We start from the raw sequence: 273,948 nt of genomic DNA, 5'->3' as shown, positions 1-273,948 counted from the left end.
TTACCAGCTTGAGGCCAGTCTGGGCAGTTTAAAATAAAAACAACTTTAAAAGGCTGGGAAGGTAGCCTAGTAGTAGAGTGTTTTCCTAGCATGTCCAAAGCCTCTCCCTGTCACTGTGACAGCTGGCCTGGGATGTGGTTTGGCCAGCGGGTATCACGCCCCTCCTCACTTTGCTCTACTTCCTCTTGGTCCTGATGATGGACATGCAAGTGGCCTCAGTGTCCTCCTACCACCCTTTAAAATAAAATGTTTTTAATGCTTGTTTTGGCAGCAAAACATCTAGAAGACCTCTAGGGCTGGGGATATAGCTCAGCGGCATAAGTGCCTGCCTGGCAAGTGCAAGGTTGTGAGTTCAATCCCCAGGAGCTCTATTTCCTTTTTTCCCAAATTTTAAAAAAATCTGTTTTCCCTTCTCTCCTCTAGCTCTTGATTCCCTTCCCATTTGAAAAAGATGGCCCTTCTTCCTACTATCTAACTTTTATTTTTGCTCTTTGTTTCTATTTTGGGTTGCTCATATAAGGGAAACCATTATTTCACTTAAATTGTGATCTCTTGATGCATCCACTTACCTACAAATGCCTTGAGGTTATCCTTCTCTATGGCACAGTGTACTCCATTGTGTATAAATCTCAATAGGTGGGATCCTATCAAATTAAAAGTCTTTTGCCCAGCAAAGGAAACAACCAATAGAATGATGAGAAAAAAAATTTGCCTCTATTCCTTGGACAGATGGCTAACATTTAGAATATAAAAATAACTACGAATTATTAAGCCCCCCAATAAAAGATCCAATCAAAAAATTGGCAACCAAAAATAGATACTTCCCAGAAGAGGTACAGATGGCCAATAATTATATGAAAAAATATTCAGTATCCTTGGCCATTAGACAAATGCAAATTTAAAAGAACACTGAGTGATGGAGGCCACTACGAAGGGACTCTGTGTAGGATTTAAAGTTAACCAATTGGCTTTCTACAGTTACTTGTGAGTCAGTCTGGTGATGGGCTGTGGATTCACAGTAAGTCACTACCAATCACTGGTTCTGAACGAGACCTGTAGTGACCGGAAAGGCCACAGCTGTGGATACCTGGCTCCCACCCCAATTAACTAGAGACTGTAGCTGCAGGTGTCTCACTCCTGCTGTCTCAGTCCTGCCATAAATATCAACCTGGAGATAAGGTAGTTCTCCTAAATTAGCATAATTGATTACTTGGAGAAGTCTTGGAACTGACTCTTGAGGTCTGGCTCAGTTCCCCACTTTTCTCAGTATCTCCTCTCTTTATTTGAAAACAAATAAAAAAGAAAAGAAAAGAAAACCAAATAAATACAGGCCTCCCAGAGAAGCTCTTTGTATCAGAATCTTAAATTCTGCTAGAAGGTTTTGATCCTCCTGGAGCCCTAAAATCACACCACTTGTCTTGTTTATTTAAGCCTCCACCATGCACTTGTTTGGGCGATAGCGGGCCTGATCAGTCTGCCACTGGCACCCAAACAGGCTCCTAAAATCCTTAGACTGCAGATCTTAGGAGGCACCACTGCTTGCTTCCCAGTTGGAACTCAAGATTATGTTAATGGTGAGGAGTATTTTGCTCACATGCCTTTTGAATTACTGCTAAAAACTCTCAAAACTCATTGTGGGGCTAGGTTACAAGAAGCCTTTCACAGACAGGTTCTAAACCCAGAAGCAGTTCTACAATTGGCACATTTAAAGGCCAACTGAGACTGCGAACAAGCTTTAAATCCTGTAAAATCAACTAATGATTTAACAACGTATATCCACGCTTGTCAGGATATCGGAACTGAATCCTACAGGACAACCATAATGGCTCAGGTTATGGCTGGTTTTGCAAATGCAAAAGCGGGTAATGTAAAATGCTTTAACTGTGGGAAAATTTTAAAAATTGCAGAGTTCTTGCTGGATCTAACAGGACAGACACTGCAGCTGCAGCAAGTCAAGAGAAAAGTTCCTCTGGCATGGAAGACTCAGGTCCCATACGTGGACCCTGTCCAAAATGCCAAAAAGGAGTCATTGAGACAAATATTGGCATTCTAAATTCCATAAGGACAGTACAACATGGCCAAAAAACACAATGATGGCCTTTCCTAAGGCCAGCCAAACAAGAAGAAGTACAATCTGTGAGTCAAAACATCAGTTAGCTTTACCCAGCACAAACACGCCATTGGGTTTGGCAGCTGTATCAAAGGTGACTTCCTGGAGAGATAGTAACTCACCAGGGGAACAATACAAAGAGCAAGATTAGGTCTTCCTGCAGCTTGAAGAGTCACTGTTACAGGAGGTGACAAACCTACCCCAGTTCCCACAGCGATTTGGGGTCCTTCACCTGAAGGAACAGTTGGTCTTGTACGGATAGGCTGATCTAAACTTAAAAGGAGTAACTATTGGGGGACTTCCGGGAGAACATGGCGGACAGATAACAGCAACTACCGGAGGCTCTCTGAAAGACTCGGCTCAGAAGCCAGGAATGGTGCGGACTAAGGAGACATAAGCAGGTGGAGATATGCTCTGCTGACTCAGGAACGAACTGGGCTGAGAGAAGCCAGCTTGGAATGCAGTTCTGGTGCTAAAACAGGAACAGAAAAGCCTCGGTGTGGAGGCTGGAACCGCGCCATTGTAAGCCGCGATTTGGGTTTCCCGCCGCGCGGTGGCTGGCTGCCTCTACAGTGGCTCGGCAAGGAGAGAGACGCGCAGAAGCTCTGAGAACGGCAATCTGCGAACGGCAGGGAGGCGTGCACTGACTTGTGGCGAGGTGAGTGAGAGAAACTGACACTCTACCACAGTTTGACTCCAGCAGAGGACTTTCTGGGCCCTAGCAGTCCTGTGGGAGCAGGGCGCGGTGGCCGACTCCAGCCACACATCCCCCTCTCGGGCGGGATTGGTGAAAAGTGCCTGGCCTGCGTGACGCTGCCGGCGGACCTGGTAGACTGTCCCAACCCAGATCCCAGAGCCTGACGGTGGCTGGGAGGGGAGACGCGTAGGCTGCCTGGTCCGTAACTCCCTGGTGCGCAGCGGTGAGCGGGAACAACTAACTGGCGCAATTCGATCAGGCTGTGGCTGACTGGGAGAGAAGCTGGGCCTCTTATATAAGCTTGCATATATAAGGAACAGAGAAGAAGAGGCAGCATGGGAAGAGGCAGCAACAAGAAAGGCTCCTCGGCCCCCAATTCTGAGAAACAGGCAATAGCAGACACCGCACCAATACACATAAGGCACCATATAGAGAGCCTCATAGACCAATTCAGGAATGAAGTTATCAATGACCTGAAGCTAGAAGTATGCAGAATAGTTAGAGAAATGCTAAGTACCACCCAAGAAAAAACAGGTGGTGGAATGGAAGAACAGAAAAAAAGGGGAGAATTGTTTGATGGAGAAAACAGAGAAAGCATAGAATACGTGAAGCAGGTTCAAAGGGACTACCAAGATACTAAGAAGTCTATCGAAGACTGGCATAACAGCTTGAAAGAAACTAAGGACAGACTATCTGAACTGGAGAGCAGACTTGTAATATGGGAGAATGAAATGAAAAACTTCTTAAAAATAACAAAGAAACAAACAGCAATAATACAAAGACAAGAAGATGATAAGAGGATCCATAACTTAAGGATTAAGAACATAAAAGAAGAAGTAGGGACACAAACAAGTGAACTACAAAAGCTACTCACAGAAATAATCCAGGAGAATTTTCCTAATTTAGCAAAAGGTAAAGATACTCAGATGTATGAGGCATACAGGACCCCAGCTACCTACAACCCAAACAGAGCAACACCCAGGCATATAATAATAAAAATTCCAGAAATTCAATACAAGAACAGAATATTAAAAGCTGTAAGAGACAAGAAACAGACCACTTACAAGGGAACACCCATCAGAATTACAGCAGATTTCTCTGCACAAACCATCAAATCACGAAGAGCGTGGGGGGAAATAATTCAAGCCTTGAAAGATAATAATCTCCAGCCAAGATTGAGATATCCTGCACAACTGTCCCTGGAAATTGATGGAAAAATAAGGTGCTTCCAGGATAAAGAGGAACTGGGGGAATTTGCAACCACCAATTCAACTCTACAGAGAGTATTGCAGGATATTCTAAAAAAAGAAAAATACAAAGAATCCAGAAATAATGGCAGAGAGGCCACAACAAATGGAGCAGAGAACAAAATGAAGAAGACAAACTGACAGCTACTGACAGAAAAAGAGCTTAACAGAAATGAGGCAGAGAAGATTGGATGATAGGAACAGCTATTTTGGAGAAAATGACATCTTAATAGGTAATACTGATTTAGTATCATCTTGTTTTGAAGTCTCATCTAGCTTTTGTCCTTCTGTCTTCAATGGTCTAAATAGGCTGTATCTTATTGGATTTTATTATGTACAATAGTATAAGCAAAAACCTTTTAAAGACAAGGAGATTATACAGAAACCATTGTTCATTTTCTGTTAGTCGATTCTAAATACTCTGTAATGCTGTCATTCTCTTGAATGGTTTTACATTGTTTTGATATACTTAATGCTACAGTATACGAAGTTGTATTCAAGGATTTCAAAGAAAGAAACAGTATGGTAACTACTTTTAGGTCAGGATTATCTGGTGGTGAAACACTATTCTGCTTAAATGGTTATGTTTTGATCTGCGCTGTTTCGTTGTTATGCCCTCTTTTATCTCAATCTCCACTCCATTATTTACTTTTTTATCTTTATCCTTTTAATTAAAGGAAAAAAATAGCAGGATATATTATAGTAACCCACTTTGACTTTTCATTACCTTGATTTGAAGCCCTGTATTACTCTCACCATCTGGTTTTTAACTGATGTTCCCCTATTCTGTTTTGCTGGATAGTATCAGGTTCAAAAGTTTAGGCATCAGCTGTGAAGATAATGAGATTCATTATGACGCCCATTCTTGTTGACTTTTATCTACTTTTGAAGACCTACAATGTTTCCAATGTTTTGGTTTTGTCGGTTTTATTCTTTACTGTTTTGTTCAATTGTATTATAACTAATGATATAGGCAATTCTATTAGAGATAGCGGGAGGCATTATGGTAACCATTGTTGATCACCTTGTATTATGTTTTTACATTATCTATTATGTCCACCCTTTTGACTTGACCGATTCTGTTCTGTTATGTCACATTTGGTTTTACTCTCTTCCAAAAAAATAATAAGAACCGTGGGAGCAATGAAACCCAAACTGTGTAATAGTCATGATACAAAAGAAAGGAAAAGAAAGTGCTCCAAACTATATAACTGCATGTATATTTAAGTGTATAAGATAGAAAATGATATCACAGAGTTTTATTGTATCAATGAACAGAACTGTTTGCAGTATCATTGATGGAATGTCCACTTTACAAGCTTTAATTTTGTGACTTGAACAATTATTTCTAAGATGACAATATGTAATCCATTAACTAGTGATTTCCTACTGTTCATTTTTTTTCTGTAAATCTGTATAACTTGTACCCTTTCCCTGCCTCTTTTTTCTTTTCTCCTTAAATAAAATTTAAAAAAAAAAAGGAGTAACTATTGGAGCCTAGTGTGATTGATCGTGTATCCAGATGAGATACAAGTTCTTGCAGGTGCTATAGATCTAGGTTTCTAGGTTTCTCTAGGTTTCTCTAGGTTTTTGAACAGGGAGACTACGTGGCGCAGTTGATTTTGTTACCTACAGATAAGCCTTCTTTCGTTAAATTTAGGCAGTTCATGAGGGATCAGGACCCTCAGGGCAAGACGACAAAAAGATAAATTTATTTTACACATATAGGCCTGAAAACAGGCCTATGTGGTTTGTCTAAAATTAAACAAATAGATACAGATCTTAAATTAATCAAATGATGATTAAAATGGCATATCAAGAAGACAAAAGGTTAGGAAAAAATGTACAGGAAATCAAAGAAACTGTAAGGACTACACCTAAAAATGACAGGCATGGTTTCAGATATCAACAGGTTTTTTGACAAGGGCCATTAATGCTTCTCCCCGCAAAACAACTCTGTCTTTACAATGAAAAACCAAGGAGCCTGTTTGAGTAGATCAGTGACCTCTTAACAGAAGAAGCTAGTCCAATTACACAAATTAGTCAAGGAATAATTCCAGCTAGGATATTTGGAAAACTCAGTCCTTGGAATACTCTGTCTTTGTTATTCCAAAGAAACTGGGCAAATGGAGATGTTACAAGACTTCAGAGCTGTAAATGCTTGCTTACTTCCTATGGGGGCACTACAACCAGGACTGCCAAATCCAACTGCACTTCCCAGAGCCTGGCCTATCATCATAATTGACTTAAAAAATTGCTTTTTTAATATTCCTCTTTTTCCCACAGATAGACCATGCTTTGCCCTTTCTGTTCTTAGTTTAAACCTTAATAACATGGGGGTATGGTTATGTGTGTGAAGGATCCACAAGGTGGGTACAATCAAGAATGTATGACCTTGATGGGAGACACAACCAATACTGCAGACATACCTGTGTGATGGCTCCACCAGCTGGGCCCCAGAGCCCTGCCGATCAGCCAGGAAATCCATCTCCAGCTCTCTTGAGAGTATAGGAGAGAAGACGACTGATCCAGTGGAATAACATACAAACAACAATCCATGAGGCTTAAGATACAGTTACCAGAGGAGAATTCCACCAGTCCCTGAGAATCTTTTGGTTGCCTTAATGGCTCTGTGACAGTATCTGTACTATAGCACCTGACTCAGGAGTTAAATATTGAACTCATGTCCGTGATCCACTGTTATTTAGACCCATTCCTAGGGAAGATTCTCCACCTGAGATGTGTCGTGAACCAGACATAACTGGTCCTAAATTAGTTGCCATCTCAGGCCCAGTGGTCCCTTTTGGTATGCCAGACAGGAAAATTATTAACTATATTTCACATTTTTCTCTTTCACAATTATGTGTTGCAGATGTTAGAATTCAATCAAAATATTTCTATCTCATCCTCAGATTTGGGTGGATACACTTTGAAACAACTGGTTGTTATCACCCTGGGATCTACACCTACCCCAGGAAGTATGACAGAATTATGGAGGCCAAAGATACCTATTTGTTCTGTACCTAATCTTTTAAAAATACATGAAAGTACTATTTTGCCTGGGGCTGCCAAGACAATAATAAAATGAAAAAATAGTACAGTATGAGTTGGGATCCATGGGGGGAAAATCCTTGGCAGGGTAAAAAATACAGACCCATGGCAGATCCTAACTTGGCCATATTCAAATAATGTTATCAAACAATCTTTACCTGTACAACTTGTAAATTGGACTAGTTTGGGGCTGAATACCCCTAAACCATGCTTAATCTCTAGTGGATGAGTGGGACAAATACAACAGTCCTTTTAGAAACTAACCCTACCTCTCAGAAAAGGAAGTATAAGAACTGGCAAAAAACATAACATCAAATAATATGGAAGCTCTTAAGTTACAATAGTATAAGACTGTCCAGTCTTCCATTTGCATTTATAATGCTTATGTACTTCTATATAATACTATATCTTGGAATGCTAATTCCTTTAAGTGTTCAAATCGTACTTCGAGCCACTGTGTAAGACCAGGCAGTGTTTATGGACAAACATTTTTTTTTATCTTAAAGAGAATAAAACTAAGCAAAATAAAACAGTATGAAGCCAATCAAAACAAACCAGTGACAAGTGACACAGGACTTCAAAACGATACTTTATCATAATGCTTCTTGACCTCAAAATAGCTGCAGATACCTTCAGACATAGTAAAAATCAAAGCAGAACAGAATAGAACCAATAAAAACAAAACAATGAATACAATAAAGGACTTCAAAACAAGACAATAGTAAATCCTAAATGGCTACCATAATATATCTTGCTAACTTTGAAACAGCTGCTCCTGCCATTGGATATAACAAAAGGAAACAGAATTAAACCCAACCCAACAAAACAATGAAAATGATACAGGAATTCAAAACAAGATAACAGGGAATTAACAATGGCTACCACTTTAGAAGGAGATTCCCTCATAGGTGCCACACTGTGTACTGTTATTCTCCAAATGGATGATCAGACCACCAATCCTAGACCTGCAAAGTCATTGAAACACTAACACCACAAGTATCACATTTCACTTCACCTCAATGGCTATCATGTCAGCCTGTGTTTCTCTGGAGCAGCTGGTTGCTTATGGGTAGGGGGTGGATTTGGTTCTTATTTTCCAGCCCACATGCGATGGAAGGGGCTGGACTCTGGCTGTCTTCCTGGTGGCAGCAGCCCATACATTGTGCTGGTTCACAGGGAGGACTTGCTTCTTGGTGACTTCTTGTTCTTTTCCCCTGCAGTCTGCTGATTCATGGGAAAAGGCTAGGGTCTGGCTGGACAAACATTATTAATAATGAGTCTCATGCCAGGAGTTTTTTGGATCCCTGTTAATTTCACTGAAACATAATCCTATTCATACACTAGTGAAATATCTGATCCACAAAAAAAAAATAATGCTTGGTCTAATTATTGCAGGAATCGTTTTTCTGGTTCTCCTAATTTCCAGTGTGGTGGCTTCCTCAGTGGTCATTACACATTCTGTACAAACAGTTCATTTCATAAATAATTGGACAAAGACTGCTGAGGAAGCATGGAAGATACAATGTAACATAAACACATACATAAAATTTAACTGCTAAATTGCAGACACAGCTTAGCATGCTAGAAACTTCTATGTTATGGGTGGGAGCTCAAATAGAGACTCTACAACTATTAAAAGGATTGAAGTGCCATTACAAGGCCACTTGTTTCTGCATAACTCCCTTGCCTTATAAGTCTATGCACCCTTGGGAGACTATAAAGAGACATTGCAAGGAGCAATCCATCAAAATATTACTATGAATGCGGATGCCCTCCAGAAGGAGGTATTGTCAATGTCCCAGCAAACCCAAAAATTTAATGAACCAATTTAAGATTGGGACAAATTTCTGATGCCTTAGAGGAGTGAAGTCCATTTAACTATCTGAAGGCACACTTTCGGCTTTATGTTGGTCTGTGTGGAGTAGTCTGTGTATCTTTATTCTATTCATATTAGTTGAAGAGGAGTCAGGGCAGGCCAGCCTTCTAGACACCATCCAGCCACAGCTTACCCTGATTCAGCTTTTATTACAAAAACAGAAAAGAGAAATTGATGGAGACCACCATGAAATGGCTCTGAGTAGGATGTAAAATTAACCATTTGGCTTTCTACATTTACTTGTGAGTCTATCCTAGGCCTAAACCCCTTGTCTAGAGATGAATTCATAGTAAGTGAATCACTACGAATCACTGGTCCTGACTCAGGCTGGTAGTAATCTTTGATGCCAGTGATGCCAGTGACACCTCAAAGGATAAGGCCACAGCTGAGGATACCTGGCTCCAACACCAACTGAACACATAGAGACTGCAGCTGCAGGCGTCTCACTCCTGCTGTCTCCGTCCTGCCATAAATATCAACCCGGAGATAAGTTTTCCTACATTATCATGATTAATTACTTTGAAAAGTCTTTGAACTGACCTCTGAGGTCCTGCTCAGTTCTTACACTTTCCTCAGTGTCTCCTCTCTTTATTTTAAAGCCAAATAAATATGGGCCACCCAGAGGCGTTCTTTGTCTAAGCCCCCAGAATCTTGAATTCTGCTAGAGGGTTTTGATTCTCCTAGCACCCTAAAATGATACCACTTGTCTCATTTATTTAAGCCTTCACTGTGTACTTGTTTGAGAGGTTGTGGACCTGATCAGTCCATGATAACCGAGATTCCATTTTACTCCAGAGAGAATGGCTATTATCAAGACATAATGAATGGCTATTATTAAGTAATAATGAATACTGGAAACCCCTCCTACATTGTTGGAATGGAAATAAACTAGTACAACCTCCATGGAGATCAATGTGGAGATTCCCTAAAATCTACAAACAAGTTTTATTTGACCCAGCTACTCCCCTTATAAGTATCTTCTTGAAAAAGATGAAGACATCCTCTTACAGTGATATGTGCACACCCATGTTTAGAGCATAATAGCTAAATCTTGGAAATGGCTTCATGTTCCTTAACCACTGAATGGATAAACAAAATCTGGTATTTATCCACCAGCCTCAAGGTTAACTTGTGGCCACACTCTGGCAGCTGCACTGACTTTACCCTGATTATAACCCCGAGCCTGGAGGTCAGCTTGGCGGGCAGCTCGGGTGCCCTTCCCCCACTCCCACTGCCCTAGACACTGCTGTGGCCTCTGGAGAACCGGCAGGAAAAGCACCTCCATACGGCAGATAGAAGGGAGGGATCCCCCCATCACTCACACCCTGACATCCCCAGACTCTAATAAGCCACGATGAGTCCAGCCAGCCCTCCCAGAAAGTCCAGATTTTAGCCTCATTATTTCCATGGAGATGTGGCAGCTTTCAGTTAAGCAGCTGTGTCTCCCCATGCTCCCCTGCACTGCTGTCCTGACAGCCCCAGTGGCACTGGAGGCCCCACACGACCCTGGGAGGTCTACCTAACTGCAGCTGCCTTTAGTTTAAACATACCACTACAGCTGAATCAGAATCAGAAGACTTGAACTTAGTTAGACCAATTTGGAGCAAAGAGTAGGCTCAAATTTGGACCAATTACTTCCTGCCCTCCTCCAAAACACACACACACACACACACACACACACACACACACACACACACAAAACATTCTAAAATACTGTTGTTCAGCTTCTTCAATCTTCTATTAAGTTTCAAGGTGAAAAAAGGTAAAGGAATTTAACTTGAAAGCAAGCATAAGAATTTGACTCCAAGGTTTCACAAAATATCTTACAATAAATAGGCTAATTCGATATTCTATTATCTGTTTAGATCACGTTTTTGTGTGTGTTTTGGAATGAGGTCTTGCTAAGTAATTCAAGCTGGTGGCTTCTTCTTTACAGCAATCCTCCTGACTCAGCTCTGCTGAAATTACAGGCATGTGCTACCACACCCAGCCTGAAACACACTTTTTAAAATGATATCTAGTAGTCCCAATGTAAACTTTTGGGAAAAAAACTCCTATGATATTGAGAGTCTTAGGGTTAGCCTATATGATTATCAACCCTCTGTGAACTGTGGATTTGAGAAATGTTGGTTTATGTTGGAAAAGCTTTTGTTCTATTTATATTTTGATAACCACTTATCCTGATCACTCTTTTACCACTGTATAATCACTATTAGAAAAAGAGAAGCTGAAGAACATAAAATGAACACTCTTTAGATGTCTTCTTTTCTTTTTAGTGACTGAGAAAAAACAAGGGAAAAACATGCCAACCTGTTTATCTTCTGTGTCTTTTTGAGCTAGGCCTCCAGGGCTTTGCTCTGCACCGCCAGGCTGCTGTGCTCCAGAAGCAGGCTTTTCCTCTGCACCTGCAGGAGCGCCAGCTGCCCCATCAGCTCCTCCATCTCTGCACTCTCTCTCTCTCCTCCTCCTTCTGCAGCTGCCTGAAGGACAAAGACTTCACAGGCTTGGACCCCAGACACTGAGTCTGAAGAGGCTAAAGAGGCAGGCACTGCCAGCTTGGTGACCTGACTGCAGGGGGAGCATCAGCACCAGGACCTGGGGTCCAGCTGCTGCTGGAGGAAGAAGGAGGCCCTTGATGGTCATCATCTGACCCTGCCATGTTTGCTGCCCAGTTTTGTTCTACCTGTGTATATACGTTCATTTTTATTCTTTTCCTTTGGAAAAAAATGTAAAACAGTTTAATTTTTCACATGGTTAAAATTGCCAGGAAAAAAATCCTATGGCCAAAAGCAATTTCTCTTCATGATAACATAGTGATGAATGTATGCTTTACGGTAAAAGAAACAAACGGATGGGGAACCTGTTTGGTGATCATCAGCTGGGGACTGTCCAGTTTCAGTAGGGTAACCTGGCTTTGGAGCAGGAATACCAAACAGTGCATAACTTTAAAAGTAGCGTGTCCACTGTGCCTAAAACACAAAACTCACTTCTCTCCTTGAAAACTGAGTGTACCTAAAGCCCCAGCACTCAGAAGTCTAAGGCAAAGGACCCCTGAGAGTTGGAGGTCAGCCTCTGCTTTGTACTGATTTCCAAGCCAGTCTGGACTGCATGGTGAGACCCTGTCTAAAAAAAAAAGAGTTGTCTACTATTTACTGGATAAATTACAGAATTAAATTTACATAAAGGGTTGAAGGCTAATGCTGAAAATGTAGACTCCAGCCAGGATAAAGCTACAGGGGTTGGATGCCCATATGGGAAAGAAAAAGAAAAGAATTGTAAAACAATAAAACAATAGTTTTCAGACTTTTGACAAGAGGCAGAGGGTTGTGAATCCCAGAGATGGAGATCACATGGAGTCTAGATCACCTCATCACCACCTCCTAAACAGAACCTGTGGACTCTGTAGGGTCAAGAAGTCAGGCAGGAAGACTGGGAGGTCATGGTGGTGACAGTGTCTGGGGCAGAGGGGAGGGAGGAAGGGACCTGGAGCTCTTTAGGGGTCATGAGTCTTTGGCTGAGCACTGCTCTGCCTGTGTGAGAGGAGACTGCCCAACATTGAAGAAAGAGACACGGAATGAGGGAGCAGAAGAATTCCTGGCAGCCACAAATCCTGAGAAAAGCCCCTGAGCCCAGCAGTCGGAGTGGAGAGGCCTTACGCTGTAAGGGACACTGAGTCCTCAGAGGTGGGCAGGAGGGCGCTACGGGCACACCTGGATGGAGGTCAGCACTGAGCAAGTCCAGCTGCTCTCTAGGAACTGAAGTGTACAACAGGACAGCGTCTACCACTATCTAAAGCAACGCAATAAATATAGCACCCAACATAAAATCTCCACCTCGCAGCATCTATTGAAGCAACAGTGATGGATCCATGATCAGGACACAAACAAAGAGTAGATTCAGAAGTAAGAGAAAAGATGGCTGTCAAAAGTTTTAAACAGCTGTTAGGAACATGCTCCATCTGCTCGAGAGAGCAGAGAAAAACAGGACAATGAAGAGAGAAATGGAAAATACAGAAAACAGAAACAAAAACTCCAAAGGATCTCATGCTAGAGATGGTGACACAAACCACGTGAGATGGCTGCGATCTTTACAGGAACAACAGCAGATCAGACTGCAGAAAAGGGTGAAGGGGAAGAAAGAGCAGGAGACACCGTCCAGTGGGACAGAAGCACGGAGCAGTGGCACACACGTGGAACACGTCCGTGGGACACTAGCAAACAGTCCTAGGCAAGGAGAGAGGGGAAAGCCAGGAAAGTGTATTAAGGAATTAATAGCTGAAATGCTTCCAAATTTGATGGAAGATACAAACCCACAGCCACAAGAAGCTCAATAAATCTCAAGCAGAATAAACAGTCAAGGCCAGGGCACATCTTCGCTGAATTTCTGCACATCAGTGATCAAGAAAGATTCCTTGTAAGAAGTCTGACATTATGTCTAGAGGAGCAAAGAAAATAAACACCCCAGATCTTTATCAGAAGCAATGCAAGCCAAAAGACTATGAAGAACAATTTTTTAATGAACAGAAACAACCTAAAACCTGCTGCTTTAGATTCTTTACATGGCAAAATGACCTGTCCATAAAGTATTATGATTTCTCAATAAAAGTACTGGACACCTTTCTATTCCTATCTGGGGTGCTTGTGAAGTATTCTTTCCTCCTTTTCCATGATATCACTTTATATATATTTGTTCCCAAAAGAGGTACAATTAATTTTTATCATTTCAAATGCACAAAGACTCTTTTCCTGGTAACTTTACTAAAATCTATTATACCTAATAAGTTCCCAGTAGATTTGTTTTCTCCACAGAGCGTTATATCGCTCTGAATAAGGACACTACTATTTACAACTTCCCAACCCTTTTAACTTTTCTTTTTCAAGTCATGAGAACCAGTTATCACTTAGTAACCAGTGTGGTTAATGTTGCTCAGAAACTGGGTCAGAGGGCAATCTTGAATTGTTCCCAGTTGGAACAGAAAAGGGTTTAACATTTCCATCTTCACTGTGATACTTTGGCAGTTTTACTTTTAATAGACCCATTAAAGACATTTTTTGTCTGTTTCTGATAGTTTCTTTAGAATTTTTATATCTAGATAAGAAGTAAAAGTGAAAATTTTCCTTTCTCACCCAATCACGTTTTACTGTTGTATCAAAGTTATATTAATCTCATTAAGTGAATTAAGCAGCATTTCGTTTTTTATTTTCTTTCTTTCTTTTTTTTTTTTTTTTTTTTGAAGTGCAGGGGACAGAACCCAGGGTCCCCTGCACAAGAGGCAGGCACTCTGCCACCAAGCTGCATCCCCAGCCCAGCATTAGCTCTTTTCTGGAGAAGTGATTACAGAAGTCTAGGATTGTTTCTCTCCTGAGTGTCTGCAGAGCTCTGCAGTTTAAGTATCTAAGCCCGTTGTTTTCTTCAGGGGAAGGTCTTTGGTTCAATTCACTTAATGATTAAAAGCATTTCAGGTACCCTTGCTCTTCCTGGATCAGTTTTGGCATGCTGTGTATTTTAAGGAATTTGATTATTTCATCTAAATTTTCAAATGTGTTGACATGGAACTATTTCTAGGTGCACACAAATTTAAACCTCTCTGGAGAATTCAGCCTGCTGTCTTTATGAATTGATCCTCTTTGCTAAGTGGTGCTTTTTATGTAACACCTATTTTGTTTGGAGCTAAAATTTATCACGGCTATTGATTTCTATTTGTGTGGCACAGTTTTCCCTGCTGTTTAATTTTTCTAACTTCCTGTATTCTCATGCTAGAGATGTACACTTCAAGACCAAAGCATATTATCATTTATTCCCGTCAGGTAAGCTTTGCCTGTAAAAATAGAGTAGGAGGCTGGAGATTTGGCTCAGCAGCACCAGTGCCTGCCTGGAAAGTGCAAGGTCAGGCATTTGATACTAGTACCAAACGTAACAATAAAAATAGAATAGGTAGTCTATTTAGTGTATTTACCTTGGATATATTTGGCTTAAAATATAATCTTTTATTTGTATTTTCTACTTTCCCACTTGTCTGCCTTTTGTTTTCCTTTTCTGCCCTCAACTTGGATTTTTTTTTTTTGAAACAGGGTCTCATTACACACTTGGGCTGGCCTTGAACTCACTGTGTATCACTACATAGCCCACACTGGCAGTCCTGCCTGGCATCGCTGTGATTATATTTTTTAATCATTCTTTTTTTCCCTATATTGGTTTAAAAGTTAAGAGTAGTCCCCCTTTATCTGTGGCCTTGATTTCTGCAATTTCAGTTACTTACAGTCAGTTGCAGTTTAAAAAATAATAAATGACCTGATGAAGGATGAGGTCCTGTGTCCGAGCAGAGCAGCTTCCTCCTCCTTGGCAAGGAGCAAGCATCTCCTGTTCCCCGCATTAACCCTTTCCCCACCTAAATAGGTTTTCATGAATGATGGAACATTCTCGTTTATTACATAAAAAACTGCACTTTATCCTCCAAAGTCTTGAAACAAACCAAAACACAGTACTTATGGACCTCTGCTTTCTTTTTAATCACACTTTAATTTTTCAAGTATTGGCTCTAAGAAAAAGAGTTACCAAATAAGGGATGGAAGAACTGAACTCAGGCTTTGTCCCTGTCGGATACATGGCTGTGCTCACCAGTGAGGACCAGAGGGCGAGCGCAGGGCACCAGGACTCAGCGCGAGGTCGGTGTGAGGGCGAGACTCTGCCAGGCGAGGCTGACGTCTGATTTGAGCCACAGCGGTCACAGGAGCTGAGCTCTGCAGATGCGTGTGGACACGTGGGTTACAATTCACACCGATTTCATTTCAGGAAGAAATGAGAACGTTTAGGACACGAGTCCAAGAAGTGGTGAAAGAAAATGAAGATCTGCACCAGCAGTTAAATAAGAGCAGTCCTGTTACCAGTGAGGAATGGCGAGTGTGCTGTTTTTCTGATACCCTGCTAATTTAAAACAAGATAATAGGAATACACTTGAATAAGTCAAGTGTGCATGTGTGTGGGATGTACTGGGGATTAAATCCAGGGCCTTTGTGCTGAGCTACATCCCTACTCTTGTAAAAGAATTTTTCTGTTTCATTTTGAGACCTGGTGTACCTGTGTCACTCATGCTAGGCTCAAACTTGTGATTCTTGGGTCTCAGCCTCCAGAGTGCTGGGATTACAAGCTGGCCCCACCACTACACAATAAATGTTAAGGGAGAATTTCTAAGCAATGAATAAGGTACAGTGAGGTCCTAGTAAACCTTCTGAATTGGTATTAAAGTCCTCTCTGAGTTTGGGACTGGCCTGGCCAGCTACTGGCCCTGGTGAAAGGGTTAACTCCCTAACTCCCCAGAGCTATCAGAGCAGAGCAGAAAGGAATGCCTAACTCCCCAGAGCTATCAGAACGGAGCAAAAAAAGAATGCACCTGCAAGGTTGTTCTGTCTCAACGAGATAAGTAAGACAAGTAACTGTTCTGTTCTGGGCACATAGTGACTGGGCTAGGACCCTCAGTCTCCATGGTTACTCAACCCCAAACCCCTCCAATCAACTTCTGCCAAGTCCTATGCTGCTCAAAATTAACCAATGCAATCTGCTTCTGTAAACTTGCTTGCCTCCCGCTTGCGCCCTTAAAAACCCTACACAATTCCCCCTCGGGGCCCTCTGCACTTGTTTGCCTGGGGGACCCCATGCGCATGGAAATAAACTTTTTACCCCTCACTACGAGCTGAGTCCTTGGGGTCTTCTTCCCTGTGACGCCGGTCCTTACATTTGGAGGCCCTAGCGAGATCAAACTGAGATCAGACCTCCTCGCAGAGGGAGACCCCAACGGCACCTCTCTGGGGTAAGTAGTACGGCCGGTTTTTGTTTACTTTCATTTTGGATCGATCCGCCGTTTCCTTTCGCCCCAGGCCGAATTCCCGGCTCTACTTCAGGGGCAAATTCTGTTCTTGGGTGATCGGGGGACGCCCCACACGGTTTTCCGTGACTCACCGTCTGCGATAGGATTTTCCTATCGGTCTGGGGAATTTCATTCCCAATCTGTGGTCCGTCTGGGCCAATCTGGGGAATTTCATTCCCAATCTGTGGTCCGTCTGGGCCAATCTGGGGAATTTCATTCCCAATCTGTGGTCCGTCTGGGCCAATCTGGAGGCACCCCCTAAGGTGACTCGTCTGATGTGAAACTAATGCGAGAGAGTGAGGTGGCCGGCTTGTTTGTCCTGTGTGTTGTGACTGTTGTGATCGGTTATTTGTTGTGTCGCGCATACGCTAACCACTCTTTGTCTTCAGAACATCATGGGACAAACGACATAGTCCCCATTGTCCCTCACCCTCGACCATTGGTCGGAGGTTCGAGAGAGGGCTCACAATCTCTCCTTACAGGTTAAAAAAGTAAATGGCAGACTTTCTGCTCGTCTGAGTGGCCCACATTCTCCGTGGGTTGGCCACCGGAGAGGACTTTCCACCTTCCCCTCATCTTAGCAGTTAAGAACATCATCTTCCGCCCTGGACGAGAGGGCCACCCCAACCAGGTTGCCTACATCTTGATATGGCAGGACCTCAGGGAAAAGCCCCCACCGTGGGTAAAACCCTTCCTTCCTCCGCCCTCTCCTTGGTTGCCTGTTTAAACTTGTTACTAACTTAGGGGCTTGTTGCCCATTTCTGTTGCAGGATCCATATGGCTTATTAGATTCAAGGTTCATGATAAGAAAAATTATTTCCTTTAGCTGACCAAACTATGCAAGAAGCTCCCTTTGTTTGTGTCTTTAATGTTGTGGCACCTTGTTTAATATGTAAGACTTCAATTGATTGCTTGCAACCTCAGCATGCCTTTTAAAAGGAGTATTTTTTTCTCTCTGGTGAAAATGTAAACATGTGCACATATATATGTATATCTATGGTTATTAAGAATCATATCAACTTTACCAAGTGAAAACCAGGTCATACTGTAATTGAGCCAATAAAAAGGTTATATTTAAAAAAAAACAGCATTTTAATGTGGTAAAAAGACATAAAATAATTAAATATGATTTAGACTACTAGAAGGTGACTTCAAGGGTTCTGTTGTGAGTTTTAATGTTGTCTGAGAAGCGAGAAAAAAGGTAATTGACTGGTAATAGTAAAAAGGAGGGACAAAAAAAAAGTGGTTTGTTTTCAAGTAAAAATATCTGGCTGTGCCACAATATAAAAAAAAAAGATAAAACTTAGAGGTATATTGTAAGTTATAAAAAGCACGAGATGATGTAAATTTTATTTGTCTTGGTTATAGTACTGAAAACAGCAGGTTTGACAAAAAGCAAATGTGTTCAAAATTTGACAATATTAGATCAGTTTTGGTAAATTTATTTATAAGATTCTAAACCTTTGCTGCAAGATGTTTCCATTAAAGTAAGATTATAGGTGATACTAAAAATAAGATACAAGTTCTTACATGTACTGTAAACATCTTGGAGATTATGCAGCACAATTTTGTTACCTATAAAAAAGCTTCTTTTTGTTAAGTATGTAATTTCAATAAAATAATGGCCTGCCACGTGACACCCTGGGACAAAGGGTGATGTGCCATCCAGAAAAAGCCGGCTCTCTGATCCGGAATGCCAAAACCATGTTCTCCTTTTGTGCCACCCTGACTGGACATCGAGAGGTAAGGAGGTTTCCCGGTATCGCCAGTTGTTCTCTTTGTAACTCAGTCGGCCCCACATGTTAGACAAAAATTACAAAGGTTTGAGAGGTTTAAAAAAATGCCCCTCAGCCAGTTAATAGAAATAGCACAAAAAGGTCTTTAAAAACTAAAAAATTTACAAAAAGATAGCCAAGATGTTAAAATTGCTCTATAAAAAAAAAACTTTTAAAAAACAGACGAGAGTTTCTGGGGGCAATTGGATACTGTAGGCTAAATTTTACTGAAAAGCTTGCCTCTATATGACTCCCATAAGGAAAAAACTCAAAATTTGCTGAACTGTACTGATGAATGTAAACAGGCCTTCCAGCAGCTCAAGCGGGCCTTGACAGAGGCCCCAGCCCTGAGACTCCCTGACGTTACCAAGCCTTTCATCTTGTTCATAGATAAACTCAGGGACATTGCCAAAGGAGTCCTAACTCAAGACATTGGCCCTTAAAAGAGGCCTATAGCCTACCTCTCCAAAAGACTTAATCCAGTAACAGGAGTATGGCCCCCTGCCTTAAAATACTAGCTACTGTGACAATGTTACTTAAAGAAGCAAAGAAACACGCTTTAGGCAAGTGATTTCTGTGGTAACCTCTCACAGTTTAGAGACTCTTATCAAAACCCCTCCTAAAAAAGGCTCTCAAATGCCAGAATTCTACTGTCAAGCCCTGCTTCTAGACCCAGAGTCAATGATATTCAAGACTTCTTCAGCTTTAAACCCAGCCACCCTTATGCCTGATGATGACCTACAGAAACAAAGGACACCTCTCCATGAGTGTGCTGACATCCTCAAACTGCAGTGGAACCTACAGGCTGATCTTACTGATCAGCTTTTGGAAAATGCCGACAACTGTTCGATGGAAGCAGCTTCATCCAGAACGGCAGAGACAGATGAGTGGCCGGGACAACAGTGACCACCAAAAAGGAGGTACTCTGGGTTAAAGGGTTAGAGCCTGACACCTCTGCCCAAAAGGCGGAGCTCATTGCTTTGACTGATGTACTAAAACTAGCCACGAAAAAGAGGGTAAACATCTATACTGATAGTACATATGCTTTTGCTACTATACATATACATAGAGCCATCTATTAAGAGCGAGGTCTCTTAACCTTGGCCAGAGCTAAGATTAAAAAAAAAAAAAGAGGGCTCCACAAATCCTAAATTTGCTGGCAGCAGTTTGGCTGTCAGCAGATTGCTGCTATTCACCTGAGAAAACAATTTGGCAGATCAGGCCGCTGGAAGAGTAACAATCACATCAGAGAGGCCAGCCAAAAAAGTAACTGCTCTGATGCGAGTCCCCCCGACCTTATCAAAACCAGTCTACACAAAAAAAAGACTACACTGGTTGTTGTGAGCCATCTAACAGATTCCAGTCCCTGTGACTAAAAGACAAATACAAAATTTCTAGGAGCCACAGAACTGATCCAGAGTTTGGGACCCTGGCAGAGGCCTGTTGCCTACCTTTCCAAGAGACTTGGTTCTGTGGCAGCCAGATGGCCACTCTGTCTGTGGTGATTTCATCAATGGTCCCCTCATAAAGGAGGCTTAAAAATTGACTTTTGGACACAAACTCTTAATTGTTTCCTCCTATTCACTGGAGACTCTCATCAAGGTCCCACCAGACTGATGGATGTCTAATTCCTGAGCCATACATTATCAGGCACTATTTCTGGAAACAGCAGCTTCAAACGTGTCTACTTTGCTGCCTGAGGACGACCCCTCGTTGCCTCATTGATCACCTCACGGAACATCGACCTTATCTAGTTGATAAGCTACTGTCTAGAGTTCCATCCTACTTCTCTGATAAAAACAGTTATGTCTCTCAAGGTAAGCGGGTCGTGGGAGCTGCCATTACACAAAATCTTAGGTTCTATGGGAACAAATCTTAGAGCCAGAGACATCAACATAGTGGGCTAAACTCGTTGCCCACACTGAGGCCTCAAGTTGTCTTTATCAAAAATGGTGTTTACTGTCTTCTCGAGTCAAAAGATTAAAATTGCTCCCCAAATTTAGACTTGTTGGCTGCCATCTAGATGCCAAGGAGAGTGGCTACTATCTGCTATATAAGCCATTGGGCAAAAGATGATCTTGTTATAGGAAAAAATAATTTGGCAAATGCCACCTTCCTAAAGACAGCCAGAAAGCCCCCAAATCAGTGGAGATTGAGATAAGCTTGACATTACTACTGATCCCACCTATTTTCTTTGTCAGAGCCCATTTACACTTAAAAAGACCAGCATCTGACAGCTCAACTTCCAAGAGATTCCGGGGGCTAATATCAAGCTAGCCCAGTCTGTGAGCTTCAGATGCCCTCAGTGCCAACTGGTAAATCTAAAAGTACTACAACAAATAAAAACCACTGGTTATCGTGAGACTATGCCTAAAAACACTGAAAAATAGATTTTACAAAAATAAAAAGCCTAAACTTCAAAAATATAAGTGTTTTCTACTTAGTCTGAGTCAGCTCTGATAGCAGTTTCTCTGATTTGGTCTCCCTTTTTATCCGTGGGGTCCAACAATGGCCTGGCTTTTATAGCCTAGTAACTCAAATTAACCTAAGCTTTACAGATCAATTAAAAAAACTCGATTGGGCTTACCAGCCTCAGAGTTCAAAAAAGGTAAAAAGATAAGTTAGATTTTAAAGACTATAATTACTAATGGCCTTAAAAACTGGCGAAAACTGGGTGAGTCTCTTTTCCTTCTGCCCCTTTGCATGCGTGATACACCCCCTATGTTGCAGATATTTCCTCTTTTGAGGTTTTATGTGAGGTTTCTAAAAATTAGCTAATTTAACTAATCAAGATCTTATTAAGTCTCCCCCAGACTTTTCAGCTAGCTGTGACTTCCATCCACTGGTTACTTCGCTGCTGCCCACTGCAGCTAAAGAGCCTAGACACCTGGACAAGCGACCTCACCGTAAATCTCTTGAGAGCGACCTCACCATAAATCTCTTGAGCCACAATAGACTGTCAAAATAGCTAAAAGCCTGCCCGGATTCAACGTTCCCAATACAGACAAGTCCCAACTTCAAAAGACCATCAGCCTACAAATAAGTAAACTGTCATTTCTTCCATAGACACTTTAAAGCTTAAGATTGTCTAATATAACTGATAATTTTGTGTTCTCCTCCTTTATAGAGACCCCAAGGAGGCCTCTGTCTGACTTAAAAATTGTTACTTGTATGATAAAACAGAGTAAATTTAAATGTTGGTTTTCTTTCTCCTTTTGGTTAACAGCTTTAATGACAGCTACAAGACCTTTGTTAATCCTCCTACTGGGCCTTATGTTGTAAACAAGTTGATAAACTATGTCAAAGTTCTTAAAAGCTTGTGATTTTAAAGACACATGCAAGGTTATAAACAGATGCTAATGAGTTAGATATCAAGTCTTTATAAAACTTAAGTTCCAGTGTCTCATAACTTGTGACCCCTTTGCACTCACTAACAAAGACAAGTTGTCCTGAGATAATTAACTCTCCACTTTCTTCTCCAAATATTGCTGCAGACGTGCCACTCTGAGATAACGTCAGTCTACAGGATGAGAGCAATTTAAAAAAACACCGGGGGCTCCTGAGATTGTCAGAGCTAGGTAAACAACAATACAGTTTCCAGACTTGGGTCAACAAGTTTGATGGCTCTACAGGTTTCTTTATAAATCACATAACTCAATTTATTAACTCCCAAGTCTCTCAGATAAAAATAATGGTCCTTAGACAACAACATACTCCCTTAGCTATAACTGACCTCTAAGATTAGAGGTATTATGCAGAAGAAGGGGGGATGAAAGGGTTAACTCCCTAACTCCCCAGAGCTATCAGAGCAGAGCAGAAAGGAATGCCTAACTCCCCAGAGCTATCAGAACCGAGCCAAAAAAAAAAATGCACCTGCAAGGTTGTTCTGTCTCAACGAGATAAGTAAGACAAGTAACTGTTCTGTTCTGGGCACATAGTGACTGGGCTAGGACCCCCAGTCTCCATGGTTACTCAACCCCAAACCCCTCCAATCAACTTCTGCCAAGTCCTATGCTGCTCAAAATTAACCAATGCAATCTGCTTCTGTAAACTTGCTTGCCTCCCGCTTGCGCCCTTAAAAACCCTACACAATTCCCCCTCGGGGCCCTCTGCACTTGTTTGCCTGGGGGACCCCATGCGCATGGAAATAAACTTTTTACCCCTCACTACGAGCTGAGTCCTTGGGGTCTTCTTCCCTGCGACGCCGGTCCTAACACTGGGTGCATGTTGACCTCCCACGCTGAGCCTGGATTTTCTTCCCAGAGGTTTCCTAGTCTGTGCCCCTGGGGTCCCCATGAACAGTGCAGCGGAGAAGGGCTCAGTTACATGGGTCTCCCGGCGTCCAAGGGCTGCCGCGAGCATCTAAAGCCTCAAGTTCTTTTCCTAGCCTTGGTTACAGCCAGGAGTCGAACCCTTGTGTTTCCTTAAATAACGCTAAACACAAATCAGTAAGATGAAGGACAGCCCGCTTTCAAGCACCCAGCCCTGCCTCATTCCCCAGTCCTGGGTTCCCCAGGTTCAGACTGTGCTGCAGCTTGGTGCTCTGTGCAGAAAGAGAGTGGGCTGGGTGAGGGGTGTGTCCCTGAGCCCAGTGGCCCGGGGAGCACTGCCCAAGCCTGCTGGCCACCCCACGTACCTGTGCAGGTGCACGGTTACCACACCTGTGCACAGCGCCCGGCACGCAGACTGCCTACTTCCGGAGCGCTGTCTGCTCGGTTCCAGTACATTCTCCAGCGACCCATCCGCATTCCTTTTCCTAACTTGCAGTGATGCGCTGGGAACCTCGGAGTCTTTGCCTCCAAAATGGGAGTGAGCGTTAGACTAAATCTGAGCCTTCCATCTCTTTTTTAGGAATGAGGGAGGGAGTTAAGTGAGAAAGGAAAAGTGAATAAATGAACTAGAAAAGGAAAAGTCTTGTAAGAAATTCTGAACCATAAAGCAGGCCTGAGTGAGCCCCTTCTGCACGGCACAAGAGCTCAGGGCCAGGCTCTGCTAGGGCGGAAGCTGGGTTAACCGGCCAGATCAACGATGAGCCTTGCCAGGCGTGGCGCCACCTTCCTGCAATCCCAGCACCTGAGGCAGCGGGTGTACGGTTTAGAGCCCAGCCTGGCCAATATAGAAATTTAGTGAGACCGTTTCAAAATTTAAAAAATAACGAAGGTGCTAGCATGTAGCCCACATCTTAGTAGTACCACTCCTGTAGGTTGTACCTGCAGCGCTTCAATAAAAACAAAAAATGAAAAAAGCCGAGCCCTGTCTCTGGAAGAGTCCCATGGGGATGTGACCTGCAGGACTTCTCCACAGACCCCCGCGGCCCAGAAGCCTTCACTTCCGCACTGTGCACCAGGAGGAGATGGAGTTTTGCTATTTCAGGGTTAGAAGTGATGGGAGATGAATTTCCCATTTACTGAGTTTCCCTTGGCCCGTGTGACCCCGCAGTCCCTTACCCAGCCTTGTGACCAGGACGGAGCAGGGTGCTGCTGAGCCTCCTCTCTTTGCTCTCAGGGTTGGAAATGTTGGGGAAATGAATTTCCTGGATTGAGTCCAGTTTTCTCCAGCATACAACAGTGGACAGATGTGGTGATTGCTCTGGTCACACGGGCAGGGCAAACCTTGGACCTGTGACTCAGTGGGGTGACTGTTGTTTCCTTGTTCCCTGCAAGCGGCTCTTCCCTTTGATCGCATCAGGGTTTTCATAGAGCAGGGAGCTTTAAGTTTATGTTACGTACTTCTCAGGGCTAGTTTCAACAGCTGCCAGGGAACACTTTATTATCATGTATGACCTTGCATGGAGGATGAGAACACTTATGATTTTCTTTTCTTTCTTTCTTTTTTTTTTTTTTTTTTTTTTTTTTTTTTTTTTTTTTTTTAGGCAGTCTCACTATGTAATTCAGGTTGTTTGAACTCAATATGTAGTTGATTCTGGCCTGGAACTCACAGTGATCCTTCTGCCTCAGCCTCTCTAGTGTTGGGATTACAGGCATGGGCCTCCATACCTGGCATGATTTTTTTTTTTTCAGTACAGGACTAAAACCAAAGCTTAGTGAGATGAGGAAAGAAAAAATAATTAATTTGACTCTAGGACATGTTTGATGTCCTTAAAAACCTTGAAAATCTTGCAGTATTAGGTACAACAGCATGATATATATTGGTATATCTGTATATGATTTAAGACTCTGGAAAGTCAGTTCCTTGAGGATTGCGCTCATGTCTTGTTAAATGTTATGGTGAGTCCTGGTAAAATATCGTAGCATCCACAGGAAGTGGTTCCAGGCACGCACACAGGTACAGGGTGGGTGGCAGCATCTGTCAGAGGCTCAAGTTCCTCTGCACAATGGCGTCCTGTTCACATACAACCTCCTGCACGCTTGAAATCCCCTCCAGAGCCCTCCTGACGCCTGGCACAGTTGTTACCCTGGGTTGTGTGGGCTACAGTGCCAGGGAGGAAGCTCTGAGCTCAGTACAGTGCAGTTTTCTTTCCCCAAATGTTGTCCTCACATGGGTCACTGAATCCACTGCTGCAGAACCCACAGACAGGGAGGATTCTTGCATGTTTAGTGAGCTCTGACTCAAGGGAAAGCCATTTCTGTTAGAAGGCTTTCGTATTAAGGTATAACATTCCAAGAGACTCACATTTAGTTAATTTTTTCTTTAATTTTGGTTTTTTGAGATAGGGTCTCACCGTGAACTTACTGTGTAACACAAGTTGGCCAGTACCTCACCGCGATCCTCCTGCCTCAGTCTCCTGAGTGCTGGGATTACACGCAGACAACGCCCTTGCCTAGCCAGATTTTTCAAACGTTCCGTTTTTCAGCTGACTCGTTGTAGCTCTCTCCCAGCAATCAGCGCTCAGGTTTTACTAAGTGCCCTGTGCCAGGTCTTCATCCTTCCCTTTTGCTTCGCAGTTTCTAAGCTGACTAAACAGCTTATGCTCCTGGAGTCACAGAAAGAGACCCAGGAAAAGGAGCTGATGGAGAACAAGCAGCAGCTGGAGAGTTTTCGTGCCAAATGCCAACAACTCCAAACAGACCTGGATGGCAGGATTGCCATGGAAGTTCACACGTCCATCGTGAATGAACTGAAAAGGTAAGGACCGAAGTCCTTCTGAGCATTCAGGAGTCACTGAACGTCACTGTAGCCAGAATGGAAGAGGCTGCTGTTTTTGTTTTGTTTTGTCTAGAGACAGATCCTGGCTACGGTGCCTAGGCTGGCCTCCAACTCGTGGGCTCAGACGATCCTCCTGCCTCAGCCTCCCAAGGAACAAGGACTCCATGTGGGTGCAACTACACCAATTTGTTATCCAAGTCTTTTTGTTACCTATACCTGCAAGTGTTGTGAGGATGAGGATACAAATTTTTATTACAGGGCATCCGGGTATCAGTGAAAATTGCGGTTTTCAATTTGTATATATGTTTTTTTTTCCTGTTCTGACCTTTATTATTCCTTGAGTCAATGATCATGTAAGGTTGTATAACCGATAACCTAGATGAAAAAAAAAAATGGTTCCATGGAAAGGTACAACCATAAAATCGAGTATAAACAATAATTACATAGAATGTCACACAAGACTTTTTAAAAAAGACACAGTCTTACTGTGTAGTCCAGGAAGACCTTTACACCACTGTGTAGCCCAGGATGGCCTCAAACTCAAAATACTTTTGCCTCAGCCACCTGTATGGTGGGATTAAAGGTGTGTGCCACTATGCCTGGCCATGAGATCTTTTTGACATGGTAAAATAGCTCCACTACATAGAGGTTCTAGAATAGAAAAATATAGCAATGAAAATTAAGAAATCAAAGAACTATGGGTTAAACATATTTCAAGTGTGAACTTGTGAATGAAAAAATAGGTCAGAAGCTGTTGTACTCTAAGAAAGTAGCTTCATCATTTTGTGTATTATAGCAAACCTGTACCGCGGCTTACTAAATGTTTTCTTTTCTTAACTGATATGTTAAGTGACCCAATTGATATGTTGAGCAATACTCTCCCCTGTAAAGAATTGCAAGAATTTCACTTAATTGAGATGTTAATCACGGAGCGGCCCTCTACAAACAAGAAGAGTGGTGCTAAAACAAGCTAACAAGGGCTGTTAATCACGGGTAGGCGCCTCTATTCTTCGCTAAAGAACTAAAGAAGACAAGAAGGCCCACTAATTTACACATTGTTTGAAGTAGCTTGTTTATATGCAGGGAGATTTGCCCATGAGTTTAACCTTTTTACCTAACCTTAGTTACTCTTCCCACAAGATAGATACTCGCCGTATTCCTGTTCTGTAGCGCGCCTTATTGCCTCCCCCCACCCACCTATCTGGGCCATAAAGAATTTGGGTTTCTGGTGACCTCTCCCCGACCTGGTGATGATCTGTCATAAGATGAGCCAGCCCCAATTTTAGGAACTGCTTAGCTTAAGAGAAATTACCGGGTAACGCTATGGCCCAAACCCCAATCGGTGCTTTCCTTTTGTTCTGTATGTATCAATGGGTTAGATATCAGATCTTTGTAAAACTTAAGTTCCAGCATCTCATAACTCGTGACCCCTTCGCACTCACTGGCGAAGACAAGCTGTCCTGGGATAATTAACTCTCCACTTTCTTCTCCAAATATTGCTGCAGACGTGCCACTCTGAGATAATGTCAGTCTGCAGGATGGGAGTAATTTGAGCAACAACAGGAACTCCCGGGACTGTCAGAGCTAAGTGGACAGCAATACAGTTTCCAGATGCGGGTCAACAGGTTTAATGGCCTTACAGGTTTCCTCCCCACTTTCCCTTACTTTTAAAAACCCCTTTCCCCAGTCTTGGGCGCGCAGTCTTTGGGTTGATCCAGGAGAGACTGTGCCGCCAGGACTGGCTCAATAAAGCCTTTGCCACTTAAGTTTTGGACTCTTGTTTCCGTGGACTTTATACCGGGGCCCACGTTATAACATTTGGGGGCTCGTCCGGGATGGAAGCAAGACTCCAGACTCATTTCCGAACATCTGAAAGTAAGTGCTCTGGAGGTTTTGTTTGGGCCACGGTCAATTTGTAATTTTGAGGGGACGCCCTCAATTTGGGAGTGGGAACCACCCGAGGACAGAGTCAGTTGGTTTGTCGGACAAATTCTGTCCATCTGTGAATCTGCCCCGGGTGAGGAACCACTCCGTTCGGAAGGGGACGCCCTTAATTTGGGAAGTGAAGCCTCCGAGGACGGAGTCAATTGGTTTTTGCCATTTGTGACTCCGCCTGGGTGGGGAACCACTCCATTAGTTAAATTTGTTAATTCCTCCAGATCCCAAAATTTGACTAATTTTTGAGCAAAGGCCATTCTGCTGCAGCTTGTCTTGTCTTGTCTCGTCTTGTGTGTCGGTCTGTGTGTTCATTTGTTCTAATTGTTCCCCTTTTTGGTCACCTAACTCTAACAGAGCCTTCTTTCTTAGGAGCTCCTTCCTGGAATTCGGAGTGGGCAAAGGTGATTCCGACCGTTTGCCTAGTCTCTGTAGCTTTTCTGTTTAACCCTAACTTTGCCTTTTAAGTTTTTTTCCAGCAAAACCAGCGACACCACCAGCTATGGGTCAGAACGAGTCCATTATGGGTCGGAACGAATCTGTTCCCAGCACTCCCCTTAGCCTTGTCATTGACCACTTTAAAGAATTCCAGAGGCGAGGTGGGAGATATGGGGAAAAGGTTCGCAAAGCCAGACTAACAACCTTTGTCACACAGGAGTGGCCCCTGGGGACCCAAGGAGTCTGGCCCCCTTTTGGGTCCTTTGATATGGAGACAGCTCGAGCGGTCCGCCAGTATGTATTTGGGCCCCCCGCTCACCCCGATCAGATTGTCTATATCCAGGCTTGGATAGATATAATCTATGATGCTCCCCCTTGGATTGAGCCACCTCCGAATGGAGTCCTAGCAGCCCTCAAACCGAAATCCAAGGCTGAAGAGGAGACATCCAAGCCCAATGCACCTCCAGTCTTACCTCCGAGCGAAGACTTCTCCGACCCCGCTAGACATCCTTCCCTTACCCCCTCCTCCGTATCCTGCCCCTGAGCCACAACCTGACTCCACCTCGCCCTCCCCGCCTTGGCCCATTCGAACCCGCCGCCACGCTCGACCAGAGGGACCTCTGGAACAGGGCCACGAGGCAGCGCCACTGTGTCCTCTGCGGGAGGTCCCAGCCCCGAGTGGGGGCTCCATGTTTGTGTACACCCCCTTCTCTTTCTCTGACCTCTATAACTGGAAAAGTCAGAACCCCCCTTTCTCGAAGGACCCGGAATCTCTGATTAGCCTTATAGAGTCTGTTTTCTCCACCCACCTTCCCACTTGGGACGACTGCCAGCAGATCTTACGCATCCTTTTCACGGCTGAGGAAAGGATGCGAATCTGCGCTTTGGGGCAAAAGGGAGTCCGAGAACCGGATGGATCTCCATCCACTGATCGGCAACGAATTGAGCACTTGTTCCCCTCCTCCCGACCCGAGTGGGACCCTAACACGGATGCAGGTAAGAAGGCTCTCGATGAGTATCGCCTGAGGCTCTTAGATGCACTTCATGCGGCTGCTAAGAAGCCCACCAACCTGTCCCGAGTGAGTGCAGTGCAGCAGTTAGCCGATGAGTCTCCAGCTGTGTTCTTAGAGCGCCTTTTAGAGACCTATAGATTATATACTCCAATCAATCCGATGGCACCCGAGAACGCACGAGCAATTAATATTGCTTTCGTGTCCCAGTCGGCCCCTGATATTAGGAGAAAGTTACAAAAGCTTGAGGGATTCGAGGGAATGCCTCTCAGCCAGTTGGTCGAGGTCGCACAAAAGGTTTTCAACAATAGGGAAACCTTGCAAGAAACAACAACCAAAAGGATGACTAAAGTACTGGAATTACTTTGCGAAAAAGAAGCCAAGAGGTCAGCTAGCCCTAGGAAAAAGGAAGCTCGAGGTAAGCGACCTCCTCTAGACAAAGAGCAATGTGCGTACTGTAAGGAGATGGGACATTGGCGTAAGGATTGTCCAAAGTTAAAGCCTAAGACAGAACGAGAGACTAAGGCCCTGTTGTCTCAGAAATGAGGAGGTCAGGGCTCGCCGCCACCCCCCCCCCCGAGCCCCGGATAACTCTCCAAGTGGGGGGGCAACCGGTGGACTTCCTAGTCGATACAGGAGCTACCTATTCTGTGCTGACTCAACCATTAGGAAAACTGACCAAGCAATCTGTCAATGTGATAGGAGCTACAGAGGGCCGAAAATCGTACCCAAAGGTGACAGCTAGTCTGGCTCGACCTGGACATAGACTGGTCCAACATGATTTTCTTTGGGTCCCTGAGTGCCCGGACCCCCTTTTAGGGCGGGACCTTCTACATAAATTACAGGTGCAAATTGACTTTGTTACGAATGAACCTAGACTGAAGCTAGGGGCTGATACCCCCTCAAAATCGGAGGGTATTAGAGTGTTGGCTCTTGTCCCAGAAGGAGAAAGTTACCGCCTGCTGGGAAATTTGTCTGGTGCACCCGAGTTGTCACGGACTGACTTAGAATTAGAACTGCTGAACAAATGGAAACAGGAGATTCCAGAAGTCTGGGCAGAAAACAACCCTCCAGGGCTAGCAGTCAACCAAGTCCCCCATGTGGTGGAACTCTTGCCTCAGGCACGCCCCATCTGCTTAAGGCAATACCCAATAAGCCTGCAAGCCCGGAAAGGAATTAAAGTCCACATACAGAGACTAAGAGACAATGATATTCTCATTCCTTGTGTCTCTCCCTGGAACTCGCCCTTGCTCCCAGTTCAGAAACCGGGGACAAATGACTATTGCCCTGTACAGGATCTCCGAGAGGTTAATAGATGAGTTCTGACTCTACACCCAACAGTGCCAAATCCTTACACCCTGCTCAGCCTCCTTAATCCGGAGAACACCTGGTACTCTGTCCTGGACCTGAAGGATGCCTTCTTCACCCTGCCTCTTGCTCCGGTGAGTCAACCCCTATTTGCCTTCGAGTGGACTGACCCAGATACAGGGGTAAAGGAACAGCTGACCTGGACACGTTTACCTCAGGGCTACAAAAACTCTCCCACCCTTTTTGACGAGGCGTTAGCAAGAGATCTCTTAGGATTTAGAGAGGAACACCCCGAGATAGTGCTCCTTCAATATGTAGATGATTTGTTGATAGCCTCAACGTCCCTAGAAACATGTCAAGAGGCAACTGAGGAGTTGTTAAAGACTTTGGGACGATTAGGCTATAAAGTCTCGGCTAAAAAGGCTCAACTGTGTCGTCAGGCCGTGACTTACCTGGGCTATAAATTACAAGAAGGAAAGAGGACTTTATCAAAAGAAAGAATCCAGGCCATATTACAAATCCCATCCCCAGAAACTAAGAAACAGGTGCGGGAGTTTCTGGGAGCTGTCGGATACTGCAGACTATGGATTCTAAACTTTACTGAAATCGCTCGCCCATTGTATGACTCTTTAAAGGGAGAGACTCAAAAGTCGCTCGACTGGACAGATGAGTGCGAGCAGGCTTTCCAACAGCTCAAGCGAGCTCTGACTGAGGCTCCAGCCCTGGGGCTCCCTGATGTTACTAAACCCTTCACCTTGTTCGTAGATGAACTCAGAGGCATAGCAAAAGGGGTTCTAACTCAAGATATTGGCCCTTGGAAGAGACCTATAGCCTATCTTTCTAAAAGACTCGACCCAGTGGCAGGAGGGTGGCCTCCGTGCCTGAGAATTTTGGCCGCTGTGGCAATGCTACTCAAAGAGGCTAAGAAGCTCACTTTTGGACAAAAGATTTCTGTGGTAACCTCCCACAGCCTAGAGACTCTTATTAAAACCCCCCCAGAAAAATGGCTTTCAAATGCCAGAATTCTACACTATCAGGCCTTGCTTCTAGACCCAGAATCAGTAGTTTTCAAGACCTCCTCAGCTCTAAACCCAGCCACTCTCATGCCCGACGATAACCCAGAAAACCAACAGATGCCTCTCCATGAGTGTGCTGACATTCTCGAGTTACAGCAGAACTTGCGAGCTGATCTAACCGACCAGCCTTTTAAGGACGCTTACAATTATTTCACCGACGGAAGCAGTTTCATTCAGGACGGGAGGCGAGTGGCCGGCGCAGCAGTGACCACCGAGAAAGAGGTACTCTGGGCTAAGCAGTTAGAGCCTGGCACTTCTGCCCAAAAGGCAGAGCTCATTGCTCTGACAGAGGCATTAAAGCTAGCCTCAGGAAAGAGGGTAAACATCTACACAGACAGCAGATATGCTTTTGCTACTGTACATGTACATGGAGCTATTTACCATGAACGCGGTCTCTTGACCTCGGCCGGGACTAAGATTAAAAATGCCCCACAGATCCTAGACTTGCTAGCAGCTGTCTGGCTACCTCAGCAAGTCGCTATTATTCATTGCAAGGCACACCAAGTGGGAGATGACCCCATCATCATAGGAAACAATTTGGCCGATCAGGCTACCCGAAAAATAGCAACCACATCAGAGGGGCCTGCAGAGGAAATGACTGCCCTGATGCTAGTCCCTCAAGCCTTGTCAGAGCCTGTTTATTCGAAGACAGATTTACAGCTAGCATCTCAACTTGGAGCCAAACCCCGCACTCCAGGGGGCTGGTATCAGCTGCCCGACAAGCGAGTGCTGTTACCCGAAGCACTAGGACGAGAGCTTTTGCAGCAAGCTCATCAGGCTACTCATTTAGGAGGAACTAAACTGGCAGAATTGTTCAGAGATCGATTTTTCATTCCAAAGCTCTCCAAACTAACTGCCTCTCTGAGCTCTAGATGTCCACAGTGTTTGTTGGTCAACCCAACCAGAAAACCTCCACTGGAAACCACCCGGTATCGAGGAACCTCCCCAGGAGAACACTGGGAAGTGGACTTCACGGATATGGTAAAACCTGGCTTACAGGGACACCGCTATCTCCTGGTGATGGTAGACACATTCACTGGCTGGGTAGAGGCCTTCCCCACTAAGTCTGAGTCAGCCCTGGTTATAGTTAAAAAGCTACTACATGAGATTATACCCCGATTTGGCCTCCCATTATCAATGGGGTCCGACAATAGCCCGGCTTTTATAGCCCAAGTTACTCAAAAGTTAGCCCAAGTATTAAAAATCAGTTGGAAACTCCATTGTGCCTATCGGCCACAAAGCTCGGGACAAGTAGAGCGCATGAACCAGACCATTAAGGACGCTTTAACTAAGCTGTCTTTAGAAACTGGTGACAATTGGGTGAGCCTTCTTCCCTTTGCATTGCTGAGGGCCAGATGCACCCCATATATTTCTGGGATCTCCCCCTTTGAGGCTATGTTCGGGAGACCCCCACCTATAGTTCCTAAGTTGTCAGAAGACAAATTAGCCGAAGTAACTAACCAAGATCTCATTAAGTCCTTACAGAGTCTCCAGCCTGTACTGACCTCAATTCACCGGCTGTTCAGACAAAAACATCCGAACCCACCCTTAGGAACGCTGCCCCAAGCGTCAATTGAGCCAGGAACGTCGGTCCTGGTACGACGACACCACCGGGATTCGCTTGAGCCGCGCTGGGAGGGACCGTTCACCGTGGTGCTCAGCACTCCCACCTCCGTCAAGGTAGCAGGGAAGACTGCGTGGATCCACCACACACAAGTCAAACCACTGGAAGCTACAGATGACGAAAAGGGTCCCCGATGGACAGTACAACGGACTGGTAACCCGTTAAAGTTAAAGTTTGTAAAGGACTCTCAGCCATAAAATTATGTCTGTACTATGGTATTTGGCTTGGTGCTCGATTGTAATTGTAAACCCCGGGAATGGGGACTGGATTGTTTCAGACGAGAAAACTAAAAGGGAACTAGGGAGAGCTAAAGGCACGATAAATCAAGTCACCATTGACCTATGTATACTTTTCAATGGGATAATAATTAATGATGACAGCCCAACTGGCAGGGTAGGTGGGTCGGTACACCGTAACCTCTGCTCGGGCCGTGGGCCTAAAGCTCTACAAGTTATGTTTCAACTCAAGCAGGCATCCCTGTATGTATGTCCTAAAAACCAGCCTGACCCCAATTATAATGTGTACTGTGCCTCCGATCCAAAACATCAATATTGTTATTCGTGGTCATGTGTCACAGGAGGCCTAGATGGATACTATAACTCTGAAAAGTATCTCGCTGTCAAGTACATAGGAAACAAAAACTGTTATGGTGTTTATACTTGTAACCCAGTCCAGCTAACCTTTCTAAATCCAACGGATTTTAGGTGGCTGGGGCAGGGACTTACTTACGCTGTTAAAATTTATAAATCTGGACATGATCCTGGAATTAGTATCAATATCTTATACAAGCCACCTAGAAAGCCTCCTGTAGTCATTTACAGGAGAGGACGCCGCCCAGTGACAGCCCCCACTCAGAAGGCACCCATTAATTTCCCACTCAGTCGACCCCGGAGGCACACTCGGACGACTAAAGTGACTGAGGCCACATGCAATGGGAGCATTTACCACACAGACCAGCCCCAGATAAAGCTGTGTATGTGGAGGGGGGAAGGGGGCATCCCATACTGGATAGAGATTAGAATGCCTAGCCTCGATCCAACCTCGATGCAACCTTCAACAAGGGCTACAAAAACTGGTTTGAGAAGGTCTAGACGGGCACAGACTGAGCCCAAAGCCTCCGCCCCACCTTCAATGATAGCGGAAATATTCCAACCTTTGGAAGTAGCAGCTGAGCTACTTAACAGTTCCCTTGATAGCGATTTAAAAATCCCATGCTGGCTGTGTATGTCCCCAGAGCCCCCCTTCTATGAGGGCTACATCACGGTCACTGATAAACTAGCCTCTGATCCCTCTAGATGCAAAATGCTCCTTCCCCAATCGTTATGGAAAGGCACCAGTTTAGAGGGGATAACTGGTACCTGCATATATCATTTTAGCCACACAGCCCCTGAGTATTGCGACCTTTCTCACTCCTATCGCATCACAGGAGCTGGTGACGCTACTCCCCTAATAGCCCCGGCCAGCCATTGGTGGGCTTGTACTTCAGGATGGTTCCCTTGTATGATTTCAAAAAAGTTTGTTGTTGACCAGGATGAGGTGTGTGTACTAACCCAGGTTCTGCCTAGAATCTACTGGCACTCGGAGGAAGAAGGAAACCGGGTTCTCATCCCAGCCAGTCACCAGATCAATAAGAGAAGTCCAGCCCTCCCTATTATGGCTGGGATCAGTGTATTCTCAGCCCTCGGGATGAGTGCTGCGTCCATGGGAGTTAGCATACACCAATACAATATGCTATCCCAACAGGTAGATGAAGAAATAAAAAGAGTCCAAAATGCTATTGAGGCCTTAGAGAGTTCAATGGACTCATTAGCTGAAGTAGCTCTCCAAAATCGCAGAGGACTAGACCTCTTGCTAGCTGAAAAAGGAGGACTGTGCTTGGCCCTGGGAGAGCAATGCTGCTTGTACGCCAATAAGTCCGGGTAGTTAGACAAAACTTAGCGGAACTCCAAAGAGGCATACAAGAAAGAGAGAGACTAAGACGAGGAGCTCTAGGGTGGGCAGAGCAAATGTTCTCCTTCCCACCGTGGATAACCAACATAATAGCGACCGTAGCCGGTCCTATCATTGTGATTCTAGTGCTAGCTACTTTGGGCCCCTGCATATTAAATAGGCTGACTGCATATGTCAAGCGTCAGGTACAAAGTATAAAATTAATGATGGTCAGGCAACAAGCGTATGAGCTTGTCCCCAGCAGACCTTAAGTACGGCCAAGGATTTGGCCCAGAAGTCACAACATCAGAGGGGAATGTTGTACTCTAAGAAAGTAGCTTCATCATTTTGTGTATTATAGCAAACCTGTACCGCGGCTTACTAAATGTTTTCTTTTCTTAACTGATATGTTAAGTGACCCAATTGATACGTTGAGCAATACTCTCCCCTGTAAAGAATTGCAAGAATTTCACTTAATTGAGATGTTAATCACGGAGCGGCCCTCTACAAACAAGAAGAGTGGTGCTAAAACAAGCTAACAAGGGCTGTTAATCACGGGTAGGCGCCTCTATTCTTCGCTAAAGAACTAAAGAAGACAAGAAGGCCCACTAATTTACACATTGTTTGAAGTAGCTTGTTTATATGCAGGGAGATTTGCCCATGAGTTTAACCTTTTTACCTAACCTTAGTTACTCTTCCCACAAGATAGATACTCGCCGTATTCCTGTTCTGTAGCGCGCCTTATTGCCTCCCCCCACCCACCTATCTGGGCCATAAAGAATTTGGGTTTCTGGTGACCTCTCCCCGACCTGGTGATGATCTGTCATAAGATGAGCCAGCCCCAATTTTAGGAACTGCTTAGCTTAAGAGAAATTACCGGGTAACGCTATGGCCCAAACCCCAATCGGTGCTTTCCTTTTGTTCTGTATGTATCAATGGGTTAGATATCAGATCTTTGTAAAACTTAAGTTCCAGCATCTCATAACTCGTGACCCCTTCGCACTCACTGGCGAAGACAAGCTGTCCTGGGATAATTAACTCTCCACTTTCTTCTCCAAATATTGCTGCAGACGTGCCACTCTGAGATAATGTCAGTCTGCAGGATGGGAGTAATTTGAGCAACAACAGGAACTCCCGGGACTGTCAGAGCTAAGTGGACAGCAATACAGTTTCCAGATGCGGGTCAACAGGTTTAATGGCCTTACAGGTTTCCTCCCCACTTTCCCTTACTTTTAAAAACCCCTTTCCCCAGTCTTGGGCGCGCAGTCTTTGGGTTGATCCAGGAGAGACTGTGCCGCCAGGACTGGCTCAATAAAGCCTTTGCCACTCAAGTTTTGGACTCTTGTTTCCGTGGACTTTATACCGGGGCCCACGTTATAACAAAGCAAGCCGGGTATCATGACTGTCCCTGTTACTTTTCTCTCATTGTTGAAGCAAAATATCTACCTCCCAAAATAGAGGAAGGGAAGATTTATTTCTTACAGTTTTGTGGGGTTTCAGTCCCTAATCAGCTGGCTCTAAGGCAAGGTGGCATGGGCTGGCAGCAGCCAGAGATAAAAGGAGAAAACAAGCCTCTTCTCCTGCCTTATATTGTACATAGGCCACCACCCTCCACTTCCTTTCAGGGCAGGTACAGCACTCACAGGATCTGCTTGCCTTCCTTTGCACAGGATGAGGATATTTACAAAGCAAGGATCCTGGCTCCCTGCTGAATCTCTCAGTTAAACTTCCAAACTTCTCAAGTTGACACAATGTATCAACCATAACAGTGGTACATGCTTGCAATACCAGCACTCCAGAGGCTGAGGCAGCATGATTTTTGTGACTTCAAGGCCAGCCCGGGCTACACTGAGAGACAACCTCCTAAGTAGCATGAATTACAAGGATATGCAACCAAGCCAGCCCCCAAAGTCCCTTCTAATCATGCTGTTTGTAGCTGCAGAGTTCCAAGAAAGCAGTGCCTCCTGTACCCATGTGGGGATCCTCATCCAGGAAACCATGGCTTCCCATGGGGCAGCACCTTTCCCTCCACACCCTCCCTCTCTCCTTACCAGCTCCTCCCGGGCAGTCACCCCCTCAATTCCTCCCCCACCCCACCACCATACACCTTCCTTCCCGCCACCTTCATAACAAATACTGCAGTATCTGACATTGGTTGGAAGTACTTACCTTTGAAACAGGCACATCAGTCTTGTCTCTCCTGAGACATCTGCCAACCTACCTCAAGGACGGTATTGAGTTCGTCCTTCTCTTTCATTCTGTCTTCATAAGGCAGCAGCAGCGGGGAGAGATCCTTCACATCCACTGGAGATCACAGTGAAAGATGCCGTGCTGTAAAGGATGGCTAACATATTTCCTCCATCTAAATGCAATCATCGAATTTTTAAAAAGGCAAATACTCATTTAGAGTGGTTTTTAGTAGCTGTGCATATAGAGCTGAGGAAACTGGGGCCTGAAATTAAATAATTTTCACTTCCTGACCGGAGTGGTACAGAGTCCTTTGGTGGGAGGCCTTCCATATGGAAACTCTAAGAAAAAAACACATATTGAAAACAAAATAAACTGTACTTCCTCTCAGATGGCAAGTCATAGTCTTTGGGAGGCTCATAGAGACGGTTACTGAAGATTGAACCTTGGGTCAGGGTCTTGATTAAGTTTCCTGAGCTTGGCTTGAATTCACGATTCTCCTGCTTCTCCTGCTGGATTACAAGCACATGTAGCTTCGATATTCTCACAACAGACCGGGCATCATCCATCTTTGTGTGTATATATACAAGAAAAATTATTTCTGAGATGATTTAGAGTGGTGCTCTTTTTGTTCTAGATACTTCGGTGTATTTCCTAAAAACAAAAGCATTCGTATATCCAACTACAGTGCCACCATAAAAAGGGAGAAATCAAAACTGACACAATATTATTTTCAAACACACAAACTATCTCCAATTTTGCTTATTTTCTAAATAATGTCCTTTTCCAATCAGGAATCTAGTCTAGGGTCACATTTCAAATCTAGCACCAACTGTTTTGTTTTGTAGTTTGAGGGCTGGAAGTCAGAGTCTTAAGTAAGACTGGCTCATGTCTGACCACCAAGCCAAGCTCTCAGCCTCCTACAGTCTGCACTCTCTGTGTTTCACCAGTGGTCTTTACTGCCTTGACGATGGGGCCAAGGTGCGGGGGAGCTCTGAGTATATTTTTATACTAAGTTATAATAAACAAGAACCCATTGGAATCAGAAATCAATTCAACCATAAAGGCTAGGAAAAAACTTATCTTTCATAATAAGGAACTTTACCTCTTCCATGGACAAATGCCTGAATTTTGTTTGTTACCAAATCAGTTCTACATTCAAATGATGGATGGTCATATTCAAGCCATCATTTCCATTCACCAGATCTAGGAAATCTTTCCTGAGATAAAATAATTCAGGTTGAGCAACTGAAAGACAAACCAATGTAACATTATACTGTAATAAATTCTATAAAATTTGTCAAGATTTTATATACGTTGCTCATCATTTATCTTTTGTTACAGGAGGTAATGAGTTTTATGTATCTATAGTAGAAATGAATAAAAAGTTACTGTCTTACTTTTCTCTCTAAATGAAGGAAGGAAAGATTGATTTGACTCACATTTTATGGAGGATTGAGTATGTGACCAGCTGGACCCAAGGCAGGGTGGCATGATGAAGGGCAATCATTTAAGGCAGCAGAAGACAGAAAAAATGAGCAAAAAGAGGGGAGACAAGCCTCTTTTCCTTCCTAATATTGAGAGCAGGCTACCCACCCTAGGCCATTTGCACCATCTCCATGCCCTCCTCCTGCACAGGCTGAGGATATTTACAAAGTGAGGATCCTGGTCCCCTGCTGAGTCACTTAGTTAAGCTTCTAAACTTCTCAAATTGACACAATGAATCAACTATCGCAACACCCTAGGGTGTGCCCTCTATATCCTAAGATACAGAACTGCTCAGTTGGTTAAGCTTCTGAACTTCCCAAGTTGACACAATGTATCAGCCATTATAGTAGACAAGCTTTTTAACATTAAACAGTCAAAATTGTTTTGGAAATTTGTGTGTACAATAATGCAAAATAATCTCTTAAATTGGAAAGAAATAGTTGTTTCAGGTGAAATATTTGTGTCTTGAAAATTACACTGAATACATGGGAAATTAGTTAAAATATAACTTTCTCATCTAACAGCAATGTTCTATTAGAAAACATGATGAAAAATAGATCCCATGAAGAAACATCACAAATAAAATATCCAGAAATTAATGTGCCTAAAACAAGGAATATGCATGTTCTGTTTTGAGAAAAACAAACCACTTTACTTATAGTCATAACAGTCACCTTATATAAATATGAAAAAGTACAAAACATATTAGTGAATATTTATATAATTGTAGGAAAAGGACTTGATGCCAAGGGCATAAGTCATAAATGAAAAATCTTCTAGAGAGTGAGCTGAATTAACAAACTAAGAAAATGTGTACATAACAAAGGGCTAAAATCTTTAACACAGAGAGAGTTCCTGTAAGTAAAAAAAAAAAAAAAAAGTTTCAATTTAAAGTAGGCAAATCTATGAATGACAAAATTTATGAGATGACAGGAATTAAAAAGAACACAAGAGGCCAAGTGTTGTGGTGCACACCAGTTATCCCCGCCCTTGTGATGCTGAAATGGGAGGGGTCACTGCAAGTTCAAGGTTATCCTGGCTGCAAAGTGAGTTCAAGCCAATCTGAACTGCATAGTGAAACCATGTCTAAAAAAAAAAGAAACCAATAAAAATATCCACATATATATCAATAAATATGTAACACAAAATATTAACTCTCAAAATAAGTAATAAAGTGAGTTAAATCAGTTCAACCCTTTCATAAAAGAACTGGATACTCATCCCCACCTCCTGAGAATGCCTTCTCAGCCTCTTTTAGCCTTCCATTGCCTTTTCCCACCCTTTTAAATTTTAACATAATCTTTTCAAAGCTTGTTTTATTATGTTTTGTTGAAATATAACAGCTTGATTGAAAAATAAGAGCTTGGTCTGCGTAGCTCAGGTGCAAATTTTAACTCAAACATTTGACAGGTTATTTCTATACATTTTTGATGTCGTCTTAGTTACTTTTCTGGTTGCTGACGCAAAGTACTTGACAACCCACGTTAAAGCAGGAAAGATATATTTTGCTTATTGTTTACAGAGGTTTCAGCCCAAAGTTGCCTAGGTCCAAGGCAGAGCGGCATGGCAGAGGGGCACTGCAGAAGAGCAACAGTCACGGCAGGCAGGCAGAGGGAAGACAGCAAAGTGACAGAGTAGCAGTGACAGCAGCATCAACAGCAGCCCTCTCTCTGTCTTACATCTGACCACCCCTCGCCACGTAGGTGGGTGGCACTCACAGGCGAGGGAGGCACCATTAATCCTAGTGTTGCCCCGTGAACCAATCCCAGACTCACATCCTTAATGTTGGCATCACATGTCCTAGATCCAGTCACCTCCAAAAAAGCTCTAATGATAGCCACATGAGGCTTTGGGGGGTGGGTCCCAGACTCAAGCCATAACAGACATATTCTACCATTTACATGTGAAAAAGTAGAAGGGAAAAGCTTAAAAATATTTGTGCTTACCATTTTAAAGTCTCAAAAGCATGTTTCTGATAGGTATTCAAAACCAAGTCAGAACATAACCTTTCACCTAATATCCAGGTCTGTTAAGGCTCAGTGTGTATGCAAGGCTGTTACTTGTGTGACTATATATAGAGCCTCATACCTCCTCTGTTACTGTCAGCCACCTGGACGGGACAGTGTTGCTTGACCATGTGGCTTCCACAGAAGATGTTTCTGTCTTTCTGGTGACCCTCTTTGTAAGCACACTATACAGTGACTGACTTTCCACGGGGTCCACTGATCTTGTACAGGAGATCAACTGACTTACAAAAGTTATAGAATCTTGGAAGACTTTTTTGTCTAGGGTTCTTGTGGTACTTGGAAAGCCAAAGCCAGCATATTGGCCACCTTCTTAGCCCCGTTATTTTTTTTCTCAGGTCCCCAAACCTCAATTGTTGAGCACCCAGAAAGATAAGTTGCACCAGCATAGCAATAAAACTAGCAGGTTTATGTTTTAAGATCTTATCTAGATAGAAACTACTTTGAAATGGATAACATAAGCAGGGAAGTGTTATAATAGCCTTTTGACTGATGAACTCAGTTTGTTCCCCAGAGCTGGTTATAACTCAAGTTGTCAATCAGAGGCTCAGGCTCCTGTACACAGCCTTCAGTCTCTCTCCTGTATACAGGCAGATCTCAGATTCCTTAGGGAGACATAAGCCCAGTACTTCTCAATTAACCCCATACAGGAAAGGATGTTGTAACACTCCTTCCAGAACTCTTTAAGGTTACATTTGTATCTGAGACCATCTGGAAGCACAAGTGATCAAGAGGTCATATCTCCAGACTAAACTAAAATTCTGAGCACATCCCAAGTTGTTCGTATGTCAGCTTTAAAATGGTTCGTATGTCCACTGTATTTCATACCAGTCATGGTTGTGTCAGAAGTTGAGTCTCTACAGAATGCTAACAAAAAAAAAATTATAAAGTATTACAGAGAAAACTAAAGGTCAGGACATTTTAGCATAATAATTATGATGACATTATTATATTAAAACCAGTAAGTTGCATTATCATCTAGAGACACATTTATGTATTTATCTTATACAGAACAACCTTCTAGTCAGTTTTATCTATCAAATTACAAGATAATAAATAACATGTAGAAACACATTACGTTATTTCATTATCCTTTAATAGAATGTCATCTGTTTTGGTTACTTTTCTCTTATTGCTGAGACAAAATACCTGACACCCAAAACTAAGGAAGGAAACATTTATTTAACTCACAGTTTGTGGAGGTTTCCGTCCATAATCAGCTGGCTCCAAAGCAGGGTAACACAGCACACGGGCAGTACTTAAAGGTGGCAGAAGACTGAAAAAGCAGCAGAAGTCTAAGGGGCGGCGGCGGGGGGGGGGGGGGCTATTGTTCTTCCCTTATAGTGTAAGCAGTCTACCCCCATGATGTGGGTGTAGCACTGACTTCTTGCACAGACTGAGGATGTTTACAAAGGGTGGACCCTGCCCTATGCTGAATTACTTAGTTATACTTTTGACTTTCTCAAATTCACACAATAAACAACAATCTAGAGCTGTAACTGCTTGTCCTCTATATCTCAGGATGTAGAGCTGCTGAGTCATTTAGTTAAGCTTCTAGAATTCTCAAGTTGACACGATGAATCGATCATAGCATCATCCAAGAAGAATACATCTGTTCACAGATGTACCTTATAGGTTATTTGTGTCCAACCTTAATTTTTAGAGTGACATTCCCTGGACTTTACAATGTCTGATCATTCTTTAATAAGAAGACCTCATTTTTTTTACCCATAGAAAACTTAACCCTTTGATGATAGACACAGACAGGCACATAAGATAATTACATTTACTCAGAGTGTACTGTCAGGTACCTGGGCCATGGAACTAAAAGCAACAACATCTGTCTGTGAGGACCCCATTTTTAACTCAACACAAGTTAAATTTTGTTGGGTCATTTCTCCTCGCCCAGATTGGGCTGGGGAATCAGCTTTTCAGTGGGTACACTGGGCTGGGTGGAATTTGTCTCTGCATAAGGTGGAGCTGGGTCTCAATCCCTTTTCTATGAAGGTGCCAATTTCTGAAGAAGGCTTAAATCAAACCCCTTACTTGCACTGCTGACTCCCTGGCAGGATATCTGACCTGTTTTGTGGAAATAGAGCTCCCAGGTGTGAGCTTAAATGAGTTTGCTTGTTGCCGTCACTCAACTCAAGTGATCACCACAATTTGGGGAATTTTTTTTTTGTCTTTTTCATTTTTTATCGGTACCAGGGATCGAACTCACAGCTGTCTACTTGCAAGGCAGGCGCTTATGCCGCTGAGCTAAATCCCCAACCAATTTGGGGAATCTTGCTTTACCCATAGCCCAACCCACACTCAGGTTTTTTGGTGGACTATTATAAAACAAATCTCAAGTGTATAATTTCACCTATCTCTTACAGAAAAAACTTTGGTTAACTAGTTTTGCAGATGACACACATACAGGAAAGTGCATGCATTCCAAGTGTAGCTGGATGGATTTTCTCAGCACACTCAGAAAGTCAGCCCCAGACCATGAAAGCCGCCTCTGTTTCCTTCCTTAAAAAAAGAACTATTCTCTTCTCATTGGAATGCCATAGCTGGGGTTTGTACTTTGTTTGAAAGGAAGCATGCAGTGTATCTCTCTCAAGTCTAGCTTCTGTGATTCAGCCCTGCCTAGGAAATTCATCCACACTAGACACATAGCTGTAGACTTAAGTATGCCTTATTGCCTAATGTTCCTTTGCCTGAATGTACCCTAATTGTTTACGCATTCCACTGGGGTTACTTCAGATAAAGATGTGCTAGATATCTTCTGCTGTGTGGCTTTTGGTCCTCTCATGGATTTCAATTGTTAAATCATAGTGCAACATCCAATAGAAACACTGAAATGATTCCCAGGATTTGAAGGCAGATTTATTTACATTGATGGACACTGACCTCAAGAAAAAATACGAGACTGATCTTTGGTGGTCTAGGATTTATATGGTGTTTTGAGACAAGATGTATACAGAAGCAAAGTACCTGGCTGTCTTTGATTGGTTCTTACAGTATGCATCATAGTGACCAGTGATGTATCCAGTGGAGTAGCAAGAACTGTAACAGCTGTTAAGTGGGCGACTCACAGAAACTGAAGTATACTGTAGAGGGAGGAGTTTCGGCTACAGTAGTTAAAGTCACCACCTCACCAGTTTCCTAGGTGACTGTCCCAGTTTCCACGCCCCTCAGCAGGACGTGAGCTATGAGAGAATATGAGTGTATGAGAGACTGTGAGGCACCTCTGAGAGGGTATATTGGTAGCCCCAGAGGTGGATGATGGCACGACATGTTTGTCCTGGAAGGTTTTGTGCCAAGCACTTGTAACTGGAAAGAAAGATGTGGACTTTATTAGGGACAAGACTTGAACCACTTTGCGGTATTCAGTCACAGTGTGAAAACTCAAGATCATTCATCATCAGGGAAGGACAGGCTAAAGCCATGTTCCATAGTCCATCACAGTGCCACCTGGAAGGTGAATTCCAAGTGTTGGTGAGGATGTGGAGAAACCTGCATTTAAAGGTGCACACAAATAGCCATGTGTGGTGGCGTACACCTGTGATCCCAGAGCTTGAGAGGTTGAGACGGAGGATCACTGATAGTTAAAGGGCAGCTGGGGCAAGTGTGAGCATGAGACATGATCCCATCCCTGAAGAAAGACACGAGTGAGCTGGGGCCACAACGGGAGCATAAGTAAACTCCACAGTAAAACACACTATACCAATGGAGGGTATTTAAGACCCTCTTTATCAATCATCGCTAGCGTCCTCTTCCTCTGGTAGATGACACAGAGTGCAGAGGCAAAACAATTCTATTTGTGTTAGAGTGAAGTCAGAAAAGGAATCAGAGTTCACTTATGGATTCAATGAAGTCCAGTCTGATGGTTATAGAATGCAATTAAATCTCTTGATACATGATGTGTAGGAAATCTTGTGATTGGAACATCATGTATACCCACGATGCACAGATTATTAGCATCGCTTATCTTTGTTTTGTCTTTAGACGAGGAACTTGAGATCTCCTACAGGTCGAAGGTGGGCTCGAATGTGGTGTGGGGATGACCCAGAGGCGCACTGTCTTCACAGCTCTTGGGAGCAGTTCCCAGCTTCAGGTGTGATGAATCCGGGAGCCATGTCCTATCACCTTAACTGCACGGGGGCTGAAAAGGACCACCCAGTATGGAACTTCCCACTTCAGCTTGCTTGTGTCCTGTGTGTGTAGAGCCTCGACTAAAATTGGGGCCCCAGAGCATATAAGAGGCTTTGTGGAGTGGATCCCAGCTCTGCAGACGGGATTTGCTGGAACTGAGCTAAGCACTTTACATGTCTCGAGGTTCCCTCAGTCTTCTCAATAACCAGGATGTCATTTCTGAGAAAAGGTCTTCCATACGGAAGTGTAAAGGAGGCAGCTCCTGAAACCTGGACACATTTCTGACCTATGTAAGAGCCACAAGTAGGCGCTGCTTCCCGGGAGCCTTCCGTTCCTGCACTACCTTGAGGAACTCATTTTGAGTATCCCATTGACCCATTCTAACTGTCCTGATGATGGACATTGCTAGCCACAGTGAAGCCGACACTCAGTGCCCAAGGCTTTTGCGACTCCCTGAGTAACTTCAGGGTAGAAGGCAGGCCCATGGTCACTTTGGACATGCTATGGCTCTCCAAAACTTGAATAATCTCATGGACAAGGACCCTGACTGCTTCTCGAACCTTTTCAGTCTGGCTAGGAAAGGCTGCTATCCAACCTGTGTGGGAATCAAGCAGAATGAAGAGGAACTGGCTGTGTGTGAAATCAATCTGCCAGTGTTCTCCAGCACAATGGCTTCAGTACCATCCTCCGGTGGGTGGTTTTATTCAGACATTCTGAGGATTCTTCCTCGGACACAATTCACATCTTTTAACCACCTGTTGTATCATGTCATCTAGTCCTTCCCGAGGAAGGATTAGGTAACTAAAGCAAGAATTTTTTGTCCTAAGTGACAAGTATCATGAATACTCTTAATTACTTTCCATCCCAAACCTCTTTGTAGACAGAGGCAATCCTCAGGAGCAGCCCACATTATTCAGAATTCAGGCCCTTCCCTGGCTCTGGGCATGCAGAATTTCCTTGTCAGAATAAACAGGCAATAAACTAGAAGACCACAAGAGGGAGCTCTCTAGCTGCCTAGACACTGCCGCCTTTGCCACCTCAGGGCCTTTTCCTTGCCCACAGCAGAGGACTGCTCCTCCCATGTGTCCCAGACAGTGAGTGACTGGCCCTTCTCAAGGCAGAAAACGACCTCAGTGAGTTGTGGAATCTCTGGGGCACGTTTAATGGGACAGCAATTAGAGCTTAGTAGGCGTTGGTCTCCCAGATTGCAGTTTGTACTGGAACCACACGAAAAACACACTTAGACTCAGTATAAATGTGTACTAACTTATCTGCTGTCAAAGTCAGTGTTTGGGGGACAGAATCAGCCCTCCCTGAGAGCAGGGAGAAAGGGAACACCATTGTAGAGAGGCTCTAACCACACCCAGCTGCTCCCAGGGATCAGGCAAGAAGGTGGCAGGGTCAAGGCTTTATCAGGTTTCAGTATTCACAGCTGGTCTTTCTAACAAGAAAACCTGAGATTTTAAAACCTATGCATCAGAGACCCACATGTGGACTGGAGCATTAAGAAGTTTCTCAGTGTCATACAGGGGCTTGATTACAAGGATCTTCCCCAGGGTGACCTTATAAGTTCCAGGAACTAATATGCCTGCTGCTGCTAAATCCCACCGCCAACATGGCCATCCTCTGACCACAGCGTCTGGTTCTTTGCTTAAATAGGCTGCCAGCTGGTGGCTTGGCCCCAGGAATTAGGTAAGAAACCCTAACACCCATTCCTGTCTTCCAGTCAAAAAGACCAAATATTTGTCTTGAGTTGGGATTCTCAGTACAGAGGCTCAGTACAGAGTCCTGGAAAGCCTGTTGAGCTCTGGATTGCAGACAAAGAGATGAGTCCCTGTGTGCTATGGTAAAGGGTTCTGTTCCTCTCCATTTAACCTGGAATCCAAATTCTGCAAAACCCAGTCACCCAAGGAAGGCTCCGGGCTGTTTGCTGTGTGTGGACAAAAGGAAGTCCAGGATGCACTGGACTGTCTCTGTATTTAGTGTCATTTTTTCCTGAAGAATGAGCCACCTTAAATAGGTGGCCTGGGCCTTCTCAAAGGACACTTTGTAACTCAGGAGGTAGAGAGCTAAGGAGTTTCCTCCTGTACTTGGGTTTCTGTGTCCTTCGAAATCATCAGACCATTTACACAACATAAGAGGGTGATATCCTCTTTTAGCCATTCTAACTGGTTTTGAGATAGGGGTAGGCCAAAAAGAAGGGGTCTGGGCTGGGGATTTAGCTCGGTAGCATAAGCGCCTGCCTGGCAAGAGTGAGGTCATGAGTTCAATCCCTGGTACCAAAAAAAAGATAGGGTCCACGTGGAAACACCTGGGGAGGAATGTTTTAGCCTGTGGTCCCACTCCCATTAGTGGATTTTCAAAGGTAAAGAGATTCTACATCTTGGGTGCCAAGGAAATACAAAACCAAGCATCCTCAAGATCCAAAACGGAAAAGCAACTGGCTGAGATTGGAATCTGTGTCAAAAAAGTGTAGAGACTAAGCATGACCAGCCTCAGGCACCACATCCTCATTAGTAAGGTGAGGTCTTGAATGAATCGCCATTCATTAGGCCCATTTGAATTCTGATGATAGGAGCATTATAGGGCCGAGAACATCTCATAACAGTTTCTGTGTAAACAGTCATTGGACCGTAGGCTTCTCTCACTTCAGGGTGAAGTGGGTATTGGCTCTGGTGAGGAAACCTAGTGGGGTCTTCGAGATAAACATGAACTGGTGTTTTGCCCCTTCTCACCCTGGGTCCACCTGTCCACCCAGCTGTCTCCACCTGTAATTCTTAGAGGGGGAGAATTCCCATGGGGCTACATTCTGAAAGAAGCAGGATGCAGACCTGAGCTTTGGACAGTAAGCCTCTTGCCAGCAATGTCTGTTCTTTGGCTTGGTACCAGGAATCAAGCTCAGGGCCCTGGGCATCACACAGGTGCGGAGATGCTGAACTGCATTCCTGGCCTTTTTTCCTCACCATAAAGCCAGGGACTAGACATTATCAGGAAAGAGTGGACCAAGTGCACTTCTCCCCAGGAGTATGCCAAGGCTCAAAAAAGAATCTTGCCACATGTTCAAACACTTGGGAGAACAGCTGTGCACAGAGATCATGGTCTAGGGGAAAAGGCAAGAACAGAAACATGGGCACCAGTACCCACCAGAAAGCTTATTATGATCTTGCTCCCCACTATTAAAACGGGCAGGGACGCTGCTGCTCGAACAGCAGTGAGGGCAGCCTGAAGAAGAAGTCTAGGTAACTTCACTGGGAATTTCTCAGAGGGCACTAATTTCCGCTGATCTCCCTGGAAACTGGGACAGGGGCTGGGAGGCTTATACGAGTTCTTCTCCTGTTGGGCTCCCTCCAGTTGGAGGCAATCCTTTTGTAAGTGTCCTGGATTTTTACAACAATAGCAAGCCTGGATTTATTAACTGGGTGGCACTGGAGAACAGCAACTAGGTCCCAATGTGTCTTTTTTCCTATCTGTTGAATTTCCATGTGCCTCTTGTAAAAGACCTTCATAGCCTCTCAGAGACCATCATCCAGCCCTAAATTGTCTTCATAGGATTCATTATCAGCCTATGGAGTCTGCAGCAGATAACAGAGTAAGAGGACAACTTCTTCATTGCTATCGAAACCTACGAAGGTATGTTAGGTCACAGCATCCATATATCTTTGTAAAAACACTGAAATCTCAGAATCCTCTTCTCCCCTCAGTTCCCATATCTCACTGGAAATACTCTTTTTCCTTCTGAGAAACTTGACTTAGCACAGATTAATTTATCAGCTTGACTTTTGCTGCCTTTAGCCCTTCCCTGAAGCAATAAAGTGTGAATGGGCCCTTTCTCCTTTCTCCTTGGGGTGTGTGATAAGTTCAGCGGGACTTGGGAGAGGGACAGGCGTCCTCCCCTTAGGGACATCATCGTGCCCTCTTTCTCGTCTTCCTGCTTCTCTTCACCTGCCTCCTTTTCAGCATACATGTGGGACTCATGATAGGCATTTCTGTCCTCAAGGATCTCAGAATCCTCTTCTCTTCCCAGGTCCCGTGTCTCACTGAGGATGAGCATTACATCATTGCAAGTCAGTCTGAAGAGAGACAGGACTCTGGACATAACCGTCAGGACTGCCTGTGAAACTTCCCAAATCTCCTTGAACAGAAGCGGGCTCAGCATGAGTGGGTGAGATGGGAGCTGCTTTTCCTCTGTGACTGCAACAGAGGAGGCTCCAGTTAGCAGTCCAGTTAGCAGCTGGGACGTAGTATAGTCCGGGCATTCCCTGATTCCAGGATGTGGAGGTTCAGGCCCCTTATCCGTGAGACTCTCTGGTTTTCTTTCTCTCTGTTGGAGCCCTAGGTTGGGTCACTCCCCACTGGGACAAAGGGAGGGGACTGGTCCCAAAGCAGCTGACTGAGGAGGGTCAATGGATCAATGAGACAGCCACTCACAGAATGTCTGAGACTAACTAGATAATTGGATCTAAACCACTGCACCCCACTTTCCTTCTATTTTGTGCAGTGTGTCCAATTGGTGTGTGGTGTTTATAGCCCACACTTGGCCTCCTTTCTTGACCAAGCTCTAGTACAAGAAAAGATCAGCCCTCCTTTCTCAAACTCTAGCTGTCTGCAGTGCTTAAGAAGACACTCCGGGGGGAATATGGTGGCAGGGCAGATGGCCCGGTCCCCATCTGGAAGAAGAGATGGACATGTAGTGTAAAGCATCTCTTGGTTTCAAGGCTAAGATGAGAAAGAAAGCCTGCCGAGGCCCCGACCTGCACTGCTGTAGGTTTCAAACTAGACTTCTTCCCTTCCTGTCTCATAAAGCACAGATAGGAATTCTCCCATCTCTCCAGGAAGCCCGAGTGTGGGATTGACTTCCCTCTTGGCCTCTACTATCTCTGGGATCCATGTTATATATGTGAGTGATTTGGGACCAGCATTTCTAATGGGTCTTTCCTTTCTGGGAATTGGACCCATTTCTGGGAAAGGCCTATATAACCATTCTTATATCCCCAGGAATAATCCCTGTACCACATTTGAAATGTATAAAGCTCCAAGAAGTTTCTTTCCTTTAAGGAGACTAAGATAGCTTGGTGGGAGACAGATTTTACTTGGCTGATTTGGAGCTGCAGGCCAACATCATAAGAGAAGACTGCAAGTGTGTAATTACAAATGAGGAGCCTGTCATCACTCTTGCAAAAGAGCAAAGGGGATCCTGGTGTGGCTTACTCCGGCAGAAGGTGCGTTGTGAACTGTGGTTGGAGGTCTTCACCCGTGGCTGTCAAATCTGCTCACTTGTGTAAAATGTTGTATTGAACAGAATCCTAATGTGGCTTTTGACTTTGACCACTGGGAAGAATGTGATGAGGACAGAGAGGAGGGCCTGTTCCCTGAAGGTGAGATGGGAAGGGCCTGCTGCCTGGGGAGGAGCCTGAGGCCAGGGTGGGAGGGAGCAGGGAGGGAATACCAGCTGATCTGAGGGAATCAGACTCTGCAAAGGGGCTGCTTGGCTAAAAGCCCTTAGAAATTTCCTTCTCTTTGTGGTTGATCTTGGTGCTAAATGCTCCCGTAAGAGTACTTACCAACCCACCCCTTCCTATACCAGTTTTACAGGTATTCTTAGTTCTACATTGGCCAAAATCACGGGGGGGTGGGGGTGGGGTGGGGAGGTGGTTAACTAATGAATCTGTACTTTCACATTTTATGGAACATCTACCTCTTGTAGTTGTAAGTGCTCGAAACCTGTCCTGCAAAGTGGCCGAGGTGACTGAAGACAGTGACAGCAGTGCAGATGACTCCGAGGACAGTGACAGTGAATGAAAATGTGCGTTAAGCCTTGAAGAGCAGCCAGAGGCCTCTGAACATAGTGGACATCGCTGAGTGACTGGGAGAGAAGAAAACAAGCATTCATAGCCAAGGCTTTTTTTCACCTGAAGGATAAGACTCTACTAAGTGTTGGCTGGTGGCACTAGGATGGCTCATGGTGAAAAACTTTCAGTCCACCTAAAAACAAGTTATAAAAGAAGATGCTGGTTGTCAAATGTGGAAGAAGCAAAGAGTGCAGGACTGGTCCAAGCCCAGGCTGGACCGTGTATCCCCCTCGCTGCCTCTCATACACATCGTGACAAGCTCAGCTTTGCTTTAAGTGGCAGAGAGCAAACCGTGACATTCTGGTCTGGAGTCGGCCCACAAGTTTTTTGTCATTTAGACCTACCTTTATGTTTGGTACAATGTTCAAAACCTGTCTTGTGCTTGTAAATGAGGCAGCTGTCTCACAGACGTGGCCATTGACTGAGTAAAAGTACTGACACTTTTCCTGTTCTCCAGGCACTGCTAGCACTGAGAGAAGTGAGTGCACATCTTTTCCCAAGGACATTGTGGGATGGCTTTAGTGAGGCCAGTGAGACCCAGGCTTATTCTACAGGTCAAGCTGTGAGTTGCAGACAGCACTGGGGACTTGCAAAGGGACCTTTTAGAGCCTTCAGTGATACAAACAGCCCTCTACAGCATATGAGCTGCAGTTTCCATGCTGGACTAAGAGGTCTTTTTTGGCAACATACTGGGAACCTGTGCAGTGCCTGCAGATAACCTTCAGAACAGAGGGGGTGATGAGCACCCGTGGTAAGGTTGTAGCACCTGGGATCCTGAGAGTTCTTGGCTGGCACTTAAGGCAGGAATAGCCTGGGGCTGGCCTTTCATCTTTAGATTTCTTCTCAGATTTAAAAAAGTACAAAGCTAGGCACTTGGGGCTGAGGCAGGGAAATCACCAGGTCAAGGCTGACCTGGGCAACTTAACAAGACTTTGCCTCAAAAAGGGATGGGGACATAGTTCAGGGGTACAGTATACCGGAGCTCAACCCCCAGCACCCCACCCCACCCCAAAACAAACCCCTGTGCACTTCCTCAACATCTGTTGGCTTCCTCTAGAAGTGAAACGGAACACTGACAGAACATGACAGGTACGCAACCACTGCAAGACATCTCTTTTTGTCACATCTCAAAAAGTGTGGGTGCTCAGGCTCCTGTACCTCCCAGGTGACAGCCTCTGCTTGAACTGTGGTAAACACATAACCCTGTCCCATGAGCAAGGCTGGGTTCTGCTCTCACTCTGTTTCTTCATTTGTGAAATAAGATGCTGAGCTCATGCACAGCCTCTCTTCTCCATAGGCAGTGCCCAGAGTGGTGCTGGGCAGGGACCTCATCTGGGTGTGTGTGGAGACTCAACAGATGTCAGACCCCTGCGCTCCAGTGAATGGTGTGGCCCAGTCTGGTCAGCTGCAGGAGTGAGTCCTTGCTCCCGAGTGACTTTGATAGGTTGGCATTATCATTGTGGCTTGTGAAGTTGGGTGATTTCAGAGGAAGAAGAGAGTTCTGGTGTTTGCTGGAAAGATTCCTTCTCAGTGGTCACCCTGAAGGTGGGGGCTGGCCATTAGCACGGCTTCCTGTCCTAAGAGCGTTGGCTTCCCATGGGCACCAGCTTGCTGTGCCGGGGCCCAAAGGAATGGCAGTGGCAGGTCCCAGAGTGCTTGCACCTGCTCCCGGTGCTGATGGCAGTGTCACTTACCTCACAGAGGGCACAGTGCTGACTCTGTGGGCCACTGAAGACACTGTAGGCACTGGGGCAGGAGGGCTAGGGATTTAAATTTTGACTTTGTTTTCAGACACTCAAATGTTCTAATATTTAAAGCTCTGAATAGTATATTGTAGGACGTAGAATGTTGGCTATGTAAACAGGGCTTGGTTTTCCATACTGCTGTTAAAGCACATGGGTTGCATGGTGGGAAAATATGTGAAATGCAAGGCAAATACATTAGTGGCTACGCTTCTAAAATTGTTCACATACTCCGTTGTGATGTGAATGACTTCTGAAGCATTTCCTTAATAAAATTTTCATGTTCTCCTAGAAATGTTACGGTTCCCAATAGCTTTCATTGGCATTTTAGTCACCAAAAAGCACAGTGAATTAAATTGTATGCTCTGTATGGCACTCATGGAAAATATAATTTCTACAATGAAAGTGGTTGGGAACTGGTGGTGTGACCCACAAGGAAGCTGGCGCTTGTCACACAGGCTTCCATTGGATCTGGAAGGGTGTTCAGACTTCCTGAGGAGGGCCTTGTTGCTCAGCCTGGTAAAAACCTGCCATGTACATCCCATGTTAAGCAGACAGGTGGCAGTACTTGGAGGTGTGAAAGAGTCAGCACAAAACGAACTTTAAAACATTTTCTTAAAATACTGTCCACTAATCTGTATCTCTTTTGCTTTGTATCTAGATGTCCCTGTATAGGTTTGGCTTTTCAGGGGTGGCTGGATCTAGGGAGTGTGTGGTGCTGGAATTAGGGATGCGATGCTGGGATGAAGCGTGGTCCTCTCTAAGGGTGGGTGGCCTGGATGGAATATGAGGGACAGAAGCGGGCTGCTGCTGCTTCTGTCTCTGCTACTTGCCTTCTGCTGCCTCCCTCCTGCTCTGTGATGCTCCTCTACCATGACACCCTGCCGCAGAGGCAGCCAATCATGGATTGAAACTTCTTCAACTTCTGAGTCAAAATAAACCTTTCATCTTTTAACTCTATTTTGTCTTAGCAATAACTAAAAATAACTACAACAGGTTTTGGTCCTGAAAGTGGGGATATGCTGTGATCGTACCTGCCCATGTGATTCAGGAACCTTTGGAACAGGCTTGCAGGAAGAGTTTACAAAGATTTTGAGATGCTGGCTGTAGAATCATCCCTGGAACGCTTTAAACTACACTTGATTGAAGATGCAAGTCAGAGTTCAGAAGACAAGAATGCTGGTATAAATGTTTGTATAAAGTCCAGGCTTAGGAGGTTTCAGTTAGGAAAAAAGAACTCCTTTGGCATTTGGACTCCAAATTATGAGTGTTGTGCTTTGGTAGAAAATCTGTCTCCATTTGCTCTTCCCCAGAGTCTTTACCTAACCTAAGACTAAGGTTAAGGTCAGTGGACTAATAAATCAGGCAGAAATTTCAAGGCCAGTCTAATGTTGAGGTGGTGGCATGGCTCCTGTTGGGGGATTTTTGCCAGATCATTGTTGAGAATCAAGAGCAGAGAGCCATCAAAATGATTTAAAGTGTTTTGAGTTTGGCCAGAAAGGAAGCTCAGTAAAGATACAGATTGCAAAGATAGAGCACAGGAGAACTTGGTTGCACAGTACAATGAACAAGATGGTCTGAGAACATCACAAGAACCCAACAGGACTTCAGCCTTTGCAGCATCAAATTCACAAAGGTGAAAGACTTTTCTGTGAGAAGAGAACCCCAAAGTACCATATTCCAGAATGTTAGCGGCCTAGAGAATTTGTTTCTTTGGATATGATTTATAGTGCTCAGCAATCCAGGCACTTGACCCCCATGGCCAAGAGGGCAGAAAGCCTGGCTACTCCTCCAGGTGGCAGCAGACTTTGGCATCAACCACAGGGTGCTTGTTTTAGGTGCCTGCAGAATGAAACAGTTGTGGGAAGAGCAAGGCTTCCACCTAGATTTCAGAAGAAGACCGGGGAGGCCAGGCAGTGCGTAAAGGTGTAATTGTGAAGCAGAAGCACAGTAGAGGCCCCATAATGTTGGAGAAGCCAGGAATATGAATAACCTGAGGAAAAGTGCAAGAACTGAGCAGAGCTGGCCCACTGATAATACTATAGGACCAGAGCCACCCAAGTGCTTTGGAATTCACATCTTGCCACAGATTACCCCAGATGCTGGATGTGGGACTATGAAAATTAATGTTTGCCCTACTGGATTTTGTACCTCCTTTGGTCCCATTCCTTTCTATCCCCTTATTTGGAATGGGAATGTTTATTTGTGCCTGTGAATGTTGGAAATATTTAACTTTCTTTTCATTTCTATGGACATTTCAGCTAAGAATATGGCTTCAATCTTGGAGGACACTTTGGACTTGAACTTCTCAGCCATCCTGAAACTGTTAAGACTTTGGCAACTCTCAGACCTGGTCTAAAATGCCTTATGCATAAAGGGACATGGACCTTTCAGGGGCCAATGGTGGAATATTAAGGCTTGTGTATAGATGTTCTGCAATGCATCATACAGTCATAGGTCTGGCTTCAGAGGGGGCTAGATGTAGAGATTCAGGAGAGCCTGCCCTGGTTGTGACTCCACTCATCCTAAGGGCAGATATTCAGGATAGAAGATGAGGGACAGAAAGAGGGCTACTGCTGTTGCCTGTTGCTCTTCTGCCTCCTGCATGCCCCGTGATGCCTTCTGCCATGCCCCAAGCCTCAGAGCCAGCCAATTATGGATTGAAACTTCTATGAACTGTGAACCAAAGACACCTTTCCTCCTTTAAACCTGGAAGTCAGGTATTTTGTCTCAGTAATGGGAAAATGAACTAAGACAATATCAATCAAACAAAAAAATCACCTACTTTATATAAAAGAAAGACCTATAGATCACTGAGTTTAAGAAATACCTTTTATTTTAATTTACATAATTAATTATTTAATTTGCACTGCTGGGGATGGAATTCGGCACAATGCCACAAGCTCTGTACCTCTGAATTATGCCCCAGACATACTCTGTGTTTAAGTAAGTGATGTGCCCTTATTAAATAGTTGCCATCAGAATGCCAGTGGGTTTTGGGCAACCCTGATACTAGCCTTTTGTTAGGTGACTTTCCTATTGATGAGCTTAGCAAACACTTATTACTTATTTTCTCTAAAGCCCCATGCATAAAATTATAGCCATTGAAGAATAACAATTACATAAACATCTGAAAAGTTTTTCACAAAAAAGATGGAGAAATAATCACAAATAGTGCTTATAAAAACAAATTCATCACAGCTTTGATGAGCTAAAGAGACACACTTGTTACTCTGGGACCTTCTCTGGTGGGACAACTTCCATCAGCATCTGTAGGTACATGGTAACTGGCTCTGGAACACAAGTCAGGAAGTCCAGTGAGTACAGTTAGAAAAATGTAGGTAAAAGGCCTCACAGCTGGGCACGATGGAAGGTTGGATGGATGGATGGTTATTTCTGTCTGCCCTTCACTAACCTCAAGCAGCCTCCTGCTGTTACTTACTTGAGATTTTCTGAGCCCATCCAAACTTGCAGTAGACGAAAAGGAAGTAGAATATAAGGCCGCTCAGGATGAACAGCACACAGTAGAGGTACTCCCAGGCGGGATTACTGATGATCGGGGCCAGAACCAAAAACACGGATACAAGAGTCACCAAGATGGGGATGAAAATGGGCACCTGCAAGAGACAGCCAACAGGGGTCATGCTTTAGCCCTTGGTGGTGGTTTTATTTCCTGTAGTTTTTTTCATTAAAGAACAAATCCATAAAAGAGTGTAATGAACTCCAGGTACTACTCTTTCAATTTCAAGAATTTTTGTATTATCTTTCTCCCTGTTTGTTTGATTTTGCCACCAGATCTCACTGTGTAGTTCAGGTTGACCTTGAAATCACTACATGGGCAGATGACCATCAATTTGTGGCCATCCCCCCTGCCTCAGCCTCCCAAATGCTGGGATTATAGGCTATGCCAACACACCCAGATTAAGAATTTTAATGTAATTTTGACAATCACTTGTAATTTTAATGTAACTTTGACAATCATCTACTCTACCTTTTTGTTTTTCCAAGAATATAAAACTACACTAGACATCAGGGTATTTTAACCATTAGCAAATATTTCTCTTAAGTAGTGAAAACTTCTTTCTTTAAACCAGTTTATTCCTTACCCTCTTTTTTTTTTTTTTAAATATTATCACTTGTTGTAGCTTCTATGTGTCCCCCTAAGTCCCTGTGGAATCATAGGCAGGGCCTTTGAAAGGCACCATGATTTGCCTGCTGTTAGGAGTGCAGGCCTGCCTGGAGAGAGGGGTCTTTGTGGGTGAGACTGGGCAGTATCTAACTCCCTCTTTCCTCCTCCCTGGACCATCTCTCTGCTTCCTTTCCTCCACTGTGCCCCTCTGCCATGCCACCCTGCCTTGGAGCCAGCTAACCACTAACTAAAATGTCAGCTGAAGTATAAGTTACAGGGATCAGGTATTGTGTCTCATTGGTGAAGAAACTGATGAACATGTTTCTTATTTGTTGAAGAAATGGGATGGTTTGTCCTATACAGTGTCTAATTCTACCTCAGTGTGATCACTTCCTCAGGGCGTCATTTAACTGACTTGGGACTTTCCTGTATATCAGTACAGAGAGATAGACAGAAACAGAGACAGAGACAGAGACAGAGAGAAGCACGATGCTTGGTAATTGCAGCTGTGCACACTGTTTTTCTAGACAGGGTCTATTCCCCAGGCTGGCCTCCAATTCACCATCATCCTTCCTCTGGCTCCCAGGCTGCTGGGCTTACAGGTGTGCTCCACCAGAACTGGGCTTAGAGATCCGTTTCCTTCTCATTGTCTTGCTAATATCCTTAGAACAATGCTAAATAATAGAAACACAAGAAATTTTTATTCTTGATCTTAGCATGGACCTCTATACTTATAACAACTTTTGCCATGTGTGCAGAGTGCATATGAAGGCCCTTATTAACTCCTGTTTATTTCATTGTTAATGTGTGTTGAATTTTACTTTTCATCTGTGGTGATGACAGGAGTTTTCTGCAAACATATAGTAAGGGAGTGAATTAAACTCATCCATAAATTAGGTTAGTGGAACTTATGATCTTTAGCCAGTCTCACAGCCTGAGCTTGTGACATATTCTTATTTAATGTAACTAGATACCATTTATTAATAATATTATTCATAAGTGAGATTGGCTAATGTTTTCTCTTATATGCTATCTCCATAAGGCTTGGCATCAATGTTATTTTCTGTACAAATAATTTTACTTGTGTTTTTGATAGGACCTCACTATGCGGTTCATGCTGGCCTCAACTCACTGTGTTGCCCAGGCTGGCCTCAAACTCACAGCAAGCCATTTTCCTGGCTCAGCTGGGATTACAGGCAGCCTCAGCCTCCCAAAGGCTGGGATTGTGGGCACACAACACCACACCTGGTCATACAAATAATTTGAAAAATTTTTTTAAAATATAAAAAAGGAGAAAATCCAAAAACTAGAGATATAAACTTCATACATAGGAAGCTTTTTAAAAAATTGGTCCTAAGACTATTATGGGCAACTTTATAAAATTAAATTTGAATTCCTAGATACAATATCAGTTTCTTAGGAAAGCAAAATTTGTGAAGACAGCCCTCTGCAGAATTAGAATCACGGGAAAATTCTAAAATTCACACACTGCCATCATTTTTTCTAGGGCAATTAAAAGGGAAAACTTTCAAATTTGCCAGTCTGGCTGCTGACATTACTCATTCATTGCTGTTTTTCTCTTTTCTAACATGCTAAGCTCCTCTAAGTTCATTCATTCCTTTTTAAATTTGTTGTTCTATCTCTTGCTTTTTGATATCCTGTTTTCTATTTCTTTCATTTTCATTAAAACAAACCTTAAGTGAAATGTTGAAGTTTACATTCTTGGAGTATATGTCTTCTTTTCATTATTGTTCATTTTTAGGAATTTATATACTTTCATTTCCTATTTCTATTCAGACCAAAAAGCATACTTTTTCTAGTGGTCTCTGTTTTGTTCCACCGCAGAGAAGGTAAGTTGTGTGGTTTACAGTGTTTGTGAAGTACCAGGGTTTTCTTTTTGCCATGAAAGATCATCAGTCTTCAGCCAGGTCCGGGGTACACCTGAGGCGTGTGCTGGTGGCAGGGAGGCTGTGACATAAACTCTGAGATCTGCTTTGTGATCATCCCTGGTGCTTCAGCCACTTTTACAAGGAGGTGTTGAAGGAGGTGTTTTCCAAACCGAGATTAGTGTGTGTTTCTTCTCATACATTCTATAATTTCTGCTTAGTAAATAAGCTGTATAATGCAAAGAGGTTTCATAACTTCTCTCTTCAGAGTGAATTTTAGCTTTCACCTTACTTGTCTTTGCCTTTATAAGTTGTACTTTGGGCCTGAGTGCTGGTCTGGTCCTGTTTTCTGTTTTTCATTGACCTGATGATTCTTTGCATGTCAATTGGTTTTTGTTTTTTTTTAAAGAAGATAAAACCAAGGAAAATAAAACAGAATAAAACTAATAAAAATAAACTTGTATAAGTGATGCAGGACTTTAAAGCCTTACAGAAATCAACAATAGTTACCATAATGCCTTTTGATGTCTTCAAAATAGCTGTAGATAACTTTGGACATAGTAAAAATCAAACAAAATAGAATAGAATAGAAACAATAAAACCAAAACAATCAATGTAATGAAAGACTTCAAAACAACCCAACACTAAATCCAAAATTGCTACCATAATATGTCTTGCTATATTTTAAATAGCTGCTCATGCCATCAGACTTAATATAATCAAACAAAATAAAAAAGAACAAAACCCAACTCAACAAAACAGTGAAAATGATGTGGTTTCCAGGCAGGGATCACTTCCTAGTGAGGCCTTGTTCTCTCCCTGCACAGTCCATGAATGATGCTGACACATGGAGAGACGCTTCGGTCTGGCTGACTCCACTCTGGCAGTGGCCTGTGCAGGGTGCTGGTTTCCAGGTGCAGATCACCTCCTGGTGAGACCTGGTTCTCTTTGTCCTTTGTTTTTAGTTTTCCAAAGTTTGTCAATTTGTCTGGAAAACTGTTTTCTCATAATGACTGATTGAACCCAAATAAATCAGTTTATTCATACTGTGGATAAGGTTGGTCTGTGTTCTCTCCTGTTATTTTGTGTTAGATTTCTACACCTAATTGTTTTCTTAGTATCAGTTTGGTGCCCTCAAAGAATGACAGTCTGTAGATAAACACTCCTAAGAACCCATTTCTCTTATTTTAAGTGGGAAAATATTATGCATTATTTGAAAACACAAATTCCCAAAGTGCATCCTCAAATATAGCTAAAAAACAATAAGTAAATATGAGTAACGTAAGTTAATACATATTATGTTAGGAAGTAAACTGATGTGTGTGTGTGCCTGTGTGTGTGTGTGTGTGTTAGTACGGAACCTAGGACATTCACACAAAGTTGCCTTCTAGGTACCTTATATTTTGAGACAGGGTCTTACTAAGTTACTCAGGCTTGTGAACAATTTAAATTATCCTGTCTCTGTTTTCCAGAGTGCTAGGATTATAGGCATGGGTCACCATACCTAATTTAGTGTCCTTAATTAGGAGCTTTTTGACATTCTTTCCTACATTGGCACATACTTTTTATATCATTCTTTCTTCCGTTTTTTTTTCTTTTTTGTCTTTTTCTTTTTTATTGGTACCAGGGATCAAACTCACGACTGCCTGCTTGCAAGGCAGACGCTTATGCTGCTGAGCTAAATCCCCTTCCTTCCGTTTTTGTTGCATGCTATTGACATATCATTCTGTCACCAACACTTCGTCTTAACCCTGTAGCTAATAGACTCACCTTATGCCAATAACTTCACGGTTTCTGAAGCTCATTCTACACTTGATTATTATGGAAATGCACATATGATAATATGTACCTTTATTCCTTTCATCCTACTAATTGTATTGATCAAGGTCAGCTTGACTGGGTATACAGACATTGGCTTGGCTTCCTGTGGGCAGCCAATGTGAGCAGGGAGACCTGCCTCTGCCTGCTGGCTACCACCATAAAAAGGTTTGCTTCATGCAGTTAGCCAGCATGGGGAGCGGGACCCACAGATTTACCTGTGTTTTCTAGCCATTGCTATCAGAAAGCTTGCTTCCTGCAGGCAGCCAATGTAAGCAGAGAAACACAGCCAGGTAAGTCCTGTGCACCCACAGGTCACCACTGGCAACCCTAGCTTTCTTTGGGCAGCCATTGCCCACTGGGAGAATCAGACAAACATGCCCTTGTGTGCCTTCCATCATCATGGGAGTTTCAGTGTAGACACACAGGCTGAGAAAAGCAGCCCCACCACCATGCACCCCTGGGCATCAGGGAAGCTCCAGTGTCGCTGTATGGGTCTAGAGAAGCCCATCCCATACCCTGCTAATTCCTTGGACACTTGAGGCCAGAGAAACCCAGGTGCCTGTCCCATTCCCCTACACTGCAGAAGGGCAACCAATGTGGGAAGTGCCTGGGACCCCACAACCAGCTTGTTGGGAGGCACCCAGGACAATGTCAAGATGAAAGAGTAAAAGGCAACCCCAGACCTCCTGCCCATACCGAACAAGTTTTGGAGATACAGTCATGGAAAAACATGGAAGTCACATACCTGAAGTCTCCGAGAGGATAGCAACTCTAGTAAAGAAACAACTTCATGAGATTGTAAAAGTAATCAGATCAGATGTGCAGCCTGCTAACAGACTGGAACAGACAGACCCCAGCCTCTCCCCATGGGTAAGCACCATTCACAGACTAGGGGTAGAGAGAACAAAGCTGCACCAGCAAACAAGCCCAGTCTGGGAACTAGCACCATGTGTGGACCACCAGGCCACTGCTAGACTGGAATAGACAGACTCCACCTTCTCCCCATTAGTCAGCACCTTTCATGAACTAGGGGGTAGAGAAAATAAAGCCATACCAGCAAGCAGACCCAGTCTGGGAACCAGCGCCATGGCAGGCCACTGCTAGACTGAAATAGCCAGACCCCAGCCCCTTCTGGTGTATGGGTTGACAAATAAAAAGTATCAACCCTCCCATCCCCCCACCCCAACATAAGCAACAGGCTTATCTGAAGAAACACAGGCTGTGATGATAGCTATGAAGATGAAATGCAATTGGATGCCTCTGGTGCTTAGGTGTTCTACTAACACTACAGGTCTATGGCCAGTGGTCTGATCATAGGTTCAGAGGATAGTGGTACACAGTCTGACATCTAGGGGAGATCTCCTTCTGAGGGTTGCAGCAATTGTTGATTTTCTATGGTTTTATTTTGGAAGTCCTATATTGTTTCCATTGTTTTTTGGAGTTGGGTTTTATTTTCTCCTGTTTTATTTGATTATGTCAAATCTGATAGCAGGAGCAGCTATTTCAAAGATAGTAACATATATTATGGTAGCAATTTTGGATTTACTATAGGCTTGTTTTGAAGTCCTTATTGCATTTATTGTTTTGTTTTTGTTTCTATTCTATTCTGTTCTGCTTGATTTTTCTTACCTTCAAAGTTATCTGTAGCTATTTGAAGACATCAAAAGGCATTATAGTAACTATTGTTGATTTTGTAATGTTTTGAAGTCCTATGTCTCTCACACTGGTTTGTTTTGATTGGTTTTATTCCATTTTATCCTCTTTAAAATAAAAAAGTAATCAAATCAGAAATAATGTCTCAGGTAAAAGAAATAACAAGCATAATGAAAAAATTGCTGAGTGTATCTAAAGAAGACACAGATTAAAAAAGAGGAGCACAGGAAAATGATAAAAACCTTGAATGAACAACATACAAAGGAATTACAATGCATGAAACAGAGTCAAAGATATATGCAGGAAGTGAAAAAGTTGATCAAAAGCTGGGAAAACTGCTTGAAAGAGACTGAAGATAGACTTTTGGACCCTGAAGACAGGATCTTAGCTAGCAATCAGGAAAGGAAAAATCTGCTAAAAATAGCAAAGAACCAGGAAATAACAATTTTATACTGCAAGATGACACAAAGAAAAGTAAGTTAAGTGCGATAGGTATCAGTTAATAAGCAAGGGTCAATACAAATGAAATGAAAGGCTATTTACAGAAGTAATAGCAGAAAACTTCCCAAACATGGGAAAAGGATCTGGCATACAGATAAGTGAGGCATATAGAACTCCAGCTAGCCATAACCAAAGTAAATCTACACCCAGACACATAACAATCAAGATCCCAGAAATTAAGCACTAGAACAAAATATTAAAAGCTGTTAGAAAAAAGAAACAGATCGCCTAAAAGGAAAACCAATAAGAATCACAGCAGACTTGTCAACACAAACCATCAAGTCAAAAAGAGTTTGGAGTGAAGTGTTTCAAATCTTGAAAGAAAACAACCTCCAACCCAGATTAATGTACCCTGAAAACTATCTTTCAGAAGTGATGGAAAAATAAGATACTTCCATGATGAAGAACAACTGAAGGAATTCATGACCACCAAACCAACACTACAAAGAGTGCTAAAGGACATTCTAGAGATAGATAAAGATGACCCCGGTTCCCAGGAACATGAGCAGAGGAGGACTGCCAATTGAATAAAGGAGAAAAGTGGAGGGCCACCAGCAGAAGGAAAGCATGGGCAGAGACGAATCAAGGCATGCCACTTGTAACCATTAATGTATATGGCCTCAATTCACCAATAAAAAGACACACAAGGAGAGTGGATCAAGAAACAAGATCCATCAATATACTGTATTCAGTAAACACATTTAACTCAAAAGAATATTCACAGACTGAAAATCAAAGGAGAGAAAACAATTGTGCCATGTGACAAGAGACCATCAACCATCACAGAATGAATAAGAAAGATACGGTATGTTCATACAACGGAAAGCTACCCCATTATAAAGTAGGGTAATCTCAATGCTCTTGTAGGTAAATGGATCCAACTGGAGATGACGTTCATGGGCAAAATGGTTTGAACTCATACACGTGAACCCTAGCACAAGAAACAAACCGAGTTAGTGGGACCCAAAAAGCACAATAGATATTTTAAAACTGATAGGGAAGGAAATACCTAGGAGAGGAAGGTGGTGATCACTGTTAACTTATCATCTTGTCTTGAACTCTTGTATTATTTTCATAATTTTGTTAGGTTTGGTTTTATTCTTTCATGTTTTGTTAGATTTTACTGTGTCTGATGGTACATGCAGCTATTTTGAAGATAACAGGATATATTATGGTAACCATTGTTCATTTCCTATTATCTTGTTTTGGAGTTTTATAATGCTTTCATTCTTTTGTTTAATTGGTTTTAATCTGTTTTGCTTTGTTTGATTTTTTTATGTGGAATAGTATGAACAGCAGGTTGAAAAAAACAAGAGACAGTATGGTAGCCATTGTTGATTTCCTATTGTCTTGTTTCAAAGTCTCACAATGCTTCATTTTTTTGTTTTGGTTGGTTTTATACTATTTTGTTTTCTTTGATTTTATTGTATATGAAGGTATGGACAACTATTTGAAAGAAAACAACAGTTGGTCTTAGCCAAAAGGCCAAGAAGTGACTTTCAAAGAAAACAGGAGACATAGCCACTATTGATTTCCTGTTGTCTTGTTTTGAAGTCCTGAATTGCTTGCATTGTTCTACTCTCATTTGCTTTCTGCTGTTGTTTTTCTTTTTGTTTTGTTTTGTTCTCTTTAAAATAGAAAAATATTGACTTACTTTTTCTTTCTTTTGAGTATCTGGCATATATTGCTCCATTGTTTTCAATTTCATTGGCATGAAATATTGATAAGAAAACATCTGACACTAGGATTCTTCTTCTTCTTCTTCTTTGTAAGTGAACTGGGAATGGCGGTGGAACAGGAAAGCGGGAGTGGGTGCCCAAGGAGGTTTGCACACCGAGTCATTCTGTCAGCCTGCACTTCCTGGCCTGTCTGCCAGGTGCACTGTGGGCCTCTCACTGTGTCCGTGGAGGGTGGAGCCCTCCCTCCACTCATTCCTTCTCCCTCCGGAAATACTCTTGATCTGTAATTTGTGGAATTCTCGAGAACTGATGTCACTCTCCTCTTCTTCACGGACTCACTGTGCAGGTACTACAGCCTCCTTTTTCTGTTTCCTCTACTTATTCTCCTCGAATCCCTTCACTTCACTTTCACGTGTTTTCATTTCCCATTCCAGCCCTCTTTCCTGGAACGCTTCCTTGCTCTTGTGCTCCTTTTTGCTGATGGTTGTGGAACAGTTCTGTTTCCTAAACTGTTTTGAACGTGGCGCAGCCTCTCTGTGCTCCCCGCTCCCTACGGGAGATGTGTGTCCCCAGCTCCGTTTCCTGGGTCCCAGTGTGCTTCCACTTTCCGAGTGGTTTCTGTGCCCAGCACTGTTTGTAGTGGTTCTGGAAGTGTTTGCATCCTGGCCAGGAGCGTTTGCAGGGAACTTCCGGGACACCTGGGGACTGAGGCAGCCCTGCTGCCTGCTTCCCACTTCCAGGCCTCGGGTCTTCTGGGAACCCGCCCAGTGCGCCCCCCACTGGGGCCTGTGGTGCTTCCATGCAGATTGTGGGCTTTGTGGCAACACAGCATTTCTTTCTTTTGTGTTGAAGATGTTGGCTGTGGGGTTTTCCTTTGGCTCTGTTATTGATTCTGTTTCATTTAATGGGGGATTTTATGAAAATTTAAAATGTATACAGCCACCATCCATGCTCTTGCCAGCTGAATGAGCTGAGTAAGGAGGCATTGTCAAAGTCCAAGCAAGATACCCATTTCCTCAGCTGAGTCCAAGAACATGATAGAGGTCCAGAGACAGTGTAATTAAATCTGTAATTAGACAGATTTCTAAAACAAAAGCTAAAGCTAAGCCAGGCCTGCAGATACACATCTGTAATGTCAGCACTCTGAGAGGCTGAGGCATGAGGATTATAAAACTTGAGCCCAGTCTGGGCAATTTACAACTTAGTGAGATCTTACTGAAGAAGAAGAAAGAGGAGGAGGAGGAGGAGGAGGAGGAGGAGGAGGAGGAGGAGGAGGAAGGGGAAGAGCAGGAGGAGCAGGAGGAGCAGGAGGAGCAGGAGAAAGAAGGAGGAAAAGAAGAAAGGAGAAAAACAGACTGAGGGTATAGCTCAATGCAAAAGCTCTGAATTTCCTAAAGTTGAAGACGATGTTCTTATTCTTCTCCTGATCATTTGCATAATTTTTTCTTATATTTGTGCCCTGCTTCCCTAAGAACTAAATAGCACTGTAGTTTGGGGTTGTTCAGTCAACATAAACAAAACAAAATACATGCTGCTTCATCTTCGTTGGGATAGAGATCCCATTAGCCATTTAGGGAGTGGGAAGGAGCTTGAAAAAGGTTGGGAACTTAGGAATCGGTCCAAAGCCAGAGTTTGGGAGACCTCCTCAGTTCATGGAAAGTGTCATAGTTATCCTTGATAGCTTAGTAAAATAAATGACTTGATAGTTATTAGATCATAAACTATGGTATAAAATGCAGCATATACTCCTGTCTAAAAGAGGATGCTTAAAAACAGAGTAGAGTCAGGTAGGAAGGAGCAAGCTTGTTTTCAGTCTAGTCACCTGAGCTGCTCATGACATTTGGGCATGAAACTTACCTTGATAGGCCTTCCCTGGTTTTTCTTTGTAAACCTCATCACAACAAGTCCTACAATGGTCATCCCATAAAATAACCATGCAGCAAAACTGAAATAATTCACCAAACTGTTTATGTCACCAGGGATGATATAAATCGTTGCTATCACACCCTAATGGAAAGAAGGACAAATTCTCAAGTCATGCATGCATAAATACATTCTTCTTATTACCTCATAGAAGTCTGAAGGAGCAGCTTTTTCTATGGAAAAACTGATCAGCATGAAAGAAGCTTCCCCTGATTCCCACTGCAGTTGGGGTTGAACGTGACTTTGGCGGTGATAGCTGTTCTCTGTGAACCTTGCTGGGTAGATCCTGATTAATTTTTAAGTCTTTGAAGTTGAGATTTTAAGCAAGAAAAATACTAGACAAAATCTGTGCATGTATGGTATCAGCTTCATGATGATGGATTTAAATTGAAGAGAGTCTTGATTGTGGGCAAAAACCCTACACTATTAAACCTGGTTTTAATCTTGACTGCATTGGCCACTTGGGCCTTTACTTGTGTCCTTGTCCACTGGATAAGATTCCCTATCCCTATCAGGATATGCGAAAGGCATGTTCTCTTCTGGGGATAGGGCACAGTGGAGCAGCCCACACTAGGAATGTGTAAGGTGTCTCTATGCCCAGAACAGTTGCATATGACCAAGACAATTTGCCCCTGGGAACCTTCCCTTAACGATGCCCAAGATCACAGGACGTGTAAGTTATTAGACCGTAATGAAAGACTGATATTAGCAACACTTTGTAAAGTACCTTGTTCTTTTCCCCCCATACATTATACATAGCTTATTTCCAGGGACTCAGAACAAACAAATGGACATACGAAAGAAGTAGAGTGCTAGGATGGGTGAAAGGGTAACGGTTAGTAGGAAAAAAGGAAATAATGCAAGCCAGTTATACTATTAGTATTTGTTAGTTCATTAAAAAGAAAACTTTGTTCTAATACTGATTGGAGATATTTTTATGTCCATGTCTGGTAGCCTGAGCAACTACCTTAAAATGTAATGAATTAAATATTGTTATTCTCCTATTATTTTGTTATGAAAAATTTTTTAAACATTTTTCTATAAAAAAAGAAAAGAAAAAAGTAGAGTGGTACCAACGTGGGGATTTCAATAGTATCTTTCATAAGTAAATTCCGAAAAAGGAACAAAAGTAGAACAAATTCAATTGTCTTGGGAATTCTTTTTATATTTCACATCAAGGAATAAGGGAACCTGGCTCCTTCTAAGATAGGAGACTAGGCCATGGTAAGGCAAATGAACAAGTGGGAGTGACCGTCAGTCACAGGGACCTGACTGTGGTATCCCAGAAGCATTCACAGAGCCCGCATGGGGTGGCCCTAAGGTAAGCAATGGGTGGGAAAGATGGCGGCCATTAATCTCTCAGACTCCCTGAGCTTTTACCTGGCTCACACTTGCTCTGCAGAGCACGCTTCTTTCCCTACCTTTGATCTCAACCTCAGCACCTTCAATGAACTTTTTTAAACATTTATGTTCTTTGTCCCTTCCAGTTCTTTGAATAGGGTAATAAGAGCCTGGACAGGACTGCTGGTCACAACACCCCAGAACACAGTGAAAACCACTGGGAGAAGAATTAGCAAGAGAGGACTTGTTCGTCCCTGGACCTGAGGGCCCTCTGCCTGTGGCACAGGCGTTGTGGTGCGGTTCCTACTTACATAGAAGATGATGGCTGGTGCAGGTGTGAGGCGCCTGACGCTGATGTAAGAGAGCACTCTAAGCATGTGCCCTTCCCGGCCTGCGACGTAAATTATTCTGAAAGAAGAATCACACAGAGGAGCTGAGGAAGTGTGACCTGAGTGTCACCCAGGGCTCACAGGGAAGGGAACTGAGTGCTGACTGGTCATCTTTGGGTGACTCTGTACCCTGGTGGTCGATCAGTGAGTTTTGGAAGGGTGAGGGGGTTGTGCATCCCAGTACAGTGGACCCTCCAACACAGTGACAGATGGACATGGTTCAGGGAGGCCTATCTAGATGAGTTACTGTTACAGAGATCCAGAAGCTGGTCTGCAGGTACCCAGGGGTAACTAAAAGCAAGATAAAGCTTGATGTCTCTGCCTTCATTTTCTTACTTTCAAACTTTGGCTCAGGTCCTGGCGCAGCTCTGCACATAGGTATGCTGTGCCAACCACTCAGCTGGTGTCTGTGTCACAAGATCTAGTTACCTAACCTGTCTCATCTCCTTCAAGGCTGAGGACACCAAGCCAAAAGTAACTCAGGTAATTTCGAAGGGACATCTAGTTACCAGCTTTTAAAATGTACAGTTCCAGATCCTCTGGGGACTGCCTAGATGTTCTGAGTCGCTGTCCTAAGGCTGGAGCCACCTTGGACTCTGGGAGAAGCAGAGCCTCACAGACCACCCCTTGGTGAGGTCCCTCCCCAAGCAGGAGCAGTTACCCCATGACAGGAACTGCGGCTGCCTCTGCAGCAGAATCTGTCCTCTCACGGATGGGAACTGAACAGCTGCCTCAAGCGATGCTGGCTCCCTGACCTCCCAGAAACTGTCCTGAGATGCCATCAACAAAACTGCCACTTGACGAGGGCCACCGAGGCAGCCAGCTATGCAACCCCATCCCTTGCCTTTTTTCTCCTTTCCTGTAAAACCCTAAATTCTGTCAGCCCCTCAATGACTGTGCTTCCCAGCATGGCCATAATGATTAAACCCCCTTCCTCCCCTTCACATATCATGGACATATGATGGACATCCAATGGTGTCTGCTGGGTCCCTGTGAGCTGTGGCTTTTGCCAGAGCAAAACCCTACCTTATCCTTGAATGCCAACATACTTTACTGTATTTTCCTTAACCTGCCTTCTGAAAAGCAACTCCTTCTGAGTGCAGTGTATTTTTCTATCGTGGACTCCAGTGGTTTCCAGTGAGAAATGGAGAGTAAGTCTCACAGCCACCTAAAACTGTGCTGGTTTTGTCAGTAGTCTTGAGTGCTGTTTCATCAAGTGGAATTCCAGGCTGAAAGTATCGTGTCCCTCAGCACTTTAATAATACTGCTCCTCATGAAATATCTTCTGTTTTCCTTGTCCTAATCCTGTAATCTCTTAAATTCTGTAGCTCTTCAGATTGTCTTTATTCCCTCCCATTAAACTGTCTTCAGCTGAGTATGCTTGGTCTTGTATACAGCAGGGGAGTGTGGGCTCACAATGTTTTTTAATTTTGCAGAACTCTCTCCTGTCTGTGTTGATCCCTGATGCTGGGGGTTCTTTGTGTCTTCTCACACCTTCCCATCCACGTTTCTAGCTCTCCATGCCTCATGTGCAACTCTAGCTTCCAACTTACTTTTGTTTGTGTGCAATTAAATTCCTAATCATGGTAACTTTTTAAAAAAGAAATTCTACTTATTTCCTTCCTCTCAATAATGCTTTAAACATAATCTTTCAGATACATGAAATGGCAGCAGTGTTGACTAAGTGGTAATACTTGTTTTTATTTGCTAATTCATTCTCATGTGATTTACTTATTTTTATTTATTTATTTTTGAGACAAGGTCTTGCTGTGTAATTCATGTTGCCACTGAACTTACTATGTAGCCAGGTGAAACTCCCATACCTTATCCAATATATTTTACTTATAAATGCATATATCATGCCCAGCTTTACTTTTAAAATACTATTTATATATTGGTACTTTCGATTGACCCTAAGACTTTTACATTGAAGTACAACCCCAGGTCCCTAGGCTTTTTTGCTTTTTCATACTGGGTCTCACCGAATTGTTAAGTTGCCCAGGCTGGGCTAGAACTTGCAATCTTTTTGCCTCAGTAACCATTCTGGGCCCAGTTGTCAGGATTCTATAGGCTTGGATTTTCCAAGTTAATGATCATCAAGGTTTGCTTCTACCAACTGCCTAAGGAACTGCAGTCCATTAGCCCTAAGTCAGTATACTCTTCTCTTTTCTCTTTCTTTGCTTTTCTTTCTTGCTTTCTTTCTTTCGTTCTCTTTCTTTCTTTCTTTCTTTCATTTTTTTTGAGACAAGGCATTACTATGTAGTTCAGGTTGCCCTTGAACTCATTAGCTCAGGTTGGCCTCAAATTTGCAATGATTCTATAGGCTTGGATGACCTCTGGAGTGCTAAGATTACAGGCATGTGCCACCATGCCTGGCTACATTAGTTTCTTACATAACTCTAGGACTCAAAGCAGGTATTATCATTGGAAAGATTTTTAATTTTTTATTACTACATGTTTCCAATACATAATGATAACATTCATTGTAGAGAGTTAATACATATACAGTACCTGATATACATTAATTCTTTTTAAAATTCTTCCCTTCTCTTTGATACTGGAGTTTTAAGGCAAAGAAAGTTCCAGGTCAGCCTGGACTACATCATGAAACTGTGTTTCTAAAAGTTCAAATAAGTTAATAGATAAAATGCATATAGAAATGCAAATAATCTACAATAAATTGTTGAGAGGGGATGCTGGACTGGAACCAGGACCTCATCCATTACAGGAAAGTACATTTCCACTGCTATACATTCACAGCCTGAGATGGCTTTGAAAAGGGATAAAGTTGAGGGGGTAGCACTAACTGTACTCTGACATCACTTTAGAAGAATAAATTCCTGGTGCACATTTTCTTGCTTTGAAGTGAAAAATCTGTGGCAGCTTTACTCAGAAACGCATCACTCAGAAGCCTGGACAGTGGGCGAGGACCTGTTCAGTGATTATGGAAATGACCCCCTCCTGGAAGGGAGGAGTTAGTTAGAGTGTGCTGCCTGGTAAAGGGAATACAGCACAGCTGTGGACTCTTCACCAGCCTGCTTTACACTGGCAAACTACACCTGTTGATGTAATGTTTTACCGGAATAGACCATGACTGGGGTTTTTTGTTCTATTTGTTTTTGGTATTTAAGAACTGCCTCCATGGCCACATTTAGTTACATTCTCAGCTTTTAACTTTTTTTTATTTTGAGACAGGTCTTTGCTAAGTCACTAAGTGCTCCAAGTTGGGATTCATCTGTCTCAGCCTCCCAGAATGTTGCTGAGGTTACAAGCATATGCAACCATAGCCAGCTGGCTGTTCATCTTTTGTGCTAGAAATTTGAGACCAAGGACACCCCATTAAGGACTCCTCCCGTCACTCAGGAGATTTTCCTGTTCCCCATTCCACCATTCCTATTTCCCATTTCTTTTCACCAACAAATGCTCCTACCCTTAACCTCTGTTGTTACTTAAAATTCATTCTTCAACTTCCACAGACACACATTCTTGTCTGTGGGTCAGATGAAACATTGGCATTTTGCCCATCCCAGAGAACATACATAAAAGTCATGCCCTGGTTTAAGTGTTCTTGGCAACAGTCTTCCTTGGGAGACCGAACCCAAGGAAAGAACTGACTTCTGGGTGAAATCAGAATGAGCTGTTTTCAAGTATTTCACTTAAGGGACTAAAATACATTTAGCCTAAAGAAATATCTTGAAGTTTCTCTCTCCCCTTCTAGGTCTAGCTATCATTTATGTGTATCTGAGAGAAAAATACATTGAAAATAAACTTTAAACTTTTATTGTATACTTTTTTTCATCTTTTGAACACATGGTGTCACTATGCAGTTCAGGCTGGCCTTGAGCTCACTTTGTAGCCCATGCTGGTCTCAAACTCACACCAATCCTCCTGCCTCAGCCTCCCAAGTGCTGAGATTACAGGCATGAGTCACCATGCATGGCTTATTGTGTACTTATAAAATCCATGTAATGATTTTGGGGGTTTTTAGACAGCTAGAATTTTGATCTTTACCTTTTAGAACTTTAAAGAGAGTTGTTACTCTGTCAGCTATTTAAAAGCTCTTACAGCAGCTGTGACTCATAAAGCAGAGGAAACACCTCCCCAGTACCTTCTTGTGAATCCATATTTATGCCAAAGTTAATGAAATGTTGACCAGAGAGGCAGCTGGATTCTTTTCCAGAAACAGATGTCTGATTGTATGGACCAGTAAAACCTGAGAGAGCAACTATGGGGTCATGGCCAACGCTATTCTCTGAAAGGTACCCAAAGATTTCTGAATGGAAACAGGCTCTCAACTGGAAAGTTAATTTTCTCTCTCTACTAGTAAGTTAGAAACTTCCAAATTTTCTTCAACTTGTTGGGAATTACCTTAGAACTACCTTGCCCTTAGATAGTTTGAAACAACTGTTTGCCTTTCACAGAAGAAATCAGCTGTCAGGGGCAACAATTTACATTTGTGCTTTTCATATACCAACTAAGAGTACTAAAGAGATTTTTGTGAACCCTTATTGCTTTTATGTGTGTGTAGAAGACTGAAATGCACCTTTATTAAGATGTGAATTGTGATTGCTAGGTGATGGATACAAGTTTAATTTTCAGCTTTAGCGATATAAATTTTTTAAATATAGGCTTGCTGCTAAAACTGGCTGCCTAGGTGATTCCATAGATAAGAAGAAAGTCTTGCAGACTTCTTGCTTACTGCCCAGGGTAAGATTTTTCTGCAAGTCATTTCTACCTGTCCCTGGAGAAGATCTCCTTTGCAGGCTGACAAGTGGTCCAACTACTTCTGACTCACATTTTGGTACTTTCTCTCTTTCAAAGAACTAGAAAACAATGTTTTAGTGCTAAGCAATGCTTCCTTCTTTAAACATGAGAGATAACAGATTAATTTTAAGTTGTACTTATATAAAACACCTACAGGAGTAAGTACCTGAGCGGCCTGGAAAGATGAAATTATGTACCAGTACAAGGGTGGCTAGCCTGGGTAAATTTTGTCTTCTGGTCTCACTCCAGATAGAATCCACCTACCCTATAGTGATAGATGTTTTGAGAGCATAAGAAATCAAACAGAAATTAAGGAGACATCCAATTCTTTTTGTATTTCAGAATGGGGAACTCAGTGTCTACTACTGGTATGCATAAAGGTACACTTACATGAGCGTGACTTAACACAGACAACCATGCACGCATTACAAAAGTTTTAACAGCACACAAGAAAATAAACCTTAGTAACCGTCAATATATATGGGCCAAACAGTCGAGATGCTTACTTGCTATTGTTGCTGATATCAACTGTGCATGCTTTCTTTGCTCCAGGAATCTGACTGGCAAAAATAACTTCACCCTGCCAACCCTAAAGTATTAACCTTTGGCTATTTTAGGGAAAGTTTGGTGAGTCTGTGTATGTATGAGCACGAGAAGATGTCTGAGAATAGCACTAAGTAAAGCAATGCAGCATAAAGGTTACTGTGGGAGACAGCTCCAGTCTCTCCCTTTGAATCCAAAACAATTACTGTGACTTTGAATATTTGGAGACTCATTTCCTTATACTGATATGTAAAAAGGTGGCTAGGGTATTTCCTTCTCCTCAATTAACTCTGAGCATGGCAAACAAGGCTAGCCCAGGTGCTAACGTGCAGCCATCACAGATGTGAGAGACACCTCCAGTGACTCCCTTTGGATCCAAAACAATTGCTGTGACTTTGATTACTTGGGGACTTATTTCCTTACACTGATCTGTGAAAGGCTGGCTAGGATATTTCTTTCTCTCTTCAGTTGGCTCTAAGCATTGCAAATAAGTCTAGCCGAGGTATTAATATGCAAAGTCTAGCCATCAAACAGCCCCTTTGCCTTGCATGTTGCTCTCCACAGTACAGGATTGAGCTGACAAGACCCAGAACAGACTCCGGGAATGTCAACTGGGAAGGAGCCTCAAGATAAGAGGCTATGGGCACAAGAATTTGCATATCAAAAACCGAAGCAACAGCCCCCCAAAAGAATTCCCCTGCTACCTTAATCAGGTTGTGTAAATTGATCCTTCTGCATGTCTTTATCTCTGCAAATTACAGAGATGCCATCCTTGCACCTGGCCAGCCAGCTCGAGTTACTCAGCAATCCCTGACATCCTAACTATCACTCATCCCTGAGCGGACCCCTCCCCCTTTTCTTCAAAGGTAATAAATGCTGGGAGAGGCCTAGGATCGAGCGAGGCCTTTGTCCACATGTCCTCACGAGAAATGGACTTGGGTCCCCTTGGCTGCCCTTAACTTGGAATATGTTTTGGTGTCTTTACTCTCGCCGTGGGTTGCGTTGGTGGTGGTAGATTGGAATTGACCAACTAGAATTCCAATAACGTCTCAATGGGATTACAAATATAACATTTTGGACTGAGAGGAAAACTAGAAGAGGATTACAATACTTGAATGACTGAACTTGATATTTGAGTTTATAATAGGTTACCATGTAGAAACCAAAGCCTCACTCATTTCCATCGCCTCCCTCTGCCCTTGCTCAGTGCTGTTTCCCGCTTATTTAGCACCTTGGCTTCATCGATCATCCACATTTCCCTTGCCAGTTTGCCCTGTGGGTACAGCCACATCTCTTCTCTGGATTTTGAGCCTCTCACTTGGGCTGGGAGGTGCTTGACCTGGTCCAGCCCCAGGGACTCAGGGCCTCCTGAGTGTGACAGCAGCTTGGCTACCTCCTGCCCACCAGGGGACAAAGTGACAGCAGGGTCCCCTACCTGCCCGCAGTAAAACAGCTCCCATTAGCAGCTCCAATGGTGGAAAAGGCCACAAAAAGTGGGACAATCCAAGAGGCTGGATAGAGAACACGGTCACCAAAGGTCTGTCAGGAGAAGGAAACAAATCCTGAGACTCTTCCCCTCCATAATCTCCATGAGCCACTGGTCTAAATAAACTCCTCTGTCCTCCCAGACAACTCAAGTCCCCACCTTGCTTCCTTGGGCACAGCCTCTGGGACCCTTGCTGGAGAGCAGTGGCTAAAAAACTCTTCCCAGTATCTCAGGATTTTATATTTATGGAGTAATTGACTGCAGCACTGAGGATTGAACCCACTGCCTTCAATGAGATATATCCTCAGCCCTTTTAAAATTCTCTATCTTGAGACAAGGTCTTGCTAGGTTGCCCAAGATGGGATTGAACTTCTATTTCTCCTGGCTGAGTCTACCAAAATATATGCCCAAGTCACCTATCTGCAGTCTCAATATTTTTTGATGGTGACTGAAATCTCCAAGATCACTCTTAGGTACTGGAAAATCTGAACAACACCCTGTGCTCTGGCTTCCTTGAGGCTCACTTGGTGTGCCCTTGTTCTCATCCTATTTAAAACCCAGGCTGGTGGTTATTGCCCTCACTGTTAACCAAAGTGCATCTCTTGCTCACGTTAAGCCTCCAACACTTTGCTGTCTATTTCTAACTCATTTTCTGTCCTGTCCCAACTTGACGAGACATCAAGCATGTGGAACCCATGCATGTTTTCCAGTCCTTGGTGCTCCATACTTTTTTTTAATTATGGGGGTTGAAACTAGAGCCTTTGCTCTGAGCTACATGTCTAGATATTTTTAATGTTCATTTCTTAACTTTAAAATAGAATCTCTCTAAGTCACTACAAATTGCCTAGGCTGACTGGAACTTGTGACCCATCTGTCACAAGTGTGTGTGTGTGTGTGTGTGTGTGTGTGTGTGTGTGTGTGTGTGTTGGTACTGGGCATTAAGCCCAGGGGGGCTCTACCACTGAGCTACATATCCAGGCCTTTACTTTTATTTTGGGAAAAGGTCTCAATAAATTCCCCAGGTTGGCCTTAAACTTGTCATTCCCTCCTTCAGCCTGTCAAGTAGCTGGGATGATGGGTGTGCATCACCCTGCACAGATTGCCTGATCTGCCTCCCATCGCATTTGGCTTTGATTCTACAACTCACTATTAGAATTCACACCCTGCACATTTCCCTCTCCTTCCTCCTGTCTGTCAAACACCCAGCCCTGGTTCCTTGAGCCCCACCATATTGCCATGAGCTCTACCTGTGCTCAGGCAGCTGGGACTGGTGCTAGACAGGAAGAGCCCACCAGCCCTTCCTGTCTCCCCCACCCCAGATCTCTCATATCTGCTGAGCACCTGACTGGTCACTCACCCAGTCTCCTCTTGCCTCCTCTCAAGGCCACAGTCCCTTCCACACTCACCACGGCCACTGCCTGGGACTGCAGGAGTTCTGTCGGGGTCATCACGGTGAAGTAGGAGACATTCATGAGGATGTAGCACACTGTCACCAGAGGGATCCCGATGATGATGGCCAGGGGCAGGTTTCTGAGACACAGTGACAGGGGTTCAGGGTCAGCCCAGAGGATCCATGTCCTCCTCATCCTGTTTTCTCTCCTCTCTCCACACACACCCTTGTTGGTGTAGTGGCCCAGGCCACAGATGCCCTTCCTAGGAGGGCGTTGAAATATGGCAGTGCTCAGCAGGAAGGAGAGATTTTCCAATGAGAAGATTCCCTCCTGGGTCCTAGGACAGTAGAATCAAATCGTTTCAAACAAAGGAAGTGGAGGATAAAGGCAGTTAGAGCTGTTCTTTCTCCTTAGTGACCATTCCACTGCCCCTAACACAGCCAAACCCTATGTAAGGTTGGATAACGAAGTTAGGACTCATTCTCTCCCACGGTAGAGCACTTCTCTTGCATACACAAGGCCTTGTTTGAAAGAATGAAAACTTCACTGGCTGGGATAGGTCATGGAACGTAGGAGACATCAGCTCTGCTTTTGCCTGGGAGCGGGGGGATTACATATGCTTTTAGATCTGTTTTCTCCTGCCTGACCCAGCTTTCTTACCTGCAAGGGTTTCTAAGTTCTTCTGTGACATAATTGAGTTGATTCCTGGAAGAAAGAAAAGGAACAAAGGTGGTACATGACTTGAATTGCTATGAAGGTTGTGAAACATACAAAATAAATGTTGGCCTCACTGCTGGGCACAGTGGCACATGCCAGTTATCCCAGCACTCTGGGAGGCTGAGGTAAGAAGATTGCAAGTCTGAGTTCATCTTGGGCAAGTTGGTGATTTAGCAGCACCCTATCTCAAAATAACAAAAATAAAAAAGGGGCGGATGTAGCTTAATTTGAAGGTGCTGGGTTCAATTCCCAGTACCAGAGAGAAAGAGAAGTGAATATTTTCAGGAGCAGTGCATCACCAGAATACCTCAACAAAATGGGAGACATTTTTCTGAAAAAGAAATGAAAACAAAAGCTCCTCAGTAAAGCCCAGCATCAGGATGCTCATGCTTCTTCTTCAAAGGACATAACCAATGGACCCAGCGACCTCCAGGCGTCAATAGAAGTGGCATCCATTGAACATTCCTGGTCGTTCAAGGCCTTGGCTGCTCTGGCTGGCTTCACTTTTGCTAAGACAATTTGCCTGGTGAGAATTCACTCAGGCCTCAGCACTGCCTGCTCACTGGGTGTGGTCAGCAGCCAGGCCCACATTCAGGGAAAAGAGTGAGTGTCTTGGTCTCAGTGGGGGCCCAGGAAAACAGAAATGACAGAGGCCAGAGCCAAGCATGAAGGTGCTTGATCCCAGCACCGTGGGAAGCTGAGACAGGAGGCTCACAAGTTCAAGTCTAGTCAGGACAATTTATCGACAGAGTCTATCTTGAAGAATTTCAGAAGCAAAGACTCTGAGTTCAGTCCCTTCACCAGAAAAAGTGACAGGAGAAGTATGTGAAGGTGAATTTTCCCAGAAAGGAGCTCTGCTTTTCTCAGCAGGTGAAATCAGCGTGCCTTTGTAGGAGCAGGGATCTGCAGATGAGAAAATAAAATAGGGTCTCCTTAGCTCTTCCAGCTAAGGTCCTCCCTCCATCTGCTGCATCTGATCTGCTCGCAGGACAAGGCCATCCATCTCTTGATTTACTCAGCAGAGAGAGTAAAAAACAGCCAAGCCACCCACCCCACCAATTTACGGTGAGGGGGAGGAATTTTTCTGTATCACTTTCCAAGCTTTCTAAACATCCCAGGCTCCAAACAGAATGTTCCCCTAGTCCTTCGAGGCCTTCCACCCTGCTAAAAAGTTGGGTACACATAGCCATGATAAGGTCAGGATCGCTTATCAGCCATCCCGCCAGGTTCTCCTTTACCTTTGCCTGAAGACACTGCCCTCATTGAACATGGAGGGACTATCACAGGACAGACCTCAGAAAAAAATCTACTAGAGAGATTTTCCTGGGAAACAAGCTAGAAATAAAGCTAGAGAATGAGCAGGAAAAAAAAATACAGGTAAGTAAAGGCACCAAACATCCTTGGGACTTGCACCAAGAGATCAGAAAAAGAACTTGCAGGCAGGACACTGAGAGAAGGCCAGGTACACAAATGAGCCACCCCACCACCAACAAAATATAGGAGAGAAACAGGGGCTTGACTAACTGTAAGGTACCATGCATTCATACCTATGCACGAACATGTGCACAAATACGCATGCGTATTTGCTCTGAGCCACCACATTATTCACTCCAGGTTCATTGTAGAGTACAAAAGATCCACAGGTCCCCTTACTAGCACTAAGCTAACCAAGAGTGAGGAGGCTGTGCACCCACACTGAAGATAAGGCTTTAAAAGATTGGCAAGGACAAGGGAACAGACAGAAAGAATCTGCATACAGAACAGGAAGAACTTAGGTCAGGCAGAGGTGCGTGAAAGCCAGTGCCACGATGGCAAGCTCTGGCTGGTGGAAACGCTCTCCCGCCCCCGTAAAGGCAGTGGGGGCTGAGGCCCACGGGTCCTCCGTCTTTCCGCAGCCCCCTCCCCTGGTTCTTCCTTCCAGCGTAGCTGTTTGTCATCTCCTTTCCTCTCCCCTCCTTTTCCTCTTTACAAATAAAGTGTCTTCCTTTTGGTAAACTTTGTCCCTCTAGTTTTTGTTGGGGCTTCTCTGCTTTGCCAGCAGAGAAGCAGCGCTCATCTCACAGATGTGACATTTTGGTTCCCTGACCGGGAGGCAGACATGACACCTAAAGAGCACAGACTTGGGACATCTCAAGGCCCCCACTTACCATCCATTGTACGCCCAGAGTCCGTTGTAAAATGCCAAGCCGATGCCACCCACAGATGGTGGTGTACCCGCAAAGGAATTTTCAAAGTTTTTTACATTTCCTGTAATTAGGCCAGACAGTGAAACACAAAGGAGAGCCGAGTGATTTCAACTTCCTATTGCTTTTCCTGAAAAACACTAAAAAGCTAGCAACTGAGTCTTGCTGTGCAGATCCCACCAAACTTGCACACAACTGAGATATGTGCGTGCTCCTATGTGTACACGTGTGTAAGTGTGCATGTATGTGTGTGCACACTGTGTAACACCCTCCTTCCCTTCACCTCCTCCTACAGTCACCTTGGGCCAGGAAGACAAGGCCACCGATGATGATGATGGCCACGATCACCATCTTGGCTGCAGTGAAGAAGTTCTGGACGTAGCGCCCCAGCCGCACGCTCAGCGCATTCACGGTGATGATAAGCACTGGGAAAGGGAGAGCAGGGCAGGCCACATCCTGTGTCCAGCTTTGCATGTGGCCCTGGAGTCTCGCTTCTACCCTCCCACCTCCCCCTCAGACTGTGTCCAAGGGCAAGGAGCACAGAAGGAGGGCAAAGGAGGGCATGGCAAGACCTTTGAAATGCACCTGATGGTGACCTTTGAAATCAAGACCCCACCTCAGAGGGCAAAGCAGAAGCAGCATCAGATCCTGACTGCAGGGCACTAGCAGGTGACACGGACAGCTGTCAGCAGCACTACTGGGAGCCCCACAGGTATAGATGCTACTCAGCACACAGGGTAGATTCCAGCCCTGCTTCTCCAGAGCTGTCAGGCCCCCATGTCTTTTTCTGGGTTGACACAGAGGATCTGAGGCCAGGATCCCTGGCCACTACCGCTGCAGAGTCACCTATGACCCCTACCCCGGATATCAGGCTAGGGTACTCACAGATGGCGGCAGCAGCGAGGCATTTAATGACCACTTTGGGAGGCTCGCAGCCCGAGTAGAAAGCTGCACACACGTACTCCGAAAAAGTGAGGCAGATGATGGATAAAGAGGACGGTTTCATCACCATCATGACGACCCAGGAAAAAAGGTAGGCAGGGATGGGGCCAAAGGCTTCCATCAGGTATGCGTATTCGCCCCCTGACTTGGTGATCATCGTGCCAAGCTCTGCAAAGCACAGAGCTCCTGGAACACAGAGTTAGGGACCCCCCTCAGTCCCTCGAGAGATGTCATCCTTCTTTAGTGGGTGCTGTGCCACATAGGCTCAAGTCCTCTGGCACTGGAAGGCCCTGAGTTCTGGCCACTGAACATTTGGTGGCAGCTTGATTTACCCTTATTTACCATCCTTGCACTGAAAGGGAATGGAGTCAGGCGTAGTGACGCATCCTGTAATCCCAGCACTCTGGGAGGCTTAGACAGGAGGATGGCAAGCTTGAAGCTTGACTGGGCAACTTAGTGACTTAGTGAAACTCTGTCTCAAAATTAAAAATGGGATGGGGATATAGCTCAGTGAGAAAGATCGGCATTCAGCCCCTTGTATGAAAAAAGCGATGTGGGGATCTGGTGTCAGGACCTGGCATAAAACAGTGTTTATCTGAGTTTTCCATTGGATAGGGGCCAGAAGGAGGAGTTCTTATTACCCAGTGTGGCCAGAATCCCGCAGGCCGCCCATACAATGAGACAGGGCCCCACACTTCCTGTGTTGCTGAGCACAGACTTGGGGGAAATGAAGATCCCGGAGCCGATGATGGTGCCCACGATAATGCAGATGCCACTGAACAGGCCCACCTGGGATGAGGAGAAGGAAGAGGAGTTAATGCTGTCACCCAGAGGCTCATGGGGCCAGAGGCGACCCCAACTCTGTGCCTGCCTGGGTCAAAGTGGAATCCATGTTCCAGGCATGTCCACCCTGAGGTGCTGCTGTGATTCCATCCGGACACTGCTCCTGGGGCTGTACTCATATTAAATCAGTTACTCTGTGCTGGGCGTGGTGGTGGATATCTGTAATTCCAGGCTGAAGCAGGAGAATCACAAATTTCAGACCAGTCTGGGCAATTTAGCAACTTAGTGATATCTTGTCTCAAAACAATACTCAAGGACTGGGAATGTGGCTCAGTGTGAAGACCCTGGGTTCATTCTGTGTACCCCCCCCAAAATAATATCCTTACAGCCCCATGATTTGAGTATACAACATAATACCCATTTCGTGGAGGAGAAAACTGAGCACAGAAAGGATGCTCAAAGCCAGAGTTACACAGTCATGCCCAAGTTTCAAGCTCCGTGGTACACTGGCTCTCATGCCCTCCATTACAAAGGCCCTTGGGAGGGCCCTCTTCACTGGACAGAGCAGAAGGGAGTTTTCACCAAGTAAACCAGGATCAGGATATACAGTCCTGGCCAGAGGAGCCAGGTGAGCAAGAGACACTTCCCAAGGACAGAACCTGTTGGAGACTGGACCTCTGTCCTAACATCTTATAGAGTGTGAACTTTTTAAGAGCTACAACTGGCTGAGGTATGTACTGTCCCCGTACATCCATGTGAGGGACAAGGACAGGCTATGAGAATCCACAGTCATAAAAATTCCAGGTTGGATGCCAGGTTGTCTCAAAATAAAAAATACAAAAAAGTTAGGGATACAGCTCAATGAAAAGGCCTTGGGTTCAATCACTAGTAACACATATGCGCACGGCTGCATACCCCCCCACACACACACAGATTGGTAGGTATATCATTTACATGTGATGATATGCACAAGTTTCCTGCTCTGTTTGTGCATGCTGACAAACCTATCACACAGGTTCATATCTTGGGTAAACAAGACCTAGCTGTAGCTCAGTCCCCTCGCCCTACACTGGCAGCCTAACTGAGCGCATCCTGAGCGGCTCGGGCCTCTCTCCTCATCCATGGCCCTTCAGCCCCCTTTCCTCCATGTCCAGGGCTTGCTGGCCAAACCCACCTGGGACAGGGTCAGTGTGTCGTTCTTATTTCTTTTAATTTTTGGTCCCGGGGGTGGAACCCATCCCATGTAGTTACAGCCCCAGCCCTTTATGTTGAAAGAGGGTCTGGCTAAGTCACCATGTTGCCTAGTCAGGGCTGAACCTTGCAGTACTCCTGCCTCGAAAGCCCAACAACTCCCACTCCCCAGCGCTGGAGTCTTAGGCATGAGCCACTAAACCTGAGTATGCAGCCCCTTCACTCCTACCTCTAAGCTCCCCTCCTTCCTGGCTCAGCACCAGCCCTGTGTCCTCACAACTCAGCTCAGCACATTCATCCCTATCCTAACTGTGCCAGCTGCACCTTTGCAGTGAGAACTCCAAGACAGAGCGCTGATGCTGGAGGCCCTGCAAAGACCAGCTTCAGGCCAGTCACACACAAGAGGATCAGATGTTTACCAAAGATGGGTAGAGGGGGCCTGACTACCAGGAGGCCCTCTCTGATCACCCCTGAAAAGGCCATCAGTTTGAGCAAATACCAGACCTCAGTCCCTCCCCACTCATGGAAGCACACACATGAAAAGCGTGCATGATGCAAGAGTATGCTGAGTTCACAGTAGACTGGGCCAGGAGTGGATCCAGAGCATGGCTCATTTAAAGACGAACTGGAGAAATGAAAAGCCATGCTCTTTGGTTCATCATGGGAATGGCAGGACCTCCACTGCTTCTGCCTCTCATTAAGATGGGTCCACCCTGAGCTGGGAAACATCCACCAGAATCAGGCAGCCTCACCTCTTTCTGGAGATTTATGGCCTTCGGTTCCTTGCTCTGAATGGAACGCTCATCCTCCCTGCGTTTTCTTGGGCTCATCTTCTCCCCCATCTTTCCCTTCTAACAGTTCCAGGAAGCTGTAAGGAGAGCATGGGCTGAAGTTTGTTTCAGCAAAAACAGACAAGAGGCAAAGTGAAGCTCAGCCAAGGCTGCTCCATGCTGGTGAACATGGGTGAGGGGTACGGACTCCCAAAGTGAAAGTCAGCTTGGATTTTAGAGGGGTGCAGTTGGTAGTTCCTTGAGGAGAATTTGCTCAGCCCCAATTTTCCTGCATGTTTTCCAAATTTCAGGAGTTTATTTTGTCCCTGGCACATCTGCCTCCCAGCCCCCTGGCTCCTGTGCTAAGTGGCTCTCTGCTAATCCTTAGCTGTGACTTGCTTGAAACTCATCCTGGCTCCATCATCTGGCACTTTTGTTTGCAAAAGAAAAAAATTGCTTGAAACATACTAGAATATAATTATCAGAATCAATCCAAGGTAGGGATGGTTTTCTTATGATTCCCTCCCAAATTTAAGGCCCCCAGGGCACACCTGGTTCTCCATCTGGGTACAGTGCTTTCCTATTCCGGGATGCAAAGAATAAAACAAAACATTTGCTAAGGAAAACCAGTCCGAGATGGACACATCCTCAACTGCTCCAAATTTCTGTGTAGACCCAGCCACCCAACTGGAGACCAGCGGGCCTCCCCATCACCAGGGCAGCCTTACCTTTCTCCTTGGGCTTTGGAAGCTAGAGGAGGTGCTAGTCCAGCTGTCTGCCTGTGAATGTGGACCAGTCCAAGAAGGGCCATATCTTGTGTCCAGGAGTGGAGGAAGCCAAAGGTACAGAGGTTAGCACAGGTAATCATTAAACCTCCGCTCCTCACCTTTTTATAAGTGGTAAAATTCAGACAGATTACATCAAAAAGGGAGGGTCAGGAAAGCTAGTTTCTCTTCAAAAGTGTTTTGTTTATCTGTGTTTTCATCAATATTATTTTTAAATACATTCCCCAGGTCAGCTCCATGGCCTAAGAGGAAATCTTTGCAAAGAGTAGAAATCCTGCTTGGTTTCATTTTGGAGAATCAGGGGAGATAGACTTTGAAACCAATGCATTCATTATGTTAATGGCCCATATTTACAACTCAAAGCAGGCAGCAGAAGGGCATCTGGTATGTTGGTAATTTAACAGCTCTTTTCCACTCCACCAAGAAATTTCCCCACAGAGGAGCAGGTAGGGGAGCCCTCTGGCAGAAGTTGATATTAGGAGGCCTCCTGTGGGCTCTGCTCTGTACTGGCCTGTACCTCTGACACGTGCTGTTGGGTATGATAGCAGCAGGCCATATTAGGAAGAGGCCCAGCTGACTCCGGACATGATAAAGCCATGGATTGGCCTTGTCTCAAGCTCCTGGTGACAGGTTGAGGGACAACTGAGGGATAAATCCACGATCAGGGAGCTGAGGTCAGGGTAGCAAGAGACACCCGGAGTGTTGTAGGCTGAACAACTCAGCCCCTAACCCCACAACCAGGCCAGGATCAGCCTGAACTTCTATAGAGTTGAAAGCACCAGAATCAGCATCTGGTCTTATTCCCACTGCAGGCTTGCTGGGTGAAAGAGTTTTGGCCCAGATGAAACACTGTAGCCGGTAAAGCCTCGGGTGGAACCAAGGAGCTCTATCTCCCCCATCCCTAGGAATTTACCTCTGGCACCAAAAGAATACCAATGGGCTACCTGTGCATCCCTAATGCCCCCTCAGGCTCCACCCCAAACGTAAGCTACATATATGCCTCCACTCCACATGTTCCATGGAGAGATCGCCAACCCGGGGGAAATGCCATGGAGAGATCGCCTACCCGGGGTAATGCCGTGCCCCAGGGGATCAGGGGTGTCTCTCCCTGCATTCTCAAAATAAAGGTCATTTATATTTCATACTTCTTATCTTTTCAGCAGCCCCTGGTCCCCCACAGTTCTATCATATGGTTCCCTGACCAGGAACAGCAGATGAGAGACTCCTGGGCCCTACCAGTTTTGAGTTGTTAAGCAGGAGATTACTGAAGGCTTTAATTAATAAACAAGGCTGCCGTTCAGGACCAGGACCGGACTGCATCCTGCATTAATTCCTCACCTCTACACTTGGGAGCTGTAAACTTGTCACTGTCGGTTGGCAAACTCTGACCCAATTTACCACAGGTGAACAACCCCCAGAGATTGCCTCTGGACCAGGCCCCAGGAGGGTTTTCTCCCCCTTTCTGTGGGTTCGAATGACACTCTCACATCCTTAGATAGCCCAAGGCAGAGTTTTCCTGGGTCAGCCTGTATCCACAGAGAGACTCTCACATCCTTCAGAGTTTTTAAAGTTCTCATGGGCAGAGCTGTTACTAAACCCACGTGAGATCCACTCATATACTGGTGACAGCCAATTATTACGAGCTTTGGAACCATATAATACTGATCGGTCTAGAGTAAAAAGTGACGACTTAAACTTAGTAGACGATGGCCCGTTGCCTCATCTGGCTGTAACTCCATGGGCCAGACCCCACACCAGATTTTATCTTGGGGACCACTTCCTGTCCTCCCCCTAAAAACCATACCTATTTATAACTTATCACACTGACGACAAGTTTACAAAACTCTCTATCTCTAAGCCTTTGTTTTGAGAATGTGTGCCGTTTCCCACCAGTGTCCTTTTGTTTCCTCGTAGCGTTCCCTCCCCCTGCCACACGCTGACCCATTCCCTCCCGAGATGGGAAAAAATGAGCCCAAACACTGTTGAGAGATACGCGCAGGGCTGCTTTAAGCTTTAAGCTGCTTTAAGCTTTCACGCCGTGCCCCAACTCCACGTGGTATCTTGGCTCTCATGTGGCACTCCAGGTCCACGCAGGGTCAGCTCTAACGCTGTGCCCTAATCCATGCGCCCCGCAAGCAGTTCCAGCTCCACATGGCAGCTCAGCTCTGCATCAGTCCGGCTACCGGCTGTGCCTCTGGGAGTAGCCCCAGCTTCACACTGCATCCCAACTCTGCCTCGCAGCTCCGCCCCCTGTGTGCCGCTGCCACCGCCACCCTGCATGCATTTCGGGGGCAGTCCCAGCCGCCCCTGCACACTACGTCCTGGCACTCACCCCACCTTCACTCTGCACGCCCTGTCCTCACACTGGGCGTGCTCTGCCGGCGTGCTGGACCACAAACACAGATGAACAGCAGCTCGGTGGCTCAGCTCAGAGATGCTATTTTTTACATTCTCAAGCCATTTAATTGAGGTTAAATAGCCGGCAATAGTCAAGACTTTGGCTGATTAAACAGCAAAGTGGCCACCTGGTAATTTTACCAGCCTTGTTTATCAATTAAAGCCTTCAGTAATCTGCTGTTTAAGAACTAAAATTAAGAGGTATTTATGAATTCCTTTTGCTATAAACCACCAGTGGTGTTCTGTGTTAAGCTTACTGCCCATATTATACTGTATTGTCAGTGATCTCCTGTTTAACAACTAAAATTAAGAGGTATTTATGAATTCCTTTTGTTGTGTTGTCACTGATCTCCTGTTTAATAACTAAAATTAAAAATAATTATAAATTCCTTTTGCTGGGAACCACTAGCTCTTTTCCAAAACAAGGGTTATATGATACATGCAAAACAGCAAAACCAACTCTGTGGCAGAAGCCAAACTTAAACCTTTCCCAGCCTATCTGCCTGCCCTGGCTCAGCCCTGCACCAAGCCATAATTAACTATATTCAACTGATATTAAATAATACCATGGCTTATTTCTCTCTGATTATTTAAAAAGCTAAAAATTAATTAAACAGGCCATCCTCTAAAAATCACATGGCATTAGACATTTTAACAACATAAAAGAGATACTTATATATATGACATAAATAACATGTCAGTTCCTAAAATTTTCTGGACCTGTCCTCCTTATGGGAAGTCATTACTAAAATTATAAATACCCTGTTGATTATATTTAACTCCTGCATACTTACTTAATTCTACAGATACCTTCTACTGTAGTCCAAATCCCAAACAAAAAGGAAAAACTTGACCTTCAAACATCATAGAGACCTTAATATGGTTTTTCATATTTTCAACAACAGAGATAACCGTGACACTTGAAGTTCTGAGACAGGTAAACTGACACAAGGTGGAGCTGCCTGGGCCCCCCCATGGACTATGCCTCAAATGCAGCAGAAGACATTGGGCAAGAGAGTGCCCCATCCTGGCCTTCCTTTGGGACCTTACCCCAGGGATACTGGACTGTCCTAGCCACCAGAGAGTGGGTAAGCCATCCTAACTTCCAGCCCTCACAGGAAATGCCAACACTGCCAGATTCATCACTGACAGATCTGCTTAAACTTGCTGCTAAAGACTGACGGGGCACAGGGCCAACCACAGCCCCCGTATGGGTGTCCGTCTCAGAATCCAAGTCCCACTAAAAGTCTCAGGTAAGACATTCTGTATACTTGTGGACATAGAAGCCATATGTACAGAGTTCTTCCTGAGTTTTCAGGCCGCTATAGTAAGTCCTCGATCTCTAGGGCTATTGACAGTCAACCTATGCCATTTACAAACAGGGCCTATTTCGTGAAGGTTCCAGACTGCTTCTTCCCAGTCCACCCAGTGGTGCCATATCTTCCCTCCACCACTCACTCTACAGTCCTAAATCTTAAAAACGCATTTTATTCCCTTGTGTTGATACAGGCTGACCCAGACACTGAGGCCTCAACAGCTTACACCTGTTATCGCTAGTAAACCTCTCCTCAGTGACATAGACCACCTCCTTCCTTTCTTATTCACCAATTTCTCAGACAACCCTGGTCAAGACTGACAGATAAATTTTGTCTTCTAACTTTGTTTATACTTTTTCAGGATACATAAAAGCCTTTCACACAACCAGGGAGACTGCTGATATACTTGCTAAAGTTCTGTTACAGCAAATCATTCCAAGGACTACAACCAGGTTACAGCGACCCATACCTGACATTCTTGGCAGCCTCAACGGTGATCAGAGTTGCTAGACTGCCATCCTGGTTTCACATCACTCAGGCTAAGTGGTGCCCTTCCAGCCCTAGATCTATCCATCCTTTTGCCCACTCATCTCTGCCTTACCAAGGCCCCAAAGCCACAACTCTCAGGCTGTCATGTTTTGTTAACCAATTTGGTTTCTAATTTCTTATTATTTTTTCCAGTAGGACTTTTAACAGTATTTCTTAAAGACTCCAACGTCATCCATACCAGAGACAAGCCTTACCTACCTACCGTCTTAACTTTTACCCTTTCAGATGGGGGAGTAATCACCTCTCATAACTTCACTCTTCCTAACCCCACATTTATTTTTCAGAATTCTACCTTACTGTGGCAATGATTCTACCTCAGCATGGTCCTGATAAAATGACATATCTAAAGCAAAGTCTCCTTTCCTTCTACCTCACCTGGGTCCTTAAATATGACAGTGCCATGCCTCCTCATAACATCTTGTCTCTTTGTTTTTCCAGTCTAACATATGTACATTCACCAGTGGTGTTGTCCTGGCTAAAACACCTGGCACCAGCTTCTACCTGGGCATCAATCATCAACCCGTCGACTCCCTGAGACCCCCTGCCAGCAGGAAGCAGCAAAGAGAGAAATCTTCACCCCTTTTCATAATAATAATCATAAGACGGGATATGAAAGAATTTTGGCCTAGGCAGAACACTGTAGCCAGTAAAGCCTCAGGCAGAACCAAGGAGCTCCATCTCCCCCACCCCTAAGAATTTACCTATGGTGCCAAAAGAATATCAATGGTCTGCCTGTGCATCCCTAATGGCCCCTCAGGCTCCACCCCAAACCTAAGCTACATATATGCCTCCACTCCATGTGTTCCACGGAGAGATTGCCGACCCTGGGGGGGATGCCACGCCCCAGGGGATCGGAGGTGTCTCTCCCCGCATTCTCAAAATAAAGGTCATTTATATTTCATATTTCTTATCTTTTCAGTCACCGCTGGTACCCCACTGGGAATGTCCATGATGGATCTGGGCTCTGCCTGCCTCATTTGTCTGCTAGAGACAGTGGAGACACCCTGCATTTAGACACTTAACCAAAATTGTACACCCCAGAAGATCATCACAGGCTGAAATCTGCAGAGAATTTTTTTTGTGGGCCTTTTCTCTTCATTGTGTATTTTTCTTTTTTCATGAGTGTGAACATTATTGTAGTTTTCTCATTTTGTTTTGTTCTTGGTTTGGTTTTTTCTTCATTCTTTCCATCCTGTTTTTACCAGTTTCCCAATGCTTGCATTGTTAGAATTTTCTGGTGCAATAGAGGAGCGAAAAGTAAAAAGAAGAAAATAACAGGTTTATTGAGAACATAGAGAAGAGCACACAACCTGTGGCGGTTGCACTGTCTCCTTCCAGTGGCAGAGGGTTATATGACCTCTGATTGGAAGTGGCATGTGGGGCAGACAGTGATGACGTGCGAGGAGCTGATTGGAGTTTTCTTCCTGCACAAACAGGAAGGAGAGTTGCAATGAAGGCTGAAGAAGGAGGAAGTGGTAAGTGTTCCTGCTTTGGCTTTGTGTCATGTTAGACCACTGCCATAACTGTACAGTAATTTACACTAGGGCTAGAACTTTTCATGCATAATTTTCCTTTGTTCTTCAGCCTTTGTTCTAATTTGTTTCTCTTTTTCTATTTCCTATTTTTCCTCATATTCCTTTAAAATTTTCTCCCCTTAGGGAGAAAGTACTCTATTAAGAGAATATTTACTGTATATAATTTTCTGATTTCTTTTAGATTTTGTAATACAGCTATAAACTTGATACCCATAGTTAAGAATAGGAAATTAACAGTTATTACTATTCATCATTTTCTTTATTTTAATTTTTTTATTTTAAAAACAAAAAAGGAATAAGAATGATACAGAATTTTAAAGCAAAATAATTGGTGATTAACACTGGTTAATATATTATGTACTGAGGCCAGGAATATAGTTCAGTGGTATAAGCACCTGGCTAGCAAGGACAAGGGTCCTGAGTTCAATTCCCAGTACCAAAAAAAAAATATATATATATATATATATATGTATATATAGTATTGTTATCTTCAGAGTAGTTGTTCAGATTACAAGAAATAGGCTTGAAAAAAATGATCAAACAATGAAATAATCAAAATCAATGAAAAATAAGATAGCACAAAAGAAATAGCACAAAACTTCCTAACCACAGCAAAAAAAAAACCAAAAAACAATGACATGGATAAGTGAGGCACATAGAGCTCCAATTAGCCATGATTGGAAGGAAAAAAGTATGCCAAGGCATATACTGATCCACACTCCAGAAATTCAACATAGGAACAGAATACTAAAAACTTGTTAGATGAAAGCAAGAAATCACCTATAAAAGAAAACCCATCAAAATCACAGCAGACTGCTCAACATAAACCCTTAAGTCAGGTAGAGTCTACAGTGATGTATTTCAAGTCTGAGAGAGAGAGACAGAGACAGAGACAGAGACAGAGCCAGAGATCCAACTCACATCAATGTAATCTGCAAAATTATGTTTCAAAATTGATGGAGAAATAATATTCTTCAATGACAAAAAACATCTGAAGAAATTCATGTCCATGAAACCAGAATGCAAAGTTCTCAAGGATATTTTAGAAAAAGACAATGAAGACAATAATTCCATGAATTCTAGTAGAATGAATCCACCAGACAAGGGAAGGAATTAAATACAGGGGAATGAAAGGGAACCACCAACGGGAAAAGAATATGACAAGCATAAATCAGTCCCTACCAGTCATAACCATCACTGTAAATGGTCTCAGTTCACCAGGCAAAAGAAACAGATTGGCAGAATGGATCAAGAAACAAGTTTAAAAAATATGCTGCATACAAGAAACATTTAATTTCCAAAGAAATTCACAGACCGAAAGTTAAAGGATTAAAAAAAAGTGCCCCATATGTCAGGAACCCAGAAAAAAAGCACGTATAGCTATTCTATTTGTAGACAAAGTGAGTTTCAAACCAAGACTGACTAAGAGAGGCAAAGAAGATCATTACATACTTGTTCAGGTAACTATCTGAGAGGAAGAGATAACAATCATAAATACATGGGCAGCAAATACCAGCACACTGAACTACATAAAACAAATATTAATGGATATGAAAAATCAGATAACACTAACATGGTTGTAATGGGAGACCTCAATACCCCATTGTCACAAATAGATCAACTAAACAAAAAGTCAGCAAAAACATATCAAAGCAGAACAAAACCTTTGAACAAGTGGACTTAGTAGATATCTAACAGAATGTTATACCCAACAACAGAATACATAGTCTTCTAAACTGCAGATGGAACTTGCTCCAAGACAAACCATACGTTAGCTCACAGGATATACTTAAATGCAAAGGAAATGAAATTATCCCGTGTATATTACCAGATCATAATGTGATGATATTGGAAATCAATTGTAAAAGAAACTGAAAAGACTCCATAAACACATGCAAATTAAATGATACCATTTTGAACAACTGATATGTCACAGGTGAAATTAAAGAATAAATTAGACAAACTATAATGCCAGTATGAAATACTGGAACTTATAGGACACAGTGAAAGCAGTCCTAGAAGGGAAATTTAATACCACTGAATTCTCACATTGGAAAACAAATCAGAAAATTTATTTGAGCAAGCTCAAATAAATAACCTAATGTTGGACTGCACATTTCTAAAAACAGAGCAGCAAATTAAACCCAATGTGCATACAATGGGGGAAATTATAAGGATGAGAACATAAACTGACAGAATTAAGACTAAAAAAATACAAAGAAACAATGAATTGAAGAGTTGGTTCTTTAAAAGATTAATAAAATAAGATAGACAAAATGTAGCCAATCTTATTTGAAAAAAGTAAAAAGAGGACTCATCCATACAATTAGGAATGAAAAGGGGATAATCACAACAGATCTTATAGAAATCCAAAAGATCATCACTACCTACTTTGAGAAACTGTACTCTGGTAAGATGGAATATTCAGAAAAATGGAAATTTCCAAATGCACGTGAATTATCAAAGCTGAGTCAAGAAGATATAAAAATTCTAAATAACCCAACTTCAGTCAGTGAAATAGAAGAAGTAATTTTAAAAAACTACCTGCAAAGAAAAGCCCAGGTCCTGACAGAGTCACTGCTGAATGCTGCAAGAACTTGAGAGAAGACCTAATGCCACTTCTCCTCACACAGTAGGAGGACTTGAGAGGGAAGCTATACTCCCACACTCATTCCTGGAAGAAACCATTGCTCTGATACCAAAATCAGAGAAGGAGCCAACCAAGAAGAGAAGTACAGGCCAATCCCTTAGGAACATACATACAAACATTCTCAAGAAAATACTGGCAAACAGAACAAATCATCAAGAAGATTACACACTATGACCAAGTAGGATTCACCCCAGGGATCTAGGGACTATTCAACACACACAAATCAATAGATATAACATACCACACTAACATAACCAAGGACAAAAACCACACAATCATCTCAATAGATGCAGAAAAAGTATTTGACAAAGTCCAACACTCAGTCATGATTTTTAAAAAAAAACTACAGAAAATTAGAATAAAAAGTCTTATCTTACTCTGATAAAAGCCATCTATGACAAATCAATAGCCAACTTCACACTAAATGGTCAAAACCTGAAAGCTTTCATTCTAAAATCAGGAACAAGACAAAGATGTCCACTACTACCACTCCTGTTCAATATAGTTCTGGAAGCATTAGCCAAAGCAATTAGATTAGGTGACTTTTGACTTCAACAAGTCATATGGCAGAAAATGTTCAGTTTTATTCCCCCAGTTAATACACTCATTTCTCTGACAGGTGGGTAATTATGTCTGTGGTTTTGCTAATGCAGTTCCTGGATTTTAGAGAACAACCAGTTTTGCCATGATTGAAATCCTAAGATGGTTTCATTTCTCAAACCAAATCTCACTGAGGAAAATAATATACATTGCTTTATTATAGTGATTATTATTCCTAATTATTTTTATTAGGAATTAATAATCCTATTATTCCTAATTAGAGTAGTAAAAGAAAAAAAATAGGAGTTTCACTGCATTACCCAAGCTGGCATCAAGCTCCAGCCTCAGCAACTCGAGTAGCTGGGACCATAGGTGTTTGTCACTGCACCCCACAGTGTCTAGCTAAAGGAGCCAGGGTAAGGTGCAGCCATCCAGCCCTACAAGCCAAACAATGGACAGAAGGCCCCTTTTCAGGGCAAGGCTCTGGGTCTATAAAATGGCACCAAGAAAGGTACCCCTCTTGGGCCCATAAGGATGGCTGAACCTGGACATTCTGGGCACATGCAGAGGATTCCCCTCCCTTCTGGGCTTTGCCCAGTGCCAAGCTAGGGCAGAGGATTTTTCATCAAGGTTAAAAATCTCTGTTTCATTTTTGATCCACAGAGTACTTTTTTTTCCTTTTATTTTGAAGCACAGTCTTGCTAAACCTCTCAGGCTGGACTCAAAATATTATTGTCTCAGTCTCTTGAGTAGCTAAATTACAGGCTGATGATGCTGACCTTTTGTTAATGTTATTTCTCAAACCACTCCCACTTTGATCTCACAGAGTAGTCAATCAAATATAATGTTGTTTTCAATGGAACAAAATACAGATTTGATTTTTAAAACAAACACTTTTCTAGTTTGTTATCGTTGTGCCCAGATGACCCACCAAAACCTCATGTAGTCATGGGGGGGCTGCTTTTTTGGGTAGCTGAATCTAGAGTTTGTGATTGGTTCACTGTCTGGTGCCTGGATTGGGAGTGTGAGTGCTACACTCACCCTAGGGCAGATAGCTTGCTTACAATATAAGAAGGAAAAGAAGCTTGCTCCTCCCTTTTTTCCTCTCATTGCTTTTGCTGTCTTATGAACCACTGCCCCTCTGCCATGCCACCCTGCCTTGGAGCCAGCTGATTATGGGCTGTGTTGTAGTCATCATTTGCAAGAACAAGAAAATACCAAACATGTAATTTATAATATTATTTTATAATGGTTGCCCAAAATGTCAAATACAAAATAAAGAGTGCAGGAAACCTGTCCACACACTAAGACCCAAAGAACCCAGCTGAGTGCCTGAATCCCATGGCAACGTCCTGCATGAGTCCAGCTGAAAACCTAGAGCCCATGACAATGCTCCCACTCCCGACCAACTGGAGGCCTAGAGCCCAGAACAATGACTTATGCAAGTCTGTTTCATGTATCTGTACTGGAAAGGTCCCAAAGTGAGTGGTAGAAGTTAGAAAGTATATGCCAGTGGGATGAAAGAGCTGTGCCAGGAGATTTAGTCTTCTTCACTGGATACAGAAAGCAACTCTCAAAGTATGGACCATGGCTCCCTCAAAAAGTACCACAGCCAGGGCTGGGGATTTAGCTCAGTGGCATAAATGCCTGTCTGATAAGCTCAAGGCTGAGACTGTTCAAACCTGGTACCAAAAAAAAAGGAACCACAGCCATTCTCAGCAAACATGTAGTATGAAGGAGATTTTTTTTTTTTAAAAAAAAAGGTAAAGCCAGAGCTTAAGATCATCACACCCAGTGGTCAAGGAACTGTCCAGCTTCCCGCAACACTCAACTGGCTTCAAGGTCTGGAGGTTTTCAGCCTGCCTGCGCCACCCCCAGTGACCCTCTCTCAGTCTGGGGAACTGGGTGGCTGGAGGCCCAGGGGACGCTGTGGAACAACACTTGAAACAGGGAAATATAGGAAAATGACAAAACAAAAGACAAAAATGCAATCTCAAACTCCAGACCATCCCAAGAAAGCTTAGGAGCTATGTACATAGAAGAAAACATATGCTATACACCCAAAATACATTAAATAATAGCAACTAAAGTAAAGAAGCTACTCCAGGAAGCTTTAAAGGAATCCAAACCAGAAATAATCTCCCAGATAAAACAAGAAATGATAAAAGTAATGAAAGAGATGCTGAACATATCTAAAGAAGACACAGTTAAAAAATTAGAGGAACAAAATAAAAAGATAGAATCCCGGGATGAACAATATAAGAAATAAACCGAATACATGAAGTAGATGCAAAGAGATATACAGGAAATCAAAAATTCCATTGAAAGTTGTCAAAACCGCATAAACGAAAGTGAAGGCAGAATTTCAGATCTTGAAAACAAGATTACAGCTAATGAACAGGAAAGGAAAGGTCTTTTTAAAAATAACAAGGAATCAGGAAATAACAACTCAACAGCTGCAAAATGAAGCAAAGAAAAACAACATAAGATTGTTAGGGATAAATGAAAAAGAATGGGACAACACAAATGATATCAAGAGGATATTTAGAGAAGTAATAACTGAAAATTTCCCAAACATGGAAATTGACATCAGAATCAGGGAAGCATATAAAACTCCAAATAGCCATAATGAAAATAAAACTACACCAGACATATAATAATCACCATCCTAGAAATCCAACATAAGAATAGAATATTAAAAGCTGTCAGAGAGAAAAGACAGATCACCTATAAAGGAAAACCTATCAGAATCACAGCAGACTTCTCAGCACAAACAATGAAGTCAAGAACAGTATGGAGTAAAGTATTTCAGATCCTAAAGGAAAATGACTTCCAACCTAGACTGATGTACCCTGAAAAACTGTCCTTCAAAATGGATGGAGAAATAAGATACTTCCATGACAAAGAACAGCTGAAAACCTTCATGATCACCAGGCAACCCTGCAAAGAATACTGAAAGACAGTTTAGATATATACAGAAAAAAACCACTAAGCAAAGCAGATAATTAAATAGAATGGAAAGATAAAATGCAAGAGCAAAAAGATAACATGTCAACAATAAACCAATATATAAGAGTTATAACCATTCATGTAAATGGTCTCAATTCACCAATTAAAATAATCAGACTGGCAGAATGGATCAAGAAACAACATCCAACCATATGCTGTCTACAAGAAACCCATCTAACCCAAAAGGAAACTCACAGACTGAAAGTAAAAGGACGGAAAACAATACTTCATGCCACAGGAATCCCCAAAAAAGCAGGGGTAGTGGTACTGTTTGCAGATAATATGAACTTCAAACCAATAATGATCAGAAGAGATAAAGAAGGTCATTGCATACTGGTTAGGGGAAAACTTCAAGAGGAAGAGATAACAATCTTAAATACATATGCAACAAATTCCAGAGCACCCAGTTACACAAAGCAAGTATTAATAGAAATGAAAAACCAAATAAGCAATAACACAATTATAGCAGGAGACCTTAACACACCATTGACACCAAGGGACAGATCAGTCAGACAGAAAATCAGCAAAGAAATAACAGAACTGAATCACATCTGTGAACAAATGGACTTGATAGAAATATAGAGTGTTCCATCCAACAACATCAGAACACACATTCTTCTCAGAAGTACATGGGACATTCTCTAAAATAGGCCATGTAATACCCCACAGAACATATTTAAATAAATGCAAAAGAGTTGAAATTATCCCATGCATGTTATCAGATCATAGCACCATGAAACTAGAAATTAATGATAAAAGAAACTGCAAAAATCCCACAAACACATAGAAATTGAATAACACACTTGAGCAATCAGTGGGTCACAGGGGAAATTAAAGAAAAAATTAAACAATACCTACAAGCAAATGAAAATACAAATACAACTTACCAGTATCTGTGGGATGCCAAGAAAGCTGTCCTCTGAGGAAAATTTATTGCACTGAGTTCCCACATCAGGAAAACAGAATGAATACAAATAAATGACCTGATGCTACACCTCAAACATCTAGAAAAAGAAGAGCAAGTCAAGCCCAAAGCCAAAAGAAGGGAGGAAATTATAAAAATCAGAGCAGAAATTAATGCAATAGAGACTAAGAAAGCAATCCAAAGAATCAATGAATCAAAGAGTTGGTTCTTTGAAAGAATAAACAAAATTGATAAGCCCTTAGCAACCCAATAAAAAACGGGAAGAAAAAGCTCAAATTCATGCAATAATTCAAGGTGAAATCACTACAGACTCTGTAGAAATACAGAAGATCATCAACACCTATTTCAAAAACTTTTATTCTCATAGGTTCATTAACACAGAAGAAATAGACACATTCCTAGAAACATATGGAGTACCGAAGCTAGGTCAAGAAGATGTAAAACTGCTGAATAACCCAATTTCTATTAATGAAATTGAAAATGTAATTAAATCCTTACCTACAAAGAAGAGCCCAGGCCCAGATGGATTCACTGTAGAATTCTACAAGAATGCAAAGAAGATAATGCCAACACTCCTCAAACTCTTCATTGAAATCGAAAGGGAAGCAACCCTTCCTAAGTCATTCCTGGAAGCAAATATTACTCTAGTACCAAGACCAGAGAAAGACCCAACTAAAAAGGAGAACTACAGGCCAATCTCCCTAATGAACACAGATGCAAAAATCCTCAATAAAATATTGGCAAACAGGATGCAGCAAATCATCCTGAAGACTGTACACCACGACCAAGTGGGATTCATCCCAGGGATGCAGGGATGGTTCAACATATGTAAATCAATAAATGTAATCTACCATATCAACAAAACCAAAAGTAAGAATCACATGATCATTTCTATAGATGCTTTTCTATAGATGCAGAAAAAGCTTTTGATAAGAACATTACAGAAAATTGGAATAGATGGTCTTTACCTCAATATGATAAAGGTCATCTAGGTATCATATTAAATGACCAAAAGCTGAAGGCCTTTACCTTAAAATCAGGCACAAGACAAGGATGTCTCTTATCACTGCTCCTATTCAATATAGTACTAGAAATACTGGCCAGAGCAATTAGACCAAGAGAGAGAAATAAAAGGGGTAAAGATCATTATTTGCAGATGACATGACACTCTACATAGAAGACCCCAAAATTCCATTGAAAGTCTCCTAGATATAATAAATAAATTCAGCAATGTAGCTGGATATAAAATCAATACTCAAAAATCAATAGCATTCCTATACACTAACAACAAAATCACTGAGAGAGAACTAAGAGAAGCCACACACTTCAACTAGCACCCCCCAAAAATGAAATACTTAGGAATTAATCTCACAAAGAAGTGAAAGATCAATATGGGGAAAATTATAATACCCTGAAAAAGAAATCAAAGAGGATCTCAGAAAATGGAAAGACATCCTTTGCTCATGAGTAGGAAGAATAAATATTGTGAAAATGGCCATTCTCCCAAAACTGTTATACAAATTCAATGCAATACCAATAAAAATACCATCAACATACCTCATAGATCTAGAGAAATCACTCCTAAAATTCATCTGAAACCGGAAGAGACCTAGAATACCAAAGACAATTCTAAGCAGCAAAGGCAAGGACGGAGGTATTACAATCCCTGACTTGAAGTTATACTACAAAGCAACTGTAGCAAAATCAACATGGTACTAGAATAAGAACAGAGCTGAAGATCAGTGGAATAGATTAGAAGATACAATCACAACTACAAACACACTCAACTACCTTATCTTTGATAAAGGGGCCAAACATGTTCACTGGAAAAACAACAGTCTCTTTAACAAATGGTGCTGGAAAAACTGGCTCTCCATATACCGAAAGCTAAAACTAGACCCATGCCTATCACTATGTACTAAATTAAAATCTAAATGAATCAAAGATCTAAATATTAAAACAGAAACACTAAATCTATTGGAAGACAAATTGGGTAAAAACCTTGAAGACATAGGAGTAGGTAGAGAATTCATGAACAGGACTCAAACCTCACGGGAAATATTTCCCAGAATCAATAACTGGGATCACGTCTTATTAAAAAGTTTCTGCGCACCAAATTAATCTCCAGCATAGTGAAAAGAAAATGCACAAACTGGGAAAAAAATCTTAGTGAACTGTCCTTCAGACAAAGGACTTCTGTCTAAAACATATAAAGAATTTTAAAAAATCAGACTCCAAAAATTCAAAGATCCAATCCAAAAATGGGCATCTGAGGTGAATACACAGTTCTCAGATGAAGAAATACAAATGCCAAATAAATACATGAACAAGTGTTCATCACGATTAGTCATTAGAGAAATGCGAATTAAAACCACACTGAGATTTCATCTTACTCTTGAAAGAATGGCCAGGATCAATGCTACCAGCAACAAATGCTGGAGAGCTGTGGGGAAAAAGGAACTCTCCTGCACTTTTGGTGGAAGTGTAGACTGGTGCAACCACTGTAGAGGTCAGTCTGGAGATTCTTCCAAAAGCTGGGATTGGAAGTCCTATTTGACCCAGCTATTCCACTTCTAGGAATATACCCAAGATATGAAAGCATCATACCACAGTGATATATGTGCACCCATGTTTATAGCAACACAATTTGGAATAGCCAGATCTTGGAAACAACCTAAGTGTCCATCAACTGAGGAATGGATAAAAAAGCTGTGGTATTTTTATACAATGGAGTATTACTCAGCTATAAAGAATGATCACACTGAGATATTTATAAGTAAATGGACGCAGCTTGAGACCCTACTCATAAGTGAAATAAATCAAATTCACATGTATAAATACTGTATAGTCTCTCTAGTGTAAGAAATGGTAAGAATACATAAAAGTATATGGTAATCATGAAGCCCCATTATATTGCTTTGAAGCCTTATAATGTTTTCATTCGTTAGTTGGAATGGTTTTATTCTGGGTTGTTTGATTTTATTGTCTATGATGGTATGAACAGCTATTTTGAAGAAAACAAGACATTATAATAGCTGGTGCTGATTTAATATTATCTTGTTTTGAAGTCATGTTGTATCTTACTGGATTTTATTATGTGTGATAGTATAAACAAAAATTTTTATGGACAAGGAGATAAGATAGTAACCATTGTTCATTTTCTGTTAGTTGGTTCTGAATACCCTGCAATACTTTCATTCTCTTGAATGGTTTTATACTATTTTGTTATGTTTGATGCTATAGTATACGAAGGTATACTCAAATATTTCAAGGAAAGGGACACTATAGGAGCTACTGTTATGTCGGGTTGTCTTGTAGTGAAACATTATGTTACTTAAATTGTTCTGTTCTGATCTGTTTTGTTATGTCGTCTTTTAATCTTTTTAAAATAAAAAAAGTTTAAGAAAAGACCTGCTGGGATTACAAGCACATGTATCTTACATATTCTCAAACTAAACTGGGCATCATCCATCTGTGTGTGTGTGTGTGTGTGTGTGTGTGTGTGTGTGTGTATAAGAAAGATAATCTCTGAAATGATTTAGAGTAGTGTCCCTTTTCCTCTAGATACTTCAGTGCGTATTTCCTAAAAACAAAACCATTAATATATCCCAGAATGATTCGATCATAAAAAGGAAGAAATCAAAACCGACACAACATTATTTTCAAACATGCAAACTATTTTCAATTTTGTTTATTGTCCCAGTAATATCCTTTTCCTGCCCCACCCAGCGACTTCCAGGCAGCTGGGAGCCACTGCGTGTGAGCTGAAGTCCACCACAGTAATTCCTACCTCGCTGTGCAGCCACAGGACTCTGGCTGGAATCTGGTAGGCCCCTACCCAGTGTCTCTAAATACTGTGGGACCTTTAGGTCATCACTCGGGTCCTGATTGGGCCCCACCCAGCAACCTCTAGGTAGCCGGGAGCTGCCACATGTGAGCTGATGCCTGCCACAGGAATCCATACCTAGCTTTGCAGTGGCAGGTCTTTCCTTGGAACCTGATAGAGCCACACTTAGAGATCCCAAAAAGCCAGGGAGCTTTGGTGTGCCACATGGCATGAGCTGAAAGCCTACCCAGTATACTCTACATATCATTCAGCCTTACTACACCACTCAGAACCTGATAGGGTTCTGCCCAGTGACTTCAAGCAGCTAGGGTGCTTCAGTGAGCCACGTGGGGAGTGCTGAAGGTTCACCCAGTGTACACTCCCCATCGTGGAGCCTTTAAGTGCCACTAAGGACCGAGGGAATACAGGAAAATAACAAAACAAAAGAGAAAAATGCAGTCTCAAACCTCCAGCCCATCCCAAATAAGTCTAAGAAACATGAATATTAGAAGAAAGTGTAAGCCACATGCCTGAAATTTCTGAAATGATAGCAGCTGAAGTAAAGAAGCAACTCCATGAAGCTATAAAGGAACTCAGATCAGAAATAATCTCCTAGGTAAAAGAAGAAATGATAAACATAATAAAATAAATGCTGAACACATGTAAAGAAGACATAGTTTTAAAAAACGAGGAGCCCTACACAAAGATGGAAGCCCTGCATGAACAACATAGGAAAACAATCGAATACATGAAACAGATTTAAGAAGATATTCAGGAAATCAAAAATTCCATTGAAAGCTGGTAAAACCACCTGAATGAATGTGAAGATAAACTTTCAGACCTAGAAGACAAGATTGCAGCTAGGGAACAAGAAAGAAAAGATCTTTTAAAAATAACAAGGAATCAGGAAATAACAATTCAACAGTTGCAAGATGATGCTAAGAAAAATGACATAAGATTGATAGGTGTAAATGAAAAACAAGGTGACAACACAAATTATATCAAAAGACTATTTACAGAAATAATAGCAGAAATTTTCCAAACATGGGAAAGAAGACTGATACACAGATTAATGAAGCATACAGAACTCCAATTAGCCATAACCAAAATAAATCTACACCCAGACATATAATAATCAACATCCCAGAAATTCAACATAAGAAGAGAATATTAAAAGTTGTTAGAGAAAAGAAACAGATTACATATAAAGGAAAGCTTATCAGAATCACAGCAGACTTCTCAACACAAACAGTGAAGTCAAGAAGAGTATAGAGAGAAGTATTTCAAATCCTAAAGGAAAATGACTTCCAGCCCACATTGATGTACACTGTAAAATTGTCCTTAAAAATTGATGGAGAAATAAAATACTTTCTTGACAAAGAACAGCTGAAGAACTTCATGATCACCAAACCAACCCTGCAAAGAATACTGAAAGATATTCTAGATAGACATAAAAACAACTACAACTCTAAGAACACCAACATAAAAAAGCCACTAAGTAGGGCAGACAATTAAAGAAAGGGGAAAGATAACAAAAAAAAAAAAAAAAAAAAAACCAACAGCAGAAAGATAACATGAAAAAAAATGAGTAAATATATGTTTCATTTATAACTATTGAAGTCAATGACCTCAATTCACCAATTAAAAGAAACAGATCGGCAGAATGGATTAAGAAACAACATCCAGTCATATGCGGGATACAAGAAACCCATCTAACACAAAAGGAAATTCACAGACTGAAAGTCAAAGGATGGAAAACAATACTTCATGCAACAGGAACCCCCCAAAAGGAGGGGTAGTGGTACTGTTTGCAGATAATATGAACTTCAAACCAAGAATGATCAGAAGAGATAAAGAAGGTCACTACATACTGGTTAGGGAAAAACTTCAAGAGGAAGAAATAATAAGCCTAAATATTATGCACCAAATATGGGAGCGCCCAGCTATGTAAACCAAATATTACTAGAAATGAAAAACCAAATAGGCAATAACACAATTATAATGGGAGACTTTAATACCCCTTTGAAAAAGACAGATACCCCAGAGATAGATCAAGTAGACAAAAAGTCTGCAAAAAAAAATAACAGAATTGAAGCTAACTTGTGAACAAATGGACTTAGTAGACATGTACAGAGTGTTCAACCCAACAACATCAGAATATACATTTTTCTCAGCTGCACACAGGACATTCTCTAAAATAGACCATATATTAGCCCACAGAACATGCTTAAGTAAATACAAAAGAGTGGAAATTATCCCAGGCATATTATCTGATCATAGTGCTATAAAACTGGAAATTAATGACAAAAGAAACTTCAAAAACTCCAAAAACACATGGAAATTAAATAATTCACTCCTGAATATCAATGAGTCATAGAAGAAATTAAACAATATCTACAACCAAGTGAGAACACAAATACATCTTACCCATGGAATGCAATGAAAGCAGTCCTCAGAGGAAAATTTATTGTGGTAAACTCCCACATCAGGAAAACAGAGCAAACACAAACAACCTGATGCTACCCCTCAAACATCTAGACAAAGAAGAGCAAGTCAAACCCAAAGCCAAAAGAAGGGAGGAAATTATAAAGCTCACAGCAGAAATCAATGCAATAGAGACTAAGAAAACATTCAAAGAATTAATGAATCAAAGAATTGGTTCTTTGAAAAAATAAATAAAATTGATAACCTCCTAGCCAACCTTTTTTTAAAAAAGGAAAGAAAAACTGAAATTCAGGCAACAAGGAAAGAAAAGGGTAAAATCACCACATACCCTGTGGAAACACAGAAGATAATCAATACCTACCTTGAAAACCTTTAGTCTCATAGGTCTGACAACACAGAAGAAATGCACAGATTACTAGAAACATATGAATTACCAAAGCTGAATCAAGCAGTAAAACTGCTGAATAACCCACTTTCAGTTAATGAAATTGAAAATGTAATTAGAACAATTGTAATTGCTAATGAAATTGAAAAATGTAATTAGAACATATGTAATTGTTTAAATGTAATGTAATTACCAACAGAGAAAAGCCCAGGTCCTGATGGTTTCAAAGCTGAATTCTACAAGAAAATCAAGGAAGACTTAATGCCAACACTCTTCAAACTGTTCAATGAAATTGAAAGGGGAGCAATTCTCCCTAACTCATTTTTGGAAGTAAGTTTTACTCTAATACCAAAATGAAAGACCCAACCAAAAAAAGAGAACTACAGGCCAATCTTCATAATGAACATAAATGCAAAAATCCTCAATAAAATTCTGGCAAACAGAATGCAGCAAGTCATCAAGAAGATTGTATACCATGACCAAGTGGGATTCATCCCAGGAATGCAGGAATGGTTCAACATATGCAAACCAATAAGTGTATGTAATCCACCATATCAATAGAGCCAAAGATAAGATTCACATGATCATCTCAACAGATGCAGAAAAAGGTTTTCATAAAGTCCGTCACTCATTCATGATAAGAACCCTACAGAAAATTGGAATAGATGGTCTTTACCTCAGTCTGATAAAAGCCATCTAAGACAAACTAACAGCCAGCATCATATTAAATGGTCAAATATTGAAAGTTTTCACTCTAAAATCAAGAACAAGACAAGAATGTCCACTATCATCACTCCTTTTCAATATAATTCTGGAAATATTAGCCAGAGCAATTAGACAAGAGAGAGAAATATAAGGAATATAAAGATAGAAAAAGAAGAAGTTAAAGTATCATTATTTGCAGATGATATGATACTCTTTATAGAACACCCCCAACACTCCACTAAAGATTTCTAGATGCAATAACCAAAATCAGTAATGTAACTGTATACAAAGTCAACAATAGCATTCAAATAGCATTCCTCTATACAAACAACAAACTCCTTGAAAGGGAAGTAAGAGAAACCACACCCTTCACAGTAGCATTCAAAAACTGAAATACTTAGGAATCAATCTAACAAAGGAAGTAAAACATCTATTTCAGTGAAAATTACAGTACTCTGAAAAAAGAAATTGAAGATCTCAGAAAATGGAAAGATATTCTTTGCTCATGGCTAGAAAGAACAAACATTGTGAAAATGGTCATTCTCCCAAAATTGTTATACAGGTTTAATGCAATTGCAATCAAAATACCATTATCATACCTCATAGATCTAGAGAAATCATTCCTAAAATTGATCTGGAACCAGAAGAAACCTGGAATAGCAAAGGCAATTCTGGGCAACAAAGGCAAAGTAAGAGACATCACAATCCCTGATGTGAAGTTATACTACAAAGCTACTGTGATAAAATCAGCATGTTACTGGAATAAAAACAGACTGAAGATCAATGGACTAGATTAGAAGATACAGCCACAACTACAAACACATTCAGCTATCTCGTCTTTGACAAAGGGGCCAAACATGTTCACTGGAAGAAAGATAATCTCTTTATCAAGTAGTACTGGGAAAACTGGCTTTCAATATGCAGAAAACTAAAACTAGATCCATGCCTATCACAATGCACTAAAATAAAGTCAAAATGAATCAAAGATTTAAATATTAAAACAGAAACACTATGGGGCTGGAAATTTAGCTCAGCAGCATAAGTGCCTGCCTTGCAAGCAGGCAGTCGTGAGTTCGATCCCTGGTACCGATAAAAATGAAAAAGACCAAAAAAAAACAGAAACACTAAATGTTCATGGAAGACAAAGTAGGTAGAAGTCGAAGATATAGACGTTAGCAGAGAATTCATGAACAAAAATCAAACTGCATGGAAACACTTCCAAGAATCAACAACTGCGATCTTGTCTTATTAAAAGGTTTTTGCATGTCAAAAGAAATCTCCAACAGAGTGAAAAAAAAACTGATGAATTGGGAAAAAAAATCTTAGTCAACAGTCCCTCAGACAAAGGACTTCTATCTAGAATATATAAAGAATTTTTTAAAAATCAGGCCCCCAAAATTCAAAGACACAATCCAAAAATGGGCATCTGAGATGAATACACACTTCTCAGATGAAGAAATACAAATACATGAAAATATGTTCAACATCATTGGTCATTAGAAAAATGCAAATTAAAACAACACTAAGATTCCATCTCACTCCAAAAAGAATAGCCAGGATCAAGTAAATCACCAATTACAAATGCTGGAGAGGCTGTGGGGAAAAAGGAACTCTTATGCACTGTTGGTGGGAGTGCAGACTGGTGTAACCACTGTGCAGGTCAGTGTGGAGGCTCCTCAAAAAGCTGGGATTGGAAGTCCCATTTGTTCCAGCTATTCCACTTTTGGGCATATTCCCAGGAGAACTGAAAACATCATACCGCAGTGATATATTTGCACCCATGTTTACAGCAACACAATTGTAATAGCCACATCTTGGAAACAACCTAAGTGTCCATCAACTGAAGAATGGATAAAAAAAGATGTGGTATTTTTATACAATGGAACAAACTCAACTATAAAGAAAGACCACATTGAGGCTTTTATAAATAAATGGATGTGACCTGCGACTATACTCGTAAGTGAAATAAATCAAACTCACATTTGTAAATATCGTATTGTCTCCCTAATGTAAGAAACTGAAAGAGTAAATAAGATACAAAATCTTCAATAAATATTATGAAAGGATTATAAACTGCTCAAAGAAGAAAAAGTAACTCAGGGAAAAGGAGAAAAGAAGGAAGAGAAATGAAATAAGATATAAATTTGTATATATACACTTAAGATTACTGGGATGATTGTACTATTAATTCTATTAGTGCTTGGAACAAAACAGATAACATATAGGATTAGATCAGTTTTGTATGACTATAGCTGGTAATTCACATAAGACTTATGAAGATAACTATGCAAAACAATAAAAATTGTTACGTTCCTACCACCTTGTTTTGAAAGCCTACATTGTTACTGTTTTGGGCTCTTAGTTATAGTTGTTTATTTGTTGTTTTTTTCCCTCTAATACAGAAAGGAAGATGTACATGTATAGATTTATATATTCCTAGAACTTCATCTAAAGACAGGCCTATGATCCACTGTCAACCTATATTCTTGGCCTCCTGTGCTCTAGATGCTTCTGCACTGTCCCACTGTTTCATCAAGGGTCTTTATTGCCTTGATGATAGGACTAAGAAGGAACAAGATACTCTAAGTATATTTTTATATTAAAGTATAATAAGAACCCATTGGAATCAGAAATCAACTATAAAGACTAGGAAAAAAATCTAAAATTGTGTAGTGAAAAATACTTCTTCCTTAAATGAATCCCTGAATTTTGTTTGATATTGACTCAGTTCTTCATTCAAACAATGGATGGTCATTTTAAAGCCATCATTTTCATCCACCAGCTCTTGGGTTTGTTTCCCGAGATAAAGTAATTCAAGTACAGCAATTTCTGAAAGAAAATCAATGTAACACTACACTGTAACGAATTCTATAACATTAATCAAGATTTTATGTTACTCAACATTTGTCTTTTGTTATAAGAGATAGTGAATTTTATATATCTGTAGTACAAATGAATGAAAATACTATCCTAGTTGCTTTTCTCTCACTTCTGAGACAAAATATCTGATACGCAAAATGAAGGCACAAAAGGTTGATTTAGCTCACAATTTGTGTTTTCAGTCTGGGATCAGCTAAATCTAAGGCAGGGTGGCATGGTGAGGGGCAACATTTCAAGGCAGCAGAAGACAGCAAAAACAACAACAGCAAAAAGTCAGATAGCAAGTTTCATTTATTCCCATATATTATAAACCGGCTACTTGCACTAGGACAGGTGTAGCACTCACACCATCTCTATGCCCTCCTCTTACACAACCTGAAGATGTTAACAAAGTGGGAACCCTGGCCCCCTGTTGGGTCACCTAGTCAAGCTTCTAAACTTCTCAAGTTGACACAGTGACTCAACTGTCACAACATCCTATGGTGTAAACAGCTGTCCCAGGGCATGTCCTCTACACCTTAGGATATAGAACTGTTGAGTCACTTTGTTAAGCCTCTAAACTCAAGTTGATACAATCAACCATTACAATAACCAAAGTTTTTAACATCAAACAAACAACAATGTTTTGGAAATTTATGTGTAACTAATGCAAAATAGTACTTCTAAATTGGAAAGATATAATTATTACAGATGATAGATCAATGTCTCAAAAATTACACTGAATAAATGGAAAATTTGTTAAAGCATAACTTTCTCACCTAATAGCAATGTTCTATTAGAAAACATGATGCAAAATAAATTCCAAAAAGTAACAGCACAAATGAAATATCCAGAAATAAATGTGCCTAAAACAAGGAATATGCACGTTCTGTTTGAGAAAAATAAACTACTTGATTTACAGCCTAAATACTACCTATACAAATCGAAAAAGAAAAAAATAGTACATATTTATATAACCATAGGAAAAGTACTTGGTTCCAAGGATATAAGCATAAAAAGAAAACTTTCTGAAGACTGAATTGGATTATCAACAAACTAATGAAATATGCACATGACAAAGGGCTAAAATCTTTAACACATAATGATTTCCTTTAAATCAAGAAAAAAAACAGCACTTGAATTAAACATAGGGACATTTATGAATGATAATGTTTATGAGATAAGGCACTGACATTCAAAAAAAACTCAAAAGGCCAAGAATTGTGGTGCATGCCTGTAATCTCAGCATTGTGATGCTGAGGAAAGAGATCGTGATGAATTCGAGGTCAGTCTGTGCTACAAAATGAGTTCAGGGCCAGCATGAACTGCTTAGTGAAACCTAGTCCAACATGGACCAAAAAAAAAAAAAAAAAGTACAAGAAAAACCCAAACACTAAAAAAATCCACATAAATATTTATAAATATACAACATTGTAAGGAGCCGCGCGACAGCCCCATTGCTGCCTCCCTGCCTCACTCTCTCCTATGGGCACAATGCGTCTGCCTACATTAACCATAATCCTCTCCTGCTTATGTCACATACCCGGACGTGACAATGACCCTGTTGTATTCATCCCCGTAGCCTCTTCCTGTCCCACCAGCCCGCCCTTGGCCTATAAAAGATGTAATCACTTCTGGAATAAACGGGGCTTGATTGGACTCTCTCAACTTGCCTCAGTCTCTCTCTCTGTCTCCCCCATGTCTTTATTTAGTCCCCATTCCCCCTCCAGGTACACCCCACGGATTGATCCGCGGGCTGGATCACAACATGAAATATTAAATCTTGAAATAGATAATAAACTGAGGGAACTCAGTTCAAGCCTGTAAGAAAACAATTGGGTACCTGTCCTTACCTCCTGAGAGGATGCTTTCTCAACCTCTTTCAGTCTTCCAATGTCTTTTCCCATCCTTTCAAGTTTTAATAGTAATTTTTATGCTTGTTTTATGACATCTGGTTGAAATATAAAGAGCTTGACTGAAGCTCGACATGCATTCCTTATGTGCAGCTTTTCTTCTTTTAACTACTCACACATTTGGGGGTTATTTCCATTCATCTTCTATGTTGTCTTAGATACTTTTCTTGTTGCTGAGGCAAAATACTTGACAGCCAAAGTTAAACAAGGAAAGATTTATTTTGGCTTATGGTTTTTAGAGGTGTCAGTCCAAAGTTCCCTTGCTCCAAGGCAGGGTGGCAGGACTCGGGGGCACTGCAGAGAAGAAACAGCTCACGGCATGGCATGGCGTGAAGGCAGGTGGAAGGCAGCAAAACAGCCAAGTAACGAAGCAGCAGTGAAAAGCAGCAGCAGCAGCAGCCCGCTCTGTGTTCCGTATATTCATTCCATTGAGACTACCTTGTCCTTTAAAGGCAGGGAGCACTCACACCCAGGGTGGGGCATCCTTAATCCTAGTATTATACCATGAATCGATGCCAAAGTCACATTTTAGTTTCAGCATCACATGCTCTAGATCCAGCCACCTCCAAAAAACTCTAGTTATAAACACATGAGGCTTTGGGGGAACATCTAGACATAAGCCATAACACGTGTATTCTACCAGTTACATCTGAAAAAGTAGAAGGAAAAAGCTTAAAAGTATTCATGCTCACGATTTTAAAATCCCAAAAGCATGTGTTTCTTCTGAGTATTCAAGACCAAGTCAAAACTTAACTTTTGCGTGATATCTAGGTCTGTTAAAGCTTGCTAGGGCTTTCTTGTGAGGCTTTGTATCAAGCCTCTTGGCTCCTCTATCAGTGTCAGCCATCACAATGGGTCATAGTCTTGCTTCACCATGTGGCTTCCACAGAAAATGATTCTGTCCCTCTGGTGACCCTCTTTGTAAGCACACTATAGAGTGATGAACTTTTCCCACTGGATCCACTGATCTTGTACAGGAGGTCAAGTGACTTACAAAAGTTATGGAATCTTGCAAGATCCTCTTGTCTAGGGTTCTTGTGGTACTTGAAAGGCCAAAGCCAGCATATTGGCCACCTTCTTAGCCCCGATATTTTTTTTCTCAGGTTTCCAAACCTCAATTGTTGAACACCCAGAAAGATAAGTTGCACCAGCATAGTAATAAACTAGCAGGTTTATGTTTTAAGATCTTATCTAGATAGAAACTACTTTGAAATGGATAACATAAGCAGGGAAGTGTTATAATGGCCTCTTGACTGATGAACTCAGTTTGTTCCCCAGAGCTGGTTGTAACTCAAGTTGTCAGTCAGAGGCTCAGGCTCCTGTACACAGCCTTCAGTCTCTCTCCTGTATACAGGCAGATCTCACTCTCCTTAGAGAGACATAAGCCAATATTTCTCAATCAACCCCATACAGGAAAGGATGCTGTAACATTCCTTCCAGAAATCATTAAGGGTTAAATTTGCATCTGAGACCATCTGGATGCACAAGCAGCCAGGATTCAGGTCATAAATTAAGACCCTGATCACATGTAAAAACTAAAATTCTGGTCACAATCCAAGTTATTCTTATGTGAGTCCGTAACATGAGGGCATACTGTATTTCATTCCTGGCCTGGTTGTATTTGAAGTTGAATCTCTGCAGAATGTTACAAACAATTGTAAAGTTTTACAGAGAAAACGAGATCGGGGCAGCATAAAAATTTAGCATGAATTTATCATAATAATTATGATGGCATTATTGTATGAGACCCAGTAGGTTTTATTATTATCTCTGAGGCACATTTACGTTTCTTTTAGTACAGAACATCCTTCTAGTGAGTCAGTTATATCTGTCCAATTACCAGGTAATAAATGACACGTAGAAACATTTGCACAGTTTTCTTATCCTTCAGTGGAATGTCATTCAAGAATAACACCCGTTCACAGATGCACCTTTCAGGCTATTTATGTCCAAACTTTAACTTTTAGAGTGACATCTCTGGACTTCACAGGGTCTGATCATCCTTTCATAAGAAGACCTCAGTGTTTTACCCATAGAAAACTTAACCCTTTGGTGATAGAAACAAAGATAAGCACATAAGACAATCCATTTACTCAGAGTGTACATTCAGTATGTTGGTCACAAAACTACAAGTAATGACATCTGTCTATGGGGCTCCCAATTTTAACTCAAGTAAAATTTTGATGGGTTATTTCTCTATTCCCATAATTTTGCCAGGGAAGCAGGCTTTTAGTGGGTGCCTTGGGCTGGGTGGAATCAGTCTCTGCATAAGGTGGAGCTGGGTCTCACTTCCTTTTCTCTTAAGGTACCAACTTCTGAAGAAGGCCCTGGGGCTGGTGTTTCATCTTTAGATTTCTTTATTGTTTGAAAAAATGGGAAAAATAGGAAGTTGAAACCTTTTTGTACTTGAATCTAAAGCAGAAGGATTACAAGTTAAAGGCTGGTCTGTAAAACTTAGAAAAATTTTGTCTCAGAAAGGCCGAGGGTGGCCAGGCCCTCTCTGTGAGTCTGTGCCATTTGCAGTCTGCAGAAGGAGAGAATCATGACCTCCAGGGAGCAAACACCCGCTCCCACGGAAACCGTATCATTTCATTGTTTTTTCTTTTGTGTTGGGGTTTATTCTCTTTTGTTTTGTTTGTACTAACTCTGATGACATGAGCAGCTCTCTGAAAGACAGCAAGACATGTTAAGGAAGCAATAATGCATTTAATACTGGCTTGTTTTGAGGTTCTTTATTGAATTCATTGTTTTGTTTTTATAGTTTCTATTCTATCCAGTTCTGTTCAATTTTTAATGTGTCTGAAGTTGGTATCTGCAGCTATTTTGAACACAACAAAGACACGGTTGTAGCTATTGTTAATTTCAAAAGGTTTGGAAGTCCGGTATCACTTACTCTGGTTTATTTGATTGATTTTATTCTGCTTTATTTTGCTTGGGTTTTCCCCCCTCCCTTTAAAATAAAAAAAAAGGCTAAGGATGTAGTACAGGGCTACAGCACCTCTGGTCTCAACTTCCACCTATCTCACCCCTCATAAACCAGCCCATGTGTGTCAGTTAGTCAGCTTCCCCAGAAGTGCAATGGAACACTGACAGGACATGATGGGTGGTCAGCCACCCCAAGCCCTCTCTTCTTTTTGTCACATCACAAAGTGTGGGTGCTCAGGCTCCTGTACCTCCCAGGTGAGAGCCCTGCTTGAACTGAGGTAAACACATGACCCTGTCCCATGATCAGGGCTGGGTCCTGCTCCAGCTCTGTTTCTTCATTTGTGAAATAAGATGGTGAGCTCATGCACAGCCTCTCTTCTCCATAGGCAGTGCCCAGAGTGGTGCTGGGCAGGGACCTCACCTGCATGTGTGAGGGAACTTGACAGATGTCAGACCCCTGCCCTCCAGGCGAAGGGTATGGCCCAGTCTGGTCAGCTGCCAGGAGTGAGTCCTTGCTCCTCTGTGACTCTGACAGTTTGGCAATGTCACTGTGGCTTGTGAAGTTGGGCAACTTCAGAGAAAGCAGAGAGCTCTGGTGTTTGCTGGAAAGATTCTTTCTCAGTGGTCACCCTGAAGGAGGAGCCTGGGCTACTAACATGGCTTCCTGTCCTGAGTCCCTAAGGAATGGCAGTGGCAGGTCCTGGAGTGCTCCTGCCTGCTCCCAGTGCTGATGGCGGCATTAACTACCTCACAAAAGACACAATGCTGACTTTGTGGCCCACTGACGGGTACTGGAGCAGAAAGGCAGGGGATTTAACCCTCAACTCCTTTTTCAGACACTCAGTTATTATAATATTTAAAACTCTATTTTGTAGGATGTAGAATATTGATTATGTAAATAAGAATTTGTTTTCCATACTACTGTTAAACCATGTGGGTTGCATGTCTGGGTAAATTTCTGAAATGCAAGATAAATGTACTTCAGTGGCTATGCTTCTAAAATGGCTCATTCACTTTGCTATGATGTGAAGGATTTTTGCAGCAAGTCTGTAATACAGTTGCAGTGTTACTGTTTACATTTTGTAAACAACTTTTTCCCCAAGCATTGAATGCATGGAAAAATTTTACTCACTGTGCTTTCTGAGGACCAAAATGCCAGAGAAGGCTGTTGGGAGCAGGTGGTGTGGCCCTCAATGAAGCTGACCCTTGTCACACACGCTTCCAGTGGTTCTTGAGGCATGTCCAGCTTCACAGTGAGGGTCTTGTTATACAGCCTGGCACAGACCCACCATGTACATCTCATGCTACATACAGAGGCAGCAACACTTTGAGGTGTGGAGGAGTGAGAATAAAATGTACTTCTAAAATTTCTTTAAATACTTGCCACTAATCTGTATCTCTTTTGCATTGTGCCTATTTTTTTTTACTTTTTATTTTTTAATTTTTGTCTTTGTGAGACAGGGTCTTGCCATGCTGCCCTTGAGCTCACTTGGTAGCCCAGGCTGAGCTCGAACTTGCAACAATTCTCCTTCCTCAGCCTCTTGAATACTGGATTCACAGGCATGCGGCATCATACCCAGCTTGCATTATGTCTAGATGTTCCCCCCAAAACCGCATGTGATCATAAATGGGGCTTTTCAGAGGTGGCTGAATCTAAAGAGTGTGGGGTGCTGGAATTAAGGATGTGATGCTGGGATGACGGGTGGTCCTCTCTAAGGGTGGGTGGCCTGAATGGAATATGAGGGACAGAAGCGGGCTGCTGCTGCTGCTTCTGTTAGTACTGCTTGTCATCTGCTGCCTCCTGCCTGCTCTGTGATGCTCCTCTACCATGCCATCCAGCCTCAGGGCCAGTGAATTATGGACTGAAACTTCTTGAATTTATGATGCAAAATAAACCTTTCATCCTGTAACTCTGGCCATTGGGTATTTTGTTTCAGCAATGAGAAAAATAAATAAGACAGATTTTGGTATCAGAAAAATGGTTGTACCTGGCCATGTGACTCAGAAACCATTGGAATAGGCTTACAGGAAGAGTTTGCAAAGATTTTGAAATTCTGGCTGTAGAGCCACATTTGGAATGCTTTAATCTGTCCTTAATGGAGGATGCAGGTCAGAATTCAGAAGACCAGAATGCTGGTAAAATGCTTGTATAAAGACTCAGAAGGTTTCAGTTAGGAATGTAGAAAACCTTTGGGATTTGGACTCCAAATTATGCGTGTTATGTTTTGGTAGAAAATCCATCTTCATTTCATCTTGTCCAGAGACTTTACCTAAAACTAAGATTAAGGTCAGTGGGCTAATAAATCAGGCAGAAGTAATTTCAAGGCAGTCTAATGTTGAGATGGTGGCATGACCCCTGTTTGGGGGATTTTAGTCAGATCTTTGTTGAGAATCAAGAGCAAAGAGCCCAGCAGAAAGATTTAAAGTGTTTTGAGTTTGGCCAGAAAGGAAGCTCCAATAAAGCAGATTGCAAAGACACAGTCCATGAGAACTTGATTGCTGAGATATGGAAAAGATGGTCTGAGAACATCATAAAAACCAACAGGACTTCAGCATTTGCAGCATCAAATTCACAAAGGACAAAGACATTTCTTTAAGAAGAGAACCCCACAGCACCATATTCTGGAATGTCGGCAGCCTAGAGAATTTGTTCCTCCAGATATGGTTTATACCGCTCAGCAATCCAGCCACTTGACTCCTAACAGACAGAGGAGAAGAAGCCTCATTACTGCTCCAGGTGGCATCAGATCTTGGCATCAACCATGTGGTGCTGATTTTAGGTGTATGCAGAGTGAAAGAGTTGTGGGATCAGGAAGGCATCCACTTGATTTTGGAAGACCTGGGAGGCCAGGCAGTGTGTGAAGGTGTGAGTGTGAAGCTGAAGACACAGTAGAGACCCAAGAATGTTGGATAAGTCGGGAATATGGATAATCTGAGGAAAAGTGCAAGGACTGAGCAAAGTTGGCCCAAGAGAGAAGCCATGTGAGGTAAAACCACTGATAATGGTATAGGGCTGGAGCCACCCAAGTGCTTAGGAGCTCACATCTTGCCTCAGATTACCCCAGATGCCGGACATGAGACTGTGGAACTTAGTGTTTGCCCTACTGGATTTTGTACATCCCTTGCTCCCTTTCCCTTCTGTCCCCTTATTTGTAATGGGAATGTTTATCTTGTGCCATTGTATGCTGGAAGTGTTTAACTTTCTTTTCATTTGTATAGGGGCTTGTAGCTAAGAGTTTGCCCTAAATATCAGGGGAGACTTTAAACTTGGACTTTAGGACTTTGGAAACTCTTAGACATGAACTAAATGCCTTATGCATAAAGGCATGTGTCTTCTAGAGGCCAGGGTGTGTAGTGTTATGGCTTGTATCTAGATGTTCCCCAATGTCTCATACAGTAATAGATCAGGCTTCTCAGAGATGATTGGATCTAGGGTTGGTGATTAAGGACACCCCACCCTGGTTGTGACTGCTATGCACCCCAAGGGCAGATAGCCATGCTAGAATATCAGGGACAGAAATAGGGCTGTTGCTTTTGCTTGTTGTTGTGTCTGTCTCCTGTGTGCCCTGTGATGCCTTCTGCCATGCCCCCAGCCTCAGAACCAGCCAATTATGGATTGAAACTTCTACAAACTGTGAACCAAAGACACCTTTCCTCCTTTAACTCTGGATGTCAGGTATTTTGTCTCAGTAATGAGAAAATGAACTAAGACAATATCAAAGAAAAAATTGTCACTTACTTTATGTAAAACAATAGACATACAGATCACTGAGTTTAAGGAATACTTTTTTTAAACTTAAGAAACTGACTAATTTTCACTGCTTGGGATTTAATTCTGCACAATTCAATAAGCCCTGCACCCATCAGTCATACCCCATTTATGTCCTGTTTTTAAATAAATGTTATACCTCATTATTAGACAGTGGCCATCAAAATGCCAGTGGGTTTTGTGCAACACTGCCACCGACTTGCTGTTAAGTGACTTTTCTATTGATGACTTTAGCAAACACATATCACTTTTCATATCTAAAGCCCCATGCATAAATTTATAGCCATCGAAGAAAAACAATTTCCATAAACATCTGAAAAGTTTTTCACAAAAAAGAGGAAGAAATAATCACAAATAGTGCTTATAAAAACAAATTCATCACAGCTTTGAATGAGCTAAAGAGAGGTGCTTGTTACTCTGGGACCTTCTCTGGTGGGACAACTTCCATCAGCATCTGTAGGTACATGGTAACTGGCTCTGGAACACAAGTCAGGAAGGTCCAGTGAGTACAATTAGAAAAATATAGCTAAAAGGCCTCACAGCTGGGCTTGGTGGTGCATGCCTGTAATCCCAGCATCGGGGAACCTGGGGAAGGGTGATTGCTGTGAAATCAAGACCAGATTGGACTACATAGTGGGTTTAAGACCAGTCTGAACCACATAACAAGACCCTGTCTCAAAAATATCAATCAGTCAGTCAATCAATCAATCAATCAATCAATTTGATTGAAATGAAAGGCCTCACTGTGCTTGCTGGTGATATTATTCTTACCCTGTGGTAATACATCCTTCCTAGATCCTGCACTCCAGACAACTGAGGTTTACAGTGAGTCAGAACTACCCCCCTAGAGGCACTAGTTCTTTGGAAATCAGTTGCTTCCTATTAAGGAGGTTGGAACCTGCTAAGTATTTTGTCTCTACATAGTTTGTGGCTGCCTGCAACAATTTACTCCAACAGGCGAAATATGACTGACTCATTTATATGGAGATATTTACTACAACTGACCAAGTGGTAACAAGTCTAAAGTAACTAAGACAGATTCATTTTAAAATATAAGTTGTTTAGTTTTTGTAACACCTTTATCCAACTGCTTTTCAGTTTTTGGAGGGAAGAGCTTGGTTAAATATGCCAGAGCTGAGAAGTAAACTATTTTGTACCATTAGGTTCCAAGTCATCTTGCTTAGGTTCTCTGTCAATGTAATCAAATCCAAGTACATTTCCAAAGCATGACAAGAAAATGGATGTTTTACTAATTTTCTTCCCTTTCTCTAGGTGTGTACTTGCAGCTTATCAGCTTAGGTTGAGATCTGCATAAAGAGGTTGGGGGTAAAAAGAATTATGCAAGAAAGGAAAAAGTCCCTGATGGAAATGGCATAGCCATGTTTTGCTTTGTTCTCAGTCTGCTAACAAACAGGAAGTGCATTCTTTCTTTCTCCTCTGTCAGGTAAGTGATGGTCCCTGATTCTCCAGCTGAGGAGACTGGCAGAGAAAGGCTCTGAAGAAAGGCAAGCTCACCCACTCTGGGCTGTGCTTGAGTCCCAGCTCCACTTCCCTGCCTTCTGGTTGGGCTTTGCTCTTGTGTACCTAAGTTTTATATACACGATTATATACACAATGGAAGGTTGGATGGATGGATGGTTATTTCTGTCTGCCCTTCACTAACCTCAAGCAGCCTCCTGCTGATACTTACTGGAGATTTTCTGAGCCCATCCAAACTTGCAGTAGACGAAAAGGAAGTAGAATATAAGGCCGCTCAGGATGAACAGCACACAGTAGAGGTACTCCCAGGCGGGATTACTGATGATCGGGGCCAGAACCAAAAACACGGATATGAGAGTCACCAAGATGGGGATGAAAATGGGCACCTGCAAGAGACAGCCAACAGGGGTCATGCTTTAGCCCTTGGTGGTGGTTTTATTTCCTTTAATTTTTTTTCTTTAAAAATAACAGATACATAAAAGACAGCCTAATTAAATCCAGGTACTCTTACTCTACTCTGGTCTATCTCTCTCTCTCTTTCTCTATTTTTTTAATTGTTTTGTTTTTTGATACCAGGTCTCAGATGGAGCTCAAGCTGGCCTTGAAATCACTATGTGGCCCAGATTTTTATAGGCTATGCCAACACACCCAGATTAAGAATTTTAATGTAATTTTGACAATCACTTCATCTACTCTACCTTTGTTTTATTTTTTCCAAGAATATAAAACTACACCAGACATCAGGGTATTTTAACCATTAGCAAATATGTCTCTGTAAGTAGTGAAAACTTCTTTCTTTAAACAAGTTTATTCCTTCCCTTCTTTTTTTTAATATTATCACTTGTTCCAGCTTCTAGGTGTCCCCCTAAATCCCCATGGAATCATAGGCAGGACCTTTGAAAGGTGGTGGGATTATGGGGATACAATGACTTGCCTGCTGTTAGGAGTGCAGGCCTGCCTGGAGAGGGGGTCTTTGTGGGTGAGACTGGGCAGTGTTTAACTCCCTCCTTCCTCCTCCCTGGACCATCTCTCTGCTTCCTTTCCTCCACTGTGCCCCTCTGCCATGCCATCCTGCCTTGGAGCCAGCTAATTAACAAATGTCAGCTGAAATAAACTTCCCCACTAAGTTACAGGGGTCAGATATTGTGTGTCATTGGTGAAGAAACTGATCAATATTTTCTTATTTGTTGGAGAAATGGGATGGTTTGTCCCATACAGTTTCTGGTTCTAGCTCTATGTGATCACTTCCTCAGGGCATCATTTGACTGACTCCAGACCTTCCTGTAGATCAGTACAGAGAAACAGAGACAGAGACAGAGACAGAGACAGAGACAGAGACAGAGAGAGGCATGACGCTTGGTAATTGCATCCATGCATATTGTTTTTCTAGACAGGGTCTATTCCCCAGGCTGGGTTCTAATTCACCATCATCCTTCCTCTGGCTCGCAGGCTGCTGGGATTACAGGTGTGCTCCATCAGAACCAGTTTAGAGATCAATTTCCTTCTCATTGTCTTGCTAATATCCTTAGAACAATGTTAAATAATAGAAATAGAAGTCGTTCTTATTCCTGACCTTAGCAAGGACCTCATACTTATGAAATAAAACAGTTTCTGCCGTGTATGGGGAGCATATATTAAGGCCACAATAAATTCCTGTTTATTTCCTTATTGCTGATGTGCATCGAATTTTATTTTTCATCTATTATGATGCCAGGAGTTTTCCGCAAAGATATGTCAGTAGGGTGAATTATATCCATCCATAAATTAGACCCTATGATCTTCAGTCACTCTTGCGTAGACTGAACTTGAGATATATTACTTGGATACCTGTTATGAATATTATTATTCATAAATGAGATTGGTCAATGTATTCTCATATGTGATCTTCATAAGGCTTGGTATTCATGTTATTTTCTGTACAAATAACCTTTTTTTTTTTTTTTTGTCTTTTTGAGACATGATGCAGTTCAAGCTGGCCTTGAATTCACTTTATAGTGAATTCAAGCCACAGACTGGCTTCAATCCTCCTTCCTGAGCCTCCTGAGTGCTGGAATTATAGGCAAGAACCATCACACCTGTCCTTTACAAAAAAATTGAAACACAAATATTTTTAATGGAAAGAAAAACCCAAAAACTAGAGATACAAACTCCAGTCACAGGAAGCTTTTTGAAAAATAGATCCTAAGACTATTATGGATGACTCTATACAAATAACTTTGAACATCTAGATAAAATATCAGTTTCCTGGGAAAAGAAAATTTGCTAAGATGGCCCTCCAAAGGATTAGAATCATAGGAAATTTTAAAGTTCACATAATCTCAGTATTTTTTCTAGAGCATTTTAAAAAAAATTTATTTAAAAGGAAAAAGAGAAAAACAAAACAAAACAAAGCAGTGTAAGGGTACAAGTAATACAGAACTACCAAAAAAAAAAAAAAAAAAAAACCAGTAAGAAATCACCAGTTAACAGATTACACATTATCATCTTAGAGATAGTTGCTCAAGTCACAGTATCAAAGCATACAAAGTGGACACTCAAACAGTGAGACTGCAAACAGTTGTGTTCAATGATCCAACCAAAAACATTAATATGGTCAGCTATTTAACACCCCTAAACACACTTGCAGTTATATCCTTTAGATCCTTTTTTTCCCTCTCTTTTTTATAACACAATTTACACATTTTGGGTTTTATTACTCCTTAGTTCTTATTACTTTTTTTTTTGGAAGAGAATAAAGTCAAATATGGCAAAACAAAGCTGTCAGTCAAAACCAAGGATAGACATAGCACATGATGTAAAAATAGAGTACAAGGTTATTAACAATGGTTACCATAATGCCTCTTGCTTCCTTAAAAAGAATTGTCTATCTCATTAGGTATTATAAAGTTGAACAAAACAGTAGAGAACAAGACCAATAAAACCTAAACCTTGTAAACATTACAGGATTTCCAAAGAAGATAATAGTCAAACCAGAATGGGCATCATAGTGAATCTTATTGCCTTCAAAGTAGTTGCCTATACCCTCAAACTTGATACTATCATACAGAATGGAAGAGTCTAATTAGTCAAAACAAGATAGTGGGAGTATTACAGGACTTCAAATCAAGTTAATAGGAAATCAAAAAAGTTACTATAATATATCCTGCTAATTTTTCTTATTTTTCCCCTTAATTAAAAAAGTCATAAAAAATAACTAAATAATTTTTTAATGAATAAGGGAGAGATTGAGATAAAAGAGGATATAACAACATAACAATACAGGTCAAAGCATGACAGTTTCAGCAACCTAGTGCTTCACCACCAAATAACCCGACTTAACAGTAGTTACCATAGTGTCTTTTTCCTTGAAATATTTGAATATAACTTCATATACTATAGCTTCAAATATATCAAGTCAGTATAAAACCATTCAAGTGGATGAAAGCATTGTAGGGTATTTAGAACCAGCTAACAGAAAACGAACAATGGTTTCTATATTATCTCTTTGCCTATAACAATTTTTGTTTATACTATCACATATAATAAAATCCAGCAAGATACATCATGATAAAACCAATGGAGACAGAAGAGCCACAGTTTGGTGGGGCTTCAAAACAAGATGATAGTAAATCAGCACTGGCTATTATGATAATTTATTTTCTTCAAAATAGCTGTTCATTTCATCACAGGCAATAATATCAAGCAGCCCAGAATAAAGCCCCACAACCTAAGTGTCCATCAACTGAGGAATGGATAAAAAAGTTGTGGTATTTCTATACAATGGAGTATTACTCAGCTATAAAGAGGATCACATTGAGATATTTATCAATAAATGGGTACAGCTTGAGACCATACTCATAAGTGAAATAAATCAATCTCGCATGTGTGAATACCGAATAGTTTCCCTAATGTAAGTAATGATTGAAATATATAAAGGTAGGAGGTAATCATGACTCCCCATTATGTGGCCTTGAAGCCTTTTCTAGAGCATTTAAAAAGGAAAACTTTCAAAATGCCAGTCTGGCTGCTGCCATTCCTCATTCATCGCTGTTTTCCTCCTTTCTAACACCCTGAGCTCTTTTAAAGTTCACTCAATCCTTTTAAATGTTGTTGTTCTTTCTCTTGCTTTTTCATTACCTGTTTTCTATTTCTTTCATTTTCACTAATATAAACCTCAAGTGAAATGTCGAAGCTTACATTCTTGGAGTATATGTCATCTTTTTATTCATTTTTAGGAATTTGTATATTTTCACTTCCTATTTGTACTTTGGCTTAAAAGCATACTTTTTCTAGTGGTCTCTGTTTTGTTCCACCGCAGAGAAGGTAAGTTGTGTGGTTTACAGTGTTTGTGAAGTACCAGGGTTTTCTTTTTGCCATGAAAGATCATCAGTCTTCAGCCAGGTCCGGGGTACACCTGAGGCGTCTGCTGGTGGCAGGGAGGCTGTGACATAAACTCTGAGATCTGCTTTGTGATCATCCCTGGTGCTTCAGCCACTTTTACAAGGAGGTGTTGAAGGAGCATTTTCCAGGCACCTGTGGTCAGTGTGTGTTTTCCTCACGTGTCCTGTAGTTTCTGCTTTGTGAATAAATTTGCTGTGTAGTACGAAGAAGAGGTTTTAGAACTTCTCTCTTCAGTGTGAATTTTAGCTTTCACCCTAGTTGTCTTTGTCTTTGTAAGCTGTACTTTGGGCTTGGGTCCCGATCTGGTCCCGCTTTCCATGTTTTCACTGACCTGATAATTCTTTGTGTGTCCTTTATTTTTAATTCCCAAGCTTTGTAGATCTGCCTGGAAAACCTTTATCTCGTAATGACTGATTTAAGCCTAATACATTGATTTGTTCATACTGTAGATAAGTTTTATCTCCATTCTCTCCTGTTGTTTTCTGTTAGATTTCTACACATAAGTGTCTTACTATTATTCTTGCACCTCGAAGTGTGACATTCTGTGGGAAAACACTCCTAGGAACACTCTTATTTCTCTTATTTCAAATGGGAAAAATATCACGCATTATTTGAAACCACAAATTCCCAAAGAGTATCCTCAAATGTAACTAATACACAGTAAATATATATGAATGACTTACGCTAATAAATATTATAATAAAGAATACACTGTTGTGTGTGAACCTAGGGTCTTCACACTGAGCTACATCTTCAGCCTTTTACATTTTGAGACAGTCTTATTAGATTACTGAGTCTTGGGTCCAAATTGAAATCCTCCTGTCTCTGACTTCCGGAGTGCTAGGCTCACAGGCATGGACCACCATGCCTAGTTTGGTACCTTTAATTGGGAGTTTTTTTGGCATTTTTTTCCTAAATTGGCACATACTTTTTGCATCATTCTTTTTCCATTTTTCTTGAATGCTATTGACATATCATTCTGTTGCCATCATTTACTTTTAGATCTGTAGTTAAATAGACTCACCTTATGCCAATGATTTCATGGTTTCTTTTTGAGTGTTTTCAGTGTTGTGGTTTGTTTGTTTGATACCTGGAATGGAATTCACAACCTCGTGCTCACCAGGCAGGCGCTTGCATCACTGAGCTACATCCCCAGCCCTATTTAATGGTTTTTGAAGCTCTTTCTTCACTTGATTCCCAGAAAATGCACATATAATAATATGTAACTGATTCCTTTCATCCCAGTAAGTGTATTGTTCAAGGTCACTTTGGCTGGATATGAAATCATTGGCTTACATTGTGTTTCTTTTGAGTATCTGACTTATACTTATTGCTCCGTTGTCTTCAGTTTCCTTGGCGTGAAATATTGGTAACAAAAGGACTGATGCTAGTATTCTTCCTCTTCTTCTTCTCTGTAAGTGAACTGGGAATGGCGGTGGAACAGGAAAGGGGGAGTGGGTGCCCAAGGAGGTTTGCACACCGAGTCATTCTGTCAGCCTGCACTTCCTGGCCTGTCTGCCAGGTGCACTGTGGGCCTCTCACTGTGTCCGTGGAGGGTGGAGCCCTCCCTCCACTCATTCCTTCTCCCTCAGGAAATACTCTTGATCTGTAATTTGTGGAATTCTCGAGAACTGATGTCACTCTCCTCTTCTTCACGGACTCACTGTGCAGGTACTACAGCCTCCTTTTTCTGTTTCCTCTACTTATTTCCCCTCGAATCCCTTCACTTCACTTCCACGTGTTTTCATTTCCCATTCCAGTCCTCTTTCCTGGAACGCTTCCTTGCTCTTGTGTTCCTTTTTGCTTACAGTTGTGGGAACAGTTCTGTTTCCTAAACTGTTTTGAACGTGGCGCAGCCTCTCTGTGCTCCCCCCTCCCTACGGGAGATGTGTGTCCCCAGCTCCGTTTCCTGGGTCCCAGTGTGCTTCCATGTTTGGTTTGGTTTCTGTACCCAGCACTGTTTGTAGTGGCTCTGGAAGTGTTTGCATCCTGGCCAGGAGCGTTTGCAGGGAACTTCCGGGACACCTGGGGACTGAGGCAGCCCTGCTGCCTGCTTCCCACTTCCAGGCCTCGGGTCTTCTGGGAACCCGCCCAGTGCGCCCCCCACTGGGGCCTGTGGTGCTTCCATGCAGATTGTGGGCTTTGTGGCAGCACAGCATTTCTTTCTTTTGTGTTGAAGATGTTGGCTGTGGGGTTTTCCCTTGGCTCTTGGTGATTCTAGTTGATTTTATGGTAGATTTTGTGCAAATTGAAAACCTATACAGCTGACACCCATGTCTTTCCTGGTAGGTGAGCTGAGTTAGACAGGACACTACCTGACTCTGGGCAATCTGGTCCCGTGTCTCAGCTGACTCCAGGGATGTGATCAAGATTCAGACAGTGCAACATAGACTTTTAGATTTCTGACACAAAAACTAAAGGTAAGCCAGGCCTGCTGTATACACCTGAAATTCCAGCACTCTGAGAGGCTGATGCAGGAGGACTACAAGCTTAAGACCAATCTGGGCAATTTACAACTTAGTGAGATCCTGTATAATAATCATAATCACAATCACTATAATGATGATGACTGAGGATGTAGCTCAAGTGCAAAGGCTCTGAATATCCTAAAATTAAAGACAGTATCTTTATTCTTTTCCTAATCATTTGCCTAATTGTTTCTTATATTTGTGCTCTGTTGCCCTAAGAACTAAATAGCACAATAGTTTGGGCTTTTTCAGTCCCCAATATAAGCAAAACAAAATAAATTCTGCTCCATCTTCATTGGGATAGAGATCCCATCAGCCATTTAGGGAACGGGAAGCAGTCTGAAGCAGGTTGTGAACCTAGACAGGGCCAGAATTGAGAAGACTCCCTCAGTTCATGGAAAGTGTCATAGATGTTCTTGGTAGCTTTTTGAAGTGATGGCTTAGTAAATTGAATGACTAGGTGGTTAACTAGTTCATAACCTATAGTATAAAATGCATAATAAATTCTTATGTAAAAGATGACACTCAAAAACAGAGTAGAGTCAGGTAGGAAGGAGCAAGCTTGTCTTCAGTCTAGTCACCTGAGCTGCTCGTGAAATTTGGGCATGAAACTTACCTTGATAGGCCTTTCCCGGTTTTTCTTCGTAAACCTCATCACAACAAGTCCTACAATGGTCATCCCATAAAATAACCATGAAGCAAAACTGAAATAATTCACCAAACTGTTTATGTCACCAGGGATGATATAAATCGTTGTTATTATACCCTAATAGAAAGAAGAACAAATTCTCATGTCATTAGTGCATAAAAGTATTCTTCTTCTTGTCTTATAGAAATCTGAAGAAGCAGGCTTTCCTATGGATAATCAAAGCAGCATGTAAGAAACTTCCCTGTATCCTATTGCAGTTAGGGTTGAATGTGATTTTGGCTGTGATTGCTGTTCTCTCCCAAAGCTGGTGGGACGATCCTAAATAACTTTTGAGTCTTTGAAATTGTGATTTTAAGCAAGGAAAATATTAACCAAAATCTGTATGTATGTATGGTACCAGCTTCATGCTGATGGATTTAAATTCCAGAGTCTTCATTATGGGCAAGAGCCCTAGACTGTAAAACCCACATCTGATCTTGACTTCATTAGACATCTGGTCTTTACTTATGTCCCTGCTTTCTGGGTAAGGTTCCCTATCTTCAGAGTGTGTGGGTGGAGGAAAGCCCTCTTGTCCTCTGGAGATAGGGGGCAGTGGACCAGCCCAAGCTAGGAATGTGGAAGGTGTCTGTGTGCCCAGAACAGCTAGCTGCACATGACCAAGGGTATTTACCCCTGAGAGCCTCCCCTTAGAGATGCTGACGATCTCAGGACACGCAAGTTATTAGACTGTAATGAGACACTGCTGCCAGCAACGCCCTGTAAAGTGCTCTGTTGTCCTTTGCCATACACTGTGCGTAGCTTATTTCCTGTGGCTCAGAACAAACAAATAAACATACATGAAGGAAGTAGGGTGCTAGGGTGGGTGAAAGGGGAAAGCACAGTAGAAAAAAGGGGAAAAATGCAAGTCAGTTATACTATTAGTGTCTGCTCATGAAATGATAATTCGTGCTAAAAACAATTGGAGACATTTTTGTATCCATATCTTGTACCCTGGCAAGTACTTTAAAGACAATATGTAATATATTAACCATAGTTGTTTTCCTATTATTTTGTTATGAAATTTTATCTTTTTTCCATAAAAACTAAAAGAAAAAAGATATAGAGTGATACCACCTTGGGAGATATCAATGGTATCTGTTGTGGGTAAAGTCAGATAAAGGAACAAAAGGAGGACAAATTCAATAGTCTTGGGAATTCTTTTTATATTTCACATCAAGGAATAAGGGAACCTGGTTCCATCTAAGGTAGAAGACGAAGCCATGGCAAGGTGAAAGGACAGTTGGAAGTGACCTGTCAGTCAAGAGACCTGTGAGTCATACACAGCATTCACAGAGCCCTGTGTGGGGTGGCCCTAAGGTAAGCAATGGGTGGGAAAGATGGCGGCCATTAATCTCTTTACTATGTGAGCCTTCACCTGGCCCAGACTGGCTCTGTAAAGCACATTTCTCTTTTCTTCTTCTCTTCTTTTCCTATCTTCAGTACCTGTAATGAATGTTAAACATTTACGTTCTTTGTCCCTGCCAGTTCTTTGAAGAGGATAATAAGAGCCTGGACAGGACTGCTGGTCACAACACCCAGTAACGCCATGAAAACCACTGAGAGGAGAATTAGCAAGAGAGGACTTGTTGCCGTTCCTACTTACATAGAAGATGATGGCAGGGGCGGGCGTGAGCCGCCTGACGCTGACGTAAGAGAGCACTTTAAGCATGTGCCCTTCCCGGCCTGCGACGTAAATGAGCCTGAAAGAAGAATCACACAGAGGGGCTGAGGAAGTGTGACCTGAGTGTCACCCAGGGCTCACAGGGAAGGGAACTTGTAGGGAGAGCTAAAGCTGGAAATTGACCACACCTGCCAGAGTCAGCCATCTGGGTCTGAGAACAAAGACTGCCTGGGGCAACCACCAGAAACAAATGATTCCAGAACCCCAAAATCAGGCCCTTAGGTTCCCATATTGCAGATTACTAGAGAATGGGGTGTCATTTGACATCAAGTTGCTGTGTATAAATAAATGTCCATGCAGTGAGGGCAGTTTCTTTCCTCTCATCCGAAAAGTAAGGGCCCCAGCTGACCTCAGCTTTGCCTCTTATTTTCTCATCCTCTCCTATTCCTTCACCTTAAGGACCTCAAGAGCCACGCAGGTCATTGGCAAATGGCACCTGACCAGCAACAGGGCGAGAGGCAGTGTGAGGTAACACTTCTCATACTCATGCAACAGGGAGGAGCAGTGAACAGGTAGTGGTCAGAATTCATCCTGAGAATGAATCGATACTGATATCATCGAGTGTAAAGCTTGGGGTACAAAAACAAGTCCACCAGGGCTAGAAATAGAAAAAGAAAAAAAGAACCAAAGACAGAGAAATAGGCTTGACAGAAGCCAAAGAGATAACAGGCTTATGAGAATTCAAAGAAACAATGGACTTATGAGAAAGAAAAACAAATGTGTTGATTTTACCAGTTGTTAGACATGGAGAAAGCAAGTTATCAAGACGTACAGATGTGCATAGATATATATAAAAATGTCTGCTGAATGATGGATTCCAGTATTTACTTTTCTTTCATGGATTTTGATTAGGAAGTATCTTAATGATTATAAGCTTGTTGAGACAGCCACAAAAAAAATTGGCTCAGAGAAATTTTACTGCATCACAATTTGGAACGTACATCTCTAGGGAATAGAGCCATTTTCTCTGTCTCCCTTGAAGTGGCATTAAAAGAAGAGGGTTTTCAACATATCGACTCTGTTACTAAACTTCAAATCCCCAATAATCTGGAATGAATTATAATCACTCAGGTCATCATCCCACAGCCTAAAGGAAAGGGAAAGAACAAGGCTATCTGTTTTTCATTGTAGGGATGAGGTGCATTTTACTAAAAGTTGCTCTGCTGTACCTGTAGGGGCAACAAGCCACTATCTATGCCTTCAACAAAACCTTCGACTACCTGTCCAAAGTGCAGAGAATGGCACTGGGCTACTCGATGTAAACTCAAAACTGATGTGGAAGGCCTACCTGTTCCAGAAAAACTTGCAGCAGGGTCTGCAAGAGCCCTGCCAAAGATTAGGGATGCTATGGCTTGGACAGCTCCCCTGAGACGCCGGGCCTGTTGTACTCTAGGAAAAATAGCTTCCTTATATGTGTATTATAGCAAAATACCTGTAACCTGGCCTTACTGTATATGTGTTTTCCTTCTCCGTCTGGGTGACCTAATTGATATGTTAATCAATGCTCTCTTCTGTAAAGAATTGTAAAATATTACCTAATTGATATGTTAACCATTGTTGCCCCCTACAAATAACAGATGTGGTGCTAAAATAAGCTAACAGGGGTTGTTAATCACTGCTAGACTTCTCTATTCTCTGCTGAGGAAAACAGGATTTCTTCCTAATCTAAACTTGCTTGTTTGCAGGGAAACTTGCTTGTTAGCACAACCCTTACCTGATCCTTGCTCTTCCCAATGTAATCATCGTGTTCCTGTTCTGTAGTGCACCACAAACCCAGCCCCCTTCCTTGCATTGTGAGACCAGCAGCTGTTTGTGGTTTTACAAGATAAAAGCCCTGCTCTTTAGCTGTGAGGTGCAGCCTCCATATTGGCTACCAGAGGCTGTGTTGCCAGGCCTGGCCTAAAATAAAGCCTTTGCTCCCTAAATTTTAATTTCTTGCTTCATTGGATTTTATTCCGGGGTCTGAGTTATCACAGGCCCTGCTCCGCACAGCAGGTTCCTGGTCATTAGCAGGTAATGTGGCCCTGATTTGTGGTTTGTTGATTTTTATTTACAAAATAACTCACAAAAGACAATTTCAAATAATCAATACAACAACAACTAACCTATAAAACTTCTAAAAATTCAATATTTGGCTTTCACGAGCCGGTAACGGGCTGGCTCCAGCACATCACTGCCTCACCATGGTTTTGTAGCAAGTCTTGATATTTGGTAGTGTAAATTATCAAACTCAGTTAGTTTTCAGCATTTTTTACTTCAGGGGTACTTACTTCAAATTCACGATCAGTATAACACTACATTTACTTAGGGTTTTTGTTTTGTCTTGTTTTCTTATATCACATGTTAGTTTCCAGTACATTGACACTACACAGCTTGCTAAATTTCTTGAGTTTGTTTCCAAATAAAAAATTGTAAATTGACATACTTGGGAGGAAGTGGGAAAACAGTTTAGAGCAAGGCTAGAGGAAAACAAACCAGCACAAATCTATCTGAACCTCTACAGACTTTTAAAAGGTTATTTAACAGGGAGAAACTGCTGCTTTCTGCTCCTCTCCCCACTTCTCACAGGCCCCAGGCAGGGGAGGGAACCGAAGAGCTCCACTGAGCCAGGAGCTTGGCCCAGACAAGGGATCTGGAAAAACAGTATTGCTTGTTTCAGCTGCATGGGGAAATCAAGGTATGGCTCTTCAGTCTACTCAAAACACTGTTCAAATCTCCCCAGTCTTGCATTGCCTAATTGATTATTTTTCCCTTGGCAAAAATTGGAAAATCTATAAATAAAGCAAAGGAATCAAAGACTTTTGGGTCTTCTGATACTTACTGTGTTCAACAGATTAAGCAGGATTGCCCCAAGATAAAATTGATAATTGAAAGAAAAGCATTTAAAAAAAAGAAAAGCATTTAAAGGGCTTTTAGACACAGAAACAAACGCTTGAGTTATTGCCCAATGCCACTGGCCCATGGCATGGCCTCTGGATGTGGCAACTTCAGATCTACAGGGTGTGAGTAGTAAGGTTTCTCACCCTAGTAAAAGTGCTAATTGTTAGCCTATAGGGATACAAAGAGTGCCTTTGCTGCCACATGCAATTGACATGCTTCTGAGTTGTAAATTTATGATCAACTTTAAAAAAAGCAGGCACTAGGGCATGGAGAAGACTTCCTTCAGTGGGTGAGACATCCCTAGATTTAAATTCTAGCCATCAGGATCTAGAGCCATTTCAGGATTTTTGCCTTTTAAAATGCATATAAACATTGTAAGGCATGAAGAACTTCCTGCAGTGGCCCAGTATGGCCTGAGTGGTGAGGCAGGACCTGCACCCTGGAATTGGGGTTTGCAGCCCTGCCTCCCACATACTGTGGAGTAAACTCCACTGAGGCCTGCCAGGGACACTGCAGCCCTTGGACCAGGGCTGGGGAGGGAAGATAAGGCTCCTGGAAGGTAGAACACAGCTCTGGTGCACCCTGTTTACCTGGGTTTTCCCATCACCTACACACACATTTCAGATGCACCAAAAGTTTACCTGGTGCCAGCACTACCTGCGCTCAGACCCCTAACAGCAGCAGGGACTCCAGGCCAGAACAGGAGCACAACCAGGATGCCCAGTCCTGGCAGTGACTGTGGTACCACACATGCATCCCGCAGTGGCCCAGGATTTCCCCCGAGGCCTGTCTGCACACCAGCCAGCCATGCCCACAACCTCAAGGCAGTGACAGGAGAGCAGCAGCCTCAGGTGGGAATGATGAACAGCAAGAAAGAGCCTGGTGCCCAGATACAAAATGCAGGGTTTTTGTTTGTGTTTTTTTCTTTCTGTACTTAAGGCTTTTACAACAGAAATTGTTTGTGATCCTCAAGTCTAAAAATGGTTAAGCATGTTCACAATTTAAATTACAGAAACAAAAGGGTGAGTTCATCTGATAACAGACTTCACTGGGCAGTACATACTATTAGCTTTTAAAATTCTCTTAAAGATGGAACTACTGTACCAGGAAGACAATGCAATCAGAAAAGGCTAAAAAGAGTCCTTTGGAGAGATCTTCATACTGGACAATGAAAGCACCCAGTCTAGTGCTCATTTGGGGTCAAGGGTATGCTCACATTTTTCTGGGAAATGCTAAATGGCCTATCTGAGTGCCAGAGCCTGCTGTCCAGCTCTATCATGGACCCAAACCCAAAGAAGGAGTTGATTCCACCTCTTGAGAAGCTGATGCTCAGTCCTACGACAGTGATGCTTCAGAGACCACACCACAACTGACAGACAAGGATGAGGCTAGACCTGACTGGCTAGGGCCAGTTAAAGGAGTTGACCCAGGTTGTCCAGGAGATTGGTAACCAAAAACAAAAACCTCATATCTAGTGGGTGATAAGAATAAATAGAGATAACCAAACTAAAAGCTTAATGAAAGAAAGAGACACAAAATTACAGTATTCTTAAGATAAAATATAAAAATATATGTGAATTATAGATAAGATTTTGTCCTTCCCAAATTCTTTTTACAAGAGATCTCTCCTAACTGACCCACAACAAATCTGACTAGTCTATTTATAGTTGCAAATTCCACAACTGTAAAATTATTATAATTCAGTTTGGCTAAAAATATATTTGAGTGCAGTCTGATCTTCTAAGGAGTCTGTTGGTCTGTCCGTGAATTTGTCTGTCGTCCAGTCTGTTAAGCTGTTGTTGGGAGTCACTGATCTAGTGATTGTTCACACGTGCAGGGCTGAAAGCACAAGTACCCAAACAGGAGTGGCCAGCGGGGTAGGGGAAGGTGCTTAAGAAATGCCCTGAGGCATGGGGTGCTGGAGGTAAGCAGGTATTCTAGTCCCATGAACACAGGTTGTAAGAAGCAAGCTAGTTCAGCAAAGGGATCTGATACAAGTGTATAAAGCCCCTCAGGAACGTAGAGAGCTCTCATGGACACTGACAAGCTGAGTGCTTGTTTCTCTGTCTGTCCCAATCTGTACAGATCATCTGTCCATGTTTGTCTATTTGTTCATTATGTGTACAGCTGTTCTTTTTATTTGAGCTCAATAATTTTTCTCTCTTTTTTTTTTTTTTTGCATGTTTGGATCATTTAATCGAACTTTAATTTGGGTCACAGATTTTAAAAATATGCTTCTACCTGGGTTCCCAGCTTGTCAAAATGATGCCAAAATTGTTTGTGTAAATTTGATGCATTTTGTTGTTTATTATTGATTTGAGAGTCTCTCATTGTTTAAAAAATTAATGGGTTAAATGTTATGATGGAGTTTTTCGTAAGTCATTGAAATATTAAGATAATTAAACAAAAACTCCTTAGGATGGAAGAGATTATTGGGCCAGATTCCAATTAATGAATAAGAAAGCAGCTGCTTGGTAACATTAACTAGTTCCTGTTTATTGATCAGAGGTCCCAGTGATCTCCATAGCCTTAGGGGTTTGTCATTAAAAATATCTTATGGTGATATGTAGACATTAGTCATCATCAAAAGATTAAATTTGTGAGATAATAAGGTTTTGATTTAAAGATGCTCGTACAAGGTTTTCATATGGCTATGAAAAGTTGTTATTAACATCATGACATATTAAATGTATTCATGCTTCAAGATATACGGGTTTTCTAAAATATAAAACAGAGACTGTTTGTGGTGACAGAATTTTGCTTCAGATACAGACCTCTGCCTTCAGCAAAACTTATGAGATATACATTCCTCTAAAGGTAAGCAAGTTGGGTAAAAGCTCTTATGTATTAGAGAGGGATGATTGACTAAAAGGGGTAGTGTATGTCAAAATGAAAAAGGAGGTATCTTACAAAATATCATGATGGTCATGCTATAATATTGCATGTAGTTTTGGTTTCTAATTTTCTGTGTAAAATGTAATTGTTAATATTCTATAGGAATTCAAATGTCAAATCATCCTTGGTTGGTAGGAAATAATGGTTCCAATTTTATGTGCTAAGGTGTTTGATATTTAGATAAGATAATAATGTAAAGCTTACTATTGCCTCTTCTATAATGTAATACCCACAAACTTTTCCTTTGGATGTTCAACCCCTGAGGTTTAGAAGCTAAAAAATCTTAGAGAGATAGGTGGGCTAAGAGGACAGCCACTATTTTGGCTCTAGCCCTCAGAGGTCAATGAGGTCCCAGGACATTAGAGAACCTCTGCGGCATCATCCTATACTCAGTGAGTCCCTGGTCTTCTGATCAAGAAAATTATGAGACTACAGAGGAAAGTGATCATGGGTGTATAGTGTGCCCAAGGAGAGTCACTAGGAGGCAACGTGGCTAAGCAATCACCATGACTCATCCAGATGGCTGACACTGACAGCAGAGCTAAGAGGTGCTATGCACAGTTCCAAGCTATTCCTGAGGAGACGATTGACCTTGATAGATAGCAACAGACTGATTGTAATTAAGACAGGTCCCACCTTAACTTGGTCTCAAACATCCTACAGAAAACATACACCTTCAAGAGGCATAATACAATGCCATGGTAATATGTCAGCTATAAAAGAAACTCAAATCATTGACACCTTCTGACAACCGCTGGCTATACTGGTAACTGACTACTGTTATGGATTAATTGATTCTACAGGGTTTTAGTTGCTAAATGAAGGGACTTAGAATCCTTGGACTACAAATCTTTAGCATAAATGAGAGTTCACTCAAAATGGAATGATTTCAAGAAAAAAAAAAAGAATCTTGTACAGAGTTCTCCAAACACAGCTCCTTCAGCTTCAGCTGACCACCCATCCCGGCTACAACAAAACAAAAAAGAGAGATATGTAGGGAACCACTGAAGCTGGAATAGCCCACACCTGCCAGAGCCGGCCAGCTGGATCTAAGAACAAAGACCACCTGGGGCAAGCCACAGAAACCAGTGACTCCAGATCCAAAACTCAGGCCCTTAGGTTCCATACATGCAGACTACTAGGCAACAGGATGGCATGTGACATTAAGTTGCTCAATGTATAAATAAATGTCCTGCAGTAGGGGGCAGTTCCTGTTTTCCCAGCAGGAGAGGAAGGGCTCCAGCTGACCTCAGCTTTCTCGCATCTTTATTTTCTCCTCCTATCACAGGCCTTCATCTCAAGAACTCAAGAGCCAGGCAGTCACAGCAGAAACAGAGGGGTGACTTGCTGTATTTGGTTGCCTGTGTCCCCTAGAGGTCAATGAATTTTGGCAGGATAAAGGGGTTATGTGCATCCTGGTACAGTGGACCCTCCAACACAGTGACAGATGGGCATGGTTCAGGGAGGCCTATTTAGATGAGTTACTGTTACAGAGATCCAGAAGCTGGTCTGCAGGTACCCAGTGGTAACTAAAAGCAAGATAAAGCTTGCCGTCTCTGCCTTGATTTTATTACTTTCAAACTTTGGCTCAGGTCCTGGCTCAGCTCTGCACACAGATGTGCTGTGCCAACCACTCAGCTGGTGTCTGTGTCACAAGATCTAGTTACCTAACCTGTCTCATCTTCTTCAAGGCTGAGGACACCAAGCCAAAAGTAACTCAGGTAATTTTGAAGGGACATCTAGTTACCAGCTTTTAAAATGTACAGTTCCAGATCCTCTGGGGACTGCCTAGATGTTCTGAGTCGCTGTCCTAAGGCTGGAGCCACCTTGGACTCTGGGAGAAGCAGAGCCTCACAGACCACCCCTTGGTGAGGTCCCTCCCCAAGCAGGAGCAGTTACCCCATGACAGGAACTGCGGCTGCCTCCGCAGCAGAATCTGTCCTCTCACGGATGGGAACTGAACAGCTGCCTCAAGCGATGCTGGCTCCCTGACCTCCCAGAAACTGTCCTGAGATGCCATCAACTAAACTGCCACTTGACGAGGGTCACCGAGGCAGCCAGCTCTGCAACCCCTATCCCTTGCCTTTTTTCTCCTTACCTGTAAAACCCTAGATTCCGTCAGCCCCTCACTGACTGTGCTTCCCAGCATGGCCATAATGATTAAACCCCTTCCTCCCCTTCACATATCATGGACATGTGATGGACATCCGATGGACACATAGCCCAGCCTAGTCTGCTGGGTCCCTGTGAGCTGTGGCTTTTGCCAGAGCAAAACCCTGTTTTATCCTTGAATACCAACATATTTTACTGTATTTTCCTTAACCTGCCTTCTGAAAAGCAATTCCTTCTGAGTGCAGTGTATTTTTCTACGGTGGACTCCAGTGGTTTCCAGTGAGAAATGGAGAGTAAGTCTCACAGCCACCTAAAACTGTGCTTGTTTTGTCAGTAGTCTTGAGTGCTGTTTCATCAAGTGGAATTCCAGGCTGAAAGTATCGTGTCCCTCAGCACTTTAATAATACTGCTCCTCATGAAATATTTCCCATCACCCTTATCCCAATCCTGTAACCTCTTAAATTCCATAGCTCTTCAGATTGTCTTTTTTCCCCACCACTAAAATATTTAGAGCTCAGTAATTTTTTGTCTTGTACACAACAAGGTAGTGTGGGGTTCAAAGTATTTTTTTAGTTTTGGCAGGATTCTCTCCTATCTGTGTAGATCCCTGATGCCCGGGGTTCTTTGTGTCTTTTCTCCCCTTCCGTCTACGTTTCTATCTCTCCATGCTTCACATGCAACTCTAGCTTCCAGCCTACTTTTTCACTTGTACCGAATTAAATTCCTGTTCACAATAAACCTTTTAAAAAACTTCTATTTATTTCCTTCCTCTCAATAATGCTTTAAACGTACTTTTCAGGTCCCTGAGCTGGCAGGAGTTTTGAGAGGAAGTACCACTTGTTCTTGTTTGCTAATCCATTCTCATGCAATGCATTTATTTATTTGTTTTTGAGACAGGGCCTTGCTATGTAACTCAGGCTGCCCTTGAACTCACTATGTAGCCACGCTAACCTCCTCACACCTTATCCTCCCAAGTGCTGAGATTACAGATGCATACATGACACCCAGCCTTACTTTTTAAAATATTATTTTATATATTGGTGCTGCAGGTTGAACCTACAGTCTTTACATTGAACTACATCCCCAAATCCCTAGCCTTTTTTTTTTTTTTCCAGACTAGGTCTTGCTAAGTTGTTAAGTTGCTCAGGCTGGGCATGAACTTGTGATCTTGTCTCGGGCACCATGCTGGGCCCAATTATCAAAATTCTAGAGGCATGGATTTTCTAAGCAAATGAATGTCTAGGTTTGTTTCTATCAAGTGCCCAATAGATAGGCATCCATTTGCCCTAAATCAGTTTTACATTAGCCATTTATGTATGTATGTATATATGTGTGTGTATGTATATATATATATATATGTATATATATATATAGTCTTTTTTGACATAAGGTGTCACTATGTAGTTCAGGCTGTCCTCGAACTCATTACATAGCCAAGGTTGGCCTCAAATTTGCAGTGATCATCCTGCCTTGACCTCTGGAGTCCTGAGATTACAGGCATGTGCCACCATGCCTGCTACATTAGCTTCTTACATAATGGCAGGACTCAAAGCAGGTAGTATTACTGAAATGGTTTTTAATTTCTTTATTACTACATGTTTCCAGTACATAATGATAACATTCACTGTGAACAGTTGATACATGTACCTGACACTCATTAATTCCTTTTTAAATTCTTTCCCTCCATTTATTACCAGAGTTTTAATGCAAACAAAGTTCAAGATCAGCCTGGACTACATTATGAAGCCTTGTTTTCAAAAGCTCAAATAAGTAAAGAGATAAAATACAAAGAAATGGAAATACTGTACAATACCTTTTTTGGGGGGTCCTCAGGATGTAAGCCAGGATCTCACTCATTCTAGGCAAGTACATTATCACTGTTCCACACCCACACCCAGAAATGGCTTTGAAAAAGGACAAATTGTGCTCTGATGCCACTTTAGAAGAGTAATTTTCTGGTACACATTTTGTTGTTTAGAAGTAAAAAACCTGTGGCAGCTTCACTCAGAAACACATCAACTCAGAAGCCTGGACAGCGGGCAAAGACGTGTTTCAGGATTATATAAACAACCCATCCCTACTGTGAGGGAGAGTTAGAGCGTGCTGCCTCATAAAGGGAATTCAACACTGCCATGAACTCTACACCAGCCTGCTCTGCACTGGCGAACTACACCTGTTGATGTAATGTTTTACTGGAATAGGAGCACAGCTGAGTTTTTTGTTTTTAGTACTGAAGTACGGACTCCAAGGCCATGCTGAGCTACATTCCCAGCTTTTTAAAATTTTATTTTGAGACAGATCTTTGCTAATTCACTAAATTTCCCAGGCTGTGCTTACAGTTGAGATCCTCCTGACTTAGCCTCCCAGAGTGTTGCTGGGGTTACAGGAATATGCCACCATGCCCAGCTGGCTATTTGTTTGTTTTGCTACAAAGTTGAATCTGAGGGCAACTCATCTGAGACTCCTCCTATGTCTTGGGAGCTTTTTCTATTCCCCATTCTCCCACTGCTATTCCCTACTCCTTTTCTCCAATAAATGTTCCTACTCTTAAACTGCTGTTACTTAGAGTTCATTCTACAACTTCAGGGGACAGGAACTGGGCATACTTGACATCTGGCACTTTCTCTGTATCATCTTGGAGGCTTCACTGAGACACTGAAAGGAGGTAAGAGTTTGCTCCTGTTTCACAGCAGCCCTAAAATATTTCAGCTGGATTGTGGATTTGAACTCACTTAGGCAATCGAAGTTGTCATCCTTGAATTTTATGCCTTGTCGTTGTCAGCTGCTCAGGCCCTGACTTTTGTATATTATCTTTTGTTAAGATTGTGATAAATTCTAAGTGAGAACATGGAAAGGTTATGCTATTTCCTGGCGGGGTATTTTATTCCTGTTTTGTACATGGCATAGTTTGGCCTTGGTTGATGAGCTTACGAGGGTGCCTTGTTTGACTGGATTGACATCTTGGACTGCTATAGTTTGTTATTTTACATAGCACAGCTAAGGAAACATAATACTAGAGCACCCCTTACTGGGCTTTGATATGAAATGCTGCAAAATGGGTCTTTTTATGAAATTTGGATCATATTTAGGAAACATAAATGCCTATTAATAAATCACAGGGCCCTAACTGCCAATTAAAAGGCAATAGGCCAGCAGCTGTTCTGAAGTCTTGGAGTACAGGTTTCACTGTACATACCAACTCTCATCCTCCTCTCCACAGGAGAGGAAATTTTGAGCCTGTTATGCCTCAGTTTCCTTTCTGGCCTGATCTTCCACTTTAGTGTTCCGGGCAACAGTATTCCTTGGGAAACAACCTGACACCCCATGGTAAGAACTGACTTCTAGGGGAAGCCAGAGCTGTTATTTCCAAAGCATCTCACTTCACAGACCAAAACACATTTATCTTAAGGGAGGGCGTCCAACCTTCTCTTCCCCTTCTAGGTCTAGTTATCATTTATGTGTACAGGAGAGGAAAATACTTTGATAAGAAGTTATGGACTTTGAAAATTTAATTGTGTACTTACAAAATGCTATGTAGTAATTTTAAGGGTTTTGTACAGGTAAGATTTTTATATGTGTCTTTTAGAACTTTAACAACAGTGGTCACTCTGCCAGCTACTTATATCTCTTAGACCAGCTATCACTCTTAAAGCAGAGGAAAGATTTCCCCCACACCTTCTGGTGAATCTGCATTGAAGTCAAAGACCAACGGAATGTTGACCAGAGAGGCAGCTGAATTCCTTTCCAAGACAGATTTCTGCTTGCATGGACCAGTAAAAACTGAAAGAGAAACTGAGTCCTGGCCAGGACTATTCCCTGGTAGATAACCAGAGGTTTTTCCGTGGAACTGGCTCCCAACTACCTGACTGGTAGCAGAAAAATCTCCACTTATTTACCATAATTTTCTTTCTCTGGTAGTAAGTTAGAAACTCCCAAGTTTTCTCCAACTTGCTGGGAGTCATCTTAGAACTGCTTTGTCCTTAGAGCATCAGCCTACAACAACCATTCGGCTTTCACAGAAGAAAGCAGCCATCAGAGGCAACAATTTACATCTGTGCTTGCATATGCCAAGATTAATAAAGAGATTTTATTAGCCTTTTATTTGCCTTCATGTGTACATAGAAGACTAAAATATACCTTTACTAACCTGTGAATTGTAATTGCTAGGTGATGCATATAAGTTTAACTTTGAGCTTCAGAGATATAAATTTTTTTAAATATGGCTTTGTCTTGCTGCTAAAACTGGCTGCCTAGGTGATTCAGTAGATAACAAGAATGTCTTGCAGACTACTTTGTCCTACCACCCAGGGTAAAAGTTTTCTGCAAGTCATTTTTTCCTGATTATCCCTAGAGGTGTCTCCTTTGCAGGCTGACAAGTGGTCCAGCTACTTCCAACTCACACTTTGGTACTTTCCCTCTTTCAAAGACATAGACAGCAATGGTTTAGTGCTAAGCAATTCTTCCTTCTTTAGACACAATTGTTATAGCTGAGATCAACTGTAACTTGTGCTTACGTAAAGCACCAACAGTACTCCCTGGGAAGAGGAAATTATGCACCAGTGCAAGGATGAATAGCCTAGAAAAGTTTTGTCTGGTCTCTCTCCAGATGGCATCCGCCTACCTTGGAGTGGAACCTACTGAGAGATGCCTTGAGAGCATAAGAAATCAAATAGAAATTAAGGAGACACTCGATTATTTTTGCATTTCAGAAATAGGAAATTCCATGTCTAGCACAGGTGCAAAGTAGGGTACACTTTTGTAAGCATGATTCAGCATAGAGCCATGTACTATATACATGCCACGACAGTACACAAGATGATAAACCTTGATAACGGCCAATATATATAAGCCAAACGAGAGATGCTTATTTACTATTATTGCTGATGTCAGCACTGCATGCTTTCTTTACTCTGAGGAATTTACCAGCTAAAATATCCCTAACCCAATAGTCCCCAAACCCTGACAAACTTACAAACCTATGCCCTGGAGTACTAAGCTTTGGCTATTTAGGGAAAGTTTGGCGAGTCTGTGTATGTATGAACACTAGAAGATGTTCATGAATAGCACTATGTAAAGAATGCAGTTTGAAAGGTTCCATGTAGAGATGAAAGACTCATTTGTTCCTGTCACCCCCTCTGCCCTTGCTCAGCTGTGTTTCCCCCCTAGTTGGCACCTTGGCTCCACTGAAGTGGCCTTGTCCATCTTCCTTTGCCAGTTTGCCCTGTGGGTACAGCCACATCCCTTCTCTGGATTTTGAGGCTCTCACTTGGGCTGGGAGGTGCTTGACCTGGTCCAGCCCCAGGGATTCAGGGACTCCTGAGTTTGACAGCAGCTTGGCTACCTCCTGCCCACCAGAAAACAGAGTGACAGCAGGGTCCCCTACCTGCCCACAGTAAAACAGTTCCCATTAGCAGCTCCAATGGTGGAAAAGGCCACAAAAAGTGGGACAATCCAAGAGGCTGGATAGAGAACACGGTCACCAAAGGTCTGTCAGGAGAAGGAAACAAATCCTGAGACTCTTCCCTTCCATAACTTCCAAGAGCCACTGGTCCAAATAAACTCCTCTGTCCTCCCAGACAGCTCAGGTCCCCAGCTCATCTCCCTAGGCACAGCCTCGGGGACTCCTACTGGAGAGCAGCGGCTGAAAAACTCTTCCCAGGATCTCAGGATTTTGTACTGATGGATGAATCAATTGTAGCACTGGTGATTGAACCCAGGGTCTTCACACTGAGCTATGTCCTCAATCTTTTTTAAATTTTGTATTTTGAGACAGGGTCTTGCCAAGTTGCCCAGGCTGGGGTCAAAATTTTATTTTCCTGTGTGAATCTCTCAGATTTCTGGGATTATAGGCCTGTGTCACCACTCTGCAGTCTCAGAGTTCTTTGCTGGTGACAGGAATCTCAAAAGCCACCATTTTCAGCCATCATTTAGGTACTGCATAATCCTGCCAACACCCTGTGCTCTGGCTTCCCTGAGGCTCACTCAGAGTGACCTTGTTCCCTTCCCCCTTAAGGACTGATGACTGGTGCCCTCAGCTTTAACCAAACTACATCTCCTGCCCTCCGCAAAACCTCACCACCTTGCTGACTGTTTCTAACTCATTTTTTTCCTATCCCTAATCCACAAGGCCCCAGCATGTGGAAACTATGCATGTTTTGCGGTCCCTGGTACCCAATGCATTTTTTTTTAATACTGGGAATTGAAGTTAGAGCCTGTGCTCCGAGCTATGTCTCTAAACATTTTAATGTTTATATTTTTAACCTTAAAATAGAGTCTCACTAAGTCACTACAAATTGCCTAGGCTGGACTAGAAATTATGATTGTTTTGTCTCAGCCTTTTTGTGTGTGTGTGGGTGTGGGTGTGTGGGTGTGTACAATGGTACTGGGGATTAAACCCAGGAGTTCTGTACCACTAAGCTACATCCCCAGTCCTTTTTATTTTGGGAAAAAGTCTCAGTAAGTTCCCCAGGTTGGCCTTGATCTTGTCATCCTCTTGCCTCAGCCTGAAAAGTAGCTGGGATGATGGGTGTGCATCACCCTGCCCAGCTTATCTGATCTCTTCCCTCTTCATTTGGCTTTGATTCCACAACTCACTATTAGAATTCACACCCTGCACATTTCCCTCTCCTTCCTCCTGTCTGTCAAACACCCAGCCCTGGTTCTTGAGCCACATCATCTTGCCATGAGCTCTACCTGTGCTCAGGCAGCTGGCGCTGCTGCTAGACAGGAAGAGCCCACCAGCCCTTCCTGTCTCCCCTAACTCCTGCCCTCTCACCTCCGCTGAGCCCCTGACCTGTCCGTCTCCCAGTCTCCTCTTGCCTTCTCCCACAGGTCACAGCCCCTTCCACACTCACCACGGCCACTGCCTGGGACTGCAGGAGTTCTGTCGGGGTCATCACAGCGAAGTAGGAGACATTCATGAGGATGTAGCACACTGTCACCAGAGGGATCCCGATGATGATGGCCAGGGGCAGGTTTCTGAGAGAGACAGTGACAGGGAACCGGGTTAGACCAGAGGGTCTGTGTCCTCCTCATCCTGTTCTCCCCTCCCTGGACATTACCCCTTCTCGGTGTGGTGGCCAAGGCCACAGATGCCCTTCCTAGGAGGGGGTTGAGATATGGCAGAGCCCAGCAGGAAGGAGAGATTTTCCAGTGAGAAGATTCCCTCCCGGATCCTAGTGCAGTAGAATAAATTGTTTCAAGCAAAGGAAGTGGGGGATAAAGGCAGTTAGAGCTCTTCCTTCCTCTTAGTGACCAGTCCACTGCCCCCAACACAGCCAAACCCTATGCATGGGTGGATGATGAGCTTAGAAGGAGCCATTCTCTCCCATGGTAGAGTGCTTGCCTTGCATAGAGGAGGCCCTGGGTTGGCAGAATGAAAAATTCACTGACTGTAATGGAACTGGGGACCAATAGGAAACAGCATCTCTATTTTTGCCTGGGAAGGGTGGCATATGCTTTTGCATCTGTTGTCTCCTGCCTAGCTCAGGTTTGTTACCTGTAAGGGTTTCTTAGTTCTTCAGTGATATAATTGAGTTGATTCCTGAAAAAAACAAAAGGAACAACGGTGACACGTGACTTGAATTTCTAGGATAAGATTGTGAAACAATTTTAAATGCCGGCTTCATTTAAGATTGCCCATTGCAGGAAGCAGCAGCACCCTCCTGTGTGACAGCAGCAGTCAGTCAGGCCAGTCTGGAGTCCAGCAGGAAGCAGTGCCCGGGTATAGAGAAAAGACTGGCTGATCCGGGAGAATGAAGGTTAAGATGTTAGCAACTGAAGTAAAGAAAGAACTTAATGCTTCTGTTGTTTGTTTGACTTTGCAGACTTAAAGTCAGTGGTCTGAGCATCTATTTAGAGGATAACAATATGCAATATAGCAACCCTCATGCACTTCCTACTGTCTTGTTTTTGGCAATATTGTTCTGAAGTCAGGCAGAGGTGTGTGAAAGCCAGTACCACGAAGGCAAGCTCTGGCTGGTGGAAACGCTCTCCCGCCCCCGTAAAGGCAGTGGGGGCTGAGGCCCACGGGTCCTCCATCTTTCCGCAGCCCCCTCCCCTGGTTCTTCCTTCCAGCGTAGCTGTTTGTCATCTCCTTTCCTCTCCCCTCCTTTTCCTCTTTACAAATAAAGTGTCTTCCTTTTGGTAAACTTTGTCCCTCTAGTTTTTGTTGGGGCTTCTCTGCTTTGCCAGCAGAGAAGCAGCGTTCATCTCATAGATGTGACATTTTGGTTCCCTGACCAGGAGCCAGACATGACACCTAAAGAGCACAGACTTGGGACATCTCAAGGCCCCAACTTACCACCCATCATATGCCCAGAGTCCGTTGTAAAATGCCAGGCTGATGCCGCCCACAGATGCTGGTGTAGCCGCGAAGGAATTTTCAAAATTTCTTGTATTTCCTGCAATTAAATCAGACAGTGAAACACTAGTGTCAGCTGAGCGACTTCAACTCCCCACTGCTTTCCCTGAAAGCCAGGTTAGGACACACACAGAGAAGCCGGCAGCTGAGTCTTGTTGCGGAGTTCCCACCAGACTCACACACAGGTGGGGTGTGCATGTGTGTGTGCTGTGTTCATGTGTGTGTGTGCTGCATGGCGCCTGCCCTCCCTTCCCATTCTCCCAGTCACCTTGGGCCAGGAGGACAACACCGCTGATGATGATGATGGCCACGATCACCATCTTGGCTGCAGTGAAGAAGTTCTGGACGTAGCGCCCCAGCCGCACGCTCAGCGCATTCACTGTGATGATAAGCACTGGGAAAGGGAGAGCAGGGCAGGCCACATCCTGTGTCCAGCTTTGCATGTGGCCCTGGAGTCTTGCTTCTATCCCTCCCACCTCCCCCTTAGACTGTGTCCCAGGGCACAAGCACAGGTCCAAAGGAGGGAATGGGAAGACCTGCGTAATGCACCTGATGGTGACCTTTGAAAACAAGCCAGCAGCTAGGCCCTGAGTGCAGGGCACTGGCAGGTGACAGGGACAGCACTCAGCAGTCCTTCCTGTAGCCCCTGACAGACCTAGGCGCTACTCAGTACCCAGGGTGGCCACCAACCCTGTTTCTCCAGAGCCACTAGGCCCCAGGGGCCTCTTTCTGGTTAGGCACAGAGGATCTGAGGCCAGGATCCCCAGCCACAGCCTCTGCAGAGTCACCTATGACCCCTACCCCAGACATCAGGCTGGGGCACTCACAGATGGCAGCAGCAGCGAGGCATTTAATGACCACTTCGGGAGGCTCGCAGCCCGAGTAGAAGGCTGCACACACGTACTCCGAAAAGCTGAGGCAGATGATGGCAAAGGAGGAGGGCTTCGTCACCATCATGCTGACCCAGGAGAAGAGGTAGGCAGGGATGGGGCCGAAGGCTTCCATCAGGTACGGGTACTCGCCGCCCGACTTGGTGATCATCGTGCCAAGCTCTGCAAAGCACAGAGCTCCTGGAATGCAGAGAGGTATGGCCCCCCTCAGACCCTCAGGAGAAGTCATCCTTTCTCAGTGGGGGCTGTGCCACATAGGCCCAAGTCCTCTGGCACTAGACATTTAGTGGCACCCCGATTTACCCTTATTTGCCACCCATGCATTGAAAGGGTATAGAGCCAGGTGTGGTGCTGCATCCTGTAATCCCAGCACTCTGAGAGGCTGAGCCAGGTATACTGCAAGTGTGAGCCTAGACTAGGCAACTTAGTGACTTAGGGAAACTCTGGCTCAAAGTTAAAAATGGGCTGGAGATGTAGCTCAGTAAGAAAGACTGAGTTTCAGTCCCCAGTACCAAAAAATGGGTGAGGGACCTGGCATCAAGAAGGACAATACTTATCCCTGTGTTCCCTGGCTTCTATGGGGAGGGGGCCAGGAGGCAGAGTCCTTGTTACCCAGTGTGGCGAGGATCCCGCAGGCCGCCCATATGATGAGACAGGGCCCCACGGTTCCTGTGTTGCTGAGCACAGACTTGGGGGAAATGAAGATCCCGGAGCCGATGATGCTGCCCACGATGATGCAGATGCCACTGAGCAGCCCCACCTGGGATGAGGAGAAAGAAGAGGAGTTAATGCTGTCACTCATGGGGCCAGAGGCGACCCCCAACTCTGTGCCTGCCTGGGTCAAAGTGGACCCCACGTCCATCCCCAGATTTTTTGTATTTTTTATTTTGAGATTGTCTCACTAAGTTGAGTGGGGCTCAAACTTGTGATACTCTTGTCTCAGCCTCCCAAATGCTGAGATTGTAGGCCCAGCCAAAAATAGGTTATTTATTTATTTATTTTTGAGACAGGATCTTACAATGCAGTTCAGGACAGCCTTGAGCTCACTGTGTAGTTTAGACTGTCCTCAAATTTGCAATGATCCTCCTTCCTCAGCCTCCTTTGTACCAGGATTACAGGCACGCGCCACCATGTCTGCCTAAAACTCTCATGATTAAAGGCAGATTGAGTCCCAGAGCACACAGCAGGGAGCTTCCTGTCTGGGCATAGTCTGTGCTTGCTCAGAGTGAGGAGGACCCCGCAGCATGTTGTTCATCATGAAACTAGACAGGCACACACAGCAGGGTCTCTGGGGTACAGAATCCACTTCCCCACAGCCTCAGAGCCATGTGTGCGCCAGGCAGGTGAGGCAGCCTGAGCTTCCTCCTCGGGGCACCATCTGGTTCCCCATCCCTCCTGCTGAAGACTGCTGCTCTCTGATTTGGAGAGGAGAAGGCTGCCATTCACCCTGGTACTGCTGTGTAACTGCATTTGGGACAGCCCTGGGGTTTGCTCAATTCTGCTGTATGGCTAAGGAACACTGTCAGGGACTTTACTGGCATCAGACTGGGACATGGCAGAGGGAGAGTGTTGATGCCCATCCCTGACTCCGGGGGACAGAGACCTCAGCTAAAAGGCAGTCAGGCCATGAGAAACCCTCCTCAGTTCCCTCTCCTGTTAGCTCTCAGGGCTCCTGCAGGCCCCACCCAAGGCTCAGCCCCATTGCCCTGGCCTGGTAGTCATCTGAGTTCTGCTCTCATCCTGTGTTTCTAGGGGGCTCTCTTTCCTCACCCATGGACCTGTAGCTTTTCCTCCACATTCAATGCCAGATTCCATGGGACAGGCTCAGCGTGCAGCTCCTTTTCTTTTCCTTGAATTTTTGGTCCTGGGGATAGAACCCAGGACCTTCCCATGCAGCTGTATCCCCAGCTCTTTATTTTGAGACAGGGTCTTGCTAAGTCACTATATTGACCAGGCAGCGCTGAAACTTGCAATCCTCCTGCTTTAGCCTCGGCCCCTATACCCTGGCATGCTGCAATTATAGGCCTAAGCCACTGAACCTGGTTATGCTGCTCCTCCACCCCTACCACCCCTATCCCTAAGTTTCTCTCCTTCTTGGCCCAGCACAGGAGCTGTGCCCTCAGCACAGCTCAGCACATTCATCCCTGTTCTATCTATGTAAGCTGCAGCTTTGCAGTGAGACCTCCAAGACAGTCACATGAAAGAGGCATTAACTGAAGATGGGTAGCAGGGACCTGACTACCAGGAGGCCCCCTTTAACCAACCCTGAAAAGGCCTTAGGTCTGAGCAAATACCAGACCTCAGTCCCTCCCCAGCTCATGGAAGCACACGCATGAAGTGCATGCATGATGCAAGAGTATGCTGAGTTCACAGGAGACTGGGCAGGAGTGGGTCCAGAGCACGGCTCATTTAAAGATGAACTGGAGGAATAAAAAGCCGTGCTCTTCAGTTTGTCATGGATCATTCAGATAGCCCCACCCTGAGCTGGGAAACACCTACTGAAAACAGGAGGCCTCACCTCTTTCTGGAGATTTGTGGCTGTCGGTTCCTTGCTCTGGATGGAGTGCTCATCCTCCCTGCGTTTTCTTGGGCTTGTCTCCTCCCACATCTTTGCTTTCTGTTGGTTTCAGGAGGCTGTAAAGAGAGACGAGCTGAAGTTTGTTTCAGCAAAAGCAGACAAATGCAAAGTGAAGCTCAGCCAGGGCTGCTCCACGCTGGTGTACATGGAAAAGGGGTACGGACTCCCAAAATGAAGGTCAGCTCTGGTTCTAGAAGGATGCAGGCAGCAGTCCTTTGGGGAGAATTTGCTCAGGCCAGAGAGAAAAATCAGCCACTGCTATTATTTGGGCCATAGGAAGCAGTTTCTGTATCTTTCCCAAAGTTCAGGAGCTTATTTTGCCCCTGGCCCATCTGCCCCTGGCTCCTGTGCCAAGTGGCTCTCTGCTAATCCTCAGCTGTGACTTGCTTGAAACTTACCCTGGCTCCATCATCTGACATTTTTGTTTGCAAAAATAGAAAATTGTTTAAAACATATTGGAATATACTTACTGGAATCAATTCAAGGCAAGGACGGCTTTCTTATAATTCCTTCCAAAATTTAAGTCCCCTGGGGCACACCTGATCTTCAGGATGGGCACAGTGCTTTCCCGTTCGAGGATACAAGGAATAAAACAAAACAATTGCTGAGGAAAACCAGCCCAACACATCCTCAATCGCTCACATCCTCAATTGCTCCAAATGTAATCTCCGCTCAGGCCTGGCCACCCAGCCAGGAGAGCAGCGGGCCTCCCCATCACCCAGGCAATCTTACCTTTCTCCTTGACCTTTGGGAGCTGGAGGAGCTGCCAGCCCAGCTGCCTGCCTACGAATGTGGACCAATCCAGCAAGGACCATATCTTGTGCCCAGGAGCGGAGAAAGCCAAAGTTACATAGGTTCGCAAAGGTAATTATTAAACTTCCCCACCCCATCACCACCTCCTTTTGCTAAGCAGTGAAATTTAGATAGACCACACCAAAAAGGGAGGGTCAAGTAAACCAGTTTCTCTCCAAAAATGTTTATATATATATAAAATGTTTATATATATATATGTTTATGTTTATATATATATAATTTTTTAAAAAAAGATTCTCCCAGATCAGCTCCATGGCCTAAAAGAAAACCTCTATAGAGTGCAAATCCTGCTTGCTTCCATCTTCTGGAATCAGGGGAGGTAAACTTTCAAACCAATTCATTCATCATATTAACGAGCCATGTTTGCAACTCAAGGCAGGCGGCAGAATGGTATATGGTATAGAGATAATTTGACAGCTTTTTTCCACCCCATGAAGGAATTTCCTCATAGAAGAGCAGTATTATAATCCAAATATTGAATATTATAATCCAAATATTCTACATTGTAGCCCAAACATTTTAATCTCTTTTTCTAGTCCTCCTCACAATCTTGAAAGTTATATTTGTAATCCCACTGAAACATTATTGGAATCCCAGCAAGATAATTCCAATTAGCAAAGAAAGTCACTACATACTTACTAAGAGAACAATCTGAGAGGAAAAGATAAGAATCATAAATAGATATGCAGCAAATCCCAGCACACCCAACTATATGAGACAAATATTAATGGATATGAAGAATCAGATAACCACTAATACAATTGTAATAGAAGACCTCTAAACCCCACTGTCACAAAGAGATCAACTGGACAAAAAAATCAACAAAGAAATATCAGAGCTGCACTAAACCTTTGAACAAATGAACACAGTAGATATCTACAGAGTGCTGCACTCAACAACAGAATGCACATTCTTCTCAACTGCACCTGGGACTTTCTCCAAAATAGACTGCACATTAGCTCACAGGACATGCTTAAGTAAATGCAAAGGAATTGAAATTATCCCATGCATCTTACCAGATCACAGTGCAATGAAATTGGAAATCAATTGCAAAAGAAACCAAAAAACTCCATAAACACACGGATATTAAACAATACCCTCTTGAACAAACCATGGGTCACAGGTGAATTAAAGAAAAAAATTAGATAATTAAACAATAATGCCAGTATGACATACTGGAACTTATGGAACACAATGAAAGCAGTCCTAGAAAGGAAATTTACACCATTGTATTCTCACATTGGAAAAAAAATCAGAAAATTTATTTGAGTGAGCTCAAATAAATAACCTAATGTTGGACTGAAAGCTTCTAGAAAAAGAATAACAAATTAAACTCAAAGTAAAAACAACGGGGAAAATTATAAAGATCAGAGCAAAAACTAATGGAATTGATACTAACAAAATATAAAGAATCAATGAATTGGGGTTGGGGGTTTAGCTTAGTGGCACAAGAGCCTGCCTGGCAAGCATGAGGTCATGAGTTCAATCCCTGGTTCAAAAAAAAAAAAAGAATCAGTGAACGGAAGAGTTGGTTCTTTGAAAGATTAATAAAATGAAATAGACAAAACTCAGCCAGCCTTATCAAAAAGAAAGCAAAAAAAAGACTCAAATCCATACAATTAGGAAACAAAAGAGTGAAATCACAGTAGATCTTGCATAAATCCAGATCATCAATACTTACTTTGAGAACCTGAACTCTAAGATGGAAAACTCAGAAGAAATGGAGATTCTTAGATACATAGGAATTACAAAAGGTGAGTCAAGAAGATATAAAAATTCTCAATAACCCAATTTCAGTCAATAAAATTGATGTAATAATGTTTAAAAACTACCAACAAAGAAAACCCAGGTCCTGACAAATTAGCTGCTGAATTCTACAAGAACTCGAGAGAAGACCTAATACCACTACTCCTCATACTCTTCAATGAATAGTACACACTCATTCCTGGAAGGAAGCATTATCCTGATACCAAAACCAAAGGATATAACCAAAAAAACAGAAGTACAGGCCAATCTCTTTAATGAACACAGACATAAAAATTCTCAAACAGTTACTGGCAAACAGAATACCAAATCATCAAGAAGATTATACACCATGACCAAGTAGAATTCATCCTATGGATCCAGGGATGGTTCAACATACATAAATCAACAAATAAAATACACCACATTAAAATAGCCAAGGACAAACATCTCAATAGATGTGAAAAAAGCATTTGACAAACTCCAACATCTGTTCATGATAAAACAAAAAGACCTATGGAAAATTAGACTAGATGGTCTTTATCACAATCTGATAAAAGCCATATATGACAAACCAACAGCTAACATCACCTTAATGATCAAAAACTGAAAACTTTCACCCTAAAAATCAGTAACAAAGACAAAGATGTCCACTATCACTGCTCCTGTTCAGTACAGTTCTGGAAACATTAGCCAGAGCAAGTAAACTAGGTGACTTTTGACTTCAACAAATTGTACAGTAGCCAATGTTCAATATTATTACCCCAAATAATACAGGCATTTCTAGGGAGGCGAGTAGTTATGTCTGTGGTTTTGCTAATGCAGTTCTCAGATTGCAGAGAACAATCAGTTTTGCCATGATTAAAGTCCTAAAATATCATCTTTCAAACTGAAGCTCATTGAAGAAAATAATATGCATTGTTTTATTATAGTGATTATTCTTAATTAGAGCAGTATTTAATGCAAGAAAAAAGAAAGATGAGATTTCACTATGTTGCCCAGGCTTGTGCCAAACTCCTGGTTCAAGTGATCTTCCTGCCTCAGCCATTCAAGTAGCTATGACCATGGGTGGTTGTCACTGAAACCTGCAGAGGATAACTAAAGGAACCAGGGTGCAGTGCAGCCAGTCAGACCTGAAACCACACCCACTGGGCACAGGACCCCTCTTCAGGCCCAAGGCTCTGGGTCTGTAAAATGGCACCAGAAAAGTATCCCTCCTGGACCCATGTGGATGGCCGAAGATTACACTTAGAACCTGGGAGCTCTGGGCATGCAGAGGAGTCCGCCTGCATCTGGCGCCTTGCCCTGTGCCAAGCCTGGGCAGAGGATCCTTTATCAAGGTTGGAAATCTCTACTGTGGTTCATCTTTGGTCTACAGAGAACTTTTTAAAATTCTGTTTTGAGGCAGAGTCTTGATAATCTGCTCAGGCTGGCCTCAAACTCAAAATCCTCCTGCCTCAATCTCATGAATAGCTAAATTACAGGCTGCTGATGGTGACCATTTCTTGTTTCTCAATCTACTGCCACTTTCACCTTACAGAGTAGTTAATCAAATATAAGGTAGTTTTCCTACCGACAACAAATGCTGGAGAGACTGTGGGGAAAAAGGAACTCTCCTGCAGTGCTGGTGGGAGTGTAGACTGGTGCAGCCATTGTGGAGGTCAGTGTGGAGATTTCTCAAAAAGCTGGGATTGGAAGTCCCATTTGTTCCAGCTATTCCACTTCTAGGCATATTCCCAGAAGAACTGAGAACATCATACCACAGTGATAATATGTGCACCCATGTTTATAGCATTACAATTTGTAATAACCAGATCTTGGAAACAACCCAAATGTCCATCAACTGAGGAATGGATAAAAGAGATGTGGTATTTTATACAATGGAGTACTACTCAGCTATTAAGAATGATCACACTGATATATTTATAAATAAATGGATGCAACTTGAGACCATACTCATAAGCAAAATAAATGAAACTCACATGTATAAATACTGAATATTTTCTCTAGTATAAAAAATGGTAAGAGTACATAAGAGTTTATAGTAATCATGATTCCCCATTACATTGCTCTGAAGCCTTATAATGTCTGCATTCATTAGTTGGAATGGTTTTATCCTAGTTTGTTTGACTTTATTATCTGTGATAATAGAAACAGCTACTTTAAAGAAAACAAGACATTAGAATAGCCAGGGCTGATTTAGTATCATCTTACTCTGAAGTCCTATTATGCTTTTGTTTTTCTGTTTCCTTTGGTTCAATCCTGTTATATCTTATTGGATATTATTATGTATGATAGTATAAACAAATTTTCTATGGAAAATGAGATAATGTAGTAGCCATTGTTTGTTCTCTGCTATTTGGTTCTGAAAGCCCTGTAATGCTTTCATTCTCTTGAATGGTTTTATACTGTTTTGTTATGCTTGATACTATCGTATATGAAGTTATGCTCAACTATTTCAAAGAAAGAGACATTATGGTAGTTACTGTTAATTATGGGTTGCCTTGTGGTAAAATGCTGTGTTACTTGCATTGTTCTGATCTGATCTGCTTTGTTATGTCCTCTTTTGTCTTAATCTCTTTAAAATAAAAAATATATAAGGTAGTTTTCAATGGAACATAATACAGATTTGGTTTTTAAAACAAAAGTTTTCCCGTTTGTTATGGTTTGTGTCTGGATGTCCCCTCAAAGCCTCATGCAGTTGAGGACTGTGGGTTTTTAGAGGTGGTTGAATGTAGAGTTAATGATTGGCTCATTGTCTAGTGCTGGGATTGGGAGTACTAGTATTACACCTGCCCTGGGGGTGGTGGCCTCACAATGGAAAGGAGAAGAGAGACTTGCACCTCCCCTCTTTGCTCTTGTTGCTTTTGCTATGTTCTACTGCCTTGAATTCACTCCTGTGACGCGCCACCTTGCCTTGGAGCCAGCTGCTTATGGACTGAAACCTCCACAAAGTGTGAGCTAAATAAACCTTTCCTTCCTTAATTTTGAGCCTCGGGTATTTTGTCTCAGCATGAGAGAAAACTAAGACACAGTTGTTCTTCATGATCTTTATAAAGCTCACTGTGCATTCAGATCTTCTACTTCATGGTACAGTGTCACCTCCCTCCAGTCAATTCCTCAGGGAGCTTCCTAAACTACACTGTTCATTGTGTGTACATGTAGGGTAGGGGTACTGGGTTTTGAAGCAGAGCCTTTGCAGTGAGCTATATTTCTGGACTCTTTTTTATTTTGAGACAGGGTCTGGCTAAGTTGCCCAGGCTGGGTTTGAATTTTTGATCATCCTGCCTTCGCCCCCTTGAGTGCTCAAATTACAGATATACAACACACACCTGGTTTAGGTTTTACTTTTTAAAGATCCTGTTACTTCTTTATATGGCCACCACAAAGACGAAGTCGTTAACTATGAACACACTGAAACTGTATGCATACCACAAGACCAGCCTTCAGGTTTTCCAACTTTCTTCATTTAACTTCATGGGTCTCAGGTTCCAGCTCCTTGCCACTGACAGCAGTGTGGGCTTTGGGGGACCCAAAAGACAGATGTGACAAAGATGTTCACCTATCTGAATTCCAAAGAGAAGCACTTGGGAAAGTCCATGTCAAGGAATTACAAGAAGTCATCCCAAAACAATTAGCAAGGAAAGCATGATTTCAAAGTCTTATGTGGGAACAATCTGCATTTGTATATTTAGGAATATCAGAGTACTGTAATTTTGCTTTGGAACTGTGTCCATTAACTTGCTTCCTTTTCCTTCTTCCTTTCCATTGTCACTTCCCTTCATTTCCTCCAAACTAGAACTGTCCTTTCCCTTCCCTCCAACACCACCACCATAAAACGACGCAAAACCCAGCATAATACTGCACTCATGTACCCAGGTACTCAGGAGACTGAGACACGAAGGTTACAAATTTGAAGCCAACCTGGGCAACTTAAAAGAAAAACTATTTTAAAAGATTAAAAAATGCAGTTTAATCATAGTGTGCTTGCCTAGCATTTGCAGAGCCATAGGTTTAACCCTGAATTCTACAAAACCAGCCCTGGGAGGCAGAGACAGGTTTTCCACCTTCCAATGGCTTCCCTGGACTCACTTCCCCTAAGAAATCCAAAAGGCCTCATGTCCTGACTGCCAGGGACTCTGACTACTAGCACCAGTCGCTGGGTCAAGGATGGGTGGTGGGTCATCACTTAGCTGCTGGCAGGGCCCAGGGAGGATGCACCCGGACCACCCACACTGTGATTGCACCTTTCATCCCAGCAGAAGCACAGGTGGGTGGCTGCCCAGGTGCTCACCACCTGAGCTCTAGGGGCCAAGCACTAAGATGATTTTTTTCCTGTCTCCTCCCTCAGAGAGCATTGCTGATGACCCTCAGTGTTGATGAGGATATGGAGGAACCAGAACTCTCAGTGCTTGCTGGTGGAGTGCAAAATGGGACTAACAGCAAATAGGCCTGGCAATTTCTTCTTTGAGGTGACACCATGGATAAGTAGACTGTCGTCCACTGTCCAGTTAGGTTCAGGGTTAGCCTTAGAGCTAGGGTTCAGGTGAGCAGTTTCTCTGATTGAGGTGAGGTGATAGTGAGATAGCTAAGAAACCTTGTCCTTGGCCCTTCTTTCTGTGACAGCCCAAGAGGGACACGGTTTGGCCATGTCACACCCCTCCTCCTCTTCACTTCTCTTTGCTTCCTTTCTGTCCCCTTATCCTCCCTGCTCCCTCCAACTCTTATCCCCCTTCCCATTTGGAAAAGCTTTATTTCCATTTCTCCTTCAGTTCCCTTTGCTTTAATCCTTTTTCCCTTCCCTCTCTCTCTTGTTCCCCTTCCGATTTGAAAAAGACCTCTTGGGCCAGGGGTTAGCTCAGTAGTGTGAGTGCCTGCCTGGCAAGCATGAGGTCGTGAGTTTGATCCCTGGTACCAATTTAAAAAAAAAAAAGATCTCTCTACTTCCTATTGGCTAGCCTTTATCTTGGTCAACATTTATATTCTGGGATTTCTCACATGAGGAAATCATGCAATATTTCAACTTGTGTGTCTTATTTCACTTAAATTGTGTTTCTAGATGCATTCATTTACCTATAAATGCCTTGAGGTTTTCCTTCTCTGTGGCATCAACAAATGAGATCCTATCAAAGTACAAAGCTTCTGCACAGCAAAGGAAACAACGAACAGAGTGACGAGATAACCTACAGAATGCAAAAATTTTTTGCCCCTATTCCTTGGTCAGATGGTAACATCCAGAATACATAAAGAACACAAAGTCTGAGGCAAGATTTTTGTGAGTTCAAGATCAGCCTGAACTACACAGAATGACCCTCGCTCAAAAAAAAAAAAAAAAAAAAAAAAAGAAAGAAAGAAAAGAAAAAGGAAGAAAACAAAAAGAAAGGAAGAAAAAAATGCAAAAAAATTAAACCCTTCAAAATAAAAGATTCAATCAAAAAAATGCAACCAAAATAGACATTTCACAGAAGTACAGATGGTCAGTAAAAATACTTGAAAAAAATGGTTAACATTGCTGGCTATTAGAGAATTTCAAATTTATACATTAAAAAAATTGAGATTCCATCCTACTCCAGAAGGAATGGCTATCATCAAGAAATCAAATAATAGCAAATGCTGGCAAGGTTGTGGAGGAAAAGAAACTCTACTACCTTGCTGGTGGGCATGTAAACTAGTACACTCACTACGGAGATGAGTATGGAGATTCCTTGAAAATTTAAAAACAGAAATTCCACTTGACTCAGCTATTCCCCTGCTGGGTTATCTTCCCAAAAGAGTTAAAGACATCATGTTCCAGCCATAGGTCCACACCTACCTGTAAGAGATAAAACATTTTTCATTGGTCTGTATTTCATCAACCACCCTAAGAAGCCCTCAGACTTATCTTGGTCAACTATCAGTCCCAGAGATAAGGTTCTGGGGTTAGATAAAGGTAATTGCTAAATAAAATTTTCCCAATCCTGGGAAGCCAAAGGGCTGAAAGTTAACTACAAAGGGCTGGAGGGGGGAAGAGAGAAGAAAGGGCTGAGGGGAGGGAACATTATGTTGGGCTGAGACAGACTGCTCAGGGCTGTGAATCCCGGGTGCAGGCCTTGGGGCACCGAAGGGGAGTCCCACAAGGTAGAAATAAAGGCCCACAGCTTCTCACCTGAGGGGCACCTGTCTGTGCACGTGGCACCACTCTTGCAAGAATGTTTGTTGTAAAAAAGAGAGGGAAAAAAAAAAAAAGAAAAAGAGCTCTAACGGATATAACAGCAAGTGTGTTTAGGGGTGTTAAATAGCTGACTATATCAATGTTTTTGGATCATTGAACACAGCTGTTTGCAGTCTCCCTGTTTGAATGTCCACCTCGTATTCTTTGATACTGTGATTTGAGCAACTATTTTCAAGATGATAATATGTAATCTATTAACAGGTGATTCCTTACTGTTTTTTGTTTTTTTTTTGTAGTTCTTTATTACGTGTACCCTTACACTGCTTTGTTTTGTTTTGTGTTTTTCTCTTAAATTTAAAAAAAAAAAAAAAGAATGTGAGCCAGGGATGTAGCTCACTAGCTCAAGCGCTTGCCTGGTAAGTTGCAAGGTAGTGAGTTTGATCCCCAGTACCACAAACAGTGTGGATTAAAGCCTCTCTTTCACTGTCTCTGGAGTCCAGTGTTTTGGGAGTGTGGACAGTGAATTCATTTCTTACATCATGCTTATAGCAGCACAGTTCATAATAGCTACATGTCCCACAACCACTGAATGGATAAACAAAATCTAGTATTTATCCACCTGCCTCAAGGTTAACTTGTGGTCACTCTGACAGCTGTACTGAGTTTACCCTGATTATAACCCCGAGCCTGGAGGTCAGCTTGGCGGGCAGCTCGGGTGCCCTTCCCCCACTCCCACTGCCCTAGACACTGCTGTGGCCTCTAGAGAACCGGCAGGAAAAGCACCTCCATACGGCAGATAGAAGGGAGGGATCCCCCCATCACTCACACCCTGACATCCCCAGACTCTAATAAGCCACGATGAGTCCAGCCAGCCCTCCCAGAAAGTCCAGATTTTAGCCTCATTATTTCCATGGAGATGTGGCAGCTTTCAGTTAAGCAGCTGTGTCTCCCCATGCTCCCCTGCACTGCTGTCCTGACAGCCCCAGCTGCACTGGAGGCCTCACACCACCGCAGGAAGTGGCTACTTCACTACAGCCGCCTTGAGTGTAAACCTAGCACTACAGCTCAATTTGGACCCCTAAGTAAGCTAGAATCAGAGTAGGCTCAGATTTGGACCAATCACAGGCTTGAATTTGGAGCAGACGCAAGCCTGCTGCTGCTGTGTAACCTCTCAGACCTCCCCGATTGGTCCTGAGGGTGCTCACGCTACGTCCTGCACTGCCCCACCTGCGCTGCAACACCCTCACCCTGCACTGCCCCACCTGCGCTGCAAATGTACCCTCACCACCCTGGTCCTGTAAATCTGCTTGGAATCCTGGCCAGTGTGGGCACAGTGGTTGCTTTTAAAAGAGCTATCAATATTGAGGGTAAATACTACAAGCTAATGGCCCTGAAGAGCTCCAGAGAGCAGCAGCAGAGGTTGGCGAGGACTGGTGGATATAGTAGTTACTGGAGGCAGCAATGGGCAGCAGCTGAGTCTAATGGCAGTGACTGGCAACCCAGAGTTAGGACCCAGAGCCACCAGCTGAGCTGTGCTTTGCCAGTTAGTGATTTCTCTCCACAGGGAACAGCACCCTGAACTGACTGACAACACTGTACTGGCTGATCCCAGCAGGGGCTGAGCTTGGGGGGAATCTCCTAGCAGCTCCCATCATGCACTGGGCCTCACCGGCTCCTCCAACCAGTCCGGGTCCCCCGGGGCTGCTTTGAAATCGTGCCAGAGCTGGCAGGGCTCCCTTGAGTTCCTGGGTCATGTTTAACAGCTGTTGACTTTGGTAGTGTCAACCTGATCAGGAACTTTCTGGTGCCTTTTAATACTTTGCTGGGACCAAGAAAGAGCTGCAGTTTTCGGCTCAGATTGGATGCCTGGATGATGAAATGTGCTGAGCCCCCTCCCAGCAGCCTCAGCTCCCTGGGCGCCAGGGTGGCCTCATTTCCCCCTCTGCCTCCAGCCAGAGGCCTGGGTGCACCGTCTGCCCCCGAGGGCCCTCCCTCTATCCCCTTCTCCAGCCTCCTCACCCTGTTCATTCTGAAAGCCGGGGATACCAAGTCCCCCTCACTCTCTCGGAAACCCACAAGGTCTTGTTCCTCAGTGCTGCCATCACCCACCTCCGTCAGGGGCCAGCAGGAAGCCAGCAGTGACCAAGTGCAGCTCAGCCCTTACCTCTGCCCTGGTCAGGGTGTCGTCCAGGCGTCTCCAACTTGTCTAAAATGTGTAGTAAACACAGTGGAAATGTAAGGATGTTCACTTCTCAACAAATAAAATGTTCTATAAAGGCTAGGAAAAAAAAGAGGGGGCTGCCCACAGTGGTTCTCTATAATGATGCTGTCCTACTGACAGGCCACCCAGAGCATGGGACATCTTGGTGGGCATTTGGTTAAATGCCTTTGAAATAATATCAAAGTCGCTTGCCAACCCACCTCCTCAGGAGATGTTACACAATTTTACGTGCTGCTATGTGTTCCTATCCTTTGTAAAATAAACTAAAATTAGGATGGGTTAACTCTTGAACAGGCTTAATAATATGTAAAAGAAATTTGCTTTTCTATCTCATTTTTCCATCTAGCAAGCAAAGATCGCATGTGTAACTTCTGCACTGCACAGAGGGTAACGTCACACCTAAAGTGACACAGGACTCAGTCAGATGGCGGAGGCAAGTCCCTGACAGGATGTCCTGGCAGCCACCCCACCCGTGATTTGCAGCTCTTACTGCCTGGTGTCCCCAAGTTCTCCCAGCAGGCTTGGCAGCATCTATCTGCACCGAGGGCAGAGTGGAGCCATGGCCCCCGCTGTCTTCCTGGGGGCAGCAGTGGAGGACAGACCCCAGCTGGGCACTCATAGCCAGGGCTGGGAGCCACATGGCTGCAGAATAAATTACCTTCCCAGGGGAACAGAAAAGGGCTAAGACAAGGGAGCAGGGAAAATTCTGCACAACTGTCTGGGACACTCAGTATATTTACCAGGCAAGCAAACACTTTCCAGGTCCAGTGCACAGCTGCCACATGGCTATAATCACAGCAGTCGGGAGGCTGAGGCAGGAGGATCCTCAGTTCCACTTTCCTGGGCAACTTAGAGAGACAATCAAACACATAAATAAAAAGGGCTGGGGATATGGTTCTCAGTGCAGAAGGCCTGGGTTCAATCCTCACACAATAATGCAAAAAAAATTTTTTTTTAATTTTAAAAACTAAAGTGAAATGTAAAGACACAATTAAGCCTCATTCAGTGATGGTTTATTTCCTCCTGGTGCTGCAGTGCTGGGTGGGCTTTTGAAGCTGCCCTTGATACTGCCCCTTCTCCCGGGGCAAGGGCCACCCTCCCTAGACTTTAGGCCCATGGGCCTAAGCCGCAGGCTCTCGCAGGCTCTGGTGGGCAGTGGCAAGGGGCTTTAGGTCACAGCTGTTGATGCCGCAGCCATCCAGCCGGTGTCCCTGCAAGGCGTCCAGGAGGCCGAGGTCCTCTGCTGTCCTGGTGTCCTCCTGTGCACCCGCTCTCTGCAGCATGGCCTGGAGCAGCACTTTCATCCTTTGGTTTTCCTTGGAGGCAGCCTGCCAAACGACTTCCAGCTCACCTTCCATTTCTCTGAGGGCAGTAACAAAATCAAGGAAAAGCTTACAAAAGCTCGATTTTACAACATACCTGCAGAGTCCTGACAAATCCTAAAACAGCAAGCACTCAAGAAAGACTGTGTAATGGTAGAGGAAAAAGCCAGCTGTGCTTCTGCCCTGGAGCAGGGCCTGGATGTTAAATGAAGCACCCAGGGCCCCTAGAAATAGAAGAAAGAACAAAAGCACAGGCAGCAAAAATGTTTTCTTACTTAAAGCCAGGCATGGAGGTACACACTTGTAATTACAGCACTCTGGGAGGCTGAGGCAGGAGGATCACATGTTCAAGCCCTGCCACTGCAACTTAGTGTGTCAGGGAGACTCTGACTCCCAGCCAAAAAATGGGAGGTAAACTTATTTTACACCCTTAATGTCTGTCGTTGTGATTTTGGCATCAAGATTCATGTCCTTTATATCCTAAGAATAAACACATATACATAGAAAAACACAGTAACTGCAGGGCTGACCCAAGCCAGCTGGACACCACAGCACGATTGCCTGGCAGCAGCTACCACCTCACGGGGCTGTGAGCCCCCTGGAGTGTGGGAGAGAAGCACAAGCCTCCGCCTGTGGAGACGAGCAGGCCCAAGGCAGCAGGCATCGAAGGACCTGCTTCTTCTCAGAGGCTGCCAGATGGTCTTGAAAATTCTGGCAAATGGACTAGAGGGTGGACTTGGTGCTACTGTTTAAGATTAAGGGTGGCCAGGTTGGCTGGTTCACAGGCACTTTTCTCATGAGATGCTGCTTCCTTTGAAGGCTCATGATGCCCACTGAGAGTTGGCACCCATGGAGAATATTTAGTAAAATAAATCACACAGGGGGAAAAAACTCTCATATGATCTCACAGGTGAAAACCAAAAAACGAGAGCATGTAAGACAGGGTCTCACTATGTTACTAAATTGCCCAGGCTGGGCTCAAATTTGTAATCCTCCTGCCTCAGCCTCCCAGAGTTCTGGGTAATAGGCATGTGCCACCATACCTGGCTCAAAATTATAGTCTGAAGGAGTTAAGTCCTAGTGTTGCATTGTATAATAGGGTGACTAAGGTTAACGATTATTTATTGTACAACATATTTCCAAGTAACTAGGAGAGAGAATCTGGCATACTTTACCACAAAGAAACAATAATTGTTTGAGGGAACAGATAGCTGATTACTCAGATCTGATATTACACAATACATACAAGCATCCAAAAAGATCACCTTATACCCCACAGATTTATATAATTATTATATGTTAATTTGAAAAAAAGGCAAATAAAACAAGAATCAACAATACAAGATTGTTTTTTGTTTTTGAAATAGGTCTTATTATTTAGTTCAGGCTGGCAATCCTCCTGCCTCAGCCTCTAATTGCTAGGATTATAGGCATGTGACTCCTGGCAACAAAAGAAGATTTACACACTTATTCCAGCTCAATATGAGATATTAGAATGATCATATATACAATGTAAAATAACTATCAATAACCTAGTAAAAGAAAGAAAAGACACATAAAAATAAGCAAAGACCAAAAGTTTATTTTTTAAATGATAGATAACTTTTCAAAATAATCAAATAGAACTTCTGAAAATGAAATATAGGGTTGTTAAAAAATACGGTTTGGTTAGACAGATGGGGAAAGAATTAGTAAACAGGCAAATTGAGCTGAAGAATTTATCCAAAATGTAGACCAGAAAAAGAAAGAGATAGAAGAATATAAAAATAAGGAATAAAGGGATTCAGAGCCAAGGCCTGACATACATCTAGTCTGAGTTCCAGAAGGAAACTTAGAAATGGTGTGAGAAAACACACATTTTTATGAGACAATGACTAAGAATTTTCTAGGACTAATAAAAGACACAAAATTAGATGTACAGGGTGCACTTTACTCTAGGTGGACAAACAAAAAGAAATTCATAAACATAAAACAATGAAACCAGAGAACCCAAGAGACAAAGAGGATTTTTAAAAGTCTGAGGCACAAGGATCACAAATTCAAACCCAGTCTTGCTAACTTAGTGAAGCCCTGTCTCAATTTTAAAAGTTTAAAAAGGTCTGGGAATGTAGCTCAGTATGAAGAGTTCAACCCCCATTGCTACAAAATAATACATTAAAATATAAACAAATCCACAGGGAAGGGAAGAAATAGACACACATTTTTAAGATAAGTGACTTCTCAGCAGCAGCAATGAAACAGAAGACCATGGAAGGTGCTGAGAGAGTGACAGTCATGGCCGGAGTAGGGACCTAGAAAAAAATCAGTATTTAATTTATGGGGCTAAAAATAAGGAGAGCAGTAGATTGTTGCTTTTTATTTTCATGTAGCTATTATTTGGATTTACTTAGACTAGATAATGACTGTGTATGAGAAGTACAAATAAACTAGGCATGATGTCGCATGCCTGTAATCCTGGCATTCTGGGAGGCTGAGGCAGGAGGATTCCAAATTAAGCCCTGCCTGGACAGTTTAGTGAGATTTCATATCATAAAATAAAATAAAGTAAAATGAGCTGGGGATGTAGTTTAGTCCACAGGCCCTGAGTTTATTTAATCTTAGTACCAGAAAAACAAAAACCAGTGTAAATAATTAAAATAAAGTGTCATACCTCACATCTGGGGAGAAATATAGCTGATGCTGATTTAAGTTTAGATTTTTAAAACTAAGTGTCCATGCAGACACTAAAGGTAATCATAAAATAAAAGTAATCACTAAGAGGAGAATATATAATTTTCAAACTGCCAGAGGGCAAAAAGAAATAAGAAAAATAAATGTAATTCTAAACCTCCCATCTGGTCAAAAGCTTGCTATTGGTCTTTTTCCGAAGTGTCTGTTTTCCAGTGGTCAGAATTTCTGTGACTGCCAGTTCACATTAGTAAGACTGTGCTCCGCCTGGCAGTAGGAAGAGCCTGGCAGGGCTGGGGTGTGGCTTGCTGAAGGGCACTTGCCTGGCGGGTAGGGGGTCGTGGGTTCCACCCCAGCCCGTGCCAGAGATAGGGCATGCGAGGCAGCGTGGGCTGGGAAATGAGCCGGACCGGCAAATCACAGTCCCAGGCCAGCGCCAGGAACTCCCCGGAGGCCTGCTGGAGGGTTCCCACTCGCTGGGGAGCACAGACGGCAAAGGAGCCCACACCGACTCCCCACGGAAGCCCGCTCTGCTCCCCCTCACAGGATGTACTTCTAGTTCTGTTTTTATCCCTGCCTCTCTTTTCAGCCCGGTCCTCTTTGCAGAGCCAGTGGTTTTCTTAACCTTCACCCCTCCCTGTTCAAATAAACTTTCCGCATGTTTGAGGCTTGTCTCGTTCAATTCAATGTTTGAAGCAAGGAGGAGCTGGAATCTGTTTAATTGGTAAGCCATTTCTAAACAGGAACTACCTGGAGAAAAAAACAAAAAGAATCTGCCTAGCGGCTATAAGAGGTAAAGATATTTTTAATTGGTCCATATTTCATTAACCAGTCTACTAAGCCCTTATTCAGAGTTGGCTCGGTCAGCTAGCAGACAAGGACACGCAGGCTGTCCAAAGACTCACACCAGAGATAAGATGCTAAAGGAGCCTTCCTGAGTCCCCGGAAACCAACAGGCTAAAAATAACTACAAAGAGAAATACAGAGGAAGAGGAGGTAAAAAGGGAAACGGAGGAGGCAACAGGTGTGCAGTGGGATAGACTGAGACAGACTGTGAACCCCAGATCGCAGGCCGGGCAGAGGGGGGAGGGACCCCTTTGGGTTAAAAATAAGAATCCACAGCTTCTCAGCTGGAGTGTGCCCGTCTCTTGATGGGCACCACTCTTGTAAGAATCTGGGCTGAAAGGCTCACTTCTGCTGTCTCTGGAGTCCAGTTGCTTTTTGATCTGGACAAGTGAGATCATTTCTTATACTGGGGACACAGACAGATGTCAGCATTCTCATGGCAACACGGTGGTTACGTTAGGAAAATCGCAGCCAAGAAGTACTAGATTTTACAAATGTTCCAGCTGTCAAAGACCAGACAGGGACTAAAAGACAGCCAGCTTTTGGGAGTCCCAAACCCTGTGAAGGGCCACATTCCCTTTGCAAAATGTGCAATGCCCGCCAGTGTCTGTGACATGCTGACAGTGCCACCTGCCTTTCATGGAGAGAACTGAGGTATGACAGATACAATACCTCACCTCCCCGGAAACACACTGCACCTACAAGTTTAGGATTATGATCTTACAATAGGGGGAATGATCGGAGATCTTAAAGTTCTCAGAAATTTTTTAAAAAATCATTTAATCAAAAATTAATGAAATATCCCAAGAAAAAGGAATGAAACAAAATACCAAAGAGGAGAATAAAACACAGGAGTTTTTTGCAAGTCTAACTCAAATACGAATTTTAAAGAGAAAAAAGACAACAAGTGAATAAAAGTCAAGCTCAATACTAAACTCAAATAAGAATAAAATGTGAAAATGAAATTACACAAGCAAACAACAGGCCCTGAGGACTTCACCAGGACATTTCCTACAGCATCCAAAGGGCAGAGCTCCCCCGGGGCCCTCGGAGCGCGACCCTACCTCTGCTGCTGCAGGGCTTCGTCCAGCACCTCCTGCTTGTTCTGCAGCATGCGGTGCAGGTGCCTCAACTCCTGCCGGTAGCGCGCAGTCTTGCCCTCGAAGTCCTCCTCCTGCTCCAGGAGACGGTAGCTGATGTTGCCCAGCTTCAGTGCAGTCTGCTTCTTGTATCCCTGAGGGGAAAGAGGGGCTTCCTGAGCAGGTGTGCCACCTCCTGGTCACTCTGCCTACCTCCTTTCCTTCTGTTGGGGTTCAAGGAATTTCAGTAAGCCCTGTGTAAGGCTGCCCAGAGACAGCAAGTGTGGGGATCCTAAAAGTTACCAAAAGAACCAGGCATGGTAGTGCAAGCCTGTAATCTCAGCACTCTGAGAGCCTGAGGCAGAAGGATTACAAGTTCAAGTCCAGCCTGAGCAACTTAGCAGGATCCTGTCTCAAAAAAAGTGGCACATGCCTGTGATCCCAGCACACAGGAGGCTAAGGCAGCAGGATTGCACAAATTTAAGGGCAGCCTGGGTTACATAATGAATTCAAGAACAACTTGAGCTACATAGACTATCTCAAACAAACAGGTAAGAATAAAAACAAAGATGTATAGCTCAGTGTGGAGGCCCTGGTTCAGTTCCCAATACATCATATACATGCACAAACACACACAGTCATAAAAAGTAAAAAGAGAATTTTAGGTACAATAAAACTAAACTTATTTGTGTTATATCTTTTTATGTGATACAAATAAAAATTAAAATATACCACCCTCATAGAACAAACTGATTCTACATTTTCTTCTGGGACAACTTTTACTTCTTGATTAACTGATAATTTAAAAACTAGTACCACAGTTAGGCAAGGTAGCAGACATCTGTAGTGTTAGCTGCTTGGGAGGTTGAGGCAGTTTGTGCCCAAGGGTTTAAGGCCAACTCGGGGAACACTGTACCCCCGAGTAAAAATAAAAAATCCAACCAAAAACCAAAGAACCAACGTCCATGACTGACAACAAACACTGCTTTGCCTCATCAGGGAAACCCCATGCAAGAATTGAGCATGGCCTGTCATTCTCTATCGTCAAACAGACGACAGAGATAAAAGCCTGGCTCTTTTATTTTTATTGTGTAGTATTTAGGGTTCTCACAAGATGGGCATACCTAAAATTGTTGTGATAGTCTTGCCATGTAGTTCACATGAACTTTTTTTTTTTTTTTTGGTCTTTTTCTGAGACAGGGCATCACCTTGCAGAGTTCAGACTAGCCTTGAACTCATGTGGTAGCCCAGACTGGCCTTAAACTCAAGGTGCTCCTCCTGCCTCAGTGCTGGGATTACAGGCATGTGCCACCATGCCTGGCTAGAACTCTATACTTTAAAGATTTTTAAAATTCTGATAGCCAGCCGCTCCGGGAGAACATGGCGGACAGACAACAGCAACTACTGAAGGCTCTCTGAAAGGCTCGGCTCAGAGGCCAGGAATGATGCGGACTAAGGAGACACGAACCAGTAGAGATATGCTCTGCTGACTCAGGAACGAACTGGGCTGAGAGAATCCAACTTAGGATACAGTCCTGGCGCTAAAATAGGAACAGAAAAGACTCGGTGTAGAGGCTCGACCCCGCGCCATTGGAAACCGCGATTGGGTTTCCCGCCGCCCGGCGGCTGGCTGCCTCCACAGCGGCTCGGCAAGGAGAGATGCGCCGAGCTCTGGGAACGGGAGTCTGCGAACGGAGTCGAAAACAGGACGGACAAGGAGGCATACACGAAAACTGACTGGTGGCGAGGTGAGCGAGGGACTGACCCCCTACCACAGTTTGACTCCAGCGGAGGTTTTTCTGGGCTCAGGCAATCCTGTAAGAGCAGGGCGCGGTGGCAACTCCAGCCACACATTCCCCTCTCGGACAGGATTGGTGAAAAGTGCCTGGCCTGAGTGACGCTGCTGGCGGACTCCCTAGGCTGGCCTAACCCAGATCCCAGAGCCTGACGGTGGCCCGGAGGAGCGACTGACTCCCGCATAGGCTGCCTCCTCCGCGACTCCCTGGGGCACAGCGGTGGGCGGGAACAACTAGCCAGCGCAATTTGATCAGGCTGTGGCTGACAGGCAGGGAAGCCGGGCCTCCCATGTAAGCTTGCATTTTATAAGGAACAGAAAATATGGGGAAGGGAAGCAACAAAAAAGGCTCCTCGGCCCCCAATCCTGAGAATCAGGCAATAGTGGACACCGCACCAATATACATTAAGCGCCATATAGAGAGCCTCATAGACCAATTCAGGAATGAAGTTATCAATGACCTGAAGCTAGAAGTATGCAGAATAGTTAGAGAAATGCTAAGCACCACCCAGGAAAAAGCAGATGGTGGAATGGAAGAACAGAAAAAGAGGGGAGAATTGCTTGATGGAGAAAACAGAGAAAGCATTGAGTATATGAAGCAGGTTCAAAGGGACTATCAAGAAATTAAGAAGTCTATCCAAGACTGGCATAACAGCTTGAAAGAAACTAAGGACAGACTATCTGAACTGGAGGGCAGACTTGAAACATGGGAGAATGAAATGAAAAACTTCTTAAAAATAACAAAGAAACACACAGCAATAATACAAAGACAAGAAGATGATAAGAGGAGCCATAACTTAAGGATTAAGAACATAAAAGAAGAAGTAGGGACACAAACAAGTGAACTACAAAAGCTACTCACAGAAATAATCCAGGAGAATTTTCCTAATTTAGCAAAAGGTAAAGATACTCAGATGTATGAGGCATACAGGACCCCAGCTACCTACAACCCTAACAGAGAAACACCCAGGCATATAATAATAAAAATTCCAGAAATTCAATACAAGAACAGAATATTAAAAGCTGTAAGAGACAAGAAACAGATCACTTACAAGGGAACACCCATCAGAATTACAGCAGATTTCTCTTCACAAACCATCAAATCACGAAGAGCATGGGGAGAAATAATTCAAGCTTTGAAAGATAATAATCTCCAGACAAGATTGAGATATCCTGCACAACTGTCCCTGGAAATTGATGGAAAAACGAGGTGCTTCCAGGATAAAGAGGAACTGGGGGAATTTGCAACTACCAATTCTACCCTACAGAAAGTATTGCAGGATATTCTAAAAAAAGAAAAATACAAAAAACCCAGAAATAGTGGCGGGGAGGCCACAACGAATGGAGCAGAGAACAAAATGAAGAAGACAAACTGACAGCTACTGACAGAAAAAGAGCTCAACAGAAATGAGACAGAGAAGATTGGATGATAGGAACAGCTTTTTTTGGAGAAATTGACATCTTAATAGGTAATGCTGATTTAGTACCATCTTGTTTTGAAGTCTCATCTAGCTTTTGTTCTTCTGTCTCCAATGGTCTAAACAGGTTGTATCTTATTGGATTTTGTTATGTACGATAGTATAAGCAAAAACCTTTTAAAGACAAGGAGATTATACAGAGACCATTGTTCATTTTCTGTTAGTCGATTCTAAATACTCTATAATGCTGTCATTCTCTTAAATGGTTTTACATTGTTTTGATATACTTAATGCTACAGTATATGAAGTTGTACTCAAGGACTTCAGGGAGGGAGTCAATATGGTAACTATTTTTGGGTCAGGATTATCTGGTGGTGAAACACTATTCTGCTTAAATGGTTATGTTTTGATCTGCCCTGTTTCGCTGTTATGCCCTCTTTTTTCTCAATCTCCACTCCATTATTTACTTTTTTATTTTTATCCGTTTAATTAAAGGGAAAAATATAGCAGGATATAATATAGTAACCCACTTTGACTCTCTATTATCTCGATTTGAAGCCCTGTATTACTCTCACCATCTTGTTTATGACTGAGGTTCCTCTATTCTGTTTTGCTTGATAGTATCAGGTTCGAAAGTTTAGGCATCAGCTGAGAAGATAATGAGATTCATTATAACGCCCATTCTCATTGACTTTTATCTACTTTTGAAGACCTACAATATCTCCAATGTTTTGGTTTTGTCGGTTTTATTCTTTACGGTTTTGTTCAATTGTATTACAACTAATGATATAGGCAATTCTATTAGAAATAGCGGGAGGCATTATGGTAACCATTGTTGATCACCTTGTATTATGTTTTTATATTATCTATTATGTCCACCCTTTTGACTTGACCGATTCTGTTCTGTTATGACACATTTGGTTTTACTCTCTTCCAAAAAAGCAATACGAACCGTGGGAGCAATGAAACCCAAAATGTGTAATAGTCACTGTACAAAAGAGAGGAAAAGAAAGTGCTCTAAACTATATAACTGCATGTATATTTAAATGTATAAGATAGAAAATGATATCACAGAGTTTTATTGGATCATTGAACAGAACTGTTTGCAGTATCATTGTTGGAATGTCCACTCTACAAGCTTTAATTTTGTGACTGGAACAATTATTTCTAAGATGGCAATATGTAATCCATTAACTAGTGATTTCCTACTGCGCATTTTTTTCTTCTGTAAATCTGTATAACTTGTACCCCTTCATTGTTTATTTTTCTTTCTTTTCTTTTCTCCTTAAATAAAAATTAAAAAAAAAAATTCTGATAGCCAGTTTTTACACTCCCTTTGGCAGAAGAATTGGTTACATGCACATTTTACATTTCCAGGTGAAATAAACTATATTTTTACTTTATTTTACTATTATTAATATTAGTAGTAGTACTGGAGATTGAACCCAGGGCCTTCCCACTGAGCTATATCCTTGCCCCCTCCCCCTTTTTTAGTTTGAGACAGCATCCTGCTAAAGTCACTAAACGGCTCAAACTTTCAATCCTCCTGTCTCATCCTCCCAGAGTACTAGGATTACAGGTATGCACCACCATGCCTGGCTGTGGAAGAACACTTTGCCTTCTGATTTTGTATATTAATTTCTTTATAATCAACAAATGTCTATAGAATTTCTACTTTAGAGATTTATTGAAGTATTCTGTATAGCCAATGTGAACAATTTGTTTTTATTATTCATGTAGATATAAACACATCCTATTCATTAGTTGTCACAATTTCTCCATCTCTGTTTATTTTTGTTTAACTTTGATTGGTCTTAGAATAAGAAAAATTAAAAGTTTTATGATCACATTTTATTTATCTCTCATTTTATTATTATGTTTTCATGTTTCCTATAGTTTAGCCTTTATACAGTTATTGCTGTGTTAATACATAGGTACATACAACTACTACATATTTTTTCTAATTTTTAGCATTATGAAGGTCTCTCTCTCTGTTTTTATTATTGTGTATATCTATATATCTATATCTATATCTATATCTATATATATATATATATATTTTTTTTTTTTTTCTGTTGCAGTACTAAAGATTGAACCTCTGCCCTGAACCACGTCCTCAACCTTTGTAAATTTTGAACAGGGCCTTGCTATATTACTAACTTGCGATTCTCCTGCCTCAGCCTCCTGGATCTTCCCTTGCTGGTGCTCCCCTACCTGCCCACTAGAAGCCAGGCTGTCTGCTGGGGCTGTAGCTGCAGGCTGGGGACCAGCTGTCTGGACACAGCTTACAAAGAGAGGGATCTGGTTAAGGACAGGCCAGGACAGGTGCAATGACAATGCTTGCTCTGGGCAGAGAAACTGGAGGGAGAGGTCAGGGTGAAGGCAAGAAGGCAGGAGGCCAATGCTGCTCCCTAGACCAGAAAATGCTGGGCTGGATGACAGAGCTGGACAGTCACGTACAGTACAACCTGGAGAATTTCCGTACCTTTTTTTGTTTGTTTGTTTTTTTAACAAACTCCCATCTGGTATTTTGTTACATAGAAAAGCCAAAATTTATCTGATGAGTTAAGACGGTGACAATGAACATGTTAGAGATGACTGCCCAAACTGCAACCAAAACCCACTTACTTATTGCAAAGCACCAACATTGCAATTCAACCTGCATATCTGATCCTCGGCTGCTGGGCCACTCGGCTCGCATGCTGACAGAGAGGACTCCTCCGCATGCCCCTGCAGCACCAACACTGAGTAAGAGGTGCTATTTCTGACAGCAAGACGTTTTACTGCTCTATTCTGTGGATGATTAGTAACACATGCATGCAAAATGTCCTTTTCCTGACTCAGCGTGGTGGTGCAGTCCTATAATCCCAGAATTCAGAAGACTGAAGCAGGAGGATCGCTGTGAATTCAAGGCCAGTCTGGGCTACATAAAAGATATGAACTGCACATAGCAAGACCCTGCCGCATAACTCACCCCCCACCATACCTTATACGATACAAATAACCTGTGATGAATACTGCAGTTATGTGTATCTAAAACGTACCAATAAAATTAATTTTAAAAATATGCCCACTCCCAAAGTCACTTTTCAAAGCACAGGAAATTTACACTTGTAAGACCCCTTTCCTGATGGAGACCACACTGAGCCAGTGTTGAGCAGGTTCTAGAATCAATCGATTGATTTTCTGTATTAACTTATGAGTCTGTCCCAGGCCTAAGTGACTTGTCTAATGACACAGTGGCCGGATCATACAGAAACAAAATTCTCCATGCCAACGGTCATAGTAGAGGCTGACAGTGGCCTGTGACTCTGGGACAGTTCTGAAAGCAAGATGACGTTGTGTGGAGGACACTGGCTCTCACTCAAGAGTTCCAGGGCAGTAACTGCCAACCTTAGACAGAACGGTGCTCTCACTAAGCAGGGACTTATGCTTGGAATGTTTGGGTCCACTTGCACAAGGCCTTGATCACTACCGCTCTTTCGGCTCAGCTGTTTCTTCCACGCACCCCTGCCACCGCCGTGTGTTACTCAATAAATAGTGGTCAGGTCACAGGAATCAGAGTCTTAGCCACAAGAGCACTGATCGTCACGGGCCCCCATCCACCATACTACTTTTGTCTACCACCTTTTACCCTTCATTGTACTGTCGCCCAGCGGCTCGGGAGACTGGCCAACTCCCAGGACTTGCCCACCGGAAAAAGGGCTCTGCGAGGCTGACGTACTGCTTACCTTGATTTTCTCCTGTAACTTTCCCACATGAATACTGCCTTTTAGGTACTTGCTGAGGGCTCCGTTTTTCTCACTTTCTAAAAAGTTAGCCTACAGGGAAAGGTGAAAACAAAAACAAACAGACTCTCAGTTTTACAGAAAAATTAAAATAACATAAGTTTCTTAGGCTGGCAATGCCGGGCACTTGCCCAGCATGTGAGGGCCTAGGATTCGGTCTCCGGCACTCAAGGGAGATACCCTCTGCCATACAGAGTGGTTCCTCAGGAGTAGTCTCCCTTCTGCCCTGCTTGTCACCTCCGCTTCCCTCCCTCCCAGGGTGACAGCTATCAGCAGAGCTCGGGTCAGGGTCTGAACAGGACTGGGCGAAGGCCAGCATGCAGGGCACTCTCATGGGCACAGACAAGATCCAGGTCCTCCAGGCCAGGGAACACAGCTTTATCCTCATGGAAAACGAAACTCTTTCGAGCACAAACTGAGGGACGTGTGCTAAGGTGCAAATAAACTTGTCCATGGCCTAACCTGATTAGGATGGCAGAGGCAGGGTAACATGAACACAGGACTCCGCCCTCCACACCAAGATGCCAGCCGGCATCTCAAGAGGATGGCACTCGGAGCCAAGTGACTAAAATCACCATGCAAATGGCAAATGAACCCTCACACACTATTCCTTATTTCATAACTAAAACATAAGATAAAAGTAAAGGTGAGCATTTCTTTTGAAGTAGCCTGGTGGTGGCAGTTTGACTTTCCAGAAAGAAAAGACAAGACACAGGAAGTAAACACAAAAACTCTGTTAGAGATTAAGATGTCATAATCTGAGACTACTACGGTGTCTCCTACAGAATCGGGGTGAGAGGAGGCGAGATGGTGCCTGGGGGATGTCAAAGTGATTTTAGCCACAGCTAATCAGCGGGCCCTCCCAACCCAGAGTGAGGCCTCTGGTGCCTGAGCGTGCATGGGAGGGTAAGGGGGTCTCTCTCAGGGCCCCTGAACAGGACAAGGTGAGAGAACATGGCTCAGACCCAGATGGGGCAGAGGGCAGTGGGGTAGCTGCTGTCAGCTCTGGTCCTGGACTAGAACGATGGCCCTGGGGCTCTGAGAGCCAAGAGGTTCTGGGTGCCTTGCAGCTCCCACGGATCTCCCTGTGTGGATAGCACTGTCTCTGTGTACGCAGGGCTCCCTTGTGACAGGTGGAGGAGTAGGAGTGGATAACCGTAGCTCCATCCATGTTCTCTGTTAAAACTGCAACTCAGAGGGGCCTGTAGATTTGGAACTCAAGCCAGACATTTAGGCCATTATAAAGGTCAGAACAGGAGGAAAGAACACATTTTATTTATGGTCTGCTGGCTTGATTTGTAACTTTTAAATACTTGGCCACACAGTATGTGGCTTCTGTTTGTATTTCCAGGCCTGGCCCACATAAAATAGGCATGGGCTCCAGGGTGACCAAAAGCATGAGGGCAGGGGACCGTCCTCATCAGGGAGGCCTGCGAGGTTCTGGGGCCCCTGTGGGAGGTGCACAGTCTGCCTGCACACAAGACAGCCTTGCATTCGGGGTGGCACTGACACATGGCTGCAGGTCCCCAGGCACATCTGCAATGGCACTTCACATTTTCCAGAAAGCTTTTGCTTTGCCCTCTGGTTGTCCCAGCGGGTGAGGTCAGCAGGCGCAGCAGAGGAAAATGGGCACTTGGTGCTGTTACACAAAGTGCCCCCGAGGCCAACACTTTGGTTGGGGAGAGGAGTTTTTCAGGAGGGGAACTACAGGGCCAGGAGGTCTGAGTGTTTGAAAGTTCCTGTCATGCTGTGTCCAAGTCAAACTAGTTTGTAGAAGACCCCAGTTGTTAAAAGTCATCAGTAACACAAGAGACGTTTACCACACTTCTGCCTGCCACCCCTAAAGTTGTAAAAAATGTTTCATAACATTAGGTGCAGATCAGTATCTTGATACAAATTGAACTGGCATTTTTTATTAAAAATAAAAATCCACGTTTTTTCTCTAACAGCTGCCAGCTGTTGATACTTCCTCTTCTATGAACAATTTCCGGTGGAGGAAATTAGCCCCTTTCTCACAAGTAGCTGGACACCTGTGACACACCCACAGGTTCTCCACCATTCACTCAATCCTGGAGAAGGGCAGGTTCCTTCCAAAGCTTCTAGCTTCTGACCTTCTGGTTTCCTGAGTCCATTCAACTACTGTTTCTAATCCTGCACTACAGAGATTGCAACATTGCTCAAAAGCACCCTCATGTACACAGGTGGTATGTATTCACTGCAGAGAAAACAAGAGGCAGATAAATAAGAAGACTTTAAAAAAGAAAACCATTTGGTATTTAGTGACAGCTCATGGATACAGCTGGGAGTAGATCCTAACAGATTTTTTTGATCTGCTTGGCATACCAAGGGTCACCTTTTGCCACACAATCTGTGGCAGGCATCTTTCTGACCCACTGTGGAAATGCCTTGAATCACACTTGCGTCTTGCTCCTGCTGGCTGTGCTACCCTCCGTCAGCTGGGACATTGATCACTGACTGATTTCCTTCCTCCGACTGCTGCTTTTGGAAACAACACAGGAGGAATATCTTTGTGTGGGCAGTTATACCTGTGCCTGTTCAATGGTATCTATAGTATGAACTCCAGTTAAGCTTTGATTTATTTTTATTAAGTACTGGAAATTTCAGTGCATTTTAAGCACACACTCCACTAAGCTGCACCCTCACAGCCCTGCCTATAATTTCTGTCTTATCTTCATATGAGGAAAAAGTTAGATAACATTACAAGGACAGCATAAAGGTGCATGTAGGTAAAAGAAACAAGTGATGGCTACTCTCCCTACTGAGTTAAATTGGACTCATTTGCCAGTTTACCTTTGAAAATAACAGTTGAAAAGCAAGCATTACTTGCCTTTTAAAAGTGTTTTTCCCATGGTTAAAGGATCAGATTTTGTGACAAAAGCCATCTATGATAAACCAACAGCCAACATCATACTAAATGGACAAAAACGGAAAGCTTCCACTCTAAAATCAGGTACAAGACAATGATGTTCACTGTCACTACTCCTGTTCAATATGGTTCTGGAAACATTAGCCACAGCAATTAGATAAGAGAAAGAAACTGTAGGGAGTGGTTGAAGCTGGAGATTGATCACACATACAGAGCACCCGAGGCAAGCCGTGTGAACAAGCTACTTCAGTAGTGAGAATACTAGGTGCCCGAGACAATCCAAGCAAATAGGTTGCTAGGCAGAGGGGTGTCAGGTGACATCAGCCTGCCAAGTGTATAAATAAACGTGCTGCAGTCATGCAGTTCTTTGGTCCCATCAGGGGAGGTGGCTCCAGCGGACCTCAACTTTTTGTTTTCTGATGCATCTTTAATTCTTCATCCTCCACTGCCCTTCACCCTGAGAATCTGGATGGAGAGCTGCACTGGACATGGCATATCGCTACCTGAACATGGATTCAGGGTATGAAGAAACTGCAGGTAAGGGGACACTTCTGAGAAAGCACACATGATCAAAAACAGGCTCAAGAGAAGCCTGGCAGAGAGGTGTATTGATTTTGATATCATCAGGTGTAAAACATGGGGCAAGTAGGTATTCAAGAAAACCAGATGCATATACAAATGCTTGTTCTATTATTGACTTCTGTTTACTTTTTTTTTTTTTTTTTTTTTGGTAGACTTAGGCTAGGATTGTGCCTTAATGGTCCTATGCTTGTTGAGATGACCATGGAAGATTTGGCTCAGGGCACTATTTTAAAATTTTAAGACCTGAGCAGAAAAACGATGGCAGAGCAGCAACCTCCCTGATAGAGCTTAAACCCTTCAGCTTTGCTCAGACAGATGAGGAGGCACTATGGAGGACAAAAAGACACTTCCCCACCAGAGGAGTGTCTTGTAATGGCTTCAGTTTGACAGCTTCCCAAGGTAAAATCGACAACCATAACTGAGCCACAAGTGGCAACTTCCACCTTTTCAGTTCAGAGAAATTTTGCTGTGTCACAGGTTGAAACTTCTGCCTCTCTGTGAGTAGAGTCATTCTCAATTCCTTGCAATTGGTGCTAAAAGAAGCCAGGCAAGTGCGGAGTCCATGGAGGGTTTTCAACATACCTACCCTGTTACTGAACTCCAAGTTCCCCCTAACCTGGGACAAATTATACATCATCATGAAGCTGTACCCTTTAAGACCCTAAAAGAATTAAAACAAACTACTTGGACCTATGGCTCCACAGCCCCTTTTATCTTGGGTTTCAGAGAGCTCCTAGGACAACAGGTTATGGCCTCAAATGATAGGTAAAGAATAGCTAAAACGTATTTAAGTCCATTATTGATTGTGGCAGGGAAACTTTTTTGAATTGTGTGCAGATCAGGCTGCTCGCAATGCCACTCACAACAGGGCCATTACAAAAAACGTGTTAACCGGAGAGGGTGCCTTTGCTGCCACAAATAATCAACTTTCTTTTGAACTGCACGTATATGAACAAATTAAAACAGTGGCCACAAGGGCTTGGAGGGAACTTCCTTCAAAGGGTGAGACCTCCCTTGATCTGACCTCCATTCATCAGGGTCCTGATCAGCCTTTTCAGGATTTTGCAGCACGTCTATTGCAGGCTAGTGGGAGGACTGGCAGCAATTCAGAGGCTAACAAGTTAACTGTTAAAAAACTGGCCTTTGAAAATGCAACTAAAGGGGGCTGGGGATTTAGCTCAGCGGCATAAGCGCCTGCCTTGCAAGCTGGCAGTCGTGAGCTTGATCCCTGGTACCAATAAAAACGAAAAAGACAAAAAAAAAAAAAAATTTAAAAAAGAAAAAAAGAAAATGCAACTAAATGGTGTAAAGAGGCTTTATGAGTCCATAAAAAACAGACTACACTCAGGCTATTTATCCACAGCCCAGAGGAAAGGGATAGAACAAATCTACCTGTTTCATTTTGCCTGGCGTTGCTCTGCTCATCTGTAAGGGCAGCATAACCATTATCTGTCCTTTTAACGAAACCATCTAGTGTCCACAAGGGCATCACTGGGCAAGTGAGTGCAGATCCCAAACTGATGTGGAATGCAGACCCTCTCCAGGAACCTTTCCCGGGGCCTGCCGCAGCCCCGCCAAACAGTGGGGGTGCTATCCCTAATTTCTCCCCAGCCCTATTCTCCACCACCAAGCACGTTTCTGACAGCAGAGGCTTGAACCTCAACCCCCCATCAGATTTGTACTAACTCCAGAAATGGGACCTCAAGTTGTTCCTACTGGAGTCTGTGGGCCTTTGCCTCAAGGAATAGTGGGGCTCCTGCTAGGTTGCTGCAGGCTCACTTTAAAAGGTCACCAGGTTGTGTCAGGTGTCATCGATACTGATTATACATGGGATATCAAAGTTATGGTTTAATCTACTCAAAACACTGTTTAACTCACCCCAGATTCTCATACTGCTCAATTGGTCATCCTTCCTTTGACAAAAAAATGAAAAATCTATAAATAAGGAAAGGGGATCCAAGGGTTTCAGGTCATCTGACACTTATTGGGTTCAACAGATTAAACAGAATCACCCCGAGATGGAACTGACTGAAGGAAAAACATTCAAAGGTCTTTTAAACACAGGTGCAGATGTCTCAGTTACTGCCCAGCACCACTGGCCTACGGTGTGGCCTCTGGATTTGCAACTATAGATCTACAGGAGGCGGGCAGTGTGTCTCACCCCAGCAGAAGTGCTACACTGTTATCCTGGAGGGATGCGGAAGGCCGTTTTGGACATTTCTCACCTTACGGCCTCCCCTATACCAGTGAATCTATTGCAATGCAGTACAGGATATGGGGGCATTTTTTGGTTAGACCTAAGCCCTTGTTGACTCACTAGATGTTACAACAAGGTTTTTCTACAATGCAGGACTATCTTCCATAAAGAAGGATAAGTTTGAGACATTGGATGCACATTGGGGCCAGACACTCATGTGAAATAAATGAGACATACATGTAAATACCACACTGTTTCTCTAGTGTGAGAAACTGAAAGTGTGCGAGGACCAAAACGTATAACAGACACGTGAAATAGGAAGAAAACACTTAAATGGGAAGGGAAAATAAGAAAGGAGAAGGTGGAAAGGAAGAAAAGGAAAACAAAAGACGAATGATGAGGCGAAACAAGAAAAAGTGGAAACAAAGCTTTTGTAAATAAGGAGGGAAGGAGGGATTGAAGGGAGGGTAAGGAAACAGGAGAAAAACCAAGTTATATCACGTACAGGTACAAATTCCCTATAACAAATGTGATCGTCGTGTATACCTAAAATACAGCAATAAACTTAACTGATTTTTAAGCAGGTCAGATTTGGGAGAATTTGGAAATGTACAGTTGATATTTTAAAATAGGGGGCCCTTTAGAGAGCAGTTTCTAAAAAACAAACACATTTGCATATTAACTTGGAATTCACTTCCCATCAGTAACTGAGGAAACTTACCAAATACCTAAGACTGTCTCGTTCCTGGGTCACGTTCTCTGCCAGGCTAACGAGGTTTGCCAGGTAGTGGTGAGCCGACATTTCATTCCCCATGGCTTTTTCCACTTGCTTTTTGAGGACATCAATTTTCTTTTGATTTTTCCTGGACAGCCCCCAAACAGTGGCATAAAAAAACTGATTAGCCTGCACAGCAAGGGCATGGCAAGTGTGTAATAAGCACAAGCACATCACCTGCTATTCTTGGGGCTGAGGGTGTAGCTCCTAGGCAAAACACTGACCTAGCAATGCTTCAGGCCCTAGATATGATGCCCCAGCACTGCCTAAAAATTGAAAAAAAAATTTTTAAATGCTACATTCAGCAATGTAGGTGAAAATTTAAAGGTGAAAACAAGTAAATGAATCTAATTTTAAACCAAGTATAATTACTTGATTCCAAATTATGCTAACAGTTTTTAATCAAATGTTTTACAATGAATAAGTTAATTAAATATTACTCTATTAAATATTTTTGACTGTTGTTCAGAAAGATACTTTTCTCTTTTTGGTGTTTTGACACAGGATCTCAGTATGTAGTTCAGGTTTATCTTAAATTCACTACATAGCCCTGGATGGCTACGCACAGAGATCTGTCTGATTCAGCTTCCCAACTGCTGGGAATACAGGTGTGTGCCACCACACCCAGCCTGAAACATACTTTTTAGAATGGTATTCAGTAATCCCTACATAGACTCTTGGGAAACAGTCAGAAAAGAACTTCTAGAACATCCAGAGTCTAGGGTTAGGATTTATGATATCAACCCTGTGTGAACTGTGGACTTGAGAAATGTTGGTGAATGCTGGCCCACAGAAGAGCTTTTGTTCTGCTTATACTCTGATACCACTCATCTTGATCACTCTTTTACAGTCACTACTGGAAAAAGAGAATATGAAGAACACAAAAAGAACCACTCTTGCTAGTGCCTCCCCTCAAGCAATTGGCTGGTTCGGAGGACAGGCCGAGTTGACAGTAACTGAGGTGCAAACTGAGGTGCAAAATGCAACTGAGGGCTTGTATTGTTTGCTTGACTTTGCAGGCCTGGGGCCAGTGGTCTGAGCAACTATAGGAAGAACGGCACGCAATGTAGCAAATATGGGGCATTTCCTACTACCTTGTTTTTTGAAATCCAATGTTGTTCACACTGTTTTATTTTGTTCTGATTAGCTGGATTGCTTTGTTCAATATTTTGTTTCGATTGGTTTTATTCTGTTTTGTTTTGGTTTGTGTCTGTTTTATCTGATGGAGTGGACAACTATTATGAAGCTAGCAGGATATACTACAGTAGCCGTTGTTGTTTTCCTATTATCCTGCTTTGAAGTTCTGTATCAATTTTACTGCTTTGTTTTGATTGGATTTATTCTGTTTTTGGGGGTTTTATTATCTTTAAAATCAAATCAAATCAAATGAATTACTCTTCGGTGTGTTCTTTTAACGACTGAGAAGAAAAACAAGAGAAAAACATGCAAACCTGTTTATCTTTTGCATCTTTCCAAGCTCAGCTTCCAGGGCTTTGCTCCGGGCCGCCAGGCTGCTGTGCTCCAGAAGCAGGCTCTTCCTCTGCACCTGCAGGAGCGCCAGCTGCCCCGTCAGCTCCTCCATCTCTGCACTCTCTCTCTCCTCCTCCTTCTGCAGCTGGCTGAAGGACAAAGACTTCACAGGCTTGGACCCCAGACACTGAGTCTGAAGAGGCTAAAGAGGCAGGCACTGCCAGCTTGGTGACCTGACTGCAGGGGGAGCATCAGCACCAGGACCTGGGGTCCAGCTGCTGCTGGAGGAAGGACAGGGTCCTTGATGGTCATCCTCTGACCCTGCTGTTTCCTGCCCAGTTTTGTTTCTACCTGCATATATACTTTCATTTCTACCATTTTCCTTTAGGAAAAAAAAAAGCAAAACAGTTTCATTTTTCACACGGTTAAAATTGCCAGGAAAAAAATCCTATGGCCAAAAGCAATTTTTCTTCATGATAACACAGTGATGAATGTATGCTTTACAGTAACAGAAACAAACATATGGGGAACCTGTTCCGTGATCATCAGCTGGGGACTGTCCAGTTTCTGTAGGGTAACCTGACTGTTTCAGCTCACCACCTCCTAAACAGAACCTGTGGACTCCGCTGGGTCAAGGAGTCAGGCAGGAAGACCGGGATCCCGGTCATGGTGGTGACAGTGTCTGGGGCAGAGGGGAGGGAGGAAGGGACCTGGAGCTCTTTAGGGGTCCTGAGTCTTTGGCTGAGCACTGCTCTGCCTGTGTGAGAGGAGACTGCCCAAAACTGAGGAGAGAGACACTAGAATGAGGAGGCAGAAGAATTCCTGGCAGCCACAAATCCTGAGAAAAGCCCCTGAGCCCAGCAGTCGGAGTGGAGAGGCCTTACGCTGTAAGGGACACTGAGTCCTCAGAGGTGGGCAGGAGGGTACTACGGGCACACCTGGATGGAGGTCAGCGCTGAGCAAGTCCAGCTGCTCTCTAGGAACTGAAGTGTACAACAGGACAGCATCTACCACTATCTAAATCAATGCAATAAATACAGCACCCAACACAAAATCTCCACCACACAGCACCTATTGAAGCAACAGGGATAGATCCATGATCAGGATACAAACAAAGAGTAGATTCAGAAGTGAGAGAAAAGATGGCTGTCAAAAGTTTTAAACAGCTGTTAGGAACATGCTCCATCTGCTCGAGAGAGCAGAAAAAAGCAGGACAATGAAGAGAGAAATGGAAAATACAGAAAACAGAAACAAAACCTCCAAAGGATCTCATGCTAGAGATGGTGACACAAACCACGTGAGATGGCTGCTATCTTTACAGGAACAACAGCAGATCAGACTGCAGAAAAGGGTGAAGGGGAAGAAAGAGCAGGAGACACCGTCCAGTGGGACAGAAGCACGGAGCAGTGGCACACACGTGGAACATGTCCGTGGGACACTAGCAAACAGTCCTAGGCAAGGAGAGAGGGGAAAGCCAGGAAAGTGTATTAAGGAATTAATAGCTGAAATGCTTCCAAATTTGATGGAAGATACAAACCCACAGCCACAAGAAGCTCAACAAATCTCAAGCAGAATAAACAGTAAACGCCAGGGCACATCTTCGCTGAATTTCTGCACATCAGTGATCAAGAAAGATTCTTCCTAAGAAGCATGAAAGTGAGCTGGCATAGTGACCCACGGCTATAATCCCAGCATTAGGAGATTGAGGCAGGAGGGCAGCCTGGGCAACATAGAGAGGATCTGTCTCCAGAAAATGCAAAACAAAATCTGAGCAGCCTCTTCCTTTCTGGCTACAGTGACGTTCAGTGACTCCTGAATGCTCAGAAGGACTTTGGTCCTTACCTTTTCAGTTCATTCACAATGGACATGTGAACTTCCATCGCAATCCTGCCATCCAGGTCTGTTTGGAGTTGTTGGCATTTGGCACGAAAACTCTCCAGCTGCTGCTTGTTCTCTACCAGCTCCTTTTCCTGGATCTCTTTCTGTGACTCCAGGAGCATAAGCTGTTTAGTCAGCTTAGAAACTGCGAAGCAAAAGAGAAGGATAAAGACCTCGCACAGAGCACTTAGTAAAACCTGAGCGCTGATTGCTGGGAGAGAGCTACAACGAGTCAGCTGAAAAACGGAACGTTTGAAAAATCTGGCTAGGCAAGGGCATTGTCTGCCTGTAATCCCAGCACTCAGGGGACTGAGGCAGGAGGATCGCGGTGAGGTACTGGCCAACTTGTGTTACACAGTAAGTTCACGGTGAGACCCTATCTCAAAAAACCAAAATTAAAGAAAAAACTAACTAAATGTGTCTCTTGGAATGTTATACATTAATACGAAAGCCTTCTAACAGAAATGGCTTTCCCTCAAGTCAGTGCTCACTAAACATGCAAGAACCCTCCCTTTCTGTGGGTTCTGCAACAGTGGATTCAGTGATCCACGTGAGGACAACATTTGGGGAAAGAAAACTGCACTGTACTGAGCACAGAGCTTCCTCCCTGGCACTGTAGCCCACACAACCCAGTGTAACAACTGTGCCAGGCATCAGAAGGGCTCTGGAGGGGATTTAAAGCGTGCAGGAGGTTGTGTGTGAACAGGATGCCATTGTGCAGAAGGACTCAAGCCTCTGACAGATGCTGCCACCCACCCTGTACCTGTGTGCGTGCCTGGAACCACTTCCTGTGGATGCTATGATATTTTACCAGGACTCACCATAACATTTAACAAGACATGAGCGCAGTCCTCAAGGAACTGACTTTCCAGAGTCTTAAATCATATACAGATATACCAATATATATCATGCTGTCATACCTAATACTGCAACATTTTCAAGGTTTTTAAGGACATCAAACATGTCCTAGAGTCAAATTAATTATTTTTTCTTTCCTCATCTCACTAAGCTTTGGTTTTAGTCCTGTATTGAAAAAAAAAAAATCATGCCAGGTATGGAGGCCCATGCCTGTAATCCCAATACCAGAGAGGCTGAGGCAGAAGGATCACTGTGAGTTCTAGGCCAGAATCAACTACATATTGAGTTCAAACAGCTGAATTACATAGTGAGACTGCCTAAAAAAAAAAAAAAAGAAAGAAAGAAAGAAAAGAAAATCCTAAATGTTCTCATCCTCCATGCAAGGTCATACATGATAATAAAGTGTTCCCTGGCAGCTGTTGAAACTAGCCCTGAGAAGTACCGTAACATAAACTTAAAGCTCCCTGCTCTATGAAAACCCTGATGCGATCAAAGGGAAGAGCCACTTGCAGGGAACAAGGAAACAACAGTCACCCCACTGAGTCACAGGTCACAAGGTTTGCCCTGCCCGTGTGACCAGAGCAATCACCACATCTGTCCACTGTTGTGTGCTGGAGAAAACTGGACTCAATCCAGGAAATTCATTTCCCCAACATTTCCAACCCTGAGAGCAAAGAGAGGAGGCTCAGCAGCACCCTGCTCCGTCCTGGCCACAAGGCTGGGTAAGGGACTCCGGGGTCACACGGGCCAAGGGAAACTCAGTAAATGGGAAATTCATCTCCCATCACTTCTAACCCTGAAATAGCAAAACTCCATCTCCTCCTGGTGCACAGTGCGGAAGTGAAGGGTTCTGGGCCGCGGGGGTCTGTGGAGAAGTCCTGCAGGTCACATCCCCATGGGACTCTTCCGGAGACAAGGCTCGGCTTTTTTCATTTTTTATTTTTGTTGAAGCACTGCAGGTACAACCCACAGGAGCGGTACTACTAAGATGTGGGCTACATGCTAGCACCTTCGTTATTTTTTTAAATTTTGAAACAGTCTAAATTTCTATATTGCCCAGGCTGGGCTCTGATCTGTGATTCACCTGCCTCAGCCTCCCAGGCTGCTAGGATTATAGGAAAGTGCCACCACGCCCCGCCAGGTGCTCATCGTTAACCTGGGGGGGGGGGGCAGATCACCAGCCCAGCAGGCTCTGCACCAGCAGCACCTGGCAGTGACTCCTGCCCAGCAGGAAAGGTGCTCGGTGTGCAGGCGCAGGAAGGCTGTCAGTGCGGCGGGGTTACAGGGCCCATGCAAGAGGGCCTGTACTTCAGATTCCTCTCCTACGTTATTTTCACTGGAAAAAAACAGTGAAAGGGGAAGAATGACCATGTTTTTTTGTTCTCATAAATTGGGTTTTGATCAAGGCAAAAGAAATGACCTTTAACTGGCTGACTTTGAAATGCTGTGGGGCTCCGAGGCCCAGGGAGGGGCCTTTGGGGACAGGGCACTCTCAGAAGTATCTGAGGCTACCTAACTACAGCGCTTTTCCCGAGCGTGCTCACAGCCCCAGTGAGACGGAAAGAGCACAGAAAAACTGTGCACACACTCAGAGGTTCTACTTACTCTTTCATCAGATGTTTGAGAAGACAACCCCGTGTCATTCCCAAGGTTTACCTCGCATGGCTTTCCCCACTTCTAAAGCACTATAGTACCCTCACCTACAACAGATTCCCAAAACACAAAGAAGGGCTGGCAGGCACTGTGGAGTCCGTCCGGCAGAAAGCAAGCCACACTCTGAGGAGAGTTAACGGCTGGACATGGATCCAGCTGCATTTCAGTTCAAGAAGATCTGAGCAACACGACCTCGCTTGGTTTCAAGGACACAGTAACAAGGTCCCTCACCCTCTTGGAGATGCTGCTGCTGGGTGTCCTTGGCTTTCCTTTGCTGAATCTCCAGCTGCTGTAGCAACAGCTTGTTTTCCTCTAAAACTAGTTTTGCTTGAGTCTGAAGCTGATACCTGCAATGGATTTACAAAGTTAAATCCTGGCACCTTGGTATAGAGCTATTACAGAAACACACTGGGGTCTACCAGAAACCAACAAAAGGGATGCAGGCAGCCACTAACTGGACACATTTCAGTGTTTAACATACGCATCAAACCCTGCCACATCCAGGAAAGGAAGGAACGACCACAGCGGAGTTTTAGTTACAAATGCTTCCTTTTTTGTTGTTGGTTGGTTTCTTTGGGGTATTTTGTGTTTGTTTTTGGCACTGAAGATTGAAACCTGGGGTTTTTGCAGGCTGAAGAGATACTGCATCTACCACTTAGCTACACCTTGAGCTCTTTGGTAACTTTCTACAAAGTAAACTTTCAGGGCTGGGACTAGAGCTCATGCTTAGAATATGTAAAGTCCTAGGTTCGATCTTCAGCACAAATAAATATTGCTTCAAACACACAACTTCCAATATTTATAAAAGAGAAGATAATACTAAGCTCCCATATACAAAATATTTAGGTTACAAAGTCAGCAAGTGGCCAATCTTTGTTTTTATCTACATAAATTTCCATTTTTCATATGCACTGGATTATTTCAAAGCACATATGGAACTTTCAAAGAATTTAGAAGGTTCCCATTTAATTAAAAAGCTCTTGCTTGTAATCAGCAGCACACTGGCTGGAAAACAGTTACTCTGTCAGAAAGCTTTGAAGTGGCTCCTGAGAACCACACCAGTCCACCCTCCCTTGGGTTATCTCCCCAGAAGCAAACCTGCCTGACAGGTGGGGTGGGATCAGCCTTCAGCATCCTAAGTTCCAGTGCAATGGAGCTAAGGGCGCATTAGAAATTGAGCAGCTGGAGGTTTACCATCCAAAAGCACTTTAATGGATGGGATATCTCAGTTTTCTACTCTCCACTCAAAAGTTCAGGTGGGTGAAGGAGAGAAGGGGAAAGGAGCCAGGCTATACCAACGGCCGCACAGCAACCGTGGCCACAGCCTGTGAGGTGTCGCTGCCTGCAACCTGCGCACGCGCGGGGCAGCCCAGCTCCACCTGGGCCTGCTTTACAAGACTTCCTTTTCTAGTTCATTTATTCATTTTGTCTTCCTCACTCAACTCCCTCCCTCATTCCGAAAAAGAAAAAGAAAAACAAAAAACACCAAAAACATGCGAGCCTCAGATTTACTCTAACGCTCACTCCATTTTGCAGGCAAAGAATCCGAGGTTCCCAGCGCATCACTGCAAGTTAGGGAAAGGAATGCAGCTGGGGCTTCAGAGCAAGAGGTCGCCGAGAATCTACTGGAACTGAGCCACGGAAACGGGCAGTCTGCGTGCCGGGCACTGTGCACAGTGGCGGTAACCGCGCACCTGCACAGGTACGTGGGGCGGCCAGCAGGCTTGGGCAGTGCTCCCCGGGCCACTGGGCTCAGGGACACACCCGTCACCCAGCCCACTCTCTTTCTGCACAGAGCACCAAGCTGCGGCACAGTCTGAATCTGGGGAACCCAGGACTGGGGAATGAGGCAGGGCTGGGTGCTTGAAAGCGGGCTGTCCTTCATCTGACTGATTTGTGTTTAGCGTTATTTAAGGAAACACAAGGGTTTGACTCCTGGCTGTAACCAAGGCTAGGAAAAGAACCTGAGGCTTTAGATGCTCACGGCAACCCTTGGACGCCGGGAGACCCATGTAACTGAGCCCCTCTCCGCTGCACTGTTCATGGGGACCCCAGGGGCACAGACTAGGAAACCTCTGAGAAGAAAATCCAGGCTCAGCGTGGGAGGTCAACATGCACCCAGGGCCAGTAGCTGGCCAGGCCAGTCCCAAACTCAGAGAGGACTTTAATACCAATTCAGAAGGTTTACTAGGACCTCACTGTACCTTATTCATTACTTAGAAACTCTCCCGTAACATTTATTGTGTAGTGGTGGGGCCAGCTTGTAATCCCAGCACTCTGGAGGCTGAGACCCAAGAATCACAAGTTTGAGCCTAGCATGAGTGACACGGGTACACCAGATCTCAAAATGAAACAGAAAAATTCTTTTACAAGAGTAGGGATGTAGCTCAGCACAAAGGCCCTAGATTTAATCCCAGTACATCCCACACACATGCACACACTTGACTTATTCAAGTGTATTCCTATTATCTTGTTTTAAATTAGCAGGGTATCAGAAACACAGCACACTCACCATTCCTCACTGGTAACAGGACTGCTCTTATTTAACTGCTGGTGCAGATCTTCATTTTCTTTCACCACTTCTTGGACTCGTGTCCTAAACGTTCTCATTTCTTCCTGAAATGAAATCGGTGTGAATTGTAACCCACGTGTCCACACGCATCTGCAGAGCTCAGATCCTGTGACCGCTGTGGCTCAAATCAGACGTCAGCAGCGCCTGGCAGAGTCTCGCCCTCACACCGACCTCACGCTGAGTCCTGGTGCCCTGAGCTCGCCCTCTGGTCCTCACTGGTGAGCACGGCCATGTACCCGACAGGGACAAAGCCTGAGTTCAGTTCTTCCATCCCTTATTTGGTAACTCTTTTTCTTAGAGCCAATACTTGAAAAATTAAAGTGTGATTAAAGAGAAAGCAGAGGTCCATGAGTACTATGTTTTGGTTTGTTTGAAGACTTTGGAGGATATAATGCAGTTTTTTATGTAATAAATGAGAACATTCCATCATTCATGAAAACCTATTTAGGTGGGGAAAGGGTTAGTGCGGGGAACACGAGGCGCTGGCTCCTTTGCCAAAGAGGAGGAAGCTGCTCTGCTTGGATATCAGTTCCCACCCTCCGTCAGCCAGCAGCCTCCCAGGAGAAACCCGAGAGTTGGTCTCAGGTTGACTCTTCCTAACCTGTATCTCCGTCATCCACTGTGGTTCTCAGCCAGCACCTGGCTGGCTCCAGCGTCCTGTGCTGTACTTTGGTGAGAATCTTCTGCACCAACACTTACTCAGGGTTTATGAAATATTTTCCCGGCTGTCATTTAGCTACACCTGTTTGTCTTCAAGCAGCTTTGCCAAGTAACCTGCCCTCTTCTCTCCCTGCTGCCCAGACAAACTCACCAGTTCCTGGCCACTCACCTGACTATTTAGAACAGAGACAGGCAAACTAAAGCTGGCAAGCCAGCTGCCTGTCTTTGTAAATAAAGTTTTATTGAAACAGCCATTGTTACACGTTGTCTATGGCTACTCTTATGCTATAGCAGTGGACTGAAACTGCCACAGCCCACGAAGCCAGAACTATTTTATTAACTGGCCCTATATGGAAAAAGTGGGCTGCCCCTGATTTAGAAAGAACACTAAAATAGCCGGGTGGGATATAATCCCAGCACTGTGGGAAACTGAGGCAAAATAACTGTGAGTGTCTCAGCCTGGCAACTTGGAGACTTAGTGAGACCCAGTCTCAAAATTTAAAATGAAAAGGGTTAGGGATGTAGCTCAGTGTGAAGTTCCTTGGGTTCAACCCAAGTATCAAAGGAAAAAAAAAAAGCACCAAAATAGCAATGTTACTATTAGGATTGATGGGGGGTCGGTTACTAGGGTTCTAACCCAGGAGCATGTTAACACTGAGCTTGGTTCGGGTCTGGATGCCCCACCCTCAAATACTTATGTGGCCATGGGGGCGCAGGCTTTTCAGAGGTCACCGAATCTAGAGTTTGTGATTGGTTCACTATTTCGTGCTGGAAGTGGGAGTGGGAGTGGGGGTGCTACATACCCTAGCGGGGAGGGGTAGCCTGCAAACAATTCAAGGGAGGGAAAGAAGGCTTGCTCTTCCTGGCTTTTGCTCTTCCTCGCTTTTGCTATCTTCTGCTGCCTTGACCTGTTGTCCCTGTGCCATGCCATCCTTAGAGCCAGTTGATTACAGACTAAAACCTCCATAAATTGTGAGCTAAATAAATCTTTCTTCATTTAACTTTGGGTGTCGGGTGTTTTGTCTCAGCAACTGGAAAACTGAGATAGAGCTACACCCCCAACCCTTGCTATTTATTATTTTGAGACAGGCTGGTGCTAAATTGCTCAGGCTGGCCTCAAACGTATAATCTACTGCTGGCTCCTAAGTAGCTGGGATTATAGGGATATGCAACCATACCAGCCCCAAAAGTCCCTTAAAGTGGTGGCCTCTGTAGCTCTGGAATCCCAGGAAAGCAGGGCCTTCCCACTGCTACCTTCTCTGTACCCCACAATCCCTGCCCATGTGGGGCTCCCCATCCAGGAAACAGAGCTCCCATGGATCAGCACCCTTCCCGCTGCACACCTCCCTCTCTCCTTCCCACCTCCTCCCTGCCAGTCACTCCCTAGCTTCCACCCTTCTGCCTTCCCTCCTTCCTTCCATCCTGCTCTCCCCCCCTCTGCCATACACCTCCCTTCTCACCTCCTTACTCTAACAAACTTTGCAGCAGTAGTATCTGCCGCTTGCTGGGCGTACTTATCTTTAGAATCTTCCTGGAAAGTTTGAAATAGGCTCATCAGTCTTGTCTCTCCTGAGACATCTGCCAGCCTACCTCAAGGGCGGCATTGAGTTCGTCCTTCTCTTTCATTCTGTCTTCATAAGCCAGCAGCAGCGGGGAGAGATACTTCACATCCACCTGGAGATCACAGTGACAGGAGCAGTGCAGTAAAGGGTAATTAAAACATTTCCTACATCTAAATGCAACCAGCAAATTTTTAAAAGGTGAAACACCCACTTATTTTGAAATGGTTCTTAGTAGCTGTGCAAATAGAGCTGAGAAAATAGGGTCCTGAAATTAAATAATTTTCACTTACCAACCAGGGTGGTATAGGGCCCTTTGATGGGAGGCCTTCATTATGGGAACTCTAAGAAAAAGCACATGTTGAAGACAAAATAAACTATACTTCCTTGCAAACGGCAAGTCTTAGACTTCTGCTAGGAGGCTGCTTGTGGCAAGGATACTGAGGCTTCAACCATGGCCTCTGCACTGAGCTACAGTCCCAGACCTTTTTTTTTTTTGAGACTGGGTCTTGATAAGTTGCCCTTGTTGGCCTTGAACTCAAGATTCTCCTGCCTCATAAGAGTTGCTGGGATTACAAGCATATGTGTCTTAGTCTTAAATTAGACCAGGTATCACTCATCTGTGTGTGTGTCTGTGTGTGTGTGTGTGTGTGTGTGTGTGTGTGTGTGTAACAAAACTCATTTCTGAAGTGATTTAGAGTAGTGCCTCTTTTCCTCTAGACACATCAGTGTATATTTCCTAAAAATGAAAGCATTCATATATCCAACAACAGCGCCATCACAAAAAGGAGGAAATCAAAACTAATACAGTATTATTTTCAAACACACAGACTATCTTCAATTTTGTTGACTTTCCCAATAATGTCCTTTCCAGTCAGGGATCCACTCTAGGGTCGCATTTCAAATCCAGTGTCAACTTTTTCTTTATTGTTTTGTACTGTGAGGGCCAGAAGTCTGAGCCTCGAGTGACACAGGCTCAAGCTGCACCACCGGGCCACATACTCGGCTTCCTGTGCTCTGTCCACTGCTGCGCTGTCCCGCTGTGTCACCAAGGGGCTTTGTTGCCTTGATGATGCGGGCGGGAGGGAAGAAGGTGCTCTGAGTATATTTTTATACTAAAGTATAATAAACAAGAACCCAGTGGAATCAGAAATCAATTCAACTGTAACGGCTAGAAAAACATCTGATCTATTTTGGTAAGAAACATTACCTCTTCTGTGGACAAATGCCTGAATTTTGTTTGATATCTACTCAGCTCTACATTCAAACGATGGACGGTCATTTTCAAGCCATCATTTTCATCCACCAGCTCTTGGGCTTGTTTCCTGAGATAAAGTAATTCAGGTACAGCAACTCCTGAAAGAAAAACCCATGTAACATTATGCTGTGATACCTTCTATAACATTTATCAAGGTTTTATATATGTTACTCCTTTTTTGTCTTTTGATACAGGTGGTAGTGTTTCATACACCTATAGTATAAATGAATGAATGAAAAGTTGGCGAGTTTTTTTAATACCAGTCAACACTGTTTTGGAAGTTTATGTGTTCAACATGGCAAAAGAGTAATTCTAAACTGGAAAGAAGCAGTCATTTCAGAAGATATATATGTGTCTTGAAAGTTACATCAAATAAATGGAAAATGTGTCAAAACATAACTTTCTCATATAACAGCAATGTTTAATTAGAAAACATGATGGAAAATAGAGCCCACAAAAGTACACAAAGAAACAACCCAGAAATAAATGTGTCTAAGACAAGGAATATACAGTTTGTTTGCAAAAAACTGAACCACTTGACTTATGGACACAATATTCACCTCATATAAATACAAAAAGGTATAAAAATAGTGAAAATTTATGTAACCTTAGGAAAGGACTTGATGCCAAGGGCATATGTCATAAAAGGGAAACATTCTAGAAATTGAGTTGAACTATCAACAAACTAATAATATACATTAAAAAGGTTAAAATCTTTAACTCACGAAGACTTTGTACAAGTCAAGAAAAACCATAGTACTTCAACTTAAAGTAGGCAAACTTATGAGTGAAAAAATGTATGAGATAATGCAGGTGTGGTGGCACATGCCTGTAATCCCAGCACTCAGGAGGCTGAAGGCAGCTGTGAGTTCGAGGCCAGCTGGGGCTACATCATGAGTTCAAGGCCAGCCTGAACTGAATAGTGAGACCCTGTCTCAGACGGAGAGAGAGAGAGACAGAGAGAGAGAGAGAGAGAGAGAGAGAGAGAGAGAGAGAGAGAGAGACAGAGACAGAGAGAGAGAAATAGAAAAAATTATGAGATAAAAAATCCAAATAAAAAAGCACTAAAAACCCCAAAAAATGTATGTGGTAAAATGTCCACATAAACATCAATAAATATATAACATGAAATATTAAATAATAAGGTGAGTGAAATCACTTTTATTAACCCTTTAATAAAGAACTGGGTACATGTCCCCACCTTCCTGAGAGGACGCTTTCTCAGCCTCTTTCGGTGTTCCATTGTCTTGTTCCATCCTTTTAAGTTTTAACTGTAATTTTTTCGTTTCTTGTTTTATTACATTTAGTTCACACATAAGGACTTGATTTGCGTTGCTTAGGTGCAAATTTTCTTCTTTTAACTCCTTAAACTTTTCTTTGGTTATTTCTATACATCTCTGATGTATTCTCCCAGTTACATCTGAAAAAGTACAAGGGAAAAACAAGTTTTGATGTTTACCATTTTACATCGAAAAGACATGAGGCTGTACTTCCAAATCCGTGGGAGCAACTATGTCATGTCAGGCTTAGAGCTGCGTTCTCGGTCCCTGGCAAGGGAATGGCCGTGCAGGAAGAGGCCTGTAGCCTCGGAAGGCCATAGTGGGTGGCTGGAAGAGAGGTCACAGAGGGAGGTAGGGCCACTGAGGCCCTGGGTTTGGTAACAAAGGGAGGAGTTTCCACCTTGAGCCCACCAGGAGCCAGAGAGCCCCGGGACAGAGGGCTGAGCAGGGAGCAGCTTACTCTCAAGATGCTGAGGTGGAGGGGAGTGCAGTGGACTGCAAGGAGGCTCAGCTAGAGGGAGGTTAAGGGGCAGCACGGAGTGGGGCAGAGCAGCGGAGACAGAGACAGCAGGATCTGGGGGCTGAAACCAACAGTCTCCACGGCTCACTGTGCACGGGCAGTGAGGGAGGGAAATCAACGGTGAGTTCCTTAAACCAAAATGACCAGAGGCTCTTGTGTGGGGCTAAGGCCAGCAGTAGCCCCAAAAGATCACATTGAAGATCCCGGCGGTCTCATGCCTACCAAATCCTCAAGCCGCTGAGCTGTTGACTGCTGTCAACCAAGCTGTTATCTGACCTCAGAAGAGAGAGAGAAACAAATTTCCCAAACAGTCAATTTTAATTGACCAGGATACTGAACTTCTCTCTACTGAATCCTTAAGACAAACAAACAAACCAACAAGTAACCTGATATAAACCAGCCAGCTATTTTTCTACAGTCCTGTCTCCCTACACTCAATTTACATGGAAAGAAAGAGAAAGGACCAATCCAGTGGGGCAGGGTGGGGTGGGGTACTGGGAACTGAACAGAGGACTTTCCCACTGAGCCACATTCCCATTTGGGGGTTGTTTTTCTTTTTTGCTCTGTTTTTGAGACAGGGTCTCGCTATGTATTTCATGTATAATGACCTTGAACTCATTATACAGGCCCAGCTGCCCTGGAACTTGCAGCAATCCTGCTGCTTTAGCCTCCAGAAAGCTGGGATTACAGATGTACACTACCAAGTGCCTGGTAATCCCTAAGCCTTTTTTATTTTATTTTAATTTTTATTTTTGAGGTATGGTCTTGCTAAGTGGTCCAGCTGGGTTCCAATGTGCAGTCCTCCTGCCTCAGCCTCTCACAGTGCCAGGATGTCAGATATGTGCCATCTTGCCTGGCTTCCAATCCTCTTTCGCTCTTCTTTCTTTCTTTCTCTGCCTAGAAAGCCAGCCTTCTGCTCAGCTCAGTGGAAAGTTGGTTGTTTTATTCAAGGCTACCTGATGCTAGAATCACAAGTAAATCCCAGTGAGGTCACAATACCACATCTACTGTTAGTTCTGGGCAGAGAGAGACCTGGACAAGGGGCAAGAGAGCAGGAGTGAGATTCCAGTAGGAGGGAAGGTTAACTCAGGCCAGGAGATGGCCACAGCTGGGAAAGCAGCCCCAGCAGGACAGATGTAGAAGTCACCAGCCAGACACAAAGCCTAGAGGTGCAAGGAAGAGGTGAGAAAGGATTTCAGAAAGGAACAAGAAATGTTAGAGCTGAACAGAGTTCCAAGGGGTGCGGACCACAGCAGGCCCTGACCAGGGCAGGCTCCTACTCGAGGCGGAGGCGGAGGCAGAGGCAGACAGGGCAGGAGGGGCACCCTGACCCCTGACACATGCATGTGCCATCCCCAGAATAGTGATGGTGAACCTTCTAGAGCTTTCAATGATAACACACACCACCGGTCCACCACTACCGCCTGAGGTCTGCAGAGGTGGGTAACAGGACCAAAAGGGAGGTGACACAGGGAGGCAGGGCCAGGGGAGGCCTGGAGTTTTTTTATAATAAAGACAAGAAGGCTGAGAAATGGGGAACTCCACAGCTATATTGAACACAGGAGGGAAGCATAAGAGAAATCCCAGCAAGAAAGTACAGTGTAGTTGAGATTAAACTGAAGGGGGAAGCCAAGGCTAACTCATGCTAGGAGAGGCCAGCAATAGGGGAGTGTCATGGCTGACATCTAGATGTTCCCCCAAAACCTCATGTGCTCATGGGTGTGGCTTTTGGGAAGCATTTCAGACTGAAATCTCTACAAACTTTGAGCTGAAATACACCTTTCTTCCTTTGATTCTGGGTAATGGGTATTTTGTCCCAGCAATAAGAAAGTAACTAAGCCAGAGTGAGCAAGGTAAATTGGCCAGGAAAGAGCTGATACGGGATCTGATTAGAGCACCAGCATGCAAGTAGCAAGCAATTAACCCATGGGTCAAGCAGTAACGGCAGAGATGTGCGTGGCCTGCATCAGACAGATGGAGCAGGTCAGGTGCTGCAGAAACCCCGGAGGAAGAATGGCTTCCATACCACCCAGCTGGCCACCCCTCCTGCCATCCCCACCGATCAATGGAAATAGGCTACATGCCTGGCAGCCCATAGGTTTCCCTTATCCAAGTACCCTGAGTAGAGACACTGCATTTCCAGATAGGCCAGCGGGGACTCGCAAGGACCAACATGAGCACTCTACCAAGAGAACCATCAAGTATCTCAGCCACGAGAATCACCGAAGTCAAATGAGAGAGAAGGGGAGCGGAGTGCGCACAGATACACAACTGGATGAATATACTACACTTAAGGTTCTCAGAAGAAGCCAGGTGTGATGGCACAGGCCTGCAATCCCAGCGTTCTGGGAGACTGAGGCAGAAGGAACTCAGGTTCAAGCCTCGCCTACGGAATTTAGACCTTGTCCCAAAATAAAAAATAAAACTGGCTAGGGATGCAGCTTAGTGCAAAGACTCTGGTACAGCAAGAAAAAACTTCATATATTCAACCCCAGCATGACAAGAAAAAAACAATGTTCATATGTTAGTATCTCAGAGAAACCATCATGATTAATAACATAAATTCAAAGGATGGGCTGAACAGAATACTTATAAAGAAGTTAGAGCCCTGGCACCCTCCCAGAATGCAATAGCACAAGTCCCAAGACACAAAGCGCAAACAGTCAACCCAATGCACAAGACAGATGAAAACTGGATTATCAGACTAGTGGTGCAAGTCATATCAGTTCCAGATCACAAAATCCATCCCACTCCCGTTTTTTTTTTTTTTTTTTTTGGTCTTTTTGAGACAAGGTCTTGCTTGCTTTTTGCAGTTCAGGGTGGCCTTGAGCTCACTTTGTAGCCCAGGCTGGTCTCGAACTTGCAACAATCCTCCTGCCTCAGCCTCCCAAGTACTAGGATTACAGGCATGTGCCATCACACCTGGCACTACAAAATGCCCCTTGAAAGCTCCTGCAGCTCTCTAAACTGTGCAAGTAACACATCTCATAAAGTATTGCCCCAGAGCAGAGCCCTCATTTGCATATGCCAGGGCCTGAATACACCCCATGCTGCACCCCACCACACGACCCATGTTAGGGTCTGTATCTAGATATCCCCTGAAGCCTCATGCCAGCCTATGTGGAGCTGTGGGGAGGTTCCTGGATTTTGTGGGTGCTACACACACACACAGGTGGATTAGTCCCCTGATGAGTTTAGAGCTAAATTGCTGCTCCGAGAGGCCAGTCACTGGGGATGAGGCCTGGAAAGGTTTATCTCCCTGATTGGTTCCTCCTCTGGCTCCTTCCCGCCAGCTAACTACAGCCTATAGTTAGTTACATGAGCCAAAATGAGCCTCTTCTTCGTGTGGCAAGAGTGAAGGTGTTTTGTCCCAGGCAGAGGAGAACAATTAAGACACCCAGTGTCTGGACCTTCTTTCCAGAGGCAAAGGCAGAAGTTCAACAGCTGACAAACCCTCTTCCCCAGTCCGAGTGGAGCAGAGGCAACACCCCTTTTAGGGGAAGGAGACTGAGCTGAGTTCCCAGGGAGGCTGTTCTGTGTGTCCTCTAAAACAATGGTCCACTCACACACAAGAAACGAAGAAGGCAGGTACCTGGGGAGGGAGGCGGCTTCTCACGCAAGGCAGTCCCTTCACCCTAGGGAAGAAACATCTCGGTGTGAGCTCAGGAGCGAGTGTGTTCTCAGCGGCGTGGGCAGGCAAAGCCCAGTGCTCAGACCCCCAGTGTACAAGCACACTTCCTGCTGTACTTCAGCTCTTGTGGGGCTCAGTTTATTTGAGCTTTAGGAACTTTAATCTTTGTTTTGTCTAGTTGTCCTGGGGAGGGAAACCAGGGCCGTCACACTGAGCTGCACCTACAGCCCTCTTTTATTTTTGATTCTGAGACAATCTTGCTAAATCACTAAGTTGGCAGGCTGTCCTTGGATCGTGATGCTCCTGCCTCAGCCTCCCAGAGGGCTGGGATTACTAGTCTGTACCACCACGCCCAGGAAGTTTCTCAGAACTGAATCCTAAACTTTAAAGAGCATCCTGCCTGACTCGTCTCTGTTTTTTGCCGAGTTCAGAGACTGCATCACTATGTGCAGCTCCAGCAAATGCCAGGCCATCAGTCACTTGGCTTTGTAGAGCAGGCGATGGGAATACTGAGCACAGATACACAAACAGGCCCTCTTCTCACTGGGATATGAAAACTCCAACCGGGGCCAGGGATTTAGCTCAGCAGTACAAGTGCCTGCCTGGCAAGCGCGAGGTCGTGCATTTGATCCCCGCTACCAAAAAAACCAAACCAAAACAAAAAACCCCACCAACTTTCCAGGTGTGGGGATGCAAAGTACTTTGGGAGGCTGAGACAGGAGGGTGGCAGTTTTGGGTCCAGCCTGGGAAACACAGCCACTTTGCAAGACCTTGTTTCAAAATAAGAAAATAGAAAAGAGCTGCAGGTGTAGTGCCCTGGGTTCAAGCCCCAATATTGGAGAGAAGAAAACAAAAGGACTCTGTTATCTACAGCAAAGCATGTTTTTAAAATATTGAAAAAAAAGACGTGATATTAGTTCAAAACTGAGAAGGAAAGGCTTTGAACATTAGTTATGTTTTCTATAATGTGTTGATGTGATATTAGGTTTTTATTTCTGTTGAAAAGGATATAAAGTTATTAATTAATTTACTGAGAAACGTTTCATTTTTACATTCCTATATCCCACCACTAAACCTACTTGGATTTCCTTGTCGGCAAATTAGTTCTTGAAATTGTTCATTACTTCTACACGTGACATGATTTCTAACTTTCCAATGCATTGTTTTCATTACTAAATTATAGAAAATATGAGTCTCCTCATTAAAAATATTTAAGTGAAATATTCATTACGAAGCTTTTCTGTTTCTTTTTTTTTGAGACCAGGTCTCCCTATGTAGTCCACGCTGGCCTTGAACTCCCAGCAATCCTCCTGCCTCAACCTCCTGAGTGGGCATGCACCACTGCCCTTAGCTTCAGGAAATAACTTTCATGGGAAGATTTTTTCCCCCTAAAAACCATAAAGAGTATTTAAAAATTATGGTGGAAATTCAATTTATTGAGATTATGAGGGTTTTTTTTTCCAGATATGCACTTACCTTTAAATCCAGAACAGAGCCCTTATCATCTGATTAAAGACAAAAAAATTCAAATAAGTAAGACATTGACGACTTGGAAAAGTACAATCACCTCTCACACAAGCATCTAGCAATACAGATGTTGCAAGGCCACACAGCAAGCAGGCCCCAGGGCCAGCTGTCACCTCCATCTACCATGCTTTCTCCCAAGCACCTTCCAAGTCTCCAAGGATTGCAGATAAAGCCCCTCCCGGGTGCCTTCCCTGCTGGCGCCTCCCAGCCTCTTCATCCTCCTACAACTTCCTCCAGTCCTCCACAAGGGTTGATTCCTTACTATGCAGCCCAGGCTGGCTTCAAACTCACAGCAATCCTCCTGCCTCGGCCTCCCAAGTGCTGAGATTACAGGTACACACCACCACACCTGGCTTCTTTATTTATAATTATTAACCAAGTTGCATTCAAGCAACTGTCCTGGGGCAGCCTGGGCTGCCAGCACATGCTAGTGGTCTGGAAAGACCTTGTTCTCTACCTGCTACGGCCCCAGCAGAGGGAACCCCCTACCTTCTTAACTCTCACCCCTGTCTTGCTATGCAGGTCAGTAGGGCCTCAAACTCAAACTCACGATGTAGCTCAGGCTGGTCTCAAGTCCACCCTCAGCCCCACAGTGCCGGGATTATAGGCATGTGCCACGGCACCAGTTGGAAAAGTTTGTATTTTTAATAACACTTTTAAAATAGTCTTGAGGGAGGCCAGGCATGGGGCACATGCCTGTAATTCCAGCCTTGAGAGGCTGAGGCAGGAGGGTTACAGGTTTGCGATCAGCAGAGGGCTCATAGTGAGACTCTGCAGCTTTCTAGGTCCCCCTTACACTCATCACAAAATAAAGATGACAGGTGGGTGGGGGGTTAGAAGAAAGGCCAAACGCTGAAGGTACGGAAGCTGACAGGAGGTGGGAGTTCACTTTATATTCTCTTTACTTTTGTATGTGTTCAAAATTATCAAAAAAAAATGTTAAAGGCAATTTACTCATATTCCCAAACAAAAGAAAGATGTCTATTGCATGTTAACTATCAACTTTTCAGGAAAAGAACCCAGTGAAAAGGAAACTGAATTTATATTACCCAGGTTTACTTTGGTACTTAATGTGCATGCAGTTCAACTGGCTCTGTTTTTATTTTATATCCGGTTTTTCATTTAACATTTCTCAAAATATTTCCTGAGTCCCTGCCCTTCTCATTTCTAATACCTGTGTGGGCAAGACATATAGATACCTAACATAATAGGGCCTCCTATGAGGGGGAGCATCTTACTGTATCTGAGATGCCACATCAGGCATCATCCCAAACTTTAGAGAAATTACAAACACATTCTAATACTGCAGGTAAATCAGAAATCTGCTGCATTTGTGGTCCCGAGCCTTTCCCTCCCTGGATTTAGCCATGATTATCAACTGGGCATGTTTCCTTTCAGCTCTATTTGAATGTATAAAAGTTGGACACGGCCTTACCTCCCACTCCCTTTCACAAGTCTACATACAAGAGATATTAAATATTGGGAGAAGAGTGGCATATGCAAAGGTCCGGTGGCAGAAGGGAGCTGGGATTACCAGACCTGGATTTTGATTTTTTTTTTTAAACAGAAAAAACTTCTGTAATTTAAAATATATGCTTTTTATGTGAATTTAATATTTGTATTAATTTATTAACACTAGTCAATATTTTAAAATATACACAGGCAGGTATAGTGGCACACACTTGTAATTCCAGGTACTCAGCAGGCGTCAGCCTTGATGCAGGAGGATCACTGAGTCCAGGAGTTCAGGGTCAGCCTGAGCAACATGGCAAGACCTCCTATCAGAAGGTACATACAGACATGCACACACATATATCTATACGTGGTATAGGAGCTGTTATGTCTGTTATGTCCCCCCAGGGCCTCATGCTGTCACAAGTGGGGCTTTTCAGAGATGGCTGGATCTAGAGTGCATGATGCTGGGACTGATTTGCCCTGTGATGCTAGGAGAAGGGTGCCCCACTCTGGGTGTGAGCGTGGGTAGCCTGGATAGACTGTGAGGGACAGAAAGAGGGCTGCGGCCATCACTCCTGCTTGCTGCTTTTGCTGCCCTCTGCCTGCCATGAACTGTTGCCCCTGTGCCATGCCACCCTGCCTTGGAGCCAGCTGATGACAGACTGAAGCCTCTCAAACTGAGCTAAATAAACCTTTCCCCCTTTAACTTTGGGTGCTGGGTATTTTGCCTCAGCAATGAGAAAAGTAACTAAGACACTGAGGAAGAGCAGTTTTCTGGTCCAGGTACTACGAGGCTAGCTTTCTGGTTTCCCCAGAGTCCAGGTTGCTGTGAGGGTCCCGATGAAGCAGCCACTGGTGGCCTGCTGTGTGCCGTCTCTCCTGTCCACTTCCAAACATAACTCTCTCTGAGGAACTTTGAAACCTTCACTGCAATACACCGCCCACTCCCACAGTGCTAACAAACACTGCGTGACGGCAGCTGGTGTGCAGTTTTACAATTGTATCCGCGCTCATGGCACTCAGTGAACCCTCACTGCCAGCCCAAGAGGCCAAGCCCCGCTCAGGAGAGGGCATGGGGGTCAGGGGACAACACAGGTAACCTCACCTGTACACCTGGGCAGCAGAAGACAGAAGTCTGGTCAGGGCACTCTGCCCCATCTGCCCTCTCGCAGCCCAGGGCCTGCGCCATCTATGTCAAAGGCAGTCTAATATCCAGTGAAGATGAATCTCAAGTACATTCCTAGGTAAGACCCCGGAAGCATGGTATGGAGGTTCAGCAGCACCAATATTGGCATCCAGCATGCTCACAAGAATTTGGGTGTTTTTTTTTACCTTTTTGTTGTATAGGTTGAGGTGTAAGAGATTGGGAGCCTGGAAACCCTTCTTGCTCAGAAATATTTTCATCATCTTCACTGTCCACTTCATTTGACAATGGCACCTTTTTGTTACACAAGACAAAGGAGCAAACATGGGATATGGGTTACTTGCATAATACATCCCACACCAAACTGCAACATTTTATTTATACTGAAGCACCCTGCTGCTTTCCTTCATGAGGCCAAAAGAACCACCCCCAGGGCCCAAGAACACCTCCTCGGCCAAGAAATACATGTGATGCATAGCCATGGGGGTGGATGTCCCACCCAGGCCCTGGAGACACTGCCTGTCCCCACTCCTGTCAGAGAGCAACCAGGAATGAGCTCTCTCAGGCTGCTGGGCACAGCACCCAATACCATCCTGCTCCAGCACCTATGCTGACAGTCATTCCCATGGGATGGGACTGCTGACCTGCCTGGAGAACTGTGACCCATGTCACCTGGGCAACTGTTCAGGACAGAGGCTCACCACGGTCGCTGACTTGATTCCACTGTTGGAATGGAAGTCTCCCTCCACTGTCACGATGGGCACCTATGTGGGTATCAAAAGTGGCAGGGCCACAGAGCTGTCATTAGAGGCCTATGCTCAGGAATGGGACTTTCCCTGCTGAGGAAGGGACATCCCTGCTGGCTGGGCTCTGGGGAATAGGGACAGGGGCTGCCCACGAAGAGCCAGAAGCGAGTCTCGCAGGCAGCTGCCCTTCTACTGCCCAGATGCTGTGGTGAGCTCCTGCTGGGATCAGCCTGGCAGCGGGGCTGTGCTGAAGGCTGGCGGGGAGGTGGTAGCAGCCACCAGCAAGATGCCATAAGAAGGGGCACTTCAGAGCTCAGAGCCGAGGCTACTGGGTCCGCAGGCTTTGTGCACATGGCTCCCAGATGAACTGGCTCAGGGCAGGAGCAAGCAGGCGGGTCTCTCAATCTACTTTTCATTTGAAGGCAAAAGAAAAAGGGCTCCTCGCTTGCGTGTGTGTGTGTGTGTGTGTGTGTGTGTGTGTGTGTGTGTGTGTGTGTGTATGTGTGTGTGTGTTAGAGAGAGAGTGAGAGATTGTAGTGCCAGGAACTGAACACAGGGCCTCCCACATTGTAGGCAATACTCTACTACTGAGCTACATCCCCGGCCCTTCTTACTTTATTTTGAGACAGAGTCACTGAATTGCCCAGGCTGACTTAAAAACTGTGACCCTCCTGCCTCAGACTCCAGAGTAGCTGGGGTTCCAGGTGTAAGTCACCACACTTAGCACTCTACTTGCTTTTCACCCCCCTGGAACAGCCCCTCCCCGCCTAGATATACTAAACCACCCACTGGGATCTAGGGAACCTGACCCTGGTAAGAGCACTCAAAAGAGCATTAGAAAGATGCCCGGTCAGCAAACAGATGACCAATGCCTGCGATGGTGCGTTCCTACTCTTCGGGCCTTTCATCCACAGCAGGTAGAGACACGCGCATGTCCATGGACTCCTCTGCAACTGTTCACACCAGCACTATGCCCAACAGCCCCAAACCGGAAGCAATCAAACCAGTAAAGTGGGTAAATAACTGGCTGGCTGGTTACACAATGCAATGATGATAGCAGTAAGAATGCAATGATGATAGCAGTAAGAATGAACATACGGCTGCCGCTACATATGACGGACGGGTAAAGACTTCGAAGTACGGCACGGTGAAGTTCATGTAACTTTCAGGGCTGGCAAAACCAAATGCAAGACTATTTTCCTTTAATGCTGGGACTGACCCCAGGGCCTCCCAGAGAGGTACATCTCCAGCCCTAACTCACAGGATTTTTAAAGATCTAATCTAATTTTGGAGTTAGACAATGGTAAAGTCTGGTCAACTGGTAACTGAGAAGGAGGACTCTGGAATCCTGGAAAAATAGTGATGCTTTTTTTGTTTTCTTAGAGAGGTCTCACTTTGCAGTTCAAGCTGGCCTCATCCTCCTGCCTCAGCCTCCTGAGTGCTGGGATTACAGTTGTATGCACTACAACGTTCATCTGAGTTATGTTCTGCTGAATTTCTACTTTATGTATATGTGGCATTGAGAATACAAAATCAACATTCAAAAATCAATAACCGCCAGGTGTGGTGGCGCCCCTGAAATCCCAGCACTCAGGAGGCTGAGGCAGGAAGAATGTTGCAGTTCGAGATTAGCCTGGGATACAAAATGACCTCAAGATCAGCCTGAACTGCATAGCAAGACCCTGCTTCAAAAAAGGAAAAAAGAAAAAAAAATCAATAGCCTTCCTGTATACAAATAACAAACTTGCTGAGAGAGAAATTAGGGAACCAATGCCTTTCACAATAGCACCTAAAAAAGTGAAACACCTAGGAATAAATATAATAATGTAAAAAATCTATACATTGAAAACTACAGTACTCTGAAAAAGGAAATTGAAGATATTAGAAAACAGAGAGATATCCCATGTTCTTGAGTAGGAAGAACCAATGTAGCGAAATGACCATACTTTCAAAACTGTTAGACAAATTCAATGCAACCCCAGACAAAATCCAATTTAGACAAATTCAATGCAACCCCAAACAAAATCCAATAACTCATCTCACAGAATTAGAAAAAACAATCCTAAAATTCACCTAGAACTGGAAGAGATCTAGAATAGCAAAGGCAATCCTGGGCCTCAAGGGCAGGGCAGAGGGTATCACATTCCCTGACTGAAATTACACTATAAAGCTAAAAACAGCATGGTACTGGCAAAAAAATTTTAAAAACTCAGACCTGAAGGTCAGTGCAACAGATTAGAAGATACAGAAACAACGCCAGACATACTCAGCTACTGTATCTTTGACAATGTACCAAACACATTCACTGAAAGAATGAAAGCCTCATTAATAAATGGTGCTGGGAAAACTGGCGCTACACACACCAAAGATTAAAGCTGTATCCACATCTTTTACCAGGCACTAAACTAAATTTGGAATGGATCGAAGAACTAAATATTAAAACAGAAGCAGTAAATCTACTGGAAGATAGAGTAGGTAAAACTCTAGTAGACACTGGTGTAGACAAAGACTTTATGAACAAAATTCCAACTGCTCAGGAACAAAGAATCAACAACTGGGATCTCCTCTTATTTAAAAGCTTTTGCACAGCAAGAGAAACTACCAACAGAGTGAAGAGACAGCCCACAAGGTGGAAAATAAAGGTTTGCCAGCTGTTCCTCAGACAAAGGATTACTATTGAAAACATATAAAGAACCTCCAAAAAATTAGTCCTCCAAAATTTAAAGACCTAATCCAAAAATGGGCATCTGAGATGAACACACATCTCAGATATACATCACAGATAAAGAAATATAAACAGCAAATAAATATATGAACAAATGTTCAACAACATTGGTCATTCAAGTGATGCAAATTATAACATCACTGAGATTCCACCTCACCCTGGAAAGAATGGCTATTATTAAGAAATCAAGCAATAACAAATTCTGGAAAGGCTATTGGGAAAAAGGAACTGTTGGTGGGAGTGTAGACTGGTGCAACCACTATGGAAATCAGCATGGAAATTCCTCAAAAAACTAGGATTAAAGGTCCAATTCCATTTAGCTATTCTCCTTCTGGGTGTCTTCCCAGAAAAATTAAAAATGTTGTACCACAGCGACATATGTGGACCCGTGTTTATAGCAGCACAATGTGTAATCGCTAGATTTTGGAAACAACCTAAATACTCATCAACTGAGGGATGGATAAAAATGATCTGGTATTTTTATACAATGAAGCACTACCCAGCCATAAAGGATAAACTGGAGACTTTTATAGGTAAATGGATGCAACTTGAAAATATACTCATTGGGGCTGGGGATTTAGCTCAGCGGCATAAGTGCCCGCCTTGCAAGCAGGCAGCCGTGAGTTCGATCCCTGGTACCAATAAAAAAAAAAAAAGAAAAGAAAAGAAAACATACTCATTAATGAAATAAATCTGACATGCATATGTAAACATTGTGTTGTCTCACTAGTAAGAGAAGCTGAAAGAAACTATATATATAAAAGACAGTTAAGATAGTTATACTCTGATTTCTTTGAGCTCATTGAAGAGGAAGGTTTGTACTATTATTGTTCGGACGATTAAATGCAGATGTCTGATACTCTGAGTAACTCATCTGAAGATAACAATACATGATGCATATACCACTGTTACCCCCAATGGTTGTGTTCTGATGTTTTTTAAGTACTCCCCAATATTTCTGATTGTGATAACTCCCTTTAGTAACTAAAACAAAACTTGCTGGGGTGTTAAAGAAAGGAAGGAAACCACAGACTCGCCGCCCCAGGGCTGACAAGGAGGACAGCAGGGAGCCTTCCCTCCTGCCTGCAGCACTTATGCAGCCTCTCCCTCCTCTGCTGGGGGTAGGACACTGACAGACAGGAGGAGCAAAGGTCGCAGGTGCTGTCCATCACCTTTAGGGTGACCACTAGAGTAAAGACAGTATCATTTCTAAAGTCACAGAGAGGAAGAAACAGAACAACTGAAATAATGTCAATCCAAACAAAGAAAGGACCCCAGCACTTAGGAGGCTGAGGCAGGAGGATTACTGCCAGATCGAAGCCAGCCTGGAACTCATTCTGTAGAATGAGTTCAAGACCATCCTGAACTGCACAGGAAAACCGTGTCTCAAAAGACTAAAAAAAAAAAGAAAAAAAAAACAAGAGAGAGAAAGAAAGGAGGGCCAGGGGTGTAGCTCAGTGGTAGGACAATAGCCTAACATGTGTAAAGCCCTGGGTTCGATCCCAAGCAAAAATAAAGTAAGATGTCCAATCTAAATTCAGTCATATGCATTCATATGTACATATGTATTACAAAAAGATTAAATTCTCTGGTTAGAAGACCAAGCCAGACTGCCAAATCGAGTTAACAAAAACTATATATGGCATTGAATTGTACACTTCATTGAAATGACTTAATCGTAAGCTATGTGAATTATGTCATTAAACTAGTCTTTAAAAGCTATATGTAGTCTATAAGACGTATCTAAAATAGGACATATAAAGATTGAAATTAAAAGACAAAAAAACACTGACCAAGAAATACCAAGTAAAATGAAATTGGAGGGAAAAAATCAGCTGGTCCTGAAGACACATGGCCCTTTCAGACTCACTATACATTGAATCCTGCACATGAACCAGGGTAACAACCAGAACTCAGCCAAGATAAAGGCGCAGAAGACAGACTATAGTATGAAGAGACACAAGACAGCTGTGCACATGCCTGTGTGGCACATGCCTGTGATGCCAATACTCAAAAGGCTGAGGCAGGAGGGTGTCCTTGGCTGTGAGGCAGCATGGGCTGCACAGTGAGTTCAAGGCCAGCCTAGACCACTCAGTGAGATTCCATCTCAGCACACACACACACACACACAAATGACACTTGACAATATTCCTCTACTTAGGTGTAAGTCTGAAGAAAGGTTGTAACGAACAAACTCATACAGGAAAGTGATAGGAAAAGTAGCTTCCGACACAAATCCTCATCAAGTGTAGACATTTACCTTTGTCTTTGAGGGCCTTGATTTTGCCAGATAAAGAGGTTTAAATTTTAGCCCAACTAGATATAAATGTGGCAGGATACATTAAAAGATCCATCAGTCAATGAACCAATCCATAAAAAGCCTGAAAGCAAAAGCTACGAGTCACAGAACAGGGAAAGGAAACGCTTCCTTGGGCAGTCTGGGCTATGCGAGGTGGGTCGGCATGGGACACCGGCTCACCTGGCTTCTGTGGGGCACAGCATACACGGCATCCTGGTGGCCGCCTCTTTCTTTCCAGGTGCTGTCGTTCCCAGACTCCTTGTCACTGGATGACACCTGTGTCTCGGCGTCATCTCCCTCCCCGTAGCTCTGCGCCTCAAAGGATGGTAAAGAAATTCTTCTTCCTGTTCCACTGTGCCAACTTGGCCAGTGTTTGAATATTAAACAAAGAACATAAACAAGCGATTGAATGCTTGCCTTTGTTTTTTATTTTTTGTTTTTGCAATACTGGGGATTGGACCCAAGACCTTCACGCTGAGCCACATCCCTAGCACCCCCTCACACCCATTTCAGGTCTCACTAAGTTGCTAAATTATACCGGCTGGATTCTGACGTGCAGTCTCCCTGACTCAGCCTCTCAGAGTGCTGGGATTCTAGGCACATGTCACCATACTCAGCTGGATATCGACACTGTACTCCATGCATTCCCTCCAGGCCCCCTTATAGAATATACAGAAGCTTCAAAATTAAACCACTCACTAGCCCGTCTTTCAGTATTTCTTTCATTTAGGGAAGGGGTTTGAGACAGGTTTTTGTGATGTAGTCTAAACTGTCCTTGAACTCACAGCCATCTTCCCATCTCAATTTCCCAAATGCTGGGATCATGGGAGTGTCCCACCATCCCTGGCTCTACACTCTTTCCTTTCCAGTTATTTTTTTTTTACTTTTTTAGTCATTACTGTATGCATATACAGTCTGTCTTGGTTTTTTGGTGAATATTAAAATTTATCTTTTCTAAAAGGGTAAATGTAACAGAGTAATAATTTACTCTTTTAAGCACTGAGCAATTTAATAACACCCCCCATCTCAAAATTTTAAAAAACAGGGATGGGGTAGGGATGTAGCTCAGAGTAAAAGCCTTGAGTTCAATCCCCAATACTGTAACAAAGAAAGAAAAAAAGAAAGAAAATAAATGACTACTAGTATGTCATCATTTAGCAAGATCTACCCTCGAGAAATTTTCTTGTTTTGGGGGTTTTATTTATTTCTTTAAGACAGGTTAACCTCACAAACTTGCCAACCCCCTCTGCCCCCCAACTATGAAGAAAATTTTGAGGAAAGCAATTCACGTCCCTGGACAGTGTCCCTTTAACGTGAGTGGTAAGAGCTGAAGGACTCACAGAAGTGAGGACACACAAACACAGCGACTGCCGCACTGCGGCTCCCCCAGCGACAGTCCCTACCGAGGCCGCTGCCCGGCACTGGTGGCGTAGGGCTCCACGAGGCTGTCCTTCTCGCTGTCCTGGGCCACACAGGAGGCATCACTCTCAGACCGCGACCTCCGGCGAGGCTGGGGGATGGCAACCGTCCTCCCGGTCAGTGTTGTTGCCAAAATGACCGCAGCCAGTGCAGATCTGGGGACAGAACAGCCCACTGGGTCGGAGATGGGGTCATCCGAGCTGAAGGCTGAGCCCCTTGAGGCTTCCCTTGGGAACGACAGTGTTTACTGAGCATCTGCTTTGTGCCCACGGGCCGCTGTGTGACAGGCTCACGCCAGACCAGCTCTGCTGATGAGCACACTGATCATCAGGATCAATATCACTGTCATCCCATTTCACATAGAGATTAAATGACTGAGTCAAAATCATTGTTTTTAATTTAAAAAAAAAAAGAAAAAAATAGATGCAACAAAATGATTTTCTTATCAGTAAGAGACAGCCAAGTCTCTGATGAAGGCAGTCAGCTTTCCAAGCCTGTATCAAATGGTATTTTCATTAAGATGACAGCTCAGAACACAGAAAAATGATATAAAAAAAGATATCAAGGTTTAAAAGGCCAAATTAGTCAAAAGCATGTTACAGGAAAAACAGTAGCAGATTTATCCTCCTGCCTAAAAAAAGCAAAAGGACAGACAGGGTTGTGGCAGCTGGCTGCCTGGGGGAACGTGCAGGTCGCAGCACTGCTGAGATGGAGGATGGAACAAGACCATCCAAGAGTACTCGGAGCAAAGTAAACACTAATACACGCTATTCGTGTTATCAAGTTTGTGCTTAAGGAAAAGTCAAACACTAAGCCACTTGAGAGTGGTTCCTTTTTTTTAGGTGATGGTGCTGGGGGAATTAAACTAAACCAAGGGCCTCATGCATATTAGGCAAGTGCTCTGCCACAGAGCTACCCCTTTAGCCCTTCAGAGTGATTTTATCTTGGGGACAAGGTCTTACTATGCCGTGCAAGCCCAGTCTTGAACTCAATATGTAGCCCATAGCGCAGGCTGGCCTTGAACTCACAGCCATCCTCCTGCTTCAGCCTCCCAAGTGCTGGGACTCATAGTGATTTTTTTTTGTACTGAGAACTGAACTCAGGACCTCTCATTTGCCAGGCAGGCGCTGCACTGCTGAGCTATATCCCCAACCCTCAGAGTGATTTTTTAATCAGGAGGCATATGATACTCTAGTACCAAAGAGAACTAAAATGAAAAGTACCATCCTTTAAATTAAGTTAGTTCTCACTATTATTAGCCAAATCAGTAGTTTATAAATTAAAAGTATGCTATGCCAGGCATGGTGGTGCATGCCTGCAGTCCCAGTACTCTGTGAAGCTGAGCTCAGCCTGGTCACCTTAGTAACTTAGTGAGACTCTATCTCAAAAACTAAAAAATAAAGGGCTGGAGATGTAGCTCAATGTGAAAGGCCTGAGTTCAAAATCCCCAGTACCACAAAACAAAACAAAACCAAAAACAGAAAAACACTAGTCTAAAAGTCTCCTGTGTCTTAACACCTGGAAGACAACAGGCAGAGGTTCCAGGAATAAGAGCCAGCTGTTTGGTGGGTTCGGGGTGCGGGAGAATGGGGAATCACATGGTGTATTTCCCTCATTCTGCAGCCCAGGCTGGCCTTGAACTCATCTCAATCCTCCTGCCTCAGCCTCCAGAGTGCTCAGAATACAGGAATATACTGCCGTATCCACATAGATCTTGTAAAAGATAGAATTGTGTCTAAAGAAAATACACAATTTTTTTGATGCACAACTCAAAATTCTTTTTGAGCACTATCAAACTGGGCTTTTACGATTTATGGTTTGAAAAGTCTGAACTTTATCCAGTTGTGAAATGTGAGGGTGTCAGACACTGAGAGGGACAGAGCCCAGGGAATTTCACTGCCACTTGGAGGAGGCACAGTCAGAGGACTGTGGCAAATATTTCAAAGCATTGGATTCTAGTAGCCCTACTTGCGACTTTCTGGACAGTTTGCACATTCTGAGATCCAGTAGCTAACAGCCAAGCACCGTGATGGACCTAGATACCTGCTTATCTGAGACTCACCTTGGCCTCTCAGGGGACGGGCTGGGGCTGCGGGGGGGAGGTGTACGAGGCACTGCTGGCTTTGGAGCGATGCTGGCTGCAGGAAGGAGGCCATGGACGATGTGTTTCTGCACAAATAAAACCAAGATAGGAGAAATTGCCACTACCTCCTGCCCCTGGGATTCGGCCCTTTTCCAAGTGTATCTGCCAGGGACAGCTGCCACCACAGTGCCCTTTGTGGGGGCCTTCTGTCCCTGATCCTCAGCTTTTCTGTGCATCCCCCAGAGTCACCCTGCAGCCTCGGCTCGTCCAGCAGCACCTACCCCAGTGGTACTTCCCAGGCCTCCCCCTGCAGTAGGAATGACTTCCAGAGAAACAGGTGCCTTTATCCTGGCCAACACTAGAACCCCGGGGCTGTACACAATGACCTGTACCTGATAGGAGCTAAGGGAAGATTTTTGGTGGCTCAGCTCAAAGATGCAGAGTAAGGGCCAGGCATGGTGACTCATACCTGTAATCCTAACACTCCAGGAGGCTGAGGCAGGAGAACTGTAGGTGTGAGCAACTTAATGAGATCCTCTCTGAAAATATAAAACATTTTGAAGAGGGCTGGGAGCTGAGTGTGGTGGCACACACCTGTAATCCCAGCACCCTGGAAAGCTAAAGGAAGGGAAATGCAAGTTTGAGCCCAGCCTAGGTAATTTAACAAGATCTTATCTCAAAATAAAATAAAAAGATATAGGTATGTAGTTTGGTATTAAGGCCATGGATTCATTCCCCAGTACTACAAAAAAGAAAACTTCAAAGTAAGTTAAGAAAAACAAGCTCCTATACACAATGAAAGACAAAGTGAACACTGCTTTAGGGAACTAAAGGTGCTGGAAGTCTTTCAGAAGTTCCTTTTTAATTTTTTGAGACGGGGTCTTGCTACACAGTCAAGGCTGGCCTCAAACTTTCAGAGATCTTCCTACCTCAGCCTCCCAAATGCTGGGATTACAACACCTGGGTTGGTAGAAGTTTCTGAGACTTGCCCAAACTTTACTTTCTGGCCACCAGCCAATCACTCACATCTCTAGAGGCAGGATACCATGACAGCAATAAAGAAAATGACTTCCTCCTCAAAGACGTATAAAGAAAAAAAATACCCACATTGTCATTACAGAACACAAAATTAGCTGGGCATGTTGTGCATGACTCAGCTACAAGGTAGGCTGAGTCAGGAGGATCACAAGTTTGAGGCCAGCTGGGAAATTTAGGAAAAACTGGCCTTAAAACTTCAAAAAGAACTGGGGCTGTAGCTCAATGGTCCCTGGGTTCAACCCCAAGTACCAGTAAATAAATTACAAAATTTTAAGGGAGATATAACCACAACAGAAAAAGGCTTCTTCAAGTCTTGGAGCCAGCAAGAGGACTCAGGTGTTCTCTCTAGAGACGATCACAGAGGCATTTAGCCTGGGTCTTCGAAGACAGCCACTGTTCTGACATTTAGAATGTGATGGAAAAGCCTTCTAGGAAGAGCCAACAGCATAAACAAGGGACTGGCGTGAGACACCGGTGGCAATGCTCTGTGAATAATAAGCACCGCGGTCTGCTGGTTACAATGTCAGGAGGGAGAGCTAGGACAATGGGCTGCGGTGACAGTGGGGATTATTTCCAACTGCAAGGCTTTCATACAAGTTGAGGAGAGCTCATGGTCCTTTGAAAGCAGCCTCTTCAAAGACTAATGGTAGTGGTAGGCACAAGGTACTGGGCAGGAAAAGAAGTGCAGCCCGCGGCATCCTTCAGGAGTCAGGGATGAGCAGATATCCCGCATCTCCTGCAGCCCCCAACCCCACTCGCAAAGCCACCCAGAGGAGCAGATGTTACCACAGAGACATCTCTGCTGTGGGAACGTTGTGTGACAGTCCATCCCCACGTTTGTCCTATAACTTGAGTTTACATCATCTCCCATCTTCCTCACCACTCTTCAGGAATAAGAAAGGGTTTTTCCTTCCCCTCAAAACTGAGGACTGAACCCAGCACCTCTGTACTGTGCTACACCCTCAGGCTGCCCACTTCTTTTTTTGAGATAGTATCTCACTGAGTGGCTAAATTACCCAAACTGGGTTCAGATGTGCAGACCTCCTGCCTCTACCTCCCAGAGTGCTGGGATTAGGATTTTCATTCTACCCTTTGAATCCCCAATGGCTGGCATTCATTAAATCCTCCAAAAGGCCTTGTAAGCTCTGCTTTATTTTCAAAGAGTGGATCCCCCATCGTATGTTTGCCATCTCTCACTTGTATCACTAGAATTGGCTGCTAGCTACAGTCCTCTCACCTCCAGTCTATAAAAAAGGATGAGCCAACCGTCACTATCACGGACCTGGTATGGCACATGCTGTACAGAACGGTGCCTACTACGGGACCCAAATCCATCTCTTGCTACCCCTACCCATCACTGCACATATCCTTGATACTTTAGCAATCAGAATTGCCTTCCATTTCCTAAACAGCAGATAATGCATTATTTTATTTTGTAGTACCGGGGATTCATTACTAAATGATTTATTTTTTTCTCTGAATTATAGTAATCTTCAAGAGACTTTGGTAATTGAAAAAATACAGATGAGTGTACAGTACTTCCCAGGTATACAGAAATACTGTTCCCATCTCAGGGAACACTGAACTACATTCTCAGTTACGTATTTATACATGTTTATTTCTTTAGATATAGACACTCGCTAAATTGTCTAGACTGGGCTCGAATTTGGAATCTTCCTTCTTTGGCCTCCCCAGGCATGGAATTACAAGCAGGTACCACTAAGCCCGGCTAAAAACAGAGCTGGAGGGCTGAAAACCACTTCCTCCGGTGCCGCTGCCTTGCCTTAATCCCAGACCAAACCCAAGACGTGCTGCAAAACCTCAGCTCTTAACTCCTGGCCCCATGAGGCAACAAGCAAGACGGGACAGAGTCTACTTACGAACTGGCTCTTGCGGCCTCTTCGAATTCCCAGCAGCATCCTTGACCAGGCTAAAAGGTGGATTTTTTAGTAGCTATCTCCAAAGCCTAGGACCGTTCCCTAAAGCCAGTTCTACTCCCACCACAGGAACTGCAGATGCTGTTTCTTCCCAAGTAACTTCACAACAACCACACCCATCACTGGCTGTGTTCTATTCTCAACCAATCAGAGCTAAGGTTACTTCCACACCCGTCGCTCTTGGCAACTAGCGGTTCTCATTCAAATCTCCACCAGTGCGGAAGTTTTCTGAGCTGTCTGCCTCCTTATTGGTCAGAGTAGATATCAATCACAGCCACCACAGCCTGTCCGACGCTGTGGGAGGTGGAGGACGGGAAGGATGAAAACCTGGCCAAGCGCAATGGAAGGGAACCCGGAAGTGGTGCGATCTCAGGTTAGGGTGTCGGATCCTCCGGACTGGGGCGGAGGCGTGGTCCCCTGCTGTTTCTGCTAGAATCTTGGGCTGGACCGATCAGCCAGGATGAGCCAGGGCGCGGAACCAGCTGGGTATCAGCGACCAGGCAGGTGCTGAAAATGAGAAACGCAGCCACCACGTCTCCTGGTTCTTAGACTGATAAATTGTCTTTCACCAACCGCTCTGTAGTTAGAATTTTGCCAAAGGGGGCTGGGCTTCTAGTTGAATGTGGGCTCACGTGGAGGAGAGCCTGTTCAAAAGTTGTCTTGCATTTCCCACATTAGATCGAGACCACCGATGGACAAGAACCCCCCTGACAGCACAGGCCCAGTGCACGTACCTTTTGGGCACATTGTGGCCAATGAAAAATGGCGTGGGTCACAGCTGGCGCTAGAAATGCAAGGTCAGTGGGTTGGGCTGATTTCCTTCCCCAAGCTCTTTTCTCACCATGCATTTACGTGAACTCATTTTGTTGTCTATTTTTTAAGGAAAAATTAAACTCGTTTTTGAAGACGGCCTGACAGTGGTAGATTTTTACCTGTCCAGCAGATCTTGCATTCTCTATATCACGGAAGCTGATTTAGTGGCGGGAAATGGCTACAGAAAGAGACTTGTTCGGGTTAGAAATGTAAGTACTGAACTAAAGAAACAAATCGAACAGTGATTTATATCCTTCCCACCCCTGTCCCTTGGAAAAATTTCAGTAATAGCGTTGGTCATTCCAAGCCAATGATGGAGACCACTGATAACATGATAGGCTTTCTTAATTTAGAAAGGAAAGTCGATACTAAATGATTTATGTTTTTCTTCAAAGTCCAGTAATCTTCAAGGGATTGTAGTAGTTGAAAAGACACAGATGAGTGAACAGTACTTCCCAGCCATACAGAAGTTTACTGTGCTGGACCTTGGGATGGTGTTGCTTCCAGTGGCCAACCAGACGGAAGCATCCTGCCTCATCATCCAGTTAGTAAGTATGGATTCCTCCTTCACAACAGCCCTGTCCGCACGCAGTGTCTTGGCTTACTTTGATGAGATTTTACTCTAGCTATGGTTGCAATTTATGTCATTCCCTGTGTTCGTTTACCAAACCTTTTCGAGAAATTTAAGTTCAGGGAGCCATCAGAGCCTGCCACTCACTCCAGGCAAGTGTGTAACAAGTGTACAAGTTGAAGATCTGATTTTAGACTCCCAGGCTAACTGCCATTCATCATCCCACAGTTATGCTGGTGAACTTTTTTTTTTCTTTTATTTAAAGAGAAACAAAAAAATACATGGAGATAAAAAAAGGGTAGAAATAATACAGAATTACATAAAAATAAATGTTAAGAAATCGCCAGTTGATAAGTTACATATTGTCATCTTAGAAATAGCTGTTCAGGTTACAAAATTAAAGTATGTAAAATGACATTCAAATAGACTGCCAACAGTTCTGCTCAATGATCTAACAAAAACTTAGTAATATGGTCATCAGTCCTACTCACTTGTTTTATATCTTAAAGAGGGTAAAATTAAACATAACAGAACAAAACAGATTTAAAAAAAACAATTTAAAGAAATACAGATTTCAAAGTAAGTCCACTGAAGATCTTCACTGTTTATCTAATTGTCTCTAGTTTCTTCCAAATAGTTGTCCCCATCTTCAGGCACATTAAATACATACTGCATATTATAGAACTAAGCAAATCATTACAGGATGATGAAGGCTTTTTAGGTCTTCAAGATCTGACATTGGGGAAGACAATAACTACCATCGCATCTCTCTTTCTCTTTGTAGTAGCTGTCCTTATCTTTACATATGCTGAAATTGAACTTAAGAGACTAGACTAATAATATCACTCTGATCAGTGAATAATAGTATTGCTAGATTTTATATCATAATGCTACAAAATTAGCATTGGGTTTCTTAGTGTCTCTTCTTCAGAGTATCTGTTCATTGCATCTTGCATTATATAATCTGTTCCCGTAAATAGTTTTTTTTTTTTTTAAATCTTCTCATGTGTGAATTTCTACATGTATATCTATCCTCTTTGTATTATAGGGAAAAACAAATCATAACAAGGCAGCAAAACAAATTCCTAGAAAAGCATGCAATGAAAAAGACACATAAGACCACAATAGTAGGTGATCTACTATAGTTACTTTCTCTTGTTATTTTCAGTAGACTTGTCCACATCATCGGGCTTAATATAGTTAAACATAGTATTACCTAGCTATTTTTATAAAAACACCACTTTGAAAACATTGTAGGACTTGAGAGCTGTTAATAATTAACACCAGTATGGATATCTTTTACATCTTGTCATCTTCAGAGTAGTTGCCTCTACTTTTAGGGTTGATACTATCAAACATACCAAATTCAAATAAAATCAGCCAGGGCAAAACTGTGGTCTTATGAATTGGATTCAAATAAGATCAGTCATAGTAAGACAATGTAAGTAATACAGGATTTCAGTTTAAGTTAATAGGAAATTAAGGATAGTTACCATGGTATAACCTATTTTTGGGTCAGATGTCTGTGCCCTCAAAACTGATATGAATGGATAGACCAGAACAAATTAAATTCAAACTAAACAGAGCGATAAGACTACTGTGTCTCTTAAATCCTGATACACTATTAACAATGACCTCTGCCTTTTTTTATAGTGTATCAAAGCTATCTATACTAAAGACTATAGCTTGCCATCTCTGCCTCATGTCTGCTACTCCACTTTACTGCTATAATTTGTCCACCTTACTCCCTCATTCCACTATCTGCCCTGTTCATTGAGGCCTCTCTGCCACTGTTGCTGGAATCCTGGTATCCCTTCCTCTCTTTCTCTGGAATGTCCTTCAGCACTCTCTGTAGGGTTGGATTGGTCGCCATGAACTCCCACAATTCCTCCTTGTCTTGGAAGCACCTTATTTCTCCATTAATTTTGAGAAAGAGTTTTGATGGGTATATGAGTCTTTGTTGCGTATTTTCTTTCAGGACTTGGAATATTTCTCCCCATTCCCTTCTTGATTTAAGAGTTTGTGTTGATAAGTCTGTTGTTATTTTGATAATTTTCCCGTTGTAGGTAATCTGCTTCTTTTCTCTGGCTGCTTTTAATATTCTGTTCTTTTGATGGATTTCTGGAATCTTGATTATATGTCTGGGTGTAGATCTGTTTTGGTTGTAGGTAGCTGGTGTTCTGTATGCCTCTTTTATCTGGATATCATTTCTTTTTGCTATACATGGGAAATTTTGCTTTAATGTATCTGTGAATATTCTTTGTATTTCATTTTTGGTTGCTCCTGCTTCCTCACTCACATGCTTTATTCTTAAGTTATGTATCCTTTTGTCATCTTCTAGCCTTTGAATTGTTTCTTTCTGGTTGTTATTTTTAAGAGGTCTTTTCTTTCACGATCATATATCATAAATCTCTTCAAGTTTCAAAAAGCTAACTTTAGTTTCTGTCAAGGCATTTTGCCAGTGTTCAAGGGAGTTTTTAGTTTCCTGGTAATCTCTTTGGATCTCTTTCATGTATTCTAAGTTATGTTTAAATTCTTCTTCAGAAGTTTCTCTTTCTTTTCTGATTTCCTCAGTTCTTCCATCTGTGTTCTCTTGGGCGGGGCTTGTCATTTCTTTAATTAATCTCTTTATATCTTGCCTCACTTGGATCAGGAGTACAGCTTTAAATTCACCTATGAGTTCACGGAGGTATTTTTTTTTTATTTCGGCTGATGCTGTGTCCAGTATTGGATGGTTACTGTGCTGGTTCTCTTCAGTGTTAACTTCCCCTGGGCTTATTTTCTCACGTTGGGCAGCTGGAGATTTTTTTTTATTTCTATCTCTTGTCATGTTTCTGGTTTCTTTCCGACTGGAGTGTCCTGGGGGTCTCTGGCCCTCTCCATATTGCTTAGGGCCTTTCAGAAGTGTGTTGACTTGAGTTTTTGCTGTCCTCCCCAATTTGCTGGGGTAGGCAGGGATGCAGGGACGTGCAGGCTAGCCTCCAGCCTCTGTGCCAGTCAACCTGCAAACTAGGCTGTACTTTGTGGATGTCACAGAGTCACGACTATTTTGTCCCAAGAGTCTGCTTATTGGGTCCCAACCAGAGGCTTGGCTCAGCCTCAGCAGATTCTGGCAGTTCTGTGCCAGAAGCAGCTGACTAATGTCACTGTGGCACAGGGCTCTGCCCAAATCCCAGCTATCCTCTTCCAGACCTCTCTGTGCCAGGAGCGACTATCTAATGTAGGTCTGCCCAATTCCAAAATGTCCTCCACTAGTTCTATGTTGCTGACGCTGTCACGGCACTGGGCTCTGCCCAATTTCAAGATGTCCTCCACCAGCCCTCTCTATATCAGGGGCGACTGTCTGATGTCACTGAGCCGCGGGCTCTGCCCAAGTCCAAGATGTCCTTCATCAAACTCTCTGTGTTACTGATGTCGCCGTGGTGGCGCGCTCTGCCCAATTCCAAGATGTCCTCCAGCCAGCCACAGCAGCCATGGGACCCAGTCCCAGGTACTCACCAGGACTCAGTGCAGATCTTCCTCTTGAGTCTACTGCTCACTATGCCACTTGCCTTCACTGTGTTCCCAACACAGTGCGGAACGGTCAGAAAACTGCACGGTGTTTGGCTTCTGAGCTCCAGAGCTTCTCACAATCTCCTCTGGCACAGCCAAGCAGCCCTGGCTGCTTCATGGGGTCCCGGGTCTCAATTTCCAACAGTTGCCAAAAGCCAAGACAGCTTTTCCTCTTGGATCCACTAGTCAGTGTGCCACATTAAAGGTGCGGGTTTGCAGACTCCTGTTATCAGCCATCACAGTCTCAGCACGACCTTAAATCCTCCAGCCACGCTGTCTTGGTTAATAAGATTCACTATCCATTCATCTGGCCCTCTCCATGTTGTTGTATTCTAGCATCTAATATGATTTCTCCTGAGAGACTCTCCACCCAATCCCCTAGCAAGCCACCATTTTTGAAACCCATCTTGCTGGTGAACTTTTAAAGTGACAGGGCTGGTAGTGCAGCTCAGTGGTAAAGCTCTTGTCTAGCACCTATGAAACTTTGGGGTTGATCCCTAGCAACACATATACCCACATACATGTGTGTGCATGCACACACACATGCAAAGATGCATGAGGGTTGCCTCTGACCAACTGAAAATCAGAACATAAGAGTAAGGCCTGGGCATCCATTGTTGTTTTTAATTCCCCTCTCTGATGTGCATCTTGGGTTGAGAATCAAATTGGAAATACAGGCCAGACGTGGTGGCTCACATCTGTAATCCCAGCACTCGGGAGGCTGAGGCAGGAGGATCGTTGCAAGTTCGAGACCAGTCTGGGATACAAAGTGAGCTCAAGGCCAGCCTGAACTGCATAGTAAGACTCTGTCTCAAAAAAGACAAAAAAAAAAAAAAAATTGGAAATACAAGCAGCTCTGTGAAGTTTAGATTCCTCTCTACTGCATCCTTTGCTTTGTTATTCCTAACTTATGAGATAATGCTACTGTCTGCCTTCATATAATACCAGACTGGAGTGAGTTTCTCCTTTGATAGGCAAGCTTCCCACAGGTCTTGTAGGAAGCAGGTCTCATTTAGATACTGGGTGTGAATGTTTAAATTGAAAAACTTAAGATATATTGCTACAGTGAGATCTTAAGGGGGATAAAGATACAGTGTTCTCAAACCCTCAAAATATTCCACCTGGCTTCAAACATGAACTATTCCATCATTTTTGCCACTTTCTGAATTATTTCTAGAAGCTGTCTTTTGTGAGTGTATTTTTATGGCTGTCTTGGTATCTTGAATTATTTTAAAACATTTATGGTAATTTCTGTACAAAAACATATTGAGGTGAATTGTCCACCTTATTCACTGGATCTGGAGTTGTATGACTTCTGGCTCATCCTCAAATTCAAAATGACCATGAAAGATTAACATTTTGAATTGATTCAGGACACAGCCAGCCATGACAGTCCAAACAGGTACTCTCAAAGAGGACTAAAGAACTGCTTTGAAAGTGGGAAGAACAATGGGCTGTGTTTGAAACAGGAGGAAGTATTTTGTGGGGGTATTAAAGGCAACTTTAATAATTTTTAAACATCCAGTTATTTTACTGATGTCTAAAGATTTATACTCACGGCACCTGAAAACATTTGATACCTAACCCACAAGGCAAGCCCAAATGAACAAACTCAAATTTTAAGAAAGCTGCCAGTCCTCCAGGGGGCGCTTATGTGCTTTTTCCTTTCATTTCCCGTTCAGGTCCAAGAGCAAACCAAAGAGCCCAGGAAGAACCCTTTCCTCAGGAAGAAAAGGGCTGTGCTCTCTGAGCCATTTCTTCTACGAACTGTGCAGCAGATCCCAGGAGTTGGGAAAGTTAAAGCTCCTCTTCTGCTCCAGAAGTTTCCAAGTATCCAGCAACTGAGTAACGCTTCCATCCAAGAACTTGAGTCGGTAGTTGGACAGGTAGTAGCACAGCAAATCCATGCCTTCTTCACCCAGTCCAGATGACTGCTGGCCTCATGTCTATGTTTTCTCTTAAACCACCAACTACAAGATCTGGTTTTCATATGTAAAAAGCAAGAAAAAGTTTCTTTGCACAGTATCTTGTGAAACACAAGGAGAAGCCTAATGGAGACTGAAGTACACTGCTTTGCTCTCTCGGTTTGATGAGACTTTCGTTCTAAGCAACAATCTACTTAAGCCAAGATTTTTGCAGGTGACCTTGACCTTCATCTGCCATGAGAAGGTTCTGTAAAGTTCAGGGGCAGGATGTCACCATCTAAAGGAAATGGCCTACAGTGAAGCACTGTGTACTATGGCCCTTGGTCCTGGTGGCAAACTGCTGCTCTTCAGGTCTGGTCTGCATATGCTGTGCTCTGAGGGCACAGCTGCCAAAGTAAACAAACACATGTATAACAGTCCCTTCCTTTGTGCTTTCATTCCTGCCTTCCTGTTTTTTTGGAGGGAAGTGACAGCCACATAGTCTGCTTGTAACTACTGGGCGTGTCTTCTGAACACAGAAAGCCTAAGATTTGAAATTCCCCATGTAAAGACGAAATCAGTGCATGACAAAGATGTCTGTGTATGTGTGGATCAATAAAAGATACACCAGAAAACAGAGGGTGCTACATCCCGTGAGGGGAGCCTGGGGCTGGGGATTAAAGGGGTTAACTGCCCAATGAAAAAATACACACACTAAAAATGAGGGGAAGAAGGCTGAAAGGAGGAAGGCGGGGTGGGGGAAAAAGAATCCAGATACAACATGGGTACAGATACAAATTCCCTACAGTGAACACAATCATGTATAAGTAAAGTATACCAATAAACTTAATTTACAAAAACAAAACTATAAGGAAAAATATATTAAAAATGCCACATTTTTAAAAATATTTCAAGAGCTCATTTATTTTAATGCTTAAAAATCAAAAACATTTGTACATTAGGATACTTACTTGAAAGATGGAATTACAGTGACAGAAAGGCAAAAAAAAGTCAGATAAATGTGTTTATTTAAATATTTATATAAACATGGTCCTATAAACAGTGGATAGATACTTTCCCAAAGGTGGTTGCTTCCCTTAAGATATTGCACAGTATAAAATTCTTGTTAATTCTCAAAATTAGATCTCCAAGCTGTATTTTTAAGCTATGTCACTTTTACTATGTCAACCATGAATCTTATTAGAGCCACGGTGTCATCCAACTTACAGCCAAGGAAATCAAACTGGTAAGAATATTCATTTTAAAAAGTCAAACAGAGCTTTGAACTTGAATCATTTACATCTTCATGTATAAAATGTAAAGCTACCTTTTTACTAAAGATTCTTAAAATATAGTTAGTGTACATTCTACTTTAAGCAAAATGAAAATGTTTTGAGTATCAAACAGTATTTCATCTACCCTGTAGACAGCATTTCCATCTAACACTGCCACGGTGTTAGGACTTGTACATGGCATCACACTGGAGGAAAAGCTGCTCCTAAATTTTATTTTTTGGTAGTATTTTTGGTTTTTTTAGCACTGCCAAAAAGGTTTTTTTAAAAATAGTAATTCAAGAGAAATTTGGCACTAGACTTTTGGAAACGGCATTCATATTATGTAGAAATAATGGCAAAATTTTACTTTAAATTGATGAATCTCATGAGGAAGCAGCTCTTTAGAACAGTTTTTAGGAACACAAATCACACTCTATCATTATGCTCCTCTGACCTGCCTTGAATTCTAGGTTAAGGAAAGATTATTACCTAAACCTGGACAGTTAACAAACAATACTAATGTATTAACCACAGCTGAACTCTTGAGAGTACTTAAAAGTGGTCACTGTAACCATTAAAAACAGACATACTTTCAACACTACTCTGTACAGTATTTTATAGAATAAATAACTTGCAGCAATATCGTGACACTCCTCAAGTGTTTCCCACCAACTTCAAGATGCTTCTTGGTACTTTCATAAAGCATATGATACACAAGTGAACAAATGGGATTTGAAAATACTCCACAATATGGCACAAATATTAAGACCCAGTGAATCCCAGGTGGCCGTTTCGGCTTCCTCCAGTCAGTAGAGAGAGCTTTCAGAGCTGAGCACGCTGAAAGGAGCGTGGAGCTTCCTCTTGACGTGAGGCCTCGACACGCCCACCGCTGGGAGGCACATGGTGCTGGCTGATTTCCGGCGGTTCTTATTGGTGCCCCAACTCAAAAACGAAAGCTTTTTAGATATTTTCTTGGTTTTATCAGTTTTATCATCATCATCTATAGCTAAGCAAATCATGGAGTAAGTTTTCTGCATTCCCACCGAGTACGTGGCACATTTATTATGCTGCATAGAGAAAAAAAAAGTTAGGTATCTTCAAGTTGCCCAAGTGATTATAAAGCTTGAGACTCACATTCTGTATCTATAGCATCTTCTTAATTAAAAGGATATTCTAACTCCCAGGTGACCAATACTTATACAGAATTAGGCTTTTAAAAGCAAGGACTGTTTTTTGTTTTTTGTAACCACTAACCTGCTCTCTAACTCCATTCTGGACATTTTATCAATTGAACTTTCTAATCCATCACCAGCCCTCCCCAACCTGACTCCTGTCATCTCTCCACAAAAACTGTCAGTTTGTTGTGCTGCCAAATGCAATAGATATGACTCAGACTCCCCCAGTCACCTCTTAATACAACTGGTCACTTCCTGCTGCAAGATTTTTTTTTTTTTCCTTCTCTGCTATTGGGGACTTAACCCAAGGCTTTCACATGAAGCCACATCTCTAGCCTCGCCCACCTCCCTTTTTTAATTGTGAAATGGGGCTCACCAAGCCGCTAAGTTTGCCCAGGCTTGGCTGGAACTTGTGACCTTCTTGCCTCAGCCTCCCAGAGTTGCTCGGATTACACACACCACCACCACCATCCCACCTAGCTTATTTTTTGGACTTCAGAAGCTCCTTCTAATCTCTCTCCCTGAACCCTCCACTTCTTGGTTTCTGTGTTCCTGCTTCTCTTCTAACTGACCTCTAACCGCTGGGGTGTCTCAGGGTTTGGGGTTCACACCCTCAGGTGATCTCATCTGACCTCACAGCTGTAAATACCATCCCTATGTTGATGACTATCTAATATTTATTTCTAGCTCTGACTTCTCCACCTGCCTACCTGTCATACCTGATGACCAACAGCACCTGAAACACCCATCCAAAGCCTGTCTCCTGCTTTCTGTCTCCTCCACGCATCCCTGATTCCCCACTGTCATGAAAAACCCCTGCCCAGGGAGTTAAAGCAAGAAACCAAGGCATCCCCTTCCCGCCCTCCATGTATACTAAAAGCACCCATGCATCCCCCTCCAAACTACATCTCAGGTACATTCTCTTCTCTCCCCACCACTGCCACCCCAATACTGAGCCATGACATTGCTGGCTGGGACAGCTGCCCTGGCAGGGCTCCTGCAGCAGACACCTTGCAAAGTAAACAGTGCACGGCACTGAACCGTCACCCTCCTGAGGGCCAGTGCCTTCCACACCTGCCCTTCCTGCTCACTCCTTGCAATCTCTCTGGTCACTGAAAGGCCTTCGGGTTCTGGCAGGAGCAGCTCCTCCTGGCAGCTGGGGCTCTGTGCCTGGTCCACCCCAGCACACTCTTCCCCTCCAGGGCTTGCCCTTGTGTAATTCAGGTTGGTTCCAGCCCTGTCTAGGAGCCTCTCGCCAGCCTAGACCTTTGACCACATTCGTGTTTTCCTTTCCTGCAGCACTTAGTTAAATCACAACGGTGTACTTGCTTGTGACATGCCAGCTTCCCGGGGACAGGGATCTTCTGCCTCCCTGGAGCTGAAGCTCTACTCCTATCAGTGCCTGGCACTGCTGCTGTGGGGGGATGTGGTTTCCCCCAAAAACTCATATGCTGGAAGCGGGGTGCCGTGTGGCACTGCTGCAAGGGAGACCTTTAAGAGTGGAGCCCAGCAGTGGCCCGTGGGTCAGCTGGGCTTCCCTCAGAAGATGGACTCGGGGGCTCTGGCTTACTGTTTCAGGGTTTTCTTCGGTACTGGGGACTGAGGTCGGAACCTTCCCACTGAGCTACATCCCTACTCCTTTTATTTTTCTGACAGGGTTTCTCTAAGTTGCCCGGGCGAGGCTCAAAGCTGTGGTCCTCTGGCTCAGCCTCCCAGAATGCTGGAACCTCCTATTTTGGAATGTGATCTCTCCCTTCTGCATGTGCTCCCACCTTACTTGCATCCACCATTAGGCCTTCACCAGAGGCCAAGTCAGCGGAGCTGCCCGATCCTGGACTTTCAGCCTCCAAAACTGTGAGCTAAGTAAGCTCTTTTCTCTTTTTATTGTTTTGGAGGGGAGGTATTTGAGACAGGATCTCATTATATAGCCCCACTGGCCTCAAACTCACAGCAATTCCCCTACCTCACCCTCCCAAGTGCTGGTACTACAGGTATGCACCACAACACCTGGCTTGGCCTCCATTTTCATAAGCAGCCTCCTTCAAGTCACAAACAAAAGCACTAACAAAGACATACTGACAATCAGCATTTGCTGAATAAAAGAATGCTGGTATCGAGGGCCAGTTAAAGTGCACTGCTCAGTGCAGCAAAGTTTAGGAGAACCTCAGACATGATTCTTTCCAATGGAAAAGTCAAAGGATCTAACTGTGCACATGGACTTGGAAAAGCATCAAATAATTCCCAAGGTCTCCCAGGAAATGGTTAATGTTCCCTCTGTGGTAGGGAGCGGACTTCTGCTTGCTGTCTTAACCCTGTCTATAGCATTTGAACATTTTTTAACATGTGTGTTACATCTGTAATTAAAGACAACTTAATCAGAAAAATAAGTCCACTGAGTATTTTATCTATAGGATTAAAATTCTGGAAGTTTCCACGTGATCCCTCTGCCTCGAGTGAGCACATCTCAGGGCGGACTCTCAAGCTGTGTGTGCCATGTTGTGCAGGTGGAAGGCAGGAGGCTGGGAAAGGCCTCCGGGTGAGCACACTGCGATCCCACCCCACCTGCCCACTGACGGCCTCTGCACTCACCATGGACGACGTGGAATCCAGGGGGCTCACAACCTTCATCTCTATCTCCTCCCCACCGAAGCTCTTCAGCAGCTTCATAACTTCACTCACTGTGAGCCACTTACAATCCACGCCTCGAATGGAAACAATATAATCTCCTTCCTTGGCCCCTGCCAGCTAGGAAAATATTGATTAAATAAAGATCAGAACTTTGCACATTTACTTCCCCGAGCCAGTTCCCAGTAGATGTGTAAGTTTGCTACAAGACAAGGAAAACATTCATTCTTTCCTCTTTGGGCACGGAGCACCCAGAAGGCCTCTGACATCAAAAGTCAGGCCTTTGACACAGGCAGACCCTAAACTCCATCCCTCAGGTAGGCGTCCGGGCCGCTCACTTTGTGTTCCCCCAGCTGGAGAGAAGCAGGCTTACCGCAGCAGAACAGGAGGGAGCCAGAAAGTGGACCTGAACAGGGGTGTTGCCTCGCAGGGTGAACCCCAGGTCCCCTTCCTCTACGGTGAAGTGAACGCTTCGGGGAGGTGTCCACCTCTTGTTAGCCGAAAACACTGACAGGGGGCCCTTTGGAAGAGAGCAGAATTAGGTTGAGGGTTTGAAGGCTAAGTCAGACTATTTTTGAAACAAGTCACACTAGATTATGTTATGCAGGCTGATTTCAAAGTAGTGAGCTCAAGGGAACCTCCTGCCTCAGCATCCTGAATAGCTGGAACTGCAGGTACCCTGCACGGTTCTGGACTAGACACATGGAAGCTAAAGGGGACCTGTCCTGAAGACCTCCTTTGGCCTTGTTGAGGCTACAGATACCACCTAGAGCCACAGGTGCCACCACAGTCACATACGAATACCAACTGCGATTTTCTCAAGCATACCCAGTATATTTAAAATAATACTATCTTATAGAAATTATCTTAATTATCTTAAGCCAGGTTCGGTGGTACAAGTCTCATCCTTGCACTCAAGAGGTTGAGCCAGGAGCATTTCGAGTTCAAGGTCAGCCAGAGATACACAGTGAGCTGCTGGCTCAAAAACAACAAACAAAACAAAACCTTAAGTAAAACCTTTAACATAAAAAATACAAAATATCTAAATACAGAGCTTATAAAATACACTGTGGTCTGAACGTTTTCGTCTCTCTCCAATTCGGCACTGACATTAATGTGAGCACTGGGATTGGGCCTTCTGTGGGGAGCAGGTTATGAAGCGGGTGACCCTCATTAATGGGATTCATGCTCAGATAAGGGGGCACAGTGGAGCCACTGGTCTCTTCCCCAGGAGGACGCCGTAGGAAGGCACCACCTGTGAACCACAAAGTGGGCCCTGGAGCCTCTCAGCTGGCAGAACTGAGAGACTGAAATTTCTGTTATGTAAAAGTCACTCATTTGTGGTACTCTGTTATAGCAGCCTGGACAGACTAAGCCAGAATACTCAGAAAACAGAAATTAATGAAATAGGTATTCAACCTACCAGCTTCTGGAAGAAGTCTGTGACTGTCACTTTGGAGAACTGGGGCAGTATCATTTCAGCCTCTTGTTCAGTTTTTGCTAGAGAAGATTAAAAATGAAGACATAAATGTTTCTGTAACGGAAAGTGATCCTTTAAAATGCAGGCCTCCAGCCTCCTCTCCACGTAGAGAACAAAGTGACGCTTCCTGCCGGCTGGGACAGTGGCACAGAAGATGGGTCCTGCTCAGCCCTGGCCGGGGTCGCCGCCTTCCACTGGGGCACCACCTATGAGCCACACCCTGTTAGGGGCTGGGACAGAGAAGTGACAGCCAGACACAGTCCTCTCCTCCACGGAGCCTACTGCTCTCCCGGTCGACTTCACTGTCACTCTACTGAGAAGTGACCTGTCTCAGATACAGCTCAGTACACAGCCTGGACATAAGGGGCTTCCCACTTTCCTATGAACACGTGATGCGAGCATTTCGCAGCGAGTAGCCAGGCAGTCCATCCACAGTGCCCATCTTCACCAGCACCTTCATGGCAGGCTTGGGCCCACTTGTGGCACAAGGCTGGTCCATTTCAAACAAAGGATCCCACAACAGGCTAATTACTCACAAACAGCGTGAAAAGATGACCTAAGGAGGCAGGCATCGCCAAGGCAGATCACACACTCTGTCCACAGGGGCCCAGAGCTCTACAAACCCTCAGCCTAGTGCCGCGTTCATGCTTCCCACTGCTACCACGGTGGCTTCCACTGGGGGTGCAGCTGGGTGGGCGAGGCCTGGCCTCACAGAGCAGCACTGGGGCGGATCCCAGGGAGCGGGGAGTCCTGGAACATAGGCCCTCAGACTGGGGTTCGTGACACCACCACTGGGCAAACAGGGTGAACCGAACCGGGCTAGAGAGCACCCGCCGGTGTCAGCTGCGGGAACTGCTCCCTGCCTGGTGTCACCCCTCGCCTGGTGTCGGGAGTGATCTGTCCTGTGAGTGTGCAGGGGAGAAAAGTAGCCTGCGTTGGCCTTTCCTGTGTATTCTGAGAGGTAATGGACAAAGGGATCCCAATCCTTGCCCTCCCTCACCGCTCGAAGGAGGCCCTCAGACTTGAGCCCTCGAAAATAGAAGACAGCAACAACTGCCTAGTCTGCGTCCCTGAACACCAGCGTGCCCAGACCCTAGAGACGCCGAGATGGTAGTGAGGACAGAAGATGGAGCAGGCCCAGGGAGGCCCCCTAGGGCGCAGGAAGGAGAAGACAGCAGAGCATGGTTTCCTAGAAAGCAGCTACAATATGAGTGGCGTGGAGCCTCGGAGGGTGTCAGGGAGAAGGACCAGTTCCCAGGGTGTCCTGGTGACAGCGACGGCTGAGCCCCATCTCAGGTCCTCCTGAGAAAGGGCACTAGAGAAGGCAAACCGGGGGGAACAGATGGCAGAAAAGGCCAGGGTGGGTGGACCGGACAGAAGTGCAGTCATCTGAGCAAGGTACCAGGCACCTGACACTCAGGGAAGAGTGGCGAGGGGCAGGAGAGGAGCAGGAGCCCGGATGTGAGGGTCTGGAGACGGAAAGGCCAGAGCGAGGGAGGCCGGCAGGATGAGCAAGCACAGGGCGGACAGCAGGGCCCCGCCTCCCCCGAGGAGCCCTCTCTGCACGCGCAGGGTCTGGTCCTGCCACTCACAGACAATATTGGGCGCGTCTGTCAAGTTCAGGAGATCGTCGTCCTCCTGGTGCTGAGTGTACTTGAGCCTTGTGCGCTGGTGCGCAGCTGACAGCACCTCCTGGAGAACCTGGATGTCACGCAGCTTCTTGCACAGGCTGGCCTCTCTCGTCGCCTCCTCGTGGTGGGTGAGGGCTTTGTACAAGTGGCACTTCCCTGTGGGAAGAAGACCATCCCATGTGGCACGTGACTGCGTGGAGCACCACGGGCCCGAGGAGCAACCCAAGAAGGCGGGCACTTCCCTTTGCAAAGGATCTGCTGGGACAGCCAAGGGTGCTGTGACAGACATGCTCAATTGTGCCTATTAAACACTCACTCAAGGACCGAGGATATAGCTTAGCAGCACAGAGCCTGCCAGCAAGTGCAAGGTCCTGAGTTCGAGTTCCAGTACCGCTCCAAGGTGGGGGTACAAACATGCATTCAACAAACATTCATAGGCTGTCAAAGGTATGACAGTTAAGTCATGACCAAAAGGCTGCTCCCAAATTCATAGAGTTACATATTATTGGATGAAGACAGATAATTAACAGGCAAAGAAATACATAGTGGAACATGTGATATCAAGGTTCTACAGAAAAAATAAAGCAGAGTAGGCAGTTGTGAGAAAGACTAGAAATAGAAGTTATTCTTTGATGGTGGACCAGGGAGAGTTTTTTAATAAAGTAACTTCTTTGAATACATATTTTTAATTTTTTATTCACTTTTTTTGTTCTTTGGTTTTGATGTGGTACAGTAACTTTTGAGCAGAATTCTGAAGGAAATGAAAGAAGAGGCATGAAGATATCTAACGGAAGAGCATATCTGAAATAGGATACAGCACATGCAAAGGTCCTGGGGCAGAAGCATGCATAGGTTTTCAAGGCCACCAGGAACTAGGGGTAGGTATGACAGGAAGGAGAGAATGATAAGGAATGACATCAGGGAGAAAAAGGGGCCAGTTCATGCCTGATTTTACAATTAGGATAAAGACTTGCTCACTCCTAACCCTGGGCCCCTCAGGGTATGAGCCGTAGACTGAAAGGAACACACAGTGGACAAGCAGAGAGAAGCAGGGAGACCAGCTACGAGTAGGGCAGACTGAATGACTGCTCCAGGCCTCGAGCCTGTTTCCTCCACGGTAAAATGGGGATCCCTGAGACCTGTCTCAAAGGGTTGTGTGGAGGTAGGTTTGTCAAGCAGACACTGCATGTGTGGCTCTGACCTCGTGGAAGAGTAAGCAGGGATGGGGTTTAGGGTTATGTTTCCTAGGTAGAACCCACGGAGTTTGCTGATCAAATGTGGGGGCGGGGGAGTGGGGGACAGACAGGGTGCAGAGTGAGTCCAAAGCAGGGGGAGGTGGGGGTGGGCAATGGAGCAATCAATCCAGAGGTGGGGGTGGGGTGGGTGCTGGAGGGAGTCAGGATGCAGTGGCACAGGACCCACAAGGCAAGCCATCACCGCCGAAGAAAATCAACACTATGTCCTTCTGCAGTAGGATGGCAGAGGGCCACCCATGGGCCACCTCAGGGTACGAGCTGGTCACAGCTCTGCCTCCACACTGAGCAGCCTGGACACCTCTGAGACAGCACCTCCTGCATGATGCTGTGGGACACCTGCTCCCCCAAGCCCTCCCCTCGAGACCAGTCGTGCCAGGCAGCAGCAGGGCACAGGTTCAGGCGAGGGCCGGGACTCACCTAGCTGCTGGCGCTGCTGATCATTCTTCAGTGTGGCCAGGGGCGTCAGCCCCTCCGGCATGTGGTCATAGAGCTGGGACAGGCACTTCTCCTGGTGGTCCTCGTCTGCACCTCGCTTCACTGCAAGGAGAGCCACAGTCAGACCCCCAGAGATGGAGCTGCCTCACCAGGCTCCTTCCTTCTGGGGTTCCACCGGGCATCTGGGGTGATGGATTAGGCAATCCAGGCCCGGCCTTTGATCACTGAGGCCAGCCACAGGCCAGGGGCTCCGGATTTGGTCCTGAGCCCCCACACACGACCTCCTCTAAGTTACACTCCGATGGGACTCCTAGCACAGCCCTGGGCCTGCTGCTACCAGGCCTGCGGACCTCTTGTGGCCTCCATGTTGAGGATGAGGTGTTACCCCTACTTCACCCCACCTCCTGGAGCGCACCTTCTCACTTGCCCCACACCACCAGCTCCACGCCCTAGGCCTCCTCCTCTGTGCTCAGGCACTGCCATCCTCCATGTTCAGCTATAAAAGCCTAAATCACACACCTGTCATCGCAGCCCTCTAGGAGGCTCAGGCAGGAGGACTGCAAGTCCAAGTCCAACCTGGACAATTTAGAAAGTGAGGCCCTGTCTCAAAGTTTAAATAAAGGCTGGGGGAAAGGGGGAGGAAAGAAGGAGGGAGGGAGGCAGGGTTGGGGGAGGGGACAGAGAGAGGGAGGGGGACAGACAGACAGGACTGGTTGGCTGGCTGGGGATGTATCTCAGTGCAAAGACCCTAGGTTTAATCCTCCATATCTCAAAAGAAGAAAAAGAGGAAAAGCCAAATTGAACTGTCATCACCTCCAAGAGGCCATCTAGGACTGCAGGAACCACTGCCTCAGTTGTGCCGGGACAGCACCCACTGGCCACTGCACTCCCCTCAGTTCACCTGTCTCGCCTTACACCATGGACTATGCAACGCAAGTACCAGCAGCGAACACCTCCACAGTCTCCACCACACCAGACTCGATGCAGCTTTGCAGCTCTGGGAGGAGGGCTCTCTTCCTGTCTCCACTTTACAGATGAGACAACTGGCTCAGAGCAGCGAGGCAACCTGTCTGAGCTCACCCAGCTAGACAGTGGTGCAGGTGAGTTACAACCCTGCACAGACGGCCTTCAGAGGCAGTCGGTTCAGCTGCTCTGGGGGTTAACCTGACTAGCACTAAATACAGCAAAAATCCCTCTTACAGCCCAGGGGAACAGCACTTGTGTAGCATGCACGAGGCCCTGCATTCAAGCCCCATCAAAACCAAAACCAACATAAATCCAAACTTCCTGTCATATAGCACACATATTTCTGACAATTAAAATAAATGGAAATAAAGTGGGAAAAAATCTCACTTGACCACTTGATCAGAGTCAGCCCTTAGACTGAGGAAAATGAGGTACTTATCTCAGAATCAAAATTTAAAAGGATAATATGAATTCAATAAACAATATACCTAATATTTCAATACAATTTTTTCAATGTCAAAATTAATCCATGGAGATTTTTTTTTTTTTTTTTTGCCACAGGCTCTAACAGAGGTCTGCACAGATCTGTTTATAGTGATCCCTGTGTTTATTTAAAAATGTAGTAACAAATTTTTTGCATTAATTTGACTTACTTAAAATACAACCTTCAGGCTGGTGATGTAGCTCAGTGGTAGAGCACTCTCCTTGCATGCTATAAGCCCTAGGTTACATCCCCAGAACCGCTAAAAAATAAAAATAAAGGGCCAGGGATTTAGCTCAGTGGTGCAAGCACTTGCCTATTAAGCACAAAGTGCTCCCACCTGCAACAGAAGGGACCACTGGAAAGATCGTGAGTTCAATCCCCGGTACCAAAAAACAAAATAAAAATAAATAAAAAGTAAAAAGTAAACTACTACTTTAAAAAGTCGCTTATCTTGAGTACTGAGATTTGTTACCCCTTAGAGTCTAGATTCCAAGTGAAAATGCATTTGCTGGATCCCAGAAAGGATTAAACTCCCCCGCAAGAGCCTATAACTCATTCTGCCTGGTTCCAGTGACAGCTGCCTGGTCAACGTGTCCTCCACATCCCTGCCTTCAGGCTGTGAGCACCTCCAGGGCAGAAAGGCAGCTCCCACTGACCTCAGGATCCCCAAAGCCTGACCAACGCCCCACTACCTCCCCTGAGCCCTAAGCCTTACGCTGGTGGTCGATGAGGAGGGTGGCGGTGAAGTAGTGGGCCAGGGCCGTGTAGTGGTGGGCCTTCACACAGGCCAGGCTGGCCCAGGAGTAGGGGATGTTCTCTTTCACGGGTGCCTGGCTTGTGGCCACGTGCAGCTGCCTGTAGACCTCTCCCACCTGCAACAGAAGGGACATGGAAAGAGTGAGCCACCCACAGCAGCTGCAGAAACAGAGCCCCTTCTTCCAGGCAGCAGCCCCTGCCCCTTCGGAATCTGGGCACCATGCCAAGCAACTCCTCACACTGCCAGCACCAGAGTTAACTGGGTGATCAGGCACCTGCCATTATGCTGGTTTTTAGGCTAAGCTGCAGATGGGATCAATGATCCGTAGCTGAAACACTGATACTTGCCAAAAAGATGTGAGCCAGCAGCTTCAGCTAGGGTGGGCACAACGCCCAGGTGACAGGCAAGCTGCCACCGTGGGAACCCCCCTCTGCTCCCAGAATACCAACGCCCACGTAACCTGCCCCTTCCTAAAAGTCACAGGACTTAGGAAGCCTTACCTTGGCAGCCTCCTGCGCCACCTTCACCAGCATGAAGAACTCATTCCGGATCCCAGGGAGGCTGATTTTCTCAAACAGACTTTCTTGGGCCTGAGCAAGCATCATTCGGACCAGCACGCTAAGCATGGCAGGACTCATGTCGTAACTCGGAGTATGAGTGAATGTCTCTTTCAGGTAATTTAAAACCCCTACAATTACAAGTGTTTTGTTCATTAGTTGAGGATCACATGTATTTCACCAGGCTGCTATAGAGAATGACAGAGGTCCTACAAAGCTGGGGCTGGGCTGTGGCTCAGCAGTAGAGCCCTTGCCTAGTATGCATATGGCCCTGGGTTTGAGCTCCAACACTGCGAAACAAAATGGTATGTATGTATGCGTATGATGTCCTACAGCATCTTCAAAAAATGTGATTCTGAATACTCTATTATCCAGGAATTCCAACTCTACACATATACCCGAAGAAGTGAAAGCAGGCACTTAACTGAAACTTGCACACTTGTTAATAACAGTGTTACTCATAAGAGGCAAGGTAGAAGCAATCGAATGCCTGCCGATGGATGAGTACACAAGCATAGTGCACACACATGCAACGGAGCATGGTGCAGTCTTAGAAAGGAGTAAGGGACTAGCGGTGTAGTCCAGTGGTGACCCTGCACATGCTCAGCATGCACACGGCACCTAGGTTTCATCCCCTGCACCACTAAAAGAAAAATATTAAAAAGGAATGAAATGCTGACACATGCTGCAACAAGAATGGAGACATCCTGGTCACAAAAGGATAAATACTGTATGATTCTATTTGGTGAGGTACTTGGAACAGCCGAATTCACAGGGACAGAGTAGAACAAAGGTTACCAGGAGCTGGGGAAGGAGAGAGGACGCTGTTGTCTAAGGGCAGTGTTCCAATGCAAACAATGACAGTATTCTCTGCAGGTGGGCAGTGATGCTAAGGGTACTTAATGCCACTGAATCCTACGGCTAAAAACGGCTAAAACTATGGGACAATGTGGCACATGCCCAAGACTCCACCACACTAGGCAGATGAGGCAGGAAGACTGCAAGTTCAAGCCTAACCTGGATAACCTAGCAATTTTAAAAATTTAAAAAAATTAAAAAGGGCTGAGAATACCGCTCAGTGCAAAGGCCCTGAGTATAACCTCCAGCACCACAAAAGAATGAATGGTAATTTTATCTTTCATATATTTTGCCACAATAAAGTTTAAAACTATAAAATTTTATGATATACATTTTATCATAATTTTTAAAACATGGATTTCTACTAAAACATGTACATCTACAGCAACCAAGGAAAGCAGCTGGCTCCTCTCTGCTCCTGTCTCACCTGGGACAGATGTGAGAAATTCCCCAAGACCAGGTAAGTGATGAAGGTGAAAACCAAAAACAGGCAGAATGAGTGAGGGGAACTGAGGGACACTTGGGTCACTCAGAGACATGGCTTCCCCCAGGCCCTCAGGAAAGAACAGTCTGATCCACTCCATGGACAAGTTCATGTCGCAGCCCCCAGCTGACTTCCCCATACTTTAGACAATTAACTGTCCAGAGCACTGACTGACAATCAAGCTACACCAGAAACAGAATCTGCCACGTGAACCCCAACCAACCAGTTCCTCTGGTTTTGCTACCCCACAGAAAGATGGCACTTGCTTCCAGCTGGCTGCACCCCTCTGGGCTCCCCACTCCTCCACTACCCTCCCACCTTCCTTCTGTCCACCATTTTGGAGATAGATCTCAAAGTGTCCCTGCAGAAAGAAGGATGAGTCCAGAAGAAACAGGATGCCATAGCAGTAGGGAGGCAAGAGGATCTCTAGTTCAAAGTCAGTCTGGGTTACAAGTCAAACTGTATCAAAAAACCAAAACAAGAAAAAAAAAAAAAAAGAAGTGGACACCCCAGTGGGATCTCAGCATACCATTTTATCCAAGGGATCAACTATTTTAACCCAAGAAATTTTACGGTGGTCCAGCTGAATGGGTTCACAGAGCAGTATGTGAGTACTAGACAGGTTCTCAGTGGGGATGGGGGTAGAGAGGGGTCACAACTCCTCAGAGCCAAATGGGAAGGCTGTGGAGCCGGCTCCAGGGGTCCCTGTGCCTGCCCACCACACCCACCCTCGGTCTGCCCTGCTAGAGGGAAGCAGTGCAGACCCCCTCAGACAAGCCTGAAGCATGCCTGGCATCCCTTTACACAGTCTTTCATGTGGGCTGGCTTTCGCCTCCACCCTGCATCTGGTTCACACTGTGAAGTTTTAGGAAAAGAGACTACAATGGGGAAAACATTTAGAAATCCTGGAAGAGACAGACAGAATCCCGAGGCGTCCCTTCACATCCCCGGACACAAGGCTGGGAACAGTGAACTTGGTAAAATGAGCATCAGATAAAGGCATAGAGAGTAACACAGCAGTTCCCTTTATCTGAGGGTTTGCTTCCCGTGGTTTCTATTAGCCTCAATCCAGAAATGTCTTAGGAAGCCAAAAAAAAAAAGCAGCAGAAGCAGTAGCAGCCACCTCCACCATGCACGGTGCACCTTACAATCCCAGCACCCAGGAGGCAGAAGGGTCACGGCAAGATCGAGGCCAGCCTGGGCCACACTGGGTTTCAGACTAGACTGAACAGACAGTGAGGTCCTGCCTCAAAAGAAAAAATTTTATTTTATAACTGTTCTACATTATTATTATTGTTAATCTCTTACTGTGTCTAATCTACAAATTAAACTTTATAACAGGAATGTCCACACGGGGAAAACATATATATGGTCCAGTACTATCCACACTTTCAGGCACTCGTCCCCTATGGATAAAGGGGACTATAGTATCACTGATAAGATGAGCCAACGTCTACTTTGTCATAGTTTGGGAGAAGTTATTCTGTCCCCCAGGAGAGTGGTGAAAGCAGTGGCTCTTCCCTAGCACCCTGGGAACTACACGTTTGATTAACCATTTGCCACAGGTCTTACTATACATGAGCCATCCCAGACCAAGTCCACACAGCTTGAATCTTCAAGGATGACACTGGACGGGAAGTCTCACCAGTGCTGGAAATGGGCCTGTCCCTTTCAGGTTCACAAGGCCAAACATGGCTTTTCAGGGCACCTGTGACTCTGCTAGCAGTATCCGGGCTGCACCTGGCAGCCCCAGGTGTCAGGGGGTGGGGAGAAGCACCTGCAGCTCTCTGGAAGGCATCCACAGCACTCTCCAGCCCAGCTTGAGTCTGCCGATTGCACCGGGTCCCGATCTGGGTGTAGAGGGCTCCAATGTTGAACAGGATGCTGGCCTTCTCCAGAAGCAGGTTCTGCTGGCTGACCGGAACACCAGTGAGCGAGTCATACCTATTCAACAGAAATGTGTTCTGAGAATACAGGGCCACTTGGCTAGATAATGCCAGTCTGGGTGAACTTGGGCAAATTTATTTCTTAAATAAAATCCAAAGATATATGTATGTGATGAAACTTTTGTTGCCAAGCAAGATGACAAGTCTGATCAGCCTGATTAAAGACTCACCACAGCCACAGAAATAAGGCCTCTTCCCTGGGTATGGTGGTGCATACCTGTAATCCCAGCACTCTGGGAAGCTGAGGCAGGAAGATAGAAAATTCAAGCACAACTTGGGCAACTGAGAGACTTTAGCAAGACCCTAGCTCAAAATTAAAAATTGAAAAAAGGGTGGGGAGACAGTTCCATGCAAAGGCCCTACGTTCAATCTCCAGTTCTGGGGGGAGGGGGCAAGAAGGCCTCTTAAGCAAGACGCCCCTTGGCAAGTGAATGCAGAAACAAACTGGTAGATCCAGAGGATGGGATGTAAGTCAACTCTTAAAAGAAACAAGCTAGCAAACCATGAAAAGGCCTCAAGGAACAAATGCTACCACTGAGTGAAAAAAGGCTGTCTACTGTCTGACTCTAACCATGCGACATGGGAGCAAAGGCAGCATTACGGAGACAGTGAAAAGGTCAGTGGTGCTAGGAGCTGGAGAGGGTGTGTAGCGCAGTGAAACCATTCTGGAGGGTACCGCAGTGGGGAAGCAGGTCTTCATCAAAACCCAGAGAGTATGCAACACCCAGAGGAAACCTCACAAACTGTGGACTCCGGCTGATAAAGATGTGTCAAGGTGTGTCCATCCCTTGTGACAAACCCCAACCTCAGCTCAGTGGCAGAGGCACGAGTGGTAGGGGCACCAGGCATGTACAGAGAGAAGGGAGAAGGCAACTGTCTATGCTTTCTGGTCAACTGGCTGTGAACCTACAAGTGCTCTTAAAAATGAGTGCTCAGAACCTACAACTGCTCTTAAAAATGAGTGCTCAGAAAAGAAAGGCCTTGGGTTCAGTTCCCAGTACACCAAAAGGAAGAACCAAAAAAAGGAGCTTAAATAAACACACATATATGAGCAATTTCTAACCCCTTATAATTACTCTTCAAGTGTAAGACTCAGGATTTTTTTTTTTTTGCACCAGGGATCAAACTCACTACCTCATGATTTTACCACTGAGCTAAATCCCTCCCCCCCCAGCTAAATACGCCTACAATGACCTTTGAAAATACCAACTCTGAGGCTGGGGATTTAGCTCAGCAGCATAAGCGCCGGCCTTGCAAGCATGCGGTCGGTGAGTTCGATCCCTGGTACCAATAAAAAAAAAAAAAAAGAAAAGAAAATACCAACTCTGGAAAAGAATCAAAGGTTCTGCTTCAGTTTTTAAAATCTATGTTTGCTATACATAGGCACAAAACCTAAACCCCACGCACACCCCATAGTCCTGTCGCGTCTAGAGAGAGACTCTTGTTTCCCACTGGTTCAACTTCAGTGCTCCAGCATCTCCCCATGGACATAATGAGCCTCCCCCACGAAAAACTCTCCCTTGGCTCCCCTGTTCCGAGATGCAGGCAGCCACAGTCTACTGGAGCCTTACTTGTGATCCCCATCATAAATGTCCATCTGCTGGCACACCTTACCCCACTGCTGTACACACACCACAGGCAGAGAGAGGGGACTGCAGTGCAGGACAGCCGGGGGTGGGTCAGGATCTAGGAAAGCACCTGCACAGACCTCAGGCACCTACCAGGTAAACAAGAGCCCCAAGTGGCAGGTGGGCGGGAAGAACCGGCTCTCTACAAAACCCAGCTGGAGGAAGTAGCTCATCAGCAGTTCAACCCCCGCCTCATTCCGGCTGGGCGTGCGACAAGCCTGGAGGGGGGACACAGGCAGAGGCATGAGCAGGACAGGAGCGCTGACCACCGTGCGCTGCACACAGGGTGTGGCTGTGGGCTCTGCTGCAGCATCCTGAACTGAGCAGGGCGGCAAAGGGCTTGAGATGAAGTCGGGAGTTCTGGGGTCCTCCCCAGGCGTAGCACAGTTGGGACAGTTTTCTTAGGCAGCAAGTGGGCTCAGTGACTCCATCCTGCCACATCCAACTGTCCTCAGCTCTCTGGTACCATGAGTGTCCTGAGGACTCGACAAGGAGCAGCAGCCGTCCTCCCAGTTCTGCACAGGAAACTTACCTGCCTCAGATCCATCAGATCTGCAATTTCGTCTTCATACAAACAACCATCTTCACTGTAATGTTCCAGGATAAAATCCTTGAAGAAAAATGATCAGACTCTGTAAGATGCAATCTAAGGGTCCCAGGCTGCCACTCTGAGGCAGGGTACCTGCATGGGACCTTGGCTTCCTACCAGCCCCAGCACCAAAATAAAACCAAACACAGGAAAGAGAATGCAATTCAAAAGCACGGATCTGGCTAGGCACTGGGGCACACATCTATAATCCCAGCACCATGGGAGGCTGAGGCAGAGGAATCCAAAGACTAAACCCAGCCGAGATAATTTAGAAAGAATCTATCCCACAAATAAAAACTGGAGATATAGTTCAGTGTCAAAGGCCTGAGTCAGTGAATCCCCTTATGCACACAGCACACTACTGAAAGCTGTCTGAGAGAGCCTGCAGAGTGCATCAGGTACCACTCACTAAAACAGATTTCCAACTACCACACACTCGGTCATGATCTTCTGAGTGCAAGGATTTATTTTTTTAATGTTTCTAAAGGTTACCATTTGTTGCTCTGTAAAATACTGAAGCTATTTTTTATTGAAAAACATCTTGACAACATAAAACACGTCTGGCAGATACCACACACATTCAAGGGCTCAGAAGATCTCTACCTCTGGCATCCCCTTACGCAGAGGATCCCCCACATAAAGGAAATCTGTGTCTGGTGATGTGATGATCCTCCCTCAGGATGCACCTTTGTGAGGGTGGCTCTGGCACTTCTAGAAGGGAACACCCTAGGAAGACTCCTAAGCCCAAGTTGGGTCCCCAAAAACCCAGTGACTGACAACTGCTCTGAGTTCATTCAGTCATTCAACAAACATTGACAGGCACTTGCAATGTGCTAGGTAGTGTGCAAAGAGCTTTCTGTTCTCCCCATCGGAGCTTATATTCCCACAAGGGAGACAGACAACACTAATGGACACAATAAGTAAACTGGTACACAGGCAGCCTTTCCCCAAAGCAAGGAACCACTAGTGCTTCCAGTTCAGATTTTGGAATATCTGCATATACACAATAAGATATGCGAGCCAAGTGAAACACAAAATCCATATGCTGTTTCATATATATTTTTAACATGAAGCCTGAAGGTAATATTGTATTATTTTTTTGGATACCAGGTATTCCTTTCCTGCTCTCACCACCCCCTCCAACCCTCAAGCTGATAAAATGACTGGAACCAGCTCCTTTATAATACAACAGCCATATGTAAAACAGTCAAAATTATTCCTTTCACAATAGCAACAAATGTCTGATCTTCTTGGAGATAAAGTTAATTTAGTTAAGCAGACAACTATTTCACTTTACTAAAGGGCATAACATTCCATTCACTCTTTCATTTATTTCTTAGTTTTTCCCAGTTGTGGGACTTGAATCCAGGAGCATTCTACCAGAGCTACAAACCCAGCCATTTTTTATCTTGAGACAGGGTCTCCCTAAATTGCCCAGGCAGGGCTTCGAATTGTGATCCTCTTGCCTCAGCCTCCCAGAGTACTGGGATACAGGCATCCACCAATCTAACCTGACATCCGTTAAATCATTTTTGGAGGATACAATCCCCACTACTGTAAAATGTACTATTTGTTGGCCTCAATGATTGGATATATTATTCTATCCAAAAAAAAAATATCCAATATTGTAAAGATGCAATTTGTCCAAAACATGGAAACAAAAATGGAGGGGGAGCCAAAAAATATAGGAAAGGCACAGTAACAAAAGAGGCTGGCTCTAACAGGAATGAAAACACACAGACAGGGACCAGAGGCAGACTGCAGGAGACTGAAGAATCAAGTAGACAGCAATGCCAGCAATGTCCCCAAAGGAACACAAAAAGCCACTATCACTACCAGCTCTGCAAGGGACCAGCTCTGCAACTGGATGTTGGAGCCTGGGAACTACATGCCTGTAGGCTATTTCCCCAAAAGACAGCACAGCCATGGGGTCAACAGCAAGGAGGGGCCACACAAACGGTGGTACTGCAGGGAACTTACGGAGGGGACTGCTCCTGTTACAGTGGTGTGGGCAGAGTTAGGGAAGCCACGGGGGCAGGGCTCTCGAATCCATTAGAATAGAACTCCGGGACTGAGGACTCAGCTCAGCGGGAAGGCACTTGCCTAGCACACTCAAGGCCCTGGGCTGGATTCCAGCACACAAAACAAAAAACGACAAGAATCACTGAACCCCAGCAGCTGGAAGGCACAGGGAGAGCAGCACTTCGGGAACTCCACAGGTGGCTACCCAGGTAGGCATCCAATAGCCCACTCACAGATGTCCAGCTGCAGCTCCTGGGCCTACTGAACAGGAAGCCACCTCAGGAGCCTATTGATGCCTGCCCAGCAGGAAGAAGACGACGAAAGAGGAGGGAGTAGAAAAGACCTGGTCAAGGGACCCGGTCTGGTCTGACCCCCACAAGGCCCTCCCCAGGGAGGCCCTGATTAGAGGAGAAGATCAGGAGGGCCAGAGAGTAAATACATCAGTGAGCAAGTTACAAAGCTCACTAGGAGGAGTTTTTTACAAGTCTTGGTATTTTCTGAATATTCTGCACTAATGTTTTCTGGGTTTTTTTTTTTTTTCCAGTTTTTGTTTCTTTTTTGATCTTTTGACACAGGATCATAGTCCAAGCTAGCATTGAATGCAAAATCCTCCTACCTCAGCCTCCAAAGTGCTGGGATCACACATATATGCCACCATGCTTGGCTTACAATAATGTTCTTAATCAGCGGGAAAAACAAAACAAAACAAAAACCTGTTTAAAGGCAAAACAGAGAAACAAAACCTTCCAATCTCTAAAAAGGGAATTATTTTATCTTATTTTATTTTTTAAGACAGGCTCTTACTATGTAGTCCAGGGTGGCCATGAACTCACTTGTAAACCCATGCTGGCCATGAACTCAAGGCAATCCTCTTGCCTCAGCCTCCCAAGTGCTGGTCTTACAGGCATGTGCTACCACACCCAGACATGATAGTGCTTTTTAATGTGGCGATTTAAACCTTATTTCTTAGCCAAAACAGGAGTACAGGAGGCCAACTCCCAGCAGTCAGAGGCAGGACAGTGAGTTCAGGGCCAGCCTACACTACAGAGGGAGACCCTGTCTCAAAAAGCAAACACACAAATAAAGCCCTTCTCTTTAAAAGAGAACAAAATCACACCATGAAGCTATCCTGGCCTTAAACATTCTGTGGAATTTCTGTGGAATTCAGTGCATAGAACCCCTTCTCTGGGGCCTAACGTTTCTCTCAAGCACAAATGTGCAAAGCAAAACAGACAAACAGTGCCCCAAACATTCTCATTTTTGGATGTCTGACATCTGTAGAGTCCCTTTTAGGCTAAAATGACATGGTTAGAAGCCATGCTGAGTAGCAGTTAGCCGTGTCCACAATGTGGGAATTTTTCTCCTGCTTTAATATGGAATTCACCATGTGACCCACTTGGATCCTTATAGATGCTCACAAAATACCCAATTTTCTTCAACAGAATCCTTTAAAATGCCTGTATTCCTGTAGCTCTGGCACCAAGCAACAGACAAGTAAAATCCTAAAGAAATGACTATAAATACAACTAAAAGCTTTCTACAAATATATGGGTAGGCTCAAACCCCACGAATCAGCGACCAGTTATATATGGAAGTGCAGGCAGCCTTGAGAAACCAGCACAAAGATGCCGTCTCTGAGATGTTTTCTACCCAGAAAAATCAACTTTCTGTCAAACCCCAGTCCTGAAATACAACCAACTGCCCTTCTCCCATTCCAGCCAAACCTCTGACTTCCAGAGAGGTCTGTAACCTAGATTTAAACAAAACTGCAGCACAAGAGGCCCCAGGCAAAGGGCAAATACAGTGCAAATGCTTTCGAAGCATTAACTGCTCCCCCCACCCCCAGTACTAGTGATGGAATCCAGAACCTTCACACGGGGTTAAGCACCCCACCTGTGCCCCACCCCAGCCTTTTTTTCTAGTGGGGGGAGGGGGGACCAGGTCTTACTAAATTGCCCAAAGTAGGAATGGATTTGCAATTCTACCTCAGCTTTCCAGAATGCTGAGATTACAGGCCGGTATCACCACGCCCAGCTTCTAGCTGCTTTCAACAGATAAATTTTACAGTGGTCAAAATGTCATGTGATAATCCTTTTTTTTCTCCTTGATTTAAAAGGGTGCAAAATGAGTCACTGAACAGGATTACTGTGGAAAGAAACATACTTCTTTGAAGCATTTCTCACCATGCTGGGATTCATTCCTATCTCTCCTGCCTATGCTGTTAAAGCTCAGAGACAGGCACCACCTTCCCCCTCAATCTCTTCTCTCCTCCTAGGTAGCAGCTGGAAGTGATTCATTATATCCCAAACCGATGACAGGGTTGGGAGTGTTGCTCAGTGGTAAGAGTGCACACTCAGTGTGCACAAGGTCCTGGGTTCAGTCTAGGTCCTGGATTGAAAAACACCCCCCAAATGCAACCTAAACGTCAAATGGAGGAAGGTGAGTGGAGGTTTGGAACATTCTAGGCACAGAACAGCCTTCTGACCTAGGCTGGAAATACAGCCTCTGATGTGAGCCTCCACCAAAGTCACTGTCTATCCGGGCCTCCACTGACCCCAAGGCACAGTTTGTGGCATTTCCAGCACCCACACAATGCCAGGCACAGGTGGGCCTATTAAATACCTGCTAAATGAAAGAGGAGCTCGGATACTCAGGAATTAGATAGGGGAGAAAACAAACCCAAAATGCTATTCAAGTACTGAAGAGTAGCAAATTGACATCTTTCATTTACTTTTAAACGTGTCCCAGAATCAGATGGACTGATGGATACAAAGGAAGATGCATAAATGGACAGATAGCCAATAAAGCAAGATGTTTTAGGTACATGGCGATAAAATAAAATGTTAATGGTAGAGTCCACATAGTGAATATATAGGGGTTCACTACAGAAGTCTTTCAGTTTTTCCCTAAGTTCAGAAATTTTCCATAATAAAATGTTTGGGGGGGGGGGGGAGACGGACTTAAACTGGTCTTTCAAACACCTGGCCTAAACTGCTTACACAATTTTAAGAATAAAGATACTAATAAAAAAAAAATAAAGACACTAGTACAGGGTAGTTTTTAAATTCCAAAGCATACCCACACAGAGCCCCTTTGACTTGGCTTTCCGCACAGTCCTGGGACCACAGCCCAGCTTTGGAAGCTGCCACAGATGAAAGCCAGAACATGTTCCTGTTCTTTGCAGCAGGCCTAGATGGTCCGAGTCACCCTGCAGACTCCAGGGCACCCTTGGCACATGCAGCCTAAAGCCACTGCAAGGAACGCAGAAGTCCTCCGTCTCCACTCTGAACTCTGAGCCCAGGACCTCGTGCTTGGAGATTTACCTTGAGGACGACTGAAAAGTCAACATCTTTGGTCTCCTTCAGGCCAAGAGGAATCAAGGGAATTGTAAATGCCTCCCTGCAAGGAACACACAAGGTAATATGAGCACCCCAACCCAGCCACTGTGCACCCCGCAGCCTTGCCCCAGCAGCCCAGCCCATCCTATCCTGTCCCTACAGCTCTCGTCAGGCCAGTCCAGCACACTCCCACTGACAGGTTGGTATTCCACAGACAGCTCTGGTCATCCCCTTCCTCCTGTATGGAAGGCATCCCTGCTCCCTGCAATGGCTGAATGCCCCAGGCGAGTACACAGGTCCGTACTGTCTCTCCAGTCATGTGTTGAGCATGCTGGGAACCCATGTGCACCAGGCCCGTATCTGCCACCTGCCCTGGGTTTGGCAGCTGCTATACTGGTGTCCTTCTGGTCCTCAACCTTAGTCCTCCTCCTCTTCCTCCTCTCATCACAGTGGGTCTCTCCTATCCAATACCCTACCACACCTTGTCCTTTGGGGCACATTACACCAGGTGTCCACTTACCTGTTAGAAGAACACCCATCCGACACTTCAGTACACCCAGGTCCCAGCCCAGGGCCGGACTTGGCCCACCACTTCATCTCCACTCCCAACGCCTCCCACTGACCACTAGGTCACCCCACAGGATGCCCTGGGAGTGCTCCCTGAACCCACATTCCTAGGGGCAGGGCCGGCAGGAAGTGGACCAGTGCAGCCTATGTTTTGCAAAGAGAGATTTAGCTCCCTGACCTGTAACAGGAGACCTCTGGCCCAGCCCAGAGAGCAGGCCAGGAATGCTAGGCACGGTGAGTGGACAATGGCTGTAAACCGAAACTGCCACTGTGGCACAGCTGTGCTAAGTGCAGGTGAGACACAGTCCAGGTATATGGCTTCCCCCAAACCTGCCTGGAGGCTGGAGTCTGGTGGAGGGACCCCAGGGCAGGCCAGGACTCGCTCCTCCAGGTACCAGTGCCATCCCTCCTTAGCAGGTACCGAGGACCCAGCACCAAGGTACCAAGACCCAGGGTAGTGCTGAGTTTTCTCATTTGCACCTGAGACCATTTCTTCCCTGCCTGCCTCACGAAAGTGTTTAAAGACCTACAGTTGTAGGCGGGAAACATTTTGAGACACTTTTTTGGTTGGGGGCACCTAAGATTAGAGAAGCAGGAGGAAGGTACAATGCTGACTAGGACAAAATGATGTCTGTCCCACTGAGTCACAGCTGCCACTGGTGCAGTACCAGGGGAAGGATGCATCAACGTTTTCCCTCAGCACCATCTACCACAGCCTGGCCCCACTGCCTGGGGGAACACCTGTGTACTTGCCAAGGACAGATACAGCTGTGAAAAGTGCTAGACCAGAGGACGCGAACACAAGGTATTCCTGGGAATCTGTACATCTTCCTCACTAAAATGACAGAGTGGACAGACCGAGGCCACTCCAGAGCCATACTAACCACAGAGGGGCACTGACCCTTGTGATGGACACAGAAAATGCGAGTATCAAACAACCTCCATTTATTACCCAAGTTTGCCCCACTCATGAGGAACTGGACCTTTTAGGCAAACAGTAGAATTTAACACGTGCACCTAGGCTGAGAGAATCTTTTGTGCACTGCTGAGGATCGGGCTTTCAAAGTACCCTGGGAGCCCACAGGCAAGGCGGCAGGGACAGGCACCAGAGACAGGGCCAGCAGGGTTCTGGCTGGGACCCTGCAGAGGTTTAGGTTCCAAGGTGACTCCAGGTCCCCATCTTCCTTCTGTTAACCCAGTGAAATACTGTGTGCTTCAGTTTCCCTGGGAGCCCACCCACTTTTTGAGATGCCTCCCTTCCCTGAAAGAAAAATATATAAACCTTTTTTGGAGTTATTACTTTTTAAACAGAGGTTTCTACCACCTCCCTTCCACCCCCCACCCCCACCCCAAAAAAGTAGCTCATGGAAGACTTTCTGGGCTTTTTGACAGCCACACCTCAATATACTGTCACCTACAAATACTCCCTGAGGAATGCTCTGCAGAAGAACATTCATTTCTCAAATACTTAACAGGATATATTTCAGAAATGTCTCCATTACAGTCTTCTTGGCGACTTGGTGGCTCCCCAAATCTTTGTGTAAAGCACCACTATAAATGTAGTTTTGACTCTTTTGCATCAAGAAAAAGACCAGGGGCAAGGCCTGTGCTTGGTAGAAGGCTGAGGGGACACAGCCAGGCCACACAAGCCCCTCTGGGAGGCCAGCTCTCACAGCTACCCACAGAGGCATATCTGGGACATCTTTCTGCACAACCACCATGCGGCCCCCGTGAGAGATCCAAGCTCCTACCTAGATCCAGACACAATTCTCTGTAAAACACGTCCAGGGGCCCCCAGGACAAATATCTTTTTGTCCAATTCAGGTATTTCCCATGCAATTCCGCAGACTCACCCCTTTAGCCTGGCACTTATCTCCAGCCCAAATCCAGTCACTGCCTCACTTTCTGCACTGAAAACCACCAGCCTCCCCCATGAACCCCCTCAGAGGCAGGTGTGTACTTACTCTGTGCTCTGGTACACTCCCACCGAGATGTTGAGCCCCTCCAGCTCCTCCTTGAGCATCTGCAGGTCTGAGTTGACGAAACTCAGCTCAAGGCGCACCTGCTCCCGCACCTTCTGGTTCGTGGCTACTCTAATGGAAGAGAAGAAAGAGAGAAGGGGCCTCAGCCAAGCATCCCAGGTGCCAGGTGCAGACCCAATCCCTAACCCCAGTAGGGCCACCTGCAGAGGAGTCCCAGTCTGAGATGCACCTGCCCCACTGCAAGCCATGACTGCCGGGAAAGGGACCTGGGGAGGTAGCAGATGACACTGTGAGCTTACATACAGGAATCCTAAGATCTCTGCAACAAAATAACCTTGAAAAAAGACTGCTCCCAGTCACCCCCTAAAGGTCCATAAATGATTCCCTTCAAAGGACTCAGCTAAGCCTACAGGCTCAGTGGCACACTCCTGTAATTCCTGGGAGGCTGAGGTGGAAAGATCTCTTGGTCCCAAAAGTTCAAGAACAGCCTAGGCAACAAAGTGAATGCCAGGTGTGGCAGAATATTCCTGTAATCCCAGGTCAGAAAGCCGAGGCAGGACAATCATGGTGAGTTTGAGGCCAGCTTAAGCTCTATAGTGAAACTCTGTCTCAAAAAATTAACTCTGAACTGCATAATGAGACCCTATCTAGAAAAAACAAAAAAAAAATTAAACAAACAAACAAAAAAAGAAACTATTGTTTCAATGGAGATGGGGGGGATTCTCCATAAACAAGGAGTAAAAGAATTTACAAAACCTCACAAAAGGCATCTACAAAAACAGACAGCTAACCGTACTTCCTGGTGAAAGGCTGTTTTCCCTTTCTGAACAGGCAGCCAGGTCTGCTCTTACCACTTCTTGTCATTGTTGCTGTTTTTGTGGTCTAGGGACTGAACCCAGAGCCTTCATATTGAGCTACACACACACACACACACACACAACACACACACACACAACACACACACCCTTTTTTTTTTCTTTTGAGACATGGTGTCACTTAGTTGCCCAGGCTGAATTCCAACTTGCAATCCACCCGCTTGAGCCCTCCACAATGCTGAGACTCCAGGTATGTGCCACCACCTATGGTTCTGCTTTGGTCACCTCTAATCAATACTATATCGGGATCCAAATAAAGAAATGAAAGGCACCCAAATTGTAAAGGAAGAAATAAACCGTCTTTACTCATAAATGGCTTTATCTTTTCTTTTTGTGGTGTTGGGGAGGGTGGTTTGGCATTTTATTAGTACACTGGCAGTACATAATGAATACATTCCTTGTGGGAGTTATACAGTATGTAGAAAACCCCAAGGCACCCACAAAACAAACATTAGAACCAACAAATTTAACAAAGTCATGGTACAATCAGTATACAAAACTTGGAGCTCAGGACATGGTTCAGTGGTAAAACCATGGCCTTGAGTATGATCTCTAGCACCAAAAAAGAAAAGGGGGTAAAAATACATATAAATCACTGCCAGCTGGGTTGAGTGGCACATGCCTATAATCTCAGGACTCTAGGAGGCTGAGGCAGGAGGATTCAAAGTTTCAGCCCACCTTGGTAAATTTGGTGAGATCCTGTCTCAAAACAAAACAAAACAAAAGGCTGGCAATGTGAGTGTTAAGGCCCTGGGTTCACATTACTATAATCAAACAAAAAATTCGATTTCTATATATTAGCACTGAACAATCTTAAACTGAAATTGAGAAACTATTTCATTCACAAAAGCATCAAAAAGAGTAAAACACTCAGGAGAAAATTTAACAACAGTACAACAAGATTTGTACCTTGAAAACAGTGCTCAAACATTAAATGGAGAGTTACTATAAATGTAAGTATTAGAAGACTCATTATGACCAAAATGTTAAGTCTCAGCCAGGCATGGTGGCACATTAGTGCTGTAATCCCAGCACTAAGAAACTGAGGAAGGAGGATCACCATGAGTTCAAAGGCGGTGTAACTATACAGTGAGTTGAAGGGCAGCCTGAACTGCATAGTGAGACCCTGTCTCAAAAAAATAAGACCAAACACAAAAACAAGTCCCCAGTTGTTTTACTGATCCAATACAATCTCAATCAAAATCCCATAAACTTTGTAGTAGAAATTGACAAACAAATCCTAAAATTTACATGAAGATGCAAACAACCTAGAATAGCCAGATTATTTTGAAAAAGACCACCAAATTTGGAGGACTTCTTATATTTCATTTTAAAACTTACTACAAAGCTACACTAATCAAAATACAATGGAGCACACACTGGAAGACAGTCCAAAAACAAATCTTTACATTTATGGTCAACCAAATGTGACAAATGAAAAATAAAGTTCAACAAAGATCAACCTCAGCTCACTGATTCAGCAGGACTCTCAGGACTCTGAGATTCATCAGACTAAAGGACAGAAACAAGCCAAGTATAGCAACTCAGGTCTATAATTGCAGCACTTGGGAAAGCTGAGGCAGGAGGGTCTCAAATTCAAGCCCAGTCAGTCTGGACAATTTATTGACTTAATGAGACCCTATCTCAAAAGAGAAAAACAATTTTATAAAAAAGCATTATGAAGGAATGTAGTTCAAGGTGAAGTCGCTGAGTTCAAGCTCCAGTATTGAAGGGGGAGGAAAGGGAAAGAGCATAAAGAAAGGAAAGGAAAGGATACAATACGAACAAAGTCAGCAAAGGGACAGAACCAACAGGCTCATGGGATGAGGTATGAAGACGGCCAGGCACAGGTTTCTAAGAGTCCTTTCCCAGGGAAGTCACACAGAATGTGCATAATCCCCCCAACAATAAGTTATAAATATATATATATATGCAATGTCACCTACAAAAAAAGCTCCTTAGACACAGCACCCAGAACTTGTACTAGGGGCTAATCAGAGAAGCACCTCTACTTAGCAAAATTCAAAAATTCCAGGTTCCAGAAGGAAATCAGGCCGCTCAGCATAAACCACATCATTTATAGAAGCAGCTTAGGTACAGTGAGCTCACTTGCCAGTCTGGGAAAGAGGAAACCCTACTAAAATCTAAATTTCCAGATGCCAGCTATGAGCCAACCTTGCAAACAGGTCTTTCTAAGGATAGCAGCCTCAGGCTTGCTGTGTGAATTCTTTTCTGCACGAAGGACAAAAAAATTAACCTTAATCTAACTCTCATACCACACACACATCAAAATGGTTAGAATATAACTTAAGAGCTACACCTCTAAAACTTCTAGGAGAAAATACAGGTCAGGCATGGTGGCACATGCCTATGATCCTATCAGTGGGTAGGAGGAAGATCATGAGTTCAAGGCTAATGTGTGTTACACAGTGAGTTCAAAGCCAGCCTGAGCTGCAAGGTGAGATCTTGTCCCCAAAAAACCAAACAAGTAAGCAAAAAACACAACAACAACCAAAAAGAAAATATAGGAGAGAATCTTCATGATCTTAAATCGGGCAACAAATTCTTAGTTATACACCAAAAGCACAACCCGTAAGAGAAGAAACTGATAACTTGGTCACTATCAAATTTTAAAACTTCTGCACTTCAGAAGATATCACAAGAAAATGGAGGGCTGGGCCGGAAATTTAACTCAGCAGCACAGTGCCTACCTGGCAAGCACAGGTCCTGAGTTTGAGTCGTGGTGCCAAAAAAAAGAGAAAGAAAGAAAAGGAAAGGAAAGAAGAAAACGAGGGAATGGACATGTGGCTGAGTGGTAAAATGTGGGTTCAGCCTTTGTGAACACCCGGCTTCAACCCATAACACAGAAGGAAGGCAGGCAGGCAGGCAAACGGGCACAGACTGAGGAAAAACAGCTGCAAATTATGTATCTAATCATTTGCATGCAGAAAATATAAGGAACTCTGTTAATTAAATAAGCAGACCATTCAGTTTTTAATCAGCAAAAGATCTGACAGACATTTTACCAAACATACACAAAGGACTAAAAAAGCACATGAAAACAATACTCAGTATTAGTCAGCAGAGAAATTCAAATTAAAATCATAATGTGATGCCAATACATAATTCGACCGCCACTAGATTGGCTAAATGATACTAACGTGTTAATGAGGACATTGGAGAAACCGGAACTGCTGGGTGGAAACAGAAGGGCCACTTTAGAAAACAGTTTCCTGCTTCTAAACAGTTTTCTGTTTATCATTTCTACAAATGTTAAACTTACAATATAACCTAGAAGTTCCACTCCAAGAAATCTATATAAAGATCGGGCATGTAGCTCAGCGAGCTCAGTGCCTGCCTGGCAAAGCACAAGGTCCCAAGTTCAATTCCCATTACCAAAAAAATAAAAATAAGAAATCTACACAAGAGACATAAAATATGTGTACCTAAAGACATGTATACGCATGTTCACAGTAGCCAATGTAGAAACAAAGCAAATATCTGTTAACTAATAAATGCATGACACTCACATGGTATACTCACAGGATAACAGTGTTCAACAACATAGAGCAACAAACTCTACCCAAGTTTTCAAGCAAAGGCTTTGACAGCAACTTAAAGATTTTATAGATGTCCTTCATTGCACAGGTGAGAAATCACAACAAAAATGAGTAACAAGCAGGCACTGAGCCAGATCCATGCCCAACACATGCCCATGAAACACCCCTCTCACAGGGTGCTGGACGGTTGAGGACACTAGAACTCAGCCAGCAGGTCCAGCCATCTGGAGACTGTCTGACCATGCTTCCTCCTCAGCTAGGAAAACCCAGCCAGCTGTCACCTGCTGGCTCAGCTCCTACAATTTTGCCTTTCTCCAGACAGCCAAGCACTGACTTTCTTCCTCTACCATCTGCCTGTCCACTAGGACTTTCCTTCACCTCATCCTCTGGCTGCCCAGAAAGCTTTCACACCTGCGTGTTTGGACTTCCTCAGCCAGGCAGTGAGCTATCAGATACCCGGCTTGGTGAATATCACTGTCTTGGAGATTTCTTCCAGGGTGGCTTGATTACCAGTAAGAAATAACATTTTACATCACAAAGCAGTGCACATGAGGCAGGCAAGCACAACCCTGAAACAAAGCCTTTTGCTTGAAAGCAAAAGGCGTTATGCACTCTAACACAGTCTATTCTACAACACCTTCTTTTAAAAAATGATGTGTGCAACTCATCAATTTTTAGATTCTCCAACACCTACAGGGTTTCCAACAATTTGGTTCATTCTCATTCCAACTTGTGAAGTAAGCAGACTGCCCAGCTCAGGAGCTCATTCCACTGCAGAGACCAGTCCCAGGTCTCAGGGGAAGGAGATGATGCCTGGACTTCTGATTAATCGGCTACAAATCAAGGGGTTCCTACAACCCCCTCCTTCAGGTGTGGTAATTCAGGAGAATGACTAAGAACTCAGGAAAACTGGCTAACTTGAAACAGCCAAATCAAAGACAAGGTATGGCAGGGAGGCATGGAAAGCCACTTCTCAGGGTGGCTACCCTCACTGCCTGGAGGCTGCCCACACCCCATCATTTAGTGGTTTTATGAAGACCTCACTGCCTAGACCTGCCTAAATCACTGACCTCAATCTCCAGGCCCTTTCCCATCTCTGGAAGTAGGAGTGGGAGGGAGAGCTAAGAGCTGCAATCCTCTTATCAAGGCTTAGTCTTTCTGGGGATCAGGCCCCACCAAGAAGTCTCCCACTAGGAGTCATCTCATTAGCATACAAAAGATACTCTTATCACTCAAGAGATTCCAAGGGTTTTAGGAGCTTGGTGCCAGGAACCCAGAGGACCAGGGTTTTAGGAGCTCAGAAAACAGGAACACAGGTAAAAAGGGAACAAAGACCAAATAGTTATTATTTTATTATACCACAGTAACCCTCTGAATTGATTTCATTGCAAACCACAGAACACAGCCTGCAGCTTGTAAAATCCATGCTAAACAGGTGTTATTGAGACAATGACTGATTTACTAGCAAGGATTGCCCACAAGAGTCAGGAAAGAAAAATTTCTCTCAGTCCTGGGAAGAGTTTCACTTCTTAGCAATTTGTTTCCTTTTGGCTACTGAGCATCTAATGTGGTCCAAATCACACTCCCTTCTTCACACTACCTGCCAGGAAGCTTCAGAGACAAACTGTGGCTCCCACCTAATACGATTTTTGTGCTGTATATCAGCTTTGCCTCCTGCTAAACTTGCCCCTGTATCTTCATTTTTATTTTAATCCTATGTTTTGCCTATACTGTATAAATATGCGTCAGATAACTTTGGAAGGAGGCAGGATAAATAATGATAATTCCAGGAGGACAAGCCTTCTATTTCTTCATATTTCTCCTCTTCGCTAACACAGTCTTTTTTTCTACCATGGGGGCTCAACCCACTCAGTCTGATTGGCTCTTGGCAATAGAGCGGGTACAAAATAAATGTGTAAACTGGGCGTGGTGGCACACACCTGTTACCCAGCATTCTGGGATGACAAGGCAGCAAAATGGAAAATTCAAACCTGACCTGGACAACATAGTAAATCAGAAGTAATAAAAAAAGCCTGGGGATAACAACCTAGTGTATAACCTGGGTTTAATCCTCTGTACTATAAAAAAAAATAATAAACATAGAAATGAAGACCTTAAGACTCTCATCTAAATATTCAGAAAACAACCACATAGTAGCAACTTTTGATCTCTCCACTTTTACATATTAATTTGCTAAGTATCCTCTCCCTGTCTTGACAACTTAAGATCTGCAGCCAATTAATGAGCTGCCTTTTGGATGTGGCCCTCTCTGTGTGAGGCACTCTGAAAAAGACTGATAGCCAGAAGAGAAGTCATGATTTCCATGATGCTGGCTTTTAGATGCAAAGTTTATTCAGAAGTCAACCCAAGGGTCTGAGCAGTTTCTGGCATGTGTGAGGAAGTGTTACTGATTCACTGACGGAAGGCTGTTTCTTGAATAAGATGCAGCAGTTTCAGATGGTAAGTGCGCCAGCTACCTTTGGACTCATGGATAAAAATAGAACAAGCTGGCCCAAATCAGGGATTAAGGCCAGAGCCTTGGTGTGGTCAATGCCAATGCTCTGTACCCAGGCTGCCTTGCTGTATGGAAACAAATGGCTCTCATGAGTCTTTTCTGAGGAACATGGCAATTTAAAAACGCTTTTGCTTGGGAAATACACACTGAGGCTGCTGTGGTCTAGTACTAATGTTACAGCCAAAAGAGAACATAGGGGTTGCAGCCCTTTCCTGCCCAGAAAGGGCCCCATGGCTCCATGGCCTCCTTCTGGCTTGAGCCCTCCAGGGAAGGCCCATTTCCCTGGATTTCTCCTGAAGGGTAGCACATACTGTAAGAATGAAGAGTGAGAAAGTGTTCTGCTTCCTCTCTGTGAATGATAAAGCCACGTGTCAACAAGGAAAGACAGGCCACAGTCAACTATTTCCTGTTACTACTGATGATATCCACACACTCCCTCAACTTGGAGCCTCTGAGACCCTTGTCACCATACCAAACCCCTGTGTGACAAGGGCTTCTCTGCCCCAAGTCCTACATTTCTTTAAGGTGCCCATACTGTGTCTTAAGGATTCATGTGAATTTTGGATTCTGGCCCATGTGCCCCTATTTGTTTTAGTGTAAATTTTCCCCCCACTCAAGTCTTTAACAAAATTGTCTCTTGAGAACAGGTACCACACTGATCGGGTGGCTTGTGCCTGCTTCAGAGACCTTCCTGGAGCCACTCAGCTGATTCTTAGGGAGATGTCTCCACTTTGTTCTTCCAGGAACTGCTCTGAATCCTGCTCTGCAAGGAATCTGGGAGACTGGCAGAAGACCATCCCATCCCCTGGTATGGCCACCTAGGTGAGGCAGCACAGGAACTAGGCTGGCAGGACAGCAGTCAGCTGGCGCCAGCCCCGAGGGCCAAGGAGGACTCGCACACTCCACTGTAGATAGGTACTGGCCCCTCAGATCTGCCAACATGAGCCATCCGTGCTTCAAGTTACGCTCCTTACAGCCAGTACCAAACTGGCCTAGAATTTTATGACCCTCCAGTCAGGAGATCACACACTGGACTGGAAACCTGTGTGACTTGTTCACTTGTCTCTCGGGGTGCTGCTTTCTGCCCCACCCCCATAAACTGGTTGTCAGTATTTAAAAATTCAATAATCAGAAGAGCAAAAAAAAAAAATCTTCAACTTCTGGAGATAAGAAAAAAAATCAGGTCTGGCAAGTCAGACCTGGCCCCACAAGGGGCAAATTAGAGTTGTCTCTCCAGAGAGGGGCCTCCTGGGCACTTCACCCCAGTACCCACCCATCCCAGCCCCATTCACTCACTTCCACAGGCACCTAAGCCCACAGGCTCTCCTGATCTAGTTTCACAACTACCAGGGTAAGAGCACACGTGAAGCCCAGAGCGAATAAGCGATCTAAATCTCACAAAGACCATCATTTCAGTTTGAGAAAAACACCATATTTTTACCTCAGCTTCTCTCAAGGGTGGTAAAGAAATAGAAAAAAAAAAGAGCATCATCTTTACTGACCCTGAAAAAGCACCTTTAAAATATTTGTTACTGCCAGGCATTGTGGCACATACCTGTAACTCCAGCACTTGGGAGGCTGAGGGAGGGAGACCACTGTGAGTTCAAGGCCAGCCTGAGCTACACAGTGAGATTCTGTCTCAAAAAAAACTTTTTTTTTTTGCTACCTTCCTAATAAAACTCCACGGAGCTCAGACTGCGCTGCTGTGCACCAGAGAGAGAAGATTTTGATGGCTACAGTGTTCCCTTGTTCCCTTACTGTGCAGGTAAGGATGCAACCATAAGTTCTGTATCTCTGCATTTCCTGAACATTCCCTGGCTCCCATTCCAACTGCTCTACCTCCATGTGGGGTCTGCAGTGGGACGGCTGGGATCCAGGAGAAATGGGCCAAAGAATGACCAAAATGACCCTTTCCCCATAGCAACAGCCACGTAATCATAATTAGTTGCCCAGGGACATGGCAGGCCCAGAGCTGGTCCTGGCTAAACGCCCTGTTTGTTTTCTGGAAACCGTTGGTTAAGTCAGATTAATAAATACCTTCAGGGTTTCCTGACAACATTCTCCAGAGGAGTGCCCTGCACTGCTAGGTCACTGCCAGAATCATTAACAATCCCTCCCCACCCCCTCTCCTGCCCACTGCATGACTGCTAACTTGACAATGAGCCTGAGCCAGGCTTGGGCCTTGGAGGCTGTTTGTTGGCTGATGTCACTAACAGAACAAACAGCACTGCCCCAGTTCCAGCCTGAAAAACTCAGTTCCCTGTTCAACGAGGCCTCCCCGAAGACCCCGTGTCTGAGGCTGCACCACCCCCTGTCACTCTAGGTCAACAGTGGTGGTGAACCTGAGGCATGCATGGTATTTTTTAAGTTAAAAGATGTTAAGGTATTTTTCTAAACAAAAACCTGGGCATTCAGGTTTAATTGCACTTTGCAATAAAGAAGTGGGTTGGGGGCTGTACTTTGGGCATTCATCTCTAAAAGGCTCACTATCACTACCCTAGGTCAACCTCTCTCACATTTCTATTTCGTCATACCACAGAACTTATCACTTCTTGATGTGATCTGGTTCATTTACTCATTTATGAAAAAGTCTCCTTCCAGACTGAAGGTGTAGCTCAGTGGTACAGCACTTGCCTGCCATGCACAACGCCCGGGGATCAATCCCTAGCCCTGCAAAACGGTCTCCCCTCAGTGAGAGACAAAGCATGGTGTGAGCCCAACCCCATCTGCGCTGTACACAGCCTTCTCTCCTGTACCTCCTGTCTGCCACTTAAGGGTGCTCAATGGATCCATGAAACCAGCAAAGCAGCACAGCCCACTCCCAAAGAGGCCATGGCACAAGGCTGCCCCTTCGGATGTAAAGCTGGCCTGTCAAACTGTCAAAGTGTCAGCCAGAGTCCAAAACCACAAGATACAGCAGCCTTTCAAGCTCGGGGCTGACAGTGCCAAAATCAGGGAGCCTTTCCTGAATTGCATAGACCTCCTGAGATCAGCTGTGTTATGGGAAACTGACAGTTTCCAAGTCCAGACTTTTCTTCAAACAGAGACACTGTAAGGCATCTTGAAAATTGAAACATTACAGTATCTTCCCAGCCCCTCCAGTAATAACCTCTCCTGCATCCAGTTACAAAAGGAGCTGGAGAGGAGGTTCAGAGAGCTTCCGGCCACCCGGGAGTAACAGACCCAACACAGGCACAACGGTTATTTCTGGTCAAGAAGGCAGGTGCCAGGGAGTTGCTTCTAATATTCTTGTGGACCCCAGTGGTACTGCATAATAAAAATGAGTGCAAGGAATTCACACAGTTGTTAAAAGCACATTCAAGCAACGAAGAGAGTAACACAAAAAGGGAGAATCACTTCCACCCTCATTCCAGTCTTGTTCTAACTGCTGTTTCTTTGTCCTTCGTGCGTATGTCCAAGTCCTTTTACACACACACACAGAGACAGCATGCTGCCCTGCTTTTTTCTTCTTTTCTCACTGTCTTTCTCTTTACTTCTCCCTCTTCTCTCTTTCTCTCTCCCTGAATTGAACCTAGGCCTTGCACATGGCTAGGCAAGTGCTGTACCACTGAGCTACATCCCCAACCCTTCCCCATTTAATATCTCATGGATCCTTCACACCAATTTAAAAATGAATTTATCCCATGATCAAAGTCAGAACCCTCCTCTTGTTCTGCTGAGTGCTCAGGACCCAGTGCAAGGCACCCCTGGGGCTGGGAGCTCTTTTATATTTAGTTGATACGTTTGCGATTCCCCACAGCCTCTCACGGGGTCTTTGTGCTTCCCAAGGGGTCCAGTGCTGAAGCCAACCCAATTATCCAACCCTGTGCTCCCACTGGATATGCCCCTCCCCTCCCCTGAGGACACGCCAAGCAAACCATCGCTTCCAGGGAGTAGAATGAGCCCTTCCTGGCCAAGTTTTGGGTTCCAGGCTGCTCAAACACTCTCCCTGAGGCACTGAGGAGTCTATCTCACTTACCCAGGAACCAGGTACAACACCCTCCTTGACTATCTGTTGTAAAAGGTGGCAAGAGTGACAAGGACTAACCCTGGAACTCTGAAAAAGGAAACTGGCACAAAAAGACACTGGCACATGTCTTTTGTTGAATTTAAGGGCATGTGGAAGGCTGATAGCTACCTAGGTATAGGAAGGGTTTGATGAGTTCTGTGCTTGATAAGTAACTATGTTACCACCTAAGTATAACAATGTGTGCCTCAAGCACACATGCTGTATTGTGTCCCTCTCAGCAGGTAACTCTTTTTGTTTTAAGGCTGTTCTCCAACTCAAGGAATCTTCCAGCTCAGTCTCACGAGTAGCTAGGACTATGGTTCATGTGGCTCTAAGTGGTTGATTAATACCTCTTTCATGATGGCTCGCCTCACACTGTAACTCTAGCAATTGGGAGGCTGGCGCAGGAGGACTATTTTAAATTTGAGGCCAGTCTGACTACCTAAGTGACTTCAAAGTCAGCCTGCAGTACAAAGTTTCAAACAAAAACAAAGACAATGAATACCCTTTTCAGTAGAAAGATGGACATAAACAATAAAAATGTCCTTGTCACTCCTTCCTGGACTCTTCTCCCTTATACATTCAACACACCTTTACCAAGTAGTAATTTTACCCCGGCACTGTGCTAGGCAGTGGAGAAACTGTCAAGTCCCACAGGAAGCAGGGAAGACAAACACCAAGGAAATGCTTAATTGGACTTCCACAGGAGCCAGGGCATTCAACTGAAGCCAAGTGCCCCTGTCCATGCCTCTCCCCTCACACACAGTTGGGGTGGGCCAAATGTCTCTTTACCATAACCACACTCTAAGCAAGAAAGGACCCAGCCCAGGAGGCAGCAATGAGAAGAAAGCTGAAGCTGAAAGCACAGGGCAGGTTCAGAAGCACAGGGAAGGCTGCACAGGCCCCAGGGGCGCTGGCCTTCCCAGGCGAGGCGGGGAACCCAAAGACACCTACCTCAGAAGGTTTTCTGCTCCTGTCCTCATTCGCACGGCCTTCAGGATCTGCTGATTCAAAGCAGCCCTTTGATTCTGTAGTTTGCTCCGGCCAGTCTGTGCAAGGGGATTACATCCCTAGAGAAAAATAAGAGATGCTCCTTTAGAGGTGAACCACTCTAAACATGACGCCAATTACCGCACTGATGTTTAACAAAAAGATAATCTCTTCTGAAAATAAAAGTAAATGTCAATAGAGAAAATGGATACAATGTTGAAAACTATAAAGAAAATAAGCCATTCATAATAACACAACTCCAAAACAGCCCCTGTGAGGTGGTCTTCTTCCTTCCAGTCTATAATTAAGTGCATGTTGTTATTCTCCAGTCCTTGGCTGTGTTAGGAGTCCCCACGACCACCAGGATGTTGATCTGTTAGAAAGTTTCACAGAGTGTGGTGCATAGTGGTACTCGTGACTACGATTCATCATGGTGGCTCCATAAGGATGCACACATAGCTGGACCATAAGGAAGTACAGAAGCTAGAGGAACTGAATGTAGGCTTGCTTCACAGTCTCCCACCGGTGCTGGGTCACCAGCAGCACCCTCTTTCCCAGGACTAAAAATCCAGCAACGCTAGGTGGGCATGGTGGCATATATCTGTGAGGGGCAAAAAGGCAACAGGATTTAAGTTTGAGCCCAGCCTGGCCAACTCAGCAACCTACGAAGACCCTGAATCAAAACAAAAACAAAAACTATCCCAGTACTCAGGAAACTGAGACAAGATTACAATGAGTTGAAGGCCAGCCTGGGCTATTTAGTGAGTTCAAGACTAACCTGAACTACATAGTAAGACCCTGTCTCAAAAACACAAAAAGACATAAAAGAAGGGCTGGGAATATTGCCCGACACCAAGGCTCTAGGTATAATCTCCAGTATCAATCAATCAATCAAAAATAAATAAATAAAATTGTATGGGACCAAGGAAATACTTCAGTGGCATAGCACCTGCCTGGGGTGAGTTTGATCCCCTTAACAAAAAGAAAAAAAGTTATGAAATGTAACAACTCATATTCAATGTCTCTGCTCATATTAGCTTACTAACAGAATACCCAGCAGAACTTGCAATGGGAGCTGATCCCATAAGCACACTCTGCCTAGCAAGTACCAAAGCTCCAGACTCCCAGAAGGACAGCAGGCCTTCATCACAAACCACAGTTCATACCACCAGTCTAGGCACAGTGGACCACTGTTACCAGCTAGGGAATTGTGGGAAGACTCCAGTTTCCCAGATGGCAGCTGGGGACAAACTTGCAAGCAGGTCTTACTAAGAAGAGCAGCCTCTGGCCTGTGTGCAAGCCCTTTTCTGCACAATGGCACAGATAGCTTACCACGTTTTGTCACTTAGTACCCCATCCTGAGATTCTTCTCTATCACAAAGTGCCCCTCAGCTGGGGTTCTGGGGAGAAAAGGCAGGAGGACTGCAAGGCTGAGCTCAGCCTGGCCAACTTAGTGACTTAGAAAGACCCTGCCTCAAAATAAACAATAAAAAAAAAAGTGATTCAATGCAAAAAGGCCTGAATTCAACCCCTAGTACTACCATAAAAAATAAATAAAATGTTCCTCAAACACAAATTTTTTGTTTTGTATGTGTAGTACTGTGCACTGAATTTGGGCCTTACATGGGCTACACAAGTGTTCTATTACCTGAGCAACAACCCTAGTCCCAGGTCTTTTTCTATTATAGCTATCCGTAGGGGGGAGGGGTACTGCTCATTGGAATTCTGAACTGCATTTCCCTGATGATTAATGACGCTGAACATCTTTTCATTGGTGTAAGCTGGAGGTATAGCTCAATAGTGGAACACTTACCAAGCATGTATTTGATGCCCAGCACCATTTTTTAAAAGTTCCTCTGCTTGTTCCAAGGCTATGGCTTAGGATCCACACCCTAAGCTGTCACAGGTAAGAATTCCTGCCCTACATTGGCATTGGTCTTTGTTGAATCTGATAGCTTATGTGGTAAAACTCTTTTCATGGGCTTACTGACTTCTGCTATAGATTTTCCCTGGAGAAAATCTGATTCTTTGCTCATTTTTAAACTGGATCATCTATTTATTAAGGTAAAAAGCATGATTTTTAATGAATGCAAAAGCAAGCATCCCATTCTCTCAATTTGCATGCTTTATTATTAGTGAGAGTAAACACTTTTCCATGAAGTACTGATCCCTTGGATTTCTCCTTAAGTGAATTATCTCCCCATGTTCTCAGCCTAGTGCAGTATTTCTTGGGGTATTTGGATTACAACATTTCATACTATAAAATTTAAGATAAGAAAAAAAAAGTTTCACTTACACCCAATGGCCTTCTCCCCACCCAGACAGGCAGAAGCCCTGGAAGCTGCCTTAGGACCACATTCCTGGCTGAGGCTTATCTGCAGGGCTTCGGCTACGGCTACTCCCTGGGAGTGGCCTGCTGTACACACCTAGCCTCCCCTCCCCAGGCCTGCACCACACTCATGGCCTAGACCGCAGGGACGAGAGCAGGTTATTGGTGGTCCACTCTTCTCAGCAGTTTCTGTATCAGTGGCCTCTGGACTAGCAGGCCAGACGTGAGTTACAGTTCTCCTTCTACAGACTTCCCATTCTCACCCCCTCTCCCAGCAGTCCCATTATCTGTCCCCTATACAGTCCACACCTAGTTTTCCCTGTCTCACATGGACACTTTTCCCCCAAATTCAAACAGACTGTAGGGATGCTCAGAATCTGAGCTAAAATGGATCCTGAAGTTAGGACTGTGGGGTTTTTTTGTTTTGTTTTTATTTTTTCCCTGGTACTAGAGATTGAACCCAGGGCCTTCTCATTGAGCTATATTCTCAGCTCTTTTTTATCTTTTAATTTTGGAAAGGAGGTCTCCCTAAATCACTCCCAGGCTGGACTCCAACCTATGATCTTGCCTCAGCCTCCCAGAGCGCGGAGATTACAGGCCTGCGCCAAGCCTGGCTAAACCATTAAACAACACATGGTTTAAACTTAAAATCTTTTTTCAGATACAATGTCTTTAATGTTAATTTAATACTAAAGAGCTACAATAACTACTGGTCTCTTCCCTTTCCTCTTCTGCGAATTACTATGAAGTGCTGCCTGATTGGACTCAGTTACCTGGCTCACCAGTGCTGTGTTTTACTTTATCAATAAGCCTTAACAATTAATCCCTTTATGTACATTCCCAGAGAATTCAGATAAGCAGCCATTCCAGCACAGGAATAAGAACTTTTTCCTGCTTCAAGACTTTAACCAACTTTTGGAATTTTTATGTTTGAACCAGCCCACAGTTGTGGGGTCAAGTTCCTAGATGAGACCTAAGAATTCATAGGTTAGATCTGACTGAGTAATTGGACCCAAAACTACATTACTTCTTAGTGACAGGTAGGAATCCTGCGCCCTGCTGGGAACGGCAGAAACCCCCACTGGGCACCCAGGAAATTTCCTTGAGAGGTAAATCTGTTCAACACCACCAGAAAGCCCCCTGGATTCACCAGGGGCTGTTGAGGGTGGCGGTCCCCCTCCCACAGTCCTCAGCCACACATTTCTCCTCCCCGGCTTTGTCTCCACTGCAAGGTTCTCAGACCAATGGCAGAGACGCATTCCTCACAGGGCATAGAATTGCTCAAAAATGGCAAACATTTGTGCCAGGGAGCAGGGAAGTAACTGTCACACAAACCTGGTCTGAGAACCAGGGCCACTCACCAAGCTGTCCTGGCCTCACAGGTCACTCCCAACAAGGTCTTGCAATGAAGTGAATCTTTCTTTGCATCCAGTCTATTTGGTTTCCTGGCAGGATCAGGTTTGGGCATTTTGGTTCGTCTCGAAATCTGTAAGGATGGTCTGACAGCTTGCACCCAAGAAAAGCCAAGTACTGAGGGAACTGTCCACACCACTGTGAGCTTGGTGGGCCTCTCCTGGGAGTCAGAACCAATGTGGGTCCAGATGCAGTATCCAGGACCTCACAGTCTGGGGCATGGAGGTTAAGGGAGCTACCAGACTCCTTCCCCAGACTCGGGTGGTCTGTGAGGCCGGCACAGTATGAGCAATGTGTGAGGATGCTAAGAAGCTTGCTTCCAATCCCCAGGGGCACAGTCACGTGCTTCCTGCCTGAGGACCACCTAGCATCATTCCTCATCCTCTGGGGAACAGTAATCCAAGTACATTCTCCCACCTCATGGTCCATGCCAACCAGAGGTGGTACATTCTTGTTCAACTGCTAAAACAGCCATGAAGTCGTGCATGGTGTTGCACACACCTTTAATGCCAGCACAGGGGAGGCTGAGGCAGGAACGTTGCCACAAGTTCAATTTCCAGTCCAGCTGGGTAAAGAATGGCCCCACTCAATGCAGTGCTTGGCACCTGCCTCCTTCTCTTCTACCTCAGTATCCAGGGGACCCTTCCTCCTCATAGACAAAAATAAAGCCAACAGCTATCTTTCCAGTAAATTCTGGGCAAACTGAAAGCTTAGGATCTAGATGTCAGAAGTAAAACTGACTGCAAGCTGGAAGGACAGGACTGAGGTAGCACCTGGTGAGAAACCCTCACTCAGGCCACAGGAAGACAAGTGAGTTTAGCTGCTTCTTCAGCGTATTTTCTTTACTTTTCTCTTTCCTTCCCAATTACACAATCCCTTACTCAATCACCAAACTCTGGAAAAATAAAGTTGTTTGTGGAAAAACAGAATTGTTCGTGAATTCAGCAGAGCTGTCAACCAGAAAGCACGGAAATAGCATGCCATACCCTGCAATACACACATACATCTAATTTAGCTTTCACCACACTGGAGATTCAGGGAAACTTGGATGGAGAGAAGCTAGCTCTTATATGTCAAAAAAATAAAAAATAAAAACACGAATAGGTACATCTAAATAGCCCTCCTGCCCTCCCTAGGTCTCTGCCAGGCACAGGAGTAGTGGTGGAGACCAAGCTGCCTCCTTCCAGCACCCCAGTCCCTTCCCATAGAAGCAGGATGGGCATGACGTAAATTAATACTTAGCCATAACCTCCAGTCCTTAAATTGCCCAGGCTGGGCTCAAACTTCTGATCTTGCTGCCTCAGCCTCCACAGAGATTAGACATGTGCCTCCACACCTGGCTTCCTATTATACCTGAAATCACCAAATGTCCATGAATAAAATATTTCCGAACCCAGTCAATCACTTGCTTATTTTTTTTTTATCGATACCGGGGATCAAACTCACGACTTATGCCGCTGAGCTAAATCCCCAGCCCCCAATCACTTGCTTATTATACCTGACAGGGTAGAGGTGGTAATTGAGCGTTCTTATCTAGAAGGTATCTGAGTATGTGCTGAAACTGAGGGCTGATATTTGTACTGAATCTTGAATTTGTATAGTCCTGTGACTACTATCCATTTACGACAATTTAAATTACTTTTGCCAGGTGTGGTGGGACACACCAGTACTTGGGAGGCAAATTCAAGGCCAGCCTGAACTACATAGTGACACCCTATCGCAAAGAATAAACCTTACGTTTCATTTATAATGTACACAATACTGGAGAAAAATAAACTATGTGAAGTTGTTTTGGTCACCCACCCTTTCTCTTCTTCCACACAAATTGAGACCTAGGAATTTCCAAAGGCTTTCCTAAGCAGCTTTCCCAAGCAGGCTGGTCTCATGCCTAGAATCCCAGCACTCTGGGAGGGTTAGGCAGGAAGATCCCAAATTTGAGACCAGCCGGGGCAATTAAGAAATTTAGCTCCCATGAGAATGTTCTGGGTTTAATGCTCAGTATTCCAAAAATTTAAAAAGCTTATGGCCACAATGAACACTCTGGGGGCCTCAGTGGAAGACCAGAGAGATTCACATCATTCACCACCGTCTCTCTGTCCCAGGTGCCAAGAGAGACCTCACTCCTGCCAGCCTGGTCCTCCAGCTGAGCTGCACCTGCAGTTCCACTGTGCTGAGGCCACCTCCAATGCAGCCTTTGTGTCACGAGACTCTAGGAGCTGAGCCAAAGGAGGAAGTGTTGATCAGGCTGAAGTCGATGCTAGCAACATCAGGTGGTGTTTTGGCAACTGTTCAAACAGCCCCAGGAAACAAGGGACATTTAGGGTTCCAGTTCATCACACTGACTCTTCTCTGAGTCACTATGAAAATTCTGTTCTGCTGGAAGACTTCCTTGGCCAGAACCCCACAGAGTGAGGCATGCTGTGGACACCCTGGGGACTGCTGGGACAGCGGTGCAGCTAGGTTCCTCACCAAGGCTATGGTCAGCCTGAGTGCAGCCTGGTCTCTTGGACCTGGCTTAGACCACAGTGGGATACTTAGGGAGGGCGAGGAGCAGAATCTCCAATCTCCACCCCTCCTTTTTTCCCTCCCTCTCTGCCTGGGAAAAGACTGCAGCTCCTACAGTATGGGTGCAAACAGCAACAGACAGTATCAGCTCACCAGGAAAGTGAGAGCTCACACACACACATACCATGCTTGTGGACCTGACCCATCAGAAGGCTTCACACAGGTGCACACTCATACATGAGACACACAAGTGTCTAACATAAAATTAGACCCCTTCTAAGATGAATGACATAGAGGAAGGAACTAGGAGATTATGTGTTTCAAAAAACCAGAATTCTCCTCCTTCCTTCTCCACTGGAGCTCCAAGAAGCCCAGTGTAAACATAGGCCATAAACCAGGACACAATGAGCCTTGGGGCCCTGTCCAGCCAGCAGGTTTCTGTGAACAAGAAAAACTTCTCTTACAGCTCTTGAGTAAAAACAATGGAGCTAAATTCATTTCGGGGCATTTGTGTTCCCTAAGGATGCACAGGCAGAAGGAACAAGTGACAATGCCATACTCTGTACTCTCCTTCCATTAGCGCTCAGATCTTTCAGGCAGGGCCTTTCAGCCGTCCTGGGGAGAGGCTTTCTCTGCCCTGTCCTGACCCCAGCTGGTTTTCTCCTGGCCAAGAACAGGTTTTCCTGGGCCTAAAGGACTGGGGCCCCAGAGAAGGGATCGGCTATTATGATGCAGCCTCCTGGAAACCTACATTACTCTGCGCTAAACTACAGAACACATTTTCTTCTAAGTCTTTCAGTAGGGAGAGTATAAAAATGGGGAGGGATACATTTCTATTGCTCATTCTTTTAAAAGAATTTATAGCAACCTGAAAGAAATACACTGTTGAAGCCAGGTGTGGGGGCACATGCCTGTAATCCCTGCACTGGGTAGGCTGAGGCAGAAGGATCACTGTGAGTTCGAGGACAGCCTGTACTACACAGTGAGTTAGGGTCAGCCTGAACTACACAGCAAGGCCTTACCCCCAAAAAATTAAATTAAAATGAATTCTAAAAAATACTGTTGAGACTGAAGCAGGTGGCAAGTTCAAGCCCAGCCTGAATGATTTAGTAAGACCTTCTCTCAAAATTTTAAAAAGACCTACGGATGCAAGTCAGTGCAAAGGCTCTAGGTTGAATGGGGGAAAGGGATGACTATTTAAAGCCTTATAGGGGCTGGGGATTTAGCTCAGGGGCATAAGCACCTGCCTTGTAAGCAGGCAGTCGTGAGTTTGATCCCTGGTACCGACAAAAAAGGAAAAAGACAAAGCCTTATAAATTTAGTGAGAAAAAAAAATCATTGAAAAAAAATTCTAAAGATCAATGAGAAGCTACAGAAAGATGAAACTATGATATAATACACCAAACAGTTTTCTTTTTACTTTTTTCTTTTCTTGGGGGGGAGGGGAGACAGAGTCTCACTATATACTTCAGGTTGGCCTTGAACTCACTATGTAGCCCAAACTGGCCTTGAACTCAGAGATCTTCCTGTCTCAGGCTCCCGTATGTGGCACTGCACTTAGACAGTTTCTTTTTTTTTAAATTCAGAGATCTCCCAAATTGTCCATGACCAAGAAGACAGGGCTTGTCCATGCTTGACCTGGGGCTAACTGGTGTCCTCTATCTTCTGTGCAATCAAATTCTTTGCCACCCCACAAAACTCTGATTTAAAAGAGATACCTGCCTTCCCCTTCACTGATTATTTTGCTCATTTAGGGTTCAGGTCTGGTCACCAAGAGGGACTTTTCAGCAATTAGGTTTCATTTATATGCAAGCCAGACAAACACAGCAGAAGCTCTGAAAATGGCCCTAAAGCCACCCTACTTGCTCTATGATCTCAAGCAAGGAAGCATCTTTCCAAGCATGGCCCAAGTTGTCACCACAAAGCACCAGCCCCCAGCCCAGCTCAGCTCCCCATGAGGCTTCCCATGAAGGACAGGTTACAGGGACTAGGGGTATATAGCTCAGGGGCAGAGCACTTGCCTAGCATGCTCAAGAGCCTGGGTTCAATGCTCAGCACTCAAAAAAGTAAAAAGCCAATGTGTCCCAGCATGTGATAAGACCAGCACAGAGCTGTGTCACTCTATAATGCTTTGTGAATGAATAGAACAGAATGGCATTTTAAAGAAAACAAGAAAGGGAGGAAAAAAACCTGACTTTCAGCAGCAGCTTCTAATCACCTCCCAGCTGGTTCTTCCTCAATCTCTAAGAATCCACCCACCTTCTTCACTTTTAGCTTTAAAAAGTTTCTAGGGCCCTGAGGTAGAGAAAGAGCTTGTACAGCATGCACAAGACCATATTTGAATTCCAGCTGTCAAAAACAGACTCCAGAGTTTCTTATTCCCCTGTGGGGCTGGGGATGTAGCTCAGCAGCAGAGTGTGCTTGGCGTGTGTGAGGCCCTTGGTTCCATCCCCAGCACCACACAAATAAGGACAATAAATAATATATAATAAGCTTACCTCGCCCCTTCTCTATCCCAGCTCTCTCCAGCAACCACCTTCTCTGCCCTTCTCCCTAGTCCCTGCCACAGTGACTCTTATCCCCAGTGCTCAACCCCTGCTTTTCTAACAGCTCCCTCAAGGACTAAATCCAAAACTCTCCCAGGCTTTTCTTTTGTCAACCTCACCTTCCACTAAAGAGACCTCTCAGCTTTCTTCACACCACTCTCCGGGCTCGCCTCTCTCCGTGCTACCTATCCCCCAGAGGACCTGTTAGTCTCTTCAGTTCCAGATCCCTTCACTTGACACCCCTGCTCATCCTCACACTGGTGCTCTCCATGGCTGCATTTCCAGCAAGAAGCTCTCACAGTTACCAGGTCCATGGTCCACTGGGATCACCACTTGCATATCCCACAGGCAACCTCGAATCAGCCTGGCCTTCCACACCAGCCTCCTGGTTCACCACATCTCAGTAACGTGTGACCTGTATCAGACGCTCTGAATTCCTCCTGGCAGTGCCCGCCCCACCGTATCCTACCCCACTAGTCATTCCCATCCTTGCAGGCCCTGCCTGTGCCCGGGCTCCCAGCCTTCCAACCTGCACACTGGGATCCCTACCTTCAGGCTGGCCCCTAGTCTGACTTAGGGTACAAGCTGGTGAGAAGGACAGGTGGTCCCACTGTATTGACAAAGCACTTTAAACTGGCAAGCATCGTTAGCATATATAAAGTAGGAAGGACAAAGATAATGGGCATTACCTGAAGCTAGATCTCCCCAACTTCACCTCGCCAGGCTCCACCATTCCCTCTCTACCATCCCGACCCTCTGACACCTCCACTGGTAAAAAGGTCTTTCTCTGATAAATATCTCACAGATCTTTGACTGCTTTAAACGCTTCCTTAAAATGTGCTGCTTCCTTAGGATGAATGACCCTGAAGTAGTCCCCACTTACACCTCCACACTCCCAGGAGGCTCCTCACCAGCATTCACAATTCCCTTGCTTTTGCCCAAGCTGTTCCCTCTGCCCGAAGTGCTCATCCTTCCCTTCTTCACCTGAGTAACACCCATCTGTCACTCAGTGAGCACTTGTTTTAAATCAAATTGGCTAAGATCACAAATCAGGAAAGATTCAAATGTCAACACCTTTTCTTTTCTCCACACAAAGAACACTCTTTGGACTGGTATGACTTAACTCAGCTATAGCACAATGATCACCACAAGCATCGTTTTCCAAACAGATGCTTCTAATTGTACAGCAGTGATTCATCTTATTTTGCACTCACCCACCACCAGAGAAACACCTAAAAAACACCCAACCATGTGTCCTTTCGTGGCTTCTTTATAATCCACTGCTCCCCATCACTACTAGATCCTCCCCTGGGACTCAAAAAGTAGCCCCACATGAAAAACTGTTCTGGAAAGTTTGGGACAATCATTCCCAAAGGTATTGCTCTATCCTTCCTCATCCACCCTCTGCCAATTCCCCTAGGTGCTGCCAGAGGCCCATAAAGCCATCTGTTCATAGGACAAACAATCTGGATAGGAAACTCAAATCCCCAGACTTGTCAGAGGCCATCAAGCAATTCTGTGGGGTTGGTAGTCAGACCCTGGGGCCCTAGTACCGACATCTAGGGATTCCCAGGCCAAACCTCTTCCATTCTATGGCCTGTGATCCTCTGTCCCAAACGCCACGCATAATTAGAAGTTATAATCCTGTAATTCCATGATGACATCGTTGCACTTAAATATACTTCAAAACAGCTTTTTAAACTTAACTTTCCTTTTTTTTTTCTTTTAAAGCCAAAAACAACTTTAAAAAGTAGCCTTCCCGTTCATCTTCGAATTCTCAGATTCCACTCCGGTCCTACATTTAATGCCCCTCACCAAAGAGCAAAAACCTAAACTGGTCAGTGTCATATAGGAGGAGAAAGATGTCAAGATCACTTAGGAACTGGATGGCTAAGCTTGGGAACAATCAAGAAGTGACTGTCCAGTAGGAAACAGTTTCACTTCCCTATTTATAATTAGGCACTGGGCCTTGGATCCTATCTGCTATAAAAATACCAACCACATCTCTCAACCCACCTAGTCATCATTGGCCAAAGGCTATTTTTAAACTCACCAGGACCTGCAAGGAGGAAGTTGTGGAGGGCGTCACCGTGACTCCTGGCTAGAAAGCATCTTTGCTGGCCCTGCCACCTGTGAGCTTCCCAACACCCCAGCTGACCCTGGTTGAAGACTGCTTGGTGGTGTAATGGAGGTGGGGGGGGGGTCGGTACTGGGCATCGAACGCAAGATCTTTCCACTAAACTGTATCCTCAGCCTCCCTCCTTTTTTGAAACTGGGTCTTGCTAAATCGCTAAATTGCCTAGGCTGTGCTCGAACCTGAGATCCTCCTGCTTCAGCCTTTCAGAATGCTGGGATTACCAGCGTGTGCCACCACTGTGGGCTCCGGCGTCACTGTGGAGGGACTGAGCTGCTCGACCATCAATTACAGAACCGACCGCAGCGGGGTGGGCCGAGCCTGGAGCTCACACTCGGCCGCCTAGTCTCTCAGACAACCAGATAAATCCGCTTCAACCTAAAGTGGGAAGGGGCGAGGCCTCTGCATTCAGGCCCACCAGGGCGACCCTGAACGAGGGGGCGGCGCCCGAGGTCTCTTTCCACAGCTACTGCCTCTGCCCTAAGAAGTCAAACAAACGGACCCTGAAAACAACATTCTGGAGGGAAAAGAAGACAGCCAGCCTGCCTCGAGTGATCTCGAGGGCACAAGCTGGGTTCGGGGCACACGGCGTCGCGAGGGCGCTGGCGCTGCCCGCCCAGGAACCCCCGGCACGCCGCGGACCCCGCCTCCGGGCTCGCACCTGCACGCGGGCGGCCCGGTGCCACCTGCTCCGCGCACCCGGACGCCGCCGCCTCCCGCCCAGCTCCCCCCACCCCAATGCCTCCTCCGGCTGCTCCTCCGACTCCGCCCGGCCGACCAGCGCGCGCCCTCCCCCTCCGGCCGCGCCGACCCGGCCGTGCGCACCGCAGCCCCCTCCTCAGCCCGGGCTGGGGCGGCGGTCCCGGGCCCGAAGCCGCCCACCTTCCGAAAGTAGTCTTCGCCCTCCTTCTCCAGCGGCCGGCCGGCCGCGGGCAGCAGCGCGTCGGTCATGCTAGCGGCAAAGGCGCGCAAGACGGACTGAGGCGCAGGGGCCCCGAGGGCCCGAAACGGCGCCAGACGCCGCCCAGGCCCCGCCCCGGCCCGCCCCCGGCCCGCCCCGGCCCGCGGGTCCGCCGGGGAGCCCCGCAGACCCTGCCCTTCGCTGCCAGAGGCCCGCCCCCGAGCCCCGCCTCCAGTCTTCAGAGACCCGGGGCCGACCCCAAGCCGGAGCCGGGCAGCCCCGAAACGTGGGGCCCTGGGCGCGCCGCTAGCGCCCTCAGCTTTGGGCCTCAGCGGTGGCGACGTTGCTAGCTCAACCCCGTAAGTGCCACGGTGGCGCAGGGAACCGCGCGGGGGGCGCGGGCTAGGGACTCGCCCCTCTCTCTGGCTCCACCGACCCTGCAAAGAGCTTCCCGCAAGAGGGGACCCCTGTGCCACCCTGTGCCATCCCCGCTGCAGAGACTGGGCTGGTCCGCTGGAGGAGGCTGGGAGAAGAGCCACCTGTGGAAGGAACCTCGGGAGAGGTTTTGTGTCGGAGAGACTCGCGGGTGCCCTTGGCGACGTGTCTTAAGCGCCTCTCCAAGTCTCAGTTTTCTCAGCTGCAACGTAGGGCTCGCCTATTTCACCAGCTGGTCGAGGGCATTAGAACAAAGGTGCGTGGTAAAGCTCCTAGTTGAGGCGGAGGGATGGTCTTAGTTGAAGAGAAAAGGGGGGATTTCTGGGGCTGGAGCTGCACCAGTCACACGCGTGCGCACTGGCTGTGGACAGACCCTGGGCCCTGCTGCCCTGCTGGGAGCCTGGGCAGACGCCGGGAAAGCCCAGTCCTGCCACCTGCCTGCCGTTACTACCTTCCCCGCCCCCAATCAGGGACAGGTTTGCGCAGCCGCTACTGCCTTTCGCGGTCGAGGTAGATGTGGCAGGTAAGACACAATCTACATTCAAAGCTATCTAAGCCTTGTCTCTGTACTTTCTTTTTAAAGTGTTCCAGGTGCCTGAGACAGTTTTTAAATAAACAGCGACAACTACCTTGTTAAATACATATATAGGTACATACATAGAAGTTTGGTACACACTTGTAATCCTAGCACTTGGGAGGGTGAGGCAAGAGGATCCCTGGGAGTTGGAAGCAAGTTTGAACTACTCTTTGAGTTCAAGACCAACATGAGCTACATAGAGAGACCTTGTCTCAAAAACTAAAATAAAGTTGAAAATCCACCTTTTACCTGCTGAACCTGTGAAATTTCAAAAGAAAGTTTTCACGCTGTGTGATGCCAATTGCCTGTAATCCCAGCACTTAGGAGGCTGAAGCTGGAGTATGTCAGAGGATTTGAGGCCAGCCTGGAATGCACAGTAAGTCAAGATGCCACAGGAGGAAGAGGAGGAGGAGGAGAATAAGAACAAGAAGAGAGGGGAGGAAGAAAGAAGAAATAAAAAGAAAAAACAAGTGTGTCTTCAGAAAAGACTGTTTAATTCTAAAAAAGAAACTGAAGAGTCCTAACCAGCTCGGTGATAAGACAGGTGTACTTCCAAACAAGCTAGGCTTGATGGCACAAGCCTGTAATTCCAACACTAGAGAGCCTAAATCTTTAGGGATTTGGACTTGGAGGCTAACCCGCTGAATAGGGAGTTCAAAACCAACCTGGAGCTGAGTATGGTGGTGCACACCTGTAATCCCAGCACTCAGGAAGCTGAGTCAGGAGGATTGCCTCCAGTTCAAGGCCACCCTGGGCTATATAGTAGTAAGTTCAACACCAGCCTGAACTATGTAGCAGAACTCTGTCTAGGCAAAAACAAAAAAACCAGCTGGACTACATAGCAAGACCCTGTCTCAAAACAAAATAAAGCCCACTTCTCTTCTGTCTTACCATCAGAAGCAAACATCCAACAAATTTCAACATGCATTGCTCTCCCTGTACTTAATCCACTGCCCCAGAAATGTCCTAGCCCAGGCTGGAAGTTAAAAATAGTCACTTGGGCTCAGCCCTGAGGTGGTGGCTCATTTTATGACAAGTGTAATACTAATAAACTTGTCAATAAGAGAACCCAAACTGTGGCCAGGAAGTTTATGAATATTGTGCTGTATTCTCAAGACCCTCCTGCAAATGAAAGTGGCAACCGCGGTCACCTGTCCAGTGAGGACCCTTGGTCTCAGAGGAGTGACCAAGGGTACACACCCCCTTAGTTCAGGCTGCTAACACCAGCCCCACCCTTTCCCCTTCAAGTCGTTCCACTTCCTTCTATCATCTCCAAGCCTAAAATACCTTTGCAGTTTGTCACATGTACATGTCACTTGTACTATTGCTGATTTAACAGGCTTCTTTAAAATTACTCACCTTGCAGGGAGTAGTGTCACACGCCTGTGATCCCAGCACTTTGGGAGGCTGAAGTAGGCGGACCGTCCAGAGTCTGAGTCCAGTCTGGATTGCATAGTGAGTTTAAGGCCAGCCTGAACTACACGGTGGGATCCTGTCTGAAGAAACAAAACAAACAAACCATATAGGAAAATAAATAATTCACTTTATTTTAACAAATTTTATTTGAAAAGTCAACTATGACATAATCATAAGTGAAAAGACAGTGGTACTTTGCCCTGTGGGGAAAGACACATAAAAGTAAATACAGTGAAGAGCAAAGTCCATTATATAATCTAGCCTGACATCATTGCTTCTTCCGGCTGCTGCTGCTTTTGTTCAAAAGGAAGAGTAAGAAAAGAAAGGTTGTTGTTAAAGACACTGTAGGGGCTGATGCAGGTAGAAATGATCTAGTATGTTATGTGCATATATGCGTCTGTCAGAAGACCCATTAATCTGCATGACTAATATGTACTCATCAAAATAAAGTTTGAAGGGCTGGGTATTTAGCTCAGCAGCATAAGCGCCTGCTTTGCAAGTGTGCAGTCATGAGTTCCATCCCCGGTACCAATTAAAAAAAAAAAGATTTGAAATGACAGGTGTGGTGGTGCACACCTGTAATTCCAGTATTCAGAAGGCTGAGGCAGGAGGATTGCCACAAGTTTGAGACCAGCATGGGCTACATAGTGAGTTCGAGGCCAGCATGAGCTATATAGCAAGATCCTGTCTCAAAAACAAACAAATGATGCTACCCCCTATGCTTGGCTTCTCCTGCACATGGCCATTTCCCTCTCCAGATGAGGGGACTCTTACCAAAGACTAGACAGAGGGCATTCCCCAACACTTGGATTTCAGCCTTTGGAACTGTGAGCTAAATAACCCTCTTTTCTTTATAAAATACCCAAGTATAAAATACTTCAAGCAACAAGAAACAGACTAAACCAATAATCCTTAAGTGAATATAATTCATCGCAGATTATGGATCAAATTTTGCAATTTGTATAAGAAAAAATCTTAGAAATAAACACTTATGATGCCTTTGAGTAACATCAACTAGAGGACCACATCGAGCTCAGTAAGCACTGGATCACCTCATGGCCTTGGTTCTTACAGCCTGGCATGGGGGTGACACTTGTAATTCCAATGCTCTGGGAGGGTGAGGCAAGACAAACACAAGGTTAGGCGTAACCTGGGCAACTTAGGGATTTAATGAGACTCAACTCAAAATTAAAAATACAGAAAGAGCTGGATGTCAACTGTGGTAGAACACACCTGTAATCCTAGCTTGGGAAGCTGAGGCAGGAGAATTGCTGAGTTTGAGGCCAGCCTGGGTTACCTGGTGAGCTTAAGAACAGTCTCAACTACAGAGTTGGACCGTGTCTCAAACAAACAGACAGACAAACAACAAAAAGAGCTGGAGATGTAAGTGCAAAGGCCCTACATTTAATCCCTAGCCCCACAAAGAAAAAGGAAGGAAGGAAGATTGCTTTATGCGTAGCAGTCCTTTAGTGTGTACTCATTCTGTGCCAAGCAGTGTAAGAACTTGGGGTATGATAGCTCAGTGCATTCTCCCACAGCCCTATTAGGTGACTGCTCTATTATTCCCACTTTACAGAGGAGGAAACTGAGACTTCAAGATCGCCAACCTGGTAAGTGGCTGAGTCAGGGCTCACGTGCTACCCTGAACACTATGCCATATACTACACTGTTTCTTGTGATTTAAAAGGAAAAGTATTTACATATGCAGGGAAGAAGTGATTAAAGGTTAAAAATAAGTCAGATAAACCCAGAAGGATGATACGTTCTGCACCTGTAATCTCAGAACCCTGCAGGGTGCTGAAGTAGGAAGACCACATTTCAAGCCCAGCCTGGACAACTTAGCAACTTATCGAGAACTTGCCCTACATTAAAAAATAAAATGGGCTGGAGATGTAGCTCACGGCAAAGGTCCTGGATTTAACCTAATACCGGAAAATAAATTTTTTAAAAAGCAAAGTATGCTGACTGGCACACAGTAAGTACTTTAGGGATTTATACAGACTTTTAAGAATTCATTGAAGTGAGCATCTAGTTCAAGATTATGGCTAAGTATTGATTCATGTCTTGCCTGCTTGTACTTCACTTACAAAAGTGTCATATAGAATATACCTTAGTGCAAAGGCCTTGGATGCAACCACCAAGAAAGAATTTTTAAGTAAAATAAAAGTTGCTGGGCATGGTGGTTCACACTTGCAATTCCAGCATTTGAGTGGCTGACATACAAGGACACTGTGAATTTGAGGCCAGCCTGGTGAGTCAAGGTCAGCCTGAACTACATAGGGAAAGCCTGCCTATAAATAAATAAATAAATATTAAGAAAAGGCAATTTTAATTTAATTTTTTAAAGAAAAAAACAGAAAAATCAAGAAGCAAATAAACCTAAAAAACAATAACAAAGCAAAACGACAACAAGAACAATAATGACAATAAAACCAACAATAACTATATAGGTTTTCAAAACATGAGGATAGGCATTTAACAGTGGTTGTTGTATTGCACATCGTTATCTTCAAAATAGTTGCTCAGGATACCGGAATAAAAAAAAACAGTAAAATGAAACAAAACGTTGAATTTCAAACACAAGACAGAAGGAAATCCCTCACAGTTGCCACATTGCACACTGCTCTCCTCCAAATAGATGCCTGGACCAACAGCCCCAGGTCTACAGAGTCATTCAAACAGTACAAGTATCAAGCTATTCCTTTTTGCCTCAATTGCTATCATCTCACCCTGAGTTCCTCTGAATCAGCCAATTGCTTAGGGAGGGGATTGGGGTGGCTGTGGCAGGGGGATACGCTCTGTGGTTTCCCAGCCCACGCACCAGCGCACTGGAAGGCATGAACTGGCCTCTTGCTGAGTCTCTTCCCATTCCCCATGGCAGACCCTGGCTTACGGGAAGGTGTGGTTCGTCTTCTTGCTGAGGCTTAACACAATTTTTAAAGTGTTCTTTGGCTCAACACGGAGCCTCAAGCATACTAAGCAAGCATTCTACTTCTGTGCCACATCCTCAGCCCCATGGTGATTCTTTAATGAAGTACCTAGAAATTTTTCACTCTTTGAACTACTTGTCTCTAACCCTGAGTCCTTGGAGATGGCTGCTCTGATATTTTAAGCTTCTGGTTTCCAGCTCCTTTTCTGTGAATTCAGTCCGGCAGTTTTCTCTTTTCCAGGTTTCAAAAATTTTAGTTCCCTCTCAGTTTCCTTTTTCATGTTGGAAATTTTCCGTTTCACACTGAGCATGGTGACACACACCTGTAATCCCAGCAGTACGAGAATGAGGCAGGAGGATTGTGAATTTGAGCCAGCCTGGACCACTTATTGAAATACTGTTTTAAAAATAAATAAATAAACAGAAAAGAAAGTCTATTTCTTGATATGCTTATCACTATACAGGTACATGTCCTTCGTGAAAATGCACAGATTGTATGTTTAAGATTTATGCATACACAGTTCTCCATCCCCCCCCTTTTCTTTCATCTTTCTTTCTGCTAAGTGACATTCCCAGACCTTTTAATTTATTTGTTGTTGTTGGTTTTGTCTTTTTTTTTTTTTTGGGTACTGGGGATTGAACTCATGACCTCACACTTGCCAGACAGGTGCTTATGCCACTGAGCTAAATCCCCAGCCCTTGTCTTTTGTTTTGAGACAGAACTCACTACTTCGATTGGGCTGACCTTGAACTGGCTATGTAACCCAGCTGGCCTGAAACTTGTAATCCTCCTGCCTCAGTCTCCTAAGTGTGAGGATTACAGGCATTCATCACTATGCCATTTTATTTCATTTTATTTTATTTCATTTTTATTTACTGTGGAACTAGGGATAGAATTTAAGGCCTTTCACTTAGCTCTATCTATAGCACTTTAAAATTTTTTATTTGCTTTGCTTTTTGAAAGAAGGTCTCACTCTGTAATCTAGGCTGGCCTTGAACTTACTATATATCCCATGCTGACCTCAAACTCACAGCAATCCTCATGCCTCAGCCTCCCAAGTGATGGGATTACAAATGTGCACCACCACACCTGACTTCTTTAATTTTTGAGACAGGGTCTCACTAAGTCACTACATTGCCCAGGCTGGACTCAAACTTGCAGTCTTCTTGCCTGCTGAATTCCAGAATGCTGGGATTCCAGATGTGCCCACCATGCCTGGCACAGAGTGGGTTTCTTTGTGTGTCATGAGTAACCATCCTTCTTCCCAATAATGTGAGGATTCTGAGGAAAAATACTACTCCCCACCCAGGTGATTCAGGCCATCTTCTTTCCTGTAGCCTCCCGATAAAGGGCTTAAATTTGTATCTTCTTGCCCTGTGATTAAGAAAGAAAGCTGTTAGGGTTCCTATTCTGCTATTAATCATAGAATGCCACAGACTGGGCAAACTATAAAGAAAAAGGGTTTGGGGGGGTTTTGTTTTGAGGCAGGGTCTTGCTCTGTAATTCAGGCTGTCATTAATTTCACTATGTAGCCCTGGCCAGCCTCAAACATGAGGTAATCCTCCTGCCTCAGCCTCCCAAGTGGTAGGATTACAGGGGTGCACCACCACACCAGGTAAGAAGTTTCTTCTGGTTTCTATGACCAAGGAGCTGCATCTGGTGATGGCCTTCTTGATAGCAGAATCCCTGAGAAGTGCAAGAGACAGGGAAAGTGCTTGTGTGTCCCCTGGTCTCTCTTTTTATAGAACAGCCAGCATTCAGCAGAGGGATCCACCTGGTGACCTAATCTAGTCCTGTTTAGCTTCTTTAAACACCATGGTCAAATTAAATTTCCACCTGCTGCAGGGTGTGCTGGCCCTTGGGAAGCTGAATCAGGAGGACTGACTGAGTTCAAGGCCAGCCAGGGCCTAGTGAGACCTGCCTCAAAAGAAGTTTCTAGTTGCTTAATAATCTACATGAGCTTGGGGCTGGGGATTTAGTTCGGCAGCATAAGCACCTGCCTGGCAAGCGTGAGGTCATGAGTTCAATACCCAGTACCGAGAAAAAAAAAAATCTACATGAGTTTGAGAGGGGACAAATCGGTTCAAGGACATGTAGCATTTAGGCTGATGCTGTTTTGCATAAAACACATGATGTTTCTAGGTTCCCTCTGCTAAGAATCAGGAGTATTGGGTTGGAGGTGGCCTGGGTCCCAGGTGAAGCGTGCAGTCACTGTTGAGGATGCCTAGCAAATTGCTGACCCACAGTTCCTGGAGAATTTCTGCAAGGACTTTGAGGGGTCTCTGGGCCTCAGTGATCAGTAGTCAAAGGGCTGATTATTACTCTTTTATTAAATGCTCATGATTGTTGGGAATCTAATTAAATAAAACTGAGTAATAAATTTATTGGGTATGTCTTGCCTCTCTGTA

The 273,948-nt window shown here is 44.1% G+C and overlaps 5 protein-coding genes and 2 long non-coding RNA genes across 17 annotated transcripts; 3 read left to right on the top strand and 4 right to left on the bottom strand.

Moving 5' to 3' along the window:
* The first annotated feature begins 49,942 nt into the window (after positions 1-49,942).
* On the top strand, positions 49,943-52,185 carry LOC111755854 (uncharacterized). Its single transcript, XR_002790411.2, has 3 exons — positions 49,943-50,105; positions 50,186-50,261; positions 50,591-52,185. It is a non-coding gene; the product is annotated as an uncharacterized LOC111755854 (long non-coding RNA).
* A 3,106-nt stretch (positions 52,186-55,291) lies between these two features.
* On the bottom strand, positions 55,292-83,378 carry LOC100725370 (b(0,+)-type amino acid transporter 1-like). Of its 2 annotated transcripts, XM_003466682.3 has the most exons (13): positions 83,298-83,378; positions 82,552-82,667; positions 80,467-80,614; positions 79,769-80,011; positions 79,183-79,308; positions 78,848-78,947; positions 76,644-76,688; positions 75,999-76,122; positions 74,542-74,645; positions 67,722-67,818; positions 66,004-66,153; positions 55,920-56,094; positions 55,292-55,770 (listed from the first exon to the last, which is right to left on the bottom strand). In XM_003466682.3, exons 2-13 carry the CDS (start codon positions 82,639-82,641, stop codon positions 55,706-55,708), a joined length of 1,467 nt encoding a protein of 488 aa, XP_003466730.1. In that variant the 5' UTR covers positions 82,642-82,667; positions 83,298-83,378; the 3' UTR covers positions 55,292-55,705. The 2 variants fall into 2 exon arrangements, with proteins under 2 accessions (XP_003466730.1, XP_013004590.1); XM_013149136.2 differs by lacking the exon at positions 66,004-66,153.
* A 31,671-nt stretch (positions 83,379-115,049) lies between these two features.
* Positions 115,050-146,359, bottom strand: LOC100724830 (b(0,+)-type amino acid transporter 1-like). Of its 3 annotated transcripts, XM_063253386.1 has the most exons (14): positions 146,248-146,359; positions 145,986-146,078; positions 145,456-145,571; positions 143,550-143,697; positions 142,875-143,117; positions 142,316-142,441; positions 141,988-142,087; positions 141,184-141,228; positions 140,540-140,663; positions 139,069-139,172; positions 125,721-125,817; positions 124,046-124,195; positions 116,793-116,967; positions 115,050-115,579 (listed from the first exon to the last, which is right to left on the bottom strand). In XM_063253386.1, exons 3-14 carry the CDS (start codon positions 145,543-145,545, stop codon positions 115,515-115,517), a joined length of 1,467 nt encoding a protein of 488 aa, XP_063109456.1. In that variant the 5' UTR covers positions 145,546-145,571; positions 145,986-146,078; positions 146,248-146,359; the 3' UTR covers positions 115,050-115,514. The 3 variants fall into 3 exon arrangements, with proteins under 3 accessions (XP_063109456.1, XP_023419503.2, XP_063109457.1); XM_023563735.2 differs by having other exon boundaries at positions 145,986-146,338; XM_063253387.1 differs by lacking the exon at positions 145,986-146,078 and having other exon boundaries at positions 146,248-146,328.
* An 11,075-nt stretch (positions 146,360-157,434) lies between these two features.
* Cep89 (centrosomal protein 89) lies at positions 157,435-209,651 on the bottom strand. 3 transcript variants are annotated; one of them, XM_063253381.1, is made up of 20 exons: positions 209,455-209,651; positions 206,516-206,622; positions 204,438-204,608; positions 203,215-203,395; positions 197,966-198,028; positions 197,453-197,558; positions 194,615-194,643; positions 193,100-193,142; positions 188,909-189,127; positions 187,660-187,805; positions 186,743-186,793; positions 186,481-186,564; positions 184,171-184,274; positions 181,890-182,005; positions 179,112-179,292; positions 177,251-177,418; positions 175,746-175,887; positions 169,302-169,391; positions 162,343-162,512; positions 157,435-157,805 (listed from the first exon to the last, which is right to left on the bottom strand). In XM_063253381.1, the coding sequence occupies exons 1-20, from the start codon at positions 209,491-209,493 to the stop codon at positions 157,565-157,567; spliced, it is 2,451 nt and encodes an 816-aa protein (XP_063109451.1). In that variant the 5' UTR covers positions 209,494-209,651; the 3' UTR covers positions 157,435-157,564. The 3 variants fall into 3 exon arrangements, with proteins under 3 accessions (XP_063109451.1, XP_063109452.1, XP_063109453.1); XM_063253382.1 differs by lacking the exon at positions 197,966-198,028; XM_063253383.1 differs by lacking the exon at positions 204,438-204,608.
* Positions 209,652-209,797: 146 nt separating this feature from the next.
* On the top strand, positions 209,798-216,986 carry Faap24 (FA core complex associated protein 24). 4 transcript variants are annotated; one of them, XM_003466624.4, is made up of 5 exons: positions 209,798-209,884; positions 210,190-210,308; positions 210,394-210,533; positions 210,720-210,872; positions 216,130-216,986. In XM_003466624.4, exons 2-5 carry the CDS (start codon positions 210,203-210,205, stop codon positions 216,376-216,378), a joined length of 648 nt encoding a protein of 215 aa, XP_003466672.1. In that variant the 5' UTR covers positions 209,798-209,884; positions 210,190-210,202; the 3' UTR covers positions 216,379-216,986. The 4 variants fall into 4 exon arrangements, with proteins under 4 accessions (XP_003466672.1, XP_005002311.1, XP_013004588.1 ...); XM_005002254.4 differs by having other exon boundaries at positions 209,839-210,015; XM_013149134.3 differs by having other exon boundaries at positions 209,846-210,011.
* Positions 216,987-217,247: 261 nt separating this feature from the next.
* On the bottom strand, positions 217,248-266,922 carry Rhpn2 (rhophilin Rho GTPase binding protein 2). Of its 3 annotated transcripts, none has more exons than XM_063253385.1 (15): positions 266,722-266,922; positions 254,319-254,434; positions 242,388-242,516; positions 239,842-239,917; positions 234,440-234,517; positions 234,001-234,125; positions 232,111-232,277; positions 228,935-229,122; positions 228,393-228,549; positions 226,210-226,329; positions 224,498-224,692; positions 222,849-222,925; positions 221,799-221,945; positions 221,390-221,545; positions 217,248-218,692 (listed from the first exon to the last, which is right to left on the bottom strand). In XM_063253385.1, the coding sequence occupies exons 2-15, from the start codon at positions 254,345-254,347 to the stop codon at positions 218,432-218,434; spliced, it is 1,905 nt and encodes a 634-aa protein (XP_063109455.1). In that variant the 5' UTR covers positions 254,348-254,434; positions 266,722-266,922; the 3' UTR covers positions 217,248-218,431. The 3 variants fall into 3 exon arrangements, with proteins under 3 accessions (XP_063109455.1, XP_003466671.3, XP_063109454.1); XM_003466623.5 differs by lacking the exon at positions 266,722-266,922 and adding an exon at positions 266,164-266,294; XM_063253384.1 differs by lacking the exon at positions 266,722-266,922 and adding an exon at positions 258,045-258,066.
* LOC134476932 (uncharacterized) lies at positions 266,310-269,098 on the top strand. The gene is made up of 2 exons (XR_010048775.1): positions 266,310-266,541; positions 266,680-269,098. It is a non-coding gene; the product is annotated as an uncharacterized LOC134476932 (long non-coding RNA).
* Positions 269,099-273,948: the final 4,850 nt, after the last annotated feature.

The sequence above is a fragment of the Cavia porcellus genome, unplaced genomic scaffold (genome assembly GCF_034190915.1).
Source record: "Cavia porcellus strain 051 isolate PalLab524CR breed Dunkin Hartley unplaced genomic scaffold, mCavPor4.1 scaffold_7, whole genome shotgun sequence".
Taxonomy (NCBI): Eukaryota; Metazoa; Chordata; class Mammalia; order Rodentia; family Caviidae; genus Cavia; species Cavia porcellus.
The sequence above is the reverse complement of the archived record's forward strand: the minus strand, read 5'-3'. Positions and strand labels throughout refer to the sequence as shown.

Coding starts and splice junctions, on each gene's coding strand:
- LOC100725370 (XM_003466682.3), bottom strand. CDS start 82,641: ATGGGGGAGAAGATGAGCCCAAGAAAACGCAGGGAGGATGAGCGTTCC. Junction 78,948..79,182: donor CCTTGTCTTCCTGGCCCAAG/GTGACTGTAGGA, acceptor GCCTAATTACAG/GAAATGTAAAAAACTTTGAA. Junction 74,646..75,998: donor AGTCCCAGGCAGTGGCCGTG/GTGAGTGTGGAA, acceptor TTCTCCTGACAG/ACCTTTGGTGACCGTGTTCT.
- Faap24 (XM_005002254.4), top strand. CDS start 209,972: ATGAGCCAGGGCGCGGAACCAGCTGGGTATCAGCGACCAGGCAG. Junction 210,309..210,393: donor GCTGGCGCTAGAAATGCAAG/GTCAGTGGGTTG, acceptor CTATTTTTTAAG/GAAAAATTAAACTCGTTTTT. Junction 210,534..210,719: donor GACTTGTTCGGGTTAGAAAT/GTAAGTACTGAA, acceptor TTTTCTTCAAAG/TCCAGTAATCTTCAAGGGAT.
- Cep89 (XM_063253381.1), bottom strand. CDS start 209,493: ATGCTGCTGGGAATTCGAAGAGGCCGCAAGAGCCAGTTC. Junction 182,006..184,170: donor CCTGTTACCAGTGAGGAATG/GTGAGTGTGCTG, acceptor AATCCATTGCAG/GTATCAGCTTCAGACTCAAG. Junction 175,888..177,250: donor AAGATGCAAAAGATAAACAG/GTTTGCATGTTT, acceptor GGGGCTGTCCAG/GAAAAATCAAAAGAAAATTG.
- Rhpn2 (XM_003466623.5), bottom strand. CDS start 266,232: ATGACCGACGCGCTGCTGCCCGCGGCCGGCCGGCCGCTGGAGAAGGAG. Junction 234,518..239,841: donor ACTTTTCAGTCGTCCTCAAG/GTAAATCTCCAA, acceptor TTTTTCTTCAAG/GATTTTATCCTGGAACATTA. Junction 221,546..221,798: donor CTCCCTCCTGTTCTGCTGCG/GTAAGCCTGCTT, acceptor ATATTTTCCTAG/CTGGCAGGGGCCAAGGAAGG.
- LOC100724830 (XM_063253386.1), bottom strand. CDS start 145,545: ATGTGGGAGGAGACAAGCCCAAGAAAACGCAGGGAGGATGAGCACTCC. Junction 143,698..145,455: donor CCACAAATCTCCAGAAAGAG/GTGAGGCCTCCT, acceptor TCCTCATCCCAG/GTGGGGCTGCTCAGTGGCAT. Junction 115,580..116,792: donor ATGGGCTCAGAAAATCTCCA/GTAAGTATCAGC, acceptor CTTGTGTTCCAG/AGCCAGTTACCATGTACCTA.